The 288,358-nt window shown below is 36.4% G+C and overlaps 1 protein-coding gene and 1 pseudogene across 2 annotated transcripts; one reads left to right on the top strand and one right to left on the bottom strand.

The window, feature by feature from the left end:
* The first annotated feature begins 19,698 nt into the window (after positions 1-19,698).
* LOC307115058 (RWD domain-containing protein 1-like) lies at positions 19,699-20,475 on the top strand (annotated as a pseudogene). Its single transcript has one exon. The product of its transcript is annotated as an RWD domain-containing protein 1-like (transcript).
* A 43,633-nt stretch (positions 20,476-64,108) lies between these two features.
* Positions 64,109-276,824, bottom strand: CDH18 (cadherin 18). Its single transcript, XM_079759562.1, has 11 exons — positions 276,463-276,824; positions 233,683-233,977; positions 216,573-216,692; positions 145,030-145,197; positions 131,363-131,550; positions 122,480-122,733; positions 104,702-104,838; positions 93,201-93,322; positions 87,945-88,062; positions 73,656-73,907; positions 64,109-64,824 (listed from the first exon to the last, which is right to left on the bottom strand). Exons 1-11 carry the CDS (start codon positions 276,688-276,690, stop codon positions 64,334-64,336), a joined length of 2,373 nt encoding a protein of 790 aa, XP_079615688.1. The 5' UTR covers positions 276,691-276,824; the 3' UTR covers positions 64,109-64,333.
* Positions 276,825-288,358: the final 11,534 nt, after the last annotated feature.

Here is a 288,358-nt window from a genome sequence, read left to right as displayed (position 1 = left end):
ATGAAATAATCCTGGATTTAGTGGTTTCAACTGGTTTTGAAACCTGCTTAGGTACATGGGTAATTGTTGGTCTGAGTGTAACCCCCAGGCCCAGGGTGCTTGGGATAGCCCTTGGCTTTCCCCTGTATCACTGAGGTTCAGAATACAGTGAGCTGAATAAAATACGGCATTAGTAACTGTCAGTTTTTACCTGGTTTTCAGAATTTTTCCCTGGGACACTCCTGATTGAGGAGATACACTTTCACTGGCAGGTATGGTCTTGGCATATGTGCCCAGAGAGGCCACGTGAAAAACATGGCACATAAAGAAATCTAGAAGGGAGGGGTGACCTCCCTGAGCCGAAGTGGTCTGCAACTGCTTCTCCTTTTTACAGGAGAGGGAACCAGTCAGGTGAAGTGCCTGGGAAACTATTCTTGACATGTTGTGGGACATCCCATTACAACTCCTTTTCTCTGAGTTGCTTTGTCACCTTTATATTCTCTCCAGCTAACTAAACTGGTGTATGAAGCATACATCCTCAATGAACTTTCGGTCAATTCTAAATGTCGGTCGACTGATATAGATTGAATGGTCTTGTAGAAACTTTTCAATACAAGAAGGCATGCTCTCTCCAATATGTCCCTTTTGAAGTTCCATAGACTTATTTTTAAATTCTTAAAAACATTTAAGACCATGGTAATAGTGCTTTAGATACATTTTTTTTCCTCTTTCTCACATGGTTAAAATTATGCTGCTGTATTGTTTTAGGGACATATCTACTAGTTCCCAGCCCTACATTCCATGCTAAGGAAAACTGTTCAGTTCAGAAATAGGCTGCAATATTAAAAGGTGGTAAAATTGGTTGAGGCCTGGATTAATCTTGTTCTCTTTTTTCTTTCTTTTTTTGATATCTCAACTACAAATAAAGGGGGCATTTCCTGGCAGTGAGGGATAGAATAGAACGATCTTCATAGCACAAGAGGCCAGAGCTGCCATTACACATTTGGCAAGCTATGGTTAGGAAGAAGCACAGGCTGTGACTATCAGGAGGATGAGTAAAGAGAGGACAATTAAGCCCTAACTGATCTGGCTCAGTGGATAGAGCATTGGCCTGAGGACTGAAGGGTCTCAGGTTCGATTCTGACCAGGGGCACTTACCTGGGTTGCAGGCTCCATCCCCAGTAGGGAGTGTGCAGGAGGCAGCCAATCAATGATTCTCTCTCATTATTGATGTTTTTACCTCCCTCTCCCTTCCTCTCTAAAATCAATAAAAATATTTTTAAAAAGAGAGGACAATTAAATGGGAGTGCAGGGAGAAATTGCAATTCGAGTAGAAAAATTTTGAGACTCTCATAAGAGTGAAAAGGTAAGAAAAAAAGGGGAATAAAAGAGTAAGAAAAATGCTCACCCATTTTCTAGAGAAGCCTTCTTCTCAGTACGCTTTCCAGTTTCCTTTTATAGATGCCCTTATTATAAAACATCTTTCCTTAACACTTCCTAATTCTATCTGTTTCTTGAAAGAAAAAAAAAACAATGACAACAAACAAAATAACAAAACAAAACAAAAGCCTACCAGAAGAAAAAGTCATCTTATGAAATATTTTGTGCTTTGTGTTGTCTTGCTTAGAAATAATTTTAATAAGGCATCTTTTATTAAGACATTTTTTAAAAGACTACAAATGCAACAATGGTTAAAACTATGGTAATAGCTATAACTTTTTTATTTTTGACTTAGTAAAGAAACATATTTAAAAAAGTTTTTTTGCTTTAATTTGAACCATTTGCTTCATTTCATATGTAAAATTATAGAACTAGTTATACTTATTTCTTTATAAGCAATATTATAATTATTTGGTTATTTTTTATCCTTGTAAATGGAGCGTATGTTTCTCACAAATGGGATGATATCATTTATTTTGGTATGTGTAGAACTAGCACAGGGCTTAGCAAATACAAGGTGCTTCTTTAATATTTATTGAATGAATGAATGAATGAGTTCTATTTGTAAATTAAGAACCACATTTTTTATATACTCTTTAGGGAATTATTTTCAAAATATAACTTTTTACCCAAATGGAAAAAAATAGTTTACTCTTCAAAGCAACATGGGTGAGAAGAAAAGAAATAAAGAAAACAGGTTCCAGAAAAATATTTTTATTATCCACCCATGAGGGAACATTGGCATTCTCTTTACATTTCTTTCTTTACGGGGAAATATATATTTCTTTTTTTTTTTTTTGTCTTTCTCCTTGTAGTTCAACAAACAATGGAGTTTGTGTAAATCATTTCTTAGTTAGAGGCCTTTTGAATCAGTGTATTATCAATATTTTCATAAATAAAGAATCCCTCCAGCTTGACTACTATATATGTATATCTCAAGAAGAAATCCAAATAACTCAACCCTTCTTTTTTATTTTTTTTTAAATTTATCTTTGTTGTTGAAAGTATTATAGACGTCCCCCTTTTGCCCCCATTGACCCTCTGCTCCTGCTCCATTTAAGTATTGGGATATATATTATGAAAACATGTTTGTTTGTTTTTCTATTACTAAGTAGAGGAAATTGCAAATAAACATTGAAGAGGGAGGACTTTTTATAAAGCAATAAGAAATTCACTTTTTATTCTTAAATTTGTATAATTTCTCTTTCTTCAAGAGTGTTGTTAGGTGATTTTTTTTATTGATGTTTTATCTCCCTCTCCCTTCCTCTCTAAAATCAATAAAAATATTTTTCACTTGACATTTGAATGATGCATAAACCCTTTTCTACTTTAAGAAAAAAATAAGTGCTCCTTTTTGCAACATATAAACAACTGACTCAGATTTTTTATATGGTTGACATATTTGATAATTTGTCATCTGATGTTGATTCATGACTATAAGGGAACATTGAAGCTTTGGTCCTTTTAGACATATAATATTTTTAAAATGTACTGTTATATTTAATTCATTGAAAACTATTTTAATCATTTAGAACCAATGAAATGTGCATTAAAACCAGGTTTCTATGTATTATAAATGATTTCAAATTAGATATGAAATTATAAGATCCAGAGGTCAATCAAAAATCTGCAGTCACTAAGTCTGGCAATAAGGTACATTTTGGAACATGGGTATTTGGAAAGTATTCTTTTTCATTTGTATAAAAACAATACTCAACATTTTGACTTTTACTTCAGTTCCCAAGATACATCTTTCAAATATACTTTCTGACATCCTTCACTTCTTCAGAAATATTTACTGTCTATCATTGCTAGAGTCAAGCATGCAAGCAGCAAGATCTGCACTTTTTACTCTGTAAACTTTTTACAACTTTTTTTTTTAGAATGTTTAGTATGCTAGGTATGAGATGCATATAAATAAATATTCACAATGATATTGAGTCTGTCCTAAATAAGAGGTAAATATCCTGTGGAAACATACAATAAAAAGCAATAAATTAACAGTAATAATGTCACAGAAAACCACAGGAGGAAAAACACAGAAGATGGTATTGTGCATTGTTTTGGGATAATTACAAGAAAAATAAGTTTCATGAGGGTGCATTGCAAAGGGAGGAGCATGGAGGAATAAGTACCACAATATTAGGAATGTCTCTGTAAATTATAATATACTAATTATATGTTATATATTTTAATTACGTATGTTAAAATATTATAAAGATTAAATCAAATAGCATAAAATATTTTCCTTTGTTTTAGGTTGGGTTGGCCCAGAAGCAGATCTTGAGACAAAGATTCAAATGCAAGTAGTATAGTTGGAGGTCAAGAAAGTCAGACTAAAGGTAGAGGACTGGTGAAGTGAAAGTAAAAAGGGAGGTATAGGCAGCCAAAACCAATGTGTTAACCAAGGAAATTACTACTGTGATAACAATGGCTTAATCCTGCCAGAAAACAATGACAGAAAATTTAGAATAAGTGCCATGAAGTTTGCCCAATCAATAGGTAAGGAAAGTAGGGTATTTTTCCATTAATATTAGGTTGAAGGATGCTCAAGAAAAATGTCATTGTCCACCATTCCTGACTTCTATGGTGTTGTTAAAACAGATTTCTGCCAACAAAGGAAACCTTCAGGCAAAGAAATGCAAATGTTAGCATTTGTAAGTCAGTGCAATGAAATGCTATGGAACAATAGCTGGCATATGAACAAAGATGGCTACATACACCTTTTATTGGATAAACATTTATAGGTATTTCCTACAAAAACATTATTTTAAAAATGGGACAAATTAACTGCAGACAAAAATAATACAGCAAAACAAATATATTTGCACAATTTTTTTTCTCATATTGCTCCCTTAAAATTATCTTTAGGTGATTCAAAGCAATCCCTGTCAAAATATTAATGGCATTTTTTCAAATAACTATAACAAGTATCCCTAAAAGTCATATGGAACCCAAAAGACTGAATAACTACAGCAATCTTGAGAAAGAAGAACAAAATTGGAGGTATCACACTTCCTAATATCAAATTATACTACAAGGTTATAGTAATCAAAACAGCCTGGTACTTGCATAGATCAATGGAATAGAATAGAATGTCCAGAAATATGACAAAGGAAGAAAGTACATACAATGGGATAAAAGATAATCTATTCAATTAATGGTATTGGGAAAATTGGACAGATACATGCAATGCAGCCCAACCACCTTCTTATACCATATACAAGAGTATTAAATACTTAAATGTAAGACTTGAAACTATAAAACTCTTAGAACAAAACATAGTAAAATCTCTAACATTTAGCAAAATTTTTTTTCTGATATATCTCCTCAAGCAAGGGAAAAACATAAACCAATGGGACTATATCAAGCTAAAACACTTTTGTGCAGCAAAGAAAACCATCAACAAAATGAAAAGCAAACCTATTGAATGGGAGAAGATATTTGCCAATGATACCTCTGATAAGGAGTTAATATTCAAAATTTATAAAAAAACTCATATGACTCAACACCAAAACACACACATACACACACAAAAAAAACCCCACAAACAAACAAACAAACAAACAAACACACACCAAACAATCCAATTAAAAATGGGCAGAGAACCTGAATAAAAACTTCTCTGAAGAGGACATACAGATGGCCAAAAGGTGTTTAATGTCAGTAATCATCAGAGAAATGCAAGTTAAAACCACAAGGAGATATCATCTTACAACTGTCAGAATGGCTAACATCAATAAATCAACAAATAACAAGTGTAGGCGAGAATGTGGAGAAAAGGGAACCCTTGTGCACTGTTGGTGAGAATGCAGATTGGTGTAGCTCAGTGGTTGGCAAACCGCGGCTCACGAGCCACATGCAGCTCTTTGGCCCCTTGAGTGTGGCTCTTCCATACCATGGCCTAGGCGAGTCTATTTTGAAGAAGTGGCGTTAGAAGAAGTTTAAGTTTAAAAAATTTGGCTCTCAAAAGAAATTTCAATCGTTGTACTATTGATATTTGGCTCTGTTGACTAATGAGTTTGCCGACCACTGGTGTAGCCATTTTGGGAAAAAGTATGGAGTTTCCTCAAAAAATTAAAAATGGAACTGCCTTTGACTCAGCAATTACACTTCTGGTTATATATCAGAAGGGACCAAAAAACATTTATTCAACACCATATATGTACCCCCATGTTCATTGCAGTAATATTTACAATAGCCAACATATGAAAGCAACCTAAGTGCCCATCAATAGATGAGTAGGTACAAAAGCTGTGGTACATTTACACAATGGTATATTACTCAGACATCCTATATAATAAAAGCCTAATATGCTAAGTATCTGGCTGTCCAGTCATCCGTTCAGTCAATCAAAGCATAATATGCTAATGATATGCTAAGGCTGCTCAACCGCTCACTATGACGTGCACTGACCACCAGGGGGCAGATGCTCCAACTGGTAGGTTAGCTTGATGCTGGGGTCCAGCTGATCAGAACTGAGTGAGACAGGCTAGAAGTGCCCTGGAGCCCTCCAATGGTCCCTCCCCAGCTGGCCAACCTCCCACATCCCTCCCCAGCCCTGATCATGCACCTGTGGAGTCCCTCAGCCTGTCCTGTGCCCCCTCGCAATCCAAGACGCCTCGGGGGATGTCGGAGAGCCAGTTTCAGTTCAATCCCCCAGGCCATGCTGAGTGACCCCACTGGTGCACGAATTTGTGCACCAGGCCTCCAGTAAAAACATAAAAGCTTACCATTTGTGATAACATGGATAGACCTAGAGGGCATCAGGCAAAATAAAATAAGCCAGACAGAGAAAGACAAATACTGTATGCATTCACTAATATGTGGAATCTAAACACCAAAATAAATGAGTAGACAAAACAGAAAACAAACAGAGATACAGAGAACAAACTGAGGATTTTCAGATGAGAGAGGTGTGTGGGGCGGCTGGATGAAAAAGGGGAAGGGATTAAGAAGTACAAATTGGTAGTTATGAAATAGTCATAGGAAGGTAAAATACAGTAACGGGAATATGGTCAATAATATTGTAATGATCCTATATGGTGCCAGGTGATATGATAATTATTAGGGGGATCACTTTCTAAATTATATGATTGTCTCACCACAAAATAATATTGAATGTCGAAAAAGAGTACATTTTGAGGTCATGGTTGGATTCCTGGTCAGGACCTATGTCTGGGTTGCAGGTTCAGTCCCCAGTGAGTGGCATTCAAGAGGCAGTCAATCAATGATTCTCTCTCAAAATTGATGTTTCTATCTCCCTCTCCCTCTCATTTCCTCTCTGAAATCAATAAAAAATATATTTTTTAAAAAGAGTACATTTTGTGGCTATTCAATAAAATTTGGTTGTACAAGGGGAAAAAATCATTGAGTTTTTTTGTTTGTTTGTTTGTTTGTTTTTTTACCACAACTATTTATTTAAAGACATTTTGGTAGTATTCGTTATCTATCAAAATCTGTCTAAATTGTATAACATCACTGTAATTGTATTTATATTTATTGATCTTCTGTGCACAGTTAGATGGTAAAAATTGATTATAATGATTGTGTTATGATTCTGTCATGGTATTGGGAGTTAGAATCCAAAACTTCTGGCTTTTCATTGGCATGGAAAAATAATCAATACCCCATATATTATAAATTATGTGTGTTGCATGAAGAAAATCGAGTAGCTCATGAAAAGTCTTCTACCATGGGAACAGGTAGAAGAAATTGTGGGATTAAGAATGAGAGAATTAAATCTTGGGCTTTTGTTACCTATTCTGTTTTCCCTTTATTCATATACACAATGAAGAAAAAATAAATTTCTTTTTAAATTACCCACTTTAAAAAAATGGTTAAATTGAAACATGTGGATATTCATACAAATCTTATTTTGTTCTTCGGGGCAAACTATGGTAAATTATGAAAATTATATTTTATTTCCTTGTATCCAGACCCGTTATAATGTGATGGTGCAAATCCTCAATTCAAGAGTTGAACCCTTTAAACCTGCATGTGGCTTGCTTTGATCAAGCAGAGGTTTGGAAAGCACTGTATATCGGTCATTCTCTTTTCTCGCTCTGGGAAACTGTTGCCAACATGTGAAAATCTCTGGGCTACCCTGGTGGAACATGAAAGACACATAGCCTAGTTGTACCTGTCAACTCAGCCACCAACCAATCTCTGGAAGCAGAATTGCTTCATTAACCATCCACTGGACACAAATACATGAGTAAACCTAGCTTACCCACAAACTGATTCCGGACCTTTTTGCCAACACAGGACATTATGCGTGAGATGCATAGTTGTTGTTTAGGATCACTAAATCTTCGGAAGGTGTGTTACACAGCAAATGCTTACTGTTATACCGTCTGTTATGGGTTGAATTGCACCCCCACAAAATTCATATGTTGAAGTGCTAACCACTTGGACCTTAGAATATGATTTTACTTTAAAATAGGGTTGTTGCAGATATCACAGCTTAAGAGGAGGTCATAGTAGAGTAGGCTGCGTCCCCAATTCAATAAAAATATATGCTATTCATATAAAAAGGAAAAAAAAATTGACTTGTACATGGAGAGAATCCCATGTGAAGATGAAGGCAGGGAGCAAAGTGATGCTTCTAGAAGCCAAGGAGCACAAAAAGTTGCTCGCAAACCACCAGAAGCTAGGGGAGAGTGATGGGATTGATTATTTGTCACAGCTCTTGGAAGGAAGCAAACCCAGCAACACTTTGTTCCCAGACTTCTAGCCTCAAATGAATCTCTATTGTTTAAGCTAGCAATTTGTGGTACTTTATTAATGCAGTGCTAGCAAACTAATATACAACTAAACTAATTTTTTAACTTGAAATCTTTGTAGGTTCTATTTTCTCTGCCTGGAGATGAATTTTCTCACTTTCTCTTTCATTTAAATTCTAGCTATAGTGTTGACTCATTGATTACATAATTGCAAGATATCCTTTCTCCAGTCACCCTCTATCAACTAGTTTTATTTTGTCCATTACACTTATCTCTATCTGCAGTCACTTAAAATCTTTGTTTATCGATTTTTAAATCTTCTCTACTAAAAAAAATAAGCTCCATGGAAAAAGAACCCTTTATTATCATTTTATCACTTTATCCACAAGGCTTAGCATATACCAGGTTCTTAAATATTAATTACATAACATAATACATAAATAAGCCAGAGAATATTTTTTAAAGATATGTTTTATTGATTTCAGAGAGGGAGAGGTAGGAACATCTAAAATGTAAAAGAATCACTAATGCATACTCCCCACTGGATTGAGCCCACAACCCTGACATGTACCCTGACCAGAATCTAACTGTGACCTCCAGGTTCATAGGTTGACACTCAACCACTGAGCCATGCCAGCTAGGCTAGCCAAAGAGCATTTAAATAGGCTATCTCATAATTAAAATTTTAACATATATAAGATAATTTCCTTCAAAGTAACTGCTGAATAACTGCCATTTGCAAGAAGTATGATTGCTTACTTAGAAATCCATGGGGGGCGGGGGGAGAGAGAGAGAGCGAGAGCGAGAGCGAGAGCGAGAGAGAGAGAGAGAGAGAGAGAGAGAGAGAATTGATGTGAAAGAGAAACATTGATCAGTTAGGTGCTATGACTGGAGATCAAACCCACAACCTAGGTCTGTGTCCTGACCAAAAATCAAACTGGCAAACCTCTGGTGCATGAGACAATGTTTCAACCAACTGAGCTACTCAGCTAGAGCCTGAAAGAAATAATTGTGATTGAAACAAGAAATTAAACATATTGGCTATATTATTTTGTTAGTCCTCTCTAAAATGAAGTTCTCTTACCATATGCTGACACGAAGGCACTAAAGGTTAAGTGTAATATTCAACATCATGTAACTAGGGCATCACTCTAACTCAGGTGTTATGAATCCAGAAGACATTATTTATTTCCAAAGCTCTGTTACCTTCCTGTGGCATAAAATTAAGTTGGTTTTTATTGACTAAACCTTATACATATAGTCTGCATGTTTATGTTTGGAAAATACTGGTTAACAGAGCCTAGAAAATACATAATACAATAAAAAGGATTATTCATCTCTACTTGGATAATTTTTTTTTTTCAAAACCTGGTTAAGCATGCAAAGGCAAATAAGAATCATCTTCTAGTTTTTCTACTTTCAAAATGTTCTGAGTGTTTCTTTATTTCAGCCACCAGGCTAAAAGTCAGAGGACAAGGATGAACAAATATACACAGTCTCAGGAGGATGAAAGATACTAGTAGAATAATTTTGAAATTGAATTATAAATGTGGTCAGTATTGTATAAAATATGAGGCAACACAATGAATCAGCTAGCTTGGATGAACTCTAGGAGATGTTGTAATAGGAAATACTCAATCTTGACACATTTGGGATGAAAATACTAAATATGAATTCATAGACTGTCTATTAGGAAGAAGAATAAAAATGACATTGATTAATAGTGTCCCTGGGACTTTATTAATAATGTAGGAATTTTAGGACACATCCAGCTTCGTTAGCATGAAATGTAGAGGATATACATGGAGGGCAAGAGATGATAAAACCTGTCTTGTCATGTTAAGTTCAGCAAAGTATTGCCACCCGCCTGTTATAGCTTGAAAGAGACTATGAATAATAAACTAAATTTCTGAAACTGAAGAAAGGAATGATGAAAGGGTAAAGGTCAGGGCGTTATGAATAAACATGTGGATGGAGTTTCTCTTGAGGAAGGTCAGCACCATGAATTTTTAAAAAGAGGTTTAAGCCATGAGTTATCAATAGGAAAGAATGTTATTATTAGTGCACAGGGGTATTGTGTTTGTTGTCTTAAATTGGGGCCCTGTAAAAAAGTATTAAAAGTGATGTAGCAGCAACAATAAAAAAGCAACATAGATGTAAGCCCACTTAATATGAAGGGAATACAGTAAGCCAATTTCAATAGGAGAGTGAGACTATGAAGTAGTTCTTGTTGATTTTCTTTTCAATGAAAATACTTTTGGAAAGGAAAATTATTGGTATTAACACAGTGGTGTGATGGTGTCACAGACAGGAAAGAGAAAATGCAACGAGAGAGAAGGGAGCTATATAATTTCAGCAGAGTCATTATCTTCAGTTAGAAATTTGCAGAGGTGGGTTTTAAGGAAAAGGAAATTGGCCATTAAAGAATGGGGTAAATGATTGAATGTCTAAACAAATTTTTCCCAAAGAAATCTCACAGACGTCAAAGGAACAAATATGATCTGAAACAGAGAATGATTTCATTAAAATGTTTTACTAAATATCATATTCTCTTGTTTCTTGTTTCTTTGCTCTTGTTTTTTCTCCCTCTCTCTCTATGTTCTCTTTTTCACACCACATCCATACACCCTAAAATACTCACATCCACACATACACACAAATTCAAAATTCAAATGTATTTTTTCTTTTTTTCATAATACAGTTGACTCTTGAACCACACAGAAGTTAGGGGCATCCTCCTCCCTGCAGTCAAAAATCTAATGTAACTTAAGTTGGCCCTCCACTGATAATTTCCCAATAATGGAGCCCCTCTTTTCTAAGGTAAGTTTGAATTGTGCAGGTGAAATGACTTGCCTGCTGTCACCTAAAAAATAAAAATAAATCTGCATCTAAGTGAACCATCTAGTTCAAAGCCATGTTATCAAAGAGTCAGCTGTAATCTAATAAAGTCCTTGTAATATTTCCTCAGCATCGTCTTTCCTTAAGGAGCATTTTAAAAGACATATTTCATGTGTTTTAAAGTAATCATTTTTTAAATATCTGCATTTTTAATAATAAAAACAGTATGGATAAATGCATATTTTCACTAAATGATGATATTTGACTAATTTAAAGTTATCTTAAATTATGGTAGGCAGGATAACAATATGGTAGGCAGAATCACAATCACAGCCCAAAATGCCCATGTCCTAATCCCCTAACCTATGACCATTTCTGGTTGCAAGATGAAGGGGAAGTAGATCAGCTAATTTCAAAATAGGATTAGGTGGCCTGGGATTTGGGATGTGCAAATAATGTAAAGAAGATGTATGGGAAGGCTATGTTGGACTCCCTCTCTCAGCTACTGTCTCTCATCTGTCCTAGGCATCGGCAGAGCTGCCGGGCCAGAACTGGCCTGGGGACTGGAGCAGCAGGAGCTGGGCCTCCAGATGCAGAGAGCAGGCCTCAAAGAGGGTGAGGTGCCCTTGTGCAGTTGGGGGAGGTGGGCAGTGGCAGTGCTATAGGCTACTGGTGCTGCCAGAGGATGGAATTGTTGCCTTTGTGGTAGGATGCCAGGAGGTGAGGATAAGTGAGGGTTGCTAAACGGTATTTTTATCCATGAAAGGGGAGGCTATAATGCACTTCTAAAAGAAGCCCCTGCTACAGAAGAGGCAGATGATGCTCCTCGTGTGGGGACTATATGGCTCTTGGGACTGGTGAGGAGCTGGGAACTGGTTGGTTCAGGACTGCTCTGTCCAAGTGGATAGAGAGTAAAAGCCCAGGGAGTGAAAAGAGAAACTCAAAGCAACAAGGCTGGTCGGGGGAGAGAACTGGCTAAGAGAGCCTGAGGGAGTGGTGAAAAGCGAAAGCCTGGGCCTCCCCAGAACACAGAACTCGGACCTGGATCTAGGAGGCAGGGTCAGGAGCCTGGGCTCCTGCTGCCCCTGTTTCTGGGTTGCAGAAAATTGCCTCACCGTGTCTGTGCCTAGACTTTCTCTGCTGTCCGTTCCTCTCCATCGGATCCCATAGTTTGAGTCCAAATAACCTGGATTCAAATCTTGCATCTACCACTTAGTAGCCTTAACACCTTTGGCAAATTAGTGAATCTGTTATTTTAAACGGGGTGTTGATAATACCTACCTTAGAATTTGGAGAAGTTAATCGGTTAAATTATACATAGGGGTTAGGGTTGCATGGGCAGAGTTCATAGTAACTGTTAATACTCAGTTTTGACACTGTCACTCCCCTCCCTCACAGGAGCTCACTCAGCCCAGGTGTATCTTGTAGGTGAAGCCACCAGAAAGAGCCAAAGGCTCTGCAGGCCTTGCCTCTCCTGGGGACCTGAGGGCATGTTGGACACCCCTGATGAAGAGGTTAGTGCCATGCTCCCCCTCGTGCCTCCCAGGTGGTGCACAGCCCTTCCAGGAATGCCCTATCTGGCAGATGTGGGTTGATCTATCCCTGGCTGGTCAGTAACTCAGGTGCCATGGCCACAGGGCAGATGTGAGACCAGCATATGGGGTACTAACTGTCAGACAAGCACAAGACCCCATTTGTAGGGTTTCACATGAAATGTCCCTCCTGCCAGAAGTGGAGGGTTCATCTTAAAAAGCTTCTAAATAAACTGAAGTGAGTGTTCAGTATGTGAGAGAAAGAATTTTTGGTCAGTCAGTAGTTAATTAGGATCCGTGGGGAAGCTACATAATCATAGGTTGTTGCTCACATTCGAAAGGATGCCCTGTTCGTTAGTGTTTGTCACATTGTCCTAATAAAACTCTATTTTTGAGTAGAAAAATAAAATAGGGAGATTATCATGGGTTATTCTGCTGGGCCTAATGTGATTACAACAGTTTTTAACAGTGTAGAGGGAGGCAACATATTAGCCTAGGATAAGATGTAATGACAGACAGAGAGGTTAGTGTGATGTCATGAGAGCAGGACGCCACCATCCCTGTTGACTTTGGAGCTGGAAGAAGATGGCCATTAGACCTGGGCTAGAGGCCATCTCTAAAAGCCTGAAAAGGCAAGGAGAGGGCTTCTCTCCAAGAAACTCCAAAAAGAAGAAAGGCCTGCTGACATCTGGATTTAGCCAGTGCGGTTTATAACCCACAGAACTGGAAGATGCCAATAAGTTGGTGCTAATTTATTATAGCAGCAACCTTGTTCTGAGTTTCTTATTATGTCCACAATTTAGGATAAGCAAAAGGTAGACCAAGACGTATTTAGTATTTCAGTCATTTATTAAAAATGGTACTTTCATTAAAAGTCTGTCATGATCTTTGTTTCCAAATATATAAACTTTAATGACTAATTGGATAATCTGCCTGAAATTCTTTGCAATCATTACAATTTTAGATATAAAGCTCCATGCATGTAACACATGTAATGCTTGGAGTGGAGACTCAGGGGTGCCAAAGGCTCATGGTGAAAACATAAAATAAAACATACAAATGAACCAAACTTAAAATTTACACTGTGGCTGAATCCCAATAGTCTTATGCAAAAGTTAACCTCAGTCATTATGAGGGTGTGTTTTTTTATATCTCAATTTTATGTAAAGATCTTAGAGATTTGAGTTAGATTAACTGTGATAGCTGATATGACCATTGTTCAGAGCTCCACGGACAAAGTCTAGATTCAACATGCATTCATGCTATCTATGTCATGTTACCATTTCTGCTCTTGAAAGTTTGTTAATACCTTTTCCATTGATGTTTTATCATTTTATTACATTTGACCCTCTATCCAATAAATCTTATCACGCATATATCTTGTATATCCTTTGTATAGAAAATAGAGCACTAAACGTCACTAATTTTTTTTTAAGTTTTCATGTGGTCATTCAATGAAAATTAAGTTACCATCCAACAGCTTCAGCTATGCGCTTTAGTTTCTATCTGAGAATCGGAGGTAGGTGGGGAGTTGGTGAAAATAACTCAAATGAATATCCAAACACTCTACCACAAGTGAAATACATATCACATTGAGGAAATCAAAACCTTTTAGTAATACAAGTATACCTTGGTGAATAGTTGATATTTTGCCAAGAATAATAAAATTCCCTCAGCCTTTGAGAGATCAGATTTGTTAAAAACAAAGACATGATAGGAATTATTTATGCTATAGTGTTTGTCTGCTACATGTAAAACTTTCTGAGCTAAAAAACACACAACAAAACCTTAAAGTTTGTTTTTCTGTTACAAGAACATCATGACACTTTTTGATCTGATAAAGCTACAAAAAAATCAATTCTATTACATATGAAAACATGTGAATGGGCCATAGATTTCAGAGATAAATTCTTATCATTAAATACTTTATCGTTGCAGGCACTCTCTACCAGGATCCCAAATGATCCCTGTCCTGAATTCCTGTGCTAATGTAGTATTCAGCCATTGAGTATGGGCTGGACTTCTTTGACTAGCTTTTAAAGACTAGAATACTACAGAAATGAGGGAATGCCACTTCTGAAATCAGATTAAAACAAAAAAGTATGTGGCTTTTATCATTGGAAACTCTTATTTATATGGAAAATGGGAAGAGAAAGTGGGCAAGAGGGACTATTCAAAGGCATAAATGGTGGATAATTTTTCAGATTTGTATACAGAGATGAAAAATACACTCATATCTAGATACATTTAAAAATATATAATTTGTGGGAAGAGAAATGGAATGTTTACTTTTTTTAAATATTTTTTTTTACTGATTTCAGAGAGGAAGGGAGAGGGAGAGAGAGAGAGAAAAATCACTGATGAGAGAGAATCATTGATTGGCTGCCTCTTGCACACCCCACATTGGGGATCAAGCCCACAAACAGGGCATATACCCTGACTGGTAATTGAACTGTGACCTCCTAGTTCATAGGTCAATGCTCAACCACTGAGCCATGCCCACTGGACTAGAATGTTTACTTTTGGGGGAAAAAAGGAAAATGTTTACTTTTGGGGAAAGAAAATGAAATTGGATCAACTTAAAAAAAGGGGGGAAAGAGAAAAAACAAAATTGGTAAATGCAAAGTTAAAATATAAAAATAATTATATCAATCAACACAACAAATGCAATGCTATTTACTTTATATACATTATACACTAGATGAATGTATGTTTGTGTCTTTATTCTGTCCATTCTAGATAGAGAAGCTCATATCAAAATGAAATTATTCTACTGAATAATTCTCTTGTACTTTAAAATCATAGTTTAGTATCTTTAAAAAAAAGATAGTAATTCAAAATATTTTATATACTAGCAAATATTAAGTTTAAAGTCAACAGAGATAGGGCACTACAAATTTAGAAAGATAAAGAGATAAATAAAACTATGAAATATATATGCAAAATTCTATATAGAATAACAGTCGGTTTTACAGAAAATTTTAAAAGAATTATAACCCATATTGAAATATTTTACTTATATTTAGAATGTGTTTATCATACAGCTAATAAACATTTCCAACAATAAAATTAATGCTGCAGCATATTAAATAAAATCCAAAATCCACAGCTATAAACAAGTGAATTAATAAACTAATAATAATAGGAGCCACTTCCTTAATCTGGGAAAATGTCATTGCCACAAACTAACAGCAAATACTCCTCATGTAGTAAAATGCTGGCAGAATTATTTTTGAAATTGTGAACAAATAAACTTGCTCACTGTCATGACTTTTAGTTTTCCTTTATTAAGTTTACCTAATGTAAGGAGCATTATATAAAAGTGGGAACCAGGAAAAGTTTTGTATAAGAAACTAGTTTTCATATATATCAGAAAACACAGTTAGAAGTCACAATGGACAAAAATATTTCCTTAAAAGCAGCAACTAAAAAAACAACAACCTTAACATATCTAGATATAATCAAAATAAAAAATGTTAGGGGTTCTTATGAAGACAACTAGAGTTCCTCAGAATAAGAATAATCATGGTGTGTGTGTGTGTGTGTGTGTGTGTGTGTGTGTGTGTGTAAGTCAGAGTGAGAGGACAATAACAAATGAGTATGAGACAGAAAATGAAAGAATGTCCAAGAAAGAAACAGATTGTGGGGAAAAAGATATTTAAAAGGGGCAAAGTGCAACAGAAAGAGAAAATGAAAGAAAGAGGGAGGGTGGGAAAAGAAGGAGTAGGCAGTCTTAAAGAGAACATCATAGGAAAGTTCACCATTAGACATACTGTGATAAAGAAGATATGGTATGTGCACTTTATTCTCAAAAAGATAATTTGCAAATTGTGCAATAAGTATACATCAGATTTGCAATTCAACAATTAAAAATAAGTTTTAAGATAGAAAACGAAGCAATTTGCAAATTTTGTCAAATGCTTAGAAGAACAATTATGTAAAGTGAAAAAATGGAGTGACCTGAAAGCCTGAGTAACAAGATTTACATTAGCAGGTAAATGACAGGAAATTAGAAGATTGTAGGAATTTATAAGATGCAGTGTTTACGTAGATAAACATTCCCAGATAGACTTGCAAACCCTCTTTACATAATTAATGTACAGGAGGAGGCAGAGGTAGAAATGAGTTTGCCCAGGTGGGCGTTATCACCCAAAGCTGAAGACATTATTAGGCATAAACACATCCACACAGCTTCTCATTTGGAGCATCAGTTTAGGTTAATTTGTTCTGTGACTGTGCTTTAGAGAAATGACAGTCTTCAAACAGAGATTAGATGCACTGTAATAAGTTCTTTACTGTAATTTAATACTTTCTAGAAGAATTTTGATTTCCCATTTGGTTCATCTGCAGGTTCTGTTTATCATGTTGTATGCAAATTTTTGGTAGACAAGTAATTGCCACCCCCGCTGAATGAACTTCCAAGGAGACATTTACAGGAATATTTATAAGTACATAAATGCTGTGAAGCAGAGGGCATCCTCTCTTCTCTGCAACTTCTCACAAAATGATCTCACATTGATATACATATTAATAGTCCTACAGGTATATTTCAGGAAGAATTCTACACTTAAAAAATATATGAAACTGAGGATGTTATTGGACAGAAGTATTCAATACTGAATTTAAAGTAGGAGGAATATTATCAACTGTGTTATATTTCAAAACATTTGCTGTCTATGAATAATCTCTAAATGAGAAAGCCCTGGGTGGGCGGGGGGGGGGGGGGATCTTGGGTTTGTCTCCATCACATCTCTTCTTTTATATCCACTTGTGAAATTTATTTAGCCTGTGCTGTACATCCTTTAAAGTAGTGGTGTTGATCCTAGTGAGTTGATATAGTTGTCTGCCTTCATAAAAAATAATGCTTTACAAAATACTCATAACCTTTGACAGAGCAAGAAAATAAACTTAGACAATAATGACCACTGAATGAGCTTTAATGATACATAGAACAAAAATGAAAACAGTAGAGGAATAATGACAGGTAGGAGTCATTTTAGGAAATGTTATACTTGAAATACCCATAGGGGATTGCATGTAGAAACATGGAGACAAGGGAGGTCTGTGCCTCAGTAGAGAAATGGGCTTGGAGTTCATGACTTAAAGTTAGCACCTATTTGTTATTATTTTTCACTTTTTGATTAGGTCCAAAATAAGGGAATGCTACATCCTGTGTGTTTATTATAAGGAATGATTAAAATCTTTCAAATTTGGCAAATTAAAGTGACTTCTAATTAAAAATGTACTGAAAATGGGCCCATTGTATACTGTAAAGGGATTGTTCCCTTTAGAAATGCAAGACCTAAGGAAGAGAAAATTACTATCAAATTTCTCTATTCTGGTATTTTCCTATAATTTAGAAAATCATCATTCAATTTATTGAGGAGAAAGCATTTTGTAAAATATCTGTGTTTTAAGGTACACCTTTGGGTTCTGCGTTCTTTGAAATGCTGCTCTTCTACAAATGTCTCCACTAACAATGAATTAGCTCCACTTTTTAATTTCTGCTCCCTTAGAAAACTGCTATGTAGAGAGGGAGAGAAAAGTCCCAGGAGTACTGAGTGTAGAAGAAGCTTAATGAGGAAGCACAGAGGATGGGGAGAAATAGTTAGAACTAAGTTGGGTGAATGGGTGAAATTTCCCCAGTGCAATTTGCCTTGCTTGGACAAACTTGCTAATTTGTCTTGTGACTAAACAATTGACAATGCATTTGACATGGGGACCCAGGTGTTTTACCACATATATTCTTTTAAAAAAATAACCATAATTTTTTAATTCATCTTTATTGTTGAAAGTATTACAGTTGTCCCTCTTTTTTCCCCATTGACCCTTTGTAGCCACTATTAAATGTGATGAAGAGAAATTTGTAAACCTCCCCTTAGGAAAAATTTTCTAGATATTTATTCCACTGGGAGAACTGAAAATAATGGCGGTATCTCTAAATTGTAGAGTATAAGTGAACGTAAGCCTACGGTTGGTCTTATGCAGATACTAAAATGCATAACTAACTCTATGACTGACACATATAGACAGTTGACAGAAAGTGAACTTACTTTGGTCCACCATTGAAAGAATTCAGTATAGGTTTCAAGTATACTGTTCTATGATGCATCATCTATACACTTGAAATCTAAATAATATTTTTAACCAATGTCAACCCAATAAATTTAATTAAAAATCAGTAAGTAAAATGATATTCTGCATCTAGAGAAGTAAATGCAATATAGATGATAGAACCACAGCTTACAGCATCCTCCTGTGTATTTGTGTGTGAGTGTCTGTGTGTGGTTAACTTCTCTTAGAATGGAAGCAATAACATGGTTTAACTGCATGATCCCTTAACTTTGCATGACAGTGTTCTCTAAAGGGACCAGGTTGTTGACTTGAAAGTCAACCTTTTATATTTCCTTCCCTATCACCATTTTGGTTACTATTAAATTGAAGCTCTGATCAATAATTTTCAGAAATAAAGGAAAAATTAAATTTTCCATCACTAGGCAAAAAATAAAAGCAATGCAGAAAATCATGTTAAGAATTTCTGTTGCAAAAAAAAAAGGAATTATTATTGAAAGAGAATAGTAGATTTGTGAAAACCCTTTGATTAGTCCCTTTCTCTTGGTGTCCTGATTTCAATCCCAATATAATCAAAAGTACTCAAGTACATTCTGTTCCAGAAAAAAAAGTAGGCACTCCAAAGTGTGAGAGATAGTGTAATAGAAATTGAAAGCTGGAAGAACTATTGATGATTTCTGAGTAAGCACTGGGAATGAAAAAAGCAACACAAAATAGAGAATGGCAAAACTCAGCCACAATCTTTGATTTAATGCAAGAAAGTTCGATGAGAGTGGCAAAATATTGAAATGGATGTTTTATAATTGGTTTTTGAGTCTATCCAATAAATTAGATAATGGTTAAAAGTTATATTGGTCCCCATTCCAAGAATTATGCAAAATTAACCAAATATTTTTTTAAAAGAAAAAGGATATCGCATATATTGATTTTAGTAGCCACTTGGAAAAAAATCTTTTTTTTTCTTTATGGAGAGAATAGATAGAAAAATATTTGTTGACCGATTATAAAGTTAGGAAGAACTACACATAAGGTATATCCCTGGGAATGGACTGCAGCATGCTGCCTGGGTATCTGTGTGATCCATGGGCAGCCGCGAGAGCCCTGATTGATTGATGGCAGATTATAGAGAGGATCAGTGCAACCAGATGGAGGCTCTGGAGTCCATCTACCCCGACTCCTTTACAGCATCATCAGAAAATGCTCTCAGTGTCACCATTATTGTGCCATCTGAGGCTGGAGAAAACGATGAAATTACCCAGATGATCATCAACTTTACATACAGTGAAAAATACCTAGAGGAAGCCCCTGTTTATGAAATATTCTCCCAGGGGAATCTAGAAGATAATACTGTCTCAGGCATTTTAAAATTATTAGCATTGCAGGCAGAAGAAAACTTTGGTATGGTAATGATCTTTACTTAGTGACAGCTCTGTAAGAAACATTAGCTGAGTTGATCAAATAAAACCTAGTAGAGAAGAGGAAAAGAAACAAAAGGAATAAAAAAAGCTAAAAGCAATTATTTCATGGCACTACTATTACAATTGAGAATTTCTAATGTTGGAAATCCAAGTTTGATTCAGAACTCTTGTAAATTAAGAAGAAATGAATGAAAGAAGAACAAGTAGGAACTATTACATTAAATGGGAAATAGCTATTTGAAACAGATTATAATCTTGGCACATCTGATATCTAGTTCTTGGAGGATGCTGGGAAGAATGAGATAGCTGAGTCTTTGTCCAGGAAATAATGAACTGGAGCTGGAGGACGGTGAGGATGACCCAGACTACAATCCTACTGACCCAGAAAGTGACTTGACCAACAATGGACTATCCCCATCTAAAGAGAGGTGTGACTGCTACGCCATCTGTGACTATGCTGAAAGGGTATAGATTTTCCTCTCTCTTTTTTTTTTCTAAATAATAAATAATAACTTTCAGGAGAATATTTTTCTGATAACTTTAGTCCTTTGACTTAATAAACTGGCCTTAAAGTTAAAAAAGATTAAAGAAGAAATGTTAGTGGGATAAATGTGTACACAAGGGAAAGAGAAATTTAGAAGAGAAGAAACTCAGAAATAACAAAATATGTAATATTTGACTGTACAAAGTTTTATACTTTTTAATTTAAAATTATACCATTATACAGCTTCTAAACAAAGCTATTACCATATGTTTACAGAGATAAAATTTTGGTATTTATACTATCCAAACACCTGCTACTTATTAAGAAAAAGATCCAGTGTGATAAAAAAGAAAATTGGCAAAAGATATCCCAAGAGAATCTTCCAGCTGCCAATAGACTGAAGGAAAGATGCTCAATCTTAGAGATTGTCAAGGAAATTGAATACTAGTAAATATAACAATGAACTTGACTTCTTGTGATTAGGAAAAATGAATAAATAACACCAAGTGCTTGCAGAAATATAAGGAATGTGGTATTCTCATACATTGCTATTAGAAATGTGTATTGGTAATTTTTTTCAAAACAATCTGATAATAACAATTAAAATTAGAATATACATTCTTCAGTCAAAAATTGTACTTTATACAAGAACTAGAGGGCCAATGCACAAAATTCGTGTATGAGTAGGCCTTCTTTCCCCCAGCTGCCGGCATTGGCTTCCCTCTGACACCCTGAACTGATATCTCCTGGTTCACAGGTCGACACTCAATCACTGAGCCACACTGGCCAGGCTGATGTTTAGGTCAACCAGTCTGTGGTATTTTGTAATATCAGCCCTCGCAGCCCTGGCTTCGTCTGGAAGGATGTCCGGTCTAATTAGCATATTATGCTTTTATTATCATAGATATTTAGAGATGAAAGCATCAATATATAAAATTAAACAGTGGTTACTTTGGCATCTTTTGTAGAAAGCTGTAATATCCATCAATAGGAATGGTTGAGTAAATAATAGTACATTTTAATGGGGACTGTTATGCAGCTATTAAACATTACACATATAGTCTATACATGCATGTGTAATATATGTATATATTTACCAAAAGGCTTGGAAGCACTTTCATGATATTTTGTTAAGTGAGAAATAAAATGTAAGAGAAGAGCATACAGAATTACATCATGCTTACTCCAAAATCTCCATATACATAGAGAAGTCTTGACATTATTTACTAAACATGTAATGGCTTGAGTGGAGGGGAGTGTAGAGTGCCATAGATAAGGAAGGGAAAAAGAGACCATAGAATAATGAGTTACCACATTATTATGAAATCTAAATAAATATTATATATGCAATAATTTTAACATATTATAAAGATATGTAAAATAATTGTGTATGTGGTAAATACTAAAAATTAGCACTGAAATGGAAGAAGAGGAAGACAGAACCAGCGACAGAAGGTGTTATGCCACTGTGTCATGGGCTGAATTATGTGTGCCATGCCCCCAATTCATATGTTGAAGCTCTAAACCCTAATCATTTCAGAGTATAACTATATTTGGACACAAAGCCTTTAAGAGGTAAAAATAAGTTAAAATGAGATTATTAGGGTGGGCCCCAATCCAATAGGTTGATATCCTTATAAGAGGAGAGATGAGAATGCAGGAAGGGAGATATTAGGCACAGGGAGACAGGCAGGTGAAGACACAGCAGGAAGGCAGCCATACACCCATGAGGAGAGAGGCCTCCAAGGAAACCAAACCTGCCAATGCCTTGATCTTGGGCTTTAGCCGCCTTTTTGAGAGCAAATTATTTTTTGATGTTTAGGTCAACCAGTCTATGGTATTTTTAAAAAACATATTTTTATTGATTTCAGAGAGGAAGGGAGAGGAAGAGAGAGATAGAAACATCAATGATGAGAGAGATTCATTGACCTGCTGCCTCCTGCACACTTCACATTGGGGATTAAGCCCACAACCCGGTAGGTGTCCTGACCAGGAACTGAACTGATATCTCCTGGTTCACAGGTCGACACTCAATCACTGAGCCACACTGGCCAGGCTGATGTTTAGGTCAACCAATCTGTGGTATTTTGTAATATCAGCCCTTGCAAGCTAATACATATTGGCTTTGAAGGTAGAAACAGGGGCCATGAACTAAGGAATATAACTTGACATGCTGGAAAAAGAGAAGGAATACCCAAATTTGGCCAAAACCTTGATTTCTCCTTGGTGATACTACAGAACTGTGAGAGAATAAGTTTCTGCTCTTTTAAGTCAGCATGTTTGTGGTGCGTGGTTACAGCAGCCACTGAAAAAGAACACAGGTAATGCATTAGAAATAGGTTTGACTCAGAGACACAAACTGGCCTGAAATAATGCTTTCCCATGTAAGATAGCCAAAACAGTATTTGTGAGGTAAAATCAAACCAAGTTTAAGTATACTATGGACATTATCAGTATACAAAGAGGACAAATCCTATTTGTGGCAATGATAAGATGTTCTATTGACAGTATTGATACTGGAATTTTGGGAAGTTAGGGACATTTTCATATGTGTAATATACATGCCTGTTACTAAGGTTCAGTTTCAGGGATAATGCTTTGGGGAGAGAGATGAATCAAGTGCTTATGAGATATCAGAACCTCATTAGTGCAGACAAATTTAGAAATGATGCTGTCTCCCAGGCTTATAATTGCCATGCAAACAGAAACACAACGTTAATAAAGACAAACAGTGAATATTGAAGACACAAAAACATGTTTTAAGATTAAGCTCAGACAAACTATGCCACAAACTAATGAGTCTGAAGTTACCAATTTCTATCCAAACCAAAAACTCCTGGCCCATATCTGATAGAGCTGGAGAGGATGGTGAGACTAGGAGACTATGACTTCTCATTTGGACAGAAATTTGTGAATGCAGTAGAATACATGGGGATTTTTCAGGCCATGTCTCATATTGTTTACTGATTTTCAGCTGAATTTCTTTTTTTAAAATATATTTTTATTGATTTCAGAGAGGAAGGGAGAGGGAGAGAGAGATAGAAATATCAATGGTGAGAGAATCATCGATAGGCTGCCTACTGTACGCCCCCACTGGGGATTGAGCCCAGAACCCAGGGCATGTGCCCGACTTGGAATCAAACTGTGAGCTCCTGGTTCATAGGTCGGCATTCAACCACTGAGCCATATGAGCTGGGCTCACCTGAATTTCTTATATCAACTACTGTCAATATGTGCCTCACTTATACATTGAATTTTTGATACTCAAAGGCTTTCATTTAAATAATTACTAATAGTCGTTTGTGTTCTTCAGATATATCTCTGCCTCTCCATCTTCCATGTGCAAGGTCAGATGTCTTTCCCTTCACTTTTGAAGTCTGGTATGACCATGTGATTTGCTCTGACAAATGAAAGATTAACAGAAGTGACTGCTATACTTCCCAGATGGACCCTTGAGGAGCCATGATACTTGTTAAATTGGCATGATTCCATTTTCCTGCCTAGGAAATGAGGATGCACGGAGTGTAGGCACCCTGAGACTTCATCCTTTAGGGAAGACTATGTAGAGCAGAGCCCCCCTCCCCACAAGTTAATCTTTACCGAAATGTGCAAGCAAGAGAAAACTAGGGACATTTCATAAACCACTGAGATTCCGAGTTTGTTCATTGGAGCGAAATAACCTAACCAATGATGAATTTTTCACATGGTCCATTTTTATTTTTGGATTTGGGCTACATTCTAGATTAATACCATTATTTTAACTTCTATTCACATAATTATTCATTTTACCACTCATAGAAAATACTAAATTTCATATACATATTTTTCTGTTTTCAATCACATTTTACTAAATGGAATTATAGTGAAAATGAAAAAAAATTCATTGGTTATGCTTATAGTTTTAAAATATTTTTACAGAGGTCTTAGAGACTAAAGGAGAAACTTTGGGAACATCTTATTGAAATCACTAGCATCGTACCTTTTAAAATGACTCACATCTATTCACTTTCTTTAATGAAACAAAATATTAGCCTTGCTCTGAGTATCTTTCTTTTATTTATTTGTTTTGTTAATCCTCTCCTGAGGATATTTTTTCCATTGATTATTTGAGAGAGTGGAAGGAAGGGGGAGAGACAAAGAGAAAGAGACATCGATGTGAGAGAGACACATCGATTTGTTGCCTCCTACACAGGCCCCAACCAGGGATAGAGCCTGCATCCCAGGTACATGCTCTAAACTGAAATTAAACCCGGGACCCTTCAGTCCATAGGCCCACACTCTATCCACTGAGCCAAACAGGCTAAGGCTGAGTATCTTGCTTTTAGTTTAAGATAATGGTTTTGTAAAATTGCTATTTATTTTATCTGTTATATCATAAAAATATCAAAATAAATAAGCTATGGTTTTGACATATTTCTCTTCCCTTTGTGGTCTCTGTCTATCTGTGTCTGTTTCTCTCTTCATACACCACAACATACAAACGCAAACATACATACTCACACATACATTGATAGAGATCAGTTCCTATATTTGGTCAAATAAAAGGGACTTATAAGAGAACCATCTTGGTCACTATATGACACGAATGTATTGCCTAGGGCATAGAACAGAAAGAAAAGAAGAAGGAGGTAGGAAGAAGCAAAGGATAGAAAAAGGGAGACATAATGAGAGGTAGGAAGAACTTGTTTGAATTCAACAAACTAGAATTTAAAAAAAGCAGAATGGAAAGAAGACAGGTTGAGTGTGTTCAGCAGGACTTTGACACACACGTATGTACTCTTTCAAGGTACTTTGCTACTTTCTTCAAGGTTATTCAGCTGTAGTTAGATCCAAATTACACACCCTGTTAAATGACTTTAAAGCCTTAAGACATATGTTTCTGGGAATCTGCTATAGTGTGGCAAATTGGATTTTACAAATAATTTAATCCTTTTTTATTCAGTCACATTCACACAAGTTTTGAATCAAATGAAATTAGAGAAAAGTCACCCTATCAAATTTTACCCTCAAGTTCAAGTACTCAATGCAAAGAAAAGCAAATAAAAAAATTAAGGCCAAATATTAAAAATCCTGCACTGAATTTCTGGATTCAATAATCATCATGATTCATTTTTTTAAACTTACAAATAAATCTGTTAATATCTTCTACTTCTGGGTAGCATATATTATATACTTGAATAAGTAAATGGGACTATAAAAGTAATGTACATTGAATAAAAATTTACTTGAAGAAATATCCTCTCTAATAAAAGGGTAATATGCAAATTAACCATCACTCCGCTACACAAATCACACCCACCAGCCAAGCCATGCCCAACAGCCAACCAGGGAGAGTATGCAAATTAACCCCAGCCAAGATGGCTACCATTGGGTTCCCCGGCAACAGAAGAAGCCAAGCTTTCCACACACTCTGGTGGGCTCAGGCCTCCACTCAAGGATACAAAGTTTCAATTATAGAAGGTAAACAAATCCAAGCAGCAGCCACGGATCCAGCAGGAGGCTTGGCTCCGCTCCAGGCTACAAAGTTTCAATTGTAGAAGGTAAATAAATTCCAGATACCTGGGCCTCTGCTTGGGTCGCCAGGGGTGTGGCTGGCCTGCGAACCACCACAGGCCCCTCGCCCAGGCCAATGCCCCAAGGGAACCCCACCCTGATCCAGGACACCCTTCAGGGCAAACCAGCTGGCCCCCACCCGTGCACCAGGCCTCTATCCTCCTATCTAATAAAAGAGTAATATGCAGATTGACCTGAATCAATCCAACACACAATATGGCTGCCCCCATGTGGTCAAAGATCCTGCCCCCATGCGGACACAAGATGGCCACCACAAGATGGCCAGCAGGAGAGGGCAGTTGGGAGGCACCCGGCCTGCAAGGGAGGGCAGTTGAGAGGGATCAGGCCTGCAAGGGAGGGCAGTTGGAGGCAATCAACCCTGCAGGGGATGGCAGTTAGGGGTGACCAGGCTGGCAGAGGAGGGAAGTTGGAGGCAAACAGGCTGGCAGGGGAGCAGTTAGACATCAGTCAGGCTGGCATGGGAGTGGTTAGGGGGTGATCAGGCTGGCAGGCAGAAGCAATATGGGGGCAATCCGGAAGGCAGGCAGGTGAGCAGTTGGGAGCCAGCAGTCCTGGATTGTGAGAGGGATGTCCGACTTCCCACCGGGATAGGGCCTAAACGGGAAGTCGGACATCCCTCAAGGGGTCCCAGATTGTACAGGCTGGGCGGAGGGACACCCCCCCTCCGTGCACGAATTTCGTGCACCGGGCCTCTAGTGTATATATATATATATATATATATATATATATATATATACTAAACATCTCACAATTTAAAGAAACCAAATGTATTTTTTGGGTTTTCTTTTTGGTTAATCCTCACTTGAAGATATTTTTCCGTTGATTTTTAAAGAGAGTGCAAGGGAGGGGGAGAGACGGAGCGAAAGAGAAACATCAATGTGAGAGAGACATATTGATTCATTGCCTCCCGCACATACCTGACCAGGGCCTGGGATTGAGCCTGAAACCGAGGTTCATGCCCTAAATCGAACCCGGATCCATCAGTCCCAGGGCCAATGCTCTATCTACTGATACAAACTGGTCAGAGCATATTTCTTTTTTTTTTTAAATAAAATAAATCAGAATCCTCTGTGCATCCCCGACGTTCCATTTAAAATACATTTAAAAATTCATTTACTGCTTAAATACCACATTCTAATACCCACTTTCTTGAATTGATTAGAGCTATTTAAATTGCCTACTGATTGCCAGGTCAGTGAATTTCCTTAATGTTTATCTTGGGAATCCTGCCTCAGCTTTTGTTCTTTCTAGCAATATCATTAGTGGATGTCATGCCAAGATTCCTGGCACAGAGTGAGACAACGAGGAGTGTTGCAAACACTCAGATGGATCTAGCAATTCAAAAATCAACAAATTATCCCCAAGTACCCGTTCCTCACATTTGGCAGTACAGAATGTCTGACTTATCACAAGGGTATATCATTTTAGATGTCGTATTTAAACCAAGTTTTCTCAGAAACAAGTTTCCTTCTAGTTATTCCTATTTTAATAAAAGGAAAAAAAGAGTCCCCTTCACTTATAAACTGTTTTATAATCTTTTAGTCTAATATTAGGTAATTTAACTATTTAATTATATAGAATTTAATCTGTGCAGGAGACAAAATGTGTATTTAACTAACTGTACAATATAGATATCACTTAAATTAACCTTTCAATGAACTCAATCATAAAATGGCAATATTCAACCATTAATGTTATTAAAATTAAATATAAAAAGTCTTAATAAAGCTTTGAAAACCATTAGAATATTTACACATGTTATCTATAGCAACATTAACCATGCAGTAACATTATATTTACTAAGGTGCATGTAGAATAAATAAAGCATGTCTCTAAAGCAAAATATAGGAATTCAACCAGCCAAGTAAAGGGCATCAGACCTAACCAATTAACAGCAGGTAATAAATCCATCAAAAATCCTGATATATATTAAGGTAGCTTATAATGAACATAGTGTTCAAAAAGGTGTTAGATATTATGGTACAAGGTTGTCAGAATAAGGGACCAAAGTGAAGGTGAGAACAGCCGCAAAACAGAATATGAAGAACTGTCTTCCTGTGATATTTAAATTCCCCAATTTCTCTGAAAAGAGGGGTGAACTTAATGACAAAAGTGGGGCATAAGTGGGCTTTAGCTGTGTGGGGATAGAAAATATGTAGAGATAGACACTCAAGAAAATACTCATGATAACAGAATATATTTTCTTAATATTAAAAACAGATATTTGTTTACTAATTGCTAATTTTGGTTTATATTGAATAATATCAGAGAATAACAGCACAGGACATCCTTAATAAGAAATGTTTGGCCTGGCCGATGTGGCACACTGGTTGAGTGTCAACCTATGAACCAGGAGGTCATGGTTCAATTCTGGGTCAGGGCACATGCCCGGTTGTGGGCTTGAACCCCATGTGAGGATGTGCAGGAGGCAGCCAATCAATGATTCTCTTTCACCATTGATGTTTCTATTTCCCTCTCCCTCTCCCTTCCTCTCTGAAATAAATTTAAAAAAAGAAATGTTTGAATGCATCACTGTTCTTTTTTTTTTTAAGTTATTATATGTGTACATATCTTACCATTTTCCCCCCCATGAATGCATCACTTTGAATGGGCACTAACAATGTGGTGAGGTCATGGCCCCCTTGAGGAGGAACTCATGAATACTAATTCCGTTGTTTATAATATTGTTTTTAATGAAACATAGATTCTACTGAGAGCTAAATATTTCTGAGTACTTTGTGATTAAAAAATTAAAAGACTACTCTGATAAGCAGACTCTAGGATGGCTACCACTAATCCCCACCTCCTGATATCATAGCCTTGTCAATTCTCTTCCTCTTCCCCTTGAGTACGGCCAGGACTATTGACTGACTGAACCAATAATGTACAGCAGAAGTGATGCCATGCCATTCTTGAGATTAAACTATAAAAAGTTATATGGTTTTCATCTTGGTTTGCCTTCCTCATCTCTCTTGGCTGGTTTGCCCAGTAGAAGCCAACTGTCTTATTATAGCACTAGAGGCCCAGTGAGGGTAGGGTCCCTAGGCCTAGCCTCCTGTGATCAGGGCCATCTTCTGCCCATCAGCCAGTCCCCAGGCCGAAAGTTGCCTCCGCCACCAGGCTGTCAGACCATTTGGATCACCAGCTCATTCCTGGCTGCTCCGGGGCCTGCGGGAAAGCGGCACCGGAGACATCACCTCCATGCGCTTACACTGGGCCAGCCACTAATGGAACGTGCTGCCTGCTCAGGGCTGCTCACGCGGGTGCTGCTGCCCATCACTGCCGCTGCTGCTGCTGCTGCTGATGGGGCATTAGGCGCTGAGGGAGGCTGCAGGGTGCTTGTTCCATTAGCGGCCAGCCCAGTGCACGTGCATGGAGGTTAATGTCTCTGGTGCCTGCTTTACCGCAGGCCTGAGCCCCCGAACAGCCGAGGATGAGCTGGTGATCCCAACGGCCTGACAGCCAGCCTGGTCCTCTCACCACTCACGGCTATTCCCCTGTTCACCTTGCTGATCCATCGGAGCCTGCGGGCCGGGGAGAGGGACCAAGAGGTCAGCAGTTCAGTCTGCTCACCAGTCACCAGTCCCCAATCCCACCCCATCCCCACTCACTGGCGGGGCGGGGGAAGGAATTAGAAGTGGTCGATGCCACCTCATGGTGACAGGTCTTTGGTCATTGTGGTCGTGACGCCTCTGGGCCTTTCATTATTATGATAGCTAGATGCCATGTCATAAAACAGCCCTGTGCAGAAATACAGGTAATAAGAGATTGAAGCCAGCCAACAATCACAATTTTCCCCACTTGAGCTTTTAGATATGTCCACAGTCCCTGCCAACAGCATAATTATAAAACCATAAGAGACCTTCAGCCAGAAGGAACTGACTGACACCTGGATTTCTGACTGTCAGAACCTGTGAGAAAATGTTTGCTGTATTAGCTGTCAAATTGTGAGATATTTTTAATGCACCAATAGGTACCTAATAAAACCATTAATTAAAACAAAGATTTTAAATATATATATATATATATATATATATATTTTTCATTTATTTCAGAGAGGAAAGGAGAGGGAGAGAGACAGAAACATCAGTGATGAAAGAGTATCATTGATTGGTTCCTCCTGCACTTCCCCTGACCAGGGATTGAAATGTGACCTCTGGGTTCATAGGTTGATTCTCAACCACTGAGCCAGACTGGCTGGGCTAAAACAAAGATATTTCTGATGTATCAATCCACTGGTGGTCAGTGCGCTCCCACAGCGGGAGAGCCACTCAGTGAGTTTACGGAGCAGTGGTGGCAGCAGGCACGGTGGGGCCGGGATGAGCATGAGTGGCACAGTTCCCAGCCCAAGCTCGGGCTCCTTCCTGGCCATCTGCTTCTTCGCACACTACTACTTCCCTCAAGGGATGTCAAACGGCCGGTTTCGGCCCGATCCCTGCAGTCCGACATCTGCCAAGGGGCCCCAGATTGGGAGAGGGTGCAGGCCAGGCTGAGGGACCCCACCGGTGCACAAATTTGTGTACCGGGCCTCTAGGATGGGTATAAAAAAATTTAAAGTGTTTTGTACTGTTGAAAGCGTTTCTCTTAACTGAAAGAAATATTTAAAGAAAACTTTTTAAAAAGTAAATTAATTGAATAGTCTGATGTTAATATCCTCCTCTGACCAATTACTAATTTTACTTCATATTATTTCTATTGAAATAATAATAAAAAAAAAACACAGTAAGAAAAAGAAAATTTTAGAAATCTACAGGTTAGCTGTCACAGAATTACAGGATATCAGTGCTGGACAGGAATTTTCACATGCCACTGCTGGCAAGGAATAGTCATGAAATGTTGGGGAGCTATACTTTAGCATATACTATGCTGATGATAATCTGAAAGAAAGTAATCCATTTCCATCATTATAATGATAAGCTTTTTCTCTCTATTTGAATAGTCTTCATAGATTTTAGTTGGAAACTACTTGTGTATAACTTCCTTATTTTTCTCTAGAGTAATTCACATTAAGCCTACTCCCAGCTTCAAATACATTATTTATTTATTTATTTTTAATGTTATTTTTCAGTTATAATTTATATTCAATATTATTTTGTATTAGTTTCAGGTGTGCAATACTGGTAGACAATCACATATTTTACAAAGTGTTTTCCCCTGGTATTTCAAGTACCCACCAGACACCATACATACTTATTACAGTATTGTTGACTATCTTTTCACTGTTTAGCTTATTTTCCCTTGACGATTTTGTGACTGCCAATCAGTACTTCTTAATCCCTTCATCTTTTTCACCCAACCCGCCAACGCCCTTCCCTCTGGTAACCATCAGTTTGTTCTCTGTATCTATGAGTCTGTTTTTATTTTGTTCTTTAGATTCCGCATATAAATGAAATCAGATAGTTAACACTTGTTCTGCATACTTCTTCTTCAAGTAAAGTTGCAATACTAGGAACTGAGAAATATTTTTCCCTGAGTTGGTGGCCTCTGGAGATTTATCAGAGATTATCATTTCCTTTTCTCAGCACATGATGCTCTCAATAATGGTGTGTAAGTTTCAATTAGATATACTGTGTTTCTCAACACATTGTTGGCTCATATTGTTTCTGTCAAGTTAATACCCCAGGTCTGTCTTACATAAATTACTATTGCTATCTCAATAGTAATTTATGTGTTCTTGAGCATGGCAGTTTGTTTTAAAAATATAACATATACTCCTAATAAATAACACTGACATAGATTCACATAAAAATTGATGTTATCTGAAATTGTGTCAATATGTATTTAGTTATGCCCAGGATACATCTCTCAAAGTTTTCAACCATCAATATTGTCCTTCAAATTATAGTTTAAAATTTTGGGTGATAGATATGCAATGGTGCATTTCAGAGAATATTAATTCAAAATGAATTATTTTTTCTAATTTAAGTCTACAATATATTCAAATTTGAATTTGTTCTTAGTCTAGTTAACTTTTCAGTTTAAGGCCTTGGATTTATATCCTGCAAGCATATCAGAGATTCTTTTTTAGGTAACTTTTATTGAATCTCTTTCTTCATACGGAAACAAAACTGGAAGTTAGGCAGAATGAAAATAGAGTCACCAGCATGTAGTCTTGAAAGCAAAATTATAAAGTTCTAACAGCATATTAAAAGAAGGAAGCCAGCTTGAGAATCAGTGGGATTACTATATAAAGAGGGTGTAAATGAAGTTCTTTTAGATAAAAGGGAAATTGCAAAGAAACTAAGTAGATTTTTCTCAATTGCTTTGCCTGAGGAAAATGTCAAGGAAATTTCTATAGTTGGATCTTCCTTGAAATGGGCAATTAGCAATATTATACTGACTAGTGGCATGCTTTTTTCAGTGATTTATATTTTAACATGGATTAATCTTTTATGTACTATGCATGTCCAAATGATCTTATGAAACCATCAACTCCTTTGTGAAAATGTGTAATTCGTATTATCTGGTACTTGCTATCAGATTTTACAAGTAGAAGACATTCATTTAGATTATTTTACCACACCTCTTGGAGGTGAAATGTCATAAAAGATGTGATTTTATTTCGAGATAAAAATATAGTCTAGGAGAAATGGTAAATGTCATTTTATTTAGAAATTACAAATAAATGCCTTTGTCATGAATCATGTGATTTTCTCTCTCTAATTTAATTTATGTGAGGTTATTAAGCTATTAAACACAAATACCAAAATCTTAGTTCTCAAAATATTCCATTATAGGAGCTGCATCAATTTTTATGCTTTCCATATAAAAATGCATATATGATTTGCAATAAAAATAATGAATGTTATTAGTGGACAGAAATGTGTAGTAAATACTCGTGTGGAGAGACAATCCTCAATGGATCTCTTACATTTCTGATAATCTTGTGAATCATTGACAGTTTGTGTCTCAGATTATTTCAAGGATGTTTGTGTAGCAAATAGCCTTGGAACATAGAGTATCCAATTATGGAGTAGAAAGCACATTTTCAGATCAGGTTAATAAAAAATAATGCCATTCTTCAGGGAAATGTTGGGCAGGCTTGCTCAGAGCTCCATCCTGGGTATAGCTTTCAACTGGGGTACTCTCCATTGCCTCAAGAGAATCCGGGATAGAGCAAGGGGAACTGATATAAATAGGAAACTCATGCTGCTCTCTCAGAGTAACAACATTCTTTCTGACCCAGGGGTTTTGTGCGTTCCACCAGCATCATTGAAAATGGGAAGCTAACTTGTTAGCTTGCAAATAGGTTAGAGCTTCAAACCTTTCATAGTTTTTGACAACCCCTCTAGTTAAGATCTGTGCAGCATAACATTTCCTTATGTCTCAAAGTATACTTTCTGAACCACATTATATTACAGTAAGAACATGGTTTCAGTTTTCTATTTTTCACCATAATATCAAGAGTGCTGTATTCATCACCAAATGGTTCTATTTACTGAGATGTCAAGCTTTTCATCTTTTTGAAACATGGCATTTTGTTATATTGAAAGCTGCACGGTGCTATAAAGCTGGAAAGTAGTTTTATATAAATTATCTAATTTAATCTCCCCAAACATGAGGAATATTATTGCAAGCCAGTTTCCGATAAGAAAACAATGAGACTCAACAACATAGCCAGGGATATACAGTTAATGAATGCTAACTTCTGCCTGGCCAGCATGGCTCAGTGTTTGAGCATCGACCTATGAACCAGGAGGTCATGGTTCAATTCCTGGTCAGGGCATATGCCTAGGTTGCAGGCTCAATCCCCAGTGTGGGATGTGCAGGAGACAGACAGCACATCAATGATTCTCAACATTGCTGTTTCTATCTCTCTCTCCCTCTCCCTCTCTGAAATCAATGATATATATATATATATATATATATATATATATATATATATATATATATATATATATACATATACACACACACACACATACTAGAGGCCCGGTGCACGAAATTCGTGCATGGAGGGGGGTTGTCCCTAACCCAGCCTGTACCCTCTCCAATCTGGGACCCCTCAAGGGATGTCCGACTGCCCGTTTAGGGATCGGGCCTAAACGGGCAGTCGGACATCCCTCTCACAATCCAGGACTGCTGGCTCCCAACTGCTTGCCTGCCTGCCTTCCTGATTGCCCCTAACCACTTCTGCCTGCCAGCCTGATCACCCCCTAACCACTCTGCTGCCAGCCTGTTTGCCCTCAACTTCCCTCCTCTGCCGGCCTGGTCACCCCTAACTGCCCTCTCCTGCAGGGTTAATCACCTCCAACTGCCCTCCCTTGCAGGCCGGGTGCCTCCCAACTGCCCTCTCCTGCTGGCCATCTTGTGGTGGCCAGCTTGTGTCCACATGGGGGCAGGATCTTTGACCACATGGGGGCAGCTATATTGTGTGTTGCAGTGATGATCAATCTGCATATTACTCTTTTATTAGATAGGATAGAGGCCTGGTACAGGGGTGGGGGCCAGCTGGTTTGCCCTGAAGGGCATCCCAGATCAGGTGGGGGTTCCCTTGGGACGTGGGGCAGCCTGAGCGAGGGGCCTGTGGTGGTTTGCAGGCCGGCCACACCCCCTGGCAACCCAAGCAGAGGCCCTGGTATCTGGAATTTATTTTCCTTCTACAATTGAAACTTTGTAGCCTGGAGCGGAGCAAAGCCTGGGGCTCCCTCCAAGGCCGGCAGCCATTTGTGTTGGGGTTATAATTGAAACTTTGTTGCCTTAAGCGGGTGGGCCCGGCCAGGGTGTGTGGAAAGCTTTGCTTCCCCTGTTGCCAGCAGCAACCCTGGCCTGCTCTCTCAAGCTCCGTTCTGCTGCCATTTGTTTGAATTTGTTTACCTTCTATAATTGAAACTTTGTAGCTTGAGTGGAGGCTTAGGCTTGGCAAGGGCAGGCGGAAAGCTTGGCTTCCTCTGTTACCTCGGAAACCTTGCTCTCTGTGGCTGAGGCCATCTTGGTTGTGTTAATTTGCATACTCACTCTGATTGGATGATGGGCGTGGCTTGTGGGTGTTTTGACGGTATGGTCAATTTGCATATTTGTCTATTATTAGATAGGAGATATATATATCCTACCTAATAAAAATGTAATATGCAAATTGACCGTACCAGGATCGGGCCTAAACGGGCAGTTGAACATCCCTCCAGGGGTCCTAGATTGGCGAGGGTACAGGTTGGGCTGAGGGCCAACCCCCTTCCATGCATGAATTTCGTGCACCGGGCCTCTAGTATATATATATATGAATGGTACCTTCTGACACAATGCCTTGGCTTTCCTGTATATCATGTATATCACCTTCTGGGTTTTGTTTTGTTTTTTAAATATATTTTATTGAATTTTTACAGAGAGGAAGGGAGAGGGATAGAGAGTTAGAAACATCGATGAGAGAGAAACATCAATCAGGTGCCTCCTGCACATTCCCCACTGAGTATGTGCCCGCAACCAAGGTACATGCCTTTGACCGGAATCGAACCTGGGACCCTTGAGTCTGCAGGCTGATGCTCTATCCACTGAGCTAAACCAGTTAGGGCCCTTCTGTTTTTTTTTTTTTAACTGTATAACTTTATACTTTCCAATAATATACATGAAAAATTATCTATCTATATCTATATCTATATCTATCTATATCTATCTATATCTATATCTATATCTATATCTATATCTATATCTATATCTATATCTATATCTATATCTTATCTAATAGAGAGGAAATATGCAAATTGACCATCATACTGTCACAAAGATGGTGGTGCCCATAGCCACAAGATGGTGGCACCCAGTCCCCTCAGCTCCACTGGAGTCCCCCAGTCCTTTCAGCCCTGCTGCTGAGAGTGAACAGCAGGGTGTGAGGGCTTCATTGCTGTGGTGGCGGCGAAGACCCCAGGCCTCGCAGACAGAGAGGGGACAGTGAGGTGTTGCAGCTTCATCGCCACGGCGGTGGCGAAGCTGCCAGACCCCACAGAGATCAGAGAACCATGGGGAGTTGGCCTAAGGCGTCAGTAGGACATTCCCTGATGGCTCCTGGATTGGAGAGGGTGCAGCAGGTCGGGCTGAGGGACCAACCCCCCCACCACCACTTACCAGGCCTCTAGTATATATATATATTACCATAAAGGGATTCATAAAAATTTAGATAACTTACAGAACATTTTGGATTTAGTACTATTATCAGAAACATGCTATTTCTGGGTATACTAGGTATTTATGACAGTGAAAGGTATTATTACAATTAAAATTAATAAGTTCTTTAAGTAATAAAAGGATGAATAATAAGTTATTTAGTGTATTTTTAGAAAAATGACAATGAAAGCACTATATCTTAAATCTAATGTGATATATGTAAAACAGTAGATGGAAATATTTTTATCCTTAAGTGTAAAATTTAGAAACTAAAAATATTGAAGGTTAAAGGTTCAGAAGTTAGAACAACAACAACAAATTAGCCTTTAGAGAATAGAAAAGAATTGTTAGAGAAGAAATTATTGAGATACAAAAATATATGGTGATAAAAATGAAAACAAGGAGGAGAGGAGGAGGAGAAGGAATAGGAGAAGGTAGAGGAAGGAGAAACTGAATTTGGTTCTTTGAAATGATTAATAATATTTTTAAACCTCAAGACAAGTTAAAAAATAAAGTACAGCTGAAATACATAATGTTGGGAACATAAAATTGGACTACAAATTGAATAGATATTAAGTAGAAGTACCTCTTGAGAGTAAATTAAAAAGATAAAAGGTAAATTCCAGGAATGTATACATGTCAAAAACTTTCTCAATAGATATATGTAATCTGAAGTTCCTTATCAATACCCACATTAAAAGCAATTTAAATAAAAGTCAGTGAAAATCCATATACTCAATTTTATGAAATGATCAAGAAAAAGATAATTCCAGTCCTAAAATAATATTCTACTGTATTCTACTGTATATAAAAGAGAAAAAAAAAACTTGACAGCTCACTTTATGGTGCTAGTATAATCATTACCTCATATTCTCTAAATGGTTGCTAATGACCATATTCAAGGTAAAAGTTAAGGGCAAGAGGGAATTGAAAACATGCTGCAAATTGCATGTATCTTCTTTGATCACAAATTGAAAGGTTTCCCACAGATTCCAATGAACATTTCACCCGAGGACTCATTGGTCAGCATAACATTAAAATAATGTCAGGGACTGTATCCAATTCAGTTTGGGAATATATTTTTTTGAAAGATCCTCTACTACATGCTTCCAGGTAGGAGAAGACTGTGCAAGGAGTCTGGACTCACAAAATGTTGCCACAAATTAAATGATTTCATTTCTTCTCTTTCTGTGTCTTAATAAAAGTAACATAGTAGAAATTCCAGGCACAGAAGTGTAGTAGAAAGTGGTGTTTGGTTTTTAACAAATATTCAAATCAAAGTTTTTGCCTCACATCCAAAATTGTGGGCCTAACAATAATATGAGTATTAGCAGTGGGATTCACACCTGTTACTGGTTGTTGTCTTATAGCATTCAAGTTGCTCTGTGGATAAATACTTTATTAGTCTAATCATGGAACTAAAAAAAAAATGAATTATCTTTCCTATCCACTTATAAACCATTCATGCATTTCTTCCTACATTCACTGATGACTTCTGATATCCCATCTTGGGATATGTTCTATTTTCTGATTATTCCACACAGGCCAAAGTAGCTGGTTTTTTATGCTTATGCTATAGGCTTCCTATTATTTTGTCTCTAAAATCATCTTTTAAGACTTCCTGTTAAAACTTGTCATTACCCAGGGAGCTTTCCATTTCCTTTCATTTATATTATTCACCCAATTTATCCCAATCTCTCTATATTTTGTATTTTAGGAATAGAGTTAAAAATAAAACTTTTATTATTCATATTTGGTAATTTCATTCATTTTTAAAGACGTATTTTCTTTAAGAACTGAGATTTCACTTGATCCACCTATATATTGATAAAATTTTATATTTTTCCATAGAGTAGCTAATCTTTCTTGCTCCCATATCTCATTTTAAAGACCTTGCTCTATGCTGAAAACTCACTTAGATTAGAAACTCCAACTTGATTGGGCCTAGACTATGACTATTAATATTCATACTAATATGAAGAGCTCTTATATATTGATAAAGCCAGATCTTAAGATACCAAGGATTGCATATAGTCTCTAAAACTCACAAAAAAGCCTATAAGTAAATTATTTGCCTCCATTTTCTATATAAGAAAACTGAGCTTTCAAGAAGTAAAATAATATGACCAAGTTAAATCACTTGTAAGTACGGACAATAATTGTGTTCAGATATTCCTGACTTTCAACCTTATGCTTACTTACAACAATCCCCACTAACTTCTTTAGTCTTATCTTCATCCATAAATCATGAACAATTGCATATATCTTGTATTATCATTTTTTGTATATGTAAAGATTCTACAGTCTTGTCAATTATTTTTCAGATATGTTTGGATATTTTTCATACAAATAATATTTATTTATATACTATTGGCCTACACAAATTTAAAATTCTTTTCAAATTCATATAGAAACTAGATTGTCTGATAATTTTCATTGACGGCAAACTACTTGATCTGGGCAGTTGTTGAAAACATTAGGAAACTTTACTCAACAAAATCAGATGAAATACATGTCTAACATTGTCATTACTCTACTAGTTTAATTGAGAAGCAGATGAGATTTAAGCATGTCTATCCACCCCTGACCTTTTAAATTTTTTATTATGACCTAAAATACAATTAAAATAATATAGTATTACTCCCAGTATTTACTGATTTTTTTTTTGTCTCAAGAAACAGGCATTAAGTAGTAAAAATTCAGCATAGATTTCTTATAGACATTTATTTAAAGAAAAATTATGAATTGGGATAATCAGAAATGGTCCCTTAACAAACCAGAAAATTATATAACAACAAGTATAATAAGGGATTGGTTTTGTTCCCTTTAGACGCATTCTTGAGTTTTGTGCTATCATCACTCACCCTGATTTCAAGATTTTTCCCTAGCCCACTAACGCAGATCAAATTAGTACTCTTATTACTCCTTTTCTATTATAATAGTGCAACTGTAGACTCTGAATATGTGAATTGCTTTTCCATTTTTAGCTCAGCAATTGTGCCAAAGTGGGGTGCATTCATATTTTTCTTTTTGAATGAGGTGAGAGCAGTGATTTAACATGTACCTCTTGATGATTTGCCAGACTAAGTCCAATCACTATTATACCTTCTGAAAAGACAGATGAATAAAAAGCTTGCCTAAAGTCATCTTCTAAATGATTAGAAGAAGGTACTTTGCAGAAATTTGCCTTCCATTGTGGCTTTAATTTCTCAATATTTCTTCCTGTATCATGGGTCAATGACAGATATATAGAAACAAAAGCTTGAAAATAGGATTCTGGTATTTTCTTTAATTTGGGAGTTTAGAGGCTCAATATAATATTTTTTCTTACAGATCTGACCCAAAATATTTGCTTAGAATATCTTTTAGTTCTGCTGATGATTACTCCCTTGGGCCTCTTCTATAATATGGTTGAATAGCAGTCTACTCAAGGAGAAGTAATAGTTACACCCTTCAACTCTCATAAGAGAATTCAATCATTCATGCAAGAAATACTTATTGAGTGCCAACCATATGCCAAACATACCATTCAGGTTGCTTGGATTATATCAGTGAATAAAAAGATGAAAATATTTGTCCTTGAAGCATATCAGTAAGGTTGCAGAAAGTTAAAGCAAAATACTACGTTTGCAATTACTGTGCAACACAGAACACTCATTTCCATGTATTTCTTAAAGAACATATCCTCAAAAACACTCCAAACCATTTTTATCAAAAGCATGCTAGAGAGAAATGATGTTTGTATTTGTGTGCTAGGGTGTTGTAACAAACTATCATAAATCGGGTGGCTTACATTACAGAAATGTATTATCTCATAGTTTTGAAGGCTACAAGTACAAGATCAAGGTGTCAGCAGGGTTGGTGTCTTGGCTGGCAGAAATATCACTGCATTTGCCTTTATCATCACATGCTGTTCTCCCTCAGATTGTATACTCTCCATGTGTATCAGTCTCTGGGACAAAATTTCCCCATTGGGGGACAAGGGTCACATTGGATTGCCTCCCACCAAAACATCACTTTAACTTGACTAATTATATCGTCAATGACCCTATCCTACCTAATAAAAGAGTAATATGGAAATTGACCCTAACTCCGCTACACCCACAAGACACTCTCACCAGCCACACCCACCAACCAATCAGGAGCAAATATGCAAATAAACCCAACCAAGATGGCTATAGCCACAGAGAGCAAGAGGGAGGCTTGGGTTTCCCCGGCAAAGGAGGAAGCCAAGCTTTCCGTCTGCCCTTGCCAGCCTAAGCCTCCACTCAAGGCTACAAAGTTCAATTATAGAAGGTAAACAAATCCAAACAGAAATGGCAGCAGCTATGGAGCTGGAAAGAGCAGGAGGCAAGAGTTGCCCCGGCAATGGAGGAAGCAAAGCTTCTGCAGCCCTGGCTGGCCTAGGCCTCTGCTCCAGGCTACAAAGTTTAATTATAGATATACATAAATTGCAATAGAAATGGCTGCCACCACAGAGTAAGCAGGAGGCTTGGCTCCGCTCCAGGCTACAAAGATTTATCTACATAAATCCTAAATACGAGGGCCTCTGCTTGGGTCACCAGGGGGCATGGCTGGCCTGCAAACTACCACAGGCCCTTCACCCAGGCCACCCCACACCCCAAGGGAACCCCCACCCTGATCCGGGATACCCTTCAGGGCAAACCAGCTGGCCCCTACCCATGCACCAGGCCTTTATCTTATCTAATAAAAGAGTAATATGCATGCAGATTGACCATCACTCCAACACACAAGAGGGCTACCCACATGTGGTCAAAGATCCTGCCCCCATGTGGACACAAGATGGTCAGCACAAGATGGCCAGCAGGGGAGGGCAATTGGGAGGGACCAGGCCTGCAAGGGAGGGCAGTTGGGGGGACCAGGCCTGCAGGGGAGGGCAGTTAGGGGTGACCAGGCCTAAAGGGGAGGGCAGTTAGGGGCAAACATGCTGGCAGGGGAGCAGTTAGGCATCAATCAGGCTGGCAGGGGAGTGGTTAGGGGGTGATCAGGCTGGCAGGCAGAAGCGGTTAGGGGAAATCAGGAAGGCAGGCAGGCGAGCAGTTGGGAGCCAGCAGTCCTGGATTGTGAGAAGGATGTCCGACTGCCCATTTAGGCCCGATCCCACCAGGATCCCAGGTTGGAGAGGGTGCATGCTGGCCTGAGGGACACCCCGCTACCCCCGCAGTGCATGAATTTCATGCACCGGGCCTCTCGTCTATAGTAATAAAAGCATAATATGCTAATTAGACCAGACAGCCAAACGAACTTCCAGACGTTATTCCGGACAAAGCCAGGGCAGCGGGGTCTGAGGCAGAGGCGGTTAGGGGTGATGAGGCAGGCAGGCGAGTGGTTAGGAGTGATGAGGCAGGCATGCAGAGGGGTTGGAGTGATCAAGCAGGAAGGCAGAGTGGTTAGGGGTGATGAGGCAGCAAGGCGAGTGGTTAGAAGCCAGCAGTCCCAAATTGTAAGAGGGATGTCTGACTGCCAGTTTACTAGATGTACTAGTTAATAATGCAGATTTTTTTCAATAGATGGAGTTACACATACGTTGATATATATGTGATTTGATATGTATGCTATTTTGTTGTATTGATAACAAGCTTTAAAACTTCATATGTCAAATTTTCTGAAGGTGTCAACATCATATATATTTTCACACTTAAAAATGTCGAATTTTTTGCCAAAGAAAGAGCATTTGCGGGAAGTTATAATTCATTACTTTACTTTGAATATAAAGTTATGATATACTTTGGGAAGCTTATGGTGAACGTGCTCCATCTCAAGATACTTGTGAACACTGGTTTAAATGCTTTAAAAGTGATGATTTCAATGTGAAAGACAAAGAACGTCCAGGTCAGCCATAAAAGTTTGAAGACCAACAATTACAAGCATTATTGGATAAAGATGCATGTCAAACTCAAAAACAACTTGCAGAAAGATTAAACATTGCTCAGCAAACAATTTCTGATCTTTTACAAGCAATGGGAAAGATTTTAAAGGAAGGAAAATGGGTCCCACATCAACTGAACAAAAGACAAATGGAAAACCAAAAAGTCATCAGTAAAATGTTGCTTCAATGGCACGAAAGAAAGTCTTTTTTGCATCGAATTGTGACTGGCGATGAAAAGTGGATTTATTTTGAAAATCCCAAATGCACAAAATCATGGGTTGATCCAGGTCAATCATGGGTTGATCCATCAACATCGATTGCAAGGCCAAATCACTTCGGAAAGAAGACAATGCTTTGCGTTTGGTGGGATCACGAAGGTGTGCTGTATTATGAGCTTCTAAAACCAAGTGAAACCATTAATACTGATCACTACCAACAACAAATAATTTGAACCATGCTTTGATCATGAAACGACCAGAATGTTCCAGAAGATGCAGCAAAATAATTTTGCTTCATGATGATGCACCATCACACACTTCAAAACCAGTTAACGACACGTTAAAAGATCTTGCCTGGGAAGTATTAACCCATCCACTGTATTCACCAGACCTTGCTCCTTCAGATTATCACTTGTTCCAATGGATGGCTCACGCACTTTCTGAGCAGCACTTCAAAACATACGAAGTGGAAAATTGGGTCTCTGAATGGTTTGCCTCAAAACAAGAAAAGTTCCATTGGGATAGTATCCACAAATTACCTGAAAGATGGGGAAATGTGTAGCTAGTGATGGACATTACTTTGAATAAAGCACTTTTGATGTTTCTCTTGAAATTACCATGTTTTCTTTGATTACAAAATCCGAAGTTTTAACTGGTGTACCTAGTAGGTGGGATCAGGCCTAAACCAGAAGTTGGACATCCCTCATGGGTCCCATTTGCCAGAGGGTGTAAGCCGGGCTGAGGGATCCCCTCCCCACTGACCCCTGGTATACAAATTTCATGTACTGGGTCTCTAGTCTATATGATAAAAGCCTAAGCAACCATTACAGCAGAACAACTGGAACAACTGGTCACTATGATGTGCACTGACCACCAGGGGACAGATGCTCAATGCAGGAGCTGCCCCGTCATGGTCAGTGCGCTCCCACAGGGGGAGCACCACTCAGCCAGAAGCTGGGCTCACAGCTGGCGAGTGCAGCAGCGATGGCAGGAGCTTCTCCAGCCTCTGTGGCAGCACTAAGGAGCAGCAAGCTGAGTGGTAAGGAGCCAGCAGGCGGGCAGTAAGGAGTGAGATATCCTGTACTGCAAGAGGGATGTCTGTCTGCTGGCTTAGGTCCAATCCCCAAGTGTTTCTTCATTCCATTCGGCCTGCAGGGATCATGCCTAAGCCACCAGTTGGATATCCCCCAAGGGGTCCCAGACTGTGAGAGGGCAAACACGGGCTGAGGGACCCCACCCACCCAATTCACGAATTTCGTGCACCAGGCCTCTAGTTTAAAAATAAGTTCACGGTCTGACATACTGAGGATTAGGATTTCAAAATATGAATTAATTTTTATACATGGAATCAAACTGTAGTTTAGTTTTATTCTTTGCATGTGGCTTTCCAATTTTCTCAGCACTGCTTATTGAAGAGGCTTTCTTTTCTCCTTTGTATGTTTTTGTCTCCTTAGTAAAAAAATTATTTGCCCCAACACATGTGGTTTTATTTCTGGGCTGTCAGTTCTGTTCCATTGGTCTGTATGTCTGTTTTTCTGCCAATATTATGCTATTTTTATTATCATTGCTCTGTTGTATAATTTGAAATAAGGTAGTTTAATACCTCCAGTTTTGTTCCTTTTTCTGAGGAATGCTTTGTCAATTCAGGGTCTTTTGTGGTTCTATGCAAATATGATGACTTTGTGTTCTATTTCTTTTAAAAATGTCATTGGAATTTTGATGGGAATATAAAACTGAAATTCATAGATACAGGTAACAGTATGGTGGTTACCAGAGGGAAGGGGGAGTGGGGATATAGTAAGGGTAAAGAGGGCCAAATATATGGTGATTTGATTTTGTGTGGTGCACACACAATGCAATGTACAGATCATATATCATGGAAATGTATACTTGAAATCTCATTAACCAAACCAATGCCATCCTAATAAATGTAATTAAAACAATAAAATTCAATCTAAGAAAATACTGCAACTAAAGGAAAGTGGTGATGTGTGATATAACATCAAGTAAAATGTAAAATGCTGCTTGAAGCAAGTCATTTAAAATTATGAGAAGACTGTGGGACTATGCCTTTGGCTTGAAGAATCACTTAAGGAAAAATGGGGTGATTAAACACACACACACACACACACACACACACACACACACACACACACCCAACAAAAGGTGTTCTCTGCTTCTGTGGTTCTTTCTTCAGGGAAGGCTCAAAGTTCAAAACTGAAGCAAAGTTGGTTTTATCACAGGTTCAGTCAAGGAGTATGTCACAGGCACTTAGATGCAGTCCCCTGTTCTCACCATCCTTTTTTCAGGTAAAGTCTTTTATGGATGGCAGGGATCTGAGGTGAGGAGCCTGGGGAATACTACATCAAAAGGCTTCAAACACCAATACTCTTTCCCTTAAAACTCCAAATCTTGCCAGCTACAGATGCATCCTCAGAAGACTACCATAAGCTATATGATCAAGAATGAATAAAAAATAATTTTATATTGGCATGCTGCTATTTCTACTTATTAGTAACTATAAATATAAAATCATTCCGATTGGTATTCTCAGAGGGAAGGTAGGGGTGGGGGTGGTGGGTACGAGGAGATCACTCAAAGAATTTGTATGCATATATGCATAACTCAAGGACACAGACAATAGGGTGGTGAAGGCCTGGGGTGGGGGGAGGGGGTGGAAGATGGCTAGAAGGGGTCAATGGGGAAGAAGAAGGGGACATATGCAATACTTTCAACAATAAAGATTTAAAAAAAAAACTATATAACTAATTAAACACCAAATTCAAGCGGCATTGTAGTTTGACAGATGATTGTTTAACATGGATAAAGATTGAAATTGTGAACTGTGGGGTGCAAGTTGTTAGTTGAATATTTGCAGGAGGGTGTGCTGATGTCTAAGCAGGAAGTTAAGTTTTTGTTTTTAATTTAAAATCAGATCATACTCATCTAATAAATACATTGTTTCCTACCAAAAAAGCAATCCCATTACTCCACAATTTAGGAATACTGAAAAAACTTAAGAGGAAAGCTACAGAAAAAAGGAATATCCACAAAAAAAGAGGAAACTTGCATTCAACAGAGAGCAGTTTCTTAAATGTCAGTATGATGTGTGCTGTAGAAAGTTGTTATTAACAATTCACTGCTTGAGCAAGTAGGGATTACACATTTTCTCTGACTGAGATCTAAAACCATGGCATTAAATGGAAAAACTTAACAGAAGTTGATTGATACTGCATAAAATGACTAAAAGAGAGAAAAACATACATATAAAACCAGTACATATCTCTTTTAAAATGATGTTTGTTAAATCTCTGGATAGGAGATTTGGCAGTTAAAATTAAAACCATGTGATATATAACTGATATGTACTTACTGTTTTTTTGTGTGTGTTAACCTCTCATTTTATGATTCTTATTTTATGATATAATTTCACTAGTTATTTCTTCTTCATTATGAAGCTATTTGTCTGTTCTATAAATAGTTATTTAGCATTTATTATCTATTTGAAAGCCAGAACCATGCTAAGTTCTGTAGCAAATAGATCCCATGTTGTCATTTTTGTTAAGATTCTAAAGCACAGAATGGGAAAAGAACCTGAGCAATATCCTTGAGAAGATGTTGCTTCAAAACATCTTATTTCTGTCATGGAGGATAATATATTTATAGTACCAGAAAAATCTAATTTTTAAAGGTAAAAGGAAGACTGTCTCTCAATTTAGATACTCAAGAATTTAACTAAATTCCAGACGCATGCACAGTAAAATCCATGAGCGACTTCTTAATATGTTTTAAATTCCTAAATAAATGCTTGGCAATGGATGCTGTATAGTCATTTTAACAACAAATGACTCTAATGCCTTGACTGTTTTCTCAATGCTGAAATGCCAAATAGAAGCAAAATATTGCCAGAAGCATAATGGGAGAAAAACACTGACTTCTTAACTAGCTATGTGGTTGTAAAATGAGGAAAAACATATTATTTTCTAACATGCAATTTGCCATTTTTTTCTCACTTTGTGCAGGAAGAAAAGTAGCTGGGTTTAAGAATACATGGTTCCTTTTGCCTATGCTGTGCAGGAGATTTACTAAGACACAGCACTACTTATTAGAATAGAAGAGAAATAAAAAATAAGTTATTGATGTCTAAGCCAAAATCAGTTAAGTTATGGTTAAACAAGGGCACCAAACTCAAAATAGAGAAAACAGAGGAACCATAGTGTTAGAAAAGAAAGACCAGAAATAAAATGTAAGCTTAATGGAATCAAATTATGGGTAGTATGGTGGTATGGGAGTGGGGAAGTAATGATGAGTAAAACGTAGATACATTTTATTTATTAGAGACTAGGTGTAGCATGGCCAACTCTTGGATCCTGCACTTTTATTGATGTCATTCTTTTCTATGTGGCTTTCTGCATATCAGCTACAATAGTTCAAGTTATGAAAAAGATTGACCACTAATGGATATCTTATCAAATGGGTCTATTAAAAGAGAAGCTAATTTTACCCCAAAATAGCCCCCAACTAAAACATCTAGTAAAAGTAATTGATCATGGACCAGCCACAATCATTTCTGCTTAATACACAGTAATTTGATATACTCAGAAATGAGAGTGTGGTTAATGGATATGTCTGAAATTCATCATGTGATCACCTTGGAAATATTTCTGTCATCTAAGAACTACAAATCCTAATTGATTTGTTCACTTTGGAATGACAAAACCATACTGTATCTTTTGCTTTTAAATTAAGCTTCTATAATCCCTCTCTGACTTGCTTTTTTCTTACCAGATCAATACAATGAAAGCAATTCTGAAGCAAATGGACCCTACAGACCATCTCTAAGGAATTCCAAATAGGTCCATTGGAAAATGTAGTTAAAATTCAATAGGTTGTTGGTAGAACAATTGATTTGGAATTCAATATTTTAGATATGAACTATTTATAATTCTGATTAGAATTTTTTTTTCACATAAAGTTCTACCATTTGAGTAAGATCATTTTCAAGGTATTGTAAAACTGACAAAGCATTACTTTGAAAGTCTTGAACATGTATTTTCTTTCCCTTTAAATCTGGTTGTGCCTTTTTAAATTTTACACTTGATATTCTGGAAAATGAAATTGAAACATCTTTAACCATCTTGTAGTTTTGTGGATAATTTAGCCTAAAACTACATGTGGCAGTATATTTCAAAGTAGTTCCCATTAAATTCTGATCTTTAACCTTTTGCACTTGGATGTCGAGTGTGACTTGACACGGTTAGCATTAGAATAAAGGAATCGAGAAAAAAGCAAGCGAGTGCAAAGGGTTAAGTATTGGAACTCCATTTTTTACATATAAAAGTGTTGTAATTATATGTTTCTAGTTGTCCTAAGGCTTTAACTATAATTGAGGTAATTGTATTCAATAAAAATATGTAATTTTAGGCTCTTTATCATTGTGGAACTGCTGTTGCCTGCATGTGGTAGGTCAAAATGGTTAACCAATAGATGAACCAGGGGGGTATTTGTGAGGAATACACACAATGGCTTTTTTCAGATTTTATTCAATTTATATTTGCTTTTTCACCAGAAAAGACCTTGTAGCCTTCATAAACTTGCATAGCCCCTTGGTAATTCTGATACAGTGTGAGCCCTCAGAATATATCTAGAAAGTTAATGAGGTCATTTATAATGGGTAGACAGCAAATTTTCCATGATGTATTTACTTATATCTACTGTAAAGACATTTGAAAATAATGATAAAGGAAAAAAGAAACAAATAAACATGTGCAATATTAACTGAGAAATTTTAGGAGAATGTTATTTCCCTTTAATTAATATAGAGGGAATGATTCAAGGAAATGATAATTTCAGCTGAATTGCTCTAGCAGTCTAGCACAGGGAAGAGCAGAACATAAAGAATGACTTCAAAAATGTTGAAATAATCACTCAAGTGTTTCTGGGAATAGGAGAATCCCATGCAGGAGCATGAACATAGATGTGATTTCATAGCCATACTACATATACTTAGTAGTTAAGATAGCTATGTAAAATGTAAGGTATTAATACTTTTTACTATTTTATTTTTTTAATTGATATCAGAGAGGAAGGGAGACGGAGAGTGAGATAGAAACGTCAATGATGAGAATCATTGACAGACTGCCTCCTGCATGCCCACACTGGGGATTGAGCCCTCAACCCAGAAATATGTCCTGACCAGGAATTAAACAAAACATGACCTCATAGTTCATAGGTCAATGCTTAACCACTGAGCCATGCCAGCCAGGCTACACTTTTACTGTTAATAAGAAAATGGGAAGCAGTTTTTAATGGGGAGAGGGAGGCAGTCATTTATATAACTTTTATATTCTCTCATTTTCAGCTTAGAAATCCTATATAATAAAAGCCTAATATGCAAATCAACTGAAGGATTTATGTTTCTTCTGTTGTACTCTATTTAATAATGAGAGTACACATATTTAGTCACCTATCTGAAAACATCAAATTATAACAATGTATATATTTTGCTTATGTTTAAATTAAATAACAAAGAAATATTAAAATTCATCCATGTTCTACAGACAGGATGCTAATTTAGTAATCAATTATGTGTTTGGTAATTTCCATTCTGAGGTCCAACATAGGAGTTGAAAAGTTTCTCATTACAGCAAATAATTGCCTGCATTTTTAAAATGTCAAGGTCTGGGAATAATTTCTGTCAAATAATAGAACATGATAAAAACTATTTCACCTGACCAGGTAGCTCAGTTGGTTGGATCATCATGCCCCTATGGCAAGGTTGCAGGTTGGATTCACTGTCAGGGCACATACAAGAATCAACAAATAAATTCATAAGTGGAACAACACATCTCTCTCTCTCTCTCTCTCTCTCTCTCTCTCTCTCTCTCTCTCTCAAATAAATAAAAACAAATTGTTAAAAAATTGATGAGGTATATTCACTATTCTGTATTTGCACAAAGGAAATACAGACTAGTGGTAAGAGATGTGGTCTTAATATTTTACAGTTTTGTATTTTTATTATGATCAGAATTAGAGTTTTTCTCTAGCCAAATATTGTCCTATAGCTTGTGAATTTTTTCATTCCTGACATTACATTTCCTTTCTTGTGCCTAACAACATTACTAATCTCTGTTCATTCTTAATAAGTTGGTTCTAGATTTTCTCAGATCAAATGTTCCCAAATAAAGGCAGTTTTCCCCCCTGCTATTCTTGTCATTAAAATATTTTTTTTCTAATTAGATCTTCCATATACAGAGTTATCATGAAAGATTGCTTAAATTAATCAAATTCTCCTTTTTTGAGGTCGTCATGCTTACGCATATATGTCTATCTTTTTGTGGCTTAGCCTTGAGGGGCCCAAGACATTGGACTTCTGTCATAATCTCTATTATCTCTGGCCTCAAAAAGCTGAAGAGAAAGTAAATGATTCTGCTAAGGCCTCCCTTGTCCTAATACTGGTACAGCGCAAGGAGAAAAATCTGCATTCCAACCTCTGTATGTCATAAGAATCAAAAATAACCAGAGAAGTTATCTAATAACAACACATTAAAGTGGCTAAGTATTAGAACTGAATTGTCCAATACAGTAGCCACTAGATACATAAAACTATTAAGCACTTGAAATTTGGCTAGCATGACTGAGACTACATTTTATTTTATTTGATGAACATTTGGTGACTTAATTGCAATATGCTTCAAGGGTAACACGTTCAGTCATTTTAAATAACATAACATAAAATAAGGTATCTTAATTTTTATGTTGACTGCATATTAACATGATGCTTTTTGATACAATCTAAGATACAGCTGGCATGGTTTGTGTAGCCTTTATAGAATTGTTCTAAAGTGAGAGTTTTAAAATAAGAGTGTAGAAATGAAAAGTACTTGTCTTTCTGGCAATAAGGGGATATGATATCTTGGGGGTGGGAGAGCGTCTTTGTGCAAAGCACTTCTAATATTTGATAAAATACAAAGACATACTTTTAAAAGGCACTGTTGAGCAGACAATTACATAAAGGAAATGTTCACAGATTCCAAAGAGTAAAAAAAGCAGAAATTCAGAAAGGCAAACAAGCCCTCTAGACATTAAACACATAGACTATCAGCCAAGATTTGCATTCCTGGATGAGAAGCCATTGAGGTAAACACTAGTAGAGACACGTAAATGGTAATTTTGACAAATTGCTAGAGGCTGATTGCGGACTAGCATGAGAAATTTTGGGGCCTTCATCTTGGGGAGTCTACAATTTTGTGAGTTTTAACTCTAGGTAAACTCCAACATGCTCCTGCATTGAAGAGCCACAAAAGATTTCTTCCTGGATCTGACAAGGCGATGGAAAAATCAACCATTGAGAAATAAACCCAAAGCATTCCTTCTCACATGAGAAATAGGAAAAAGTCTTTATCAGAACATTAATTCACCTAGGGGAAGAGCATTTACCTGACTCCATTTACCTCTAGGCTAATTGTAAGGGAGGTCATAAGCTAAGAAGCACTTGTTAAAAAACATCACAACCCAAGGACACAGGATAACTAAAATGCACCGACTTAATCACAAGATTATAGTGAGGAGACAGAAGAAAGCTAGGTAGATAGGGGTGGGACCACGGGAAGGGAAAGTAAAACCCAACTAGACGGAGTTACTAAGACACCCCAACTGGGTGAGGAAAAAAGGGCATACAAGTCAGAGACTTGAATTTTAAAATGTATGGGTATTGCTAAGACAGGCAGCATGCAGATAACTAATCACAAGGCAGTAAGGCATACAAACCAATCCTAAGGATATTGCCAAGGCAGAATTCTCTGAGAATTCACCCCCAAAATGAAAAGGTGTGTGCTTCCTCTCAAGCTCTTTCTCTTTTCCCCAATATGCAATGGGTTCCTGATGTTCATTCCTGTGGCAGAGGAGCACATCCCTGCATCCACCTGGCTTATGGCCATGTGGGCCTCCACACATGGACTATCTAATATATAAAAGGCCAGGGTTGTAACCATCAATCATGACCGAACTCTGACAAATCAGGAAGTTCTTCAGTCAGCGCTGGGTTGCCGTGGTGACCCAGCACTGACTGCCCAGCTGCAGCCTAGCTTCCCAGCACTGACTCCCCAGGAGCCTGAGACCTAGAGAGAGAGGCAGGGTCTGATCTGCAGCCTCAGTGGCAGCTGTTGATCAGTACTTGCCTCTCTCTTTTTCTCCCTCTTTCTTCCTGAGTTTCGCCAGCAGTCAGGCTTTTCTTTCTCTCCCAGCCTGGAGGGGGCTGCTGTTAAGCCCCGCCTCTCTAATCAGGCCCAGAGATAGGCCCGGAGATGCTGACTGGCATAGGAACTGACCAATCAGAACCAAATGTGGGTGCTGTGAAGAACCAATGGCTGCCTAGAAGGTGGAGCTTTTGACATTGATTGGCATAGAAACCTACCAATCAGAACCAAATCTGGGTGCTATGAAGAACCAATGGCTGCCTAGAAGGCAGAGCTTCTTACACTGACTGGCATAGACACCGACTAATCAGAACCAAATATGGGTGCTGTGGGGAGCCAATGGCTGCCTAGGAGGCAGAGCTTTTGATGCTGACTGGCATACAAACTGACCAATCAGAACCAAATTTAGGTGCTGTGGGGAGCCAATGGCTGCCTAGGAGGCTGAGCTTTTGATGCTGGCATAGAAACCAACTAAACAGAACCAAACTGGCCAGCAGTGGAAGGCAGTTGGGGGCGAGATCAGGCCTACAGGGGACGGCAGTTGGGGGCAAGATCAGGCCAGCAGGGGAGGGCCATTGGGGGCAACCAGGTTGGCAGGGGATGGCAGTTAGGGGTGATCAGGCAGGCAGGCAGGCAGAGGCAGTTAGGGGCAATCAGGCAGGCAGGTGAGCAGTTAGGAGCCAGCGGTCCCAGATTGAGAGAGGGATGTCCCTGTGGGATCTGGCCTAAACAGGCAGTTGGACATCCCCCAAGGGGTCCCCAATTGGAGAGGGTGCAGGCTGAGATGAGGGAACACTACCCTCTGTGCACGAATTTTGTTCACCGGGCCTCTAGTTAGACTTCAGTTAGCTTGATACTAAACTACTCCCGACTGTAATATGGAAAGGAAGCTCTGGACACTGGCCTGCTCCTGGAACCCCAGCTGCTCCTTTTCTAGGACTGGCTTCTCCCAATAAACTTTGGTTCCATTAATTGTTTTTGTCCACGCCTTCATTTTTTGATTTTTATGAGACAAGAACTTGGACTCAAACACCACCCACATTTTTGGGTATCAGTAGTCTAAATCACTAACCCAGTAACAACTTTGCTTATTATCATTATCAAGTATTATGTACTGGATATTACTATAAATGCTATACTTTGATATGACTGGCAGCTCAAGGGTATTACCACAAACATGTGAGTAATGCTTTGCTTGACTTTACAATGGCCACAGCATCACTAGATGAAAGGAATTTTTCAGCTCCATTATAATCTTGTGGGACCACATCACTGACCAAAACATCATGATGTTGTGCATGATTATATATACATACAGACACTTCTTACTGGTTCTGTTTCTCTAGAGAACCCTGGCTTATATACTCATTTATGATACAAATCCTTGGCAAACTAGGAATAGCTGAGAACTTCTCAATTTGATCAAGAACTTCTAAAAAAAAATCCATGAAATCTAACATGCATAATGGTGCTAAATTGGACACTTTCTCCCTCAAAACAAGGCAAGTATGCAGAAAATAATTAACATAGTAGACCTAAGACCACTTTCCTTACAAAGGCCTGCTTGCAATTTGGCTCTTACCTGGCATCTGAGAACTTAGATTTCGAGAGACTTCCCACTTCTCCCGATCTGAAACTTAAGCTGGTTTGTGGTACCTAAATTGTGCAAAAAATATGGTTTATTCTGAACATCTCTTACCTCTGGCAATCTGGAATTTTGATGTGCATTGGAAGAGAATGCATACATGACCAGGCCCCAGTGAATACCCTGGGCATTGAACTATAACAAGCTGATATCCAGTAATATTTCATACCTTTTATTGCATCTGGATGGGCCATGGCACCATCTCTCACCAAATAGAATGTGAATGCATCAGTCTGTCTTTTTTATGAAGGCAACTGGCTGTAGAAGGTCCGGCATTTGACTTCAAGACCTGGGGGATATCAGAGAGATAAATGGAAGGAGACTAGATGCATGAATCACTGCTTAGGAGAGATACTAATACAAATCTGGAACACTTAAACTTTACCAAAGAGGAAATAAATCCCTGTTTTCTAAACCACTGAAACTCTTTCCTGTTACAGCAGAGAGCATTGCCCTAATAAATACAGATAAAATAGTTATAAGAGGTGGGGGAGAGATTTGTATATTGGAAGGCTAATACTTAAAAATAAGAAAAAAATCTTTATTTAAATGAGTTAACTTTCAAACTTAAAATATTCAATAAAGATTAATTACTAAAGCAGAAGGAATTTTAAAGATATGAAGCTAACAGAAACTAGGAACCTAAAATATGCTATAGAAAGAAATGAAAATTGAATATTACTCATTAAAAAGTGATAACATTGGCAAAATTATTTCAAGTTTGAAAAAAGAGCAAAAGGAGAAATGGAAAAATGTTTGAGTACTGAAAGTAAATAAATGCTGATACAATAGATATTAAAAAGATAGTAAGATACTTCTTACTATCTTCTGCTGAAATTTTAAAAACATTTTAAATGATAAATATCTAGAAAATTCTAATTTTACAACAACTGACACAAGAAGAATTAGAAAAATCTGAATATTCCTTAAAGTATTAAACAATTGAGTCAAGAATTAAAAATCTCACTCATCTCCACTGTCCCCCAATGTAGGCCCAGATAATTTTACAGAGAAGTTCAATCAGGTTTTCAAAGAATGGATTTCTCCAGTTTTATCTAAAATACTCTAATAATAAAAATATGTTAAAGGTCCCTAATTTTTATTTTATATTAGAATAAGATTGACACCATAATTTTAAAAAGCAATATAAAAAATTAAAGCAGCCCAGCCAGTGTGGTTCAGTGGTTGAGTGTTGACCTATGAACCAGGAAGTCACGGTTCAATTCCTGGTCAGGGCACATGCCCAGGTTGCGGGCTTGATCCCAAGTATTTTTTTTTAAATTTATTTATTAATTAAGGTGTTACATATGTGTGATCCCAAGTATTTTTGTGCTTGCTATAAAATCTTGTCTATTGCGAGTTGTGACATGGACTTGAGACCTACTGTACAGTAAACTGTATATATTCAAAATTATCACTGTTCTTCCTATAATAATTTGATTTTGATTCTTAAAATTTCTCCATCCAAATAATATCAGGGTAGCTTTCTTTCTCCTTCCAATTTCTATCTGAAAAATTTACCCTTTAGGAAACCCATAATGAGTATTGTTTCCTATTACCAAGAATTTACTTTCTAAATGTCATACAAAAGTGACTGACATTAGCCATCTGTCCTGATTTTACTATTTTGTTGTAATAATTTGGATGACATGAGGCATTTTTATTGCTCAAAGATTTGGTGTTTTTTGTGCCCCTATTTTAATTTGATTTCCCAAACTCACTTTTGTCAGCACCAGTGTATGTGGTAGGGAAGTGTTTTTATTAAAAAATATGACTGACAAGCCTTAGCAGGTTTTGCTCAGTGGATAGAGCATCAGCCTGTGGACCAAAGGGTCTCAGATTCTATTCTGATCAAGGGCATGTACGTTTGTTGCAGACTCCTCCCTTGGCTCAGTCCCTGGTCACTTTCCTTATGGTCATCTAAAAAAAAAAATCTCCAAACTTCTCATATTCTAACCCCTTCCTGTCTACTCCTGGCTTTAACTTTCTTGACATGGCCACTAGCACTTTATAACACAATGTTTTTTATTTCACATCCCCAATATGTTCTGTTCTCTAGTAAATTATATTGTCAAAACCTTTATTTGTGAATTAAAAATTCAGTTCCCTTATCATTTAATTTTTCTCAAAACAATTAAGTATAATCTAATTAGGCTGCTGGTTGGTCCTCTTTAAGAAACTATGGGCAAAAAAGAGTGTTTAAATGTGCCAGGGAGAAATACTCTCAGAAAATGGTACAATTTCACCAGCACATTGATGATTTTTTGTCACTTGTTTTGTTGTTGCTGTTTGGTTGTTGTTTTGGGGGTTGCTCTTTTTTGGTGTGGTTTCTTGTTTTGTTTTTGCTGTGTGTGAGGGACTGCTTCAATGATCCTGAGGTAAAGGGTAAGTGGAAATTTAAGGAACTATTCTTTTACAGACAAGGAAATAGCTACTAAAGATGACCTCACAGGGAGAATCTGAGATGTCAAATTTATTGAGACATAATAAGATTTAGAAAAGACAAAAAGAAAGGTGTGAGATTCTATTATATTTATTAGGAATTTCTACCTTTTCAGCGAACAAGATTAGGCTGTCCTTTAACAGAGAGAGACTGGTGTGTGACTGGGCTATAGTGAAAAGCAAAAATGTCCTCCAGATCAACTCTTGTTTCCAATAAGTGCTGCCTTAATATTATTAAGTTACTATGTGCCAGTAAAATGCACTCCTGTTAACTCCCACAATGGGAAGCTATGTTTTATGAAAACAAATGTTTATTTTCCTATATGTGGAACATGAAGTTTTATTGTCTGTTAGATGAAGAAGTAGCCTCTAAATAAATCATTTTATTTTGTCCAATACCTCCTAAAATAGGTAATTCTTCTTTCATTGAAATTGGAAAATAGGCTCTCTACTATATTAGAGTTAAAACTCTATCACAATTAATAATGTATAAATAAAATTGATAATCTGGTATCTCTGGATTTTGGGTAGAAGGGAGGGGTGAATTGATTTTGAAGTAGATACCAGGTTTTCTGCCAGATCCTGCATTATTTCTATTCTAAGAATTTACAAGCACTGGTTGGTAATTGAGCATTTATTACAATTGAGCATTTATTAATTATTATATAATAGCAAGGTATTATTATACATGATCCTATCCCTGTAATTCCCCCCATAGAAGTGTTTCCTTTATCATACAAAATATATCTCATGAATATACTAATGAGTTTTGTTTCTTTTGAATTTTGAGAGTTTCATAAACCTCCAAATATTCTTACTCTAAACACTTCATTTTAAAATTAGTAGAATTAATTTTCATTTTTAAAATAATTATATCAACAATATAAACTGATATAAAAAAGATTCTGAAACAGAGAAGAAATAAAAAATAAGTACAATTCATAAAATTATACTAATTTATTAGACTAACCTTAAATTTAGATTTTTATGTACTGAAGTTATTAAAGAAAATCCAATACAAAGAGTGAAATAGAGATTATAATGTCCTTTGTCTTCTGCATGATGAAGTGAAGGACTGAATGAGCTAATACTCTATTTTTGCCTGCCTGGATGGGAAATACATATCCTTGCTTAGTGTATTGAAACTTTGCAAAGCTTTGATACCTGTAATATATAACCCAGGTCACCTTTTTCTGAGTCCAGAGGTTGGGGAGATTGAGGGAGCAAAAGTGAAATCATAATACTACTATCTAATTTGCTAAGAACTTTACTAATTTATGTGTTTTGCACAAAAAAATCACAACTGGTATTCATAATAACTCTGTGAGGTAAATATAAAGATGTTGTTATTTCTATTTAAGACTCAAGAAAGAATTTGAACAATGTTTATTTTGACATTTAAACTTAGACGAGTAGTTATAGTCACAGATTCATGATATGTTCTGAATCATAAGTTCCTAAGACACCCCCCCACAGCTATTAATCTAGGTCTAAATATTTCTGTTAATATTTTACAGGTTCATATTTTAATTTAAGGCATTAATTAAGAATCAAGGAAGCTGAGTTGTGACCTGATTTTCCCCCAAAACTATTTGTCCCAATAAAGCATTTCACTTTTCCTATATCACTTACTTTCTCAAACTGAAACTGAGACATTTAAGGGTGGTTGGGACAGCTAACTTTAAATTGGGCAAGTGAAAGATACGGACAGATACTGGTAGCAGGCAGGGTGAGAAGTACATATCTTTCCAATTTTTGAAAATCATAATTTAAGAATTATTTAGTGAAATACAACTTAAAAGAAGCTTATGCATTGTATCTCAACCTAAACTAAAAGATACGATTGAAAGTAATTTTTAAGTTGGTCTTTTATCGATAGGCTAATTGCCATTTATTACCATTGTGTGATCAAAATGAAATATATGTGCAACTGGAAAGAGAAACATAGGTGATAAAATCTGGGAGATTTATTCAGGGATATTTGTTCTTGAAAACCCATTTTCTAAGTTTTCTTTTAAGTAAAAGAAAGGGTATCAATAAAATAATACTTATTTTTTGAAAACTATAATTATACTTTAACTTTTAAAACATTATATTAAAAATGCTTTTGTAAAAAGTAAAACACTTTTCATTTCACTTCTGATTTTAATGTCTTATGGGCTGGGTCATCAAAGCCTTTTGAAATAAATTTAACATGAAGAAAAATGGCTTCTCCTGCCAGCTGTCTTTGGAAGAATGAAGACAGGATGGATTAGAGGAGATTGGAAACCCACAGTGTTGCAAGAGCTACAAAACCAAACCACATAATGGAATGAAACCTCAAGCTCATAGGAAAGTGACTTTCACAGAGTATTTTTCTGAATGCAATTTTCTTTTATTATTTTTTGTGTGAGGAAGAGCATGATTAGTGACAAAGGGGGAGGAAATGCATTGAAAAACAAAACCCTGAAAACAACATGATAACTACTTTCTATTTCTGAAAAACATTTTTCTTAAATTTGTTCTGAAAAATACATGAAATATAGAAATTGCTCTTATATAGCTTTTCAAGGTTTGTAAGAAAAATGAGGCAAGTAAATGTCAAAAAAGAAAAAGTGAGAAACAGAAGATATAAAAGTAGGGATTTCAGGCTAAGTCTACTTGTAATATTAACAAGTCATTGAATCTTCATGCTGTATGATAGCCACTTGAAAATAAATTCATGTGTAATTTTATAAAATGAAATGCCAAAACATGTGCCATCTTTTTTGCAGAGTATTAAAATAATACATTAAAAATAACTGGTATAGTTTTAATAAGGCATCAATTTGTTCTTTGGTATTTGAATATTATTTCTTTTTACTTCAAAAATATTTTATACTTAAAAATGTGATTACAGAAATTAAACACATTTATATAGTTAAGAATAAATGTTATTCTTAAAAGCATGTTTCTTGCCTTCATTTTAATTTATTTTTATTAGGATAAAAAATGATAAAATTAAGTGATTCCATGCTTGAAATATATATTACTGAAGATATTTTTTTAACTTTCTCCAGATAGACTCCTAAAATAAGTAATTGTCTTTTGAAAATAATAAAAATAGCCAAATATTATTTTTTTTGTAGGTACACAAAGATCCAGAATCTGTCTTTACCAAATGATAGATATTAATGAAAGATTCAGATTCCTAAAAGAGAAGTCTGGCCATGCCCACTTTTCTGCTTTTTCTGAAACTCAGTGACCTTCAGACTGGTTAAAGAGTAAGTTCCATTCAGTCGTCTTAAATCTAAATTCAACTTTCTTAACAACTTACGTGATTTCCCTGCAATAAATTATCTATTTGACATAGAATAATCACCCTCGGACCTTTGCTGAAACTGCTTGCTATGCTTCTACTTCCCTTTGGACTTGTATCATCCTCCCTGAGGTAGAGTACTAAAATGCTGCACAGCTTTAAGGTGAGGTTGGATCTTCCCTAGCATTTTTATCCAAACATATTGTAGAACACATTCCACTTTTGCTTTCTTTTATATAGCTTATAGTTTTTACACGTAGGTCTTAATCCTCAAGTGAGACTCTAGTTTCATTGATGATAGAGTTGCCAAGACTTTTTTACATCTCTCTCAGGGCCTGGAAGAGTATCTTAAATATGGTGCATATTTAGAGGGCCTTAGTCAATTAATAAGTGTTAGAATACATGCATTTTTGTTGGAAACTAAGGCATCTGAAATAGCACTTTGAAAATGCCAGTAGGTGATGTAGAGTAAGAATTTGCTGTATTTTTACATAAGAAAAATTTCTTGATCAAATTATTAAGGTGGCACTAACTATTGTGGCCCAGTTTTCTTATTTCCAAAGCTAATATTGCTGGGCAATAAGACTAAACCATGCAGCCCTGTCAGTGTTGCTCAGTGATTGAGCGTCTACCCGTGAACCAGAAGATCACACAGTTTGATACCAGTCAGGGCACGTGCAAACCATCCAATTAACTCATTTTAAATTACAAACTGCATACCTTCCTCACAGGATATAATTTCAAGAATCCTTGAGTGACTATTTTCTCCATTTAATGTCACCTAAGACTTTAAAAAATGGATCATTACTAAAATACATCTGATGTCTCTGTAGTATTGAAGGGCAAAAATCCTTTATTTCCATAAACTCAGCAAAGTGAAAAGGTGTAATTCTAACTCACTAACTTAAAAGCATTTTTTTTTTTTGGAACCCTTCTTGAAAAAATGATCTATTTTTTTCTCTCATCTCTTCCTTTATTAAAAAAAAAAAAAACCACTACATATTTCATTGGTATAAATCAAAGCAAGAACACTTATTTTCAAATGTTAAAATCATTGGTATTGATATTTTTATCTTTAAATTATGTATTTGGAATACTTGAAAAAGTGAGTGGGTTCTGTGCTGGTTGTGAACTACTTTAGATTGTATAGTTTATGAGATTCCTAATCCTATAGAACAAAAAGATTTACCTTCTGCAGATGAGGTAGAAAATAAAAGTTGAAATGATCTTGTTTCCTTCAAATAATATTTAAATAGTCTTTCTCCCTAAAGGGTAAAAAAAAAAAGGAAATTTGAATTTGAGTCAGATCTCTCAACAACTGTTCTGAGGTTTGTTCTATTAAAATTGAAAGCCAAGTAAGTTAATTCAATGTTATCAAATATTGAAACTAAGTACAATTTAAGTTTGAAACTTGGGATTCTTCCCTCTTTCCAGAATATGTAGCTTTAGAGTTCTGATTTGTTGAATAGCTGATCAAGTACTGACCATACTAATAAGCAGATGCAAAGTTATCCCATAAAGGTATTGGATCTATGCACATCCTTCTATACTTATTACCTTGCTCAGTTAATTGCTGATTTTTGATTGTTGCTGAAATGAATAGTCTACCTACATTTCTGTTTGTATTCCCTATGTATTCAGGTAAACCAGACAAAAAACAAACAAACAAACAAACAAACAAAAAAAAAAAAGCTACACTCATCAGTGCCGGTCTGTACAAACAAAACAATGAGTAGTTGTATATTTAATCTTTCCATATTGCTACTAAGAATGTTGGACCCAATATGATTATTTCCTTCTACCCAGATTTTTGACTATATTGCATTACACTAAGCATATAAGTCAAAGAACGTGTTAATATTTAATAGCTGAACTGTGACCATTAAATCATTTCTAAAATAATGATTTATTACTGCTTGATAACTTTGTTCTGTGTAACTACATCTATGAATCAGCTTCAATCTTTGACAGCACTGAAAGTTAGGCTAAGGTTGGATACACAATGAAGGCCAAAGATTGTTCATTAAATTCTGCCTGAATCTTCCAAATGCTGTATACTAAAGGTTTGTATACTTCTTGTATTTGGATCATATCAATATCCAAGTCACTATTGTAAATATTCCTTTCTTCTCCAATATTCTTCAAGAAGAGTTATGTGTGTGTGTGCACATATATGTGTGTTTATGTCAATGCAATTTCTCCGAAAATATTTTCCTCCTTGTACCAGGTTTTAGGAAAGTCACAATTTAACTTTGTATAGAGCCTTTTCTTAGGGAAAATTTCCTCTTCAGTCTCATCTTTAAATCTGTATTTTGTACAGATTTGTCATAGAAATAATTTCTGATGATAGATTTTTAGCAATTTCTGCAAGATCTATTAATGTTTTACTGTTTTCACAAAGCATATTGGAATTTATAAATTAGCATAATAAAATCTTGGATAAAAATTTATTATAACAATTTATATTTCCTCTACTTAGCAGTCACCATTTAGTATTGCCTCTGTGGGTTAAAAAATAATCTTATTAGAAAGAAGTAAATTTATTTCAAATTTATATTTTATTTAGATCTATGAATATAATTATGATATGCAAAATGTGCTGAGCACATTATTGATCCCATAGCTGATTCCATATGAAATGATATATGGTTCTATAGCTAATTATCCATGGCCAGTGAATGCTCAGAGTTGATGTGTCAACTCTTTGCTCACTAAACATTTTAAGAATTTTTTCCTAACATTGATAAACTTGAGGTTTTAAAGCAAGGTATTGAATGTTGAATGACTTCAGTGCATTTGCAAAGCATTTATACATCATTATTGTTTGTGTGTGTGTGTTACTAAAAGTAGCAGAAAAAAAAATATGAGACCCAATCCATACTTATGATAATAATATAATTGCCTAGTTTCAGAGGTCATATAAAAATAATGTTTGTAATGCTTTCATTAATAAAATTCTAAAAGAAATCAACATAGAAACATAATATTTCAATACGACAGAAGCTCCATTTTGCCTCCATATTAGATTTTATATCAGGGACTTAGAAGCAATCCATTATCATTAGCATGTGCAATTAAAAATTAGATGGATCTGGCTTTTTTTTTCTACAAAAGTAGGGAAATATTTTAGTACTTGAAACCATGCAAGAGGCCCTTGGCTTTTATGTAAATGGTTATACGTACAGATACATTTTCATCGTCCAAATTCTCATTTGTAAAGTTACTGGGTGAATATTAAACACAAACAAGCAAAACAATATAAAACAAAACAAAATCTGTGGATAGTTTATCAAAAGTCTAAACCCAAAAGCCTACTGGACTCCTGAAACCTGGCCTTCCTGGTCCTCTTTGCAGAGGGAAGTCAGAACACCAGGATTCACAAAGTTCTCCCAAGGTTGACCCTTTGTTCGGGATGTGTGTGGCCCAACATTTCCATAACCAGAGTAGGTACCTCCAGAGCTCATTCCCCAAAGCCCCGTGTCTCTTTTGGTTTAGCTTTTTGCCAGAATGCACACTCTTGTGATATAAAAAAGCGATAAAGCAGTATCTGGAAAGTTAAAATGTTATAAAAAATTAAATTGCATTTTATTCCTCAGGCTTAAAACACAAATTGAGAATTATTCAAATTAAACTTACTTCCCATACCTCAAAACTGAAATATGATAGCACAGGGCAGTTACGAACAGAGGCAAATATTCAAAGTTTTGCACATAGGTAGAATCAGACAGAAAATGTCATATAGCTTTTGAGGACACTAGAATATGATAAATTTGAAGAGCAAACCTAAAAACACCCCCTTGAAATTATTGTTAATTGTGGATTTCAATTAATACATAAATGTGGTCATTTTTGGCTAATAGGACCCTATGCTATGAATTGTTATTTCAAGATCAATAGCAACAACCGCAAATATTATCTAAACAATTTGGGTGCAAAACCCCAAGAAATTCTAAGAAAATTAGCTGATTTGGAAAAATATTAAAATAAGTAAACCTGTTTATTATATGTATAGTTAGTAGTTGCTTCACTGTTGAAGGTTTATGCAATTCTCCCATGATAATACATTTTATTCAAAACGTATGCTACTATACATTTATAAGTCAATGGAATTAGAAAATTAGATGGTGTCTGCAAGCCTTAATGTAACAAAACAGTTTATCGTTGGCAAAGCATTGCTGCAGATACTTATGGACCCTCACACAAGCCTGTGAGGTAGGGAGGAAAGCCATCTTTATAGTTCAGACCCTAAAGCTCAGAAACTTTGGGGACGTCTCCAGGAATAATATGTGTGAATCTCCTTTGCTGTTGTTTGCCCCTAGTCTTACATATTTTCTTGCAGATCTCAAGCATATAAGGGCTAATCAGTCAGTGAGATGGGACAAATCTGAACCGATGTAAGGAATAAAAGTCAATTTGAAGTCTACAAGGTATTGGGGATAATCTTTTCGAACTACATTCTTATCCGGTGACGTACATATTTTCAATGACTGCCCATGCCATAAATAAGCCAACTGTACTGAAGTATAAACAAATTACAAAATTTTTGGCAACTAATTTGAGTTACAGGAATGATCAAATCTGCTGATTTAAACATACTAAAACCAATGAGGGGGGGGGGGCGGGCAGGAGAGAAATAGAGTTCCCCAAAGGTTTGAACAGGGTGAGGTTTATAGCTAATTTTTACATTAAATCTTTCCCTGATATTTCAGATTAGCTGAGTATACCGCAAACCATTCATTTTATCAATTTAATAAAAAGTGGGGTTTTTTTCTTTTAAAATAAAAGGGGGCCTGTGGGACAGAGACAGCAGTCTCCGTGGTTCAGAGCAGTGCACCGTCAGTGCACAGACATTGCATACATTAGAGTGCAAGCAGCAAATCCCCATGCTCCATCAGTTCCGTGTGGAGAAAAGAAGTGGGGAGGGCAAAGAAAAAATGGTCCATTCAAGTCCATGACAGAGTGGCGAGTAGATTGGATATCTCTCACGTCATTTAAACATAAGACAAAGCTAATGAGATCTGTCACAATAAACAGAGTGTGGGTCTCAAAAGTCCACTCAGAAAAGTGGACAAAGAGGTCTTGATTACCTTCACACGTTTTATTCTGCAGTGCACCGCCCCTAGAAACCAGGCATAAGTGATTTTGAACCTTTCTACTTAGTTTTGTTTTGAAAAAAAATAAATAAATAACAAGGTATTGAAACGAATATCATTGTTTGGTTGAATCCAGGTATTCTTAAGTAAACAGTACCACAGACTTTATTGAGCAATTGAAAATATACACAAGGTACAATAGCTTTTTCTCTGTGTTGTTTTGTTTAATGTGACTTTTCTCCTGATTAAATAACCCAGTTTCGATCATGAAAAGGGCACTTGTTTCTACAGTGGCTGTGTACAGCTTGCTCAGTTCCACGTACTGTTTCCACACTTCTTCCTTGTCATGGCTGAGGTTATGTCTTCACTTGCTCAGGCAGCAAATTCTAGAATGGTGAAAGAATTGACCCCCTAAGTTGTTCTTTCAGATTCTATTTCTCCATAGAGTTCAGCCAACTTTTTAAACTCTGGTCCCCAGTCCCCAAGGTACTGATAATCCTGGTCTGATTGTGTAGTGGCTGAGTCCAAGGAGCTGATAGAACCAGCTTCTGATCTCTGACCCTCATAGGCATAAGTCTGAAGAGAGTCATAAGGAGGGACACTGGGATCGAGGTCAGCTTCTGCCAGTCTTTGCTTAATGAATTCCTGAACATCTATACTTTCCAGGGTGGACAATGTCTGGTGTCTGGGCGTGAGCTGCACTTCAGGTCTGATATCTCTCCGGTACTTGAGCTCCTCAGCTGCAGACGGGTTCCTCAAGGCTGTGATGTCAAAGGCCTCAGTGTCTTCCTCCCCGCCCCCTTCATCATCATAGGTGACCACATTCTCCCGTACGTCCTCCTCTGAAATGATCAGGGGCTCTTTTTTGCTGCGTCTCAGGGTGATAAAAAGTACTACAATCGCTGAGGAAAAGGGAAAGAGAATGAAGAATTAGAGAAAAAAGGAGGGAATTTGTGGGGATTTGACATCAGCAATTTCCAACCCTTGTCATCAACTGCATCCCATTCAGGCTTGCATTGTAACACAACCCTGATTTTTGCACTCTCTGAATAACACATCAAGGATTTTTTTTTTAACATCTCAAATAATTTAAAAAATAATTACCCTTATAAAACATTAAGCATTTCTGATCTTTTCTAGAATGCCACAGTGTTCTCATTTTCCAGGCCTATGCATTTGGGGATTGCGATATAGCCATTCATTGTTTACACAGAGGGATACTGATGATGGAAGTGAAATATGAAGTTTTGACTAGAAAAATGATGATGATGTGTGGGTCTATCTACAGATAGTTTTTCTAGGGAGATACACTGAAGACAGGCTATTTTTTAAATCTTTTTTTAAAAGATATATTTTTATTATTTCAGAGAGGATGGGAGAAGGACAGATATATAAACATCAATGTTGAGAGAAAATCCTCATTCCGCTGCCTCCTGCACGCCCCCCTACTGGGGATTGAGGCTGTAACCCAGGCATGTGCCCTGACTGGGAACTGAACCTCTTATCTCCTGGTTCATGGGTCAATGTTCAACCATTGAGCAACACTGGTTGGGCAACACAGGGTATTTTAAGTTTCTGTAAAATAGGAAAGGGTCTCTGCCATAAATCCTATACTTTTGATGCTTTGGAAACCAAAGCAGGGATATTTTACATGGTTGATCTCTTTTGTCCATTTTCCTTTAGAAAAATGGCATCATGTATTAATAATTGCATTTTCTATCAAGCTGCAAAGGTGTTATTTTATCTGTATATAATTTAGATTTCCTAGGAATTTTTCAGTTGGCACATTCTTCTTTACATGATGTCTTTACTTAATCTTCACAACAGAGCTGGGCTTTGCTCATTTTAAACATGAGAACACTGAGACTTAAAGTGCTCACATGAATTTTTACAACCTAAGCCCAAGATCACACAAGTGGCAGGTGGGAAAGCTTGGACCAGAATCTATGACTTCTCACATCAAAGGTTAGGGTGTTCCCATTACCACATTCTGCTTCATTATTTAAAAAATATATTTTAATTTGAAATTCATATTTCTATACTGCATTTTGTTTATCTATTTTTTTGAATTTTGATATACTCTATTTTACTTGGCAATCTTAATTATATGTAAGCTTTAAATGGTTGTAAAACAAACACGGGGTAATCTAATTAAGAATATACCTGTACCCTATAAACTTTCCTTTTACCCCTTACTTCTAAAAAGTAATGGGAAGAGATTAACCAAAGAACTTGTATGCATAGTATATGCACAACCCATGGACACAGACAATAGTGTGGTGAAGACCTGGGAGGTGTGTGTGTGTGTGTGGGGGGGGGGCTAGAAGGGGTCAATGGGGAAAAAAGAGGGGCTTCTGTAATACTTTTAACAATAAAAAAATAAGAAATTTAAAAAAAGAAAGCTAACTGAATCTACTACTAGTTGATCTTAATGTTATTTTGCTGATGAAAATGGAGATCACATGACTTTATGGAACTCTAGACCCCAATTGGGATTGGCTTAGATGTTCATAGATCTGCTGAGTAGATTCCTTCCTTCTCCAAATTGGGCGGATGTGAAGACTGGAACAGAAATTAAAAGTATTGTTCTGATAAATAAAAAGCAACTTCTAGTCTTACTTTTATTGTTATTGTCTCCATGCTTCTCTTTATTGTTTAACCCCTTTAATGTATGCCCCTACGCAATATAGATCACTTTTGTCTATATTTGAAATAGATATCATAATGTACATGGGCTTAATACTTCAAAATATGGAGAGTAAGAGGAATAGATCTTCAAGCCAGAAGTGGAAAGGATAATTATGAGACAGAAATCTACTACTGTACAGGTAAAAAGAGATGGTCACAGTACACTGGGAGGAATCTGATTTTTTTTTTTTTTTAAAGGCACATTGGAGGCTATGAGGATGAAGAAAAAAGAGGACAAAACATTTTTAGATAGGATCAAAGAATTATCTCGAGAAGTATGGAATAAAAGGATCCTGACAAGGTAATGGGAAAATGTAATAGGGGAAACTGTAGCAGGCCCAGGGAAGCTTTGGGTCACTGTGATTGAAAAGGAGTCATTACAGCAAACTGAAAATGAAATGCTGATGCTATGCAGCCCTGCTTCGCAAAAACTAACCTACAGAATGAAACAGTTTCCTGTCCATGTTGCTTATATTTCAAAGACATTTTCTAACACAGCACTTTTTTAAAAAAAGAGATGTTCACTGAATGTAGTCAATATACATTTAATACTTCACTGTTTATTTCAGTGTAAATCCAGCCTAGAGCTTTCTAATTCAATGGCCGAAGCAGCATCCGCAAGGAGCTGACTTCATTGTATTCAGAGGTTTAGATTTATCATCCACTATATATTTCTGTTCATCTTTATGATTAAGTGATGAGGCTGTTCTAGATTAAAATATCTATTTCTACACACTGCCTAATTTATTATAGCAAAATTTCTAATGTCTATCAATAAATCAAGTTATTTTCCTTTATGTTGAAATAATTGGTGGTTGATGTCAAGGGGATTTATGTGCATACATAGGAAGAACTGGATCAATGCTATTGTCAAAGTATGGAGGTAATTTTGATGTCACCAATATTAGTACCATATTTGCCTAATGAACATAGGGGATAATGCTGGGTTTATTATTATGATAGCTTATGCTTGCTTATTCCCCCAAACTTAAGAAAATATTCCTGATATATTTTGATCCAAAATGTAGATACTAGTTAAGTTTGAATTTTGAGAATTTACATCTATTTCTTTCCAGGATAGTTATTTTCCAGTGACCAATATTCCTAGATTTGTTACATGCGGATTTGATATGGGGATCAACATATAATTAATCATACCATCTGAGACACTTTTAAGAGTGAAAGGAATGTTGTTTATAAGGATATCAGGACAAATATGAACACATGGTCCTCTCGTCAAAGGCAAATTCAAGTCAAATCAGTGAAGCCAGGCCAGCATGGCTCAGTGGTTGTGCATTGACCTATGAATGAGGAGGTCACGGTTCAATTCCTGGTCAGGGCACATGCCCAGGTTGCGGTCTTGAGCCCCAGTATGGGGCATGCAGGAAACAGCCAATCAATGATTCTCTTTCATCACTGATGTTTCTATCTCTCTCCCTCTCCCTTCCTCTCTGAAATCAATAAAAATATATAAAAAATTTTGAAGAAGAATGTGGAAACATGGATGATGAGATGTGCTTTTGATGACTTTTTACACACATGGTTGTTTGGTAGGTGTTTTGAGAGCAGAAAGCACACATTAGATATTCCATAATAAATTCTCATGTGGATGACAAAGAATCATCTGTGTAAAACTGGCAATGTGTCACTGTATAGGTGAAACTTCATGCATAGTAATAGCCTCAATGAGAAAATAATTTTAAAATATATTTTAAATCAGCTTATGGTTACTAACGATACCAAACACAATTTTACTTGAAACTTTTTTTTTAATATTTGAAAATAAAACTAAATGTTTTCTAAAAATTTCAAGAGCAGATTTATTAAAGGAGAATGAGTGAAGATAATAATTATACACATAGCTTTGAGAGTTAAATCTTTATTTAAAAACTGGAAATGAAATGAATATATTGAAATGATTCCCTCCCTTCCCCTCTATCAAACCATATATATATATATAAGACATGGTATCTGGGAAAACAGAATATGATAAAGCCATTGGGTTAAAGAGAAACAGAAATTGTTCTTCTTCATTCAAAATTATAAATAATTTATGATATTATGAAGTTTGGTTATATGATCTGGACTGAAACATGAGTAAACTGTATTATTTTGAGAAGTCTTTATTTTAATGAATATTTGATTCTTTGTCAGTGTTTCTTTTTCTTCACTTATTTTCTCTTTGAGTTTGGCCAGAATTTTAAAGCCACTTGATTTTTTTTTATTTAAGAAAATTTAAATTAATTTATTAAATATCATAATTTTATTTTATTGAAAAGGGGATTGAACTTTGGAAAAACATTTTCCTATTTGTTTTTTTTTTTAATATCATCATACTAGTGATTGGAGTTCTAAGGGGTTTTGAGTTTTCTTAACCTAAACTGTCACACAACTTGCATTTGAATACCTTATTTACTGACTCCCAACATACTTCCTCAAATATTTTTAATAGCAGGGTTTTTTTTACTCCAAAATAATCACTTAATTTTTAGTTTTTATATGATTATATCTTAATATTAAATTTGATAGAATGAGATGACCCAAGTCCGGAATCTGGGAGATTATTTTTATTAGCTCCTTCTATCTGTCTATTATACCTGGTATTGGCATTTCTCAGTTTGAAACTTCTTTTTTCAAACCAAGGGGTGCCCACAAAGTCATCTAAGATAGCTCTGGTGACAAATGGGTTGACACTTATCTCCTTAATCAATTCCACCTTTGTCTCCTTGTTCCTTTATTTTAAATCCACTCTGATCTCCATTTATCAAGAAATTGACATCCCAGAGTAGGAACAATCTAGCTGATGTACCCTCTAAGTCACCTGCTTATATGTGATGTGTGGACTACAAGGGTCTGATTCAGATCCTGTTTTGGTGATTTCTTGTGCTGTGTGATTAAGGTTTGCTTTGCCAGCGGCCTGGTGCTCAGGCAAGTGGTGGGGTGAAGATGGGAAACAAAAGTCAACTCCAAGGAGGGAAAGGGGTTATAGCTGCCCTTCCTCTAGCACCACATTTTGATTGCACCATGAAGGCTCACTCTTGATTCTCTCCCATCCATCCCATAAAATAGATCTGAAAAATGTAATTCTAACAGGACAATGCCCTACTCACAATCTGCACATCTACCATTTACATTTAGGCCTTTTGATTTTCAAGCACCCTTTTTTGTGATAATCAAAATATACATAGATGGAGTCTGAACATACTGTAAAATATTCAATCATAATATGTATATAGCAATACGTATTATTATAAGAAAACAAAAATAAGCATCACAAAATTCTACATATTGCTCTAGGTCCTTCAAGTTAGGAAGGACTGTATTTTCACAGAATCAGAAGTACTGTAGAAAGAGCCTGAATGGGTCCCTAAGGTCACACCATTAGTTAATGGCAAAACTAGGTCTAGGTTTATACAGTTAAGGTCATTTCACAAACAAATGGCTACTAGTTAAAACATATTTCTAAAATATTAATTTCATGATATATTTAGCTTTTAGGAGTAAACGTCACTTCAGAATTACAAAGTCTATCATGAAGATTTGTTACCTCTGGTGTTGCTAATATTTTCCTTAGAAATTATAAACTCACACCTTAACAAACATTATTTTAAAATGAAAAATGACTATATTCTGAGTCTGTTGGTTAGTACCTTCTGAATAATAATAATTACACCTAAAATGTCATAAAAATATAAATTACATTACAAATGATTGCTTAAACCCAAGTTTAAGAAATTATTAGGCAACCTTTGGGTAAAACTATAAGAACACATTTGAGTTTCAATAAAAATAGCATCTTGGCTTCCTTAGTGCTTAGGGATAACATAAAATTTAGAAATGTTCTCTTATTTATCCCAAAGGGAAAATCAAATTTTACAAAGTAAGTTAAATGAAAATATTGTTTCATGAAATAATAAAATGTTATTTTACATACTACACCTTCAATGGACCTGAATATTAACATTTTTCAATTGCTTTTAAAGGTCTTAGCATAGTAAAGGAAAATAGATTCATGAAGATAAATGATAACAAAAGCCAAAGGTAACAAGCCTCTCCCAACAATCTGTCAGAATAAGGACTCTGGAAGAACTTATATTAAAGTCATTAAGTTCTATACTTTGTGGTTTTAAGTTAAATACCCTAAAGGAATCAATGTTTGTAGTTGTTTCCTTTCCTGTTTTTTTAGTTTGTTTATGAGGTTGTTGTTGTGGTTTTTTGTTTTTAATTTTCAAAGACAAAGAATGCAATGTGTTACTATCTAAAGAAAACAGTATTGTGACCAATCAATATATACAAACAAACAAACAACTCCAGCCTGACAGTTGTGTCTCAGGGGCTGAGGGTTGACCCATGAACCAGGGGGTCACGGTTGGATTCCAGGACAGGGCACATGCCTGATTGCAGGCTCCATCCCCAGTAGGAGGTGTGCAGGAGGCAGCCAATCAATGGTTCTTTCTCATCATTGATGTTTCTATCTTTCTCTCCCTCTCACTTCCTCTCTCTGAAATAATAAAAAACAAACTAACAACAACAACCACAAAAACACTCCAGGAAGTCTGATTTTTCTGATTTCCTTCACCACCATGCATCTGCAAAAGAACATACTGCAATAAAATAGTTCTTGTTATGGTGCGCCAAACCTCCATACCCATGTTGCTAAGTGCAATTGATTATTTTTGGTAATCAATTTATCTAACCTCTGAGCACCTTTTGACATTGTGGAATGGTCTTCTCCCTTTGATATATTTTCTTCCTTTGACTTTTACGACATTATACTTTACTAAACTTCTCTTTTTTTGCTGACTTTTCCTTTGGTCTCCTCTGCTATCTCATTCTTCTTGACTTAATGATCACATTGGAGTTTATCACAGATCAGTCCTAGTCTGTTACCACTTTATATTCTCCAGCTGCAGTGGCTTCAACTAAGTGCGCTTCTGAAGTCCACCAGCTCAGGGAAGATCAGGATCACAGTCAGCCAGAGATAAAAGGTGGCATCTGATTCTGTTCTAACTTAGCCATATATCAAATTTACCCAAGATCACTTCTTATCAGCTATTTTATATTTTGACTGTGGAACGTTGTTTCAAAAAAGGACACTATGTCACAGACAATAATTTCTCTTCACAGAAATGAAATTATTAACATTGCACTTTTTCAAGTGGAATCTCAGGTGCTTTGGCTAAAATTTGTTTTAAATATATTTTTATTGATTTCAGAGAAGAAGGGAGAGGGAGAGAGAGATAGAAACATCAATGATGAGAGAATCTTTGATTGGCTGCTTCCTGCACGCTCCCCACTGGGGATCTAGTCCGCAACCCACACACATGCCCTTGACCAGAATCCAACCTGGGACCCTTTGGTCAGCAGGCCAATGCTCTGTCCACTGAGCAAAACTGGTTAGGCCTTTAGTTAAAATTTTGATAAATATTTTCATCAGGGAACCTGCACCATATTATCCAAGATAGCTTCTGATTTCAACAAAAAATCTTGACATTAGCCACCTTTTTGCCATTTCACTCAAAGTCAGCTGATCCAAACACTGCTATGTCTGAACGAGATGCTTCATTTCCTTCCTATTCACTTTGCCTGGTCACTTCATTTCCTTCCTAGTCACCATCACGCATGACACCATCCAGCTGGGGAGGGTCCCTGTTCCTCCGGGAGCCCAGGCGCTGTGCCCGTTGGCGCTCAGCCACTCTTGGGTGAATCTAATACAAAAGCAATGAACTGGACTTCCTTGTTCAGACCTATGGACCCTCATGTCTGCAGAGTGGCCGATTGGAAATATATTACCACTTTGAACCATAAAGCAGAAATACCCTTTACATCGTTTTTATCTTGTTTTAAAAATCTAGATTTGCTGTCTTATATTAAATAGCAATTCCTGAGATCTGTTCTCAGCTTCATTTATAGTCATCTCTCTCTCTCTCTCTTTTTTTTTAATGCAAACTTCATGATGAGTTTTCAATACTTTAAATCTCTATTTATACTCCTGGAACAAATCCCACCACATTTACCATGTCCAAGAAGCCCTCAACTGCCTCAACCCTGCCTGAATCTCTATTCTACTTTTCAGCCAGATCCCACCTTGCTCTCCACTCCTTCTGTACAGGTAACTTGGCTTCTACCCCAGAAACTAAACAGGAAACATATCTTGTAAGAATATATCTGTTTCACCAAAGCATATAGCTTTTGCTTCGTTTTGTTTTGTTGTTTTTTTTGTATGTATAGTACCAAGAAAAGAACAAAAGTGAAGGCTGCTATGAGAAAGATAGAAGGGAGAGAACACACTGGAAAAACAAATATATTTCCACTTTGAACTATAAAGCAGAAATACCCTTTACATCATTTTTTCTTGTTTTAAAAATCGAGATTTACTGTCTTGTATTAAATAGCAATTCTAAAAAGTTTATAGCAATAACAGCTACAAATGAGGTTGTCGTAAGAATTTGACTTTTACAATAATAATACAAAATTAGAGGAAGTATTTTTCTTTTAATCAAATAAAAGTCCTAGTTGTTGTATTTTAATAAATTTTAATGACTCTAAGGCCCAAATTATTTAGACTACATAACATTAGAATTCAGCTACCATAGAAGATTAAGTAATATTTCAGACTAATAGACGTTTCTACAAGAAAGCAATTTTTTAAAATTTGGTGTTGAGACTAAATTTAGAACAATGCCACTTTTGCTCTTTGAAATTAATTGTAAAAGCCTGTTCAATATGTGATTTAGAATATCAATTATTTCTAAAATAGATTCCAAAATGACTTCTCTCATATTCCATTCCATTTTCCTGCTATTTCAACTTTTTTGTCACATCTGAATCAAATTATGTCTAGATTAACGGTAGTCTTGAGAAAGTAAATTGAAATGAAATTGTGCAGCCACATTTTGCTATTCACCTTATATATTTTTATTTCTTAATTTTGTCACAATCCCTCTCTTCTCTCCATCTTTCTCTCTTGTCTAGTGCACTACTGGCCATTGCAGAGTACACTCAGAATTGCTATCATACAACATTAGGATTTAGAGGGACTCACCTAGGAGAATGACAACACACAGAAGAATAGCGATTAAGGCTCCTGTACTCAAACCAGTGGAGGACAGGAACGCTTCGGGATGGCAGGTCCGCACGCGCCCATCTCTCTCGCATGCACAAACCCTGATGGTGAGGGTGCTGCTGCTGCTGAGAGAGGGGATTCCACCATCAGAGATCATAATGGGGAGATAATACACATCCTGAATAGTTCGACTAAATCTCCTCCGCCTTGTCAGAATGCTGGCTGTGTTATCTATGACAGACATAAGCAAAACAAAATGTACTTAGTAAAGCACCATTCAAGATTCACATTTACTTTAGTGAATAAAATGGGTATGTGTGATTTGTTTTTTAGTTTATGAAATGGAAAAGCGAACATAAAGGGGCAGTTACTAAAGAGTAACTAATATTGGTTCTCACATTGAGAAACCTATTTGAAAAATTAATAAAGTCCAAGCTAAAGGAGAGGGGAAACCGTGGAAGGCAGAGGAGGGAGAAAGCAATAGATACTAAACTTTAGGGTGAGTCAGTGGTCCTAAACCCAAACCTGGTGACTATGAATATAAGTGAGAGGAATGGACATCTACATATTTAGCAAATATTTAGATGACATTCATGTACAAAAAAGTTTAAGGTCCACTGGTATAGATACTATATTTACAGGGAAAACAGATCATTTGATAAACTTTTTTAGACTTAGTTGTGATTTGAAGCACTCTTCTTATAGCAAACACATCAGGGGAAAGTCAACAAAGAAAGAAATAGTAATTGCATTTTTATGTACTTTTTAAATGCTATACACTACAGTAAATACTTGCATGATAATCCGCACACCTTAAGAAGGAGAGGATGTTAAATTCTAGTGAACAAAATAAATTGATGGACAAAATAGATCCAGAGACATAGAACACACTGACAAATCTCAAAAGAAAAGGGCATGGAGTAGGAAGTGCTCAAACAAAGAACTTGTATGCATATATGCATAACCCATAGACACAGATAATAGTGTGGTGAAGGCCTGGGAGGATGTGAGTGGTAGAAGGTGCTCACTGGGGAAAAGAAAGGAGACCTCTGTAATACTTTCAACAATAAAGATACATTTTTTTTTTTACAAAGGGACAGGATGTTAAATTCCTTATATTTTAAGGGATATCATCTTTACTATAAATAATAATTTGATAATAAAGAATCTGAGTCCCAGAGGATAAATTGGCTGAAATCACAGAGCTAGTGAATGATCAGGATACAATTGCATTATATTCTAGAACCCTCAAAACCACAATGTCATACTGCCTCTTCTCCACCGATTCCCTTCCTATTGGTATTGATGGCCTCTGGTGCACAGGGTACAAGGTTATTTTTGCATTGTTCTTCCTCATTCTATGTCTGCTAGTTTAATGACCCTCCTGGTGCACACTATTAAAATATTTCCAAATCTATCAGAACAGGAGAAACGATTGAGATCCTTATTGGACTTAAGAAAATGTATATATGTCTGAAGAGAAAGTTGGAAATAGAACCTTAACTTCTACTAGTCAGATAAATATTCATAGCTTCATATTGTTTTCATTTTTTCCTGTGTTTTTTTTTTTTTTCAGAAGCAGTAAGATCCATTCATAATTTAAGTGTTATCAAGCCCATGCATGAAACAAAGCTTTTTGGCTTTCCTGCAAAGCTCCTTTCACATAACAGGTACTTGATACATAACGATGTGAACTACACTCAGCAGGAATTTGTCTTTTGTTACGGTGTCTTTATTATGTTGACACGTATGAAGAAATTAAAACAGAAATGAACGAATATATCTTGTAATAATTCAGCAGCACAATCTCCTCATGTTCTCCACTGAAGGTGTATTCTTTCTCTCATGTTACCTGACTTCTCCTTCTTTTAATCTTAGAATTTACCTAATCTCACGTTTTAGACTCTTGATTCTGCCTGTTCGTTTAAGTTTGTGAGTATCCTCCTGGCTTCTCTTGTGTTTCTGCCAAACGACAAATGTATGATTCCACATGTCATTAAGTTCTTATTTGCACCCTGGAATGTCATTCCTCTGACCATCTGCCTCATTCCTTCTTGATAAATTTTAAAGCCCAGATAAACAAAACCATCCATTGTGTTAGGTTCCTCCTTTTAGATTCAGAAATAATATGGGTATAGTAATTACAACCAACTTTATCAATTTCACCAAGTATGTAGAGAAATTTAGACTGTTCTCTCAGAGGGGATTAATAAGCAATCTATTATTATCCATTTTTATCCATTACCATAAAATAGTTATTCTAATTTGATTTTGCATTTCCTTTTGAGCCATATTCCCCCACTCATAGCAGGAAAACATCTCTTTATGTAAGGAAGCTACATCTATAACTGACATTTTAAAACCAGAGTTGAAACTGCCCAGTCCTTCTTTGATATTAATCATGTCTACGTGGGTATACATGACTCTGTATATTAGAGAGTTTTAAAAAATGAATATAAATACATATGAAACAAAAATATATATCTTGAAGAATATCAGCAAATCTGTTCATGAATAACACATAATTTGCATAAGAGTGTTAATTTAGGCAGAGAAGGTGATAGAAAATTTTAAAAAGGAACATTTTAAAATAAAAATCCAACCCCAAATTCAAAATGATTCATAAACATAGCACAATAATATAATTTTTAAGTTAGAGATAAAAGCAGCAGTTTAGCTTGGCCGGCGTGGCTCAGTGGTTGAGTGTTGACCTATGAACCAGGAGGTCAGGGTTTGATTTCCTGTCAGGGCACATGCCCAGGTTGCAGACTTGATTCCCAATGTAGGGCCTGCAGGAGGCAGCTGATCAATGATTCTCTCTCATCATTGATGTTTCTATCTCTCTCTCCCTCTCCCTTCCTCTCTCTCTCCCTCTCCCTTCCTCTCTGAAATCAATAAGATGTATGTATGTATATATATATATATATATATATATATATATATATATATATATATATTAAACACAGCAGTTTACAAAAAAAAAAAAAAGGAAATAAGGTTAAACCCTCTCTACCTATTATTTTTTACCTTTAACAAATGCTATTATTTTTAGTAGGGAATGGAGCAGCCAAAGTAGAAAAAATTCTGTTTGAAGTCACTAAGTTTATAAACACTGTAGGAAAGTATAAGGATAAATCCTCCAAGAGCTTTGCTTCAAGTTCCCCTGCCTAAAGGCACAGGGTGGAGTAGGTGATTCCTGTGGCATTTTCATTACCTGGTTCCAAGCAAGGAAGGAATTAGGCAAAAGTGCATATTAAGAAGGAAAGCAAAACGAAGTGGCACAAAATGGTAAAATTAGCGGTACTTTAATTTTGTTTTTATAATTTTACTTTTTTGTTTAGTGAGTATGAGTCAGCTGTCCTTTTGTTGTCACTGTGAGTAGTATAGCATAAGGATGTGAGCGGAAGTATGAGCTGACAAACCCATTTGCAAAAGATATATAAACATAAAAAAAATCAGCAGAGGTTAAAATAAATTAGGAGATAAGAAAAGCTCATATATAGTTAGCTAGAGCATTAGGCTCACTAAAACAAATCAAATCACTACATCTGCAAATCACACTTCCCCATTTCAGGGTCAAGATTGCATATGGACTGTCAAGCATTGGGGTCCACCTGGCATAAAGAATAGCGTGATTCTATCAGGTGTGACTGGATAAATGCTGTGAGTGAAGACTGAGTGAGGCTGGACTGAGAGCAGAAAGACATTCATGGCAGAGCAAAATCAGCCTCATCACTGCCACCAGGTGAGTGACTCAGCAGGCACAGCTGCCCCACATCCATCCCCACATCCATCAGGGCATATTTGAGGCTCATTGGCAGCCTTATTCTCAGGACAGGCTACGGCACTCTTTTACTTAGGAATGAACGAACTGCTAAGTGGTCTTTTGAAGCCCTGTGGTTAAAAACAGAATTGTAAATGGTTATGCTCTGTAGAGAAATTACACCACCAGCTGTGAGCTGTGGTTTGAAGGACAGGAATGAACTGGGAATACTGACCACTACAAATCTGACAATCCTAAAGAAGCACAAAATAAACTTAAAATTCCCCGTGGTTTCCAGTATATATAAAACCAAATGACCGCATTTCACTACAAATGAACTGAAATTTGAAAGAAAAGACACCTTTTTATTAGCTACATGGTCAAAGTTGAAAGTATTCCTTATCTTAAATCAAGGCAATGTACTAGTAAACTCAAAGTTAGATATTCTTTCACTAAACCCATATTCCATAAGGAGAAGCAGTATTTCATACTTAAGTATTTTTCTAAAAATCATTAAAGATTTATAAATAATATGACCTCATTTTTCGAAGTAAAATAAATATTGAAAAGAAATAATAAAAAGTAATAAAATAAAAAAACAATATCTTCAAAACGTTGCTACGAGGTGAAAAGGACAGTCTACAAAAGCTTTTGTTCCATTTTTGTTTAAAATGGAAATTTTTAGTGCAGTTCTTTAATTATTTTTAAAAGAATGTGTTATTTGGACTTATTTTTTTTAAATGCTAGTGTCTACAAAAGTGGAAAATGCATATGAGAAGAAGGAAACAGGTAAATATAAGTAGCAGATGTCCTTGATAGCAAATTATCAGCAAAATTATAATAAGGATTTTCAAATTTGAAAGGCACATTAAATGCTATTTAGGACACTGAAAACTGAGATACAAGTGTATAAGAGTTATAAATTACTTTTCCCCCTACTAAAATGTGTGAGATTTGTAAATACACTTGACAATTGGTATTAAGCCTAGGAATTAGGCTAGCGAAACGCCTTGCCTCAAATAAAACGTAGTCTCAAGAGGCAGCATAAAAGATCATGAAGCAGAACAGACTTAGTCTGTAGACTAATGGCAATTTTATATTGGGGGATGAGGTTATCCTTTTATAATACAAAAATAAATGAACACAGTATTTGTATGCACACCCTCCTGGTGTAAGCCTCTCTTCACAGCCTTTGTGGCATGGCTATGGCACATCTGCTTTAGGCGTTGGGTTAATTCAAAATTATACAATGGATTTTTTGATGCTAACATTAAAAACTTACTTGTCACTGTTTAAAGAGTAGGTGACAGCAGGAAAAACTACATTTTAATCAGGAAACATTTTATGCTTTTTTTTATTGTTTTAGAGTAATAACAGTTTACAAATGCTGGAACTTAAAAATCATCTAAACCTGATTTTTAATTTTAAATAAAATTATTTCATTACCAATATATTATTAGTTCATGATAAAAAGGTCATTATCAAACATACAATACAATATACACTTCACTATATATGTTGCAAAAAGAAAGTAATTCCTTCACTTGATTATTTTCCAAATCAAAGTCTTTAGTATTTAATAAGTAAGTGTTCATAACTTTTAAGATAACTACTGAATATTTCTGTTTATTACAGTTTTTTTCTATCTACCACAGTTTGTTACTAGAGTCCCTAAAGTATTCATGGCAGAATAACTTATTCATTTTTGGAGTGCAGAATATAGCACATGCTTATTACTTAAGGTTAATAGTGAATTATAATGCCTGCGTCTTGGCTTTGCCGCATCTCCCTTGTTAGATCCTTCTGACCGACTTAACTGATGCTGCATTGTGTCATCTCTCTGCCGTCTTCATTTCCCACCTCACTGGAAAGGGTTCGCTGATTGGCTCTACCTGGTGGAACACGCTGTCCTTTAAGTCAAACCCTGTTCTTCCTCTTTCAACAATATGACTTTTAGTGATCTCTCTAAAGCAACTCACATTTCACTGCCCCTAATGGTCAGTTACACTGAATATCATCTTTATTTCCCTAATTAGATGACAAGTTTCTCCTACATTTCGGGGTGGGTGTTTTAATGCCTTACATTCTGGCCAGCTCAGATTACTGCCTTGCAGATGGTGGAGAGTGCATATCACCTTAAAGATTAAGTGGCAGGAGAAAACAATGTTTAGTTAAGAGCTGACTACAGAGATTGTTTTAGAGAAAAAACATTCTAAGAAGGGAGAGGAATGTTGGTAAATAGTAATATAGTTTGAAGCTGGAGTAGAATGTGCTGGACAGCCATTGTAAAATGTCAGTCTAGGAAATAGAGCTCTGTGGTGTGTGTGTGTGTGTGTGTGTGTGTGTGTGTGCATAAATCTTTTGGAGAGTATCTTGGTTTTGATCAGTACATAGGATAGGGTCCTGAACCAATTTAATTAAATTTCAAAGGACAGATATCTGTTTCAAATCAGCAAACATCTAGGCAGCCAGCATCTCCAGGTTAGATTTTTATTGAACAGTGTCCTTTCTTCCAAGCCCAGTTTTTATCCCAACTATTGAATGAGACTGTTCCCAAAAGACTCTTGCTTTATAAAATGTAGGCCTGAGTAGAACAGTTTTTTGATTGACCAATACTCCCACTGATAACAAAGAGAAAGGCCTGAATCTTTCAAGAAATTCTGTTTAATGGCATGAGACAGCTGCTAAAGCGAGATAACTAGAGGGATTAGATTCCAGAGGTCAAAAGTGTGGAGAGGTGAACTGTTGATTACAATGTAGCTGCTTATTATACTAGGAACTGACAAGAGGCTGAAATTCTAACCCCAGGACAGGGAAACTAGGAGAATTTTTATAGAAGTCTTAGGGCCTGTAATTAATTTGGAAACTGAGGGGTCTCAACCACAAAAATGATATTCCCTAAAGACGTTTGTTAAATTGAAAGTTGAAATTGGAAGTTTAGGAGGAGGAAGCTAAAATTCGAAGCTGAAAAGCCCTGAAATGCAAAGCAGAGGCTTTGTTGTTATTGTTGTTGATTTGTTCTGCCATCTCTGATAGTTGCACAATGATTAGAGGTAGGGACCAGGGTGAGTGGCCCTGGTGCACAAACAGGCACCTAACGGAAGCCCTAGAGGGCCACGCCAGAAACACTGACAAACCTGAGGTAGACGGAACCTAAAGGAAACTGAACATTGGCCTTGGTTTAGCTCAACTCTGATTCGATTAAAGTAATAATCTCCCTCTTCCATTGCTTATCATAGAAAATGGTGACTATTTTCTAAACAAATACATTGTCCTTGGAGAGTCTTCTAGGTTTACAGACTACCTGACATCCAGCTAAAAATTACTAGACTAACAACAAATAGGACATCAGTCCCAGTCTTGCCTCTCCGGTACCCCTCTGAAAATCAAACACAAAAACCTGTCACCTTATTGAGATGTTAAAATTAACTGACAATGATTATAAAATCATTAAGATTAATATGTTCAAGAAAATAGAGGAAAATATTAAAAATAAAACAAATATTAAAAAGACAGAAAATTTCACCAGAGATAGCCATCTCTATAAAAAGTAAGAAATGGCTGTTAACTAAAGCAGTCAGTGTTTGGACTATGTTTTCTTTGAATGGACCTATTTTCTTTGATAGGACTCTTGCTTCCTTGAGCAGAATGTAAGTTGCATGCTGGTGTTTTCTAACAATATATTCCCAGCATATGTCACAGTAAATTATAAAAAAAGCAGGCCCCAAGTAAAAGACTTTATATAAATGGGATGGAACACTAAAAATGACATCTGTTCTCCCATGTTCAGATAAATTAGGAAATTGCAAATTAATGAGAGATAAAAAAATATGACAGAAAAGATCTACTGAATATAGTAAAGATCTGGGAAAGCATGGAATATGGTTTAAATTTAATTATTTAGTAAGCAGATAGGGTGGTAAACAGGAGAATCTCCTCAGAGTATCAATGGACGAAGACCTGATTTGGCATGAGGATATTAGCTAGCTTGCATGATTCCAGGCAAAAATGCCATCAAGGCATCTGTCTTTGGGATACGCTAAGCATACATATAGGAACAATTTATCATTCAAAAACAGATGTTTTATTTTTTTACAATTGTTTTTACTAGGAGTTAATCCAATGAAGTGTCAAGAAATAGGAAGTAATTAAGATTTTATCGTAGCCAAGTGCTAACAAGTTAGCCGGCTCTACTTTTATGGAGGCTGGCCGAAGACACAAGGCTCCTGGGTCAGCCCTGAAGGACTTGGTTACTAATGTCACAGCACACAGCAGGAGCTCTCATTCAAAACAGTCTTAGCAAGAGAGAGAGAGTGTGTCTCCTCCCAGAATGGAAGGCAGGTTTGTTGTCACCCAATACAATCCATTTAATGACTACCTCTGGGGCAAAGGCCAACCTGATTTTCTGGCAACCCATTGTAGAATATTAGGATTTCCTAATCCCAAGTTAATTAAATTTCAAAGGATAGATATCTGTTTGCGTGCACCTGGGCCACTTCATGTCACTCTCTTGAGACTTTGGGGTAAGGGAAATCAGAGAAAACATGAAGTTCATATTGCTTCCCATGTCGTGAGAAACCAAGTAATTTGTCTCTGACCCAGAAGTGTGGAGCCTTCTGCCAGGCATCCATAAAGTCGTGTCCAGACTAAGTAGCTATCATGCATGCAAGTAGGGTACAATCTCAGTAGCAAGGTGTGAATGCTACCAGTACACATCTTCAAAACGTGGTTGTTGAGCCATTGACATTCCCAGATTTATTTATATTTTTATATTTTGGCTAAGGAGTTACATGTGACATATTATTATCTTTCCATTTTTATGTTTAAGATCACTAATGGTTTTTTGAACAATTGTTCATATATTGATTTACTATTTTGGCATCACTCTGTTAATTATTTATTCTTTCTTGTCCTTTAACTGTTTTATTTTCTCTTTGGAATGTTTATTTTATTTTGTGGGAGGTTTTGAATATATTCATGGTATCAATCCTTACTCACTTATATGTATGGCTATATCTTACACCAGGTTATGACCTGTTTTCAAGATTTGTTTGGAAATAATTTGATGCAGAAATAAAATAATTTTAATATTATCACGTTTATCATTATTTTATGAATGTGATATTTATGTCTTTTATAAAAAAAAAATCCCTCCCACCCAATTATAAAATGTAGTCCACTTCAGTTTCCTCTAAAGCTCTTAAATTTTTTATTGTATAAATAATTATTTAACCTATGTGTAATTTATTTGTGTATATATGCACAAAGAATTCTAATTTTAGTTTCTCTAGATATATAGTCAGTTGGTCCCTTTCAATGTACTTTTTGAATTAACCTTCCCACAATGGTTAAAAATACTACCTTGGCCTTCTGTCAGGTTTATATATTTATACATAGATTTATATATCCAATTATTTATTTTCACCCTCTGAATTTGCTCTCACTTATCTTATCTATGCCTGTACTAGTACCATACTTAAGGAGCACCTTGTCGTGTGCTCATCTCACACTATGAATAACCTATGTTGTGGCTGGACCAGTCCTTGTGGTTATTATTATGATTGAAAGACAGCCTCAGCAATAACCACCAGGAAACTTTGGGAAGAGGTTTGTTGCTTACATGTCTGGGAAACTACATGGCACACCTGGGGCCAAAGAGGTTGCAGATTGAGAATGATTGTGTGCATATGTATCTTGGGGTTCTGCTTTTAGTGGGGTTGAGGGTAGGAACCTAGAGTTTTGCGGGCTTTATATGAATGGATAAAATAAAAGTGGGAATTTAAAGTGTGGGCAGAGAAGAAGAAAAAATGCAGCCCATATGATCAGTTATTGAAATTAACCAAGACCTCTAAAACAAAGGGGATGGGGTGTAGGGATGCAGCCTGTGGCTGGTAATGGTTGATTACAGATAACTATCTTTGAGGTGGATGTCTCAACAAATAAAGATTAAGTCAGACACATGTATTACAAAAGAAAACAAAATATTAGCAAACCAGATCCAGCAATATATTAAAAAGATCATACACCATGATTAAGGGATTTATTCCTGGAATACAAAATGTACAGCACCTACAAATTACTAAACATGATACATAACATTAAAAAAAAAGGATAAAAAACACATGATTATAACAATCAATGCAGAAAAAGCATTTTATAAAATCTGGTACCCATTTATGATAAACACTCTCAACAAAGTGGGAATAAAGGGAACATACCTCAATGTAATAAAGGCTACATATGACAAACCTACAGCCCACATCATACTTAATGGGCAAAAACTAAAAGGGTTTCCCTTAAGATCAGAACAAGACAGGGATGTCCACTTTTATCACACTTATTCAACACAGTATTTCAAGTCCTAGTGACAGCAATCAGACAAGAAAAATAAATAAAAGTCATTCAAATTGGAAAGAAAGAAGTAAAACTGCCATTTTTTGCAGATGACACAATACTGTATATAGCAAATGCTAAATAGTCCACCAAAAATGAATAGAACTGACTAATGAATTCAATAAAGTAGCAGTATACAAAATAAATATCCAGAAACTATTTGCATTTTATACACCAATAATGAACTATCAGAAAGGGAAACCATGAAAACAATCTCATTCACAATTGCTTTAAAAAGAATAAAATACCTAGGAATAAATTAACTGAGGATGTGAAAGACCTACACTCAGAAAATTATAAGACACTGAAGAAAGAAATTGAAGAAGCTACAAATAAATGGAAGTATATACCATGTTCATGGATAGGAAGAATTAACACCATATTACCCAAAGTAATCCATAGATTCAACACAATTCCTATCAAGATACCAATGAGATGTTTCACAGAGCTAGAACAAATATTCTAAAAATTTATATGGAACTACATAAGACCCCGAATAGCTACAGCAATTTTGAGAAGGAAGAACAAAGTTGGAGGACCCACACTACCTGATATTAAACTATACTTAAGGCCATAGTAATCAAAACAGCATGGTATTAGCATAAAAACAAACATACATATCAATGGAACAGAATAGAGAACCCAGAAATAAACTGATACCTTGTGGTCAATTAATATTTGACAAAGGAGACAAGAACATATGATGGGGTAAAGATAGTCTATTCAATAAATGGCATTGGCAAAATTGGACCAATACGTGTAAAAAATAAAACTAGACCCCCTTCTTATACCATACACAAGAAGAAAGTCAAAATAGAGTAAACACTTAACTGGTAGTCTAGAAAAACCATAAAAATTCTTGAAGAAAACATAGGCAGTAAAATCTTGGACATTTCTTATAGCAATACTTTTTCTAATATATCTCCTCCAGCAAGGGAAACAAAAGAAAAAATAAACAATTGGGACTACCTCAAATTAAAATGTTTTTGCACAGCAAAAGAAACTATCAAGAAAATGATAAGACAACCCCGAGTGGGAGAATATATTCACCGATAGAGGTTCAAATATGCTATAGATGCAAACAGATGAAATATCATGCTTAAAGATATCTCATTATATTTTTAAATATACTGTATTACCAAATGATTGAATAAGAACTCTGAAATTTTTATCTTAGTCTAGAACCCTAATATTATGTTAATCATAAACTGAATTTAATAATCTGCCAATAAAATGATAATTGTAAAGGATTAAGAAAATCAAGAATGTGTTGAAAAAAAGATCAAGGAGATGTATAGTTAGAGGAAAGAGGAAAAGAGAGCCATATCTTAATAGGTATCAAGATGTCATAAAGATTTACATAGTGTAATCCCTCATAGTTTTAAAACAGGTTATTTTTTCTATCTCAAATATATTATTTCTATTATTTATAATATTATATATTTTCAAAATTTAAATAGTCTTACAGAAATTCAAAAATCTTTAAAAATATATATTTTTATTGATTTCACAGAGGAAGGGAGAGGAAGAGAGAGATAGAAACATCAATGATGAGAGAGAATCATTGATCCAATGACTCTTGCACACCCCATGGGGATTGAGCCCACAAGTTGGTCATGTGACTTGACTGGGAATCAAACCGTGATCTCCTGGTTCATAGGTCAATGCTCAACATCTGAGCCACACCAGCAGGGCAAATTCAAACATCTTTACCCCTACACAACTATCCATAGTTCTCTCATACTTAAGATTGTGCAGCTGATTAAAGCATTTATACATATGATTAAAATAAATGTTAAAAGATTTACATCAATATTATAAATACATTTTAAAATGTTTATATATGAGTTTCTAGCATTTAAAATGTGGTCAAGTCACTGTAGTAAGACCTTTTGAATATATTCATTAAATTCACAAATTCCAGATATTCTAATCTAGTAGGAAGAACTTCACAAATTAGTTCCCATCTTCTCTAATAAAATGGTAATATGCAAATTAACCATCACTCCGTTACATAAGCCACGCCCACCAGCCAAGCCACGCCCACCAGCCAATCAGGGCGAGTATGCAAATTAACCCAAACCAAGATGGCTACAGCCACAGAGAGTAAGGTTTCCCAGGTAACAGAGCAAGCCAAGCTTTCCATAGCCATTGCAGGCCTAAGCCTCCACTCAAGCTACAAAGTTTCAATTATAGAAGGTAAACAAATTCAAACAAATGGCAACAGAATGGAGCTTGAGAGAGCAGGCCAGGGTTGCCAGCGGCAACAGGGGAAGCAAAGCTTTAAAGCACACCCTGGCCGGGCCCACCCGCTTAAGGCAACAAAGTTTCAACTGTAGAAGGTGAATTAACTGCCACAGAAATGGCTGCCGCCCCGGAGGGAACAGCAGGCTTGGCTCTGCTCCAGGCTACAAAGTTTCAATTGTAGAAGGAAAATAAATCCCAGATACCAGGGCCTCCGCTTAGGTTGCCAGGGGGCATGGCCTGCCTGCAAACCACCACAGGCCCCTCGCTCAGGCCACCCCATGTCCCAAGGGAACCCCACCCTGATCTGGGACACCCTTCAGGGCAAACCAGCTGGCCCCCACCCGTGCACCAGGCCTCTATCTTATCTAATAAAAGAGTAATATGCAGATTGATCATCACTGCAACGCACAATATAGCAGCCCCCATGTGGTCAAAGATCCTGCCCCCATGTGGACACAAGATGGCCACCACAAGATGGCCAGCAGGAGAGGGCAGTTGGGAGGCACCCGGCCTGCAAGGGAGGGCAGTTGTGAGGGACCAGGCCTGCAAGGGAGGGCAGTTGAGAGGGACCAGGCTTGCAAGGGAGGGCAGTTGGAGGTGATCAACCCTGCAGGAGAGGGCAGTTAGGGGTGACCAGGCTGGCAGAGGAGGGAAGTTGGGGGCAAACAGGCTGGCAGGGGAGCAATTAAGCATCAACCAGGCTGGCAGTGGAGTGGTTAGGGGGTGATCCTGGGATCGAGCCTAAACGGGCAGTCGGACATCCCTTGAGGGGTCCCAGATTGGAGAGGGTACAGGCTGGGTTGAGGGACAACCCCCCGCTGTGCACAAATTTCGTGCACCGGGCTTCTAGTTGAAATATAAATATGGGTATCTAAACATAATTTCAATCTCCTAGGACAGAAAGTTGAATGCTACCCAAATCATGCAATTATTTACAATATGGGGGAATACTAATTGATTTTTTACATATTTAGTATGGTTAATTCCACTAAGTATATTTGGAATTATAGAATGGGATTTCAAATGTAAATATGGTACAATAGTCAATTAAATACAATTTGTCATACACATATGACATTATTTCTTTTTTGTTATTCAGAGGCAAGTGTTAAATCCCAAATAACAGCATATTCAGAAAGATAATCTGGGGGACAAGAAACTTGATGCTAATCAGAAATTGTACATATTGAATGACCTAATGTTTTTCTTATGTATGAAAGAATGACTTTTACACAACCTGGAGGAATCTACCAAATAGGGATCTTAACCATGATAAATCTTGTCTGATTAAATTATGGTGTTCTTCCCCTCCTCCTCCCCTCCACAATACAGAAGGTTAGACAAAAGTAGTTCAAAAATTTCCACAATACTCTGTAGTTACACATATTTATCTACCCATGTTTTGAAAAATATTCATAACAACAAGAGGAAATATAATTCGTACAGCACATCTTGGCAATCTTACTAATGCAAGGTGATTCAAACATTGCATTTCTTTTCTTAACTGTTCCTAGGACTCATTTTTCATTTTTCCTAATTTAAAATTTTTCCACCCCTAGCAGTTCCAGCAGCTCTCATAAACATGTTTGTCAGCTAAGATTTCTCTTAAAATTTTCCCAAGAGCACATTACATGTACATTGCTTGTTTAAAGGGATGCTTCTGAATAAATTCAATGGAAGTTATTTGTACATATGTCTCAATTTTAAATACAAGCTATTCACAGATCATAACATATTAACATCAAACTGACTTTAAAAGCTGATTTGCAAGCTGTCCATGGATATAAAAGAATATAGCAAAACTGTTCAGGCCTATTCCATAACAAGTCAAAACTGATAAAAAATATATATGTACTTATGTTCACCTTCATTGTCCTTCAGGGTGAAGTTTGGATTTATAGACAGGTGTTCATCAAGAAAGAAGTTAAACCTTGGTCCGTTGGCAAAATCATCTTTATCAGTGGCACTGATGGTATGAATAACCTAAAGAGAAAAACAAACACCTAATAGTAAATTTAACTTGGCTTATTCTCTTGATTTTAATTATATTACAACATTTTCAGCTGTTAACACAAAAGGATTTTTAAAAGACCTCTTGTACCATCTTGAGTGCTTTCGCATTCTACTAGTAAAAGTACCAATTAACTTGTTCTTATCTGCATTGATTTCAGGAAACATATTATGGTACAATTTATAAGTATTCACATTTTATTTTCTAGCATGGCACAAACATTAGTTTTTGTTTTGTTTTTTTTCTTTATCACCCACAGTAACTTGGGGCCAATTAGTTTTAAGATTTTGTTTGAACATCTGTTTGGGGAGACATGAGGTATTGTTTGTAGAAATATAAATATCCCAGTGTTGATATACAATGGTCTTAGAGTATATGTTAGTCTCAACCAGTAAATGCAAAAGCAGGGGAGTTTTATTTTTGTTTTTATTATTTTTTTAATGTTTCAGGAAACCTTTTTGATCATGGTGCAGCTCCTGTATTTTAGGGATGAGGAACCTGAGGCCCTAAGGAGTGTGATGTGCCTGAAATCTGAATAGTAAAATAATGGCACAGGCAAAACCACATCACTCAGAGCTTCATGGAACAGTTTTCATCTCTAGTGAGAGAAAACAATTTCAAAATTTGGATTCCTTGCACATTAAGAAGCAGAGAATATTGGCATATGTAAATAACATATTCCAGATGGCCTAAAAACTGAATATAAATTTTAATAGCTATAGCCATTATTAGTATACTCTTAAAAAATAAATATCCAAACAAATTAGCAAGATAATATTTTCCTCTTTTAAAAATTAAAGGGATGCTTCTGAATAAATACAATGAACATTATTTGTGCACGCCTCAATTTTAAATATAAGCTATTCGCCTAATGCTTAGGTATCCTTTTTACAGCCTTTCCTATTTTTCACATGCAGGAAAAAGAAAAACAAAGAGAGAGAGTGAGAGAGAGAGAGAGAGAGAGAGAGAGAGAGAGAGAGCAAAAAGAGCCATAAAATATCATTTCCTGCATGTGAAATATTGTACATCCATTACAAAAATTGAGATTTCGAAGAATATTTTACTCAATACTACCTAAGTGAAATAACCACCAAATGTACCACAGTTAAAACTGAAATTCCTCTCCATGTACTAAGCCCATGATGTTGTCAGGGTGATGAGGAAGATAAAAGCACTGAGAAGTTGTGGTCAGTGAGAGTTGGACAAGACAAGCATGTGTTTTCATGAAGTGAAAGTGGAGAAAGTGCTTCAGGATTTAGAGTGATCCCTTTCCTCCATATATTCACATGGCCCACTCCTTTATGTTCTATCATTACTCAAAAAGTACTGTTTTAGCAAGAGATCTAGGTGAAAGCCCTTCCCCCTCTTCCCCCAAGAAGTCTTCATCCTGCTTTCACATATTTGTTCATTTTTGGTTTCCTTTTTATTTAAAGCACTGGTGCCCCAGTGCACAGATTCATGCACACTGAAAGGAAATTAATTAGAAGGTGGCCAGTGGGGTGGGACTGGGCAAGACAAGCCAGGCACACCCTGGAGCCAACCTCCCGTGGTCCCTCCCTGGCCAGCCACACCTGGGGCAGCGCCAGGGCTCGAAGGGCTTCTATCGAGTGAGCAGGGTCCCTCCGGCAGGTGGGGTCCCTCAGGCTGGCCTGTGGGGATCAGGCCAAAACCAGCTGACATCCCCCGAGAGGTCTCGGGTTGTAAGAAGGTAGTTCTTGGGTGATGCACCCCGGAATGGGGCTCCCTCCTCTCTGTTTCTGGGGTGCTTCACCTGAGAACTGCCACTGCCATCACTGCAGCTCTGTAGCTCCTGCATTGAGCGTCTGCCCACTGGTGGTCATTGCATGTCATAGCTACTGGTTGGATGGTCAGATGGTCGCTTAGCCTTTTATATATATAGATAGCTAGTCTCTGTTTAGATAGTTTTCCTCCTTGTTATTGTCTCTTAGCTATGATTATAGACTAATGATGAATAATCAGAGTCTAAAAATATTTTTCTCAAGTATATGTACTCTCTATGGAGAGTACAGTGTGTGCATATGTCTAACATACCTACATTCTCTACATGTCAGCTACTTACTGAAAAACAAATAAAAAAGACAAATTTCAAGGTTGTGTTCAGGGTTAAATAAAATAAATATGCTTTTCTTTTGGAAAATAAATGTCCTCTTACCCCTAGTCTTCATTCATTGTGATTTTCCAATTAGCAATTTTATTTTGGCAATGATCCCTTATAACATACTGCCACATTTAAAAGTTCACTTCTTATCCTAGAAAGTAATTTTGGAGGGATTGGTGGAGAACAAGTAATTTAAATCAAAGACTATTTTTATTCTTGTTATTACTTCTTTGGGGCAATTATATTCTTCTCATTTCAAAATTAGTTTATATGTTATTTTAAATTTTCTTAATATTTTTACAAACAGGAGCTTATTCTTTTTATAAAACTCTGATATAATTCATATTATGTTGTATTTCCTGTTTCCTGTTACCTTTAGTAAAATATATCTCCATGTTTATAAAGGTAATTTCAAATCTGAATTCATTTGGCAAATATGTCTTGGTGAGAGGATTTTTGGTCCCATCTACATAGAAAATGATGAGGTGATTATCACGACTTTTATTTCAGAGTGAACCATTCATCTTGAACTGTTGTAGAATTGTGAGTCATGCATCTATACTTAAATTTTTTCATAAAATTTCTGAGAAATGCTTCCAAAAACCTAGAATGTTGTTCCATTTTTGTCCAGAAGTCAGATATTTTTTGGATATGAGATGGGATATTTCAATTTTTCTGTTTTACTAATCACCTTTTCTCTTTCATTAGCAAATAGGATTTCCATGTATTGTCTCCTCAGACTTTTACTAGGAGACATACTTAAGAAATTAATGTTTATAATTTCCAGAAGATTTAAACTTCTGGTAGATAGACCTATAATTGACATGTTTTTGTCATCAGTATTTTCTATACTACCAGAGTTATGATTTATATACACTGATTTATAGAAATACAGTCACAGATTTAATCAACCAAAGGAGAAACAAATAAAAAATAGAGTTGGTATTTATAAGTAATTACTAGAATAATTCTTTATAATGCCCATGAGTAAATATTTACTTTTGACAAAAACTAATTAGAATGAATTTTGATTTCTTTTATCAAATAAATATATCCTCTTGTTTAAATGTGTTTTCCAAAGACTATTATTTCTGGAGAACATTTTAGGAAAAAAAATACAGTGTCAAAAATTTATAAAAATAACTATCTTCTATTAGGCAAATAATCTAGCCCTAACTAAACATTTATGTTAAAAAGAGCACTCTATGCCTGACAGTTGTGGCTCAGTGGTTGAACATTGTCCCATGAACCAAAAGGTCGCTGGTTGGATTCCAGGTCAGAGCCCAAGCCTGGGTTTGGGGCTCAATCCCCAGTAGGAGGCATGCAGGAGACAGCCAATTACTGTTTCTCTCTCATCGATGTTTCTTCCTCTCTTTCTAAAGTCAATATATATATATATATATATATATATATATATATATATATATATACACACACATATATATATATGTTTTTTTTTAAAGAGCATTCTATGGAAAACATTGCATGTTCTTTAAATTAATCAACAAGTTTGCTTTATTTTTTTTTTCTTTATTGATTAAGGTATTACATATGTGTCCTTATCCTCCCATTGACCCCCCCCACTCATGCCCTCACCCCCCTGGTGTCTGTGGGATTATGAATATATTTGCTAATATAATTATAATGACTTTTGTTAGTTAAATGAGCTTGATCCTTGACACAGTGTAAAATCTCTACTGATCTAACTTTACTTTTTTTCATGCAAAGTTGTATTGTTAATTGGATGCAATGAGGCAGAGACTTGTGTTAGGTAATAAAATATTTGATTTTATACTAGAGGCCCGGTGCATAAAATTTGTGCATGGGGGGGTCCCCTCAGCCCAGCCTGCACCCTCTCCAATCCGGGACACCTCGGAGGATGTCCGACTGCCGGTTTAGGCCCGATCCCTAGGGATCGGGCCTAAACCGGCAGTCAGACATCCCTCTCACAATCCTGGACCACTGGCTCTGAATCGCTCACCTGCCTGCCTGCCTAGTCGCCCCTAAAAGCCCTCCCACTGCCAGCCAGGTCACCCCCAACTGCCCCCTCCCTGCCGGCCTGGTTGCTCCTAACTGCTCCCCCCGCCCCCGGCCAACCTGGTCATCTCCAACTGCCCCCCTGCCGGCCTAGTCGCCCCTCACTGCCCCCCTGCCAGCCTAGTTGCCCCACACAGCCTGCTGTTCAGTTATTTGGTCATCCCTCACTAACCCCCCTGCTGGCCTGGTCACCCCATGCAGACTGTTTGTTCAGTCGTTTGGTCATCCCTCACTAACCCCCCTGCTGGCTTGGTTGTAGGCAGCCATCTTGTGAGGGTGTGAGGGTTAATTTGGATAGTTTATTTCCTAAGTTTAATTACAATGGAACACACACACACACACACACACACACACACACACACACACACGAGAGAGAGAGAGAGAGAGAGAGAGAGAGAGAGAGAGAGAGAGAGAGAGAGATTAAAAGCATTGTTAAAACCTCATCATTTCTTTGTACTAGTATCACACAATGGTTACTCATGCCACTCCCTTGGGCCCTCCAAAATGGAAAAATCAGTCCATTCCCCCAATCCAGTCTCAAAGCTTCATTAGCACAGAAAAGTTCACAGTCTCATTCTCATTTACTATGGGGCTACACACAAAGCATTCAATATAATTGTATTGGCATGATGAGTGCATGCACAGATGAGTTAGTTTTTAAATTACAGTTGGGATTTGGAGAAAATTTATTTCCTATGATTCTAAAAAAATCTATCTGGTACTTAAAATAAAGCTTTGTAAAATTATTTTCACTGGGCACAAAAATAGCATTTTAAGACTTGGAGTGGTGAACACACAATACAATATACAGATGATGTATTATATAATTTTACTCCTGAAACCTATAGCCTTTTATTAATAAACAAATTCAATAAAATGAAAAAAAGAATAATAGAAATAGACCTGCTTTTCCTTTTTTCCATTCAAATGACAGGAAGAGAACAATTAACTTACCTGGCCAGGCTTAGAATTTTCACAGACAACAATATCATATTCCCTGGCAAGTTCAGGTGGATTGTCATTAACATCCAGAACTCTAATACCCACTGTGACATGGCTCAGCAAACCAGGATTGTCTGCAAAACACACAGGGATGTATTTAGAATTTCCATGCACACTTTAGAGCTTTGGTTTTAAACAAATCTCCTTAATAGTGTAGCTTGTCACTAGCTCCATATGCTACAGCAGGACTCTTGGCAAAAGACAACTTTATGATGGCACTCCTTGCTAAACTCATTAACTTACAGGAAAATGAAAAATGAACACCAAGGCATGCCATGAATGCTAAAATGGTATTTTTGTCATATCAAGGAAATTACATGTTATTCAGAACTGGAGTGGGAGAAAGTTGTCAGAATTCATTGTATGCTGTCAGAGTCTAAGGGATGAACAATCAGTTTCATCATTAAACTAAGAAAAGCACAGCAGTTGGTAAAAAAAAAAAAAGTCACACGATCTTTAAAAAGTTCAAGGTTTCAAATCTAAATAAACTTGGAGAAAATAGAAAGTAAAGTCCTTTACACAAAGAATCATTCCCTTCTTATGGGAGAATATACACACAGTGTGTGATGTCAAGTTCCACTTGGGGAAAATAAAGATAAATTTAAATAGAACTTAGTGTGAATTCTCATAGAACTCTGGTAGATAACAAAATATTATAGTTAATACAAAGATTATCCAGACATGAAGGAAGAAGCATAAAAAAAGATACTTGCTTTACCATTTATCAAGCCTTATTATACAGAATTAGAACGTAAGACAATGTGATAGTGTCAAAAGTATAGACAAACAGAAACAGAAAAGAACCAACCACAGATCCATTATATATGAACAATTAATTTATGGTAAGGATGCTATTGCAGATTGGTGGGTAAAGTAGGATTGATCAAGAAATGGTTGCAACCTGGCTGGTATGGCTCAGTGGTTGAATGTCAACCTATGAACCTGGAGGCGACGGTTCAATTCCCAGTCAGGACATATGCCAGGGTTACAGGCTGGATCCCCATTAGGGGGTGTGCAGGAGGCAGGCAATCAATGATTTTCAACATTGATATTTCTATCTCTATCCCTCTCCCTTCCTCTCTGAATCAATAAAAATATTTTTTAAAAAGAAATGGTTTCAGTAAAATTTGTTATCTATATCATTATTGTTATAAGAAGGGCCACAATTACACTATACACAAAAATATATTTAAAATAATTAAGAACATAAATGGGTAAAATAAAACTATATCTAATTTGGGAAAATATCAGTATGTAATATATCCTATCTAATAAAATGATAATATGCAAATTAACCGTCGCTCCATCACAAAGATGGCGGCACCCATAGCCACAAGATGGCAGCACACAGTCCCCTCAGCCCCTCCGGAGTCCCCTAGTCCTGGGAGGGGTGGCTGCTGAGAGCGGGCAGTGTGAGCGGCCTGGTGGAATGCTTGCTTCGTCGCCGTGGTGACAAGGCAAGTGTCCCGCTCCGGCAGTGGAGGGCCTCTGGGGGTCAGGGGGGCTGGCCCGCAGCCAATGCGGCTGAGTGCAAACCCGGAGAGAGGACGGCGGGCCCGCCTCCCACAGAATCAGCGTTGGTCCCTCCAGGCTCCTATGGGCACCGCTGGCTTGCTTCCGCCTCCCACGGAAGCCGCACGGAAGCAGCGTGGCTCCCGGCGGGCTCCCGGTGGCGCGCTGTGGTTCCCGCTGGCTCCTGCAGAAGCAGCGGGCGGCCTACTGAGCACAATATTGCGCGACGGGCTACTAGTTTAGTAAATAAAACTTTCAGAACACAAAGTGCCCCAATCACAAAGAAAGCTCTGATAAAACTGATTACATTCAAATGTGACTTTTTTTTAGTTCTTCCAAATATACCACAAAGAGGAAGAAATTTCACAAAATGAGTGAATATATTTGCTGACAATGGATTTTCTATAATATATAACACAATGTATTAAATCAATAAGAAAAAAAGAGCCAGCACAATATAAAAATTGGTAAACTAATGACAAAAATTTAACAGAATAGGTAATATAAGTGCCAAATAAACACATAAAATACTTTCAACATTAAAGAAAGTTAATTAAAATAAGTTACCATTTAACACCAACCAGACTGATATAATATTAAGGAATTTGACAATATTTTTCCAAATGCTGAAATGGATATAAACCAATGGGAATGTTTATAAATTAAAGTAACCCTCATTGAAATCCTTTGTTAAAAATAAGTTAATACAGCGTGTCCCCCAAAAAATGTACACACAATTTTTTCTGATAGTTCAATTGATGTTTCTTTCTTTTCAGATTTAACCCATTGAAATTACTAATTATTGAAATGTGCATACATTTTTGGGGCACCCTGTATGTTAAGTAACTTGCCCAAGTTCCAAATGCTTGTTATAAAGAGAAACAGAATTTAAATAGAGACAGTCTTACTTCAGATATAGTGTCCTTGAATATTATGCATCATTGTCTAATAAAATAATGAAAGGATGGTAATGATAATAAAAGAATTATTAATGAGCTATAAATCAACAGCCTTTATGAACATAGAAGTAAAACTGGAGAAGTATATATAATGAAAACAATACAAAAGCCAGAACAGTCTATATTCATTTTAAAAAATCTCTAAAATGTGCTCAGATTCATACATAAGACCTAAAGCAAAAACAAGACATTTCTCACCTTTACTCCTTGTTTGGCAGGATATATGTGTAAAACTTGGTTCACCCATTATGAGTGTCATACTTTGTGACCTTAATTTATTTGTGAGTATTTAATCTTATTAAACGCGACTGCATTGGCATTACTTATGATTTAAAAGAAACATTCTGGCCGTTCTCCGGGTGATAGGTTAAAGGAGGATATTTAGGAAGCTACAGGGAATACTTGGTGGAGGTGGTGCTTGTTTGGACAGTGGTTGGAGTGATGGAAATAGTATAAAGTGGTTGATTTATGAATATTTTTTTAAAGCATAGCTGACAGAGGTTTCTGAAAAATTGGATGTGGAACAAAAGAAAAAGTGGAGCTGAATATGACTCTGAGTGATTTCCGTGAGGAATTTGAAGGCTGTAGCCATCATTGCTAACATGGATAAGACCTCTGGAGGAGCAGATTTAGAGAAAAATTGGATTTGGGGGAGGAAAAAATGTACTTGTGTGATTGTCATAATTAGCTAGCTAATATTAAAAAATAGGAAAAGAGAGCAAAGGAGAGGGCAGACGTTATAAGCCTGGTCATCTGGGCAACTTCACCAGGAAGCTGCAAGTCCATGCTCCCCAGGGAGCCACCAGGCCATTCCCTGCAGATCCCTGGGGAGAAAGAATCAAACAAAGGGAAGATGTGCCCATGCACAGTGACATCGGGGTGACCTCGGGAAGATGCTTGGCTGTCAGTCTAACCTGGGAACAAAGATAACTGTCGAGGTGGGCAGAGCCACTGGTCCCACCAAATCCGGAAGGGTTCATTGGTTAAGCTCCTGGTTCTAACTCCAGACAAAGAGTTCTCTGTTCCTGCCTCTTCCTCTGCTCCTGCTCCCTAGCACTCTCTTGCTCCGTGACTGGCACTTGCCCATGTGCTAGCCTGTCAAGTGGCCGTGGCAGCTGCAGGACCCATGGCCATACAGACCTCACATACAATGGACTACAGCTGGGAATACAAGTTACGTTACACAGATGCTAGAGAATCTGGAGAATAATGTGTTCTTAAATCAAAGAAAGAACCTCTTTCTTGAAGGAGTTGTCAGTTTTGCTAAATGCTGTTGCTTTGTTGAGCAAACGGTGAAATTAAAGTTAGACTTTAGATTTTACAATATGGAGGACAAAAGTAATTTTGGCAAAGCAATGAGCACAAGATTGCTTTTACCGTGGATTTTAAAGAGCATGGTGATAGAGGGTGCAGACTGTGAATACAGTCATGCACTACATGGCAACGTTTTGTTCAAAGAGGAATGCATATGTGATAGCGATTCCATTAAGTTCATTATGGGGCTGAAAATGTCCTGTTGCCTAGTGACTTCATAGTTGCCCTAATGGAGCACAATGTATAACACAAATACCACTGTGTTACAATTGCCTACAGCATTCAGTACACTAAAATGCTGTACAGATTTGTAGCCCAGGGGCTGTAGTGGAACACAATTTTTCACCTGAAAGTATGTCTATTTGGCATAAAAACATATTTTGGTGGGTAAATTTTAAGGACTAGCAGACATGGGAGAAGATCTAAAAACCAATTAGATGTTACCTTTTTTAAAAGACATTAACACATGTAAGGGGAATCTCCATTTGCATGAGTATCTCCCTTGCTATACCCGGAGGAGCTGATGGGGATTAGGACCTTATCTCTAGGGACCCTTAATGGAAGCTGAAGACAGCTACTGAAATCTGCATCAGTCTTACCCTCCTTTACTGTGCTTCTCCTTGTAACCTCCCCAAACTGACTCCTACCAACCCAACATCTTTTGTCTTTAGCTGCAGCCTGGCTTCCATCATTTTTGTGAGGTACTCAGTTTTCCTGGCTATGTTCTCTTCCTTGTAGACAGGAGGTAGACGTGCTATTAAACATCTGTTTGCTTTTCTCCTATTAATCTTTTATTAGAAGGATGTCCAAGCCAAGAACATAGAAGTGTAAAGAGAAAAAAAATATTTTTCCTCTACTACAGAGCAAATGGCTATACCATATAGCATAGGTTGTGTAGCAGCCTATACCATCCAGATTTATGTACCTGCACTCTATGATGTTCACACAAAGACAAAATTGCCTAAGGACACATGTATCAGAATTTATCCCTATCATTAAGCTGTACGTGACTGCATACTAGTAAGTAACTCCTCCAAGGGGTTTTTGGTAGAGGGAATACAGTAATGGAGTTGTATCAGGAGGGAAACACTGAAGGTAGGTGTTCAAGTTTTGTTTGTGAGAGTTCATTGTCTTTTCAGATAGGAATTAAAGCCTATTTATGAGGGCAGAGCATTGTGTATCAGACAGGGAAAATGCAAGTGCAGAGAAGAGGAAAACGATTGACAGTGCAATGTCCCTGGGTGAGCAAGTGAGGACGCAGGACATGCCTAGAGAGGGGGTCACACACATGGGGTGGAGAATTGACCCGCGGGAACCTGAAGGAAGACAGATCTGTGCAGATGAAAGCACACTGTGCTAAGTGGGCTGATAGATGTGATTGCAAAAGACTGTGGAAACCCTTTTCTGATTTTTCTAATTTTATGTCTTTAGAGAAGCAAGCTTATTTTTTGCATATCAGGAACAAAGTATGTTGAAAGAGGTATTGAAAATTTAAGGAGAAAGGAAAACTATAAAATAAATATCTATCAGTGCTATACATATTTGCTTCAGTCATTCAAGTTTTTATCTTTAATACACACTTTTGCTCTAATTCTTCCAGCATTTTAAAAAATATTGTTTATGTTTTTATGTATTTCAGGGAGAGGAAGAGAAAGGGAGAGAGAGATAGAAACATCAATGATGAGAGAGAATCATCTATTGGTTGCCTCCTGCACAACTCAATCAGTAATTGAGCCCACAACCTGGGTATGGGTTCTGACCGAGAATATAACCTTAACCTCCTAGTTTAAGAGACGAAGCTCAACCACTGAGCAACACCGGCCGAATTCTTCCAGAATTTTATACTGAGATTGGCATAGTGCAATTAGTAAGCCCTTAAATGCATCAACATATCTATAATAATAAAAGCATTATATGCTAATTAGATCGGACTGCTGAACAACCTTCCAGACCGCCTTCCAGAGGAAGCCGGGGCTGGGAGGGCTGAGCCCCTTGCATGAATAAAAATGCATCAGGCCTCTAGTTATGTAAATAACTAAATAACAAAAAATAGAATGAGTAAGTATGATAATTGCCTCACCAAACTTCTTCCATGTGTAGAACCCTCGAAGTTTGAATGCAATTGAGGGCAAGTGAAGATAAAATATGGGCCTTGATTATCTTGAGCAAATGTGATGAACACATACCTTTTGCCATAGTATTTAATCCAATTATATGCACATTTCATGAATAAAATGCAACTTTTAAAAACAGTGAATGAAAATTTAAAAATGACCTAATTGGATTAACATTTTAAATGGTTATTCAAAATGACAATTTCTCTCACCTTGGTTATGAATGAGTTTACCCTGATTTAAGGTGGCATTCATCCTGTTAATATATACAAGTTAATGCAGTGTTTGTTGCTTGTTTATATAATATAGTGACTCTAAGGCAAAAGATGAGATAAAAATAAATGTGTAAAAGGAAATATCACAGAGAAATGAAAATAGAGACCTGATCAAAGTACAGTAAGTCTAAATCTTAACTCACATGTGAGCTTTATTGTTTGTTACATGGGCCAATCAATTTCTTTTACCTTAGAACAAATTGAATTGTTTTTGGATATTTCCTAGTAACCTGTTATATGAAAATAGATAACTAATATACTGAGGCATCCATGTATAGACAGATATGTCAGAAAAGGACTTTAATATTTTTGATCATGCTTAAAGCAATACCAATTTCTTTGTGTGCTAAGGAAAAAGTGCCCATAAGAAATTCTTTTCTTGCTAAGGGAAATTGCAAATATGAACAAGTTTGTGAAAGTTAAATTTCATATAACAAAATCAACACACTGACAATAGCATGCATATGGGCAGAGAGTATATGGGAAATTCTGTACCTTCCTCTCAACTGTGCTGTGAACCTAAACGGTTCTAACGTATAATGGCTTTCAAAAATTCAAACTGAAAAAAAAGTATCAAGTGCATTTCCACAACAGAATAAACTAGAAAAGACACTGATAGTGTGGCTGGTGTGGGGTTAACATTTACAAACAATTGTACATGAAAGAGCCTCCAATATTTAATAGGCGCTCAGGCTAAGTAATCAGGGAATCATTGTGCAGTTTTCTAAACAGTCTCGCCATACAGCTATACAATCTTATCTAGTGCTCATTCTACATACATGTTTATGATTAGGATTAAATTACATTTTAGTATTGCTCATTGGGTTGTCTTTAAAGCATTTTTATTAGCATCTATAAAATTCAGGTTACTGCAATTTACTATATTCTTTTACTAAGTAGATATGTATGAACTCATTTCCCATTTAAAGTACTGGCAAATATTTTTTTTTTTAAAATAAGTATATATTTTAGACATTAATGCAGTGAAAATGGGCCTCTCCTTTGGTAATTATTGCACATAATACAATTTTCATGATATATATGAACTCACGTATAGGCATAAATTAGTTTCTACTTGATGCAAATATTATTTGGACTGAGGTAAGATTTAGAGCAACCTACAGTATGGTTTTTGATCAAAAGATCACTAGAATTGGACTTGATTTTATTATAAAACTAGGGGCCCAGTGTATGAAATTCGTGCACTGGGAGCAGGGGGGTCCCTCAGCCCAGCCTGCCTCCTCTCACATACTGGGAGCCCTCAGGGGATGTTGTGGGGAGCAGGCCTAAGCCGCAGTCTGGCCTCCCTCTGCGGGAGGTGACCAGGCTGATCAGGGGAAGGTGCCAGCCCCATCACCCCGCTGCTGCAGCCACTGTCAGTCACTGCAGCCACCAAGGTGTTTTTACCAACACAGACTCCAGTCCCTTCACCATGAAAACTTTCTTTAGGCATTTTCAAGATGTGTCTTTCATAGGAGATGACATTTCTTTCTTTTTTTTATCCTCACCTGAGGATATGTTTCCATTGATTTTTAAAGTGTGGAAGAGAGAGGGAGAGACAGAGAGCAACATCAAAGTGAGAGGAACACTTTGATTGGTTGCCTCTTGCATGAGCCCTGATCTGGGCCCCGGCCAGGGAGGAACCTGCAAGCTATGTACATGCCCTTGATCAGAATTGAACCCAGACCCTGTGGTCGGCAGGCCGAGGCATTATCCACAGAGCCAAACTGGCTAGGGTAGGATATGACATTTCTTGGCCCTCCAGCAGCGGACCTTCATTTTTTTCTCCAGGAGTGTGGTGGAAAAACCCTAGATCACCTTTTTGGATTCTTATTACCCAAGTACTAAGAATATTACCAGTGGCATACAGGGAGCTTAGCCAATGTGCAGTCAGAAAAGGTGTTTCCTCTGTAGTTCACACCAGTCGCCGGCTTGGCCCCTGCCCAGGCCTAAAGCCTCTGGATGAGGCTTTAGGCCTGGGCAGGGGCCCCCTCTGCTCTGATCCCCGGCTCGGCCCTGCCCAGGGGCCCACGAGGGGCTTACCTCAGAATGACCTGGGTGCCAAGGATGTTCCTGGAACCCAGGCGCTGGGCACCTATGTATGCAAATTAACCACCATCTTTGTTGGATTAATTTGCATACTCACTCTGATTGGCTGTGGGTGTAGCGGAGGTACGGTCAATTTACATGTTTGTCTATTATTAGGTAAGACAAGTTCCTATTGTTTCTGACAAACACAGTCATCATTTTCAACAATTTGCCCCTTCCATATTCTATACATGGAGCCTGTTTCAAAAGAACTTCAGAATCTTTTCTGGATCTTTACAATATTCTCATCACCTCTTTCTGGATTCATCCATTTATTCCTTTATTTTATCAACTAATTTTTAATGAGCCCTTAGCATTTAACAGTCATTAAATTTTCCTCAGGTGACAAAGAACATGAAATTCTACACCTATTGTGATTATTTTGAAAAAGAAAATTAAATAAAATGATGACAAATGAACTCATTTATAACACTCATTTAAAAGTAATTAGTGGCCCTGACCAGTTTGGCTCAGTGGATAGAGTGTCAGCCTGCAGACTCAGGGGACACAGGTTCAGTTCCAGTCAAAGGCATGTACCTTAGTTGTGGGCACATCCCCAGTAGGGGGTGTGCAGGAGGCAGCTGATTGATGTTTTTCTCTCATCAGTGTTTCTGACTCTCTCTCCCTCTCCCTTCCTCTCTATAAAAAAAATCAATAAAATATATATTTAAAAAAATGAAAGTAATTAGTGAATGCTTATTTTCAAAGAGAATATGATGTTGAAAAAATTCTAAATGGAAGCTACTTGAGCAAATGTTATAGATCACAAAAGGTAGAATATTCATAAAAGGTAGAATAAAAAGTCTAACATAGTATACTTATTGATTTGTTTCAAAGGACATTATAAAATTGCATAAACTGCAAAGAGCAATAACCCACACCCACTAGGATGATTATAACAAAAAAGATACATAATAAAAAATATTGGTAACAATATAGATGAATTGAACTCCTATACTGCTGATGGGAATGTAAAATGTGACCACTTTGAAAAACAGACTGGCAGTTAAGTACTTCTGATGGTTAAATATAATATTCATATCTCACTCCCAGATATATACCCAGAATAATTTAAGACATGACTACACACAAACTTTCTCATTAATAGTCAAAACATTATTCATATTGGACAAAAAGTGGAAACAACCCAAATGTCTACCAAGTAATGAATCCTATATAATAAAAGCCTAATATGGTAAGTGTCCAGTCATCCGGTCAACCTCCCGTGTCCCTCCCCAGCCCCAATCATGCACCGGTGGGGTCCCTTGGCCTGGCCTGCACCCTCTTGCAATCCGGGACCCCTCGGGGGATGTTGAAGAGCTGGTTTCGGCCAGATCCCACAGGCCAGGCCAAGGGACCCCACCGGTGCATGATTGGGGCTGGGGAGGGACACGGGAGGTTGTCCCCCAATTCATGCACGACACTGGTGTATGAATTCGTGCACTGGGCCTCTAGTGGATAAATAAAATGTGGTATACCTATATAATGGGATGTTTTTTTTTAGCAATAAAAAAGAATGAATTAATGACATGCCATGATGTGGATGAACTTTGAAAACATTATGCTAAGAGAAGTAAGCCAGTAATAAAGGACTACCGATTATATGATTCTTTTATATGAAGTGCCAATAATAAGTAAATGTATTGCTATAGACTGAATGTTTACATCCCTGCAAAATTCATATGTTGAAACCCAACCACCAATTGATGGTATTAGGAAGTGGGGTCTTGGAAAGTGATTAGGTAATAAGGATGGAGGCCTCATCATTAAGATTAGTGTTCTTATAGTAGAGACCTCTAAGAACTTCCTTGCCCTTCTTCCTTTTGGGGACACCACTAGACGGCAGCCATGGATGAAACAGGAAGCTGGTCCACACCAGACACTGAATGTGCCAGCATCTTGATCTTGGCCTTCCCAGCCTCCAGAACTATGAGAAATAAGTTTATCATTTAAAGCACCTAGCAGCCTGAACAGACTAAAACAACTAGAGCAGTGGTTTTCAACCAGTGTGCCACAAGAATTTTTAAAACATACACTACCTGATTATTTAGTCAGGGGCACTGACCTCTTTTCCCTTAGATTGTCAAATTACACCAGCCAACACAACAATTGTCATCCCGTGTGAGTGAATAAAAATTATACCCTTTTTTGTCAGATCAGCATAAAATATAATATAGTTTTGGTGTGCTACAGAATTTTAATCATTAGTTTATGTGTGCCATGAGACAAAAAGGTTGAAAATCACTGATTTAGAGAAATAGAATCTAGATTAGTGGCTTCCTAGAACGGGGCACATGGAGGAGGCGTAACCTCTGAGGGCAAAGAAAAAGAGCATAATTTCATGTTCTATAGCACTATTTTTTAATGTGAAGTTGCTTATATGTGTGTGTGTGTGTGTGTGTGTGTGTGTGTGTGTGTGTATGTGTGTACATTGAAATCTTTTCTAAATGCGTACATAATTTCTGCAAACATAAATTCTAGACCTGGGGTAATTTAGACTTTGGTTTATCACTTAATATGTAAAGAAATAATTCATTATTATGATAGATCCATTTTCTTAGTTTTATTCTAATTTCATTTGAACACAGTCATATACAACTTTTTAAACTCACAAATAATTATTGACATTGATGCTTGTGTTTTTCTGAACTTAGGTATTAACCATAGTGCATTATTCTGTATCTCCTATATTTCTCTCAAAGAGTGCATAGTTCTGCCTATTGAAATTCCAGGTTATTACTTTACAATAAGTTTTCTAAATGGTAATTGAAGCTTGAGGAGGGGTGTTATATTGATGAAATTATTCAAGAACAATGATCAATTTTCATTTCTTTTTCTTCTAAACTTAAATGTGTGAAGAACCATTCTTCTAGCCCCTTGATGACTTACTTATAAGTATGATATAAGAATAGTTAGAAGGAGAACCAAATGCTTTGACTCAGGCATGAGTACTAAGTGCCCATGATGCAATTTTTCACCACTATGCCAGGATTAAGGTAAAGGAGAACGGATATGATGTATTCACTGTGTCTGACAATGAGTAAAATTGTATCTAATACATTCTGTGCACTCTCTTAGATCCTGGCATCAAAAATAAAAATGGTAAGAGACCTGCTTATGAGAAAATCTCAGTATAAATCTTCCTGTACAGTGACATATTTTCCTATAGTACATAAAGTCAAGTCATTTACCATTTTCTGAAGCAGCAACTGTGATGTTGTACCATGGAGTTTCTTCTCTATCAAGAACCTTTGTAGTCTTAATAGATCCAGTATTGGCATCAATATTGAAAAATCTGTCATCTTCAGCATTGTAGTCAATGAAGTATCTAGATAAAAAAATAGATAAGTATTTTTACTTGTTGTTATAATAAAAAATATAAAACTGAAGCAAGTGAGATACTCAAACATTTAAATATATATATATATATATATATATATATATATATATATATATATATATATAACTTTTATGTCTGGCTCTTAAGATTGGATTGGCAACTTTATATTTGCATAGGGTGACATCAATTATTTTTAATCTCAGTTTGTCTTTAATGCTATGCTTAGTTTAATTACTAATTAAAAAACACCTACCAAATTCCATGAATAGAATAGTAGACAGTAGAAATGCAATAGTTAATAAAGGAGAGAAAAAAATCACCTCTGGGAAGTCAATAGTATATTGGAAGAAGAAAATCAAATGCATAATAAAATTTCTCGTTGCTACATATACAAACATTTTAGGATAGAAGGAGATGTCAGAGACTAATTTATATTAGAGTTTCATTGTAGCTGAGGTGTGATCATAAAAATAAAATGAAAAAAAAATTCATTATCATCGTATGTCCATCCTCTAGCACCTTTTTTAAGTCAACAAATGAGAAATGAAATAAATGGAAGGTGGGTTGCATTACTGACCACAACTCTTCCTTCTCCAATTCATGTATTTTGCAGGGCTCTTTCACAGTAGGAGTGGCCTCCAGCTTACTTTGGCAATAGAATGATTTGAAAGCAGTGGTGTCCTAAACCAGTGGTCGGCAAACTCATTAGTCAACAGAGCCAAATATCAACAGTACAACGATTGAAATTTCTTTTGAGAGCCAAATTTTTTAAACTTCTTCTAACGCCACTTCTTCAAAATAGACTCGCCCAGGCCGTGGTATTTTGTGGAAGAGCCACACTCAAGGGGCCAAAGAGCCGCATGTGGCTCGCGAGCCGCAGTTTGCCGACCACGGTCCTAGACCATATTTGCGCCTAGGTTTCATGAGACTTTGCATGTTTCCTCTTATGCTTTGCCACTGCCATAAGAAGTACATGCTGGAGCTAGTCCGCTGGCCCCAGAGGAAGATGGGAGATGCATGGGCAGAGTTGTCCCAGTTCAGGATGCCCAGCCCGGGGTAGAACTACCTAGTAAATGAGCAGATGCGGGATGGAACGCACTGGAGATAAACAGAGCCAGCAAACAAAAGCCAGCTCAGTTCAGCCGATCCTCAGCTAACTCACAGTGGCATACACTTTGGATTTGAATTACTTTTTTCTTTACCCCCAAGTTTTGGGGTTTCACATTATTCAGAATAGTTAGTTAACTTAAATATGAATAAAAAAATATAATAAACAATCATGTGTTCTAAAAATGTTCCAAACCACAAGGAGAGAAGAAAAGTCTTCTCTCCTAAACCTCTAATACTTTTTCCTTTTGCATTAGTCTCAGCTTAAGTAACATTTTATCTTAGACCTGAATAAAAAGTGAACTATTATATGAAAAGTGCCAAGGGGAGAACACTTGAATATAGAAAACCAACATGCAAAGATCCAACTTAAGGAAAAAGTTTGACTTGCTTTAGAAACAACTGTATCTTTCCATGTAGCCAGCAGAATGAATGAGTTGGATGGACAAGCCCTGCAGCACAGGGTAAGGAGTTCTTGCTTTTTTGAAAAAAAGCAATGGTTTTCCATGAACACAATTTATTTTATGTTATGGAAAAAAATCACAGTGACTACTTTACATCATGGATTGTAGAAATGTAAAAACAATTCAGAATATAAATTATGCCATTTTGGACAAAGGTGGGGGAAAAAGAATGGAATGGAAACAACTGTACAACATAATGGTATACTGTATATAAGACACAACCTATGGAACTTTTTGTTGAAGTGGCAGTAGTAAAGGGTAGAAATCCCAAATAGCTTAGTTTGTGTATGTGTATGTGTTATAGTGTTATGATCATAAGGAAACCCCTCTAATGTGTGAAATGATTATGGTGTGAAATGTTGGCTGTGTGGAGACCCCAATACTCTGTAACTTCCAAAATGTTATAAACATGGTGAACGCCCCAGCCCCGCTATCTTGATGTGAACACCCTAAGCCCTTAAAGTGTAAACGCCCTGCTCCTAGCATAAGGCACACCGTCTGGCCCACACCGATAAGACACAAATTGTTTACCACCGGCTATATAAATACCAGACCGTCTTCAGTCCACGTCTCCTGCCTGATAGAGGAGGACTCCATGTCGCTCCGTGAGACGAGGCCCTGAATGACTGCTCTGATGTGTGAGCCTGAACCAACTGCAGTTGCCTGTCTGTCTCCCTCTTTGTCGTCCGTCATTCGGTGTGCATCGCCGGGTGACCTTTGCCGGAGCCTAGGACCCACTAGGAATAGGTAAATAAACCTTGTGTGATTGCATACTCATTCTTTCTTGTGTGTTCATGTGTTCCGGTTCGGCTCAGCTGTCTAGATATTAAAGTACCAGGGGATAGGCCGTTATTGCTGACCCCTGGTCACCTGCATTTGTCTCACTAAATCTAGGCAGATAATTAATTAATTGGGGCATAATTGGGTAAGTGTGTGTGTGTGTGTTTGATCTACCATATAATGGATAAGCCCACTTACTGATCTGGACAAAAAGGTAAGGGAGCCCGGCCAGTGTGGTTGAGTGTTTGAACATTGACCTATGAACCAGGAAGTCACAGATTGTGGGCTCTATCCCCAATGTAGGGCGTGCAGGAGGCAGCTGATCAATGATTCTCTCTCATCATTGATGTTTCTATCTCTCTTTCCCTTCCTCCCTGAAATCAATAAAAATATTTTTAAAAAAGAGGTAAGGGAAATACTCTCTTTGGGAGAAAAACAATTTGAGAAAAATCAATCACCTTAACCCTTTGCACTCGCTTGCTTTTTTCTTGATTCCTGCTACCGATGCTAACCATGTCGAGTCACACTAGACATCCGAGTGCAAAAGTTTAACCCATTATGCCTTCGATGTCAATTATATAAGCATCTATAATAATAAAAGGGTAATATGCTAATTAGACCAGACGTCCTTCCTGTTGAAGCTGAGGCCAAAGGGAAGCCGGTGTTGGCAGCCGGGGGAAGGAAGGCCCACTCTTGCACAAATTTTCGTGCATTGGGCCTCTAGTGTGTAATAAAAAAGCAGAGACTTAGATGTGGGTGTGAAATTTAAGTGTGTTTTCTGAACAGGAAATATAAATTTGAGATATATCAGCTTAAATTTAAGGTAATGGGAATGGTGCAAGCTCGTTTGGGAGAGAACTGCAAGAATAAAGAAAGTGAAAGATTTGAATACTACAGCACTATTAGTCTAAAGCAGCCCAGGATCTGTGTAAAAGAAAGTGATGGTAAAAGGAGAGAAACAGCCGAAAGGAAGAGAAAAGTTGGGAGAGCTAGGCAATAGAGAAATCAAGAGAGAAGTGATATAAACGGGCAGCCCTGGTGAATTCTGTTAAGCTGGGTGAGGTTAGTAAAGGTTGGTTTGATTTGGCAGGATGGACATGACTGGTTAACTTGAGAATAAAGTTTCAATAAAATATGAAAGGATGGGATTGTTATTCTAGTGGATTCAAGAATATATTGAATGTGAGAATATGAAGCACATGAGTTATGACACTTTGTTGGGCATCATTACCTGAAACAGAGATCAGGAAAAAATGAAGCCTTATGTCATCAGAGAAGTGAGTTTCAACAAATTATTTTTTCTGTGAAGGGAAATATTAAGCACTGTCTTTCTTTCTTTTGTTTTTTTTAAATATATTTTATTGATTTTTTACAGAGAGGAAAGGAGAGGGACAGAGAGCTAGAAACATTGATGAGAGAGAAACATCGACCAGCTGCCTCCTGCACACACCCCACCGGGGATGTGCCCGCAACCAATGTACATGCCCTTGACCGGAATCAAACCCGGGACCTATCAGTCTTCAGACCGACGCTCTATCCACTGAGCCAAACCGGTTTTGGCATGCACTGTCTTTCTTGAAGGAAGTTATCATTTTGAAAGAGTGAAATACCTAAAAAGGTGATAGGATTGGGTTCCAAAGCACAGATATAAGAGTTTCCATTGAAAGTAAAAGAGACCCTTTTCATGAGGAAAAATCTCAGAAGTTGGACAAATATTTTGAATAGGTAATGATGAGCATGGCAATATCACAGAATTCATCTTACTTTCTAGAACAGAGTATAATTGAAAAACAACCCAAATATCTTGATAGGCATGTATTAACAAGACATCCAATCTAATAAAAGAGTAATATGCAAATTGTCCATGTCTCCGGTTAAACCCACAAGCCACACCCACCAGCCAATCAGGAGCAAGTATGCAAATGAACCCAACCAAGATGGCTGTGGCCATGGAGCGAACAGGAGGCTTGGGTTTCCCTGGCAATGAAGAATGCCAAGCTTCCTGCACACCCTGACCCGCCCTGGACTCCACTCAAGGCTACAACGTTTCAATTATAGAAGATAAATAAATCCCAACAAAAATGGCTGCAGCCACGGAGTGAACAGGAGGCTTGGGGTTCCCCGGCAATGGAGGAAGCCAAGCTTCCTGCACACCCTGGCCAGCCCAGGCCTCCACTCAAGGCAACAAAGTTTCAATTATAGAAGGTAAATAAATCCCAGGTACCAGGCCTCTGCTTGGGTTGCCGGAGGGCGTAGCCAGCCTGCAAACCCACAGGCCCCTCGCCCAGGCCGCCCCATGCCCCAAGGGTACCCCCAAACTGATCCAGGACACCCTTCAGGGCAAACCAGCTGGCCCCCACCCATGCAGCAGGCCTCTATCCTATCTAATAAAATAGTAATATGCAAATTGACTATCACTCCAACACACGAGATGGCTGCCCCCATGTAGTAAAAGATGGCTGTCCCCATGTGGACACACGATGGCCGCCACAAGATGGCCAGCAGGGGAGGGAAGTTGGGAGGGACCAGGCCTGCAAGGGAGGGCAGTTGTGGGCAATCAAGCCTGCAGGGTAGGGCAGTTAGGGGTGACCAAGCCAGCAGAGGAGGGAAGTTGGGGACAACTTGGACTGCAGGGAAGGGCAATTGGGGGGACCCAGGCCTGCAAGGGAGAGCAGTTGAGGTGGACCAGGCCTGCAGGGAAGGGCAGTTAGGGGTGACCAGGCCTGCAGGTGAGGGCAGTTAGGGGCAAACAGGCTGGCAGGAGATCAGTTAGGCATCAATCACGCTGGCAGGGGAGTGGTTAGTGGGTGATCAGGCTGACAGGCAGAAGCAGTTAGGGGTAATCAGGAAGGCAGGCAGGTGAGCAGTTGGGAGCCAGAAGTCCTGGATTGTGAGAGGGATGTTCGACTGCCCGTTTAGGCCCGATCCCGGTAGGGCCTAAACGGGCAGTCGGACATCCCTCGAGGAGTCCCAGATTGGAGAGGGTTCAAGCTGGGCTGAGGGACACACCCCTGCCCCCCCCCCCCGTGCACGAATTTCATGCACCGGGCCTCTAGTTTAGAATATATTGCTAAAGTGTGAAACCTTATAACTACTTGTATATACATACACATGCCAAAACATTGCAGAAATTAATATTACCATGCAGATTAAGATTATAGAGCATCTCACTAAATTGTAGGAGCTCTTTAGTAAAAATAACACATATAAAGGGACAAAAGGTATCACTTGTAACTGTGTGATCAAAATAAGAAATTGACTGTTGTGCACTAATTGCTCTAATAATAATTACATGTTAATTGATGGAAGTTCAACAGTAAAATAAATTTAAACAAGAAGTATAAGGCAAATCTGTTTCAAAGAAGCGACACCAGATTCTAACACTACAGAATATTAGGAAAGAGCTATGTCATTGGGCTTTACAAAACATTAGGCCATGGCACATTGAAACTGTTTTACTTGAATTCATAATACACACAAAAAACCTTCTCCTAATATGTCTAACCTAGAGGCCCAATGCTAAACTGCTTAGGAGGTGTGAGAAGATTTGATGAATGAAAAAGCTAACATCCCTTAAAATATAATCAATTAGCATTCTGGTTTTTATACAGGAGTGGGAAAAAGTAATTTAATAATAACAAATAATTCAATAATTAATAAGTAAATAACAAAATAATGAATTCTGAGTTTCATGTATTCACAACTGTAAACCTACTTTTGCCCACCCATGTATAATCTAAAGTTAGTTACTATTAACCTGTCTTCAAGAAACTTTTCATTTGGGGGTACTCTCTAGAGAACAACAGTTTCTGCATCTGAAAATTGGACCCAAAATTGAAACATTATTCAACCTGAAAGTTTCCTGTCGCAACTAATAGCAAAAGTCCAGATTATGTTTCTATCAATACAGCCCTATGAAATATGACAGAATATGCCCTTTTTAGTAATCTGATCATTTCAGAACTGTCAGTCTGAAATAAAATGGGGGTTTCTTCTGTTTGTAAGCAAAATAAAGAATCTGAAAATGTGTAGTTTCTTTATCAGAATAACCCCCTCTCTTTTACACACTTTGCACAGAGATTTCTAATGTAAGGGCTAGTATTAGTTGTTAAATGCTTTTAGAATAAATATAGTTTTATTCAAATTTATAGAAAAAAAAACCCTGTATTTAAATATGTTTGGAAATGGTAGGTATAATGGTAGGCATGTGTCCTTTGACTCTTACTATTTCAATTTTAATTTTCTTTGCAACCTAACACCCTTGAGATATCTGCAACATAAGGGCTAGATATCAGCTATGCTTGGTTCCCAAGAGTCTTATTTGTGGAGTCGGAATTGAATTTCAACTCAAGGAGAACTAAATAGTTCTGCTTAAGTAACCTTGGATTTCTGCCTAGTCATAGAAATAAAAACTCATAAAAAGGGTAAATAGAAATGTTAGAAAAAAATAAACTATTCAAAACTATATTAGGAGACTAAATATAGAATAATTTAATGCTATTTAAAATTTTAGAAGTGGAATAGCTCTATTAAGCTGCTCATCAAACAATAAAAAATAGATGACAATATTCTTAGTAGATAACTATCAAATAATCTATAATAATAAAAGCGTAATATGCTAATTAGACCACACATCCTTCTGGATGACCTTCCTGATGAAGCCAAGGCTGCGAGGGTCCCAGGTGCCAGAGGGAAGCTGCTCATGGCAGCCAGGGGAAGGAAGGCCTACTCTTGCACGAATTTCATGCATCGGGCCTCTAGGTTTTATAATAAAATTCATTTATTTCCTTTTATAAATCTTCAAAAGGTAAACATGGCATCTTAATATTTTATGAACTTTCATATACAGTTTTTTGCAAATGATAATATTAATTTGATATTTTGAAAACATCCAGAAAGTATAATATCTGGTAACCATTTGCCTAAATAATATAGATTCTAAATTGGGATTAATGGTAAAACCTAAAAAAAAATTAGAATTGTAGTCCACAGTTTTCAACAGTAAACCAGTGTAAATTGAAGCTAGAGTATATGTAACTGGACAAGACATTTAAAAATATTCTTCAAATTCTACTCTTCCCCATAATAAAGACTATATAGGGGTGATGTGTGAGACTGCAAGAAAACTGATACACATACAAAAGCAGTCTGTAACAGGTAATATAAGCTAACATTTATTGAGCAGTTATAATGTACTGCATTGTGCTTTAAGTGTCTTCTAAATGCTAGTTCATTACATACTCAAAACAACTGCGTGAGATCACTATTATTTGTAGGCTATTTTTACAGAGGAGAAAACTGAGCACAGAGTAATGGAAATGTCATCAAGGAGCTCATTAGTGCAAGAGATTAAAATATAACCTAGGTTCGTTACATAATATTTATAAGCTCCTTTTCTAAGCAGTAGACAATATTGGAGTCTTTCTATATTCAATCAACAATATTTATTTGAGGGAGTACAGGAAATAAAAATATTAAAGGAGAAGAAACAGCAAAAGTTAAAAAATTATTTAGATATCAATTTAGTTAGGGCAGTGGTTGGCAAACTCATTAATCAACAGAGCCAAATATTAACAGTACAATGATTGAAATTTCTTTTGACAGCCAAATTTTTTAAACTTAAACTTCTTCTAATGCCGCTTTTTCAAAATAGACTCGCCCAGGCCGTGGTATTTTGTGGAAGAGCCACACTCAAGGGGCCAAAGAGCCACATGTGGCTCGCGAGCCGCAGTTTGCCTACCACGGAGTTAGGGAAATGAATAAGCAAAAAAGGAAAAATAAAGTATTTCAAACTAATATGATCGATGGCCAGAGAATATGTTTACATTAACTCTATGTCAAAATTGAAAATAAAATGCCTTATATTGAAATAAGATGGAAATTCATTATTCAAATTAGAATAAATGGGCCAACAAAGAGGTAAACAAGTTATAAAGATAGCAAACAGTCACTTTCAGTAGCAATTACCTTTATTCCCATATTTTTATTTTCTTCAAGAGAAGCTACTTTAAACCAATTACCCAGTTCATCATCTGGCACTCAATTCCCCTATGATTATGTAGGTATAGACTCAAGAAAATCAGTCATATTTAAGTACATTGGAAGAGTTATTTTTCATTTCAATAACAAAATTTCACTCCTCAGAAGCATTTATTATTTTGATTACAGTTTGTCCATTTCACCATAATAAATTAATTGAAAATGTATGCACTGAAAATCTTACAGTGACTTACTTGGAGAAACATCAGTTGGCTTGAAGTCTAGGGGATTTCTCTCACATGTCATACCTAGGTACTTGCAGACACAGAACGTGAGTGGTAAAGCAGATTTATTTGAGATTTTGCCTCCCAAACAGCTGTATTTGTAGGTTTGACTGGGATCAAGTTTAATCCATATACACCCTGTGGGATACTTCAGCAGCTTGGCCTTGTCTTTAACCAACCAACCAACCAAACACCTGTGGCATAGCTCAGATTCATTAAAAAAGTTAAGGTTCCCTTTGTTCATTTTTGGGACACAATGTATCCCACAAGCCATGCATCCAGAAAATAATCTTTCCAAAACATGCGGATCTTGTCACTTGATAAAGAGCATAGTGTGCTTCATAAAAGGGGTGGCACACAGAGCGCAGAGCCATTTTGGAAGGCTTTTGAATTTTCTGAACCAAAGCGATCCAGTGAAACAAAAGCATCTAACTGAAGTAAAACTCTGGCATAAGAAATCATGTTTCCCCATCTGTTAGTTACTCCTCTAAGTTACTAAAATATCATACATTCTAATATTCCCGAGTTCTAGAAATGCTATGGAACCATTTAAAACATGTTTTATTTCTTTGAAATAGTCACATAAAAGCTATTAGGATGTTTAGTCTCTATTTAGTAGTCTAATAAAAGAGTGTCCCTAAGCCAGGATTTAGCTATTCATTTCAGGGCTAAATGACACCAGACCACCCAGAAACTACACTCTCTTCCTGGGTCAGGACTGTGATTTGGGAAGGTCACTACTATATGCCAGGCTGTTAGATGAATTTGAGCCAAAAAATGGGGAAAAGTTTACAGGTGTTCTGTACCTTTATTAAGGCATGGAAATGACCATGTTCTGATTGAATCTCTATGATTGGTTAGCTGTGTGATCTGGAGCCAGTCATTTGGTCCTCAGTTTACCGATATCTTCTTCTATATAAGAACGGGTTTTTGTCAATCATTTTTACATTCTCAAGTGTCATATTTGCATGACATTTAGCAGTAAAGTTCTTAGTCAATGTAAATATGCTAACTTGGCTATATGGAATGTGATACAGTTATAAAATGCAAGTTATAGACAAAGACTTCTGATTTTAAATAGGAGACTGCTTTCTCTCTATCTTTACTTGATTAGTATTAACCATCCTTAATGAATTATCTCCTTTGTATTAGAAGACCCAATGATTCCACTTCTTGGAATTTATCCAATGAAACCTGAAACACTAATTTAAAAGACATATGCACCCCTATGTTCATTGCAGTGTTATTTATAATAGCCAAGATTTGGAAGCAGTCCAAGTGTCCATTAGTAGAAAAGAGAATAAAACAGTTATGTACATTTATACAATGAAATACCACTCAGCCATAAAAAAAGAAGAAAATTTTACCCTTTGAGACAGCATGGATGGACCTGGAGAATATTATGCTAAGTGAAATAAGCCAGTCAGAGAAAGACAAGTACAATATGATTTTACTCATATGTGGAATCTAGTGAACAAGCTGAACTAACAGGTAAATTAGGAATAGAATCATAAATAGACAGCAGGCTGACAGCTAAGGGAGGTAGGACAAGCGGGGTAGAGAGATTGAGCAAAAAAATAAAAAAAGAGAAAGAACTCATTCAGGGACATGGATAACCATGTGGTGATTATGGGGTGGGGGGAGTAGGTTAGTAGTTGGAAGTGGAGGAGGATATAGGGGGAATAAATGGTAATGGAAAAAAATAAAAATAAATCAAGAAAAAGAACAATAATAATTAAATTAAAAAGAAGGCAATTACAGTCTTGATCAGGGTATATTAAGCTTGCCATTAAGGGTCCAATTAAACTATACTAGATTTTCAATAAATTCAACTTTTATAAGCAAATTTGGTCTATAGAATAAAAATATATCAGATGATATCTTTAACATGAATATATTTTGAAAAAATTTCTGGTTATTCTTTGTCTTTCTTTTCAAAAGTTTGAATCCTATATTCAAACCTTCTTAATTATGTTTTTTTTTTTACTGTTGAACTTTGCAATATAACCTTCTTATTATTCTCAAATATCTCTTAATTTTGCTGTTTTTAACATTTAATATTGATGTGGTATTTCTAATTCCAATTTCATCACGAGCTATGGGAAAATTTCAGAGAAACATAAAATAATATAACAACAAAAAATAATATAACAACAAACACACCAAAAATAATGCAGTCAAAAAATAAAAAAAAATAAAGAACCCATGGACATGGACAACAGTGTGGTGATTGTGGGGCTGGATGGGGGTGGGTGGAAGTGGAAGAGGGCACAGAGAGGAGAACGGTGATGGAAAAAAATAAAATAGAAAACAAAAATAAAGAACGCAGTGATTACACTGGGGGCGTTTGTTCACTGAGGCTACAAGTAAACTCAAAATAGGCAGAGTAAACACTTCTAATTCTCTGCAACTCTTATTTGTTCTTAAATGATACTTTAGAATTTCTTTTTTTAATTTGGCATATATTTTCAACTCTAGTCACAATTTTATTCCTAATGTTAGCATATAAATGGGCTATTGCTTCCTAAATAGTATCATGTTTAACATTTGAAACAATTAAGCACAATATTTGTTATTTCCTTCTGATTGCTTTAAAGTTATACAAAGAAACCATAAAAATGTTATCAACAATAAGTAAATCCTATATAATAAAAGGGTAATATGCAAATTGACCCTAACGGTGGAATGACCAGGAACAACGCATACTGTATGCGCTGTGATGCATACTGACCACCAGGGGACAGACGCTCAACGCAGAAGCTGCCCTCTGGTGGTCAGTGCGCTCCCACAGGGGGAGCTCTGCTCAGCCACAAGCTGGGCTGACAGCTGTGAGCGTAGCAGCAGTGGCAGAAGTGGCAGAAGCTTCTCCTGCCTCCTCGGCAGCACTAAGGATGTCCGACTGCGACTTAGGTCCACTCCCTGGAAGCAGACCTAAATCGCAGTCGGACATCCCTCAAGGGCTCCCGGGCTGCCAGAGAGATGTCTGACTGCCAGCTTAGGCCCAATCCCCCAGGGGTCCAGACTACAAGAGGGCACAGGATGGGCTGAGGGACCCCCCCCTCACCGTCCCCCAAGTGCATGAATTTTCATGCACCGGGCCTCTAGTATATAGATAAATGCAGATTTTAAATCAGAGTGGAAAGAAGTTAGGATGGTAGAATGTATTTGTAGATTCAGATTGTATATATAGATTCACACTAAAGCTCTTCCTCCTTTAAGAAATTGTTAATTGAGGTCTTCAATAATTTCTTTGTGTTGAATTAACTCAAGTACTGCATGTTTTAGTAGTATTACATTTACTACCATATGTTGTACTATAAAAAGAGGCTTGACTCTTTTCATCATCTCATTTTTCCAGTATATGAAATGCATCCAAATAGTAGACCTGAGGTCCTGGCTTTACTCGATGGCTTTCTGACCATGTAAAACATCAGCCTGTTTGTTACTTTGTGATCCTTGACTTGTACAAATGCAATTGTTTATGACTGTTATTATTAGAAGTTGTTGTTGAAATATATAAGATTCCTGGTATTCTGACTTTAAAAACAAACAAACAAACAAGGTTTTGGGGGTAAAACAAAACTGGATTTAAATTCTGAATCTGCCACTTTATCACTATGTAAATTTGGCCAAATTACTTAACATTTTGAGCTTTAGTTTCTTCATCTGTAGACTCCTTAGAGCTCTTACACGGGTTCTTGGCATGCTATATAAAGCCCCTAGCTTACAGATAACAAGCCATAAATGATCACTATTTTTAATAGTCACAAGATCACATTTCCAGAAAGCTCTCTAGCTCCTCTTGTACAACCAAAGATTGTTCATCTCTCCCTGGCCAGATGGCTCAGTTTGTTGGCACATTGTCTTGTACACCAAAAGGTTGCTGGTTCTATTCCCAGTCAAGGCACATACCCAGGTTGTCGATTCCATCCCCTGTTGGGTCCTGTATGGAGACAACCAATCAGTGTTTCTCTCCCACATTGATATTTCCCCCTATCTCTATCCCCTCCCTCCTCTTTCTCTAAAAAAAAAAAAAAATCAATTAAGACATAACCTCAGGTGAAGATTAAAATATATAAATACTACAGGCCCAGTGCATGAAAATCCATGCACTGGAGGGGGGTCCCTCAATCCGGCCTGCCCCCTCTCACAGTCTAAGAGCCCTCAGGGGTGGGAGGCAACCTGGTGATCAGGGGAAGGCGACGCCCCCATCACACCTGCTGCTGCCACTGCCGGCAGCGAAAGCCTTGGCCGGCCCTGGTTACCTGAGCCTCGGGCGGCCCTGGGCAGCTAGGAAGCTGTCATCCAAGGCTTGCCTGCGCCTCGGGCTGGCCCTGGGCAGCTGGGGGGCTGTGGGGACTGGGAGACTCCAGAGGCAGGCGCGAGGAGCGGGCCCGGCCTTGCCGCACGCCTGCCACCCTGGTGGGGCTGAGGGGACTGGGCACCACCATCTTGTGGCTGTGGGTGCCGCCATCTTTGAGGGGCATGAAAGTTAATTAGCATATTCCCTCTCTATTGGCTGTGGGTGCTGCCATCTTTTAGGGTGGGGCAAGTCAATTAGCATATTCCCTTCTTATTGGCTGTGGGCGCCTCCATCTTTGAGATGGTGTGAGGGTTAATTAGCATGTTCCCTATTTATTAGATTGGATATTGCTCATCTCTCCACAGCTACTGGGGAGTTTCTGATTTCCATTTGCACCATGTCAGCAATTGAATGCAGCCTGCTTAAATTGAGGGTTTCTTCATTGCAGGTAAATAGCCTGGTTCTGATTTTACTTTTTTAAAAGGTGGTGATTATACTGCTGCCAATTGCACATTCTTATTGTGAGTTGAAAGAGACAAAAGCTAGACATGGTATGCTCTTAGAAATCTGAAGAGTCTTACTAATAATTTAGAAAATTGAAATACAAAAGACTGAAGTCAGGAAGCTTTTCACAAATACCTGAAAGACTCAAACTCCCTTTCATTATCAATTCTACAGACTTGGAGTTAATTGCATTTCAGGGCACATGGCAAGGTACATCTTTTCACTGCATTTTTCCTTAATTAGTACAAATGTTTAGTCCCCAAAAGAGGTGAAAGTATAAGGCTTGCTTTTGTGTTTGTTAATGTTTTCTGTTTTTTATTCACTGTTTGCACCCAGAGGCCCATATGAATGACATACTTTTATTGAAATCAAGAATAAATATTATGTAAATTATACCTGGCAAAAGCAGCTAAGGAATCTAATTATTTTAAGGTAGCTTTAGAAGGATTTATTTTGGTTGTCTAACCAAAACAAAGCAGAAAGAATAATGCATATGCTAATGGATTTGTTCTCAATATTAGCATTTGGAGTCAATACACCAATCATCTTTGCATCCCAACAAGTGGGATGTTCAATTAAATGACGGGTGTTCAATTAATGCTACCAATAGTACAGAGAAATTACTGAGGCAATTAATAATATCATGGGACAATCAATTATACATACATAATTTATTTTATAAAAAGTGTATAGGTTGAAATATTACATGGCTGTGAATGTATGTGAAACATACTCATTGGTATACATTTCCCAAAAATCTCTTTTCAAAATCTCTTTCCCTGAGTATAATTAGCACTCCAGTTTTACCAGTGGACCAGCCAGTTTAGTTTCCTCTGTATCAAGGATTTTCAACCTCAGCACTACTGACATTTTGGACCAGATAATTCTTGGTTATGAGCACCATCCCTGGTCTCTACTCAGAGGTAACTAGCATTGCTCGCCCAGTTGTGACAACCAAACATACCTTTAGACATTGTCAAATGTCCTCTAGTGGGGAAACTTGGCATGAGTGCCACTGTGCTATATGGAATGGGTGTTTTGGGATAGTTGACATCTACAGAGCAACAGTGAAAGAAGTTTGTCCCTGACCTCAATGTTTCTTCCTCTGATCTACCCTTTGGGCACATAGATGCCACTCGTCATAGCATTTAAAAAATTCATTGTTACTTATTTTGAATTGCAAATCTTCCCATCATTGCTTTGATTATAATGGCTCATACTTTGTCCTTTCTTCTCTTCCCCCCTGATATTGCTGCAGGATAAATTTCAAAGATGTCAGCACAAAGCCTTTTCATGGTCTCTGTCTAGCTTCTTTCTACAATCTCAGCACTTGCCCTTCACACACAGGTAACCTATGCTCCTGATATACACAAAAACTACATTGATTTTCTCTATTCTTCATCTGTCTCATCCTTAACCTGGGTTTTGAACCTTACAATCTTCAACTCATTATGTCTACAAGATTTTGTGCACACTTTTTCCCCATGCACACCTTCATATCTTTATCACCCTATCAAAGAATGCAATTTTTTCAAGTTTATCTCTCCACTGGACTTCAAACTGCTGCTGCTGTGGGTGCATGAGCTAATTTCTTTATCATAAGGACTATTGTAATAATCAAATAAGGTGCTTTAAATATCACTTTTAAAACTGAATGTACCTCCCACCTCTTTTAATTAAAAGGTATAGACTATATCATTAGCATCTTAATATTCAAAAAAAGTCTTATTAAAGTTTATCAAATACTTTATGTGAAACTAACAGCATGAAATATTTTTATTCTCAAAGGTGTTGGCTCCTTTTGGTAAAAAAAAATGGGCCACATTTGCAAATATCCTTTATAATGCTACAGTTTTAAATGAAGTTGGACAAATTATACTTACTGTTAAGTATCAGAAATGTCATTTAAAAACTAGAGGCCTGCCGAAACCGATTTGGCTCAGTGGATAGAGCGTCGGTCTGCGGACTGAAAGGTCCCAGGTTCGATTCTGGTCAAGGGCATATACATTGGTTGCAGGCATCTCCCCGGTGGGGGGTGTGCAGGAGGCAGCTGGTCGATGTATCTCTCTCATCGATGTTTCTAGCTCTCTATCCCTCTCCCTTTCTCTCTGTGAAAAATCAATAAAATATATTTTAAAAAAAAACAACACAAAAACAAACAAACAAACAAACAAAAACTAGAGGCCCAGTGCACGGATTCATGCACCCGAAGGGGTCCCTCGGCATAGCCTGCGGGGATTGGGCTGAAAACGGCAGTCCAACACCGCCTGCTGTTCCTGACAGCCACTCTTGCTCATCCCTGCCCCATTGCGCCTGCCGCCACGCCACCGCTGCCACTCAGTAGGCTCGCTGCAGCTCCGCTGAGGTCTCCAGGCTGCGGAGGCCAGCCATAAGCCCTGTGTCTGGCGCCTGTGGGTCAGCTGAGCGGCACTCCCACTGTGGGAGCACACTCACCACCAGGGGCCAGCTCCTGCATTGAGCATCTTTCCCCTGGAGGTCAGTACGTGTCGACCGGTTGTTTGGTCATTCGGTCACTTAGGCTTTTATATATATAGATGGCATTCTATGTAATGCCCAAGCATAGAAGGCTTTCCTCTGCTTGGGAAACTAATTATGTCATCTCTTACTTTCATCCATTCCATATCAATTTCTATAACTGGGTTTATGCATATTATTTTGTATACTTGACCATCCTGCTTCTTCAAGCAATGCCCAGCTCTTGCTCTCAGTGTGAGAGAGGGTACCAGTTGACAGAGTACTCCTTCTATACTCACAGATGAAGCAGGATTGTTGAATACATACATTTGTGCACATAACATTGGTTCTCTCCATGCATAGGTACTGTGGACTTCTTTTTTTAAGCTGAAACAATCATGCTTACATAAAAGGAAATTGAGAGCCTTTACAAACATTATGTAGATACCAACGGAAATGGTTACTCTATTAGCTTTTGTTAAAATAGGTGAGAACTCGCTCTGCCAGGTATGGCTCAACGGTTGAGCATCAACCCAGGAACCAGGAGGTTGCAAGTTTGATTCCTGGTCAGGTCACATGCCTGGGTTGCGGGCTTGATCCCCAGTAGGGGGCATGCAGGAGTCAGCAGACTGATGATGTGATTGAAGATGTTCCTTTCTCATCGATATTTCTATCTCTCTATCCCCTTCCCTTCCTCTCTCTCTAAATATCAATAAAAAACATTAAAAACAATTAAAAAATAAGTGAGAACTCAAGAGAATCAGAATAAATATGGGGAAAAGCTGACAGATTTATTAAGACTTTCCAACTTCCTAAGGCCTTAGGATTACCCAAGAGTATAAATTCAGGGTAACTGAAGACTCTTCTATATGTATGTAGTTTTTGATTTTGTTATAATTGAGACCAAAAAAAACCTTTCTGATTATACAATGAAATTTTAATAATCTCCACTGCATGACATACTGGTACTAACATAATAAAATATTTACTGAGCACTTACTGACTGTGCTAATTACTTTGTATCAATCTAATCTAATTATATCTGCATATTTATGCAGTATTATTATTCCTTATTCATATATTTGGAATTTACATTCCAAGGTTGAAAAACTCTATCAGATCACACAGCTAGTCAGTCAAGACTTCAGAATTCCCACATGCCGTCCTATAGTGTCAGCGTCTAGTCAGATTTGGACAATATGACATTTATTAAATGACTACTGGGTGCAGGCCACTCTGCTTAACACTTTATATACAATGCTTAATGCTTTTTCATAATACCTGAGAGATAGTTGTTTTTTTTTCTTTTACAGGTAAGGATGGATGATTTCCTAAAGGAACACAGCTATTGTGTCAGAACCCAGAGGCAGATAAGCCTTATTCCCAACCCTCTCCATTTTTGTACTGTATCTATATTTCCTATCACTAAGGGATCAAGGTTTCTCAACTTAAGTTCTATAAATGTTTCCAGTGAATTATATCCATATCTATTAAGTCAAGTGGAAAAACTAATCTGTCTGGTCAAAAATATACTCATGGATACAGCTACATATATTCTTCATTTGCTAGAAACCCATCTACTACAATACTCAGATAAAATATCAGTAATATAATTTAATTGTAATAATAGAAAAATAACAGATATAACATATTTAAGAATTATTTTATAAATTTTAAATTACTATGACACAATCAAAATATTTAGATGTCTAAAATGTTGAAGCATACCTTACCTTACTAAGCTGTTAGCACTGTCAGGATCTTGTGCCAAAACTGCGCCAACGACAGTTCCAACCTTGGCATTTTCGTAGACTTCCATGATGTAGGAGGGCATGGAAAACAGAGGTGGTTCATCCACATCCCCGACAATGATCTTCAGCATGGTGGCATCTTTAAAGGGACCCAAGTGAGAGAAGCGAAAATCAAGGTGTGTATTTGCTCCTTCTATGTTGAGGGTGTAGGACTTCTTTTTCTCATAGTTCAGTGGCTGCAGGGAAAAAACACCACACAAGATCCAAATTATCACAGTTATCACTTTCAAACAAGCATTTTTTTTCTATTTTTGAATCGATGTAAGTACATCTATTTTCTCTTAAAAACAAACTATAAAGTTTGTATTAGTAATAGTATCTAAAGAAGAAATCAGGGAAACTCAAGTCTGAAATCAATTGTTACTTTTCACAACTATAAATACGATGATAACTAAGTACAAAAAAATATTCCCCATAGGCAAACAAATGTTGCTTTTGGAGACTCTGATTTATAGTCTCCTCAAGTAACTTTTCTCAATCTTCTTGCCAATTTAACTTATTAAGTATTAATTTTAAAAGCAATCATCTATAATACTATCAATAGTAAAAAGATGAATTTAAAAAATTGCTACTAATTTGTTAAATTTTAAATATATATATTTGCACTTAAACAATATATCTCATATCATTGATTTGCATCTACCACATCTTATTTTTTCACCTTGCTGGTTTTAAACTTTACATCATATTTTAGAATCTGATAAACTTTTTAAAAAATAGTTTTATTGATTTCAGAGAGGAAGAGAGAGATAAAAAAAATCAGTGATGAGAGAGAATAATTGATCAGTTGCCTCCTGCATGCCCCACACTGAGGATTTAGGCTGCAACCTGGGCATATGCCCTGACCAGGAATCGAACTGTAACCTGGTTCATAGGTCAATGCTCAACCACTGAGCCATGCCAGCTGGACTAAACTTTTAAGTTTTCAGTTCAAAATATTTTTATTGGAATTTTAGCAATAAATTTTATATAGACTTTTCAATTTCATTGTTTTGTTTTACATTTATTTTCTCTTTTGCTAATAATAGCATTTCACGTATTTGTTTATTTTATTACTAGAGGCCCGATGCACGAAATTCGTGTAAGGGGCTGGGCCTCTGCCATCATGGCAGCTGCCTCTGCCTCGGCCCCCACCTCTGTGGCTTCATCCGGTAGGTCGTCCAGAAGGACATCTGGTCTAATTAGCATATTACACTTTTATTATTATAGATATTATGGTGTAATCAATTTTGTTCTGTATAGTTTTTATGTTTCATTTATTTTTTTAGCTTTCAGTTTTGACTAATCTTATAATCTTTTTAGTGTACTCTCTTTTTTTAAATTGTCAACGAATATTTATTTTTCTCTATTAATTACATATGTCATCAATAATGAATTTGACTTAGCATATAATAATAAATAAGGTCAGTATGGCATTTTGTCCCAAGGAATATATGGTCTAATGTAGCATATAAAATAGTAAACAGACATTTACAGCACTGTGTATTTAGTGCTATAAGACTGGGTACTATGGAAATTAATAATAAGGATACAAACCTAGGTGCATGTAAGCAGCTCTGTCCTGTTTCTAAAAGGAAGTACCTTTGCAGATAAGAACTGAATGTTTGGGAAGTGTTTAGCATGATGCACACAATAGGCTCCGCAACCTAAAGTGAGCTCAGATTTACGAGCTTAGAAAACAGAGTTCAGTGTCAAAAGTCTCCATGGTGATGTTAGTGCAGGTGATGCAGAGACCAGGCTTTTAATGTGAGCCTGGGGAAGTACCCACTGATGCTGAACTTCCTTTGTAATATCTATGAGAAGAAGAAGAGATTTTTTTTTCATCCTTATTTCTGTCACTAATTTTGCACTAGCATGCTTCAATCTTGAAGCCTTTTCTCTTGGCCTTTTCAGAGAATGATCGTTCCCTATGGAGGAACTCAGCTATTTTCTTTTATCCTAAGGGACAAGGAGAAGCTGATTAGAATGAGTATCCTTAAGGAATTTTATAAATAGAAAGATCAGTCTTACTGGTGTTTATTTTCCTTACCTCTTCTGAATTGCCTTGGATAATTGGACTTCCCAGAGATTGGTGATTGCATAGAAGGAAAAATAACCATTTAATTTAAAAATTTAATATGAAGAAACTAAAACCTAGAAAACTTCTCAGGTCATGGGGGCATGGATGAGATTGGGCTACCATAATATTTTATAAGTTTCTAATAGACAAAATAAAAAATTTTTATCTGAAAATCTCAAATTTTCTAAAGTTATCATTTGTTCCTGGGAAATTATTTAGAAATCTGTGGATTTTACTTTCCTTACTTACCAGAAGATTTTTATTTATGTATTTATTTATTTATTTAAAATATAGTCTACCAGGATCAGAGAATACCTCATTTTGATGCAAAGATGTTACAAGGGGGACATTTTTTTTTTTGGGGGGGGGGGGGAAATTACCCAGGCTATGCTGGTGCCACAGAAAACAATAACATGAGATGTGTGGCTGAGAGTTTATAAAATGCAAAATAAGCGTTCTTTTCAGCCTGAAATAAAAGGAAGAAAATAAATTCATAAAATAAGACATAATATGAACTAAATAAGTTTAGTTGTAGAACCAGAAAATTTTCATGAGTATAAGAAAGAGTTTGTCCAACTCTACATTAAAATGCCAACTTTCCACGCTCTTATAGATCTTTCTGGCTAGATTCTGACAATAATCATTCAAATTGAACGATGACTAAAATATTCAAGCTAAAGAAAAACTTGGGGAGAATTCTTCCTTTTAGAACTACTTTAAGACTCTTCAAAAGAGTAGGGTCCAGTCTTTGATAATTTGTTCAGCATTATTTATTATATAGATTTTGACTCATCAAGATATTTGTTGTAGGGATGGGAGTTGATAATGTGAATATACTAGTAGTGTATACCATTCAACAACATTTCAGAATTATGAACTTCCTGGAAAACTGCAAGTCTGGATTATCAACAGCCCTAACATTTTCACAGAGATTGGAGTGATGTGGCCACAAACCATTAATGCCTGGGGCCATCACTAGCTGGAAGAAGCAAGGAATGGATTATCCACTAGAGTTTATGGAGGAAGTGCATCCTAGCCAAAAACCAAGCTTGATTTTAAACTCCTGGCCTTCAAAAATATGAGGTAATGTTTAAGCCATACAGGGTTTTTTTGTTTTTTTTTTTGTTTTTTTTTTTTTGTAATTTGTTACAGGAGCCCTAAACACAAATATAGATTTACTAGGGGCCCGGTGCACGAAATTCATGCACTGGGGGTCGGGGGTCCCTCAGCCCAACCTGCCCCCTCTCACATACTGGGAGCCCTCAAGGGATGTCCTACTGATGGCTTAGGCCCACGCCGCACAGGGAGCGTACCTAAGCTTCAGTCTGGCCTCCCTTTGTGGGAGGCAACCAGGCTGGTCAGGGGAAGGCACCAGCCCCATCACCCCACTGCTGCAGCCACTGCCAGTCACCACAGCCACCAAGGTGTTTTCATCAACACAGACTCCAGTCCCTTCACCATGAAAAAATGACAACTTTCTTTAGGCATTTTCAAGATGTGTCTTTCATAGGATATGGATTTCTTTATTTATTTTTTATCCTCACCTGAGGGTATGTTTCCAATGACTTTTAGAGAATGTGGAAGAGAAAGGGAAAGACAGAGAGAAACACTTTGATTGGTTGCCTCCTACATGAACCCTGATCTGGGCCCCGGCCAGGGAGGAGCCTGCAACCTAGGTACATGCCTTTGATCAGAATGAAACCCAGACCCTGCTGTCTGCAGGCTGAGGCTCTATCCACTGAGTCAAACCGGCTAGGGCAGGATATGATATTTCTTAGCCCTCCAGCAGCGGACCTTCGTTTTTTTCTCCAGAAGTGTGGTGGAAAAACCCTAGATCACCGTTTTGGATTCTTATTACCCAAGTTACTAAGAATATTACCAGTGGCATACAGGACGTTTAGCCAATGTGCAGTCAGAAAAGGTGTTTCCTCTATAGTTCACACCAATGGAGGGCTGGGCCCTGCCCAGGCCTAAAGCCTCTGGCTGAAGCTTTAGGTCTGGGGAGGGGACCTCCAGCTTTCTCTGATCACTGGCTCAGCCCCTGCCCAGAAATGCCTGTACCGAAAGCCTCTTGGGCAGGAGCAGAACCCCAGCTCCCTACAATCAATCACAGGGGGTCCGCTCCTGCCCAGGCTGAAAGCAGACCCCCAACTCCCTGCCCAGGCGATCAATCACAGGGGGTCTGCTGGTGTACCAGGCCGAAGCAACCCCCAGCTCCCTGGGATCGATTGCAGGGGGCCCGCTAGTGCACCAGGCCGAAGAAACCCCCAGCTCCCTGCAATCGATGGCAGGGGGGTCCGCTCGTGCACTAGGCCAAAAGCCATGGCCAGTGGCTTTTGGCCTGGAGCCTGAGCGGACACCCAGCTCCCTGCCTCCAATGGCAGAAGTCAACTCTGGGCGCCTATGTATGCAAATTACTCGCCATCTTGGTTGAATTTATTTGCATACTTGCTCTGATTGGGTGGTGGGTGTGGCTTGGGCATAGCGAAGGTGTGGTCAATTTGCATATTACTGTTTTATTAGGTAGGATTTACCTCATATATAAACACAATGAGGTTTTTTTTTTTTTTTTTTAATGTGCTGAAAGGTTTAAATATGTTTGGAATCAATTGCCCCTAAAGTTTTCATAGAATTTTCTTAGTGTATGACTGAATCTGAAGAATTTGGAGAGGTAGTTCTTTCACAAGTTTCTCATTATCTTATATGAAATTAGTTTATATGTATTTTTTTATGTCTGAAGTTGCTTTTTAGAAACTTTTACAAAAATATTCTTTACTTGAAATTTATTTGTGTAAAATTAAGAAAGTATATCACACTTGCTATTTTATAGCTATTTATTTTCTATTATTCCTTCCATGATTTTTATTAAGATTATTTAAAGCTTATTTATTGTTTTATGTTTTGCTTTCTTTCCAAAATCTAAGGTTTTTGTATATAATATGTTTCTGATTTCTAACCTCATTAATGTCTTTATTTATTTTCTTATTCTTTCTATTTTTAGTGATATCTTCAATTTATTTAATTTTATTATTTTAATTTCTGTCTCTAATATATTTAGGATTATGAATATACCCTCAGAAGTACTTATTCTGTACCTCATAGTTTCCATATACTTTTTTTTTTTGCTAGAAATTTTGCAATTTTGCTGTGCATTTTTCATTTTTTCTTTAATTTATATTTTATTAAAGAAAAGTTTTCTGTTGCCTGTTGTTGTGGTTAAGTTTCTAGGTTTTGTTGTTTTCTGAGTAATTTTCATTAATTTTTAGTTATATTGTATTTGGAGGAGAGCATTTTTGTCTGTACTCTTTTGGCACTTCTCTGTCAGAAGTTATTACAAACACAGTAATAGATTTCACTGAATTGAAATGGACTCCTCTCTCTTCAGCATCAGGCTGAGCAGGAGTATTACTTTCTAGATATTAGAACCTATTAAGAATAAAAATACACGGTTGGCTGAGGTTTTTAATAATAAAATCCCTAATGAATATTCAATTTTTGTAAATAGTTCATTAGAATTAGAAAACCATTTTTTCTTATGTACAAAGTATGATCATGGATTTGCCTATATGTATATTTACAATGTGTTGGGATGCCTTGTTTATTGCTCTTTGTAGTTCATGGCCTCAAACCTTTACAATCCATGGCAAAGGACATTCTGATTCTTAGTCTTTCATGTAATGCCAGGCAATGTAATGATGTCAAAAAATCAAATAAACACAATCCACTAAAAAAAGTGGTTATTTGGAATAGATATAGTATGGCTATAGTGAAACCCATTTTACTTTTTTTTTCTCTTAGGATTAACTTGAGATTTTACAATATAATTTTAAAAGTTACTATGTTTACTCATTCTCCATCTCAATGGATCATTTATTAAATGAAATCATATAATATAGAATATAATTTTTATATAATATAGAGTATAAAAATACAAGTACCTGGTTATAAAATATTTAACAGCTATTATAGACAGAGATACATTTGTAGCATATATTCATGGGAATACTAGTGGATTCACAGTAAATTAACCAGAATAAGGTCTTCCTACTTCTCAGACGTAGCAAATTTAAGAAAGAGATGGAATTGCTCTGTTTTATACCGTAAGAAATAAGTGAAAAATGGAAAAGATAATCCAAAGAAGGATATTTGTGGCTGAAATATACCTGAAAATGTTGCACTACAAAGACAATACTTAAATTGAACTCTGAAAAACAAAATATTTTTTTTTACAAAGGAGGAAGGAGAAGTAGATTACCAAGACACATGAACGACAGCATGCTCATGTGATACAATATAATACCACAGGATACTTCATTCTTTGTGTGCTTCCAGGTGAATTAGACAACATGCAACAAAGGAGGGCAGCTATATAACAGCATAGTGTGGTCTGGAAACTATGTTTAAAGGTTTGGTGCACATGCAGGAAGAAGGGATGATAATTAAAAAATAGATATTGAGGTATTATTGTAATTAATAGCCAGGCCAAACTTATAGTGTCTTTTGATCATATTTTATCTATGATTAAAAGACACTATAAAAGTGCTTAAATAAGAAAACTGAAGATTAAAAGACTTGATATAATGTCATATATTGCTTTAATGACAGGACCAAACATATTTCATCTGACAGGAAGAGTATGTTTTCCATCACCTTTCATTGATATGGATTTAAATTCAAGATTTTTTGGTTTAAATCAATAGGCATCTGTATGTAATTAAATAGGTTTTAAAAGGAAAGTAATACTACAAATGATATTGTTGATATTTATTAAGAGCAAATAGGGTTGGAACCCTGAATTGAAAAAAACACACACATGGAACAACTTTATAAAGAGTGCAAATTGGTATAAAAAGCCCAAGAAGGGATTCGGAGACAGACTGCTAAGAAGTAGCACATCCCTAGCTAGAGGTTGATGTCAGAGGAAAAAGTGCATCAACTTGCAGTCATCTTTATCACTTTTCCCCCTTTCCGATCAGTCAGGCTCCATTAAACAATGAACGAAAGTTATCAAAGTGTATTTACAAGGTGCCATACCATGGACTAGTGCATTTAACTTGGCAATTTTCTGATGAAGAAATGATATGGACAGGAATGTGCAGCGTTCCTGCAAGCTGATTTGGAGAGCACAGCTGATTTTGATCTTTGGGAAGATTAGCTGCTCTGCCTTGCTGGCTAACATGAGCTACTTTAGAGATTAAATAAGGAACATATTTTGACAGACTTGTATCCATTTCTTGCCATCTGAATCAGTACCCCTTAAAGGTTAAAACCCACTGAGTTATACAGTTTAGGTTTTAAAACCCTTTGCACTCGCTTGCTTTTTTCTCGATTCCTTTATTCTAATGCTAACCGTGTCGAGTCACACTCGACATCCGAGTACAAAAGGTTAAATCTCTATGCTTTACAACATAAAACATAGCAATAAAATAACTCTGAGATTGATAATGCTAATCTGAAAGATATGATTATTTTACACAGACCAGTGATGACTACTGCTTTATACACTTTAAGTTCTACTTAGTAGGCCCCTGCATAGCATTCAGAAATCTTGAATTTTAAATCAATATAAAATTGTGATTCATAGAAGAATTAATGTGATTTTATATAAAGCAAATAGAAAAGTATATACAAAACAAAGATAGATAGATGAATAGACAGATGATAGATAGATAGATAGATAGATAGATAGATAGACAGATGATACATAGATAGATAAATGATAGATAGATAGATAATTAAATTTACATTAATATCTATAATAGCACATGAGGGTAAAATTTCTCAGCCTGTGTTCTGAACATATTTGTTAAAAAGGTCAATTCCACCTTGGTCAGTACATAGCTCAGTTGGTTGGAACATTGTCCTGTACACCAAAAGATTGCAGGTTTGATTTCTGATCCAGGAACATACCCAGGTTTTAGGTGCATATGTGAGACAACTGATCAATGTTTCTCTCTCCTCTGCTCCCTTCTTTTCTCTCTAAAATCAATGAAAGAACATGTCCTCCAGTGAGGACTAAAAAAAAGTAAAAAAGCCAATTCCTTGGCCCCACCCACTCCAGTCTTTCTGAATCAAAATATGCAACAATTAGAATCTAAGGATCTGAATAAGTAAGTTTTTAAGCTGAAGTCATTAAACATGTAAAGAGTGAGATACACTTCACTAGGCGTTACATTTAAATTGATTTTTGTAATTTTATTAGTTCCACTTCTTTTTTATAAGGACATGAGCCTTATGTACTCTTAAAAGCAAAAAGCAATTGATTCAATCCAATGACAAATTCTTAAGAATAAAAAAGAATGGGGAATAAGGTTAATGGTTTTGCCAAAGCTGTTTTGATGGATCCATGACCATCAGGTATAAACCTATATCCTACAGAGTGTTAGATAATGTGGTAAAGATTTTTACATTACTGTAGTTTAGGAAAGTCTCTTAATTATAACATAGAGTAATGATATTAATATAACTGACATTGATGATAAATCTGTTATCTTAGAACAAAGATGAGGGGGCACATTCATGGTGTATTCAACATAATGTTTTTCAACATACAAGATATAATTTCTAAGAGAGTATCCAAAAAACCAGTCACAATGTTGCATAACTAAAATGTAATTACATTTTAAAGATGAAATATTTTATCATCTTAATGATCTGACAATATGGATTATTCATACCCCTACTAAATTTTCATTCATGCAAAAATGAGTGAGTTGCCTAAATCACTAACATTATATTCATTTTACCTTCTTTAAGGAAAGGATCCCTTCTCTGGTCTCTTTGTCAGTAGAGATGGAGAATATTCCAATACCGTCACCATTAATGATGGAGTATGTCATGTCAGCATTTGAACCAGTGTCTGCATCATTTGCCTTGATTTTCCCAACAGCTGAACCAACTTGAGCTGACTCAGGAACATACAGCTGATAATGCTCTGAAAAGTATTTTATATTAAACATTTCAATGATAATAAATTTATTTTACAAGAAAATACATTCAAATATTTAGAAAAATATTTAAATGAACATAAAATTAAGTTGTTTTCAAGTTTTAAATTTTAGTATACCACTTAGTAATGCAATACTAGAATTACATAAACTTTAACTTGTATGCAAAATAGCCTACATGCGAAGAATTTGTAGATATCTGAATTAAAATATTTTTTCAAATCTACACCCAAAAACAACAGAAAAATAGATGAGGGAGGTCAAGTTTGCATTTTAATGTTGAGCAAAACTGTAGTGCAATCTCTACTTTTGCTCCAGATAATATGTGAAATTCAAAGTGAAAACAGAAAAAATAATATAGCCTACATGTGAATGTGATTTTTATTTTGTTCAATAAACTTAAGTTGGTGAAAACTATGGCAAATAAATATAGTGTTTTTATACATTTATTTACCATGTATTCTTGGTCAGCTTCTAAAAATAATTTAAAATAATTTTATAATAAATTAAAAATAAAAAAGCAAATTGAATAGGGTGCCCAGAAGTAAATCCATACATATAAAGCCAACTGATCTTTGATGAGGGTGCCAGCAGTAAGCAATGTAGAAAGAATAATTTCTTCATCAAATGGTATTGGGGAAATAAAATGTTCTCATACAAAAAATAAAATTGGACCTTTGCCTTATATTATATACAAAAATCATCTCAAAATGAATTAACAACTGAAAATGTAAATTCCTAGAAGAAAACATAGGGGGAAATCTTCTTGACATTGGTTGTAGCAACAATTTTTTGGCTATGACATCAAAAGCACAGGAGAACAAAAGCAAAAATAGATCAGAAGGACTACACCAAACTAAAATACTTCTGCACAGCAAAGGAGAGAATCAACAAAATTAAAAAGACAACCTACACGATGGGACAAATATTTCAAAATCATTAATATAATAACAGATTAATATCCAGAAATTGAGGAACTTATACAACTCAACACCAAAAGAACAATTTGATCAAATATGGGGAGAGGAGCTAAAAAGACATTTTTCAAAAGAAGACTTTCAAATAGCCAATCGATACATGACAATATGTTCACCATCACTAATCATCAAAAAAATGCAAATCAAAATAACAATGAGATATCATCTCACATCTGCCAGAATGTTTATTACTAAAAATACAAATACAACAAATATTGGCACGATCTGAAGAAAGGAAATCCTTGTGCATTGTTTGTGGAAATGTACATTGGTTCAGCCACAATGCAAAACAGTATAAAGGTTTCTCAAAAAAGTAAAATTAGAACTACCATATAATCATTAATCTCATTTTGAGTATATTTGAAAGAACTGAAATCAAGACCCACAGAGAAGTCAGTATTCCCATGTTCATTGCAGCATTATTCACACTGGCCAAGATATAGAAATAACCAGTGTCCTCAATAGATGAAGGAATAAAGATAATGAAAAAGATTTTTTCTAGTAAGATAAAAAAATACAAACAATTTGTAAAATACAGCCTCTGAGTACATATTATATAAGGCACAAAGGTAATATTCTAGCTAGAGAATTACAGGATTAATAGAAGTGGAAATTGAAAACAGAGACACTATGATAAATGTAAATGAACTCAATGAGCTTAAGATGTATCTGATAATAAAGATTATTAAAATATAAAAATAGAACCTGCTAGAGTAGAAAGCATATTCTAAAGAGCCTAGCATGAATTTAATGCTTAAACATTTGTGTTGAACATAAATATGATATCCACATCTACCTTTGTAACTTTAAACACCAATATAATTCATTTATGCCCTAACACATGTTAGTATACTATGCTGAACAATGGAAGAAAACACATAAAATTATCCTAAAATAACAAATTATATCAAACTTACTCTACATACTAATTCTAACAAAAACAACATGCCGGTACTAACCATGAAGATATATAAATACTGTATAGAATTACCCTTAAAAATTCTGACACCTGAGAAACAACAGTCCACAAATAATTAGGTATTATGATTTTGAATTATAATGGTAATACATAAACTTTCATTTACCTGTTAATTTATGAGAATTGGAATTTTCTATGGGAGTGAAAAACACAGGGGAGAAACTTTATAGGGTATAATCAAAATGAATTTAGAAATCTTTGACTAAAAGCCTGAAGTTTTGCCATTGCCATTAATTCATTCACATAGAAAAAGTCAGCTTGCTATTCAGGAAAAAAAAAATGCACTTTTATCTAAATAAGAGTAATAAAGGTTGTAACTCATAGAATATTAATATACATGCTGAATAATCTTTTGCTTTTCCATAATATATTTACTTTGTAATTACTCTCTGGGAAAAACAAACAAACAAAAAACAACACCCATCTAAATAATTTTATGCTACAGTCCAGTGAGCATTTCTACTCTTGCCAAAAGAATCCTCAGAGTACTCTGAGTTCACAAGAAGGTTATGTAGCCTGGCTCCCGGTGTGGCTCAGTGGTTGAGCATTGACCCATGCACTAGGAGGTTGCTGGTTCAATTCCCCATTCGGGCACATGTCCGGGCTGCAGGTTTGATCCCTATTAAGGGGTGCACAGGGGATGCAATGGATGTTGATGTTTCTCTCTCATCAATGTTTCTATCTCTTCCTCTCCCTTCCTCTCACTCTAAAACCAATAAATTTTTTTTAAAAGGTTATGTACTGTGCTATACCATCTTTAAGAGGGTTAAAGTGAATTAAAAAAAACACCACATAGACAGACAGCAATTTCACACACACACACAAGCATATATACTCATGCATATTGTTTATACAAGCACATATTATATGTGTATACTATATGGAATCTCCACTTATTTATTAGCTTGAGACAGAGAGAAAAAGAGAAATAGGCAGATAGAGACAAAGAGATCATTCATTCAATTTTCAGAAATACATTTTATAATTGGGTTTGTGAGAACAATTCTTAATTCTCCCTCTTGAAATTAATGATTGAGTTTTCCTTGTTCCCTCCCTTTTTTAGAGCATTTACTAGAGAAAAGAGTTATTATTTTAACAGTTATCAATAATGAAGGGTATTATGTAGCAGTGAAGAATCACTGGAAAAGATGCTTTATAGTAAAATAAATTGTTCTTTTGTTGAAGGCTGAAGTAGATAATGATTTGATGTAAATTTATATGATACAAAGACTCCTTCCAAACCAACCAAAGTGTCCATATTTGCATCACTGTATATTGTGAAATGGGTATATATTTTTTTCAGAGAAGGAAAGTACAATTAGCCAGCTGATTTGCTCCTTTTCCTGCATCCATAGTTAAGGTTTATTTTGGTGTTTATAATAAACAAATATCATCAGATGTGCTTAGTTCTAGATGGTGTTTTCATATTAAAATGTAGAGTGATAACTTAGTCTGAGTTCTGAATCTTTTTTTTTCCCAGTCATAAAAGTTCTCTTTCAAAATGTTTATTTTATTTTTTGTTTATAAAGGAAAGTTTACATTTCACAGTTTTCTTCTCTGACCACTCCACCTATAATATACTAACTTGCTTATTGTATAGAGATTTTTCTCTACTTTCATTTTTATTTCATTGTTTCTATATTATTATTCATTCTTTTGATTTTTCTTGCTTTCATGATCCATTTTAATTATTTTCAGGTTTCTAGAACTCCTAGTTTATTTCTATATATTCTTTTCACATCATTATAATGTCTTTTTTTAAAAAATCATTTCAACACAAATGTATGAATGGCAGAAACTTCAATCTTTCTCTTTAATTTAATTTTTTTCCCACCACGATATTGCATTGGTCAAACAAAGCCATTGGTCCAGCCCAAAGTTACAGTAGTAGGGACATACACACCACCTACAGAAAAGCATGATAAGAGAGTGAAAGGACAAACAGTCCTGAATAAATGATACAGTTTGTTCAGTCTACTTTCCTATCACAAATATTTGTCTGCTTCTCACAGGTAAAATCCACTACAGGATGAGTGACACCCCAAATATCTTCAAACCATGGCATCAGACTTGTTGTATAGATGTACTCATACCACTACAACCATAGGGAGCTATGAAGTCAATTGGAAGACTTTATATCAGTAGCAAGGACACATGATCCCCTGAACTCTTGTTCCCCTGCATGCCACTTGGGCTTCATGGGGCTCCACAATAAGGCTCCCCTGGGAGGAATGTACTCCACATTTTCAGGGCCAGGGAGACAGGAAGCATGTCTCCCGAATGAGGTGCCTGTTACGCCAAATGTTTACTACATAGTCTGTAGCATTTTGTTACCTTAATTTATTTTCAAGGTAGAATTTTTATCTTATCTCAAAAAGTTGAATGTATTGGAACAATTATGATTTAAATGCCTTCAAATAATGATATGACTGACATCCGCCAGATGGCAGGTTAGAAAGCTCCAAGACCTCGATTCCCCGTGGAAAGGTAGAAAACACCAGAAACTGGCTGGACAAAGTTATAGGAGTTCTGGAAAAGCCAAAAGTTTATAGCCACCAAGCAAATACTCCATTAAGAAAAAGCACTTTCCAAACTGTAAGGATTTGTGGTGTTTTTACTTGCTCTTACCCCACCCTCTGCCAGTACACAGAGCTCTCGGTCTGCAGAAAGTACCAGCTCAATTCTCAATTCTCTCCAAGCAAAGATAAACAAAGATGACAAACCTTTAACCAACTGACTGTCAATAAACTGAGAGACAAGTCAAATTACTAAAACCAGAAACGAACTGGAGTCAGAACCACATATTGTGTAGAAATTAAAGAATTGTAAGATTTTGTAGAAAAAAAATGTAAGAAAATGCTAAAAAATTATATATATAGGAAGCTGACAAATTATTAGAAACACACAAACTATAAAGACTGAAATTAGAATAGCTATTATTTCTACAAAAGCAAAAGAAAATAAGTATTAATAAGCATGTAGAAAAAATGGAACACTAATGCATTGCCATTGGAAATGTAAAATAGTAAATTTTCTAAGAAAGAAGTATAGTGGGTCCTCAAAAAGTTAAACATAAAATTATCATAGGATTCATCAATCCTACTTCTTGCTATACACACAAAAGCATTGAACACCGCGACTTAAATATATATCTGTACAACAATTTTCATAGCAGCATTAATGACAATATCCAAAAGACAGAATCATCCCAAATGTCCAACAGCAAACGGCTAAAGAAAATACAATATAATATCAAACAGAATATTAATAAGCTTTTACAAGGAATTAAATTGTAATATATTATACAGTATGAATAAAGCTGGAAAACATGCTAAATGAAGTAAAAAAGGGCAAATACTTTATGATTCTACTTATATGAAGTAGTAGAATAGTAAAATTTAGAGATAGAAAGTTGAATAGTAGTTGCCAGGTATTGAGGGGAGGGGAAAATGCAGAGTTAGTGCTTTAATGGGTACAGAGTTTCAGTTTTGCAAATGCAGAGTTCTAAAGATGGGAGGTATTGATGACTGTACAGCATTGCAAAAATGTGAATGCCACTGAACTGTACAGTTAACAATGATTAAAATGGTAAATTTTATGTTATGTACATTTTATCACAGTAAAAGTTAAGTAAAATTGAGATGTGAACAACTGGTATTTGAATCTTTCTTCAGAATGTAAAAATTTGGGGTACCACAAATGCTGGGAATCCATAATGATGGGGAGAATCTAATAAAAATGAGAAATATATTATTACAAAAATATATAATTGTCTTCAATATGTTAACTTTGTTCTGATCCTATGATTGGAAAACTAAAATATGAAGGTGAAATAAGCATTATTTAATTTTTAAAAAAGTATTTATAGCATATTAGCATTTTTTCCTTTAGTTTTAATATATATGAACTAGAGGCCCAGTGCACAAAATTCGTGCATGGGGGGGGTCCCCTCAGCCCATCCTGCACCCTCCCTATCCGGGACCCCTTGGGGGATGTCCGATTGCCGGACCTAAACTGGCAGTCGGACATCCCTCTCACAATCCTGGACTGCTGGCTCCTAATTGCTCACCAGCCTGCCTGCCTGATCACCCCTAACTGCCCCCCTGCTGGCCTGGTTGCCCCTAACTGCTCCCCACTGCCAGCCTGGTCACCCCTAACTGCTCCCCTTTGCTGGCCTGGTTGCCCAACTGCCCCCCCCACCAGCCTAGTCACCCCTCAACTACCCCCCTGCTTGCCTGGTTACCCACAACTGTGATCTCCCCACCAGCCTGGATGCCCCTAACTGCCCCACTCCCACCGGCCTGGTCACCTCTTACTGCCCCCCATGACAGCCTGGTCACCCCCAACTGCCCACCCCTGCCTAGCTGGTCGCCCCATGCAGCCTGCTTGTTCAGTTGTTAGGTCGTCCCTCACTAACCCCCCTGCCGGCCTGCTCATAGGCAGCCATCTTGTGAGGGTGTGAGGGTCAATTTGCATATTGCCGCTTCATTATATAGGATGATTTCTGTTAGAGTCTACTTTATTAGGAAGTTTTAAAGATATCTTCAAATAGTGCTAAACCTATTTTTGTTTTATATTTTGTAATTATACACAGCATAAAGATACAAATACAATTATTTCATATTTTTGTTTCTGACTGTGCTATAATTTTATTTGCTAGATGTGATCCTTTTCACATAATTTCTTAGAAGGCATCATAAAATGTTAATGATTAGGTGAAGTACATTAAAGAAAGGAAGACTTGGTGGGAATAATAAAAGGGCATTTTGCTCAATGAAGCTTGTCCCTTTTAACAGTTTTTCCCCAGGATAGCATTGATTCTAATTGCTTTTTAAAAGACCTGTATCTTTGCTTCAGTGACTTTACCAGGTAAGCAAATAAGTTATTCCCTAAGATTAACCCAAACCACAGCCTTCAAAACCTTTAATTAATCTGATCATCACATTCATTGTGACTAATTAATATTTTTTCTTATATGAATAATATTTATATGAGAAAGTGACCAGCTGAATATAAAATATGTATTTGTAGATGATTCTGGGAGAAAATTGATTGGCATATAAATAGTTAGATACCACAATATCTGAATTATCTAGGTTGCCTGACATTAACAAGATTACCCAGAGAGTTTCTAAATCTCTCTTTTAAATTGTGTTATGCAGATAGTTTACATTGGAAATGCTGCTTTCAACTTAGGAAAAGGAGACACAAGCAATAAGGAATTTTCCTGAATCTAAGAAACTTCCATTGAATTTTAATCATTAAGCATTATATTAAGGTATGCCTGCAATGTGTTAATACATGAATAAAGCATATTACTAACTAGTGGCCCAGTGCATGAATTCGTGCATGGGTGTGGTCCAGCTGGCCCGATCAGAGTGGGGAGGGTATGGACAGTGGGGTCGGCTGGGTGGAGGGGCCATGGGTGGTTGGCCAGCTGGCCCCACCCGCTGATTGAACTCTCAGTTGAGGGGACAATTTACATATTAGCCTTTTATTATATATGATGATACTATAGCTATTTGAATGCCACACATTAAAAACACAATTGTCCAGTATGAGAATCTTCACTGCACTCTGAAATAATATCTTTAAAGTTCTTTAACCTAACACATTCTGTGTTATGATGTGTCAATTATAGCAAAGCTTATTATCCTATGAAAAGTTATTGTTCTCTTCAAAGTGAAGATACAATGTGCCACTTTTGAACATTCTCTCACTTTTATTCTTTAAATATTTTTTATTGATTTCAGAGAGGAAGGGAGAGGGTGAAAGAGATAGAAACACTGTTGATGAAAAAGAATCATTAATTGGCTGCCTCCTGTATGGGGCCTTCTGGGAACTGAGTCCACATCCTGGAAATCATCAACCATGACCTCTTGGTTCACAGGTTGACGCTCAACCACTGAGCTGCACTAGCTGGGCAAATATTCTCTCACTTTTAATGATATGCATGACTCATAAAAAGCTAAAAGATAGTAAATTTATAAATTCTAATAGAAAATAATTCCTATTTTTTCAGCTTTCTGTGGAAAACTAAAAATTGATTTATAAAAACTAACTAGAAACAATCAAAGCACTTCAAATAAATTTCTGCTTATGACCATAAACATAAATATCTATACAAAAGACAGAAAATAAAGGAAAAAATGATAATTCTGCCATAGCATACTGCCAAATATATTTAAAACAAAGAGTAAAATGGTTGACATGTTATGACTGGTAAGGTTCTAAACAGGCAACCTGAAATGATTTAAAAATATTTAACTTTAAAATCAGAAGTATGTTTCTTCAGACCAAGTGGAAACCTTCCACAAAATAAAACGGCAACTTTCTGAATGGGAGAAAGTATTTGCAAATCATAATTTGATAAGGCGTTAATAACCAAACACATAAAGAATTCATACAACTCAATCACACACACACACAAAAAAAATCCCAAACAATTTATTAAAAAATGGGCAGAAGACCTGAATAGACATTTTTCTGAGAGAGTACTATTCAACCATAAAAAATAATGAAATCTTGCCATTTGCAATGACCTAGATAGACCAGGAAGGTATTACGCTAAGTGAAATATGCCAAAAAGAGAAAGACAACTGCTGTATACTCTCTCTTATATGTGAAATCTGAAAGAAAAACAAAAACACCAACCTCATAGATGCAGAGAAGAGACTGGTATTTGCCAGAGATGAGATGGGAGGAGGGTAGATAAATGGGTGAAGGAGGTAAAAGATAACACAATTTTATAACTTAAAATCGAAAGTTAAAATAGTGTAAAAATCATACATTATGACATCCGGCTATGGATTAACACTTATGGTTATTTTGTTCCCTATCTTTTTAACTTCCTCGTTATTCCCGGTCATTCTCTTCACTGATGCCAATGTGCTTTCTCTAAAATATTCCTCCACATTTAAAAACCTTTGTCAAAAAGTGTAACCCTAGATTATAATAAAAGAAAACAACAACCAACACAAAGTGGCTTAGAGAAACTTTTAAAAATAAGAACAATATAGTTTGAAAGTAAAATGATGGGAACATCCAAATACTAACTGGGGAAAAAGAGTAAATAGTCTGGTATCTCTATATTACTATCAGAAAAATTGGACTTTCAAGGATGAACTTATTTTTTAAGTATATAGAGACAATTACCTAAATAAAGTGCATGCTGATACTTAAAGAAATCCTTAAAAAATTCAAAATAATATGCCTGTAACCATAATAAAATCAACTGGATGTCATTTTTAAAAGCACACTATGGATCAAAGAAGCTTTTTGTGTGTTTCTTTGAATATCACCTTCAGGTAAAATACTGGTGTTCAATGTATTATATACATTTAGATTTGTTTTTATGAAAATGTATGTAATAAAACTATGGTTCTTCCTCCAAAATATTTGCTATCGCAATATCACAACAATGTCAATATCCTCATCAATTATATTTTCTTTTCCAGTAACATTAAAACTTACCCAAATCAGTTAAACATCTGTAATTTTTAGTATTATGGGAAATACTGCCATCTATTGAACTTTCAGGACTTGATCCTCCCACTATTACATTGCACTATATTAACTCCAGTCATAAGTGGGTTTCATTGTTGGATGACTTATAGTTTTGCAATCATTTCCAGTTATTGGGAAGTTTTGTTAGATACTCAAGTTTCATTGCGATTATTTGACATGTGTTATGCTTGTTTCCCCAACTTATTTATTTACTCTTCAAGGGCAAGTCTTAGAAACACATATCCTTCCATTTGTGGTACAGAAAGTTTGCTTTATAAACTTTTGTGTAAGGTAATGACTTTTACATGCATACTTAGTTTATACAGATTAATAGTTGTCAGTGATTATTTTTTTTTGGCCTAGTAGTAAATTAAGCAACAACTACAATATAACTCTTACATAGCTAAAACCAGAAGAAGGAAACAAGAATCTTAAGGAGTAGAATAGATTTCTTTCAATAAAAGGACTAATATTGAGGAATTTTTCATCGCAAGGTGTTCTCCTCTGAGGTGAACTGGGCATCCATTTGTACTTTTTAAGGATTCAAGCCATCGATGGTCTGGTTTCTTCTCATTCACTGAGTCTTACAAGCTGTTCCCTTTTCTAATGCTCTCCTGCCCACATGTAGGCATTACTTAGAATTGAGCAGTGGCTGATCTCTTAGATGGGCATGGCTTTTCTCCCTGCTGGACCTTTGTTCGCCTTATATCCTAGGACACTGAGTTTGCAACTCTGTAGAGTCAACTTTGTATAGCTATTAGTCTAATTCACTTTTGCTCTCAAACACTTACTCAAAGCCTATCCACTTTAAATGAAAATATAGTGCTAGTGGCTCAATGGTTAGAGTGTTGGCCTGCACACCATAAATGTGTGGGTTTGATTCCCAGTCAAGAGCACATACCTGGGTGGCAGGTTGGATACTGGCCCCGGTAGGGGTGCATGTGGGAGGCAACCAATCAATGTATCTCTCTCACATCTATGTCTCTCTCTCTCTCTCCCTCTCTCTGCAACCCCCTCCCCCTCTCCACTCTCTCTCTGAAAATCAATGGAAAAAAATATCCTCGGGTGAGGATTAACAAAAAATAAAATACAGAGCTAGCTTTAAATTAATACAAGGTATAACAAGCTGACTCACCTTCTCAGGCCATGGTAGATTAGCAAATAAAAGGAAAAGAATAAAAACACAATAAGGTAATATTTTTGCAGTTTTGTATGCTGGATGTTTATGCTAGAACTGATCACATAATGGTATAAGAAAGATGGCTCTCTCAGATAGGAAAAGAGAGAAGGAAGTTAGGAGAACTAAACATATGTCTTAAGAGCAACAGTGAGACCACAGGATCCATTTGATAACTGGATATGCTCTTTATATAGGTTGAAATATAAATGGATTTATGTTTTGTGGTGCTTCATGAATACCAGTCCTCATCTACATCATTTCTTTCTCCCAAGAGTTTACAAAGTTTCCCATATGTAAGCAGCCATTTGATGAGTTTAATGCAATGGGTAAATGAAAAACAGTTTACTGCAAGCTACTCTTGTCAGGGTGACACTAAATCATTTTGAAAGCAGCAGTATGTTCGAGCAACATGAGTGCAAAATAAAATATATTTTAAACAAGTTAGGGTAGGTACTGGCTCTGTTTCAAAACAAAGTCCATCTTGCAGTGTGTCAGGGGTGACATCGGTCAGTCATTCTGCACAGACTGTCACTGACCAAGGACAGGTAGATCCCATTAGATATAATGAGCTCACTAAGAGGGTACACATTTATTGTTTCCTTGTCAGGTAAAATGTTTGTTTTCACCATAAATTGATGCTTCCAACAACAAAACTATTATTAATCTATCATAAGCCCATACATAGTTTTCTACATTCATCACTATTACAATTTTTCTGTTGAATTCTAAAATCTATTTTAATAGACTTGTAAATTAAAAAAATAGATTATAGAGAGAAGAAGGAAGAGAGAGAAATGGAGATGTTATTTGTATTTTGACCAAGCATTTATTGATGTCCTATTGTGTAGAACTGGATTTATTTTATTTTATTTTATTTATTGTCTAAAGTTTTACATGTCTCCCTTTTCCCCTCTTGACATCCCCTCCTCCAGCCATTCCCACCCTGGATTTTTCTCTTGATTAAAATCAATGATATTAATATACATCTTAACAATAGCCATGGTATAATCTGCCTGAAAATAAGGTAGACAAGTTAGTATTGTAAATTATATTAAATTTTGTATTCAGTTGATTTTAGCACTATTACTCATTATCTTTTAAAAATATTTGAAATTCAGTTTTCTAATCCTGTGAAATAACAGCACTTGTGAGAAAGTGATGTATGTGTATTTGCATAATGCATGGACTAAATGATAAACTAAATATAAAAGTACAATGTACTTTGTAAAATGACTTAAATTTAATTATATGTTATGTTTAATGTAATATAACCCTATCTATGATTTATAATTTTCTTTTAGACATACTTTCTCCACAGGGCAAAGGCCAGTGAACCAGGTCACATAATCTTAACTCTAGAACCAATATTTTAAAGTGGTTTTGCCTAACTGGAAACTGGAGTTGTATGTATTACAACAATGGTAGTTTGACAGAGTATTTAAATTTGACCCAGTCACTCATTAGGAATCATTTTTCAAGGGCTGGGCACTGACCTGAACACTTAAGTTTACAAAGACAATTCAAGCATTGTTCGTACTTAGATGCATACTAGGTGAGGAGATATGCACCTATGGAAATAAAGGACATGAGAAAGTGCTATGTAATAGGAAATTAAGAATATAAACTCTGCTAATTCTGCAACAGGGTTAGTTCTGCAGGGCTTTTAAACAAAAAAATGTGAGTGTGGAGTATTCTGAGTTGAATTAAGAGTATGCTAAGTATTAGGAATGATCAGTATTCCACCCTGTTTGAGCCTGAGGTGTACTGAGACCAACATTAAGAGATAAAGCTGGGGAGCCCTGGCCAGTGTTGCTCAGGTGGTTGGTCACCAGTTTGATTCCTGAATAGGGCACATGCCCAGGTTGCAAGTTTGGTACCAGTTGGGGTACAGGAGGCAACTGATCGATGTTTCTAAGTCACATCAATGGTTATCCCTCTCTTCCTCTCCCTTTCTCTCTCTCTAAAATCAATAAAAAATATTTTTTTTATAAAAGAGATAAAGTTGGGGAAGGAATTTAGCACTAACTTGTGAAGAGTCATTACTGACGTACCACATTGTCTATTTTATTACAGTTTTGAAACATCATGTGTAAGAAGAACATAAGGGGCAGATCTCTTACAGGACTTTTATAATTAAAAATCATTCTATAAAATGTCCTCTACAGTTCTGCCACATCAAAAAATTCAAATATAATTATTTATTGTCCCTTCTGATATCATAAATATCACTCCCTTCCAAGCACACAGAACTGATACTTCTCCCTAAATTGCCTGCTAGTTTATGCTCTCCCTTCTTAAGACTCATAGTCTACTCAAAAATCCTACCTTATTATATTAGTTGTAGCCTGGTGTTGGACTGTTGGATGGTATGTGTGTGTGAGTGTGTGTGTGTGAAGAGCATTCATTCCTAATATGAAGAATTTTCTTTTAAGTTTTAGTAAAAAAGGAACCTATGCAATTATTTTGCCTGAGAATGCCCATACCAAAGAGTATTTTGAATATCTCTATGAATACCTTGGTAACCCATAAATACTTTAGTCAATGCAGGACAACATCACCCAGTATGACTACAGCATTTTAAATGTTTAACTGTGATACTAACTGAAACACACACCTTTAACATGGTGACAATTATCCACCAGGTTCAGGAGACAATAGGTAGAATGGATTCTTTAGTCTTGTTTATAGGAGGGAGACCATATGGCACAAAAAGAAAATATTCCATTTAAGATAACAGTAACATGCCACTGTAGATGAAAGTATTTCATTTTGCTTTATATAAAGGAATAGTATTACATTCAAATCAGAATAAACAGGTACATACTCTGAGGAAAGCGTGGGGGGTTGTCGTTGACGTCGGTCAGGGTGATGTTGACCGTTGTGGATCCTGAAAGCCCTCCGACTTGCCCAGCCATGTCTTTGGCTTGAATGACCACCGAGTAGTGCTCTCTGGCTTCTCTGTCCATGTTATGTAAGGCAGTTCTAATAACTCCTGTAACACATATTTAAAACCCAGAATGGGTTATTCAATAAACGAGAAATGGCATAGAAATATTTATCCTTTTTTCTGTTTTAAGAAATGCATTTTTCATGAAATACGTTTGAAAGAAAAGCCAGGCTTCTGAGGCAAAGCGTACCTTATCAATGTTACTAAACTGTCCAATTAAAACATGTCAAGCACATGTCCCAAACCATCCTATTCATGGGAAATGTAAGATGCCCATCTCTACCTTCCCTGGGGTAGACAGCTACTAGAGGGCAGATTGCAACCTGAGCTTATTCATTCTGCTGGTGTGTTCAACACTTCTCACCTCGTGCTTCTCAGTTGAGATGATCTGAGGTTACTTTTCCTCTTTGCAGAGAATTTACATAGTTTCTTGACAGTGATGTCAAAGTTTGATGATGGAAAATGTTGAGGAAGTGTGGATAGTTGAAATAAGATTATAGGTGGGAAGCATTTTAACATATATCAAGATTAAGAAACTCACAAAATTTGGCAAGAAATAAAAACAACAATAAGAACTAGATCTAAGTACATACGCAAAATAAAGTTATGATATTGAGTCAAATTATCACACATAATGTCACACTTTTTACTTTATAGGGACAAAGGAGACATTTAATGGACTGTCTCATGAATTAATACTTGAATCCAAAAGGGATTAAAAAGATTATATATCTACTAGAGGCCCGGAGCACGACATTTGTGCCCAGGGGTGGGGGGGGGAACCCTCAGCCAATCCTGCACCCTCTCCAATCTGGGACTCCTCGAGGGATGTCCGACTGCCCGTTTAGGCCTGATCCCAGACATCCCTCTCACAATCCAGGACTGCTGGCTCCCAACTGCTCACCTGCCTGCCTTCCTGATTGCCCCTAACTGCTTCTGCCTGCCAGCCTGATCACCCCCTAACCACTGCTCTGCCAGCCCAATTGAAGCCTAACTACTCCACTGCCAGCCTGTTTGCCCCTAACTGCCCTCCCCTGCAAGCCTAGTTACCCCCAACTGCCCTCCCTTGCAGGCCTGGTCCCTCCCAATTGCCCTCCCCTGCTGGCCATCTTGTGTCCACATGGGGGCAGGATCTTTGACCACGTGGGGGCAGTCATCTTGTGTGTTGGAGTGATGGTCAATCTGCATATTACTATGTTATTAGATAGGATAGAGGCCTGGTGCATGGGTGGGGGCCAGCTGGTTTGCCCTGAAGGGTGTCCCAGATCAGGGTGGGGGTTCCCTTGGGGCATGGGGTGGCCTGGGCAAGGGGCCTATGGTGGTTTGCAGGCCGGCCACGCCCCCCGGCAACCCAAGCGGAGGCCCTGGTATCTGGGATTTATTTATCTTCTATAATTGAAACTTTGTAGCCTGGAGTGGAGGCCTAGGCCGGCCAGGGCTGCAGAAGCTTGGCTTACTCCGTCGCCGGGGACAACCCTAGCCTTCTGCTCTTTCCAGTTCCGTGGCTGCTGCCATTTTTATTGGGATTTATTTATCTTCTATCACTGAAACTTTGTAGCATTGAGTGGAGGCCTAGGCTGGCAAGGGCAGGCGGAAAGCTCAGCTTCCTCCATTGCTGGGGAAACTCAAGCCTCCCTCCTGCTCTCCATGGCTACAGCCATCTTGGTTGGGTTTATTTGCATATTCGCTCCTGATTTGCTGGTGGGCATGGCTGATGGGAGTGGCTGGTATGTGTAGCGTAAGTATGGTCAATTTGCATATTACTCTTCTATTAGATAGGATTTATAATTATGTGTAAGTAAACATACATATATGCACAAATTAGTGAGCCTTAGTAAGAGAGGCCTACATTTAAAAATTAAACACATTTTTGAGAGGGTCAAGTTTACCCAAATACTGTCTATACATATAAAGTGGTAATATGCTAATTTGTCCATTATGGTGGTGTCCCAGTCACAACCAGTCTGTGGGTGGGGATGGGGGTGGGGACGTCAGCCCCCAGCACTAATGTCACCCTGCCTGTGTGCATCCCTGCTGAGCGCTGAGGTGAAGCTGCCTGCCTGCATCCCAGGCTAGGGACTTGACGCTGCCTGTGCGCATCCCCGTTCAGCGCTGACGTGATGCTGCAGGGGGGTGGGGGCTGGGCTTAATGGGGGACCTCAGACCATGCCCCTCACCTGACAGGGCTTGACGGGGGACCTCAGGCCACACCCCTTGCCCCATCACTGGGCCAGGACACCTCAGGCTGTGCCCCCCACCCCAGCGCCGGGCCGGTGGACCTGAGGCTGCACTCCTGCCCAGCGCTGGGCTGGGGGACCTGAGGCTGTGCCCCTGCCTGGAGGTGCTTGACAGGGGTGGGGCCGGCCAGGTCTGGGTCTCACGCAATGGAGGTGGGGCCAGCGGGGTCTAGGTCTCCTGTGTTTTTGAATTGCGAGTGGTAGGCGTGGACTTGACTCTAGGTCCCACGGCACACCCCAGACTCTGACAGGAGGAAGATTTTATAAACATTTTACTAATTTTCTTTCATCTCTGACACTTCTATTATAGAGAAAGGGCAAGTAGCAATATTAAAATATTTCCTCTAATTAATTCCCTTTTAATGTTCACGAATTTCGTGCACCGGGCCACTAGTTAAGTCATAAAATAAGAAAAACTGTCCTCATGTAGATGATCTATCTTATAAATAAATATCTAAATATATACGTATATATGCTTTATGTGAATGCAAATATATAATATAAATATAGTTGCTACCCCAAATATTTGTCTACATTTAACAACCACATTTTTACTTTCATTAAAAAAATATCTGGATCATGCCACTTTTGAGAATGACACCAAAGGCTTCAATCACACACTTGATTAGTTAGCAGTGCAATTCATAGCATGATGCCAATTATAATAACTGCTAAATATAGTGTTGAACTCGTTTGCAAACAATATCTTGATATAATGAGAAAAAGTTGATTGTATATTCAAGTAAAAAATAGTCTTTTAAAAGTAGAATGGAATAGTCAATCAGTTGTTTGGAATAAAAAACACCGAACTTCTGGAATTTCTTACTGAATTGATTTACTGGATGTGTAATGACTTTGAGAGGAGAGCCTTGGGCACCAGGAAAAGAGATCCCACAACTTTCAAAATTTGTGAATATATAATTGAGGAGTTCATAAAAACTTTCCTGAAGCTAAATATGAAATGAAAATTATTCTTATAAAAATTATAATTATATGATAATAAGTGATTCATCCAATTCATGCATATAAAAAAGCCTCAAGCATTTTTATTAAAAAGAACAATGTATTATAACATTTAATAATTATATAAGAAGGGATTGAGTTGATGCAGAAGGGAATGAGGTAAGAATTAATTAATATATTTTGTAAAATAAATATATATGTTCTAGTATTGGAAACAAAATAAAGATGCCATTCTAAAAAGAATACATAATAAGTGGAACTTACCTCTGGTGGGAAGAAGTATATGATTATTGTCCAGGAGAATGCTTTACAATGAAATAATTAAAGTAATATTCTGTATACTATAAATATAAATATATGCTTTACAATGAAATAATTAAAGTAATATTCTGTATACTATAAATATAAAACATTGATCATTACCAAGTGAAGGATAGATACATGCAAAAAATAAAATAAAAACTGTACCACTCATATAATATTTTTAAAAAATGCTTTAAGGACTAAAATGTAAATCCTAAAATCATAAAACTGGAAGAAAATAGACAAAGTAAACTGTCTGACATTAGTCTGACTAATATCTTTGTGCACACATCCCATTGAGCAAGGGAAACAAAAGAAAAAATAAACAAATGGGAATATATCAATCTAATAGCTTCAGTACATTGAAGGAAAACTTCAACAAAACAGAAAGCAACTTATTGACTGGGAGAATATACTCACTAACGACATATCTGACACAGGATTGATGTCCCTTATTAATTGGATTATTTTTTTCTTATTGAGTTTTAATAATTCTTTGTATATTTTAGAACAGTCCTTCATCAAACATCTATTTTTCAAATATTCTCTCCCAGGTTAGGCTTGTGTTCTTATCCTCTTGACAATGCAGTGTCTTTCACAATGTAGAAGTTTTTAAGTTTTTTTGAAGTTCAGCTTTTTAATTATTTCTTTCATGGATCATGATTTTTGAGTTGTATCTAAAAAGTCATTGCTAAACTCAAAGTCATGGAGACTATCTCCTATGTTTTCTTTTAGGAATTTTATATTTTTGCACTTTATATTTAGGCCTGTGATTCATTTCGAGTTACCTTTTTTTAAGGGTGTAATGTCTACGTCATGTTTTTGCATGTGGATGCTCATTTGTTTCAGCACAATTTGTTGAAATATTATCTTTTCTCCATCAAGTGACCAAAGACTAGTAGAGCTCCAAACCCACATGCTAAAATCTAAAGAGTTCATATAATGACCTGGATTCAGTCGCATACACCACCTCAACCACACATTGTTTCTCAAATCTGTGTCCTTGAAAACAGCTCCTATCATGGGAACCACAGGTATAAGTAATATTCCAAGGGCAGAGGTTGGGAGAGGAGCCCCAGATTGCTCCAGTCCAGCTGGAGGATAAATTGGTTTTGTTGACTTCCCCCAACATCTAAAACAACTACCACAGCTGATTCTAATGCAAGAGGGGCAAGGTCATACTTTAAAAAGCCATAGTTAGAAAGATGAAGTTTTACCAGTATGTATTTATGCCTTTGTTTACTTTTAATCTCCATCATGTCATGCCAAAAAATGCATATATGTATGGAAACACACACACAAAGACAAAAATAATGTGCAATGGTATTACATATTTTCAGAACTATGAAGCCTAAACTCATGTGACAAGTTAAATTATATTTACACAATGCAAGTAAGAAATGAAGTCTTCTTTGTTTGGGTTTTCCTGGCATATATCCATGTACACAGTATTGTAATCTACTTTCCTTTTGTCTTCCAAATAAACCTAATAAGGACATAAGCATGGCCTTTTCATTAAGTAAATTTGTAAAGAAAAAAATACGAAGTAGCTGTGGCTCAATAGTTGAGCATCGACCTATGAATCAGGAGGTCACAGTTGGATTTCTGATCAGGGCACATTTCCTGGTTGCATACTCCATCCCCAGTGGAGGGCATGTGGAAGACAGCTGACTGGTGATTCTCTCTCATCATTGATATTTCTACCTCTCTCTCCCTCTCCTTTCCTCTCTGAAATAAATAAAATAAATAAATTAATTAAAAATATATATTATATGAAGCAGCTAAAGTAATTACCATAAATTATTGCGTTGCTCCTTTGTTTGAAACAAAGAAAACTCTTCTATTTACAATGCATGTTAGGTAACTGGTAATGGCATATAGTGAATGTTTGCAAGACATGCTTCACTAGCAATGTTTACTTCCAAATTGTTAACGGGAATTGTTGCCTTTTATTCTCCTGTGATGCTGGGTTGAATCAACAGGATGTGATTACCATTGTATTATGTTGTTTTGTTTCTTATTACTTTCCTGGTAAATGATTGCAGGTGCCCCACTGCCTGCAAATTACCTATTGACTACTGCTTCCCAATCACCTTGATATGTAGGGGCTTGTAACGGAATTACTCTCTGCTGAATACAAGTTCATAACATTGAAAACTCATCTGTGGATATAAACATTGCTTGTTGAATCCAACTCACAGGACTACCACATGTGTAATGTTCCCTGAATGATGAGATTCAGATACAGCAATAGATTCTCCAAAATGTTTTCTTGCATTTTTACTCACTAAAAATAATTTAAGACTGAAATGTAAAAATTTAGTTCATTAGATACTACCACAGAAGACTGCAAAATAAAATCCCTAAAAGGCTAGAACAAATAAATAAGAATGCACATTCAAATTCCTACAGAAATCTCCAAGATACGTGTACACATTTATAAAAGAAACTGGTAAGATTTCTTCAATGTCTAAACTATAACATGCACTTTAGCTCAAGTGCTTATTTTACTCCTTTATTTGCCTAACTGTTCATTCACTCAATGTCTAGCATGTTATTATGTAATGTCTATTAAAATGTGCTGGTCTTTCAATGTTTTTCTAATGGGGCACAAGGACCACTTAATTACAAAATCATGTGAAATGTCAATTATCATGTAACTTCAAGTATGTCACCTTAGACCTACTGATCAGAACCTGGGGGAGTGGACCTGAGCATCAGTACTGAGGACAAGCTCCTTTCCTGAATCTCATGAATGGTCAAATTTGAGATATCAATCTAGACTTGAGAACACATGATATCTGGCCTTAAGGTGCTCATATATCATTGGAGAATCTTTTTGTTTAAATGGATATGAATGCTGACAGGTTTAATAATGTTCAAAAGTTCCACTACCATTTTCTACATGATGCCACTTAATATCTTGTCACTAATAATTCATATTTCCAGCTGCCCCACTGTGGTGAGTTAGGAACCTGGGAGATTCTTGTGTTAGCTATTCAGTTGCTATTTATTTTAACATTTAGTATATTATATGCTATGTTTGTTCAGTATACATTCTGAAATTTCCTTACTGATTATGAAGATCATGTGGCTTCCATAAATTCTTGTTTACAATGAAAGCAAAGTGATGTAGACATTGAATCTCTATGTATCCATCAGCAACACAGTTCCAGAGATCTCTTTCTTCATTTATCACAAATTTAATGTATGCTTAATATGTTTATGACTTATAGGGCAGAGCTTATGACATTAGAATGTTATGATTTGAGTGTTTACTGATGGGGAAATTGGTATGCAAATCTGGAAAGTTAAATAATACAAAAAATATCATTTCTTAAATGGCAAACAAAACCTAGACTTCAGAGGTCATAGTTATCAAAATGGACAAGCATGACCAAAGAGTACTTTATGGGAGAATGGTATGCTTACAAAATATGGAAGGATGATGGACAAGCATGGTATCCATGCAAATGGGATCTGACATTAGTAAAGGTGTGCATCTGGGATGTGTATGACTGTATGGATAAAATGATATCATTGGAAAATGATTGTAGGAGAACAGTAGAGATCAGGTTCTCAGTAAGTGTGAAAACTCTCTCTAAATATTTGTTTTGTTCCTCAGGTGACAGAAGATTTGAATAGATGTCTTGCTGTCCCTGTGGACAGCTGATACTGACTAAACTTCACTACTTGTCAGTTGGTACTGGCTGAGGCTGAGCAAAGCCATTGCTGTCTCTATAGTCATATGCAGCATATTCCAGACTCTAGAGTTCCAATGGGTAATGGAATAACTTTAGATTTATATTTAGATTTTTCTGTACAGTTTATTTTATTTTAAATAAAAACACAGAACATCTACATATATAAAAGCCTAAGCAACCATTATGACTTAACGACTGGAATGACTGGTCACTATGATGCACATTGACCACCAGGAGGCAGACACTCAATGCAGGAGCTGCCCCCTGGTGGTCAGTGCGCTCCCACAGCCAACCTCCCCTTGCCTACCCCCTGCTGGCCGGCACAGATTGCCCAATCAGGGCCTGCTGGCCAACCGCCCTCGGTCCCCCCTCCCACTCCTATGCACGAATTTATGCACCGGGCCTCTAGTATTATATGACACTGGCATCCCAGAATTTGAAAACAAACAAAGTAAGCAATTCAACATATTTAGCTTCAAGTTATGACTCATGGACTTAATAATCATAGATTCATGAAGGCAGACATTTTTAAGCTTTAGTAAGGAGATTCAATTTTTCCTCCTTTATAATTTTGTCTTTCTATGATTAGAATTGATAGTGAAGCATTTTATTTCTACTGAGCAGAAAAGAAAGGAGATTCACATGTTTTGAATATGGGCTGTGACTTCAGGAGTATATCTCATATATATATAGATATATATATATTTTTTTTTCCCCAAAAAAATTCCATGAGAAAGCAAACTCAAAGTTTAAGTAACTCTCCCCAGATCATATATATCTGCAAAACCAGAAATGTAACCCAGAACTGCCTGCCATAAAAATCCCAAATGCCACAGTGGCATTTTACATAGGAATATCATCATCATAAAAGTAAGAATTATCTTCTTTATAGATTTGGGGCACAAATCAGACATATTCAAGGAGAATGTGGGTGTGTTGATGTGTCATTAAAGATTCGTCTGACTTAGAAAGTTTTATTTCTATTTTTTCTCTTTTTGCATTTTTTCATTTAGTTTTATGTATGTTGTTAGTGTTTTAATGGGATCTATACTTTCAAAAGATTAGTTATTAGTATACTTAATCATACCATTAAAAACACAGGGCTTCCAGGGCATTTGTGAAGGCCAAATATTCTATAGAATTTTAGACGTTTAGCATACCTATTCTATTCAGCAAGTATGTACTGAGACAGCACCATATGGAGAAATATAAACTATAAATTTTGAAAAAGCCTTATCTTGGAGTAAATTCCAATAGTGATGATGATGATGATGATGATGATAATGGAAATGCTGTCAGTTATTAAGTATTTATTAAGCACCAGAGGCCCGATGCATGAAATTCGTGCAAGAGTAGGCCTGGCTGCCGGGACCAGCTTCGCTCTGGCACCTGGGACCTGGGCTTCCCTCTGGCCTTGCGGTGGGCAGGACAGGTGTGTGTACAAGGCCCTGTACAGCAACACCACCTCCGAGTGCCCGTCGCCCATCATCACCGAGATGAATACCTCTAGGGCTAGCGCCCCCCAGCAGGAGGAGAGGGACCCCAACCTGAGCCCAGCCCAGCGCTTTGCCTAGCCTGCCCAAGCCACTGGGTCAGCCCGACTCTACCGATTTCAGATCCACCTGGGACCCAGGCTTCCCTCGCAGACCCATCTTCATCTGGAAGGACGTCCGGAAGGACGTTGATCTAATTAGCATATTATGCTTTTAATATTATAGATTATGAAGAATGCTTTATTTTGATCATCACACTAAATCCTGGCATCAACTGCCTATGAAAGTTATTCATATTACCCTACTTTTTGTTTTTATCAAGGAGGGATTGCAAGAACAGAAAGGTTAAGGAAAATTGCCCAAGGATAAATAGGTACCATAGAGCCTGTATTCATTCCATACATCACTACCCTCCAAGTTTCTGATTCCTTGTGATGAAATTGGGGGAAATACAGCAACTGAGCCTGAAATAGATTTTGGAAGAATGTCTCCATTTTGGCAACGTGGTTTCAGACATGATCCTGGTTCTCTTTGTCAGGTTGGGTTCTAATAGCACTGGAATCACAGTTCTAATTATAATCAATAAGATGTCAGAAAGGTGGTGGATAGCCTGGGGTAACTGAAAGATTTGACTCTACAAACTGAGGATTCAGTCTTTTGTACAACAGAAGAAAGAGCAAAAACCCAAAGAACTAAATATCCATCTTTTTCCAAGTGGCCACTAGCAGTTATTGGTCTGCTTTATTCAAGAAACTAAATACTCAAATCACTAGTATGGGCTGGCCTATGCCTGTTTTGGCCAATACAGTGCAGTGGAAGTGAAATTATGGCAATTTCTGCCCTGGACTTAGGAGAACTAGGAGCTTCTACCTTGATCTACATAAGCCTGAGCTTTTATGTAAGTAGTCAAGCTACTCTGCTCTCTAGAGAGGCCCTGAGATGGAACAGTCAGTTCCCCAGATCTTTCCACTGACAAACCAGGTGTATGAGTGGTCTCATCTTTGAACCTCCAAACAAATCCAAGTATCATCTGAATGCTAGCTAGCAAGTAACCAAGTCAATGCCATATGAATAAAGAAATTGCCTAGATAGTCCCTGCTCAATTTCTTGACTTCCAAAACCACAGTTGTTTTGAAAGTTCCGAGTTTTAAGGTAGCTTGCTACACTGTAATGGCATTTCAATTCAAAATATACATATAAACACATACATACCCATATATTCATGGGTGCATGCATGCAAACATATGCACACAAACACAAATTTATTCCTAATAATTGATGGTTGGCTTTCTATGTCTCTTTCTCTAACACCTCTTCCCTCTCTCTGTCTTCTACCCTATCCTTCTCTCCAGAACTAAATTACATATGCTTTAATATATATAAAAACATATATCTCAAATATTTCAGCTATGGCACATGTAAATATATTCTATGAATCCAGGTAAAAAAATAGTATTTGGAAGGTAAAGAAAAGAGGAAATATGAAACTGACCTCCATAAAATTGATGTGTAATGAACACATGGAATACAACTTCTGTAAATAATGAAATATTAAGATTATTATCATCTGGAAATATGTACTCTATGGAAAGTAACAAGATTGTAATTGACCTTTTTTTGATCAAGATAATTCATAATATAATTTCATTTTAAAAATAACGAATAAAATATTTTTACCAGGTATTGAATGTTTGCAGAAATATTCCATTTAAGTAGAAATGTATTTTCTTGGAAAATAATAATGAAATCTATAAATCTAGAACTAAAGTATTATTTTCCCCAAATAGCTATTCACGTAGTTTATAAAAAATTCATGGACTAAAAATGCAGAAACAAATAATAAATATTAAGTTAATCATATAGATATATTATGCCTTGTTTTAGCATTGCCATGTTTTTCCACTATTCTGCTTCTTATTTTTATGTAATTTAATTTTTTCTCTTTAGTTTTGTGTATGGTTAAAATGAATTTAAAAAGGATAAATATGCTTTATGTAGATTTTTATAATCCTCACTCAAGCATACATTTTTACTGAGAGATTGAGAGAGAGGAAGGGAGAAAGAGAGAGAAAGAGAAATTGATTGTCTCCTGTAAGCGCCTCAATTGGGAATGAAACCCACAACCTTTCAATGTATAGGACGATGCTAAAATGACTGAGCCATTCAGCCTGGGTTATATAGTTGTTATTATTTAATAAAGGGTACTTAATATAAATATCTCAAAAACATTTTAAATATCTGTTGTTGAGACAACTACAGTATTTTTACATGTATAAGACACTGTTTTTTTCTAAAATCTTTAGACTGAAACTCTAGGGGTGTCTTATACATGGAAGTCAGCCAAGGAGGGAGCCGCGTGGGTGCACAGCTGCCCATACCCTGTCAAACAGGCTTCATCCAATCACAACCCTTATTGTTATTGATGTCAGCTGATGCCTTAATTAGAGGTGGAGGTGGAGAGTGCACAGATGCAACAGGGACCAGAGCATTCTGAGCCCATAAAGATATCCAAAAAAAAAAAAAAAAAGATAAATACCAGTAAGCGATTGTCTTACTCTGAAAAATTCAAACTGAATGTAATCAGCTGTGCAAATTAGCATGGAAATAGAGCTGCAGAGAAACAATGTGGACCTCTTCCCACTGAGTGTATGATCAGACAGTGGAGAAAACAGGAAGAACAACTCCTTAAGAAGCCAAAAAAGAAGAAGGCCTTAAGAGAAAAACCATCAAATGGGCAAACTTGGAACAGAGTCTTAAGACTTGGATTATGAAGTGGCACCAGAGTGGCTATGTGTGTCAACCAAGCTTATTCAATGTCAGGCAAGAATATCTGCAAGTGACATGAACATTGTTGATTTTACAGGAAAGTCAAAATGGTGCTTCAATTTAATGAGGAGAGAGGGGTTGGCCATGGGAATACGAACAAAGTTAGCTCAGAAAATGTCACAAGTTTATGAGGATGATCTCACATATATAGACAGTGACTCAGAAGACAGCAGTGATACAATAGAAGTTGAAGAAATTGATATGTCTGGAACTAATAGTGATGAAGAAGAGAGCAGTGGTGCAACAGAGGCTGAATAAAGTGATATGCTGCATAATATCAGAGTACTGTTATGTAAACACTAGTGACCCGGTGCATGAAATTCATGCACATTAAAAGGGAATTTATTAGAGGAAATACTTTAATATTGCTATTTGCCCTTTCTCTATAATAGCAGTGTCAGAGATGAAAGAAAATTAGTAAAATGTATATGAAAATCTTCCTCCTGTCAGAGTCTGGGGCGCACCGCAGGACCCAGAATCAAGTCCCTGCCCACCTGCATGTGCCTGGAAATCGCGCGAGACACAGATCCGGCCGGCACCGCCCCAATTGGGCGAGATCCAGACCCAGCTGGCCCCACCCCTGTCCACCCCGGCTGGGCCAGGGCGCAACCTCAGGTACTCTGGCCCGGCGCCGGGCAGGGGCACAGCCTCAGGTCCTCCAGCCTGGCGTCAGGGCGGGGGACATGGCCTGAGGTCCCCGGCCCAGCACTGGGGCATAGGGTGCACCTTGAGGTCCCCTGTCAAGCCCCACCGGGCAGGGGGCGCAGCCTGAGGTCCCCCATCAAGCCCCACCAGGCAGGGAGTGTGGCCTGAGGTCCCCTGGCCCAGCACTGGGGCGGGGGGCATGAGCTGAGGTCTCCCGGCCTGGTGCCGGGGTGGGAGGTGCGGCCTGAGGATCCCCAGCTGAGCGCTGGGGCAGGGGGCGTGGCCTCAGGTCCCCCGTCAAGCCCTGCCAGGTGGGGGGCACGGCCTGAGGTCCCCAGTCAAGCCCCGCTGGGCAGGGGCACAGCCTCAGGTCCCCCGCTCCAGCCCGGCACCACGCAGCCTCAGGTCCCTGCTGATCACTCGTTATGGGAACCCCACCTCCATTGTGGGCGCAGCCATCTTGTGATGGTGTGAGGGTTAATTTGCATATTACCTCTTTATTATATAGGATTACCTACAGTAATTACTAAATAAAAATGTGTTCTGTTTTATGTTTAAAATATTGATTTCTGAATTTTGGGTTGGAAAAGTGGGGGGCATCTTTTACATGGGGATATCTTATACACGGAAAAATTCTGTATTTAAAGTCATATAATTTTTAAAAATTTTTAAAGCACTGCTTTATCAATGTATACATATACCAATGACTGTCCAGTTCTATTAGTAATTGTATAGTTGACAACATAAATCCATAAGTAACAAAAAATTGACAATTCCTCCAAAAATACCAGTTTTCTTATTGGGTAATCTGCTTTTCTGATTTAAAAAAAATATATATTGATATCAGAGAGGAAGGGAGAGAGAGAAAGAGATAGAAACATCAATGAGAGAGAATCATCCATCGGCTGCCCCCTGCACACCACCTACTAGAAACTAAGCCTGCAACCCAGGCATGTGCCCTTGACTGGAATCAAACCTGGGACCCTTCAGTCCATAGGCCAACACTCTATCCACTTAGCCAAACCAGCTAGGGCTTATTTCTTCATTTCTAAAAGAAAATTTTATTTTTCTTTTAGAGTATGATTTTAAAATGATTTTATTTTATAATGCATTATATTATACTCTAATGATCTAAAAAAATCATTGCCATTTTCAATAAACTGTTTATCATATTATATATGCTATATATATATATATATATATATATATATATATATATAATATATATAATATGATAAACAGTTCATTGAAAATGAGATATAATATGATAAACAGTTCATTGAAAATGGCAATGATTTTATACACACACACACACACACACACTAGTGGCCCGTTGCATGAAATTTGTGCACGGGGAGGGGGGTGTCCCTCAGCCCAGCCTGCACCCTCTACAACCTGGGACCCTTTAAAGGATGTCCTACTGCCAGTTTACAGGGATCGGGCCTAAACCAGCAGTTGGACATCCCACTCGCAATCTGGGACTGCTGGCTCCTAACTGCTCACCTGCCTGCTTGCCTGATTGCACCTAACCACTCTGCCTGCCGTCCTGCTTGCCCCCAACTGCCCCCTGACCAGCCTGATCACCCCCAACTGCCCCCCTTGCAAGTGTGCTCACCCCCAACTGCCACCTAGCTGTCCTGATCACCCCCAACTGACCCCTACTAGTGGCCTGCTCACCCCCAACTGGCACCCCTGCTGGTCTGCTCACCCCCAACTGTCCCCCCCCCCACCGCCGCTGGCCTGATCACCCACAACTGTCGTCCCATCCTGGACTGATCATGCACAACTGCCCTCCCCTCTTGGCCTCTAACCGCCTCTACCTCGGCCCCGCCACCATGGCTTTGTCCAGAAGAACGTCTGGAAGGTCTCCTGGAAGGTTTCCCAGTCTAATTAGCATATTATCCTTTTATTAGTATAGATAGAGGCCAGGTAAATGGGTGGGGGCCAGCTGGTTTGCTCTGAAGGGTGTCCCAGATCAGGGTGGGGGTTACCTTGGGGTGTGGGGCAGCCTGGGTGAGGGGCCTGTGGTGGTTTGCAGGCCGGCCACACCCCCTTGAGGGTGGGGGTTCCCGCTAGGGTGCCTGGCCAGCCTGGGTGAGGGGCTGATAGACGTTTGCAGGCTGGCCATGACCCCCAGTGGAGACCAGGGGGTGTGGCCAGCCTGGGTGAGGGGCTGAGGGCCATTTTCAGGTTGGCCATGCCCTCCGGTAAAACCAGGCCCCTGGCCCCTCCTTGAGTCGAGGCCAGGGCAGGCTGGAAGCTTGGCTTCCTCCATTGCTGGAGCAACCCAAGCCTCCTGCTCGCTCCAGCTCCATGGCCGCCGCCATCTTTGTTGGATTAATTTGCATACTTGCTCCTGATTGGCTGACGGGTGTAGCAGAGGGATGGTCAATTTGCATATTTCTCTTTTATTAGTGTAGATGATATACACATATTACATATGTTACATGTAAGATGAACGCAGTACTGAAGCAAACTCATTTATCCAAACCCTAAAATTATCTTTACAATTTCAAGAGCTTGCATATACATATGTTGTATTTCTTTTGGCACATAATTTATCATTGAGTCCTTAAGGTACTTGTGGAGAATTAAAGTGAATATTGTGATTTTTAGAATAAGAATTAGAATGTAGTCAGGATAGTTGTAGTATATTCAAACTACAACATAAGGAATTGTAAATAAATTGAAGAATGTAGTAAAGTAATCCGAAGGCTTTCAAGAATGTTCATGCATTCTTACTGCCTTTGATCTTTTAAATATGTCTAATATGAAAACAAAATCATGTAACCATGACACTCCCTCTATTTTTCTTGAAACTTTAAAAATAGTACAAAATATATGTTTAACACTTTTGGGGGGATATATTATACTGATTGTATAACTTTGACAAATAAAAATTTTAGTTTTACATGTCTAATTGCCATTAACTCACAGAGAAAGTCATTATTAATTAATAATTAACAAGTGCACATTATGACTCCAGTATCACTGGGAGGCAATATGGTGAAATCATGTGAACATGAAAATGAATTATAAATCCTCTTATACTAGTAAGCACAGGTGCAGATTACAGAAAGTAGCAGGAACAAAAATAGGTCAAGGAAACATTAAAGTTTTATAGAAAAAGACTGATTTATAAGAAAAAAAGTTTTCTCATGTGTGAAAGCTTTATCGATTCACACTCTTGAATGGTTCAAGTGAGAAATAATCATACGATGGGTACATTCTTAGCATCTGCTAGGTGTAAACCATCCAGTTAAGTTATTTAAAATTCTAGTGTGCTATTTATTTAGCAGCTAAATGGTAATAACAGAATGTACAAAATAGATCAGTATAGATTATGGGGGAGGGGGGATAAGTACAAACGGTATCTACATTATATATAGCTGATTAGGTGATGTTAATTGCTGGGGGGAATGAATATTTGGTGTGGGCTTATAGTTTGAACTAGGACTGGAGTAGCGGGGTGCTGGAATTACCTAGTATAACTCAAAAAGAGTTGATTGTTAAAATTAAAAACTTGGAGAGCTGGTTTGTAAATATGGCCATTGTTAAAATTTAATATATACAAATGAAAAAGTCAACATCATAGTAAAAAAATAATAAACACTGGAAACTCATCACTTTATAATTGAATTAATATATTTTACTATTATTTATGGTCTTGTTGCTATTTATGTCTATTTTACCATATGGTAGAAATATTATACAATGCTGTAAAGCATTCTAAAAACTTATAGAGTGCATTCTATAAAATGTTATTCTATTCTATAGAATGCTATTGCTCATTTTTCCAACTCCATGTTCGGTGGTATCACTTGTGTCATCTTGTCACTTAAAATTCATTGGCATTGGGGGCATTTTTATTGCACAAGTCAGCAAATGATACTAAATCAAGGCTTAATTTACTTTTTTTTTATTTTCTAGACTTGCAGAGTAAGTAAAGGAGAAAGCATAAATAAAGCATATTAAAGGTAAATAAGCCATTACATTGGGAATAATACAAAAAGCTGAAGAATACTAGTATAACTAATAAAAACTATATTGTTCAACTTAGCAGAAAAAAAGTGGCTCATATAGTTGATGAAAAAGTGAAGTTTGTATAAACTCTTTTATCTATGTTAATGTAAACAAAAATATCAACAGACACACAAGCCAGAACTAAACTTGTTCATTAATGGCCCCAATTACGTCTTTGCTGATTAAGATAGTAATCAAGTGTTTATTTGTAGTAGGATTTTGTTAATATTCATTGAATTGTAACAATAGGTTGCCTGTGGATGCAAGAGTTTGGCAAACATCAATGCAAGCATTCTGAAACAATCAATATGCTATGTAGAATTTACAATAAAGAGTAAAGCATATTTTATCATTATTTATAAATTGGGCGTTACATATCTTATATCAGTAAAACCTACAATAACCATATATACAGGGTTGGCAAAAGTAGGTTTATAGTTATTCATATGGCAAATAATACAATAATTAGTAAAAAATAAACTCCCTTTTGCATACTCATAACTGTAAACCTACTTGTGCTCACCCCTGTATTATACACAAGCATACATAATTATGCTTGTTAAATATTTATGAACATGACACTGACTGCTACAAATAAACAGACTTGAAAGAGGTGAGAAAAAAAAAATCCAGAAAAAAGAGAGAGAGTAATAAGTACAAGTGCTCTAATGTAGATGCTTTCTAGCTTCTTTGAGAAAAATCTGTGAGTTCAGCATCTCTAAAACAACAAGAACAAGAAAAGGAGATGATATCAGAATGACATGCTGGGCCAGATCATTTACTGCAGGTACATTACGGTATTGTAATGCTTTTTACTTTAGCCACACATGGGACAGGAAGTCATTGCTAGGCTTTTGAGCAAAGGAGTGACATGATCTGATATAATCTTACCTAATAATAGACAAACATGTAAATTGACCGTACCTCCACTATGCCACTAGCCAATCAGGAGTGATATGCAAATTAACCTAACAAGATGGCGGTTAATTTGCATATACAGGCGCTGAGTGATGGGGGTGGGATGCTTGCATCATCGCCATGGTGACGACGCAGGCGTTCTGCCCCACCCCCAGTCTCTCAGGGCCTCTGGGCAGCGTGGGAAGGTGGGGCCGGAGCAGAAAGAGGCAGGTCCCAGAGTGGAAAGAGGCAGCTCCGGGGTCTGAGTAGATAGAGGCTGGGCCGGAGTGGAAAGGTGGTGCCGGCAGCCAGGGAAAGGAAAGCCCATTCTAGCACGAATCTTCGTGCATCAGGCTTCTAGTTTAACATAATTGCTTTGGCTGCTGTTTTGGGAACAAATGGTGGAACAAGGGAGAAATTAAGGAGATAGCTTAAGAGATAATTAAAATAAACTTAGTTAAAATGGAAATGAGCAGATGTGGTCAAACACTGGGTATATCTTGAAGGTAGTGCTTACTGATGGAATAGATATGAGCTATGAAAGAAAAAAAGAAATAGAGTATGGACCAACGTTTTGGGGCTGAGATCTAGAAGACTGTGAGAACTGTTTTTGGGGAGGAGGTTGTATTATAGCAATTTGATTTTGAACATGCTCTGTGATATGCATACTAGACACCCAGAGATGTTCAGTTGGCATATGGTACTGGTATGTTGGTGTTTAGAGGAGCAGATCAGAGTAGCAAGAGAAATGTGGTCATCATTAAGACAATATTAAAAACCTTTAAGCTGGATGATATTAGCAAATGAATAATTTGTGGAAAAGGCTCAAACACTGTGAACACTGCCACATGCCAGAGAATTTGGAAGAAAAGGTGGAAGCAACACATAACCAGTGATTGTTGAGAAAGGAAGAAAATCATCCCGGTTAACTAAGAGAAGCTGATTTGGTTGACAAATGCAGTTGCTAAATCAAGTATGATATCACCTAAAAAGTATACAAAATGAATTGGATTCAGTGATATCATAATGCGAAATGTGGCAGCCACATATATACACTTACCAGAAGATATGAAATGAAGAAAAGGATATGTGAGGCATGTTGGAGTACCTTTTTAAGGACAAGAATGCTGAAAGTGGGTTGTGAGGGAAAGGAGGTATTCAAATGGCAGTCAGTCATTTGGCTTAAGGACTTGGGTCAGTACGGTGCCCATTTACAAGATTAGAAGTATAAGAAAAAGATCAGTGAAGAGGTGTTAATTCATGATTATATTGACTATTATAAGGTTACGAGCTATCAATGTAAAAAAAGACTGATAGTTAGTTGCACACATGGTGTTCAGTAGAAAGATTTGGTGAGTCAGGATAATGATAGTTATAAAGAAGAGCTGGATGTTATAAGCTCATCCTTGCCCAACGTAACAAAGAAAGTGCCATGAACTACAATTAATTGTTCTCTATTCAGTCTTCATTCCTTGCATCATATACTAAAATCTATCAATCAGGACTGAACATCCTACCTAATAAAACAGTAATATGCTAATTGACCTTACCTTCGCTATGCCCACAGCCAATCAGGGCGCTATGCAAATTAACCCAGTAAAGATGGCAGCCCCCACGTGCTGCCCTGCCCCCCATCGCTGCAGGAACTGGGGCGGGCGGGAGGCGCCAGGGCAATCTGGGACAGCGGGAGGTGCCGGGGCAACCGGGGCTGGCAGGAGGCGCTGGGGCCTGCCACCGCTCTGGTTGCTGAGCGGCTGAGGGAACCAGGGCCGGCGGGAGGCACTGGGGCCTGCCACCACTCCCATCGCTGCTGGCGGCACGGGGCGGGCAGCGCCCACCCTGCGCCGCTGCCGCCTGGGGCCAAGCCCCGACCCTGAAAGAAGGCGGAAGGCAGTGGCCAGAGCCAAGGCCTGGGTCCCTGGTGCCAGCAGAAAACTGGTGCAGGCAGCCAGGTGAATGAAGGTCTATTGCACGAATCTTCGTGCAACAGGCTTCTAGTTTTTATTTTATATAAAGGACGAGTGAGACAAAAAGCAATGTATCAAGTCTTAATGAGTATAAAACAATAAAGTATTATTTTGACTGAACTTAACATTTTTTTCTTCTATATATATGACTATCGGAAGGACAGAATTAGCTGAATTACTCCTATACAAGTAATTAAACCTTGGCAAGGTTAAATCAAGTTTCATCAAAAAGTACAAAAACAGCCAAAACCGGTTTGGCTCAGTGGATAGAGCGTCGGCCTGCGGACTCAAGGGTCCCAGGTTCGATTCCGGTCAAGGGCATGTACCTTGGTTGCGGGCACATCCCCAGTGGGGGGTGTGCAAGAGGCAGCTGATCGATGTTTCTCTCTCATCGATGTTTCTAACTCTCTATCCCTCTCTCTTCCTCTCTGTAAAAAATCAATAAAATATATTTTTTAAAAAAAGTACAAAAACAGCTTGACTACATTAAATTTTCCTCAACCAGGTTTTAAAAACTTTTTAGCACAATATAGGTTAATTTAGTGATAGTGAGTAAAGTAGACATCTAAAGAAAAAAAGCTAATTTAAGCCCAGCTTGTGTGGCTCAGTGGAACCAGGAGGTCATAGGTTCCATTCCAGGTCAGGGCACATGCCTGGGTTGTCGGCTTGATGCCCAGTCATGGGTTTGCAGGAGACAGCCAATCAATGATTCTCTCTCATTATTGATGTTTCTATTTTTCTCTCCTGCTCCCTTCCTCTCTGTAATTAATAACTATATATATATATGTGTGTGTGTGTATATATATATACACACACACACACACACACACATATATATATATATATATATATATATATGTGTGTGTGTGTGTGTGTGTGTGTATATATATATATATATACACACACACATATATATATAGTTATTAATATTCAAACTTTCTTAAATTAGTTGTTTAAAATATATATATTTAAAACAACTAATTTAAGAAAGTTTAAATATTTTTTAAAATTTCTTCAGTTATTGATTTAAACTGCCCATCCATGGCCCCCTTCTGCCACTAATTTATCAATGTGGCCCTTCCTTTGTCAAGCTATATCCTGCTCTGTCTGCTAACTGGAAATAATATAGTTCATAAACACTGCCCTATTGTAGCTTTGCATTTTTAATGTTGTTTCTACATTCATGTGGGATGAGTAGGAATCCATTGTTTTTTGTTTGTTTGTTTTGGTCCTTGTGTATGTGTTTTGTTTTGTTAATGTAGCTATGAATGCTTGTATTTTGTCAGAGAATCAGGATTCTGGAATTAGGAAGTGGCTGCTTTCTAATTCTCATATCAAGTTCTTTCTTCAGCTGCTCCTTTGCCATTCAATAACTTTTCATTTTGTTTCTTAGTAGAGGGATCAGGCAGAAACAGAACTAGACACCTAAGGCAGACTATGAAGTGAGTAGAAAAAAATATTGCAACAATGAATGTATTGCAGACTGAATATAAATATCTGGGTCCCTGGAAATATTTGAGGATTCTTTGTATACAGTATTTCAAATTTGAAGAATGAGTTATATTAGTGAACAAGAGGCTAATCAGACAGGAGTGTGGAACAGAATTGAACTAAGAAGGGAATTGCTATGGCAAATAATGGCAAGGAAGGGAGAATAAATGAGGCATTGATTTAGTTATTTAGAGGCTTTTTCTATTAAAATAAACCCAGAAATCATATAGCTTTTGTTGATTTAGCACCTTTCACTGCTTATTTTAATGCTGTTCACTCTTAGATTTTGAGAGAGCATATAAATGTCTTTCTACTGATTCAAACACCATTTATCAAAGTTATTGCATCAGCTCACTAGGCAAGAGTTTGGTTATCTAACACTGGTATTTTCAGAAATAATTCAAAAAGAAATTAATTAAAGAGAGAGCATCAATTGTTAGTGTAACTTAAAATATTTCATACCTATGTATAATTGAGGTGTATCAAGTGGCGTTTTTACATATTCCCAATTAATTTAGAAGCAGAAGAACACTATATATGAATGGAGCTCTTTTTAAACTTACTTCTTTGTATGCCATTTGAGATCCCAACTGATTTTCAATTTCTCAATTTTTTCTTTGGCTTGTAACAGAATTTTGTTTACTCAAGTTTTTATTATAAAAATATATATGTTTTATTTCTTAATCTCTTCTTTGTAGGGACTTTAGCAAGGTCACTGGATGAACCATTTTTCAAGCTCTGAGGCTAATTTTCAAGTTATAGTCTGGGTCATGGTACACCTAACTCAAAATATCTGACTATCCTTTAATATTTTAAACAATTCAACTCTTTTTTATTTTAACTCAACTTTTTGGTCATTAGTTGCATGCGGTAGCCTTTGGGATTCTTTCTTAGCTACATTTGTATATTAACTTGCAAAAAATAAAAATACTTTGTCCATATGGTATGATTGAGGGAGAGTATGGAGCTCTAGGCCAGTTGCCTATATTCACACCTGGATTCCACCATTTCCTTGCCTAACATTCCTTAACTGCAAAATGGAAACACCAATAATACATATTTTATTCAATTAATGTTCAATTACATGAGTTAATTCATGAAAACATTTATACAGTACATATTACATATTAAGTGCTCAATATAATTGTCATCTGCTTTAAAAAAGGTGCATTTCTGTTTTTCAGTTTTGTTCAAAATAGACGAGTTTTTCCCCTCTAAAGCAAATATTCAAATTGGAAACCTCACAATTCTTGCACTTTTCTCTGGTTTCCATATTTCCCATAGAGAATTTAGAATGGTGAGCTATTTGTTTTGTTGGCCTCAGCACTGGCAATATTTCAAACTGTAGTTCTAGTGGTTTGCATTGTTTTGTTTCAATTCCAATTAGAAATGCATTTCTAACTCTGAACTTTTCTTACCGAAATGTACAAGTCTTTTCCCTTCATTCTTTCTGATGTCCTTCCTGCTGATTCTAAAACCTTTGTGCTACTCCCTAAATCTTTTCTTTAAAGAGTGTCCTGCCATCCCAACTATATTAGCAAGCCTTTATTATATACTATCATATTTCCCAAGTACCTCTAAGTATGTGTGTATATACATAATTCAGAATACCTTCCACATGCCAGGCATGCTATTTCGCATAATCACCTTGTGGTCCAGGTTCTTAATTATCAACACTTATAAAAGTCTCTATATCTTGTCTGTAACTCAGGCACCACTGTTTAGGTGAAGATGATGAACTCACTGTCTGTACCCACCCACCTTGTGTTGTGTAGGTGCCTGCCCTCCTTTAAAGCTTTGCATTCATGCCTTCTCTGCTTCACAGCAGGCTGAAAAGATTGCTCTGGCCATTGGAGGCTGTTAAGTACAGGGCACAGTGTGATGTGATAAGTAGTGGTCAGTGTAGTATATTCATTCACACTAGATTAATTGGCCTCCAGTGGACTAACCTAGCTTCTCTCTGTAAATAAAATGAACAATAAAATTACTATATATTCTGGTTCTTGTGATATCTAATTTCTCTATAGTATATTTATTATACTCAGATTTGCCAGTGCAGCCCTACCATCAAACCCAATTAATAAAAAACAAAGATAGCCCTAGCTGGTTTGGCTCGGTGGATAGAGCATCAGCCTGTGGACTAAAGGGTCCCGGGTTCAATTCCAATCAAGGTCACATGCTCAGGTTGCAAGCTCAATCCCCAGTAGGGGGCATGCAAGAGGAAGCCAATCAATGATTCTCTCTCATCATTGATATTTCTATTCTCTTTCCCTCTCCCTTCCTCTCTGAACGAAATAAAAATATATTGAAAAAGAAAAACAGAGACAGTCTAATATCTACATGTCAACAGATATTAAATATAACCTATACACTCCCATGGCATTATGCATGTTTAAAAAATTCTAACAAATTAGAAGTAACCAAAATAATTCAATAAGTGCCCAGAATACAAAGGAGTATAGAAAACAGTTTCAAAACTAATATGCTCATAGGTTAAATAGCATGATTTTTTTCTTAAATATTACATATTTATGTTAGTTCAATCTGAATTATTTCAGGTAATTTTTAAGAGAATGAAGTGTTAGGGTATAGGATGTTTCCTAATTAATATTTAAATTCTTTTCTGGCTAACCAATCATGTAGGCCCTGGTAGAAATGAGTGAGAAGTCCCTGGGTGTAATAACAATGCTTCAGTAATTCGTATTTAGGAAACATTGGTCAAATGCATTTTTTTTTTTTTTTTTTAGAGAGAGAGAGAGAGAGAGAGAGAGAGAGAGAGAGGAAGGGAGAGGGAGAGAGAGAAAAATTAATGTGAGAGATGTGAGAGATCTATTGCCTCCTGTAAGTGCCCCAACCAGGGACTGAACCCACAACATGGGTATGTGCCCTGATCAGGAATCAAACCCACAACCCTTCAGTGTATGGAATGATTCTCCAACCAACTGACTCACACTAGCCAGGGCTCCCTGCAATACTCTTGTAATGGCATGTAGGAATTTTCGTTAAAGGAAAAGCTTTATTTTTCTTCACTTAAGATCATAATAAGCTATTGCTACAGAACTATTTATAACGTGTGAAAGAAAAAGCTTACAAATGACTATAATATAAATAACTATAATTTGATATATAACAATACTGGTATTTAATAAATATGATGTTTTATTTTTTTCCTAATCCACACTAGTAATCAAGGCCACATTGGAAATAGTGTATCAATTAAAAACATGAGTTCTGCAGCAGACTGATGGAGTCCAAATCCTTTTCTCACTGATTAACACAGTTGTATTAAGGAAATCTGTACTCTATAACTCAGTTTCCTCTTTTAGAAAACACTAGAGGCCTGGTGCACGAAATTAGTGCATGGGGGGGTTGGGGGGGGGGGATGGCCCTTAGCCCAGCCTACACCCTCTCCAATCTGGGACCCCTCCAGGGATGTCTGACTGCTCTCTTAGGCCCGATCCCACTTGGGCCTAAACAGGCAGTTGGATATCCCTCTCACAATCTAGGACTGCTGACTCCCAACCACTCAGCTGCCTGCCAGCCTGATTACCCCCTAACCACTCTCCTGCCAGCCTGATAGATGCCTAATTGCTCCCCTGTTGGCCCGATTGTCCCTAACTGCCCTCCCCTGCTGGCCTGGTTGCCCCCAACTGCCCTCCCCTGAAGGCCTGGTTGCCCCAAACTGTCCTCCCCTGCAGGCCTGGTCACTTCCAACTACCCTCCCTTGCTGGCCCAGTCACCCCTAAGTTCCCTCCCTTGCCAGCCTGGTCACCCATAACTGCCTTCCCCTACCAACCTGGTTGCCCCTAACTGTCCTCTCCTGCAGGCCTGGTTGCCCCCAACTGTCCTCTCCTACTGGCCTGGTCACCCCTAACTTCCCTCCCTTGCCAGCCTGGTCACCTCTAACTGCCCTCCATTGCTGGCCTGGTAGCCCCCAACTTTCCTCCCCTGCAGGCCTTGTCCCTCCTAACTGCCCTCCCTTGCAGGCCTGGTCACCCCTAACTGCCCTCCCCTGTTGGCCTGGTCGCCACCAACTGCCCTCCCCTGCAGACCTGGTCCCCTCCAACTGCCCTCCCTGAAGGTATGATCACCCCCAACTGCCCTCCCTTGCAGGCCTGGTCCCTCCCAACTTCCCTCCCCTGCTGGCCTGATCACCCACAACTACCCTCCCCTACCGGCCATCTTGTGTCCACATGGGGGTGGCCATCTTTGACCACACGGGGGCAGCCATCTTGTGTGCTGGAGTGATGGTCAATTTGCATATTACTTCTTTATTATATAGGGTGGGTCATAAGTTCTCATATAACCATATAGGTTATAATTAAACTATTATAATGATTAAATAAAAGAACATGTAGAAAGCACTTAGCCACTGCCTAGAAAAACACAGCAAAATCATAAGCAAAATACAGCAGTGCTCGATTATTTTCATATATTATTATGTGTCAGGATGACCAGATAATATAACCAACTTTGCAGGAATATTCTTCCCAAACAAAGAAGATGAAACATTTTTATAGTATTTCAAAGTAGTATACAAATTTTGTAACTTAAATTATCTAATTTTCAACTAAAAATGTTCTGATGAAGTGACAGGGCAGAATATTTGTACATTATTTTGAATTTATTGATGAGGACAAGGGCACAAAATATCAAATCATTCTTCTGGATCAGCTAATAAGTGTTTAGTGATTTCTATAACCATTGATACCAAATTTGTTTTATAGTTATTTAATAAATATAGCATAGTATTTCCATAGATTAGTAGGCCTGTCTAACCAGAGTTGCCTATGGGAGTACTTTATCTTCTACTTTTTTGATATAAGTATATCAGATAGCCTTACTGATGTTTGATTATTAGGTGATTCATCTTAATTACATGAAAACAAAATTTGCATATGCAAATACAGGATGTTCCCCCAAAATGTATACATACTTTGAATAATTATTAATTCCAATGGGTTAAATCTGAAAGAAAAGAAAAGAAACAACAATTGAGCTATCAGCTGTTAAAGTGTTAATACATTTTGGGGGGACACCATCTACATATGGGGACTTTAAAAATTGTCTTCTCTCCATGTAATTCTCATGTCAAAGATGTTGCAATTGTGCTACTATTTCAGAACCACTCTAGGAAGACCAGAAGAAATGAGATCTGATTGTCTTGTAAACCACTGGTAATGAAGTCCTTTATCTTTGAAGTTGTATTTGATGGTTGGAACTATGTAAAGAAATTTGAAGGAAGCTAAATGTAATTAGAAAGTGATTATTATGAAGTATTTGTGCCAAAAAAAGAGTATAAATTCTTAGAAAGCGAACTGTATTTATATGTGTATATGTATGTGAATCTATCACCTCTCTCTCTCTCTCTCTCAGTCTCTCTCATCTTTCTATATATTTTACTTTTTTTTGTTTTGCATTACAAACTGTCTTTATGATTTTGAAAGGAAAGGGCTAAAAGATATGTTTAACAAGCTTAACATGATTATACAGAATATAATTCTCCAAATAAATTATCTTGAAAACTTACAATTATTTGTACATGCTTTGGCAGAGTAAAAATAGACATTCTTATTAATTTAGTCAAAATGTATATTTATTATAGATAATGTCAGCAAAGGAAGATTTTCTGAAGGTAAAGAGGAGTTTTTCTCTTAGTTAAGTGGCAATGAATAGTGAAATATCACCCATAAAACCACTATTTGCTGAAATATACCTGACTCAATCAATGATTTTCAATTACCAAGTCAAAAAGACCTCCCCTGATTTTTATATAGTCTGATTCACTTATGGCAATAAAAACTACATTAAAGGATTATAAACTGTGGGTTTATAAATTCACCTACTTCTAGAGCTTAACTAATAAATATCAATCAACTCCCTCATTAATGGTTCAAGAACCATGAATAAAATTTTCCAACCAAAAATGCATGATATTTTTCAATCAATGATCTTGTGATGAAAGTTTTATTTTCTTTGTTTGGTAAATGTTCAGTTCACATGATGTTTCTTGTGAGTATAAGGAAATTTATTTATAATTTACAATTTGAATTTTAATTATTTACCTTTAAAAAGTCTGATCAGCAGTTTTCATATGTACTGCTATCTCTAAACTCCAAGATGTGTTATCATATATATAATATTAAAATATTTTCATTTATCCAAGTAAAATTTTATACAAAATTATGCAATTATCATAATTACTAAAAATAGCTTTTTGTGTATTATGTCTTTTATTTTTTGACAGAATTTGTTCATGCTATGTTCCTATTTACTCACAAGTTAGTAAAACATATTTGAATAGCAAAGAAAATGAACAAAAAGGCTGAAATCATGATGTAATCAGATTCTTAGCCGAATCTCTACTTCTATTGGCATTTTGCAAGCATAAGTTTTATTTTTTAAGTTATTTGCATAACTATGGATTTTATAAGCAATGTGATTTTACTCTTTCAACCAGACATAACAAAATAAATACCATCTCCTCTCAAGCAAAACTGAGAGAAAATATTTAATAACAGTCTGCACCTCTTCTTTAATAGAGTTTTGCTCTTCTGGGGAAAATTAAAATAGAACTTTTGGAAATCTTCAAGTTGTAGGTAGATTATTTTTATTCCTGCTCTGATTGGACATTCTAATATCACTGCTGATGCACCATTCCTCACACCTTTTATTTAATATCAAACCTTGTTTTAAACTAGTTTCCATACACCTGACCTTTTCTATAACTTGTTTTAATTTCATTTTTATACCATAGCAATTGCCCCCTTCTAACATGCTACATAATTTTATTTATATTATGTTTTTATTGTTTATTGTCTTCTCTTCACCATGCCCAACAAGTAAAATGTAAGTCAGGCATTCATGGATATGGGTTTGTTTTGTTTGCTGATGTATTGCAAACACCTCAGTCAGACAAGTGCTTGGCATATACCAAGTTGTTAGTAAATACCTGTTAAATGAAAGGATAACTGATAAGAAAAAATGACAAGATGATCATTAATGATGAATATAGCCTAATGACTAAAGCATTGTAGTTTCTCTCAGGCTTTTTAGACTTTTGACATTCAAGTGTGGTCCCTGGAATGACCGCATCAGCCTCTCCTTGGAACTTGCTAACAATGCAGATCCAGACCGGCCAATTCTGAATCTACATTTTCAGAAAACCCTCCTCCCTTAACTGCATGGCATCTAACAGAAACCATAGTGCCTCCTATTATGCAGCACATACAGGACATTTGTATTTTTTTCTCTTTTGTCATGTTTTATAGAAAGGCATTCTTTCCCATTCTCTCTCCCATCAATATGACAGTAAGTGGGTAAGTGCATGTAGATCAAACATTTCAGTGCATTTACGTATTGGCTAAATATTTTGCATGAATTATGCAAGTTAAAATAGTGCTTAATTTGGCTGATAAAAGACAATTGATCAAGTTATACACAGCTTCTTTCTTTAGGTCCAAATTTTATTCTGAGTAAGTGATGACTATCTGTGACTTTTGGAGAAAAAAAAAAAAGATAACATTGAGAAAACCACTTACTTAGTATCCAGATCAACTGACCAAAAGAATGGGCTAACAGGGGAAAATCTACTCTACACTCTAAAAGTATGATCCAAGAGATGCAAGCTTCCAGCGATCAATCTTTCATGCAGTTAAAAAACCAAGTGATAGGAAAATTCCTAGGGTTGAAGCATAATTTTTTTTTCCTAATAATGTGGGATGTGTCACAGGAAACACATAAACAAAATCTGTTTCTTGTGCTATGTCTCTAAATCACTCCAAATCACTTATGCCTGGAAGCCTAGAGCTAGCAAAGCAGTAATAATCAGATGACTCATTAAAGTTGCTTTTCCTTCTCCCTGGACAGTGGAGTCCAAGGTTCTTGTCTGACATTGCAGCCCAACAGCTAGGAAGAAGTTTTAATATAATGACCCCATGAAAGTTGTGATAAACCAGATACAGAAATGCAGATCATCTAAATGTGTGTTTTTCAAAATAATTACAAAACTTAAAAAAAAATAGGAGGGATAAACAGGAAAAAATGAACAAGAGATAAGTTCCCTTTGCGGGGGTTTGCTATGGCCCCAATAGCATCTTTTTGTTCCTAGGCCACTGAAATAGTAATGACAGGTTACATCAAACCAGCTTTCACATTCTGATCTTGGTGGGCGATTTCAGCAGCTTTTAGATGAATATGTGCAGTCCCAAGGAGACTTCATGCATATACCTGAGACAATTCCAGACTGGCTTAGCACACTGCCTAAACGCTTGTTCTTAGGGAATGCCCAGGTTCATCTCGGGCTTGTTCACTTAATCTTTTATGAACTTGGTTAAATTACTTAACTACTTATCCTTCAGTTTCCTGATCTATAAGATAACAGCAGTGCTCTCTTTGTAGTATTATTGAGAGGATAAAATGAAATGAAACCTAGAAAATTCTTAGAACTGTGCTTGCATGTGTAAGTACCCATATGTGTTCTCTACTATTACTTCTGTATTGAAAGATATAAGCAACAGTTTATATGAAGACAAGTAAAGCAGAGTATGAGGCAAAAGGTGACTCAGTTTGAATATTACAGAGAGTGGCTAGGAAAGGCCTTTAAGAAAGGTGATATTTGATCTGTGAATGAAGAGAATGATTCCTGTGCTTGTCTAAAGATGAGTCTTGCAGGCAGATGTGAAAGTAAATACAAACTACCCAAAGCTAGAGGAAGCTGAAGAAGTCCAAGAACTTTGTGAATCAATATGCCTGCAACAGAATGTATAGAGGAGCGAGGCCGGTGTGGTTCAGTGGTTGAACTTCAACCTATGAACCAAGAGGTTACGGTTCAATAACCAGTCAGAGCACATGTCTGGGTTGTGGGCTCGATCCCCAGGAGGGTGTGTGCAGGAGGCAGCCGATCAATGATTTTCTCTCATTATTGATGTTTCTATTTCTATCTACCTCTCCCTTCCTCACTGAAATCAATAAAAAAATGTATAGAGGCAAAGTAAAACAAGAATGAAGGGATAGAGATGACTATCTCATGGAAGGCACTGAAGGCTCTCAAAGAAGTATTGGCTTCCATTTTGTAGAATTACTGGGTGTTTTCTAGCAGAGAAAGTAAAGAAGGTCTTAGCCAGGATAGGCTGAGCTCTGACCTAAGGAATTGCACATGTTGCATATCCATGGACACAGGTCAGTTGTAGCTCTATTACATTTCTTTTTATTCTGGGACTCTTGTTGAAAGACCATGCCCCAAGGCAGAAGTGAAGAAGGAGAGATGTATTTCTGCTGGGATCTGGCCCATATCACTTCCATTCACATCTCATTACCCTATAAGTCACCATGACAAGCCTCTTGATAAGGTCAGGATGTGTATATTCTTTGTCCTGAGAATCTCAAAGTAGCAGGGGTGGAAGTATATATACCATAGAAAAGAGAAGGAGCAGATGAATGTAAGCAATAATATCATCTATTAAAGTTAACATGATTATGTGAGTTTTTAAATGATCCTTCAATTGTTTTGTGGAGAATGCAGTATATGGAAGAAGAGAATCAGAGAGATGAGACAGATGATATTAAAATCTTCTAAGGAAAGTGATAATGTCTCTCTTATATTGGAAAGAGAAATGAAATGAAATGATTAGATTGAGGATGTATATTGAAGGCAGAGTTTATGAGATTTGCTGGTAGATTAGATGTAAGGTATGAAAGAAGGAAAACTCAGAAGGACTTTTTGTGTATTTTGATCTGAACAACTAGAAGGGACTTGTGATTTACTGAGATGGGAAAGACTGAAATATTATTGAAAACAATGCCTATTTGAGGAAAATCCTACCTAATAATAGACAAATATGCAAATTGACCGTACCTTCGCTATGCCCACGATTGGCCAGGATGCGTGGGGGGGCGGGACTCGGGGTGGCTGGAGTGGCCGATTGGGCCAGCGGGACGCTGAGCTCACGTTGCCAGTGGCGCTGGAGCTCAGCGTCTGCGCCATGGCTGTGCTGCGGCATAGAAGGGGCCTCTGGGGCAGCGAGCTCATGTCCCACCACGGGCCATCAAACGTGGGGCAGCTGGGTGCCTGTCCGCTGGTGCACCAGGCCTTTCAGAAGCCTCTGCCACGCCCGAGGCTTCTGAAAGGCCTGGTGCACCAGCGGACAGGCACCCAGCTCCCCCGTGATCGAAAGCGAAAGCGTGTAGGGGACCCTACACGTGCATGATTCAATCATACACTGGGCCTCTAGTGTATTTTATAAAACACAAAATTCTTTATTTAATTTAAATTATAATAAAAATTTACAAACAATAAACTCTTGCATCAATACTGAAAAATTCAAATCAACTTAAGTAATATAGAAAACATGTTGAAACATTCTCTTAGAAAACAGTGAAAAATAGCAGAGAATAAAAGAAAAGTAATGCAAGGGACAGACTTCAGTATTTTATTAATGACAACAAAGTCCTTAAAATGATAAAATATATGCAATGTTTAAGAATAGAAGAGGTGGGGAGGAGGATGAGCAGGATGAGGATAAAATGAAGGTGAAAACTTTCTCACTGGAAGATAATGGATTTTCAGATTAAAAATTCTTTTAGCTGAGAGTGAGAACTACAATAAAAGAGTTAGCATTGAAAGACATTAACGCAAGGTATGTGTGTGTGTGTGTGTGTGTGTGTGTGTGTGTGTGTGTGTGTGTTTAATTGCATATTTTGTCATATTTACAACCCAGCTCCCAGGGAAAGAAGTGTGGGCTCACGTGATAAGAGTAAAGGAGTTATGGTTCTCACTGACATTCCTAAAGTAAAGCCAAAAAAAAAGCAAAAATTTTAATCCCTTTGGCTAATACAGATTGTTGCAATTTAAGGATGGCTTTTGTAGTTGGTCCCAGAGGCCAGCCCAAGCAGGCAGAGGCAATTTAGAAGCAGCAATCTCCTCTCTGCAGCAGCACTTACACAGGGAACTGGTCCAGGAAACTGGAGGGTCAATGTGCTTGAACACCTCAGTTAACTCAGCCAAGCCACAGATTGATCACTTGGTACTGGCCTTTGGCTTTGGTGCTGCATTCTCTTTGACTGGTTTTACATTGATGGAGATATGCAATAGATGAGATGGGGGTTGGGGGGTGGGGGCAAGGGTTGGGATGGAGGTCCTTCCATCATTTTTGAAAATGCTAGTTTCACTTGTCAGTATGAAATAATTGAGGAAATCAGTAAACTCTTCTTATTAGAGGGCTTAGGAGTGCATTTGCAATTGAAACTACGTGAAATCCAGAAATACTCGAAAATGAAGCTATGAAGACAGAAAAAGATGATGTAATGGGTTTTAAAGCTAATAGAGGACAGAACTATCAAACGGTCTATAATGGAGTCTTGAATTTTAGAACCAGATCTAAACACACCTCAGCTACCCTGTGCTTTTAGCTAATGGCTCAGTTATAGAGGGGAGGAGTCAGATTTGACATCCTGTAATGTCTTTTAAGTAACTAAATAGTACTAATTGATTTTCACATTTTGTTTGTTTTGCTGCTTGTTTTCAAATTCAGCTTTTGAACCAAATTCCAGGCTCTGCCTAATTAATTCTTTCTCTTCTGTGATCCACCCCTTAGCTATTCCATTGATGTTCACTTCATTTTGTAGATGAAATCTCTTTCTTTTGATGATGACTTATTTGATAATCAGTGTCAGTTTTCTTGGAGTCATTTTAATAATGATTTAAAGAAAAAAATTTAGTTTGGGACTAACATTAAAACACTTTATGTTTTATGATTCCAACTATCCTTCTCCTCTCTCTCATTCTTCACAATAAACTAAATTATGTACATGGAAAATTTTTTAAAACTTTGTTAGAAAAAAAAAATTTGTTTAAATGTAATAAAAACGTTTACCTTTTTGTAAACCTAGTTATGGATTCTTGAGGTGTTTGCATATTTTATTTACTTTTTCCAGCAGTAATACATTTAAGACAGAAGCTGAAACAAGAATTCATAGTGAATTACTTCCCACCCCCAGATACTTTCTTAATCTATGTATTCATTCCCGCAAGAGTTTTAAGTGAATGCAAGAATAAACAACAAATGGCATGAGAATCTATAAACTGCTTATTTTGACCCATGCATTAAAAATATACCACATAACAAATACTAATATGAAACTGGCTTCTTAGAAACCTTTGGATATACAAAAACAAAACAAAACAAACAACAACAAAAGCCATTTAGCTTAAGAGTAACTAAAAATCAACACTAACAAATACTGTCACCACTCTTTTTTCCTTTATCTTTATAGTATACACTTCCTAAATTAATGGGGGAAGAATTGATAAATGAGTAAAATTTTTCCCAGAAAATATTGTTAGGAATAAAGTTGCCAGTAAATATCTCTGGATTTCTTTTTAAATGGGTTCCACCAGAATTGCTTGTCAAAGACATTTCTCCATTGCTCTTCTTAGGTAATTTGAAACAGAGGCGCCACCATGACCATTAGAGGTCAGATATGCCACCGGTAGCTGCAGCACAATAACTCAAGTTCTGTCAAAGACGGTGCTAAGAAAGAGGAAGAAACTTTTAACCGGTGACAGGGTTTCATCTAGAAGATTCTCCGAAAAGGCAATTTTGTGTGAGTCTCATAAAAATTATAAGATAAAACTTTTCCCAGCTCTTCTAACCTACCATGAGGAGCTCCTTGAACACACATAGGAACTAAGCTAAAAGTGCCAACCTACACTTCTGTTTTTATTTGAAGGGAGAAGAGTCTGTGAAATAATTAATAACAAATAATCAAATCAAGAATTGTGGGTCATGAGGTTCATTTCATGAAACCCAGAAATTAACTGCAAAGACTTCAGGATCAGGCTGTCATAGGGTCTTGCTGTTTTGTTAGCTCTGAATTTATTTCACCGCTCAGAACAACAGCTTCCACACTTAGAGAGAGGAAAAATAAAATATGCGAATTGTTAAGGTTTGGTTAACTTTTTAGAAGTTTTTGTGAAGTTATAAAAGTTATCTGGAATTCAGAAGCACTTAATAAATTATAGCTATCAGTGCTATTCATGTTCCCATTAAAATTTTATATAATTTTCATACAGTAAAATATACCAGTCATTTATTTGGTAGTTACAATTTACTGTTAATTTTAATTTTATTAAATTCTATTTCATCTTTTAAACATTTTTATCATATTCACATTAGGTGAAACCAAATGATTAAAGTATGATATCATTGAGACGTTTTGTTTTACTGGCAATTTTTATATTATTAGCTGTGTCTATTTAATTTATTACTTCTGGCAGACCTAGTCTGACAGAAATTTGTCAAAGGTTAACATAGCAGAGTAGGTAGCTCAGAGTGATGGTTGGAAAATCTTTCTGAAGGCCCTTAAGGAAGTCACTAGTAGACGCACCTCTGAGACCAATTTTGATGCAAAAGTAGACATTAGCAGGTAAGAAACTGGGAAAGGAATCAGGCAGTGGAACTGCCCTTTTAAAAGGAGAGTACAGGCATCCTTATTCTGAGAGAAGACTGCAGCAATAAATAGTTTATATAGGGATGGGAAGCATGCTCCTCAGAAGGTAACTAGACTACAAAAGGGTCTGCTATGTGCTGTGAAAAAGTTTGGCATCTGTTCTGATGATGCTGAGAGGGAAAGGAGAAGATTAAAGCTTATAAAGCGAATTTGAAATGATTGCCTTCTGAGTGTTTGAAATACCAAGCTGGAGAGGGTGTGGAGTACAGATTGAGAATTCTGAGACCGAAAGTATAAAAAAAAAAAAAGGATTCAGAAGAATAAAGGAGATGTGATGGTATGAGGTAAGGAGCTAAGGATTAGAAAATCATGTTCAAAATTAAGATAGGAAATTAATGTTTCTTTAACTTACAATAATGCATTTTTCCAGGAAGGGTTGCTAAATAGTGAAATGGCTTCATATTTCAGGTTAAAAAACTTTTGGGCATTTAGTTGGATTTTGAATGACCTAGATTTAGGTTCTGTCTTGTAACCAAAAATCAAACTACTTTTACTTCCATCATCCCTTTCCATCTGCTTTGTGAGCTAATCCTTTTTGATACTCCTGGCTAGAACCTCAGACAAGTCCCAGAGTTTTTCAGGTACTCTATAAAATATAGACTATAAAACTTTTTTTGTTTGTTTAGGCATTAAAAATTCCAGACCAAATTATTCATTACATAACACTAGTCTGATCTAGAATAGTGGACCCCAAGTTTGGATCTACTCAAGGCCTGTAAGCCTCCATGGGACATGAACTGGTTGGTTTATTTTTGCTACATTATTTTAACTGCCCAAGAATTTGACCCAGATGAAGGGAAGGGTTTGCTGAAAGCAACACAGTCACACAGGGCACAGTTAACTGTTATCTTGGGTTGGTGCCCTCCCAACCATTGATGCTCTCTTGCTTGATCTTTTCCAGGGACCATTTCTGCGGACTCTGACATTACCCACTGGGGACCTGCAAGGGCAGTCACCTTAATATAGACAATGTCCAAAACTTTTCTGGCACTTCACTTAGCATTTCTATTTCATCCTTTGGATCAAGGGAGCTTAGCCCTTTTCTGATTAAGGGTTAACCTTTTAGAGTATCCTCCTGAGCAGGATCCCCAATTCTTTTTATTTTATGGTAGGCAGAGCACATTTCATCTTGCTGGAAATAAAGACTTGGCTACTTTAGCCTATGTTCTGTAGCCTCTGCTACCAGCTCATTGGGTCCTCAAGCTCCACTGAACATATGACATACCCTTACTGTGACTGCCATGGAACCTTCTTTATTGGGCTAAGGTGAAGGGAAACATTCCCTGCCTTGGTCCAAGAATGGATTGGAAGAAGTGGTCGATGGGCCGTATGCTGCCAATTTTCTATAATAAGATCCTCTCTTCCATATTTCCAACAATCTCCTCTCTTAGAGGAGGCAGGTGACTGATGAATGTTCCTCAAAGGACAATTGAGTAATTTCTCTAAGAGGTAATGTGCAGACATTTTTTACTTCTCACTAGAGGAAGGTGAAATAGGACACTGTTGTTGTTTTTCTCAGTCTTTCTTTAGAGTCCTTTGCAGAAACTTTGAGACACTTGAATGAAGATAATTTACAACCTGTTAGAGAGGCCTTTAGAGATAGAATATGTGCATTTTGATTCTGATTTTGATTCCTATGAGTTTAGGTAGGGTATCAGGGACCCTGATGGAGAGGAAGAAAGAAGTGGGAAAATATCCATAATATTCTCTTTTTTGTCTTGTATTTTGCAACTACAAAAAAGTCCTGTCTACGTCATATGTATTTGAAAAAACTTTACAATATGTAAACTATATGTGGGTATATAAAATAGATTATATTTATATGTGAATATATAAGTGCATGTGAACATATATGAATAGATATATAGGATTCAATGTATACAAATTAATTTACATACACACACACACACACACATATATATATATATATATATATATATATATATATATATATAGCATATATATATGTACATCATACTGTGCATATGTGTATATGTATATGTCCATACATCTATACACACACATCCATAAAGGTGATGAGACATAAATACTATTTACCCAAGAAAAATTTCACTTAGAACAATCTTTCAAAATTAACTATATTTGATAATTATATGATTTGTATGTTATAGGTGTCAAACATGATAAATAAGGAATAATGCACATATAAATAAGAGATAATTTCTAAGTTATGTCTTTCTTAAAGTTGGTTTCGGTTGATATTTGTGGAAAAAATACATTATTTTGTTCATTAATGTGTTTGCCAATGTTTAAATGCTGTTGTTATACTAAACTCAACATTTCCTTTCTCACATATTTAGTAAACTATTTCTCTGTATATTACCCGCATACAAGCAAAGGCAGTGGATACCTCGTACTAATTAAGTACCCAATTGGATGTCTTCTCTCAAATGGTCCTCCCGCGTGTTTGATATAAACCTTTCAAACTGCAGGGAAAAGTGACAACCCGCTTCAGAGCTGCACTAGGGACTGAGAGAATCAGTTATCATGGTGTCACTGGAAGCACGATCAATTCATGTGCTCTGTCATCCTTAGAAAGTACTCTCTCACGGGCTGTCAGCAATAAATTTTACAGGATTTCCCCAAAGTCAATTGCTCCTTCTATTTGGGATTAAGATGAAAGCAAATTGATTCTTCCTATACACAGAGGAAGCCCAAGAGAAGAGATACTTTTCGTATACTCACGTCATTTTTTTTTTTTTTACTGACAGATTTCTCCTGGCTCACTAATGTAAGGTTCTTAGTAATTGAAATTCTGGCTGTGAAATATATTCAGGCATAACCAACATGAGTGCAATTTCCCTTCGAGCTACCGTCCATGCAAGTAAGCAGGGAATTTACTTCTGAGCAGCTTAGTTCTGAGCACATTAAAAAAAAAGAAGCAACACTTTTCAACATTTAATTGGAATTACTATTACTACCGGGATGTCATATTAAATAGAATTTTACATTATCTTCCAAAATCTACTGGTAACCTCACTTTTATCTTTTTCTTTAATTGAATTGAACAATTTTAGAATCAGCATTTAAAATATTTTAATAAACTTTTTCTTAAAATATAAATTCTTAGTAGAGAACATATTATAAAGCCAAACAAAACCACTTGCAAACAACCACCGGTGGATTATGCTGCCATTTAAACAAGTTCTGTTGAAGTTTTTCTATAAGGAAAGTGAGGACATAGGAATACATTTTCTTCCTCCTTTTGAGCAGCATTGACATGTAGATGAATTTAAGAGAATTACCTAAACTAAATTAGAATTTACTAAAGGTACATAGCTACATAAAGTGCCAGGTGGAAGAGAGTAACATTACTAAAGAAACAACAACAACAAGCGATCAAACAAAAATAGAAACTGATGGAATATAGAAAACACTAAATTTCTATTAAATATGTACATGCATGCCAACCACTCTTTTGACGTTGTAAATTATATACAGTGCTCAATACTGTTTGTCGTTATGGCCCCTAAGTGTACAAAATCTACAATTAATGCTTCAAGTAAGAGGCCACAACAAATGATTGATCAGGAAAGCAAATTAAAAGTGATTAAGAACTACAAAGGCAGAAAATCAGTGATGGTTACTGCTTGCCAGTCAAGCATGCCCCATTCCACCACAGCCAATCTTAAAGAACAAGACCAAAGTGATGGAAGTTGTCGAAAGATCTGCTCATTGAAAGTAAGGAGACTAACAAAAAATTGAGCAGGGCCTGTATCAAACCTGGAAAAACATCTAAGGACCTGGAGTGCAGACTAGACACAGCAGTGTCAGCACCATCACAATCATGCCCAAAGCAAAAAGTCTGTGGTGTGGTGTTTTCCGTCTCCTCCTGCAGTCTTCATTGACTGAATTCTGGGGAGAAACACCTTCTATCAACCCTGCTAGGAATTCTGTGGCTCCTCAGACCTGTGGAAATGCCTGCTTCATGCTTCTCGCTTGTTCTTGTGGCAGAAATCTTAAATTTGTATGCCTTCTCTGGATCCTGCAATATACCAGGCCAAGTGCCAGCAGCATCCCTTAGGCTTTCTCAAAGGCAAGCTACAATTCATGATTGTGGTCCTTTCCTGGCCCACAGATTTCAGCTGGTTTTCTGTGTGTGCTGCCTAGCTGTCTGTCAAAATTTAGTCTTACCTTTGTGAGTGCACACAGAGAACCAACCACAATGTGGGGGGGCCTTGGGGTTAAGCATGTTTAATGCTGGGGGTGTCTGTGGACTATTTAGGGACATCAGAATGTAAGGTAACCCCTGAAGCTCAATGCGGGGCGTCTTGATTGAGTGTGTGATGTATTTATTATGCTCTATGTCCTTTTATTTTTTTAAAACACCTCTTTTTTTATTAAATATATTTTTATTGATTTCAAAGAGGAAGGGAGAAGAAGAGACAGAAAAACTTCAATGATGAGAGAGAATCATCAATTGACTGCCTCCTGCATGCCCCCTACCAGGGATTGAGCCCACAACCCAGGCATGTGTCCTGACAGGAATCAAACTGTGACCTCCTGGTTCTTGGGTCGATACTTAACCACTAAGCAACACTGGCCAGGCACTCCATGTCTGACCATCCTACTGGCTACTCTCCTAACCCATTCCTGCCTCCAGTAATGCAGTTCACAACTCAATATTCTAGAAGGGGCAAGAGAGAAAAGCACGCCTCTTTGGCAATGTCTCACACAGCTGGGGCACCAAAGCACTTACACACTTTCACGTCCTCCACCGTGGGGAAATTGCAGGTCTAGAAGGGCTCACTTGGCACTGAGCTGTTCTGCCTTGTGAAAGGATGACTTGAATAAAGTCAATTTTTTCCCTAAACATCTCTAATGTGTCCAAACTTGTTTGTTTCAATGGTGTGCTACATCTTCTACACTGGGGACCTGGACAAAGACATTCTCTCAGACAGTGTTCTCCTGGAGCTCCCAGACAATGACTGAGAGGGTCAGGAGCCAGTTCCTGGTCTACTGCAGGGCCCACAACTGGGATGCTTATTACACAAGGGTAGGAGAGTCTCCTCCTGGGTCTCTTGATATATGGTGTTGGCTGCCACAGCTTTTGTGCATGGATGGGGGCCAAATCATTGTTGTTGAGGGGGAGCTACTACGAGGACATTTTATTCAGCCATGTTGTTGATGTCGCTTAAGCATTCATCTTTAGACATTAGTGTTCTACCTGGAACCTAACTTAGCACCAGGCCCTCTGTAAAAATGTACAGAAATCAATGGATTACAGACTTACACATAAGGCCTGAAGTTATAAAACTCTTAGAGTGAGTACATCAGACGAAGAAGCTTCCATAGAGCAAAAGAAACAGACAACAAAATAAAAAGGCAACCTACAAAATGGGGGAAAATACGGTAGTCACCCCTTATCCAAGGGGAATATGTTCCAAAACCCCCACTGGATGCTGAAACTGTGAATAGTACTGCACCCTATACACAAATGTACTCTATGTATACATACACACCGATAGTGAAATTTAATTTATAAATTAGGCAGCTTCATAGATAGAAAAGTTATTTTTTTTTTTTTTTGCCACAGATCAGCGATTTTCAACCGCTGTGCCACAAGAATTTTTAAAACATGCAATACCTGACTATTTAGTCAGGGGCACTGACCTCTTTTCCCTTAGGTTATCAAATTTTAAAAAATGACAAGAGACAAAAACTATACTTTCTTTTGTCAGATCGGCAAAAAATATATAACATACTCTTTGGTGTGCCACAGAATTTTAGTAATTAGTTTATGTGTGCCATGAGATGAAAAAGGTTGAAAATTGTTGCCGTAGATCATCGCCATCTTAAAATATGATTTTTTTCTTTTCTAATATGGAAAATTGAGAACTTTCTCACTTTTTTACTTAATGTAAGCACTTTACAGCTTCTCTTCGGCATATCCACATTTCCTGCTTCACTACTGGTGTGCTTGTGGTCATTGCTGAGAAAAACTAACGTTACTTGAACACAAGCACTGCAGTAAAGTGGCAGGCAATCGGGCATCCCAGTCGCCTCTAAGTGACAAATGGGTGGGCAGCACAGACAATCAGAAATGCTGGACAAAGGGATGATTCACATCCCAGGCAGGATGGAGTGAGATGGTGTGAGATCTCATCACGCTACACAGAATGGCGTGTAATTTATTGAAAACTTAGGAGTTGTTTATTCCTGGGTTTTTCTATTACATATTTTGAACTGGCGTTGACTGTGGGTATCTGAAACCTAACCTGCATTTAAAGGGAGACTACTATATTTGCAAATCACATATTTGATAAGAGAGTTGCATTCAAAATATTTTTAAAACTTGATGCAACTCAATAGCAAAACAAAAACAAAGAAACAATTATTCCTATTCAAAAATGGCTGGAGGAACTGAATAGACATTTTTCTAAAGAAAACATACAATGGCTTCAGGTGCATGAAAAGATGCTCAACATCACTAATCGTCAGAAATGCAAATCAAAACCAAAATGAAAAACCACTTCACCTCTTTAGAAGAGCTGTTACCAAAAGGAAAGGGATAAGTGGCAAGAATGTGGAGAGAAAACCCATGTTTGCTGTTGATGGTAATGCATATCGGGATAGCCACTGTGGAAAACAGTATGGAAGTTCCTCAAAAAGTTAAAAGTAGAACTAATACTTGATAGAGAAATCTCATGTTTGGTTATGTATCCAAAGGAAATAAAATCAAATATCCAAAGGAAATTAAATCAGGACCTCAGAGAGTTATCTGTAGTCCCATGTCCATCACAGTATTATTTACAATAGCCACGCTATGGAAACAAACTAAGTGTCCATGTCTGAATGAATGGTTATATCACTTATACATGGAATCTGAAAGAGCTAAACTCATAGAGACAGAGAGTAAAATACTGGTGGCCAGACATGGGTGGTGGGAGAAATGGGAAGATTTTGGTCAAAGGGTACAAATTCCAGTTACAAGCTCAATAACTCTTGGAACCAACTATAAAGCATGATGACTACTGTTAACAGTACTGTTTTATATGCTTAAACATTGTTGAGAGAGTGGATCTTGGACATTTTCATCACACACAGGAAAAAAAGGTGATTATTGGAGATTATGGAGGTATTAACTCTACTATGGTAATCAATTCTTACCATATTTGTCAGTCAAATCTTCACACTGTACATGCATATTGGAAAAAAAATTATACAATGTTATATAGCAACTATATGTCAATAAAGATGAAAAAGATAAATGCCAATTTAGCTTGTGTATGTGTGTGTTGGTAAAGAGTAACCGTTTATATAACTGCCTAGTAAAAAGTAGGGCTAAGCTGATTACAATGATAAAAAATAATGATAGCATGGTGTAGGAAAGAACAAGTAGGACAATTAAATACATTTGAAGTTTCACATTGGTCTTTGGTCTACAAGGATATGTAACATATTAAAAGCCAAGGTTAGAATAGCAATAATCACTTTTGTGTATGAGAAGTATAAATGCTAGATCAGAATTTTGTTAAATAAACCTGTATTCTCCTGTGACATTAATATTCAGTTTGCTATCTAACTAGATCAAGATCTATCTGTATATGAGCTTTTTACTTGGGAGAGAATGTATCAAACTGAAAAAATGATAACTTGTAATTAGAAATATCATTTAACATCATATGTTTAAAAATAAATTAATCTGTATAATATGTAGAAAAAGATGCCAGTTTTCCAATAACATAACTCTCCACATAAAACTTTGAAAAATAAATCTCACAATCAAGAGTTGGTGTTGTCAATGCCTTCGTACAAGCCTTATGAGGTATTTATGCTCTTAGAAAATACTATTGTGTTCCAAGTATTATATGAAATACATTTTGTAACACAATACAACTATTTTCAATTAGTTTAAATAAATTTGTTTAGATAGCTGAAGCTAATGGTAAGCCATGGTCTCTGAGGAAATTGAAAGGTTTCAATTTATTTTATGTATCGTGTATTTGGAAATAATTTGTCTAGAAAGTATACTTTAGTTTTGTTGAATCAGCTTTAAATGCATTTTCTGACTGAAAAACAGTTTAATTAATTTCAATAAAACAACTTGCTTTTCTATCTTCAAGGGAGTTGTACTTTGAAACAACTTCGAAACCATTACTTATTTTCGGCACTCTTGGAATCTTGTGTTTCTTAGACCAGGTGAGGAATAGCAATTTCTCCTGCAGGCATTTGAGAAGAAATAACATCTATTCTTCCCAGTCTATTCTAAAAAATTCAAGAGGAAGGCACACTTCAAGCTCTTTCTATAAAGCCAGCATTACCCTAATTCCAAAACCAGATAAAGACACTACAAAGAAAGAGAACTATAGGCCAATATCCCTGATGAACATAGACGCTAAAATCCTCAACAAAATTCTAGCAAATCTTATCCAGCATTACATTAGAAAGATCATACACCATGACCAAGTGGGATTTATTCCAGGGATGCAAGGATGGTATAATATCTGCAAATCAATAAACGTGATATATCACATAAACAAATTGACAGACAAAAATCACATAATCATATCAATTGACGCAGAAAAGGCATTTGAAAAAATTCAACACCCTTTCCTGATAAAAAACTCTCAGCAAAGTGGGAATTGAGGGATCATACCTCAACATAATAAAAGCCTTATATGACAAACCTACAGCCAACATCATACTCAATGGGCAAAAACTAAAACCATTTCTGCTAAGAATAGGAACAAGACAGGGATGCCCACTTTCACCACTCCTGTTCGACATAGTACTGCAAGTGCTAGCCACAGTGATCAGACAAGAAGAAGAAATAAAAGACATCCAAATTGGAAAAGAAGTAAAATTGTCATTATTTGCAGATGACATGATGTTGTACATAGAAAACCCTAAAGACTCCAATAAAAAAACTACTAGAATTAATAAATGAATTGGGCAATGTAGCATGATACAAAATTAACACCCAGAAGTCCTTTTTAATTCTTAACAAAAAGTTTACAGTTTGTCCAAAGGGACTGAGGGTTTTGAGTGTAGGGCCTCTTCCCATGTACAACGCTTATCTCTAATCACTTGTGTAAGAGCCTTACCCAGGGACAAATTGCACTAGAGGGAATTGAGGATGCTTTGTATCTAAAATTAGTCTTCTGATAACTAGAACATTTCTTTTATTCAAAATCAAAGCTACTTTTGCAAATATTTCTAACATTACTCTCCTGCATTGCTGTTATTTCTTAGCTGTTATTTTAATTGTCTCCTTATACTGAAATTTTGCACTTGCATTTTTATGTATAGCATCTACATTTGCATTTTTGTATTCATTTTTATATGTGGTATCTGAGCATAAAATATTATGTTCTTCCCAGCAAGGAATGACAGCATGCGCATGTCATGTCAACACATGACAGGTTCTGTATTACATCTCATGGCTTTTCAAGGAGGTGAATTTATGCAACAATGGCCCTGGAGTAAACATAGCAAAAACTGTATTGGACTTGTTACCTATACGACTCATCAAGTTTATTTCTTTTCTTTTTTAATATATACAGATCAACTTTATTTTTTATTTATTTTTTTCATTGCCATTTATCCCCTCTTCCACCTCTACGCCCTTCACCCCACCATCACCACACTACTGTCCATATCCATGAGTCCTCTCACATTTTTGCCCAATCCCTCCACTCCTCCGACATCCCTCTCCTCTCACCAGAGCTGTCTGCCTGCTTTCTATCATAGAGTCTGTCTCTATTTTGCTTGGTAGTTCAATTTGTCCATTAAATTCCACATATAACTAAAATTATATGGTACTTTTTCATCAAGTTTCTTAATAAGACCATTTAACAAACTCTAAAAGGAATACAGTATATACTTTCGAAGATTTTCAATATTATTTATGTAATTTATTCAAACTGTCTATGAATCTATTTTAAATATAAAAGGCACCCAGGGTGGGTAGTTATATTATTGCTTTTAATTATACAATTGCTGATAATAAAAAGTACCAAGTTTGAATAAATTTATTTTGCTCGGTGCATTTATTTGATAATTAAGAGCTTTTAAAATATTTAATACTTGTCTTTTATAAAATTATAAACTACCTACTCCAGGAGTTCTGTGAGGATCAAATGAGATGAGGCACAGGAAAATGCTTCACAGACATTTGGTTCAAGTGTGAAATGTTTCCAACTGGCTATAAAGCAAGTCAGGCTCCTGGGCTGAAGAAACTGCAAGGAGGCTAGTCATAGGTAGGGAGAGGAAGCTACGTGACGTCATTACCTGGCACCCACAGCAACCATTTCTGGGCTTGGCTGGGCTGTGAGCAGCATTTCGGGGCCTCGACAGCGTTGGCTGCGATTAGGTGGGGTGTGGCTCCGGGGTGGTGGCAGGGCCTGTGTCCCACTTGGGGGAAGCCAAGTGTTGCTTTGTGGGTGCCAGGTCCTCAGTGCCGTTTCTCTGTGTGCATCACAGCAGCTCCTGCATTGAGCATCTGCCCCTTGGTGGTCAGTGTGCATCATTGTGACGGATCGGACAGTCAGACACTTAGCATATTAGCCTTTTATATATAGAGATATTTACACACAGGATGCAAGTACTTTTTAAAAAATTTATCCTTTTTATAAAAAAAATACATTTTATTGATTTTTTTAGAGAGGAAGAGGGAGGGATAGAGAGTTAGAAACATCGATGAGAGAGACACATTGATCAACGGCTTCCTGTACATCTTCTACTGGGGATGTGCCCGCAACCAAGGTACAAGACCTTGACTGGAATCGAACCTGGGACCTTTCAGTCAGCAGGCCGATGCGCTATCCACTGAGCCGAACCGATTAGGGCAAATTTATCATTCTTTTACATATCTATATATATAAAAGGCTAACATGCTAAGTGTCTGACTATTCAACCAGTCACTATGATGTGCACTGACCATCAGGGGGCAGACACTCAACACAGGAGCTGCCTTGATGCACACTGGCATCGCGGACCTGGCGCCCACAAAGCAACACTCAGCTTCCCCCAAGTGGGACACAGGCCCTGCTACCACCCCGGAGCAACAGCACACCAAATCACACCCAACGCTGCTGAGACCCCATGGTGCAAAATGCGGCCCACAGTCCAGCCCAGCCTAGAAACGGTCACTGTGGGCACCCGGTAATGAAGTCACCTAGCAATGCCCAGCTTCCTCTCCCTAGTGATGACTAGCCTCCTTGCAGTTTCTTCAGCATGGTAACACAACTTGCTTTATAGCCAGGTGCAAACATTTCACACTTTAAACAAATGTCTGTGAAGATTTTCACATGCCTCCTCTCGTCTGATCCTCACAGAAGTCCTGGAGTAGGTCGATAGGAGACTCGGTGGAATCCTATTTTCTTTTTATTAGCCGGAAAGTGAAGATTTAAAAAGTTTAGAAAATTGACCCGACTGAATAGAAGAAATGGTGGACCTTGAAAATGACTTCAGGTTTTCTCATTGCACAGAATATAGTCAAACACGGCTGCAGCTAATATTTTACTTTGTTCTCCCTGCATGTTCTACAATAATAATCTGCTTTGTGTTGATATTTACTGCTATGTTGCTGACAATTACCTGAAAGAGAAGTTGGGGTACTTCACTGGGCTGGAAAAAGTTTAGCTACATATGAAAGCAGATCTAATTAAGCAAATTTACTCTATATCTATAAAAGGCTAAGTTGACTTGCGCATGCACCATACATATAAAGCTCTCACTGGTGACAATTGTATGCATGTGTTTCGATCTGTCATTGTCGATCGTGAAATTGGTTGGCACTTCTATTACAAAGAAAGGGTGAATAGTGATATTAAAATATTTATTCTAATTAATTTTCTTTTAATGTGCACGAATCCGTGCACTGGGCCACTAGTAAAAAATATAAGTACTTGCCCAGAATGTCCAAGATGCTGACTATTCTTATGTCTTTTAAATGTATCTAAATATGCTAGCTTTTATTTCAAGCTATCATATGTTACCCGTATGAACAGTGGTATGGAGCTGATGAAATTCCACAGATATTTTAAGAGGGGAAAAAAGAACAAATGGGTCATCTAGTCTTTTAGTATGCTGTTTCTTACTAGTACTATGCAGAATAGAGGTAAATATTACCATACAAGAATTCTTACAGTGAATTTATATTTCAGTGTCATAGATATATGGTTTATCTCTTGCAAGGTACATAATTGCATAGTTTGTATCATGTGCACATTTCAGTTCTAGAAGCTTGGGATCCCCTAACCTGTTAGATAAAATACTTACAATCTCTTTTCTATTAACTATTATAGCTTTCCTATTCAATTTATAACCATGTAATGAACTATAAGCCACAAACCACTGTATCTGCCCTATTTTTCTCTATCCATGAATTAATTTTGAGTTGTGCTTTACCCATGACATGTATAGTGTACAAATTAATGCAAAACTGTGCAGAATAAAACAATGTATAGCTGTCTTTAAAATTATAGCATACTGCTCCTATACTTTCATTGCCATAGCAAGAAAATACTATATATGTGAGAATAATAAGTACATAGGCTTATTTTGCTGGTATAATTTTAGAAACAATGCAAAGTGAACAAAGAGAACTTGGGGAAAATAGTAAAAAAATGGGAATGAATGTGCTGTCATTCTCTATAGATGAGAAAAGGTCATCTAAAATTCTGAGAAGCTGTAAATTACACTAAAGTACTCATCTAGCAGAACTGTTTTCCTGGATGGTTAATTATTATAATAATGCAACTGTGCATTAAAGCTAACAAAATACTTTCAAAAACGTTTTCCTTTATGTTGCAAACAGGCATTTGGACATTTCTGGAACCTTTCAAATAATGACAATTTTATAAGAGGAAAATGCCTTACTGAGGAAATATAATGGTTCTATTTTCCTGCAACTTTATAATTTACAGCTTTATCTTTTATTTTTGCAATCTTTTATAATATGAAAAATATATATTGATGCTAGCTGATATTTATAAATATGAACCTGGTTATCTCCTATGTCTGCAAGTTTTGTAAGTATGACTAAAGTACATGAAAATTGATTGATGGAATCAATTTTGAATGCTTCTATTCCTGCTTCTTAAATTCTTAGCCTGCAAGAGTGGATATGGGAGCAATTATAAGTTAAGACTCCAAAACCAGAATAAACAAAATTGAAACAGACTCAGACATAGAGAACAGACTGATGGTTGACAGAAGGAAGGGGGATGGAAGACTGGATAAAAAGGTTAAGAAGTACAAATTGGTAGTTACAATATAGTTATAGGAATGTAAAGTGCGGCATAGGGAATATCGTTAATAATGTAGTAATAACTATATATAATGCCTGGTGGGTACTAGAAATATCAGTGAGAATATTTTGTAAAGTATATGATTGTCTAACCACTATGCTATATACCTGGACTAATATAAAATTATATTGAATGTAAGCTGTAATTGAAAATAAAATATAAGAAAAAATCATCAATTTCATTATAGTTCTCAATTAAAACCCTCTTCCTTAATCTTTAACATTTGGATAACATACGCCTCTATTTTTATTTTATTATTACTTAAATCCTCACCCAAGGATATGTTCCCATTGATTTTTAGAAAGAGTGGAAGAGAAAGGGAAAGGCAGAGAGAAATACCGATGTGAGAGAAACACATCGATTGGTTGCCTCCTGCACACGCCAGGACCAGGGCCAGTCTGGGGAGGAGCCTGCAACCGGAATCAAACCCTGGGCCCTTTGGTCCACAGTCTGACACTCTATCCACTAACCCAAACCGGCTAGGGCTACTTTTGTTTTTAAATTAGCAATTAAGATTTTGCTGAAAAAATAATTTTCTCCCAAAATTAAATTAATAAGTGACAAAAATAAATATAATTGGATAAAATGATAACTAATATAGTATTAACAGAAATTAATATTTTTGTGTTTTTTAAATATGTTTTTATTGATTTCAGGGAGAGGGAAAGAGGGATAGAAACATCAATGATGAGAGAAAATCATTGATAGGCTGCCTCCTGCACACCTCCTACTGGGGATCAAGCCTGAAACCAGAGCATGTGCCCTGACCAGGAATCAAACAGTGATCTCCTGGCTCATGGGCAGACGCTCAACTACTGAGTCACACTGGCCAGGCAAGAATATATATTTAAAATGATTTAAGCATTTCACAATATTTTATCTGTACAAAATAGTTAAAACTCTTTTCTTACTATTTGAAATAACAGTTCAATAAATTAAACATTCAGTACTTTATTGTCAAAATTATTTTCTTTTTGTAAATAAACACACTTAATATTTACTCAGCTAATTATTAAGATAGATTTTATATTGTTCATATGCTAAAATCATATGATCTCTCTCAGGATTTCAAAAATATAATATTTTTAATTTAATATTAAAGCTAATATTTAATCAGTTTTTCACATTATTTTTAATTGAATTTATTGTGGTGACATTAGATAATAAAATTATATACATTTCTGATGTACAATTTTATAAAACAGCATTTGTATATTGTATTGTGTGTTTATCACTCCAAGTCTTCTTCCTTTACCATTTACCCCCCCTTTACATTCTTTTACTTTTCCCTACCCCTTCTTCCCTCTGGCAATCACCATACTGTTGTCTATTCATGAGATTGATAACTATAATACAAATACATACATATATATATTAGAGGCCCAATGCACAAAATTCATGCAAGAGTAGGCCTTCCTTCCCCCAGCTGCCGGCACCGGCTTCCCTCTGGCACCTGGGACCAGGGCTTCCCTCACAGCCCTGGCTTCATCTGGAAGGACGTCCAGTCTAATTAGCATATTATGCTTTTATTATTATAGATATGTGTTTACAATATGCACACACACATATACATAAACAATTTTGCTAATCCTTATTGACACAAATACAGGAATGATATTCAACGTAATTAAATCAACTATTTAAATATTAATATTTATGCATAATTTATATATTATTTGCCAACTTAAATAGCAGATAAACATATGCATCTATTTATATTATTTTATTAAAAGATCCACATATCTTTGTAGTAAAGTATCCTGTTCTTCAAAGTTTTATATATTTGAATGTCTTCAAATTGATTAATTATTTTACCCTTATATTAAAAATCCCATTAAAAATTATTCTCTTGTTAATGTGGCTGGTAGTCCAAACAGGCACCCTTACACATGCCATCTGCAATAGGAACTTAAAATGCTAGATCACCATTTCAGTTGCATTTCTTATCCTCTAATTAACATGTACAATAATAAAAAATTAGTTTAAACATATTTTTGGCTATTCAGTTTTATCAACAATAACAAAGCTAATAAAAATTACAAAAAGCTTTTTCCTTTCCCCTCAAGATTAAAGTTGTTTGATTGATTTATTTAGAATAATGACAAGGGCTTTCTTCATGTAAAAATATATATTTAAATACATGAGATGAGACAAATTATCAGAAATGAATGCCTGGGTAGTTACAAATTAGAAACCTTTATATGCAATATATTTCATTTTCACCGTGAGCTTTGAATGAGATAATTCTGGGATATTCTATGTGAGTCTGTGTGTGTGGTCTTTGTTTGAACTTGTGAAAGCTGTTGAATATGTATTGTAAGAATAATTTCACCCAGACTTTTAAACTGACACAAGTCCTGTTTAATATTCTATTTATTTCTATGATTCTAATTAGCATTGAAGAAACATATAAGATAATAATGATTTTCCACTTATTTTAAATGTTTCTGTATTCTTCTAGGGCATTAGACCACTATCATTAAAAGACCTGTTATAGTAATTTAAAGTATAAATGCTATCTATTTAATTAATAAGAGATAACTATAACTATCAGGAATGGCTGCAGAGAATTATAGTCAGTACTATATAAAATAATAAAAGACATCAGATTAGCTCAGTTTTGAATAAAAATAAATGAAAGTCAAAGAGGTCAGTGTGGTTTAAATGATGTGTGAGTGAAAGGGATCTTTTTAAATAATTAAAAATGGTCTTGTAATGAATGTTTCTTAATTAATTGTCAAAAACACGAAATGAAGGTGACTGTAAGGCTCAGTATCATTATGTTCCCTGACTGGATGACGTCTCAGCCATGAAGAATTCATACCAATGCGAACATTTGTTTCCTGTGTTAGCACCACACCTAAACAAACAAATATTTTAGTAATATAGATCAGTTTCAAACTAGTCTATTTTGCTATATTTAACCATAGATGTTTTTGAGGCTATATTTAAATAAGAAATTAAGTAACATATCCAAATCTGAAATACTAAATATAATTCCTTTTGTACTCAGCTATTTTTTCACTCGCTGTTTGTATAGGCATTCATAAAGTAAAACAACTAAATTATCAAGAAAGAATATTACATCAAGCTTGGCTTGTGCAATCTTTTGTAATGGTTACTTTATCTGAGGGGGAGAAAAGGAACATTTGTATTCCTGAAAAATTCAGTCTATCTCAATAATGTGATACATGTGATATATATCACATACACACATGTTTATGTATGTATATACACATACACATATGATAAAGAAAAAAAAGAAATGATGTCATCTGTGTGTTCATTAGTCAGCAAAAATGTACACAGTTCCTACTCTATGCCAGGCCTTGTACAAGTACAGCAAATATGTCAGTTAATAACAACCCCAAGGGGAAAACAAAAAAATAAAACCCAAATCCATTTTTATCTCCTAGATCTTAATGTCTGGGTCTATGTGGGAGTCTGAGTGGGGCTTGCGAATTTGCATGTCTAGCAATTTCCCAGGCAATGCTGATGCTGCTGGTCCAGGGTCCAGCAATTTGGGAAGTACTGACATGGGAACCTGGGCACATGGGAAAGCCACCTCTGGGAGGAGGTCTGAAAAATGAACAGGAGTAAACTAGGTAAAGAGGGTGGGTAGATTTCCCTATAGGTTTGGGGAACATTATTCATAGAGCAAATTCTGTACAAAGAATTAGCAGTGAGAGACAAAAAAGAAGTTGGTTAACTTCATGAAGATAAATGCCTTTCATTAAAAATTATTAAAAGCTGTTTTCAGATAAAATATGAAAATGATTTAATGGCTTGAAGAAATGAAATAAATACTGAAAATGTGTTATGCTTTCAACACAGAAATTTAAATAATAGTTTTTAGTGAGAAGAGAAAGTATATAAATAACCAGTATATTTTCATGGATTTTAAAACATAAGGGTGGGCAAAGAATGGAATCCAACAGTTAGTGTTACTGCATTCAAGGATGGTTAGATGTGTGCTTAGAGACTGAAGCAAATATGTGGATGTAAAGAGGACTCCTTAACATTTAGGACAAATTCAACTTTCATCTCTCAGGACTGGGAAATACTGAAGAATTGTAAGTACATAACGTGATATAATATATATTAATAAGTTCATTCTAGCTCTGTATAAATATGAAGAAGTCTATGATTGTTGGTGGAAATACCAATATTTCCAAAAGCATTTGGACATTAATATACCTTTGGAAACCCATTCCAGGACTTCTGCTCAACAAGCATGAGAAAATCCAATAGAATTTATATATTTTATTGAGATGATTATATTTTAGACATGTTGTAGTTCTGGTTTGTATTCAGAATTTTTGTGACTTAAGCTTTTCTTTTTAATTAAATTTATTGGGCTGACATTGGTTGATAAGATTATATAGGTTTAAAGTGTATATTTCTATAATACATGATCTGTATATATCATTATGTGTCCACCACTCAAAGTCAAATCATCTTCTATCACCATATATTTGGAAAAATGGAAAATCTTGCCAATTTCAATTAATCAAAGACAATCACCTAAGAAGAAAAAACATGATTCAGTATCCACTAAAGTAGTTTTAAAAATTATTTTAAATATAATTTGGTTAATGGAAGAGATTATACCAAAATATTTAAGGAGTTCATTATATGACCTTAAGTATTGTAAACTATATATCTAGATTTCTATTTCTGAGCTTCAGAGAACTTGTTTCACTATTATGTAAAATTATTTATTGTAAAATATCATTTAAATCATCTCTGAAGTTTAGAGAACTTCTAAACACTTTTAAAATTAAGATTCAAAATATATAATTACTACAATTCTCTTACTGTGTGTTATTCTTATTACTTCTTACTCCACTTTTAGAATTAATAAAGATAAGTATAGTTTTCAATTTCAAGCAATTACTATTTCCCAAAGTTGAGTAAAAGAGTTGAAATTAACTTAATGTTTTAAAAAGTTTTTAAAAAGTAGATTAAAACCATCGAAAATAACTAAAGTGTATCTTTCGTGGGAAATTTTGATTGGGCAGTATTTCATTATCTATAATAATCTTACCTAATAATAGAGAAACATGTAAATTGACGGTACCTCCACTATGCCCAATCAGAGTGAGTATGCAAATTAACCCAACAAAGATGGCAGTTAATTTGCATACATACCTGGGTCCCGGGAACCTCCTTGGCACCCAGGTCACTGGGGTGGAGGCTTTAGGCTTGGGCAGGGGCTGAGCCTGGGATCGGAGGGAAGGAGAAAAAATCAATGGAAACATATCCTCAGGTGAGGATAAAAAGAAAAATAAAGAAATGTCATATCCTATGAAAGACACATCTTGAAAATGACTAAAGAAAGTTGTCATTTTTTCATGGTGAAGGGACTGGATTTGATGAAAATACCTTGGCGGATGCAGTGACTGGCAGTGGCTGCAGCAGCGGGGTGATGGGGCTGGCGCCTTCCCCTGATCAGTCTGGTCGCCTCCCGCAAAGGGAGGCCAGACTGCGGATTAGGTCTGCTCCCAGTAGGACTTCCCCTGAGGGCTCCCAGTATGTAAGAGGGGAAGGCTGGGCTGAGGGATAATTATTTATTATAATTATTATTATTATCGACCGGGCCCCTAGTCGATAATAATAATAATAGCATAATATGCTAATTAGACCAGACAGCCAAACGACCTTCCAGATGTCCTTCCAGGCGACCTTCCAGACGAAACCAGGGCTGCGAGGGCCAAGGCAAGCCACTGTGGCTGCAAGGGCTGAGCCCCTTGCATTAATTTTGTGCATCAGGCCTCTAGTTTCCATATAATTAGTAAGATGTACCCCTCTCCACATCCATTCCTGAAAAATCTTGATATCTCACTTGGGCCATGTATTTCAATCTCTCTCAAACTGGACTTATATTTTGCATAGAAAATAAAGATTGTAAGTAAATAAAAATAAAATTGAATGATGCCTCTAAGAAATATTATCAGGAAAGTTGAAGTTGAGCAAACTAGGTCAAGTTCCATTCCAAATGTTATCTAATCCATCACAACTCGGGAACACTTTTCCACATCCCTGTTTTGCACACTTTACATACATAAGGATGGGCATGTACATACATGTACAAAACATTCACATGAACACAATCCCAGCCTCCAGGTATAAGAAAGAATTTCTACCACATAAATAGGTCTAGTCTTCTCAATGGTTAATGAACAGAAGAGCATATTTAAGTTTTTCAGGATTTTTTTCTCAAGCCGCATGTTCCCACCACAACTGTCCACTGTTTTAAAGTCTGTTCTAAGTAATAATGACTGAAAAATAAAGAGCAGGTAATGAGAAGCCTACTTAGCAAACTGAAAAGCCTACTTAGGAAACTGAATTAAAATATTTTTAATGAACATTAATGTTGTATTTTTTCCATACCCCATATATTTTGGATTCATAAATTATCTGACAAGAAAATAAGGAAATTAATTTATATATATTTTAAAGCCAATTTAGAAAGTCTTAAAGGTAAAATATAAACTTTGATAGATATTAAAAGATCTTTAGTATTTTTGAGTTCACATTTCTCTAGTTTAACAATTATCTTGCTGCAGTCCCTAGCACATGGTTTCTCAAGCTAATTCATAATTAAGCTCTGTGTGTGAGTGTGTGTGTGTTTATGTGTGTAGTAATTTTTTTCTCTTTTATCTCTATAGTCTACTTGAGTCTCTGGCCCTGTGTAAGAGATGAATGCTAATGAATGTTTATTGAATGTTAATGAATATTTGTTGAATACAGGAATGACAAGGTCAACTATGTATGATGGATGACATAATGTAATCAGATTAGGCTCAGGCAAAGGATGCTTAGGAGAAAAATGATGTTAAAAGGAAAGGAGATCTTGATGCAGCTTGAAAACAGTGTAAGACAACACCTAGAACAGTGCCTGAGACAGAGTGGGGCTCAGATCATTTGTGTGAAAGTGTTATCCTTTTATTCCTCTTGATTCCCATGGGGCAAAACAATACCTTCCTCCTGGTGTGTGACTATGTGCACACATTTGTGCATGCATGAGTGAGAGGGCTGGGGAGCAGTGTTATAGCTCCAGATCTGTGTGTGTGCATAGAAAAATTGCAGCAATCTGCTGGAAGGATACAGCTATAATTATTATTTTTCTGCATTGACCTTCTGTCTCCAAACTAATGATTTGTTTATTGAACAAGTACACATTAAGGGCATAATGTGTGGTTGTGTTGTATCTTTGCTACAAAGGGTAATATTTATAATATCACTTCAATATTAAATCTAAGGATGCAGGGCTCTTTAATATTAAATAGCACCTTGCAAACCAAAAAAAGAACAAATGAATGATTAGTGTATCTGCTTATACAACAGAAATAGCTCTTCTATATTCTACTTCATGTAAAATTTAGGACACATTAAAAGTCTAAAAATGCATGAGGTTGTGTGTGTGTGTGTGTGTGTGTGTGTGTGTGTGTGTGTGTGTGTTTGCCTGACATAGTCAGTTATAAAAATAGCCACAAAATTGCAATTATTGTTCAAAAGTTCACTGACAATGGCTCATGGGCTTGTCCCTTACCCAGGTTTCAGCATTGCAATCAGCATCCTGGGGGCTGCAATCAGGAGCTGGTTAGTGCTCTCCCAGTTGACAGTTCAAATAACTTCAATTCTAAGAGTCCAAGTCAGAATTTATTGCAACCACCGGGTAAAGCAAACTTTGCGACAACAACCAAAGTTAAGTATCCTTATGTGTGTGAGGAGCCTAAACAACTTCTAGAAATTAGTCCATCTTTAATATCAGCAATCAAAAGCTGGAATATAGCCTCAAACATGGACATCAAAATAGGATTGACTACACTGTGCTTGCTCTATTTATTTACTGTAAAATAAGATTAAATATTTGGACATTTACTTTTAATATACATTGGAATATGACTTTACTGCAATTAAATGATATAATAATTCATTGATAAGTATAGAGATTAATATGAGTGTATCTTTGATAGAGTGTGTATGCATTTTTTAATGTTCATAACTTACAGGGAATTAGGGCCGATATTGGTATCCCCATTTTATGGGGGAGAAAACAAGCTCAGGGTCATGTGTTGGTGAAACTGGACCAAATGGGGAGTATATGGTAGAGCAGAAATACATCTTTATCATCTGAATTGGGTTTCAGTACTCTCCCCTTTATAAAGTTCTGCTTCTAGGAGCTCACCATCATTTATATGTTTTCTAGGTGAGGTCTGGACTTCAAAGAAAATGCTAGTGTTATATTTTGTTCCTGTAACTGTCCTTTAAGTTGGAGCCCAGTAAGCAAATTTGAGCCTAATTGGAATTTGAGGGAGTTTTGTTAACCACCATAGTATTATATATCTTCATGAAAAATACCTTTAATTACTGAAAGCAAATCAATTGCTTCATTTCATAGATTTCAAAAATTAGATAACTATCAACCATTCATAAATGTTTCAGTTAATCATAAAAAATTACTCAATCTTGATGTAAGCCCACTCCTTGTACCATGTAAACCAGTCTCATTACTTTGTTCTGATCTTAACATGGTTTAATAGGCTGTGGTAGTCATAATTTTATGGAATTTAATCAATTTTTAATACATAGCATTAGCTTACTGGAAGTGTATATTTTTATCATCTCTCTAAAGCTTTCATGTAAATAAATTTTAAAACTTGTTTTTAAACTTGTATCCTCATGTGGAGGTTAAAAAATACATTTATGAGTAACCTAGAATCAATTGTGTCAGCATATAAGGATGTATCATAACCAGCATAAGCTTTAGTGGCACGGAAGGCTAAATTTGTTTAAATACTGTCTCCACAGATAACATTTTTAAAGTTGAGTCCTGTTTTAAATGACACCGCAGGGCCGGTGTTTCTCAGTGGTTAAGCATTGACCCATGAACCAGGAGATCACAGCTCCATTCCTGGTCAGGGCACATGCCTGGGTTATGGGCTTGATCCCCAGTAGAAGGCATGCGAAAGGCAGCCAGTCAATGATTCTCTCTCATCATTGATGTTTCTATCTCTCTCTCCCTCTCCCTTTCTCTCTGTGAAATCAATAAAAACATATTTTTAAATAAATAAATTAATGACATAATCTATAGAAATATCACAGGATCCACCCAGTTTCAATAATACTAAATACATTTACTATTTACAAAAGTTGTTTCAAATAACATCAAATATCATCTGAGTTTACTGAGAAAATATGATGCACCTTGTTCATTTGAATAACTGTGAGGCCTGGGTTGGAAATTTTGTTTTTGTGTCCTGGTAATTTTTTTTTTTAAATCCAAGAAGGAAGACTGTCAGAAATTTACACCCTAATTTCCTCCCATTAACTGAACATAATTTAGCATTTCACATAGTCTTGCACACACAGGGCAAGCAATAAATACTGACAATGAATGAATCAGTTGACGTGAATTTTACAATGAGCAATTTTGTTTTATATGAGTTATAGAAATAACTGGAAGTTCCAGGTGAAACACATAATGTAATGCCTATTAAAAAATAAATCAACTTTGCAGGGAAGTAGAAAATATCATGTTTTATGTGCTAAAAATATGACCCCTCCTCCCAGATATATCCCAATACTTAACAGTTGCTGCAGGTGATTTTCTGACTTTTAAAGTATAAAGTGAATTCAACCTCATGGTTTATTTGGATGAGAACAATTAGCGATAGATCAATATCAGTTACATATTTCACATAATTCATGTTACTAGAACTAGATAAGACTGATGCATTATTTAAATTATTTGTAAATGCAAAATTATATATTAAATGTATATTCATTTTTACTGCATGCATATCGGCTATCATAAAGGGTTTATGTTTTAATTCTTAATGTATGACTTAAATAATTCCATTTTATTAAGCAGGGCACTAGCAAACCATAAAGCGTGGATCATTCTATTCAAGGTTTATTCATAAATCTGACAATACTACAGAAAATCATCTGAAGAAAATTTGACACAGTGGTTTGATTGAATACGCTTCACAAAAGGCCCCGACTTTTTAACAAAGGAAGAAAATATACAGAGAAAAGTTAAATATTTCTAAAATAAGAGAATAAAATTATTTTCTGGTCACAAATTGAAAAAGTTCACTCTTTTGACCCCCCCAATGGGCCTGGTAATAAAAAGGCTTTATGAAGATTAGTGTATGATGATGGGAGAAGATTTGACTTTGGGTCACACAATGCAATATAGAGATGATGTTTTCTAGAATTGTACACTTGAAAGCTAGATAATTTTATTAACCAATTTTACCACAATAAAGTTAATAAAAATACATTTTAATAAAAAGATTAGAAAACCATACAAAGGTCATGTGGACAGCCAGCCTTGAGTGTATTTAATGTGTTCCCAGGGAGAGAAAGTAGAGCCAATCGTCTAAAGCTTTACAGTATTTCTTCAGTGAACCGCCTCTCGCTTCCTCAGATGAACATGGGCCTTGCCTAGGGAAGCACCTTTCAGGCTTTCCTGCTCCAGGTCCCTTAAGTCAAGGGTACCTTACCAAAACTTACACGGAATCTTCCTTCTGTGAACATTTTTAAATAATATAAATGCCGTACCTTCTCAGTCTCACAGAAGTTCTATCTATGCCCGTTTATATTTGCCTATGCCTATTTTTTTCTAACTCAGGGACTATTTCATCAGTTCTGCAAAGAGCAGTACTCATTTGGGAAGGAGACACTCTAGCCTATATTGCAGAATAGGTCACATTCTTGATACTGAGATTATCTTGGTGAATAATTGATGCGGACTTATAAGTTGAAAATATGGATGTCCTCTGAAAAAATGTTTTTTCATTTATTTTTTCTAAGAACATTATTTTCACTTGGTAATTTTGCCACATTGGATTTTTTATAGCCCAATGTGTTCTGATGCCATAGAAATACAGAAAAATAAAATCTGTGATAGTAGTTACTGGAACCAAAGAGTCAGGAAGCCCAGGGTGTTAATATTATTGACTGTATTTACATATAACCATCAAGTGCTTTAAACGAAAGACTTTTCCTATGGATTTGCTATCCCTATCAATCAGCTACATCTTGTAGTCCATCAAGCAGTCACCTGGAGAGAGCTGCTCACCAGTGCTCACAGGGGTGAGGGTATGTGAGCAACAATGAAGCATTTGAAAGGCATAAAGCTACTGCTTTACTTGTTTTCAAGTGATGATAGAGGGAGCTGAGCATTTTGAGTGTATAGGAGCTATCAGTAAAACCATAAATGCTCAGCTAGCAGGGGAAATGCCACATATAAGGCATCATAAATATTTATTTACATAATGAATGCATAGATATATGTATTAAGAATGTGGAACAAATGTCAATTATGGGTCATAACTGTATAGGAAGCTAATATATATATATATATGCATGTAATGAAATACAAATAATACAAATATAATTTATACTTTAAATATAAATAAGCTTTTCAAAGTGGTTTCTATGACATATTTGCATGTACTTTAATTTTCTGAGGTTTTCATACACAAATTCTGCACAAGGAAAGGACTGGGACCATAAAGCCCTTGTCTTTTAATACTGAAATTACTCCTGCTGCAGATGAATGCTTCACAAACTGAGAATGACAGTCTCCAGTGGGTCTTTTGCAAGCACAGATGTGCCAGTGGCAAAGCCTGCCTGTCAGTACGTTCTGGTGCACTCCCAGGCTTGTGCATGGCTGCATATACCTGAACTTTCCCCATAGGGAGGGCTTTTATTTTTTTCTCACAAAAATAGCCCACAGGCCTGTTGCTATCGTAACAGTTTCTTTACAATCCTCATTCTGTGAAACTTTTTGTCATCCTCTGATTCACAGGAAAAAATCAGAAAGTTGGTGTTTTTTTTTTAAAGTAAAGCATAAGAAATTTGAGTGACTAAAGTGGAGAAAGCATGAGAGAGAAAAAAGAGAAACAGAAGATAAGCCTGGCCAGTGTTGCTCAGTGGTTGAGCATCTACCTGTGAAACAGGAGGTCACAGTTCCATTCCCAGTCAGGTCAGGGCACATGTCCAGGTGGTGGACTCGATCCCCAGTAGGGGGTGAGCAGGAGGAAGCCAATCAATGATTGCCTCTCATCAGTAATGTTTCTATCTCTCTCTTTCTCTCCCTCTCTTAAATCAATAAAAACATATTTTTAAAAATCACATTTAATTTTAAAAAGTAGAAGATAAGAAAAATAAGCAAGAGTCAAGAAATGCAAAGAAAACAAGTGATTGTGGTGAGTAGATTATTATAAACAAAAATGATAACTGGTTGTAGAACTAGAGGAAAGGATGAGAAATACAGCGAAATATTAAAATGCTTAAGCTGTGCATATTTGGGGAAATATTTACTTAGCAAAATGGGCAATGCATGTGGGTTAAAAGGCTGCCAGGCATTTCTGTGAAGGAAGGACCCAGTAGCTCCAGGTCGCCTGGGGAAGGTGAAGCTCCTTCCCTTGCACGCATCAGGTGAACAAAAGGGACACAAAAGGAGGCCCATGTTTCCCTGCATGATAACAGTAGAGGTTCTAAGGAGCATTCTGGAAGATGTTAGAAAGATAGAAACAAGGGCCCTAGCCATTTTGGCTCAGTGGATAGAGCGTTGGCCTGTGGACTGAAAGGTCCCAGGTTCGATTCCGGTCAAGGGCATGTACCTTGGTTGCGGGCACATCCCCAGTGGGAGGTGTGCAGGAGGCGGCTGATCGATGTTTCTCTCTCATCGATGTTTCTAACTCTCTATTTTTCTCCCTTTCTCTCTGTAAAAAAATCAATAAAATATATTTTTTTTAAAAAGAAACCTTTATTAAAAAAAAAAAGATAGAAACAAGAAAACGTGCCCCAGAGAGTGAAGGAGAGAGGACCCCTTTTAAATAAAACGACACTTTAACTCTCCTATAACACTGACTGAGGAAAAATTTTGAAATATTTAATTTTCAGTTTCAAGTTGATTCCTTTTGCGTGAATCATAAGTCTCCTCTACAATTCCTCAACTTTCAGAACATTCTGGTTCCCCCAGATCCCTGTGTTAGCAGCATTTAGGGGCATGAAGAGACACTCTGTTCCTCAGTAGAATCAGAGAGGACAGAAGCCTTGAGACCTAAAATTGGGAGGTAGGACCTGGCAAGTAGAGGAGAAGCTGCTTCCCCACTTCTTTCCACATCAGGAACCTGCAAAATACTTAGGGGGGTGAGGGGGCATTTTCTTTCCACACTTGATAGGATGGGAACATGAGCCATTTACCAGGTGTGCTGGTTAATAATGCAGATTTTGTAATCAAAGAAAACATGATAATTTCAAGAGAAACATCAAAAGTGCCTTATTCAAAGTAATGTCCATCACTAGCTACACATTTCCCCCATCCTTCAGGTAATTTGTGGATACCGCCCCAATAGAACTTTTCTTGTTTGAGGCAAACCATTCAGAGACCCAATTTTCCACTTCTTAGTATGTTTTGAAGTGCTGCTCAGAAAGTGCATGTGCCATTGATCAGAACAAGTGGTCATCTGAAGGAGCAAGGTCTGGTTAATACAGCGGGTGGGTTAATACTTCCCAGGCAAGATCTCTTAACGTGTCTTTAACTGGTTTTGAAGTGTCTGTTGATGCATCATCATGAAGCAAAATTACTTTGCTGTGTCTTCTGGAACATTCTGGTCATTTCACAATCAAAGCGTGGTTCAAATGGATTATTTGTTGTCAGTAGTGATCAGGATTAACAGTTTCACTTGGTTTTAGAAGCTCATAATACACCACATCTTACTGATCCCACCAAACACAGAGCATTGTCTTCTTGCCTTGCAGTTCATGTTGATGGTTGACCTGGATCAACCCATGTTTTTTTGCATTTGGGATTCTCAAAATAAATAAACTTTTCATCGCCAGTCACAATTTGATGAAAAAAAGACTTTATTTCGTGCTGTTGAAGCAACATTTACTGATGACTTTTCGGTTTTCCGTTTGTCTTTCGTTCAGTTGATGTGGCACCCATTTTCCTTCCTTTAAAATCTTTCCCTTTGCTTGTAAATGATCGGAAATTGTTTGCTGAGCAACGTTTAATCTTTCTGCAAGTTGTTTTTGAGTTTGATGTGCATCTTCATCCAAAAATACTTGTAATTGTTGGTCTTCAAACTTTTTCGGTTAACCTGAAATTTCTTTTTCACATCGAAATCATCATTTTTAAAGCAAACCAGCGTTCACGAGTATCTTGAGATGGAGCATGTTCACCATAAGCTTCCCGAAGTATATGATAACTTTCAGCAGTACTTTTCTTCAAAATAAAGTAATGAATTAAGACTTCCCACAAATGCTCTATTTTTGGCACAAAATTCAACATTTTAAAGTGTAAAAATATCTATGATGTTAACACCTTCAGCAAATTTGACATATGAAGTTTTGAAGCTTGCTGTCAATACAATAAAATAGCATACATATCAAATCGCATATATATCAACATATGTGTAACTCCATCTACTGAAAAAAATCTGCATTATTAACTGGTACACCTAGTATTTGGATTTTAAAGGGAAGACTTATCTCAAAATGTTGGGAGAGGTAGACACTTTAGAGCAAGGAAAAAGAAAAAATATGTGAGAGATATAATGATTAAACAAATATTTTTAAAACCTCAACTTCATTATTCTTTTCTGGTTTAGATATTCAACATGTCTAAATTTAATATGAGAAAGACAGTTTTTTTTTTGAAAAATGAAACAATTATGGTAATAACAAAAAAGAGATTTAATATTAGGATCAGGTATTATTTGAAAACAACTCTCCACAAATCATATTTTATTCCTATAAATGACTAGCGTTGTCTTCTACATGTCATACTAATCATTTTGAAAGACACAGAGATGAATAATGGAAATTCTCAAAAAAGTTTGTGTTCTAGACATGTCTTTTTCCTCAGGAATAGTTTTCTTTGTGACCTTGAAACTCAAAATGATTTTTTTAAATTATGATATCTCAAATACTTAGTATTCTAACAGCAGTTATATACTAATTTGATGGCAATCATTTGAGAAAGATCCTAAATTAGATTACCTGATTGACAGAAATAGAAAGATTTTTTAAAATATTTATAAAAGACAAAACATGAGGCTTATATGCTGCATAGTAAAAAAAAAGTACTAATTACAATAAAAATTACTAGTAAAATCTGCAATGAGAATAAGCCATTTATTTCTATTGAACTTTTATAAAATTAATGTTATACATTTTGATAATATATCGCTTTAGTAAAGATAATTATGAACATGATTCTATGTGTTAGGCACTGTACAGGATCTGGTTCAGACAGAGCACAACAGAAATATGGTCATGTTATGCCCTAAAAGAGTTCTCAGGTGAAAGAAAGAAGTACTTGCTATGTTTTGAGAGGTATACAAAAAATGAGCTCAAATATCAGAGGGATTAGTTCCGAATAAAGAGTATGGGAAACCATCCATATGTGTAGAAGTTGGCCTGGGACGGACATGCCAGAATAGAGTAGCAGCTTAAGTAGAAAAATAATGCACAAGTCATACTTGGCTGAAATATAGAGGTTGGTGGAAGATTAGATGGATAGATAGATAACACTAATGAATATTATCCTAAGGCAGTCGAGATTCAGTTTAAATATCTAAGCTATTTGATTAGGGAAAATCAAAGGGTGTCAGTGGGATTGCAATAATTCTGTCCTTGGGCCAGAGAAACAATAACCTCTCAGAAATTATTTAAAGGACAGGGGGAAATTTTGAATTGCTTAGTGGTTACACTCCATAGATGATCCTTAATCAGGTTTAAATTTGCAATATTTCATGTCATACAGTTCTTCAATACATGGCAATCATCATTCAGCTAATATATTTACCAGACTATTTGCTAAAGATTAGAGATACCAATATATTAATTCCTGGCAATTTTCTCAACAGCAACTGTTTAGGTGTAGGATACATGGAATGAAGTTACAAAAGAAAAAGCTAAATTTATATTTCCCCAGGAAGAAAGAGTGTAAAACTCATTACAATTAACCAACATTGATTTCTACCATTTCCCGTAACTCCTATTTTATAGACAATGAGATTGTTTCCTTCCAAATAATAGCTGCTCAATTTTGTTGCAAGAAGTTAATATTTATTAAAAAGCGTATTCAATTTGGTTCACTTATTTGTTTGCTTTTTTAACAGTTTTATTTACGTTTAATTTATATACCATAAAATTCACTAAATGTCCAATTCAAGTTGATTCAATTGCATGGATCCCTCTGAGGCTGCAACAAGTAGTTTAACTGACTTATATAGAACACTAATCTATAATTTTGTCCCATTAGAACTATACCCAGAGCAGTTAAGTTCAATAGATATTGTTAATTCTATTCATGTCAATATGATGCGATGCTTTCCTTCCTACCAATTCAGAGAGTTATCTGATATCTATAGTGCCTTGTCAAGTAGCAGCAAAGTAATTTTTTTTGGTTTTGTTTAGAAATGCATTCTCAATGGAGTATCAGAATAAAATGCCTTTGGTTCCATTCTCTGATCCTCCAATATCAACAATTAACATAACTGTTGATACCTGCTTTAAGTTATTGTGAACAATCTCCTTTTCTGGCTTAGTGCTGGCACTAGACGTATAAAGTGGCTACTCATCCACAGACAGCAGTGTTCTCTCTCTAGAAGGTGGCTTTGGAGTTGAGAGCAATAAAAGTGGTCTCAGGGAGTCTGTGCCACACCTGCCTGGGCAGGGCATTGTACTATGAAGTTGATTTATTGGTCTGGAAAGCACATTTCACAAAGATCCAGGTATCAGCATTTTATGTGTCCGCATGTAAAAATAACCCAACCGGATCCTTTATATCTCATTGGCCAAACTACGCCATGGCAGCTACAAGGAAGCTTAAAATCTAGCTTTTTAAGTGAGTCTGTTACTATAATGAACAAAATAAGAGTTCTAATAGGATAAGCAAAATGATAAATTTATATTGAACGGACAACCACTAGTGTCTACTGTATTTTATTGACTCTTAATTTGTTAAATGTTATATAAAATAGACTTTTCTGTTAAGTTGTTAAATCCCATACACATTTCTGCAGTTCAGGAACTATTTAGATGCTTTCTAAAAGAGATAATGTATGACAATTTTTAAAGTAAATTGATAATATGACATAGTTTTGAAATAATGCATTCCACTTTTCCCTTGGGGAAGCAAATTTTTTAGCATTGAGTTTAACAATTAACTATTTTTGTTTACTATGCAGTCGAGTGAATGAAAATGTATCTATAATTATTTGTGCATGCACTTATTATTATTGTTATTATATCAATGGGGATGGGCTGTGAAAAAGAAAAATTGACAAAACATTCTACTGTGGAATATTCTACCTTCTGCAGATCTTGTGGGCCCTACTTTAAGAATATTAACTTCTTGTGTGCGTTTTGTGCCATTGAGTCAGCTCCCACTCCTGGCAACCCTTTGAATGAGTGATGCCCACAATGTCCTGTCCTCACCAGCCCTGCTCAGCTCCAGTAGACTCATGCCTATGGCTCCTTTTTGGAGTCAATTCATCTCTTATGTGGCCTTCTTTGGTTCCTTCTGCCTTCTATTTTCCCAGACCCCCTGCCTTCATATGATGTGACCAAAGTAAAACAGTTTCAGTTTTCTCATTTTGGCCTCCAGGAATATTTCAGGCCTAATTTGCTCTAGGATCCACTTTTTCTGATGGTTCAGGGTATCCATGGAGCCCTCCTCCAGCACCATATTTCAAATGAATCAATTTTTCCTATCAGTTTTATTCTTTGCTATTAATAAATATGAAGCATTGCTTTGGGTAAAAGAAAACTATTTTCAGGTAGGTTTTCATACTACTCAACGGTAAACAAGAAGGAAATCTTACCTTTTTCAATAGCATGGATGGACCTGGAGAGTATTACGCTAAGTGAAATTAGCCAGTCAGAGAAATACAAATACCATGTGATTTCACTCAGATATAGAACCTAATAAGCAAAATTAACTAACAAAATAAAAACAAGCGCAGATATAGAGGACCGACTGACAGTTGTCAGAGGGAAGGGGCTGGGTAAAAAAGGTAAAGGGCCCTGGCTGGCAAGGTTCAGTGGTTGAGCATCGACCTAAGAACCAGGAGGTCATGATTTGATTCCTGGTGAGGGTACATAGCCCGGTTGTGGGCTTGATTCTCAATGTGGCGTGTGCAGGAGGCAGCCAATCAATGATTCTCTCTCATCATTGATGTTTCTCTCTCTCTTTCTCCCTCTCCCTTCCTCTCTGAAATCAATAAAAATATATATTTTTTAAAAAGGTAAAGGGATTAAGAAACAACTAAAATAAGAAAAACCTAATAGACAGACAACGGTATGGTGATTGCCTGAGGGAAAGGGGGGTAAGGAGAGGTAGGAGAGGGTAAAGAGGAGATAAACGGTGATGGAAGAAGACAAGTGTCAGCTAAAAATAACAATGATTATTATTTAAGGTATTATTTATGCAGATACATTGACACCATATTGACTATTCTCATTTATTCTTTTTGAAAAAATATTTTTATTTTATTTTATTGATTTCAGAGAGAAATAGAAACATCAATGATGTGGGGGAATGGATCAGCTGCCTCCTGCACGCTTCCCACTGGGGACCGAGCCCACAACCCAGGCATGTGTCCTTCACCGGAATCGAACCTGGTACCCTTCAGTCCACAGGCCGACACTCTATCCATTGAGCCAAATCTGCTAGGGCCTCACTTATTGTTTCATATTATGGTCAAAATATCTGGTCTTCACCATTGTCAGATTGTAAAAATTGTAAATAAAGCTTAACTAGAATTTTGTAAACCAGTATATTCTTCTGTTTTCCCTGACATCAGGTTTTTATACCAGATTTTAGATTTCCAGAATTGACCACCAGGAAGATTCATCCAATCTGTGTAACAAAAGCACAGACTTAACATCTATGCACTAACTAAAATAACGAAGCCATTCATAAATTGTTGACATGAAACAGTTAGTGTAGAGAATCATCAGATGGCTATAAATGACATGACCATAAACAGACTTGCACTCTTAATTTAAAACTGCACAAATTCCCAGCAGGCATAGCTCAGAGACCTATGAACCAGGAGCTTACCATTGGATCCCAGGTTAGGGCACATGCCCAGGTTTCAGACTCGATCCCCAGCAGGGGTCCGTGCAGGAAGCAGCCAATCAATGATTCTCTCTCATCATTGATAGTTCTCTCTCTTTCTCCCTCACTGAAATCAATAAAAATATATTTTTTAAAAATAATAAAAACTGCACAACTGCTCCTTGTGAATCCCCCATTCTGTTTCTAAGACCCTAGAAAGACACAGAGTACATTTCTGTTCTTGTCTTTGACCTATGTCAGAAAACGTACTTTCTTTTTGTAGCACCTCAATCATTCAGCTTCTGCTGTTGTTACCTAAGAGAAACTGCATAGTTTATAAAGAGGCATAGGAACTTTGAACATCCTGATTCATTTTTAATGAAGTTAGCACTATATTAACTGGACTAGGACTAAGATTTGAGTTGCACTAATAAACAACTATCAGCCCAGATTTCTCTTGACTTTGGTTCCCTAACCTGTTCATACATATGACTTCTGCACTCGGCTGCCTTCCTCAAAATGCCCTGTTTAGGGTTAGCAGTGTTCATAAACATGAAAATGGTTCCTTTCATTGATAACTCTGGTGTGTTTTCTAGCTGAATTAAAATCATATATTCAAACAAAATTAACCTCATTAATTTTACATTAACATGATTTTGCATAAATCTGGGCAGCAATGATGTATGTCTTTTATATTCCATTGTCATCTCCTATAGTTTATTCTTTCATTGTCTTCTGCATCTTAAAAATGGTAATGTAAGATAGCATTACTTTCACTGTTATACACTAAGCAAATGACATAAAACAGTTACCTTGACAAAGATTATTCAAAACAATAAATTATTCACAAGATTTGTTTCATATTGATTAATGGGATTTCAGTGTCAAACATTACAGAACTTATTAAATCAATAATGTATAGTATAGCTACTAAAGGGTCACATAATTCAAATGTATGGATGCAGTGATACTTAGATTGTTTACAAAATAGGAAACAAGGCCTCATAGGCAGCTCAGCATTAGAAAGTCATTGTGAGTACCAAAATGTCCCTTTTAATATAATAAAATAATACAACCCAAAGTCCTGATCTTAACCATAACCACTCACAGCACTATATGAGCACAAAAGTTCTGCTTTATTATAATCGGTATTCATTGAAAGTAATTGGAAACGTGTTGAAATATAATCATACCAAATAAGAGGACAGAATGAAAGTGTTACTATTAAAATGTACATTTATAAGTAAATACTATGCCAACATTTCTTATATAACATCCCTTCCAAAGCAACTGTTGAGTTTTTGGTATGTTTATTTGTACTTTATTCCAGTTATTTTAAGCACAACTTCCACTAAATTCCTTACTTCTGAGGGTGTATAATTACATGGTACTAGGTCTTTTTAAGTTTAAATTACCAAAGAAGTCTTAACTTTAAAGACAATAATGAGCATTCTAGGTTATAATACCTATTAGCACAGACAACTAAGACATTGCATATTTATAGAATCTTTATAGTAGTACATATATCCATAGTTTCCCATGATGCTTCAGCCACTATAATATTCAAATTAAAACATCAACATGCGGGCATACATTTCACACAGTGAATTATTGTGCTTAAAGAAAAGAGCAAAGAAAATGTAAGAGCCAAGATAATTTCATAGAGCAGTATGTGAGCAGAGCCTATTTTAAGTTATAAATAATATTTTTATTTAATGAAGTACTTAATTAACCTATAAATATGTATAACCAACTGCAATATTTATTTAAATATTGTGTTACAGATACATTTGCTTCACTAATGCACAAATTACAGCAGAGTACAACACTAGTCAAATCTTGTCCTCAGAAGCCTACTGTATCCAAAGTATATACCAATTCACGCACACACCCAACATGTGCAAAATTCAGATAGACATTCAGACACACATATACACACAGAATTAGTATTTGCTTTTTAAAAATTCAAAAAGTGCATAGAAATTTTTCAAAATTCATATAGGATATTTATACCATGCATTATTATTTTAAGTAACTGTAATATTTTTTTAAATAAACATTTGTCTATGTATAGGATAGCTAATGGGATAAAGCAATGATTTTTTTATCCTTTTCACCTCATGGCACACATAAACTAATTACTAAAATTCTGTAGCACACCAAAACATATATTTTTTTGCTGATCTGACAAAAACAATAGGTATAGTTTTGATTCATTCACACTAGGTGGCTATTGTTGTGTTGGCTGTTGTCATTTTTCTATTTGAGAATCTTAGGGAAAAGAGGTCAGTGTCCCTTACTAAATAGTCAGGTATTGCATTTTTTAAAAATTCTTACAGACATCACATTGGTTGAAAATCACCAGGCTAAAACCCATGTGTGTGTTTGCATATTTATGCATGTGTGTGCCTGCATGTAAGTGTGTGTGTATATGTGTGTGTGTGTGTGTGTGTGTGTGTGCAATACTAAACAAGGTAATTGGAACACAGTCTTCTTGTTTCCTTCCTTTAGGGAGATGCATATTTAAAGTGAGAAATGTATTTCTTTCTTATATAAAACAACCATGATTTTTGGGAAAATAGAACAAAATGAGCAAGTTATATCAATGAGATGTCTTAAGATTTTTTATCACTACAATGGCAATCCTATTACAATATAGAAATAATCAAATCCATGTCAAACACCTTAAATTTACACAATGTTACAGTGTACATATATTTTAATAAAACAAATATATTTAACTAATTCCAAAACTCCATACCAGATTAAAAATGTTTAAACATACGTATACATATTTTTGTCCCAGAAGTTTGATTGCCAGATTAATAAATATTTTATTTCTAAATATTTAGTCATAACTTGGTACTAAAAACTTGTATACCACATTTATTTTAGGTAATATTACATTACTTATTTTTATAATCTAATTTCTATTTTTACTTAATTTAATTACATATTTAATTTATTCTATAATTAAAATACATATAATATATGGATATATATGTGTGCATATTCTTCATTTTCATATATATATCCACATATATTCTTCATTATTTTATTCATAAGTTATGAGAATTACGGGGCTAAGCAGTATGCCTAATGTCTATTAACTCCTGTGTTGGAGCATGACAAGGATGAAAAAGAACAAGTAACTTGGTTGAATCTCTTTGTAAATATGATGGTGATAATACCCTTAGAAATCTAATAGTATTAATCATTGAAAGTGTTCTTGTCTATAACATCTTTTCAGTTAGATGTACCTTGTTGTCAAAGATAATGGTAAACAAACCTGGAATCTATAGACTTGTGGAACAAGGTTCCTGGAAAATTTGTGTTTTTATTATGTATACTAGAGGCCCGGTGCACAAATTTGTGCACAGGTGGGGTCCCTCAGCCTGGCCGGTGATGGGGGCTGACTGGGGCCGGCCGGCCATGGGGAGGGACCACGGGAGATTGGCCAGCAGCGGGAGGTTGGCTGTGGGAGCGCACTGACCACAAGGGGGAAACTCCTGTGTTGCGCATCTTCCCCCTGGTGGTCAGTGCGCATCATAGCTACTGGCTGGTCATCTGGTCGTAATGGTTGCTTAGGCTTTTATATATATATATATATATATATATATATATATATATATATATATATATATGAATATAAGGGGGTAGTTATGACCAAAGGTGGCTCTCTGCTCTAGTTCTGTGGTAGTGCCTTTTGCTTGAAGACCCCACTTGTTAATCTTACTCAGAAGGCATCAAATGTGACTTAGGGAGCTGCTGGAACATCCTGGATCTCTCTCCTTGCTTCATCTATGTCTTGTGATTGGTATATCCTTGAAATTATTAGTAAACTTGAGACTTACAAGTGCTGTACAGCTGTCTACATTAAAAATGAGTTTTATATTTAGCCAAGTTTTTATTAACAAATTGTCAATGAGGCCAGAGCTTTTAGTGGTTTTTAGATTGTGTTGTTGCAACATAACCCTATAATGCATTATTGAATATCCTTCACTTCCATTTTGGCATCACATCAAGTGATATGATAGCACATGATTGTTTTGGCCAGAAAAATAGAGAGGAAAGAGGGCAGATTCATGTTTTCCTGAAAAAATGTTGATATGTCTTTGGATTTATTCTCAGTTAATTTCTCATTATTACTATAATATTTGAGGGCTGAAAATTCTTTCTCTTTAGGAAAAAATGTCAGTTCAATACAATTCTCCAATGTAATATACAACAACTTGTTTGACAATCAAATACAAATAAAATATAAAATAATCAAAATAAGTCATTTACCTTCTTTTGCAAAGAATTAAACTAATATGTAAATAAAACAAACATTAAACTTGAAAATCTCATTTCCCATAATGCCTCATGTTTGTTTTAAGGAGAAAGTATTTCACTAACTGTTATAGGAATAAGCTAACATAAGGAGCTTTTTACTGGTATAGGTATGAATATTGGATAATCAAAATCCTGAGGAAAGCAGTTAATTTATCTTCAATTATCCAATCACATTGTTTTAGAAAAGTGAGGGCATTTTCAAATGTGCTACAATAACAATGTCATATATAGAAGAATACACAAAAATACAGGTGACCCTTAATCAAAGCAAGGGTTAGAGGTGCTGATCCCCCCCAAACAAACGATAAAAATATGTGATAACTCTTGACTCCCCCAAAACTTAACTACTAATAGCCTACTGTTGACCAGAAGTCTTACTGATAATATAAACAGTTGATTGGCACATATTTTTATGTTATATGTATTATATACTGTATTCTTATATGAAGTATGCTAGAGACAAGAAAGTGTCATTAAAAAAGTAAGAAATTAAATACATTTATAGTACTATATGGAATCAATGAAAAAAAAACACACATCTAAGTGAATCTGCATAATTCCAACTCATGTTGTTCAAGGGTCAACTATTAAAACATTGTTTTCTTTCATTGTACACGCACCTGCACACAAATCATACATAAATGCACTAACCTGTTTTAGGATCTACGGAGAAGTAGGGCTGTCCCTGGAGAATACTGTAAACCACCCGGGCACTGTTTCCATAGGTAGGGTCATCTGCATCAGTAGCTGTCACCTGCAGAACAGAGGTACCTGTGCATTCAGGAAAACAAATTTTAGTATGTTATGGCATTCAGCATGTAAGTAATTTTTACACAGAAAGAGTTATATTGAGATATCTATGGAGAACCATAATGGATTTGTCCCACTAAATTTAATTCTTAGATTTATCGGCCAAACATATTCCTTAATTTCTTTGCCTGAGTCCAAAATAGAATATGATACGACTCTCTGTGCTGATAACACTCACATAATTAGGTTTAGGTTGGATTGATGTTTAAAAGTCAAATCGGTGTTAATTGTGGGGCAAAGTCAAAGCTGTGATGAGAGTGTATATTGCCTGCTACATGACTGTTCAGAAAACGAGGTGTGGAATGTTTTTGGAAGGTGACTGAATTGACATTAAATTATTAATAGCATCAAAACAGCCCATTCAAATCATTTCTGTCATTCATGCTCTTTTTATTTCCTACATGGACAGTTAATGAGACTCCTAACTGGTTCCCATGGTTCAGTTAGCATTCTTTTAGTCTCTTCTACACAGTACCAATATAATTATCTTTACACAATGGGTATCAGGATATTCCTACCACACTAACTTTTTGGTGGTTAAAATGCATTTTAAAATAATTTATAAGCTTTAAAATATTATATTGTGGTACTAATTTTTTGGATCTATTATGCTAGTTTCTTTATATTTACACCTTTTAAACATTATTTGAATTGTTGATAAATCAATCCAATATCCAGTTATTCCCAAATAAAACTGATCTAAGTATAACATGACAACCATCTATTAAGGGCAATACCACTTCACTATAGAATTAGTGGTTAAGAGCTCTCATTTATTTATAACATGTATTTAATGAGTCATCTACAAGTGCATACATTATTTGAATAGTTAGATAAATTGATCTAATATCCAGTTATTCCCAAATAAAACTGATCTAAGTGTAACATGACAACCATCTATTAAGGGCAATACAATTTCACTGTAGAATTAGTGGTTAAGAGCTCTCATTTATTTATAACATGTATTTGATGAGTCATCTACAAGTGCATACTTGATATTTAATTTGCCACACTAGAAAATTCTACCTACTAACACAGGTTTTATATCAAATAAAAAGATTTCCACAATCAAGTAAGCCTCTATAAAATTTTGCATTCATTTTGGTACTTGACTATGGAAGTACTGGCAATTATCAGTTTTTAATTTTAGTAATTACTTCAAATATGTAGGTATGACAGACCTATTATGCGTCTAAATTCCAACAGAACTTTAAACAAAGCTTCTCCTTTGCCTATGAGGGATCCTAGAGAACTTAAAAGAATTAGCATGAGAAGTGCAACTGAAAATTCTTATTAGCAGACCAAAAATGTATGACTTTTAATAATACACTATGATTCTGGGTTAAATAGTATTGTTACATTGATATTCTGAGCAGAAATATAATTAGTAATTAGGCATACCCAGAAAAGGAGGATTGACTGTGTTATTTCTAAAAGAAATCTCTAATTATGGGTAATAAATACAATTGCAACACCAAATGCTGGTGAGAATGCTGAGAAACTAGGTCACTCATATACTGCTGGAAATGTAAGTTTAGCAGATTCTTGTAAAACTGAACATACATTTACCATACAACCCAGCAAGTTGTACTCTTGGGCATTCATATTAAAGTAATACAAATATATGTTCACATAAAAACCTGTTTACAAATATTCATAGTTACATCATTCATAGTAGCTCCCAGATTAACACAACCCAGATAGCCTTCAATGGGGAAATGATTAAGCAAACTGTGGTACATTCATACTATCAAAAACTACTTAGCAATAAAAACAAATAGACTATTAATATTTGTGACAACTGAAATGAATCTTCAGAGAATTATATCCAGTGAAAAAAGCCAGAGATGGGACCTTGGAAACTCAGAGGTTTAATTCCACAGAAATAAAACTTTCTAGGATACCTTATCCTCCCATGGGGGCCTCCGGAAATTCTTATTCCAGCAGCACCCCAAGAAGCCCACTTCTATGGACAGCCATGGGGACACAGAGGACATCCACTAATGATAATATCATTTTATAGTTTTGCAATATGTTACCATTGGGAAAAACTGAGTAAAGGATATAGGCATAAGGAATCTCTCCATATCATTTCTCATGACTGCATGTGAATCTATGATCTCAATATTAAAAGTAAAAAAAAAAAAAAAGTATTTTTTGCCTCAGTGCTAGTCCATTCTTAGAAGCCTTGTGTATACCATGAATTTTCAGATTCTAGCACTACATGTTCTGGCTTTATTATACTTATCAGAGCTAATCATGTAAACTTTCTCTTTCACTACTAAGTATAATTATTACTATTGTAGAATATTAAAGGCACTTGCTCCAATATTCATCTCTCCAACTTGTTTAGAGAATACCAGTAGGTAGATATTTACAGAAAAAATGTTGATTTAGGAGACATTTTCATTGGTACCTCACTGAAACTAATTAAAATCTGTAGTAATTTCCCTGGTCAGTCTATAATAGTGGATAAAATGTTATAAAATATTACCAGTAAAATATTTGACCTGATAGGAAAAAATGCTAATAATACCTGGCATATAGGGATGACTAGGATTCAAGAAAGAGAAAACAGGATAGAATGTTGTGAAATAATGGCCATTAAGAAGCCACACTTATACAATCCCAAGCTTTTGAAACTTGCTCTGGTTTTGCAATAGTGATTTAAGTCTAAATAATTTTTAATGTCTTAAAATAGTCCCCAAGCAACCATTCATGGAGAAAGCTGAGAAAAAGAAACAGTACAAGATCACACCTCATTGATAGTGATGAGCTGGATCACCGCATGAAGGACAAAGAGGCTCTGCTTGGCTTGAGGTGTTTATAAAACCCAGCCTTGTTAAGTGAAAGCTGAAGCATGAATGGAGTGACAAATGGACGAGAAAGATCTAGGTAGGAAAGGAGATAGAAAATAAAGAAAGGTAGACTGAAGGTATTGACTAAGTGATGGTTAAAGTAGAAGAGGTAAGTAAACAGCAGGAAAGTGATTTAGGGGAAGAAAAGAAAATATGATCGCCCTCTACCTGGGTCACAAACTACAGTCCTTAACACATCTCTGTGCTGCAGGCCTCACAGGTACTGGCAGTTCTATTTGTGTGTGAAACAAGGAACAGCAAATTGCCTCTCTCACTGTACTTTGGTGGCATCTGAAAGCATCAGGCTGCCACTTTGAGTAACAGATAGCTGGTTGAAGGGAGCAGAGGTATATGCATAGCACAGAGCAAGAAAAAGTCAACTTGCCCCAGGAGATAGCAGCAGGAGAGATAAACAACAGGGATGGAAAACAAATCTCTTGCTCAAGTATTCAAGGATTTCTTACCAAAGAGAATTAATAAGGGAGTTTCAGGCCAAAAGAAAATTATCTACACTCTACTTAATTTAAAGTTCAGATGGGAAAATTATAAGAACCACTGGTGCTTTGGGAAGTATTTAAATTAGAAAAAAAATGCTTTCTTTTTCATTTAAAACATATAAGTAATCAAAAAATAAGAACGCTTAAAGTGTGTGTTATGAGTTGGATTATTTCCCCTGAAATTTTATATGTTTGAGTTTTAAATTCCAGTACAATGACCTGGAATTAAGGTCACTGTAGATGTAATTGGTTTAGATGAGATCATTCTGGAGTAGAGGGGGCCCCTAATCCAGCAGGACTGGTGTCCTTATAAAAATGGGAAATTTGAAGACACACACACACACACACACACACACACACACACGGTGAAGTATATGTGAAGATGGAGGCAGAGATTGTGGTGAAACTTCCACAAGCCAAGGGGAGTCAAGCATGTCTAGCAAACCACTAGAAGCTAGAGGAGAGGCTTGGAACACATCCCTCCCCAGTGATTTAGGAGGGAGCATGGCCTGCTGTCACCTGGACCTCAGACTTGTAGCTTCAGGAACAGTGAGACAATAAACTTCTGTTGTTTTAGTCACCCAGTTGCTAGTACTTTGGTACAGCGGCCCTAGCAAACTCACACAGTGTGCTACAATTGTAGTGGGAAAAATGACATTTATTCTCAGAATTTACAGTTGTTCCTTTAACAGTTTCTGAACAAGAGTCTGGGGTTACAAGTCAAGAAAAAATGAGGCATAATTTCCTGTACTATTTGATACCAGATACATCATAAATGAGATAAAACTAGAATGTAATATCATAAGAGAAAAATTAAAGCAAAAAATAATGATAATGGTATTTTATTTTTTATTATTTTTATTTATTTCAGAGAGAAAGGGAGAGGGAGAGATAGAAACATCAATGATGAGAGAGAATCATTGATTGGCTGCTTCCTGCACAACCCACACTGGGGATTGAGCCCACAACCCAGACATGTGCCCTTGGCAGGAATCAAACCTGGGACCCTTCAATCTGTAGGCTGACTCTCTATCCACTGAGCCAAACCACCTAGGACAATGGTATTTGACTTTTTAAAAACATTAGACACTATTTGTGATATAGCCTGTTGGCATTTTAAAATAAATTAATGATTTATGTTGGTAATTTTAATGAATTTTTATTTCAGGTTAAAAGTTTAATTTAAAAAATCATCAAGATTTATACATTATGTCTGTGTAAAGTGTTCTATAATGGACCATTTAATTCATTTATTCATCCTATGTGCCCTAATTGCATAGATAGTAGAAAAGAAATAATTATTATCCTCTCCTGTGCTAGATTTGCAAAGGAAAATATATAAAGTTATGCCTATAAGATCATTATTCCACCATAATATTAAAATAATAATTCAATTTTCTATGAAAATTATTATATGGATTTGGTCAAGAGATACTAAAGCAACAGCCCCTTCCCTACATATTTAGTTTACATTAAAAAAATTTTTTAAGTGATATATGTTTTCTTAACTTTCACAATCGTTTCCATTAAAAACAATAAACAGAAGCATTGCATTTAAAAGTTTCATTAGTTACTTAGTGTATAATCTTTCCATGGTAAATATTTCCTATGGTGCACTCTTAACTGTTCCCATGCTACGGATCAGCGTCCCTCAGCTGATGTCTTATACAAATCTGAAAATGATTTAAGTACATAAAAAAGCTTTCAAGACATCTTTTCTACAATAAAACTGAAATCCTGTTTCCTTTGCGGATTGCCCTGTGTCATTCCTTTCATTCAGTTTCTTTTTGTATTACAGCTTTATAAATAGCACACATTTTATAAAGTTACATGCCAATGAGAAGCAGAAAGAGTGGACTTCCTTGAACGTCTCTGAAGACCCATTTGAAATATTTAATAAGCCATTTTAATACCAAGCAAATATTCTCTGAGATTGCAAATCATTATTCATGACTTGTCAGGGTTCACAGCTCTGATAAAAATCTCAAGTGACTCAATGTTGAACCAGAAATTTGGGTAAAAATAAGCTGAGGATTTAGGAAGGCTGAGAAATCTCTTAAGGCTAAATTCTCAGAAGATTTTTCCAGAGAAAGTAAAAAAGCAATAGTTTAAAGCTATAGTTTAAATGTCATTTTACACAGGAGGGCTGTAATTTCACCAAACAGAGTGATAGCACAGGGTTCTAGTCACCATGCCATTTTATAAAGCTTTGAGTATTCATCCGAGAATCATTTGATTAAAGAAAAATCCTTCTTCAACAATGCTTTTGAAACAACTAGGTACCAAAACAAAAGTTACTCTTCTATTTTATATCTTGGCTAGTGTTAATCTCTGTGTATCTTCAATTATATCCTTTTTTTTTTATAAGAATGCCTAATGCTAAATTTCATATTACTCAAGTAAATTTTATATTATACTAGAGCAGTGGTCAGCAAACTGCGGCTCTCGAGCCACATGCGGCTCTTTGGCCCCTTGAGTGCGGCTCTTCCACAAAATACCACGTGCGGACGTGCACGTACAGTGTGATTGAAACTTCATGGCCCATGTGCAGAAGTCGGTTTTCGACTCTCAAAAGAAATTTCAATCGTTGTACTACTGATATTTGGCTCTGTTGACTAATGAGTTTGCAGACCACTGTACTAGAGGCCCAGTGCATGAATTCGTGCACAGGTGGGATCCAGCTGGCCCGGCCCCAATGGGAGCAGATTAGGGCTGGGCTTGTTGGGAGGAGAAGATAGTGGGAGGTTGGCCAGCAGGCCCACCCAGATCAGGCCTGATCAGAGCCAGGCCGGCTGCTGGAAGGGGCAGCAGGCGATTGGCCAGCAAGCCCCGCCCCCAATTGAGGTGGGGGATGCTGATCGGGGACCAGTGGCCAGGGGGAGGGGCCATGGGTGGTTGGCCGGCTGGCTCTGCTCCTGATTGGGTGTGGGGGGGCCAGTCTGGGGTGGGGCCGGACAGGGGGAGGGGTTGCAGGAGATTGGCCGGTGGGCCCCTCCCCCTATTGGGGGCGATCAGGGGTGGGGCTGTGGGACAATCAGGGTGGTGGGGGCCCATAGGCGGTGGGGCCAGCTGGGAGGAGGGGCTGTGGGAGGTTGGCCTGCCAGCCCTTCCCCCTATTGGGGTGGGGCATGCCATCAGGGGCAGGCCAGCCAGGGGAGGGGCTCCAGGCTTATTGTGGTGGGCAGGCTGATTGGGGTTATGGCTAGCCAGGGGAAGGAAGAGGGCGTTTGGCTGGCTGGCCCACTCTTGTTCGGGGTGGGAGAGTCCGATCAGGGAAAGGCTGACAGCGGGGAGGGGCCTAGAGGTTGGTCGCAGGCCCCATCCCCTGATGGGGCAGGTTCCCTGGCCACAGCGGTCGTTAAGGTCATTATGGCCATTACGGTCACTGGCTTTTTATATAGATTTAATAAAAAAAATGATGAAATTATATGTATTGAAAGGCAATGATATGGAAAGCCCTCTGCTCTAAGCCACTTTATTTGAATAATGAGATTAACCTATTGAAAAAATTACATTTCAAACCATTTTACAGATGTAGGCACTGAGGTTTCAAAGGTTCTGCAGTTGACAATTGGAGAAGGCAGCATTCGAGCCTGGGCCTATCTACTATGCTATATGACATTCTTTCCCATATACTCTTTTGCTCCACTTATTCATGATTTTTTGAATCCTATTTAATAGTCACATTATCTCCTACCTTTTTCTTGTTTGCTCCCTTGGCAGTAAATCAGGGCAGTCCAGATGCATGTGCATGGGTGAGTTCATTGCACATCTCAATTTTTAGAATAGAATTTGAGAAGCATATACTCTAATGCAGTGATTTGTGAATTGGTGAAACTATTTATTCCAATAAAGTAATTTATATTATAAATCAATCAGTTAATTTGGGGAGTCCCAAATCGAGTCTACTTTCATAAAAGTTAATGGAGAAACTTAGGAATCAGAAGTATCATAAAATATAACCTGGTGGATCAATCAACCACTAAACAAAATGTCATTAAAATATATGTATTCTTCTAGGAGTTTTAGTTTCAGGTCTTACATCCAACTCTCTAATCCACTTTGAGTTTATTTTTGTGTGTGGTTTAAGATAGGGGTCCAGTTTTATTGTTTTGCATGTGGATGGCCAGTCTTCCCAGCACCATTTGACAAAGAGACTATTCTCTCCCCACTATATAGTCTTGGCTCTTTGTCAACAATTACCTGACTAGATATACGCATAGGTTTATTTCTGGTCTCTCTTAGCATGTTCCATTGACCTATGTATTTGTTTTTATGCTGATACCATACTGTTTGTATTAACATAGCTATGTAATATAGTTTGCAATCTGGAAATGTGATGCTTCCATCTTCGTTACTTCTCAATATTTCTTCCACTTTATGTCTTCAGGGGTTCCATACAAATTTTATATTGATTTTTCTACTTCTTTGGAAAAATGCCATGGGGATTTTGATAGGGATTGCCCTGAATCTACAGATTGCTTTGGGTAGTATAGACATTTTTACCAATATTATTTCTTCTAATCCATGAGCATGAAATATCTTTCCATTTGTATGTATTTTCACTTTCTTGCAGCATTGTATTATACTTTTCATTGTGCAGATTTTTCACTTCCTTGATTACATTTATTCCTAAGTATTTTATAGTTCTTAATGGATTTGTAAATGAGACTGTTTTCCTCATTTGTTTTTCTGATAGTCTGTTATAAGATGATTTTTTGAGCCACTAAGCTGTACGTTGGTTTGTTACACAACAGCTAACTGACAAAGACAAACAGGCGTAAGATAAAAAATGAGAAGAAGAAAAAGTATGAACCTTAGACATTTTTGTACAACTTACGATTTATCAGTTGTCTTGTGTTATGACTCAAATGCACTCTAATTTACCATGTACAAGTACAGAAATGGCCTCATTTGGAAGATTATGCCCCAGGGTAGTGATTTAAAAACGTCTACTAGAATCTTGGAAGAGATCCAGGGTGAAGCTCCCCAGATGTTTGGGCAGAACTAAATCAGTCCCCCTACAAACAGTGCAATAAAGTAAGCACAGCTGGTGTCCCTACTTGTTGCTGTGCAACACAGAACACAGCTGCAAATGGAAATGAGCCTGTGGGTGTGAGATCAGAGAGGGGAACAAAGACGATAGGAAAATGATGAGGGATGTTTCAGTACGTCTCCAAAGAATAAGCCTCGCAGAAGTTAAGGTTCATATAGTAAAATTTCATATATATTTTTAATATCCCAAAGTAAGTTTCAGTAATTAATGGAAGTTAAAGTTTATAAATAATGCATGCAATTTTCATACAAAGTAATATGTTGACCTCTCCAGTAAATTAAAAACATTATTTATATCATATGTTATCATTTCTAAAGTCCTTTTAATTAATGTTCAATTATATGTATATTTATTAATACACAGAAGAGAAGAGGTAGAGATTTATATATTTCCTTATAAATATGTTTCTGTGAAAAACAAAGAAGATATGACATTTAATTTCAGGCAAACTGGATTGTGACTTGGTATGGTTTTCTTTGAAACAACTTTAGATGTAAAGCATTTTTTAAATTTTAAAGTGACTGCAATGCAACCATATTTAAATTTATACTAAACACTCCTGATTCCTGGTGTAAGCAAGACTATTGTTGCAGAAATCTTGGTACATGTATGTACAAATAGAAGGGAACATTTTAAATAATAATATGTCCTTGTAATATCACTAAATGTCTTAAGACATATACCGCCCTTTTCATCTGAGAATGGCAATACTGTTTGCATATACAGTTTCATTCCTTTTATCTTCATTTCTAAACTGCCACACAAGAGCTTAAATGCTGACTCCAAAAGCAGGAATAATTTTAATTCATGGTAATGTTCCTCTTTGCTCCACATGACAATTAGTATTATTGACTTTTCATTTCCTATTCTTAAGTCTCGTTTCTGAAAAAATAGACATCTAGTAAAATTATGTAAAACCAAATTTAAAAAGCACTTCTGTAGAATAATTTATAGAAGATAGTAAAGTCATCACGGTTGGGGCGATCATGGACTGCATATCACAGAGAAAATGTTAAATGTGCAGCAGTACAATGTGTACCAGTCTCTCCGTGGTCTACTCAGGCTACATGGCCCTTCATATCATTACACTGCCATGCTGTCCATATACGTTCACTTTGTTTAATCTGACTCCATTTTTAGAATAGAATCTAAAGAGCAATATGACAGCCAATAGCTTACTAGACACTGATCATAATTCAAATGATCCTTTTCTCAATTAATGCTTTAGAAAGGTAAATTTAATTATTTTTAAATGAGAGCCATGCCATTAAAGTAGCCACGTGACTGTCCTTTAAGCACCGAAATCTTATGCAAATGTTTTTGCTGCTGTTGTCATCACATTGTGCATTTGAATGTGGCGATTAATATTTAAACATAAAAATTACTTACCTGGGCAGACAGAATGGTTTTTGTTCATAAAATATATAACATGAACATTCTAACGCTATGGCATTCTTTTTGGAAGTGACTGTAAATGTAACAAATACCATATTCTTCCATTCGTGATTCTACTTCAAAATGTTTTCCTTCTTTTCTCTTGCCTGTTCCCTAGGACAGATGTTCTCAACTGAGAGCAGTTTTGCCCCCCAGAGAGCATTTGGCAATGACTGAACACATCATGATATGGCAGTAGTGGGAAGGATGCTATGGGCATTTAGTGGGCAGAGACCAGAGATGCTACTAAAATCCTACAATGCACAAGCCAGCTCCCAAGACAAAGAATTATCCAGTCCAAAGTGTCTGGATAAAAAACCCCTGGCTTCAGGGATATGATTCCCTAGATAGTGGTTGAAATTACATGATGTAAATCAGAGAGATAAAGAAAAACTTTCGATTAAAACATGCATCGAAAACCACTACAGTTTATTTTGTATCTTTCTTTATTAAACCATCCAGAATACCAGAGACTTTGCCTGCTTATTATTACCCACTGACAAGAAATATGTAAGCACATTAGGCTTTTTTCCCTGGCAGTACAGTGCACAGCAATTACTTGGAGGGCTCCATGACCATTACTTAGCACTACAGATATACAAGAAATAATAATCTGATAAAAAACTCTGCACCCTGAAAGTCTCTGGTGTTATCTTTTCTGTATTCTCATAGCATGTTTTGCTAAGCTATAAGGGGAATTCATCATTTGCATGATGATCCTGCTTATCCACCTTTAAATACACACCACACACACACACACACACACACACACACACACACACACACACATACTCCCTTCAACTCACAGGGAAGGGAAGAGTATTTTTCATCATTGTATAGTCTATGAGGAATGCCCTCCCTTTTTTTTCTAGTCCAACTGACAAACCCCTATTTATTATGTTAGATTCTCAGAGGACGTCTTTTCTTATCTGCCAGCAAGACTCTGCCCACTCCAGAGTTCCCCTATATTTTGCTTATCAAACACAACATTAAAATTTTTCTGTTTTTATGTCTGCAAGCTGCTCAAATGTAGGGTCATTGTTTTATTTACCATTTTATTACTAGCCACTATCACCTTTCTCAGTAGATTGCATGCTTTCAACCTTTCTCCCTCTCTCCAGGAGAACTGGAGAGATATAAGGAGAGAAAACAACAACAATAAAAAAAGAAAAAAAAAGAAAAAAAAAGAAAACAACAACAATGACAACAACATTTTTTTTAATGACTAGCTAATTCAAAACTCAATTAATGAGATTATGATAAGCACAGTGATTTCATAAAGCACCATATACTGGGGAAATTTTTGTTGTCACCTATCTACACTGTTGGCCTTTATTAGTATTAAAAACTGACATTTTAAAATTAAGTATTCATGTCAATCACACATATTCTGCAATACACACTTATTTTCTCAAACTGAAGGCTATTCCAAATGCATTTCTGAAAACTCCTTTCTTACGAAAATAATAGAGATATCTGTATGTCAGCATATACATACAAATCCATTTATTTTAAGGTTGCATAGGGTATCTGTGTATGTTTGAAGAAGCATTTATTTGAAAACTTACTTATCTGTACTTTAAGCATGTTTCCAATTTTGGAATATTATAAATGATACTGCAGTGGGCACTCTTTTACATACATCTTCCCATATCCATGTGGGTGTACCTATAGAATAGTTATGATAGAGATTGTCCAACAAATTAGCATGTTTGTTTTTAAGTATTAATAGATATTGTCAAATTCCTATCCAAAACTAAGAGAATTTACTCTTCTGCTAATAGTTCTGCACATTAACAATTCTGTGATTACCAAACCTACATACTTGGTAGGTAAACATTGGTATCTCCTTCTCCTTTGTGATTTCTTAAATTACTAGTAAAATTTGAGATTTTGGAGGGGATAATTACAGTGTGTTTATTTTTTTTCTATGAATCTCCTTGAATATAATTTCCCCCATTTTGATTTGAGTGTAGTGTATTTTTTTATTTTTAAAAAATCCCCATATAGAACCTTTGGTGGGATTATAAATTGTTACAGCCAGTAAGGAAAATGGTGTGAGGTTTCCTCAAAAAATGAAAAAAAAATAATAAAACTAACTTATGATCCAGCAATCCCTGCCCTAGCCTTTTTTGTTCAGTGGGTAGAGCATCAGCCTGCAAATGAAGGGTCCCAGGTTCAATTCTGGTCAAGGGCACATACCCCAGTTGCAGATTCCTGGCGCTGGTCAGGGGCTTGTGGGAGGCAACCAATCGATGTGTCTCTCTCACATCAGTGTTTCTCTCGGTCTCTCCTTCTCCATTCCTCTCCCTCTAAACATGAATGGAAAAAATGTCCTCAGATGAGGATTTAAAATAAATAAATAAATACATGATCCAGCAATCCCACTTTAGGATATTCATTAGAAGAATATAAAATCACTAATTCAGAAAGATACATGTACCCTTTGTTAATTGCAGCATTATTTATAATAGCCTAGATACAGAAACAACCTAAGCATCCATAACTAGATGAGTGGATAAAGAAGATATGATATATAAATACAATGAACTACTACTCATTCATAAAAAGATAAAATATTGCCATTTGTTACAACAGAGATGGCTATTGAGGGAATTATCCTAAGTGAAATGTCATATGGAACAGGCCAAAAAATCTATGATTTCAGACATACATATGTGGAATCTAAAACAAACAAAAACATAAACTAAGCAAACAAAATTAGAACAAACTCATAGATACAGACAACAGAACATTGGGAGGGTTATGGGAGTGGTTGGGAGGGGGAAATATATGATGACGAATGGAAACTAGACTTTTGTTGGTGATACAGATACCAAATTATAATGCTGGACACCTGAAACTTATATAATGTTATTAACCAATGGTACCTCAATAAACAACAGACAAACAAAAAAACAAAAAGGCCCTTATGTAATAAAAATTAGTTCTCTGTCTGCCATCCATGATGTTCACATTATTTATTTATCTTTCATCATATTAGCTTTAGCATTATTATGTGACATCTGTATTTTCAAATGTTTATTCACTTAAATTCATGTCTTATTTCTTATTGGATGCATAGCTTATACTAAAGTATTTTATCAGCAGTGTTTGTTTTGTTGTATAGTGGTTATGTTTTTATTAGCAGATTGAAACTTTCTGTTTTTATTGCTTAATCATTTACTTTGTTCTTTTAAAAAATATTTTCATTGATTTCAGAGAGGAAGGAGGAGGGAGGGAGAGATAGAAACATCAATGATGAGAGAGAATAATTATTCAGTTGCCTCCTGCATGCCTAACACTGGGCATCTAGCCCACAACCCGGGCATGTGTTCTGACGGGTTATCAAACCGTGACTACCTGGTTCATAGGTCAATGCTCAGTGATCCACACAGGCCAGGCTACTTTGTTCTTAAGCATGGAGAACAATACACTCTTTTACCCTGTCCCACTCTTTCACCCTGTCCCAGTATAATGAGCACACTTGGTCCTCCATCTGAACTCCACTCCTTAGCTGAGCTAATGAGGCTACTTTCCACTCCAGAAAATGGCCCTGGACTACTCCACACCATCCATGTTACAAAGGTTTCTCAGCTTTTGGTAAACATGCCTACCTGGAACCGGTCCATTGTCTTTATCCACACTGTGCCTAATGTACATAATTTTGAGATTTTCAGAGGATTTTTTTCAAAAGCATGTACCTGTTGGACTCCTTAGGGATTCTATTTTAGAATAAATAAATGGCTATTCTCATACTTCCAGGCAATTATGAAGAATTTTTTTTATCTTCATGGTATTTGGCCATCCCCAAATCCTATCTCTTAAACAAAAGGAACACTATAATAACATCCAATCTACTCTACTGGGTTAAAAATAAGACCCCCACTGCTGGTTTAGTAAACAAATGTCTTCTGGAACACCTACTTTTTGTTGTAATGATTCAACAAATATATTGATCCAGATTTTAGTACTTTTACTATATTAAAAAATGGGAACTCAAAAGGTAAAACTCTGCCTAGCGTAGAAATATTTCCCAATTGCACTTCTCACTAAACATGCAATCTTGGGCAAATTACTTAATTCTATATATCTGTTTCATCCTCTGTAAAACAAAGATCATTCTAATGTTGCCTTCATGATTATGCAAGCATGAAATTATTGCAAACAGCATGCAATGCCTGACACATGCTAAGTGCTCAATAAATATTCTCTGGAGCTATTTCAGTGGTCATTATCACAACTGCTGTGGCAACCCGTAGTCTCAGACTCTGACAAAACTAACTTGTTTTGTGGGGATCGATTTTAGATTTTCTGTAGAACTCCAAGTCTAAATGCGAAATGTCCAATCTCCTTTTATCCACTGATCAGAACTTGTACAGATAGAATTGATTCCACAGTTGATGGCAAGCAAGATTTAGGTCTCTGAAAACTGTGAGCAACACCACAGCCAGAAAGGAACATTGTCATCATAGCAAAATCAACTAGCATCATAATTACATAGTGAAAGGGGAAAGGAGTGAGGACTTCATGTATTATTTGCAAAGCAAAGCACTTAATGGAACATGGCATGGCTGTTTCTTATCTGGTGCTGAAACCTCCCTCCCTGTTCCTTTAGATTCAGTATTAGGTCCTACTCTTTGCTTATTAGGTCCATGTAGAAACCTAGAATTTGGCCAAGTACCAATTCGGGCTCAATGTACATACATTCATGTATCTGAGATTGAATGGAAGTGTTTAAATAGAAAGAGGTTTATTTTCAGAAGAAAGGTTTTGGGATGGGCAGGCCAGGACTGGAGCATGAGTTCCAGGCCCTTTTCTCTCTCTGCTCCATCTCACTTAGCAAAAGGCTTTGCTCCTGTGGTTGCTAGCAGCTGCTGCATTTCCACACCACGTCTGCATTACAGGCAGCAAGAAAGGAACATGGCAGTGCTGGCATATGTGTGCCAGCTATGACTTGTAGTCCGCAGACCTACATCTTTCCCAGAAGCTCCCTCTTTGGACTCCACTTACATCGTACCAGCTAGAATTAAGTCACATGGCCACTCCTAGATGAAAAGAAGTGATGGGAGGTGAACATGTGACTCTGCATGGTGCCACCCTGAACAAAACTGAGTTCTCTTAGAAACACAGAAGGTAAGGCTGAGTATTAGTTAGATCACTTACAGTGTCTGTGTAAAGGAAATAAGCATGACCTTATTATTTGTAACAAATGCCATATTTCTGCGTATATGCATTACTCAGCAAGAACACGGACTGCCCTAAATCAACAGATGCCGTGTCTATTATCATGACTACAACACCATCCTCAGATTATTCCCCCTACCTCTGGCCTCGTTTCCTGAAAGCCCTTACAACGGAGTTTGGCAAACTTTTCAGTCTCTTACAACACAGGAAGTGTTTTAGGCTTTGTGAGTTAGTCTTGACTGCAACTACTCATCTCTGCCACAGCAGTACGCAGGCTACTGCAGGCACAATAAAGATGAATGGCTATGACTGTGTTCCAGTAAAACATTATTTACAAAAACAAACAGCAGGCTGGCTTTGTCTCCCTGCCATTGTTTGCTGGTCCTGTTCTACAGTATTGCTAGCTTTTTATTTCTGAAACTAGAGGCCTGATGCACAAAATTCGTGCAAGAGTAGGCCTTCCTTCCCCGGCTGCCAGCACCGGCTTCCCTCTGGTAATGGGGACCTGGGCTTCGTCCCGGAGGTCGTCTGGAAGGACATCTGGTATAATTAGCATATTGCACTTTTATTATTTTGGATTAGAGTCGATGTATCACCTATTCTTAAGCACCCAATGTAAAGTCAGTTTCTCCTTGCACTTTCACATGACCTTCCATACATTCATATTCCAATGCCTCTAATGTACACATGTCGAAAATAATCTTTATTCAAATAATATATTTTAAATCTAAGCTTTAAGTCTCAGGAATGGTCAAAATTATTATTACCATAGCTGAACTTTAATCACATTTGGGAAATTAATCACAGATAAAGATAAAATAAAAGATAAAATAAAATAGCCGGACCACAGATATCTGGGAGTGGTGGGAAATTGCCGGATCATCAGGTGACTGGAAACCTAGAGTATAATTTATTAACTGCTGTGTAAGCTTTGCATTCAGAAGAACCTGAAGTTGTTTTGTTGTTGTTTTTTTTTTGGCCCATTTCTAGACACGAGAATTTAGAAAAGTTACTTAAGTACTGTATGCCATTTTGTACATTATTATTACTATTATTGACAGTACTACAGATGTCTCCCATCTTCTCCCTTTTTAGCCTTCCACCAACTCCAGGCTTTCCCCATACTATTGTCTTTATCCATGGGTTATGCATATATGCATATATGTTCCTGTCCCCTTCCACACACCACCCCCACTGAGATCTGTTATTCTGTTCCATGCATCATACCTCTAGACCTATTTTGCTCGTCAGTTTGCTTTGTTCATCATATTCCACAACTAAGTGCAATCATGTGATATTTGTCTTTCTTTAACTGGCGTATTTCACTTATACATTTTAAAAGTGGTATTCTAAATACTTCACAGGGTTGTTGATATTTATATAAGTTATATAAATGTTTAAGAGTAGGTGTAAAGTTTTACTTATTAATGTAGCTATTATTTGTAATATTAATACTATTTTAATTGGTTCATAAACTATAAGCTTAAAAGACATACCAAAAGACTTATGATGTTATATTATCTTTCCTTATCTATGCAAATTGTCACTTTGAATGCGTTGTTATGTTCTCAACAATATACTAGAAAAATGTTCATGGCCAGAAAAACCTGTCAGTTAAGAATTGCTGTTTTTTTTTTTCCAAGTTATGATAGTGTTTTCCTGAGATCAAACCATTACTTACACATACAGTATACTTAGAAGTTTAATTTTACTAAATATAATAACTAGAACCAATATTCCTTAATACTTTAGGCCATGGGAAAGTATTAAAATATTTTAGAACTTCTTCAAATTTCTACACACACACACACACACACACACACACACACACACACACACACATATTAAAACAGGTGTTCAAAATATATTTTTGGATCCTCAAAAATACATTAAGTCAAAATGTAAAATGATTTTCTTACCCATATCTGACATTTCAGGCACGGTAACGATATATGGTCCATCTGTGAACTTTGGAGCATTGTCATTGATGTCTTGCACTTTGATGATGAACTCGGACTCCGGTTCAAGAGGCTTGTTTGTCCGTCTGTCAATAGCCTGGGCATGGAGAACATAGTGGGTCTTCTGCTCTCTGTCCAGGCTTTTCGTTGAGTGGATGTCACCTGTGGTATCATCAATGATAAATATGGTCCCAGCACCTTCTCCAGTAAGGATGTACTTGACAGACCCATCACCTTTGTCAGAATTGGAGTGCAGCTATAAAATACAAATGGAATAACTTAACATACAATTATATTCCAACCTTACTTGATATTCTCTGATAACTGTCTATCAATTATTTAATACTTAGTTTGATTATGAATGTTTCCCACAGTGTCTTATAAGTTACTACAATCATTTATTTTTCTAACATTTTGCTCCACATGCAATTAATATGGATATATTTACCAATATGTGTAAAAGACATCTACTTATTGATGTAAGAGAAATTAATCCTATATAAAAAAAGGATAATATGAATATTGACCCTAATGGCGGAACAACCGGGAATGACAAGTTTCTATGACATGCACTGACCACCAGGGGGCAGATGCTCAACACAGGAGCTGCCCCCTGGTGGTCATTGTGCTCCCACAGGGAGAGCTCTGCTCAGTCACAAGCCTGGCTGAGGGCTGCGAGCTGTGAGTGCAGCAGCAGTAGCGGGAGCCTCTCCTGCCTCCGTGGCAGTGCACAGGATGTCCAACTGATGGCTTAGGCCCGCTTCATGCAGGGAGCGGGCCTAAGCCGTCAGTTGGACATTCCTCAAGGGCTCCTGGGCTGCCAGGGGGAGGTCTGATTGCCAGCTTAGGCCTGATCCCCCGGGGAGCTAGCCTAAGCTGGCAGGTGGACATCCCCCAAGGGATCCCGGACTGTGAAAGGGCACAGGCCAGGCTGAGGGACCCCCCCCCCCCAAGTGCATGAATTTTCATGCACTGGGCCTCTAGTAATACTTATAAAAGAAAAACAACAACCCTTGCTGTTATTATACCAAATCAATATTTTACTACCTACATAGAATAGCAAAAATAAATGATCAGCAAATCCCTTGGAAGAATACTGTTTCCATACTTGTAGAAAAATGTTGTGTTGTTTTTTATTTTGTTTTAATTTGTCTGATGTTGTATTTTAAAGTTAAAACTTGGTAAAATATGGTAGAAAATTTCAGACTAAAATTATTAAAATTACCACAAGAGATACATGTTTGTCACAGGGACAAACATTTTTAATTAAATGTATTTTCTAGATTAATTATTCAATTTGAATGATAAAAACTTCATGGTAGAATGTTTTCTTTCTTTCCAAGTTATAAAAAATTTCACTGAAAATTTAAATAGTATTAAAGATTTAACCAATAAGCAGGCCCCAATTTTTAATTAATTGAGGTATACTAGTTAAGTCTCACTTATTAAAATTAAAATGACAGAATATTCTTTGAGCAGATATTAATTAGAAAAGTAATATTTCAGGTGAGAGGAGGTTTTCAATAAGAATGACAAATAACATTAAGACCATTTCAACCTACTTTTTGTCACTCACACATTAGTAATAGCTTTTAAATTGTGTATAGTTCATACTTAATATTCTACTATAACTCATAATATCAAAACTCAGTTAAAAATTTCAGGGAATGCCACTGCTACAATTCTGGCTGGTAATAGCTTCAGTATTTTATCAAATCACAACCATATATTTAAAGAATTGTTTCTCCCAAGAGCTCTGAACAGTTATCCTTTATATGAAACCTTTTTGGTCATATAACCTCCACTACTTACCTTTTGTTCATTTCTGACACTTGGGAACATTGAAAAATATAACCTGTTCACATAGCATTTTGGTTTCTTGCCATAGTAAAGTTAAAATCTTCAAGGTTTATTTTAAAGTCTCTGAACTTTTAGATGACTTTTTTAAAAAGATGGAATGTAGAAAAAAAGGCTATACAGCATGAGGAAAGGAGTACTTTTTAGGAAAATGAAGTCAACTGAAACAAATTATAGGACATAAGGAATAATTTTATTTCTTTTTTGAAAATAAGACATAAATAGGCACAAAATTCTGATGAGAATCACTCCGCAAGATTGAACAAGTAAAATCATTTCATAACTACTTTTATAAAAATAAGTAAAACTACATTAGCAAAATATGAAACGTAGTTTTCAAAGATTCACACTTCATTAGTAAATTAATTACTAAGAGAAGAATGCAGAATGAGTTGTATGAAGACAGTTATGTGCATGTATAAAAATGTACTTGTTTCTTTCTGTCTCTTGTAATCATTTTAGCACCTAGAAGAAAAGATCAATCATTTGATCGACAGGCATCCTATTTCATATTCTCTAACTTTGTATCAGTTTCTGACTAGAAAATAGCAGAGTAAAGCAAGAAATTCACTGAACAAATATTTTTAGAACCTTTTCTGAAACATTCTTGTTAATAAATTAAATAAGAGGTGAAATAGCTATATTAGCTATTGTTATGACATATATAAATTATAAGCCTGTGTAAAATAAAAATAAGTAACTATACATGCTTTTGGGGAAAAGTGGTGTGCCTTTTATTAACTAATTTCATAAAGAAATAACAATGGTTACAATTGACTCTTATCTTCAGGATATATTTGTGTACTCTTCTATGTTTTTTATTGAAGATGACATAATGTGATTTGGTTTTGGATTAAAAGTTGATATAATAAAATATATTTATATTTAAAAGACCTATGGCTTACCTATGTTGACCAGCAACAGAAATAGTTAAAATAAATAATTAAGTTGCCAATCTAAAGTATCTATTAAAAATGTTGTATACTGTATGCTTTATATACATCTGGTAAGTAATCATCATACAGATTAGAATTCTAATAAGAGGAAAATTCTAGTAATTTGTATGCTTTAGCCTTTAAGATTTGGATCTGTTTTCATAAAGTTTTTAGAATAAATAAATCACTTAGTCAAAATGTTTCAGAAGTTATGTCTAATTTGAAAATAGATGTGAGTTATAATTTAAAAGTATTTATATCATTGCCTAACATAGTAAAAGCTACATTAAAATACTATAAACTATATTTGGAATATATTAGGTGTTGATAATACTCATTTAAGTATTTATATAATCAGTTAAATGATTTTTAGATGATCATTTTATGAATGGATTATTTGAACTCTCAGCTGGTCTGGTTAAATCTTGAAATAATTAGTTTCATGTAACACCAATGGGAAACCACCCATTTAGTCAATTGATTAATAGTTCATATGAGTATGATAATAACCATTTGTGAAGCAACAAAGTGATGCAATCTCAAGATTACCTCGTCTCTACCATAACTGTTCTCAAATATTCAGTTCTTTTTGCCAACACACAGTCTGCAACATAGGTAAAGCCTGAGAAAAACACTGGCTAGGTTGTCTTGTTTGGCTTAGTAAGTGGATTTTAAGATCCTGGAAAAGCACATGTTTTGTATTAGATATTATAAGGCAAGAAATTATGACTAAAAGTGGGTGAATAAATTCATTCATTCATTCTTTCATTCATTGAGTGAGCAATAATGGCGATAGTACAGATAAAAATTTTAAAACATGGAGAGAAAGCTTTTACACACAGGTAATCAGGCAATACAGATAACCAGACACAAATCTTTAAGTTGGACAGCCATGAGACACCAAATGAAAGGGATTAGAAGAAAGGCACGAGAAGTAGAATTACTCTGTATACACACAGGGTACTCATTTACTAACCAGTAAAATATTACATTGTAAGTCTAACTAGCTACTATATTATTTGAAAGATTTTCATTATTTTTACATTGAATTATGGGAAAATATTTAAAATATAAAGCTGATTTTTAGTAATAAATAATGAGCCCTTTTTAGCAGTCAATTTTGAAGAACTATCGAGACAGCAGTAGCAGGATCTGATCATAGCACCCATTGGTGTGAATATACTCTTAGAGTCATGAGATTTTGCAACATGAGTGATATTTTTGTGCTGAAGGACAGATGTTATACTGCTCTAAAGCAAGAATAGGTAATCCTTGTGTATCTGATCACATATTAATAAAGGTTAATGAACTGCTCTTTAGAGAACAGAAAAAGTAAAAGAATGAAGAAAACAAAAAGAAAATTTAGTCACTCAAGTAAAGCAACATGAATCTTTCTCTGGAATTGCTTTAATACACTGACTGTTAACTAGTAACCTATGGCATTTAGAAAGCTAATGTAACTTACCTAGAAAACTCTTCACCCTGGACCATGTTAGGATCAGTACCTAAAAATTTATAGCTTTCGGTCTAATGCAGAATTCCTCACCCAGATAATATTCTATCCTTTTGGGGTACAATAACTTTAAAAGGTTAAGAAGATGGTGGTAGTTGCTTTTAGCTAGGATTTTAAGATATGCTAAAAAGATAGGTCACTGACTTAAAATTGTAGTATTTTGGACTACATAATTTATGTACATTTTTTGAGCAGAAACTTATATTTACCATATTCCAGTCAAAGCCAGAAATAAATTCAGAAATATTATATAGTAATCCCACTATTACCATTTTCTCCAACACATAAAAGACAAATGATGCAAGATGAGAGGAATGATCGTAAGATGGTATCTTTAAAATGTACGTGTTCTTCATTCCAGAATGTGATATATTGTAGTTAAACCATAAGCATATGGAATAAAACTCAATTGAACTATTAATAAGTGATTGATGTGAAGGAAAAAAAAACATAAGTAATAACAGTCACTTGGTCACTAATACATCAGACACTTGCTGCTAAAAGGGAAAAAAAAATACATAACCATCAGTTTTAAATTTGCATCAATTAATATGTAAAATGGTATGATGTCCTTAAAGCACTTAGTTCAGCCACAAAACTAATGCTAACAATTAAAAGGTTAGGAAAATACATAAGGGTAAGAAAATAAGTAATGCAATTATTTCACTAGAAACATCAGAGGTTTTCACAGACATACAATGGCATGTTGAATTTCAGTTTTTAGCTTTTAACTTCTTTATGAGAATTCTTAGAAACTCTTGTAAATGAAGAGGAGGAGGGAAAAAGGAGCAAAAGGTATCACCTGTTTGATATCCCCTGAATCCCAGATTAGGTATATTAACATGTGCATATCTGTTTCATGCCATTGAGTTGGCTTCAATTCACGGCAGCCCTGAAAATTAGTGATGTCCACAATGTCCTGTTTTCAACAGCCCTGCTCAGCTCCTGTACTTATGCCTATTATGGAGTCAACCATCTCTATTTGGGCTTCCTATTTTCCTGCAGATTTCTATTTTCCCAGTCTTTATAAAGAACCCTGCCTTCTCACCATATGCCAAAGTTGAACAGCTTCAGCTTTGTCATGTTTACCTCCAAGGATGTTTCAGTGTTTCAGGCTTTATTTTCTCTAGGACCCACTTGTTTTTCTGGTCATCTAGGGTAGAGCTCTCCTCCTACACCATATTTCAAATGAATCTTTGTTTTAACCTATCAGCTTTCTTCATTGTCCAACTTTTTTGCACATGTACATAGTTATTGGGAATACAAAGGTGTGGATGATCTTAGCCTGGGCCTGTAATGATGTAAGATGAAAAATTGTAAAATATCTGTCAAATTTGAAGATTTCATAATTCCATACCCATCAGCTTTACTTTTGAGAGCTCCATCAGGTGTGCCAAATATTTGGATACTGAAGGAGTCAATCAATAGTTGAGAATTTCACTGCTAATTGTCGTGAAGCCTCAAAAAGAGAGAAATTGTTTGGAATTGGAGTGAGATAAATAAGGAACAAGAATACCTACCCTATATAATAAAGACAGAATATGCAAATTGACCATCACTCCATGACAAAGATGGCGGTACCCACAGCCAATAAGGAGGGAATATGCAAATTGACGTGACAAAGATGGTGGTGGCTGGGCCGGGGCGGGGCGGAGGCAGAAGGTGGCAGCCAAAGTGAAGGCCCGGGTCCTGGGTGCCAGAGGGAAGCTGGTGCAGTCAGCCAGGAGAAGGAAGGCCTGTTCTTGCACAAATCTTCGTGCATCGGCCCTCTAGTTCTCTATAAAAATTAATGTCTGTTCTTATCTCCCAATCAGGGCCTAATTGACAATAAGGTACCTCTGGAAGCTATTTTTAAAGAAGAAAAATCTCAAGAGTGTACTAAACAGTACTACAATTCCAGAAAAACAATGGCTCAAATCATTGCCCACATGTTAAAGTGGGTTGTGATTTCATCCCCATTAAAACTCTGCCATTACTCTTCATTTTAGACTCTTTTTTTTTTCCAAATAAGAAAGCAGTAACTGCATATAGGGGGAGAGGGAAGGAAGATGATGAAAGTGTGAATGGATTTAACCCTTTGGGAAATTCCTCTGACCAAAAAAAAGTTACATTATTGTTTTATCCCACAATCACTTGTAGGAGTCTACTCATCTAACACATATTTTTGGAGCACCTACCATATGCCAATCATGGAGCTCAATACGGGGACATGTCAAAGATCCCTGCCCTGCTACAGCCTACATGTATCCCAGTCAGGAGAAGCAGACAGTAAACAAAAGACAACAATGAAAAAGAACAAATTAGGAAGACTGTATATTCCAGATGTCAAAACTTACTACAAAGCTACAGTAATCAAGATCATGTGCTTTTGCAGTAAAGATTATTGGAATAGAAAAAAAAAAATCAGAAATAAACCCATGTCTTCATTGTGAAATGTTTTCAATAGGTTCCAAGATAATTTGATGGAGGAAGAAATAAACTTTTTAATACATTTTGAAAAGACAACAGGGTATTCATATGCAAAAGAATGAAATTGCATCCCAAGTTAACTTCATATACAAAACTAACTCACAATGGTGAATCAGCAGAAATTAGCTTCTATACGTGACAAGTTAGGAAGGTAAATGAGCTGAGGAGGGAACTGACTATAAATTTCTGACAGTTAAAAAATAATATTAACAATCTGCTGCCTAATTCTCAATACATAACTGTAATTGTTGTTTTTTAACCATCTGTTGAAGTTACCCATATCTTCATGTACCACTTCCATTTTCATAAATACAGAAGGTGTTCATCAATTAACTAGATATAGTTATGGAAACCAAACTCACCTGCTCTATTAGGTCTTGAACTTAACTGTATAAAAAGAATAGCTATGTGTTTCCTTGTCAATAAAAAGTAGCAAGGAATCCTTCTTAGGCCAGTATTTTTCCTAACATAATTTTCTCAGTCCTTGTAAATAAATAGTGCATCTCATTTTCACAAGCTAATTTTTACTCTGATTAAATATTTCAATATATCTTATTAGTTTAAGAGTTTAAATAAAATTTAAAAAAACAACAACTTTATCTTGGCAATCCTTTACACTGCTTCTAGACACGTGTTTCCCTCGGTTATCTAATTTACCGAACAGCAGAACATCACAGCCTGGTTCACGTGGACTTCCATTTCTGCTTCAATAACTTCCCTGAAGAGTAAAATGATTTTCCATCACCAGCTGCAAATTCACTGGAGGCAACATTTACTTATTTTTCTAGCTTTACTGTAATCTCGTTCCTTGATGATTTCTATATGGTAAAAAACATTTTTTTAGATTGTTAATAATGTTTCCTAAATTAAAGTACAGTTTATAGTTACTCTCAAGTCACACTTTACTGGCCTTGGACAAAAGTTTGATCATGGAAATTGTTATGGCATGATTGAAGGAATGTGTCTTTCTTGTCAGATAATATTGCTACAAGTGATCAAATCCGGCTTCCTGAGTGTTTTTCTTATTGAGTTATTAAAATTAAATTGGGAAAATCGTTATTTAAAATGCCTTTAGAAGAAAAAATTCACAAATAAATGTGTTATTACAAGTCACATATAAGAAAAATATTTAGCCCTAGCTGGTTTGGCTCGGTGGATAGAGCATCAGCCTTCAGACTGAAGGGTCCCAGGTTTGACTCCAGGCAAGGGCACATGCCCAGGTTGTGGGCCCCACTCCCAATGGGGAGAGCTCAGGAGACAACCGATCGATGATTCTCTCTCATCACTGATGTTTCTATCTCTCTCCCTCTCCTTCCTCTCTGAAATCAATAAAAATATATTTAAAAAAAGAAAAAAATATTTAAAATTTATATCTGACAGCAAAAAATAGGTACATTAACTCTAAAGGTGATATTAGAAAAATAGAAATATATGTATGCCCTAGAACCTTCTTGAATAATTAATTATGATCACCATAAATGACAAAATAACAAAAAGACAAATGGTGTAAGCAATATCAGAGTTCTCTATGTGTCAAAAGGATTGATGTAATACATTCAAAAATTGTTACATTATTCATCTTTTATTTATATAAAATATGGTTTTACTGAAATCACCTTAAGATAAGCTGCATTACATAATGAAGAATGATTGCTAAAGATTTGATATCTGCCATAGTTTTTTCTTTCTCAACATTAGTTTCTACCATACTAATTAAACACTCAAAATAGATGAGGTCCAGAGAGAACTGTAGGTGAAAAGAGAAAATGTGATGGGAACAGAGGAGAAAAGAACACTGGCAATGCCTCATTTGAAATGAAAAGCAAGAGGCAGCATTGTTTTGCACATCCGTAATTTTTTGCTACTTTCTGCATTTCTTTGCTGCATCTAAGGCATCCTTCATTACCATGCAAAGATGCCATATCTCTCCTGTCTAGAATACATATTTACTCATGTTTAAAATCATTTAAACTCTTCTCTGCGAAGGAAATATATATTCTGATTTTAAAATCTATTTTAAATTCAAACATTAGATTGGCATGGGACATATTAATGCAAAAGTGAAAGAGCACAGCTTTCCATGGCCCTGAGGGAGGACAAAATGGACTTTCATGCGGTACAGTCTACGTTCGTGGGTTGTGACCAAGCAAATCCAGACTTATGGAAGAAAAAGCCATGTCCTCAAGGCTGTATCACACGACAGCGGAGGTGACATAGCAGAATGGCAGTGAACAGTCTAGATCTGGTGACTGGTTTACTGAATTTCCATGAGCATCCTATGCTTACTTGTCCTGGGAGCTGGAATAAGTTACTTTATTAACTTCCTTGTGACTCAGTTTCCTCCACTGTAAAATGAGGAGGATAACATTATCCCTACCTTACAAGTGTTGCTGGGTTCAAACCTCATTCTTAATGACAGAAATCATTTGTATTCTAGTTCTGAAAAAGCTCTGCATGGACACGTCCATCTACACCTGGCTAATCCTTCAGACCTTTCTCAATTTAGCAGGACAGCTTTGGAAGGACTGGATTTTTTACTTTGTGTTGCCTGTATAGCAATAATACATCAATAATTGTTGATTTAAATATTTTACTTTCACTAAATGCCTTTGTGTTCTTGACAGTGGTTTAAAATTTTGTGTAGTCTAAGACATTTAAATGCGACATCTGGTTTACAAATGCAAAATGTATTTGAATGAATGTTCTTTGCTGCTCTAAGCTGCATTAACTTTGCTTCTGCCTAATTAATAGGGACAGATCCTGATAAAACCCTTTTGAGAGTTTTTGTGGGTTTATGCATCAGAATTATAAATTCATCTGCTGTGTGCCCATATGTAACAGGAAGGCGGGATACAGCAGTGGGAAGAACATGACATTGAGTCTGACAGGCTCCTGCTCACATCCCGATCCCACCATTTATTCATAAGGCACACTTAGATAAGTCTCTTAACCTCCCTGAATGAGTTCTATAGAGAGTGATGGATGTGGAAAGAATGGATCAGACGTAATAAAACCGTGAAAGACATAAATTAACATTCATAAAACTTATATATGTACATATTAATATATTAGGTGCTTTCAACTTTCAAAGCAGCAAGAGTGAAGGAAAAAGAAACACATGACTAGATTTTAAATAATCATCTCTCACTGTAACCCGGGAGATGTTGCTCTTACATTCCAAACTTAATACCCTTTCAACTAGGAATTCCTAGGTGACAACGCCAAACAGGTGTTCAGCCAACGAAAGCCCATTCACCAGGTGGGGCTGCAGGCAATCCTGTCATTGCTGCTCCCCTCTCTCTTCCACTCTCACAGGTTTCTAGGGATCGTTTTGTTTCATTTGTTAGAGCCCGTTATGAATTGTGTACTCTATCCACATGTATCATGATCGCCTTGGCACAGGACTATAATGTCATATCGTTGAGTACAAACAATTACATCCCACTTGAAATTTATAAGACAAGGAAACACTTACTAGGGGAATTTCAGAATAAGAGAACTTTTGTGCTACTGCTGGTGGGAATGCACACTGGTGCAGCCACTGTGGAGAACAGTATGGAGTTTCATCAAAAAAAATAAAAATGGAACTCCCATTTGAGCCAGTGATCCCACTTCTAGGAATATATCCTAAGAAACCAGAAACACCAATCTGAAAGGATATATATACCCCTATGTTCATAGCAGCACAATTCACCATAGCTAAGATTTGGAAACAGCCTAAGTGCCCATCAGCAGATGAGTGGATTAGAAAACTGCGGTACATCTACACAATGGAATACTATGCTGCTGTAAAAAGGAAGGGATTCCTGCCATTTGCAACAGCATGGATGGAACTGGAGAGCATAATGCTAAGCGGAATAAGTCAGTCAGAGAAAGATAAATATCACATGATCTACCCATTTGTGGAATATAATGAACAACATAAACTGATGAACAAAAACAGATCCAGAGACAGAGAAGCATCCATCAGACTGTCAGAACTCAGAGGGAAGGCAGGGGAGGGTGGGGAAAGGGGGAGAGATCAACCAAAGGACTTGTATGCATGCATATAAGCATAACCAATGGACACAGACACTGGGGGGGTGAGGGCACAAGGGGGGAGGCAATGGGGGGAGATAAGGACACATATGTAATATCTTAATCAATAAAGGAAAAAAACAATAAAATAAAAAAAGAGTACTTTGTAGTAATGTGCTTTTCATGCAATTTAAATTATACGATACTAACATTAAAATGCTCTGTGCTATTTATTGAGTGCGTACTCTTTGCCAGACACAATACCGTGTCCATTATATACAAAAAATCATACAGACAGCCATTATTTTCTTCATTTTATACATGAGTAAAAACATTATATTTCTAAGTTTTGTACTTCAACATTTCATTTATTTATTCACTTAGCAGTCATTAGTAAATTTTAATTATGTACCATGTGCATAATATTCTACATTGTTTTGAGCAAATTTATGTTTTTAAAAAAGGCACAGGCTGTGTTTTCTAAAGATAATATGTTTAATTGGAGAAAATCTACACAAAAACTAAACTTAATAGGATGCAAAATTAAGAAAGTATAATACTTCCAAAATTTATCGTACAGATATAAGTAGGAAAGATCTAAAAAGTTGTTTTCATTCTCTGGAAGCCAAGAATTCACCTTTCAACAATCTGACAAGTGAATTCAGGTGAGCCCAAAAAGATGTGCAATAAAAATTCAAATACTACGTGGGAAGTTAGCAGTGATCTCTATCAGTGCTGGCCAACTGAAAAATCATCCAAGCCACATATGCAATTTAAAATTTTCCACCAACTACATTCAAAATATTTTCAGAATAGCAAGTAAATGTCATTTTAATAACACATTAACTTAACCTATTATATCTAAAATAGTATCATTATTCTTATAATCAAAATTAAAAATATTAATGAGATTCATTATTTTATTCATTTTGTCTTTAAAATCTAATACACCTTTGATTATTTATTTATTTATCCTCATCCAAGGATATGTTTTTATTGATTTTAGAAAGAGAGAGAGGAAGACACACACAGAGAGAAAGAGACATTGATGTGAGAGAGAAACATCAATCAGTTGCCTCTTGTACACTCCCAGACCAGGGATGAAACACACAACCTTTTTTGGTTTATGGGACAATGCTCCAATCAACTGAGCCAGGCCTGATGCACCTTTTATACTACAGAAAATCTCAATCTGAACTAGTAATACTTCAAATGTTCAGAAGACACTTGCTATAGTATTGAACAATGCATCTCTACACCTTGGTCAAGGGGGTGGTTACTAGGGTATAAACATCCATAAAAATTCATTGACCTATATTTTTAAATGTATGAGAATTATTCAATATTAACCATGTATTGAACATTAATAGTGAATGAAATACTGTGACATTTGATATTAAAAAAACTAAAAGGAGAATAAAGATTTTTATACAATGACATAAATAAATACTAATTTATTATACTGCATACTATGCACAGCTCTTGAGCCAGTAATTTTAATTTTACAAAATCATTTACAAAATTGTTGAACAAAAGCATATTTGCCTCCATGCACTTGTCTTTTCTTGTCATTTGAAAATAATCATATATATTTCCAAATGCCCCCTTCACTTTAGATTTTACAATGGGTTCTTGAACTAACTGGAACCCCCAGTCTGTTGTGTAGCTTATGTCTTAAGTTTCTACACTGTGTCTTATCAACAGTTTCAACTGCCCCAGGCATTGTCCTTCCACCATACATGATTCATTCTTACCACTCTTTCTTTCACTTCATTCATTTCAAAAAGAGTGCTAACTACACTTCCGATGACAAATTGTTAAATACTTTGCCAAAGGTTATATAGCTAGTAAGCAGTTCATGTGTAGGAGACCTGACTTTTCAATCTGCACTAATTAAAGTCATTGACACCTGTCTCAGGTCATAATACAATTCTTGATTTTTTAAAAGTGTCAAATGCAAAATTAAAATAAGATCAAAGTTGGATTACAATGTTGGGTATATGATAAGATTTATTATATTATTCTATATAATAATGAGTCATTGAAAACAAATAAAATGTTAAATAATAGATAAATAGACAAATTATGGATTATTTTAAAATGAAATGCTGTCTAGCAACTGAGAATGCTATTGTATCAATATATTTAGTAATTAAAAGATAATTATACAAGTTTTTAAAACTAATTATTTGGGTGGACATTATCCTATTGTTCAAAGTAAATATACATAGAGAGAAAACTCTACAATGGCTTAAAAATGTTAATAAAATATTTTTGAAATATACTACAGATAATGAGTTTTAAATTCTTCTTTACTTTTTTCTTCATTTTTCAATATTCCTACAATGAATACATTCATTACTTGTGAAATAAAAAACAAATAAAGTGCATCTATAATTACTATATCATAACATGCCACAACTAACATAATCCTGACATATATACTGTGATTTTCAGTAAAGTTCAGGAACTCAGCCATAATGAATGAGTTCCTGAACTTTACTTAATTCATTTTTTATATTTCAAAAATTAGTGCAAAATACTTGGCACATTAATATGAGAGCACTGCTCTTGTAAACATTAAGAACTAAAATGATATAAATTTCCTGTCAGTCTCTTTAGAAGAGAAAGATTTACAGTTTTCATAGTCAAAATAGCTTTCTTCTATTTTTTAAGTAATTACCACAACAAAATGACAAGAAAAAAATCTTTAGGCTTCATCTTTTTCTCCATGGTCCACTTTTAAGACTGTATTAGATTAAATAATCAATTAAGAAAAGCATAAGGAAAAAAAAAGTCAATAGAGAATGCTAAAAATAAAAGCCTACAATTATTTCTAAATTAAGATGGCCCTGGTGTGTTGACACTGATATAAAAATGTCAATAGGCCAGACTTCTTTATTATATACACTGAGTATTTTTTTTGTAGTCCCCATATTGCTACGTATATTTGTTAACTTTGATTTTATCAAAATAGAGCAACTGCTTCACATACATATTTTAAAATATAGTTTTATTGATTTTAGAGAGGAAGGAAGAGGGAGAGAGAGATAGAGAGAAACATCAATGATGACAGGGTCACTGATCAGCTGCCTCCTGCATACCCCACATTGGGGATCAAACCCACAACCTGGGCATGTGCTCTGACCAGGAATCGAACCATGACCTCCTGGTTCATAAGACAATGCTCAACCACTGAGCCACACGAGCTATGCTGCTTCACTTACATTTTTAAAAGCAGATCTATTAAAATGAAAGTAATATGTTATAGTCCGATCTATATAGCTACAATCAACCTCCTTGAATATATGGGACTTTAACCCTACCTAAAAATGGAAAAATAAAATAACCTTAAATGAAACAAAGGTGAAGAGAAGAAAAGAGCATGCTATAGGCTCCTGCCAATTCTAAAATAACTTCCTCAATCCTCCTGATATCATATATTTGAACTCTAACTCCCCCATGTCCTCACTGCAATCCACAGACACTTAGCCACTTAACCATACACTGCACCTTGGGTATTATACTAGATAAAATTTCAATATGTATTATTGTCAGAGAATTGAAATAAAATCACATTTAATGAACTAAAATTTCAAAATCATTGATGCAATAAATCTAATATTTTTAAGCATTAAAATAATTGATATAAAAAACTTTGTACATTTAAGAAAATACCTTGTATGCCTTCCAAAAGGATATCATTGTCCATTATTTTATTACAGTTGAAAATCAAAACAATGTATTACATATTGGTATCAATACTTTCATCATATTATGAACATTTAAAAGTAAAAATACATGCCTTCTGTGGCATTGTACATTAGCACTAAATTCTGTTTCTTCAGAATTCTTTAGCAGTAAACTTTCTGCTCTTCTTGTGATTACTACTTAAAGTGGCTTTCCACAAATTGTTACCAGTGTGAAAAGGGCCTATTCTCCCCTGGTTGCTAGAGGGAGTGGAATTCTTGCTATTTCCCTAGAAAAGGAATTTTCTGAAACTCGCATGGGAGGATGCGATATTATGGAAAGCTTTATTTCCGTGGAATTAAATCCCTGAGTTTCCAAAGTCCCATTTCCCTTAGTCCAGTCATAAAAGAAGTGTAGCTAGAGCTTTAGAAGAGCTAAAATAAGAGCCAGTATGGAGAATTTCTTTTCCATGTCTGCACAGTCCAAAACAGCATCAGGCTAGTTTAATTTGTGTTTCCCCACTGTAGTCCATCAGTCAATTGCATGGGGAGTCCGCAGGTCCACATGGCTATGGAGGAAATACGAGTGAACACAAGGAAGCCAAGAGTACAAGGGAGAGAATTTCTTTGTTTAGGAGATAAAGTATTCCCAAATTTTCAAGTGCTTGCAGTGGCCATGCCCATTCTCGCCAATAATTTTTGTTCCCAGTTGTGATTGACAGACAAATACCTTCCTATGTCACCCTAACTTTACTGGGCCTGCCTCTATCTTCCCTTTGTTGGCCCCTTCCTCCAATGTTTTGCAGGGAATAGTCTGGTGGTTCCCTGTGAAGTGCAAGTTACAGCGTCCTAGTGAAGCTACCCAAATGACATGCCTATAACATCCAGCTCATTTCCTATTATTAATAACTAGCTAATTGCAATGGTAATTAAATGACTTAATGATAAGAGTTAAATGAAGTTAAGAGAAGTGAAACAAAGCAAATGAAGACTAAATTAGTGTGTGCCAAGCTTGGATCTAATCCTATCTAATAAAGAGGGAATATGCTAATTGACCCTTATGCCATCACAAAGATGGCAGCGCCCACAGCCAATAAGGAGGGAATATGCTAATTGACTGACACGCCCTCAAAGATGGCAGCACCCACAGTCCCCTCAGCTCTGCTGGGGTGGCAGGTGGGCGGAGCCACTGGGCTCGCCCCCAGGGTGGCCCGGCCGCTCCACCTGCCTGCCTCCGGAGTCCTCCAGTCCCCTCAGTCCCCCAGCCTCCCAGGGCCTGCCCGAGGCTCAGGTAACAAGGGCCGGCCGAGGCTTGTGCTGCCGGCAGTGGTAGCAGCAGAGGTGTGATGGGGCGTCACCTTCCCCTGATCACTGGGTTGCCTCCCACCCCTGAGGGCTCCTGGACTGTGAGAGGGGGCAGGCTGGGCTGAGGGACCCCCCCTTCCAGTACATGAATTTTCATGCACTGGGCCTCTAGTACTATATAACAAAGCAGGAAAGTTAAAAGTCTGTCATGAGACCTAAAATAGAATCTAGTGAGAAAAGAGAGAAGAGAAAGTAAAATAGTGAATGACAGACAAAAATTCAAGATAGATGACAAAAATTAAGCCAATTTAAAAGACACCTCCTCTAACAAATGCCCAAAGAATTTAAAAAAATATATTTTAAAAACCAATATAAAATAATTATGTCAGAAGTTTTGTCAGACAGGTTATAATTATTTTAATTGGATAAAGCACTTGTTAATATTTACCAGTTTGTGGAATCTCTCCAAATCTCTCTCCTAATATCTACTGTTCAATGCCTACAATTAGCTAATGCTCATGGAAAATCCTGATAGACTGTGCTTACAATTTTGCTTATAATCAGGTATAGAATAAGCAGTGGGAAAAAATGAACCTCTGTTATTTTCAAATACTCAAATATCCTGTTACTCTGGGTGCTAAAACAAGTAACCCAGCAACTGCAGCTGAGGTTGCAATTTGTTTACTTTGGAGACATATAGATACACTTTTTAAGAAAGCCATAGTGAGATGATGAGATAAAAAGGAAAAATTCATTCTTGCAAAAGATTTGGTGAAATGTCTGTCAGTTAATTCATTTATATCATTACATTATGATAAAAATAAAATTTTAATTTCAAGTGTTTAATGAGAAAGAAAGTTGAATATTGTTTTTAAAACATTTTTATCTAAGCATATATTCTGGGGATAGTTGTTAAATTTGGGAAGTGAATGCTGATAATTTAATTTATATACATTCAAATTTACACGTAGCATCTACACTCATGGGATCCATCTCCCCAACTGCATGGGCTTTCTAGTAAAATGAGCTTCTTACCAGATTATACATTAATGCTTTGTCATTGATAAGGTTGATGTTAAGTACTAAAGTGATATGATACATAAGCTCATATAATTTAAATATCAAAACAATAATGGAATGAATAAAGGATCGTGTGCCCACTTTGCAACAATGACTCTAACTTCCACTATATTTTAGTCGCAATCTGAAATAGTGACTTACTCTTAATGGAGAAGTTTGAATTCTTTGGAATTTTGAACTTTTTGGAATTGACTTTAAAAATGTATTTATATCTCATCATTTAGCAAGGCCTTTCCTGCTTGTTTCCCCCACCTGAGCTTTTAGCCGCTTTTAGCTAATGATAGGGACTGGTTATGAGCGTGTCAATACATTTTCAGTAAATGGTGAAAGACTTGTTTTGGGGGAAGGGCAACCATCTGAATCATGTTTGTCATTTCTCCACCTTTCTGGGTTCTGAATGAGTTCAAGCATCTAAGGAAGCAGTCTGCACTGCTCTAAAATTAAAATGGAAGTTTTTTCCCCCTAGCTGTCATAAGGCGATTCCTTTAAAATAGTAATCTCTCATGGTTCTGAAGTCAGACTCCATCTGAAAATTCTGACTGTTCCATTTGCTGGTGGTATGTTCTTAGGCAAGTTACTTAACCTCACTGGGTGTCAGTTATTTTATCTGTAAAGTGAAAATAATAGTACTACCTCCCACAAAGTGTTACAACGAGGTAGATATGAATTCATGCATGTAAAGTATTTAAAATAGTTCAAAGCATGAATAATTAATAAATGGACATCACAATTGTAGTGATTATTAATAACAATACATTTGTAATTCCAGTTTATATATGTCAGTAGCCAATATGAGGTCAACTAGAAAGTACGCAACACAGGAGTCAATTAGAAAGCCAATTCCAAAGGGCAATAAAAAATTCAAAAGAACTTTGCTACATCATATATGAAAAACATATACTCAGATTCTTAAGAGTTGCTCTCATATTTTTTACTTTTATCAATAAGATGTTGATAACATGAGGTTTGATCTTTTTAGTATGCTACCAAATTTTGTTGGCTAATATTATGTTGAGGACTTTTGCATCCATGTTCATCAGGGATATTGGCCAGTAACTTTTTTGGGGGGTGTCTTTGTCTGGTATTGGTATCAGGTTGATACTGGCCTCATAAAAAGTGTTTGGGATACAAGGAAGATTCAACATATACAAATCAGTGTGATGCAGTGCACTACAGGATGAAAGATTAAAAAAAAACACATGGTGATCTCAGATGCAAAGTATTTGACACAACTATGCACTGAGTGGCCAGATTATTATGATCTCTGAATGCATAATAATCTGGCCACTCAGTATATAATTATATATATATTGAAGGCCAAGTGCATGAATTCGTGCATGGGTGGGGTCCGGCCAGCCTGGCCAGGGGGAGGGGACATGGGTGGTTGGCTGGCCTGCCTGCTGGTCGAACTCCTGGTCGAGGGGACAATTTGCATATTAGCCTTTTATTGTATAGGATATACACTGAGTGGCCAGATTATTATGCATTCAGAGATCATAATAATCTGGCCACTCAGTGTATATAATTGCATTATTATTATTATTACCCTTCATGTAATATATGCACAATAACCATAAATGTCAATCTCACTGGACACATTGAACTATTTTTTATTTCAACTATATTCCAGGCTTTTTCATGGGATGAATACATGGTCAGAATATCCCCACTAGCCCTTGAGTCTTCTTTATTCCCCTCACTAAACATCCCTGATTTTTCAAAAATCTGACCTTAAGCTTTACTAATCAATATAATATAAGAGATGAAATCAGAAACCATAAAAATCAGGAGGTCTGTGCTTAATTTCTGGTTCTACCTTTTACTATGTATGTAAATTATGAGAATTTTTTCCTTCCTTCCTTCTTTCTTTCCTTCCCTTCTTCCTTTCTTCCTCCCTCCCTCCCTCCCTCCCTCCCTCCCTCCCTCCCTCCCTCCCTCCCTCCCTCCCTTCCTCCCTTCTTTCCTTCCTTCCTTCCTTCCTTCCTTCCTTCCTTCCTTCCTTCCTTCCTTCCTTCCTTCCTTCCTTCCTTTATTCAATGACAATAGATTATATATTATGTGCCAGTACTTGGCTATCTGCTGTCTATCCAGAGGCACATGATGAATAAAAGATGGAGCATACCTGCATCGAAGAAGTTTAGAATCCAGTGAGGATTCCAGCTGTTGATACACAGACCACTGAGACATTCTAATTTGGAAGGTTTAGAGGAACAACAGATGTTGCTGTGAGAAGAGATAAAAAGCCAGGGGAGCTGAGAGAGCTAAAAGGAGTTGAAGCTAAAGAAGCTGGGAATCATCCAGAGGCGACCATGCCATTTAGTTTGTGTGTACAGAACTGGGATTTAATCTCAATGAATTTGGTAGCCACAGAAGGATTTTAAGTCCTAGAATGATGGGGCCAGAATTCTGTTTATAAAGGATCAATCTGGCCTCCAGATTGGGAAGAGTGTAAACAGTGCAAGAGAAGTGGGATATCAATTAGGAAGCTTGTGCAGTATTTAGGGTGGGAGATAACGACAGAGTAAGTTAGGGCGGGGAAGTTTGAAATGAAGAGGACTAGACAGATATGAGATACATTTTAGATGAGGAGCTGACAGCACTCACTAACAGACAGGGTTTACAGAGAGGTAAGTGTGAAGAGGTGTCACGAATGATTACTAGGTATGTTCCTTGAACACTTGAGTGGATGGAGGTGTGATTACTGATAAGGGGATTCTTCAGGGAAACCACGTACGACCTCTGTGAGGAGAAAGACTTGGAGGTCAGTTTTATCCAGGTTAATCTGAGATGGTAACAAAGCCTCCAAGTGTATAATTGACATTTATAATACCTGTAGGAGTCTCATGCTCAGAAGAGAGGTTTTGGTTAGAAATATAAATCTCTAACTCCTCACCAAACAGACCATGCATCAAAGTTAGTTCCCTCATTTGAAAATTAGGGTGGCACTGTTTGTGGTAGTAAACACTGAAATGTACCAAATGCCAGACACTAACAATGGGCACAGACGTTAGAGATGTGAGACTAATGATATTTCTAGACCATACACCACAACACACACACACATATTAACATGCATTATGTATTTACTAGGGGAGGAAGAAAAACCTTTCTTTAATTGCCCTGCCCAGGCTGGTGGAGCATTGTCCCACATACCAAAAAAAGGTTGCACTTTCGATTTGAGGTCAGGCACATACCTAGGTTGCCTGTTTGATCTCTGAGGGGGGGCAGGGAGACACACATACGGAGTTCACCAATTGATGTTTCTCTCTCACATGGATGTGTTTGTGTGGTTTTTTTTCTCCCTCTCTCTCTTCCCCTCCCCTGCCTTCCTCTCTCCCTCTAAAAATCAATAAACAGATCCTTGGGTGAGGCTAAAATAATATTTTTTTAAAGTTGTGTATTTTTTATATTCAAAACAAATGAGTCCATGAAATGCAGTTTATTCTTGTATTATTATTTATTAATTATTGTATTATTTTCCATACAAACAACTGTAAACCTACTTGTAGCCCACCCTTCATAATATCTGTACTATGTGAAAACATGTGAACTTTCTGGCTTTTTCTTTCCCTTAACAGCTTTCCCATCACTTGTAACTGGACAGACCAGTCACTCCCGCTCACTAAGCAGAAAGGTAACTTCTAGCAGAATCAGTCAAAGCCTGTAGCTGCACATGACAGAATTGCTGTTTCTCAGGAGCAAAAACACAGTTCCAATCCCAATTGGCTTTCAGTTACAGAATTTTGAAAGTAATTATCTGACACAGCAGAAGCCAAACAGAGCTCTATTTTTATTTTCCATTTCAAACTCCGAATGTGAATTAGATTCTCACAGGCAATGTGACAGAAACAGGAGGAAAAGAAATAGATTTCCTTATTCATTTACACTCGCTGAAGCCGGGTCAATACTCTGAAAAATTCAGCAAGACATTCCCCCCGTTTTCACAGCTCTTGTTCCATCTTCACTTTATTTATTTTGTGGTGTTCCACAACAGACTACATTTGAAGAAATATTACGGAACTTAAAATTTACATAATTTTGACACCACACATGATGGGTAAAGTTATATGGCAGGCATTATTTGGTGTCTGGATTTCAGTTGATTAAAACTAAAAATAGTTTTGTCATAGTTTTTTTTAGAAATATTTGCACCAAGGCAAGATGGATTACAAGTATATATTTACTAAAAATATGACAATAGATGGTAGAATATAAACTTAAATGTAACACACAACAAACTATGCCTTAATGTGAACAAATAAATTTTATGGTCTTCCACAGATATGGAATAACTATGGTAGAAAGTTTACTTCTACTTCAATAGAAGAGTAAGTCATTTAGACACCTATGCAGAGACACACTTATAAATATACTAGAGGCCCGGTGCACAAAATTTGTGCACAGAGGGTGTGTCCTTCAGCCCAGCCTGCACCCTCTCCAATCTGGGACCCCTCGAGGGATGTCCGACTGCCCGTTTAGGCCCAATTGTGGTGGTAAACACTGAAATGTTTAGGATCGGGCCTAAAAGGGCAGTCGGACATCCCTCTCACAATCCAGGACTGCTGGCTCCCAACTGCTCACCTGCCTGCCTTCCTGATTGCCCCTAACCGCTTCTGCCTGCCAGCCTGATCACCCCCTAACCACTCCCCTGCCAGTCTGATTGTCCTATGCCATCCCCTGCAGGCCTGGTCACCCCTAACTGCCCTCCCCTGCAGGCCTGGTCAACCCTAACTGCCCTCCCTTGCAGGCCTGGTCACCCCTAACTCCCCTCCCCTGCAGGCCTGGTCCCCCCCAAACTACCCTCCCCTGCAGGCCTGGTCCCCCTCAATGGCTCTCCCCGGCAGGCCTGGGTCCCCCCCAACTGTCCTCCCCTGCAAGCCCGGTCACCCCCAACTTCCCTCCTCTGCTGGCCTGGTCACCCCTAACTGTGCTCCCCTGCAGGCTTGATCGCCCCCAACTGCCCTCCCTTGCAGGCCTGGGCCCTCCCAACTGTCCTCCCCTGCTGGCCATCTTGTGGTAGCCATCTTGTGTCCACATGGAGGCAGCCATCTTTGACCACATGGGGCAGCCATCTTGTGTGTTGGAGTGATGTTCAATTTGCATATTAGTATTTTATTAGATAGAATAGAGGCCTGCTGCATGGGTGGGGGTCAGCTGGTTTGCCCTGAAGGGTGTCCTGGATCAGGGTGGGGTTTCCCTTGGGCATGGGGTGTCCTGGGCAAGGGGCCTGTGGTGGTTTGCAGGCTGGCCACACCCCCAGGCGACCCAAGCGGAGGCCCTAGTATCTGGGATTTATTTATCTTCTATAATTGAAACTTTGTAACCTTGAGTGGAGGCCTGGGCCAGCCAAGGTCTGCAGAAAGCTTGGCTTCCTCCATTGCTGGGGAAACCCAAGCCTCCACCTTGCTCCGTGGCTGCAGCCATCTTGGTTGGGTTAATTTGCACACTTGCTCCTGATTGGGTGGTGGGCGTGGCTTGTGGGTGTAGCAGAGTGATGGTTAATTTGCATATTACTCTTTTATTAGATAGGATTAGATTACAAGCATGATCATTGCAATTTATTTCATTGACATTTTAATAGCGTTCATTGCATGGCATTTAGAATAAAACCATTATAACATTCTAGAATCCGGTGAAGGGCAATAACAAATGATAATTACTTACTATTTCTACAACAACTACTGTTCTATTTACTATGAAAGAAAACTTAAGGTTTTAAGGACAAGAGAATGGACACAATTTGTTTGCAATTTAGCCTTAGGAGAGAGAGAGAGCAGCCCAGCTGGTGTTGCCCAGTGGTTGAGCATAGAACTATGAACTGGAGTTCATGGTTCAATTCCAGTCAAAGGCACATGCCAGGGTTGTGGGATCAACCCCCAGTAGAGGGGTGTGCAGGAGAAAGCCGATCAATTATTATCTCTCATCATTGATGCTTCTATCTCCTACTCCCTCTCCCTTCATCTCTGAAATCAATAAAAATATATGTTTTAAAAGAGAGAGAGCAAAACATATTAAAATGAGGGTCTTGATACTGCATTCTCAAGAGGCATGGCTTGAACACATTCTGGAAGAAGATAATGCACCATTGCAGTACATTTTGGAGACGTTTTTCTGGAGAGATCCTACACCAGGTGGTCTGGTTCAGGAAGCTCTTTGACTTTATTGTCTTGAGATTCTCCATCCCTATCCAAGGACATCAGAGATGTTGGAAACACCAGAGAGGTGAGATTCGAAATCAATAAAACAAATGCTGACAGAGTTAAAGAGAAAACCTGACAAATTCACCAATTCAGTTGGGAACTTCTATACCTGCTCTCATCAACTGATAGAACTAAAGGCAGAAAGTCAGCAAGGATTCAAATGTGAACAATAGGAAACTCCAAACGAATTTAATTGATATAAATAGGATAATCTATTTAATAAAAATATTACATACATAGTATATGTATATTTTTGCAAGTACCCATGAAACATTCACCAAGATAGACCATAAAACAAAACTCAAAATTTTAAAACATATTGAAATCATACAGAATGCGTTATGTGACTTAAATAGAATCAAACTAGAAATTAGTAGCAGAAAGACAATAGAACAAATTCTCTAAATATCTGGAAATTTTAAATGACATTTACAAATTATTCATAGGAAAGTCCTAAAGGAAACAAAAATATTTGAACCTAAATGAAAACAAAATACAGTATATCAAAATATGTGGGACACACCCAAAGCAGTGCTGAGAAGAAAATGTATAACTAAATTTATAGTTAAATTTATACCTTCCATTACAAAACTCATGTCAATAACTTTAGTTCCTACCTCAAGAACTAGAGAAAGAATAAAACATAAACTCAAATAAATAGAAGGAAATAAGCAATAAAGATAAAAGTAGAACAAGGAAAAATATTTAAAATAAATGAAACAAATTTCTGATTCTTTAAAGAAATAACTTAAATTGATAAACACCTAGAAAGATTAAATATATTTTTAAAGGGAGAAGACAAAAATCACTAATTCAGAATAAAATATGGGATAATACTACAGATACCCAGGCCTTTAAAAAGATAATAAAAGTATACTATGAAAAATGTATGTTAATATACTTGAAAACTTCAGAGAAATGGGCCATTTCCTAAAAAAAAAACACAAACTACCACAGTGAAACAGATGATCCAAATTGCCTATACCATCAAAGAAATTGTATTCAAAATAAAAATTCCAGATGGTAGCTCTACATTGGAAGGTATTATTGAATAATTTCACTAAATATTTAAAGAACTAGTAATATCAATTTTACAAAATATCCTTCAGAATATATAAAATGAGGGAACATTTCCCAAATAATTTAATGAGACAATATTATCTTGATACCAAAAGGAAAGACAGTAGAAAAACAGAACAAAAATAACCCTATCCACTGATATCTCTCATGGAATTAAATGCAATAATCCTCAACATGTTTAAACAAACTGAATCATCAGTGTATAAAAAGATGAAGTGAAATTTAGTCCAAGTATGAAAGGCTTGAGTTTGGCTTTTAAAAAGCAATCAATGTAATCCACTCTATCAATAAGATAAGTAAGAAAAAACACATGGTCATACCAATCAATGCAGAAAAGCTTCTGGCAAACCCCAACATCTATTTATGATAAAAACTCTCAGCAAGTTTGAAATAGAGAAGAATTGACTCACCTTGATAAAAAATTGTCTAAAATAAACCTGAATGTAACATTGTACCTAATAGTGAAGAACTGAATACCCTTCCCCTAAGATTAGGGACATGGCAAAAATGTCATCTCTCATCACTCTTATTCAACATAGTATTGTCTATCCTATATAATAAAAGCCTAATATGCAAATTGATCAAAAGGCAGAACAACCAGCGGAACGACCAGGGTGCAGATGCTCAATGCAGGAGCTGCCCCCAGCCCGCAGGCCCCAGGCCAGCCAAGGCGGGTGCCAGTGGGGGCCCCCCCAATAGCCCCACCAGTCGCCCCACAGAGGGAGGCGACTGGCGGCAGGGGACAGGGCCAGCAAGCGGGTGGCGCCAGGCCAGCCAAGGTGGATGCCAGCAAGGGCCCCCCAATTGCTCCACAGATCGTCCCTGATCCCTGGCCAGGCCTAGGGCCCCTACCTGTGTACAAATTTCATAAACTGGGCCTCTAGTGTTCTAATAAGTGCAGCAAAAACAGAAAATAAAAATGTAGACAGATCAAGGGGTAGGATTAAAATTCTTCATGTTTATAGAGAACATCATTATCAATGTAGAAAACCTACAAAACAAACAGAAAAACAAGAACTCCTACAACTAATAATTGAGTTAAGAAGTTTGCAGTATAGAAAATTAAGAAACACAAATCAATAGTAATAATGAACATACAGAAACTAATATTAAAACACAATCACTCCATTGAAACCATACACTTCGTAAATAGCACAATAATAAAACATGCAAAGGATTTTTGATGTATTATACAATGAAAATTACAAAATGCTGATGAAAAAAATCAAAGACCAAATAAATGAAGATATCATGTTCATGAATTGGAGGATTCAACACTGTAAAATGTCAATTCTTGCCAAATTATTTTATAGGTTTACTGAAATGCCTATCAAAATCCCAGAAATATGTTTTATAGACATAACCAAGCTTATTCCAAAATTTCTATGTGAAGACACAGGCCCTATCTTAGTTAAAATGATCTTGACAAAGAAAAATTATATTTTGATATTAATAATGGTTCTACAGCTACAGTAACCAAGAAGGTGTGGTATTGGTTGATATATATATATATATATATATATATATATATATATATATATATATATACACAGATCATTAGAATAGAAAAATGACCCAGAAATAGACCTTCACAAATACACTCCACTGAATTTTAACATAGGTGCAAAACCAATTCAGAGAAAGGTTAGTCTTTACAATAAATTATGCTGGTTCTACATATTTTGACTTATATAGGCAATATTCTTTTAAAAAATTGACATTGACAAACATCATACTGTGTTTAAAATGTTATATCAAACTACATTTTAGACATAAATGTAAAACCTACAACTATTCAATTTTGGGGGAGCAAGGGGAAAAGAAGAGAAAATGTTGGTATCTCACACTAGGAGAAGAAATCTTGGACTTGGCATCAAAAGCATTATGCATAAAAGATAAACTGGAGCTAATTGAAATTTAAAAAAAAATTCTCTATAAAAACCTCTGTGAAGAGATTAAAAAGATAATTGCTCCCTAGAGACTGGGAGCAAGAATTTGCAAACGAAATATGCAACAAATGGTGTCTATCATATTTAAGAACTCTCAAAACTTATCAGTTAAAAAAAATTGAAAATGAACAAAGGACCTAGAAAGATATTTAATCCAAGATATGCATTACAAATAAGCATGTGGAAAGGTGTTAAACATCATTAGTCATTAATTAGGTAAAAGAAAAGTTAAAATCCCATGAGCCAGCACAACTCACTTACCAGAATGGTTGAAATAAAAAACAGCGACAACATTAAATACTGAGGAGGATGCAAAGAATTAGATCACTGATATATGGTGAGGATGTAAAATATTACATCCACTCTAGAAAATTTGGTACTTCCTTAAAAAAAAGTAAATATGCTGTTACTATTCAACTCAGCAATTATATACCCTAACATTTATCCTGGAGAAAAGAAACTGTGTTCACACAAACACCTGTAAATAACCGTTCAGAGCTTTATTTGTACCTGGTAATAGCCCCAAACTGGAATCAGCCCAGATGTCCTTCAGCACAGGATTGGTTAAGCAATCTGTGGCACATTTCTATCATGGAGTCCTACTGAGCAAAAGATTGATACACGCAACAACAACTTGAGTGAATCTCCAGACTTATGCTGAATGAACAACAGCCAATCCCAAATGGTTACAAGTTATATATTCCTATAATATATGAAATGACAAAATTGTGGAAAAGAATACATTAATTTTTGTTAGGGTTAGAAATATTGGGGGATGGAGTGGTGGCAGGAGGGAAAATTGGTGTGGTTACCAAAGGAAAATGAAGAATTCTTGTGGCATTGGAATTGTTCAGTATGGTACCTGTAGGCCTATGCAGATGATAACTGTTTTATAGAACTTAAAGCTCACAGAGAGACATAAATCAGTACAAGAAGACTTTTGGAAATCTGAATAAAATTAATAGATTGTATCAATGTCAATATCCTGGTTGTGATAATAATGGAAAAATTATAGAAAAAGCACTTGATTTCTCCTAGCAGAAAACCAGTCATAGACCTCTCCCCAGAATAGTGCATATTCTTAGGAAAAAATGTAATATAAATTAAGATGCCTAGGAGAAGTAACCAAGGGTACTAGTGATGAAGCTAGACTAAATCCCTGTCATCTATATCAATGCCTAATGCTTTCTGAAATCAATGATAGGGCATCCTTTATTCTTATCCCAAAAAGTGGGAAGTGATTGTGCCTATCTATAATTAAATGGGGAAGAAATTAACATGTCAATAATTTACATGTAATAAGAAGACAACCAATAGAAGAACTATACTGTTAGTGATAAAATTATATGGAAAGAACAAAAAAAGAGATAGGATATGTAAACCAGTAGATCTCATATACCAAAGTAGGAAGTCAAGATAAAATCTAGTCATGTTAAAAGAAAAGAACTAAAATCTTACATATTGACTTTTATCTTTAAAGAAGGGCTGTGAGAAGGGAATGGTAGTCAACAAGAATATTAATTTTGCTATAACTGCTTTAGTGCTAATCTGCCTCCCCCCATGTACATGTATAATATCAAGAAAAATAAAATAATAAAGATAACATAAAGACATGTATATAGAGAAAAAAATACTCAGTTTCATTAACAATACATTTTTTAAAGGGGAATAATTATTTTATTTAGAAGTTTCAGCATCATTCAAGATGATACAAAAAGATTAAGCTCATATATGTTCCATTAAGATGATCATTATTTTTCAGGTGTCATTATTAAGAGAGAGTATGGCTATTTTCGACACCATTGAAGAATCTTTTCATTTTACTCAAGGTATCCTAATGTATCATTATTAAACTGAGCCTAAAAACTAATGGTTCTGAAAGACACTCATTTAGGACAGTGTTGCTTGCTTTAAAAATGCTGATATTGGCTCCTGTTTTCAGATTTCCTGACTTAATTGATCCTGAACTTGAGGGTTTTTATGAACTTCCCTTCCCACCTAATTCTAACATCCAAGAGAGGTTGAAAACTACAGCTATGCATCTCATCAATTTTTGTGCCAGAGTAAAATATACCAGATCAAAGATTTGTTTTTGATACATTAACTAAATGTACCATATACTTATCTCCTTGCTATTTTCAACTTCTCTTATAGACACCAAGATAAATTCAGCCTCAAAGTGTAGAAGAAACTACATACATGCAAATTAACCACTCTTCAGAAAGTCTTGGTCTTGCACAGCTGCACTGCCTTTGACGCTCCTCCCCCAGAAACATAAATATTGACTTAATGTTTGTGCCGATAATTGATGATAATTAGATATTATTTTATCCTTCTGCATCTAAATGTTTATAAAAATAGTAATAAAAATCAAACCTCTTCATGGTCCATTTAATCCAATGGAACAATAATAGCAGGGTTCAAAGAACAAGACTAACAATGGCAATGCCAGAAGGAGAAACACAGCATAAACTCATAACACAGGTCATGAAAGAGCGGATGTAATTCCAAGTGAAAAAAAATATTCGTCTCTCTTACCGCATTTCCTTTCTGTTTAGTGCCCTCTTATTTTAATTAAAAGTAGTTTATATTGCCTTGAGTCCTACAGACGTGTTTAATACTTCTCATAATTTTGATATAACAATAGAAAGAACTCATGCATGCAAAGCCGCTAATGAACTGAACAAGCAATTACTGAGCAGACAAGGTATTTCAGAACAAGTTTATGAATCATTATAAAAATACATTATAAAAAATATATATATAGTGATAATCCCTTTCTTTAAAAAAATGGTGGACATTGAAGTGAGTTCAAAAAGGAAAGATCGTGACCTCTAATTAGTCTGAGTTCTATTTATTTAAAAATAGGATGTATTTTAAAATGAAATGTATTGACTGTATCTTGGTGACACAATCAATAAAATAAAATAATGAAGTAAAATAAAATATAAATATATTAAACTTTCCCATATAGATTGGGAATTATTTTAAACTATATACTGTGTGTGTGTGTGTGTGTGCACATGCATGTATTATAAGTGTGTCTTTTGTGCACTCCACACCTGACTTGGGAAAAATCAGTACCCCATTGTGAGACTTTTGACAGAAGAGAGAGCTTTGTCTCAATTATGGAACCTCAGGAGCCAGACTGCATCTTCCTACTGGGAGCAGCCAGGCCACTGGCATATGACTTAGGCTGGGCCAACACATGCTCCTGTCTGCAGCTTTGAAACTGGATCAGTGACACGAAGACCAACGGACAAAGCAGATATTACTTATGACCATGTTTTCAACAACACAATGGCAATAGCAGTGCAAGTCCAGAGGCAGAAGTGTCTGTGGCAATGTTCTGACATTTTCCCTTGCGTAGCATCTTCTTCCCTTGGTTCCTGCTTTACCTCAACACTGATTCAATGGCTGGCTTTTCTGCCAGTTCTATGGACTATCCAACATCCATTTGGAAAGTTACTTGGGCTTCAATTACACAGAATCAGATTCTGCTGCTGTCCAGAAGGTGATCTATTAAATCATGGTTTGAGTACAAGCACAGACACCCCCACACACACAAATACATTGAACAGTAATGATTTGAAACCAAGTAATAGAGAGTCTGCATAACATCCTATATAATAAAAGCATAATATGCAAATTGTCCCCTCGTGCGGTCATTAGACCGGAAGTTCGACCGCTCGCTATGACGTGTGCTGACCACCAGGCCAAGGCGGGGTGCCAGTCGGGGTTGTGGGACTGCGAGGCTGGGGGCCTGAGCTGGGCTGTGAGGCTGGGGGTGCAAGCTGGGGCCTCATCTCCGCCGGCCACCCCGAGGGACCCCATCCATGCACAAATTCGTTCCCTGGGCCTCTAGTTTATACATATTAAAGTTAGGCTTTTAGATCCATAGTGTTTGATTATGTTAAACATAACTCAGACCCTAACATGTGGAATTGGCAAATAATTGGGCATGTAAAATCCCTCTATACATAGCTGCAAATAAGGAAATTCTTTTTATAACAGAGCACAGAAACTGATTGTACTATTGCCTGTAGATCTTAGAGTTGGACCTCACATACTTATGAGTTTGCAGTTTCAGGATGATGCTTAGAATCCTAAGAACATCATTTATATCTCTAATTCTAACTGTGCCTGGAGCCTGTTCTACTCCTCAGGCTTGCAAGTTAGTAAAACACATCTTATTATTAAACTAGTTTCAGATAGTTTTCTTCAAAATCCAGCAGGGTATTACTAACTAATACAAACAGTTGTCAATTGCTAAAGCTGATGAGAAGGTTCAGGATGAGTGGCATGTTGAGGCATATGTAAGTTTTCACATGTTCTGTATTATTAATGGCTGACAGAAACAATTAAAAAGACTGAGGAAGATGAATCAGTTTACCACAAATAAGTGGAGAATACACAGATTCTCATTAATTTATAGCCTTTGTCTATCACTGCTTAATATTGTTGTATGTGCTTCAGCCCTCTGGATTGGAGAAAATAACTTCTGAGGTAGTAAATTTAACTGAAAAATACTTCTTATCTTAAAAGTTTTATTGTTATCTTAATTTTTTTAAAGCCACTTTATTAGATTATGATTAACATGCAAAAATCTGTATGTATTTAATGTATACACCTTGATGGGTTTGAAAATACCATCCTATATAATAAAAGGCTAATATGCAAATGACCGAATGGTGGAAGGACAGGTCACTATGATGCGCACTGACAACCAGGGTACAGACACTCAACTCAGGAGCTGCCCCCTGGTGGTCAGTGTGCTCCCCCAGGGGGAGCACCGCTCAGCCAGAAGCCCTGGGCTTACAACTGGAAGCACAGTGGCAGTGGTGGGAGCCTCTCCAGCCTCTGTGGCAATGCTAAGGATATCCAATTAATGGCTTAGTGGGACTAAGCCATCAGTCAGACATCCCCCCAGGGCTCCCGGACATGAAACCATCACTATAATCTATGCCATAAACAAATCTAATCCATCACCTCCAAAAATATTTTTGTTTATTATTATTTAAGAATACTTAACATAAGTTCTGTCCTCTTAGCAATTTTTACATATATAATACAGTGTTATTTTATTATCACTTAAGAATAAGATTCATTGTCCACTTCCGCCTTCTCAAAGCTTTGTCCTTTATCCACTCTGATTCCACTTCTGCTCTCTTGTTTCTACTCCCCCTATAGAATTTCATTTTCAAACTCTTTATGCAGATCTAGTTTTCACTTTCCCCTAGTGACCAGAACTGAGGTGGTACTTAAGAAATTTTGAATAGATGAATATGAATAGTATTCAATTTTCATAAAAATAAACTCAACTCTGATCAAACTATAGTTCTAAATGGTATAAACCAAAAGGTATAGTCAGTATATTTTTATTTTTTATATTTTATATAATACTAGAGGCCTGGTGCACGAATTTGTGCATGGGTGGGGTCCAGCAGGCATTCCCTGATGGGGGCCAATCAGGACAAGGATGGCAGGGGGAAGGGGACCAAGAAGGTTGGCCGCCTGCTGGCCATGGGGAGGCCGTGGGAGGTCAGCCAGCCCTTCTCCCCCAATGGGGGAGCTGATAAGGGGGAAGGCTGGCCAGGGGGGATACAGGAGATTGGGGGGCCAATCAGAGCCCCCATCGGGCCGATTGTCCGCCGCAATGTGCATCATAGTGACTGGTCATTCCAGTTGTTCCGCCATTCCGGTCACTTGACTTTTATATATATAGATTTTACTGTTTAAATTTTATGTTATAATTATATTCTTTTAGTGTAGAAAAAGATTTCACACCGTATATTATTCTAATTTTTGTGAATATGGTGACAAATAAATCATGTATAGGAAACATAAATAATCCTACTGGAAGGGATTGATTATATTTCACTCTGTATTTCTTGTAATAAATGCCTGGTATTATCTTTATGAAATCTAAACAAAACAAAATAAAAAACTGGATGTATTTGAAGACCCTAACCAGGTTCAATTTCAAATTAAATGCCTTTGTTATGTGAGGTCCAGTGCAATTAAATGTTCAAATATACATTGGATAAAAATCAATAAAATTAAGGAAACAGATTCCTTCAGAATAATCCAATAGATATGTTGCAAAATATTCATTTCCTTAAGGCAAATACATGTTGAAGTAAATGATCTATAATTATGAAGTGCAATATGATTTTTGAAATGCATATTTCTTCTCTTTAATATTTTGGGGGCATTTACATTTTTAAGTCTACTGCATGAAAATATTAAAGCATGGTAAAAGATTACTATTATTTATATCTAGAAGAGATATTAATAATATTTTCTAATTCAACATTTATTTTTATACAAAGGAAAACCTGAGGCAAGATATGACCATAAAAATGGCAGCCAAAGCTAATAAAGACATGTCTCTTACTATATTTGATTAAAATGGTGCATAAAATTAAAAGGTAAAGGCAATTCAACCGAGCTAGAAACAGTGAAAGACATCTCTGTAGGGACAAGGAAGGAAAAGAGGACCTAGCAATAGGAAGGTCATTTCGTCTGGCATCCAGGCTGATATTTCGGAGAATTAAAACCTGATACTTGCCCTGCATACCAAGAATTTGGTTTTATCTATCCTAAAGATTAGAAACCATGACTTTCAGTCTACTTAAGGTATAAAATTAGAATAAAGATATCTGAATAAAGCAAGACTACTTGAAAACAACTGCAAGACATTGAAATTAATTATCTACCTACCAGCTTTTGAAAAAGTAGCAAGGAGCCCAGCCCACATGGTTCAGTGGTTGAGCATTGACCTATGAACCAAGAGGTCACAGTTTGATTCCCAGTCAGGGCACATGCCCAGGTTTTGGGCTCGATCCCAGTGTGGGGCATGCAGGAGGCATCCAACTGATAATTCTTTCTCATCATTGATGTTTCTTTCTTTTTCTTCCTCTCCCTTCCTCTCTGAAAATTAGCATGGAAGCCTGTGTTCTGTTAAAATTAGCAAGGAAGCCTGTGTTCTGTTGGATTTCAATATATTAGAGTTTCCTGTAATATATTGAAATCCAACTTACAGCCCAGATGAAAGATATATGTTTTATTTTATAGTATTGTTGATGTTTTTGTTATTGCTATTTACATAAAATATCTGGACAAGAATCAGTAGTTAAAAATTTTAAAAATAATATTTATTCAGATTTATGAAACCAATTGGTTGCCAGCTGACAAAAAAGTTAAGTGGTTCTCGATGGATATTTCTCGAGCTTTATTTTGGAGGAATCTCACCAAAATCCCTATTCTTACATATCACACACACTATTGAAAACAAGTAAAAATAAAATTCTAAAAGGCATACCAGAATCAAATCTCCATGACAGTGAATAAACAAAAAATAATTCATCAAGCAATAAAGCACAAAAAATTAGAAAAGTTGAACAAGATTGTTTAAATAGATGGTTTGCAATTATTAAAATAATAAGGAAACAGAGTTCAAATGAAATGACATATTACTTTATAGAAAGATACCAAAAATGAGGAAATAAATCAGAAGAATTAGAAAATTCAAAATATATTCAAGCTAATATTCATGTTTAAGTCAAAGAACATACTTAACTTTTGAATTTATTTGAAGAGAGCATTAAAGTGCTATAAGTAAATCCGACAGAAATTATATCAAATAGAAGCTTTGAAATAGAACAATAAATGAGAAACTTTCAAAGAAATAATGGATGCTATATTTTTATAAAGTATAAATATCTTAATAATTATACCAAAACAGCTGGTATCAACTGTTGAGTTGAATTTTATCTGACCAAGAACACCATGTGAACATGAAGACAGCCATTCATAAGTCAAGAAGAGAGGTTTGAAAAAATGCATCCCTCAGAAACCACAAATGCAACCAACCTTGATGGCATCTTGATTTTAGATTTCTAGCTTCCAGAACTGTGAGACAATAAATTTCTGTTGTTTATGTTTAATCCACTTAGTTTATAATACTTATGGCAGCTCTAGCTAATCAATACACAGACCAAGAAAAATAGGAAGCCAAAAAACAACAACAGAAAACCCAGAACCCAGACACAGTAATGGATCTATAGTTCATAAACTCAGTGATAATCCTACTATCAACCCACGAGAAAAATAAAAAAGGCAATTTAAAATGGAATTTCAGCAAATTTCTCATTATCAAAATTAGAGTCCAGAATAAAACAATAATGAAAAACTGATCCTAGAATCCTACACAAAAAAATAATGATTCAATTAAAAAAAGAAACAGAGCATTTACTGTCCACAGTTTGAATTAAAAAACAAAAACAGCCCAGCCTGTGTGGCTTAGCGGTTGAAGGTGGACCTATGAACCAGGAGGTAGAGATTCGATAACTGGTCAGGGCACATGTCTGGGTTGCAGGCTCAATCTCCAGTGTGGGACATGCAGGAAGCCGCCGATCAATGATTTTCTCTCATTATTGATGTTTCTATTTCTCTTTCCCTCTCCAAAATCAATAAAAATATATTACAAATTAATTAATTAATTAATTAATAAAAAAAAGAGTAAAGGTTGTGTATAGGCAATGAGAAAATCAAATCCGGAGAAAGAACAAAGGTAGAAGCAATGAGGAACAAATATATTGATAAATGTGGCTAAATTTAAGAAAAAAAATGTTGAAATGGTTTTAATAATAATGAAAAATCAGGAAGGTACTTTTTAAAAAAATTAGGAAGATACTAGACAAATAGGACATAAAAAAGAAGTGATTAATGTTTAAACACCCTATGATAGTTGTAGTGTTTATGATAACTGTAATAGGATAGTTATCAACTTTAAACTTTATAAAGTACCTGTTAAAAATAAATAGGGCATCCTCATCTTTCAGAAAGCAGTAAACTGAACCCAAAAAGTTTAACATAGAATCAAACAGGAGTTAAATGCTCTTAAGTATGTTAGGCATATAAATAAGTATACACTTAATACAATACTACTACTAAGAAGAAAAACAATAAGTACTAGCTTAAAAACAATTTGGCATATTAGGCATGTAAAACCAGAAAACACATTAAGTGATAAAAGTTTGACCATTTTATGTTCTTATTATTCAGAAGGGAGGTAGAAATATGAAGTTTTGACCACTGAGGTAAAAAATACATGCAAAAAATTTAGAGCAAGCAGATATATAAAAAACATACAATATAAAAATTCCAAACTGGTAGAGAGAAATCCCAATAGACATCATTATGTTAGAATGAAAACAGAAAAAAAAAAAAAAAAAAACAAGACAAACACATAGTGCACATAAAATACAAAGTAAATTATCAGTAATAAGCCAATGTATATCGGAATCGACAGTAAACAATGGAATACAATTATAACTTAGAAAAATAAATTTTCAGAGTGTATAAAAAAGCTAAAAGTTAAAACTAATCTGTATGTGTATTATAAAAGAAGCATGTAAAATATCCTTATAGTGATATAATAGCATGGACAAAATATTCTAAGACACTTTGATCAAGAAAAACACATTATGAGGATGTCAATTTCAGGCAAACAGTGACACTTATTGCCATTTTGGGCTGGATAATTATTTGCTGGGCGGGAGGGAGGGGCGCTGTCTATATGTTACGGAATATATAGCAGTATCCCTGGCCTCTAATAACTAAATGCCAACAATACCACATCCCTACTTGTCACATTAGAACTTTCAACAATTGGCCCTTTTGACTTTATGGCATTGTTTTTTAATTAAAATAATAAATCCTATTTACAGTTTTATTGATATGAAGACTAATATAATGTCTACTGAATTATATTTACTTTCATATCTTATTCTTTTTTTTTCTTGTTAATCCTCACCTGAGAATAGTTTTCCATTGATCTTTTAGAGAGAATGGAAGAGAAAGGGAAAGACTGAGAGAAGCATCGATATGAGAGAAACACATTGATTGGTTGCCTCTTCTTGCACAGGCCCTGACCAGGGCCCAGGCCAGAGAGGAGCTTGCAGCCAAAGTAGGTGACCTTGACCTGAATCAAACCCAGGACCCTTTGGTCCACAGGCCCATGCTCTGTCCATTGAGCCAAACTGGCTAGGGCTCAAATTTTATTCTTATTTTAAAATGCATTAAACATTTTTCCTTTAGGTATCTTTGACCTTAGTGATTACGCTAACTGTAACTAATAGATAATTTAGCTGAGGTGAAAAAAAAAATGTATCCAGACATTAACAAATGCCCCCAGGGGTCAAAGTCACCTCTGGTTTAGCAATATTCACACACACACACACACACACACACACACACACACACACACACACACGTGGGTACAATTATACGGGTATAGTAGTATAATGTGAATAAATACATATGATGTACCCATAACATATTTATTGCTTTGCATTGATGACCTTTTAAAAATTGTCAGTGTAGCGCTAAGAAAGGCTATGTAATTAATGCTAAAGCTGTTTAATCACTTAAACACTTTTTAAATTATTCAAATAAAATGCCATTTATTCTCTAAAAATACGACTAAACTGATGAAATCTGATTTATTAAAAGGTAATTATAAAGCATTACAAATTAAATGAAATATAAGCCAAGTCAAATTCCTCTTTAATGCTTTCAAGGTCCTATAGGATGGATCTAAATAGTTAAATTTCTATTACAATTATTGAGAAAGTTATATCCATATAAAACTGAGTACCATAATTAATTTCACATGCCATCATGTCATCACACTGTCATCTGTATAAAATTTAAATGTCATGTTTTGATACAGGAAGTTTTCCATTTTAAGGAAGTTATGATAAAATGTTCATAAAATTATCATCTTGACAATATTAAATGACAATTGGTACCATTTCTTGCTGTGCATTTAATTTAAATCCAGAGTTCATGATGACATTAAAGCTACCATATTTTTTTTCCAAAAAGCTTAAACCTTGTCATTCATTTCTACATAATGTAGTCTCTCTTTTTAACCTCAAAACCATCTATTAATTTAAAACTAGAGTATTCCATATTCAAAGATATTTGAAGGTTCTCTTTTAAAGAAAGAAAAAAGTATAGAATAATGACAGTAACAGTGATGATGAAAAGGGGATTTCATGCACTATATACTAGAAACTAATTTTCATTAAAGGATCAGATGTGTTATGATTTCTTCTTTGGCAGTGCCGTAACTAATCCCTCTTCCCACGAAGAGGTCACTTAACTGTTTCAAGCATCGTTGGTTTTTATTACTTGAGGGATTTGGCAAGATGATTTCTTAGTTCCATTATACTTCCAGAATTCCTTGCTTATCCTCCATATGTTTGCTGTTTTTCAATAAAGCAAATCGTGAATAATTGCATAGAGTCAACACTCCTCTACACACAAATGTAAGATGTAGGGAGGGAGGTGAGGGAGACTGATGGAATTTTAGAACTAACCTCTTAACAAATATAAGCGATATATTCCACATATTATGATTTATATCTAAAATTTTCTAAGTTATAAGCAGATACACCATAACTGCAGGAAAGTAAATATGAAGAATGTAATTCATTTGTTTATCCTGAAAAAATTTTAACTTTTTATAAGCTTTTATTATCAACTATATGTTAATATCAATGCACCCCTAAACCTAGCATAATATTGTTAATATGGACAATATCTATTTAGAGATATCCTGAATAAACACAGAATTTCCTTTGTTTCTTATATAAGAATGTTTTGCCAGTTAAAGAAGTCAATTAAATTGTTTTTAAAATGAAAATAATATGTATTTATGGAGCACAACGTTTAGCTAATTACATTTACCACTTGAAGTATAGAAAGCTTATTACCAGTAGTTGTGTGTTAATAGACATATTTCTAGTGTGTATCCTTGGTTAAATTTTACCAATTACATATGATTAAATATTCCTTATGTACATCAGTAAGGGTCGCTACTCTTTGCAACTACAACCTGAATATAATTTTTAGCAAATATTAGATACATGCAATACAGCCAATGGCTAGTGCTAAAAATAAGGATTCAAATGTATTCAAATAATACTTTCTGCTATCTAACATAGCAATTCCATTTTTATACCATTCTTTTTCAGTTGGTAATATTTTTAATATATGTGATAAACTGTGGATATTAGGTTTTAACAAATGCATTTTTATCTACTGCCTCTAACTCTGAACCAATATGCTAAGGCTGCTCAACCGCTTGCTATGACATGCACTGACTACCAGGGGGCAAATTCTCTAACCAGTAGGTTAGCTTACTGCTGGGGTCTGGCTGATTGGGACTGAGCAAGATGGGCCGGACACACCCTGGAGCCCTCCTATAGTCCCTCCCTGGCCCCATCGTGCACTGGTGGGGACCCTCAGCCTGGCCTGAGCCCTCTCGCAATCCAGGACCCCTTGGGGAATGTCAGAGAGCTGGCTTCAGCCCGATACCCTAAGCCCCTTCCCTTGGGAGGGCGTCAGATGCAGGGCTCATGGCTGGCGAGCGCTGGCTGCTGCAGCAGTGCAAGCCTCTCCCAATCGGGACTGATTGGGTATGAGCCTGCGGCAGGCACAGTGGGGCTGGAATGAGTGGGAGTAGCAGGTAGGAGCTGCAGACTGCACTGGTTTTGGCCAAATCCCTGCAGGCCACCCAGAGGGACCCCACCCGTGCACGAATTCATGCACTGGGCCCCTACTATTAAAATAATAAACTCTTATAAAATAAAAATCATAAATGAATATAAAATGAAGAGCCATGAAGTGCCAGTAAAAAAAGAAATATTCATAGCCTCAAAAATATGAAAAGATGATCAATTTCACCCATAAGAGAAATGGAAATCAACATTACAGAGAGATGTAATTTTTCACTGAATGTATTTACAAAATTCCAACTTTTACAGTCTTATCTGTGGGTATCACTTAGAAAAACAATCACTCTTATTAGTATACATCACCGAGAGATATGCAAACACGACAACATCTATAGAGAGGGATCAAGTAATTCCTACCAAAATTGAAGATTCATTGATCTTTGAATCAGAATCTCACTTCTAGAAATCTCTATAGATATACCTATTTGGATGCTAAATGATATGTGTACCAGGACATTTGGTATACTCTTCCATGTAATGTAACAAAACAACAACAATAAAAACATTACACCAGAGTTCATGAACATTCATTAGAATGACAATGGGGAAGTAATATGTCAGCAAAACTGATGAAGTGAAGACCTACAAAAAATTCTCTCTCCCATAAAAACAATGGTTATTGAGAGATATTTTTATTTCAATAATTATCAGTAATTATTGCAACCTAGCATGACTACAAATCGTTATAGTTTATATGGAGTACTTCCCAGTGAATTACCACATTTGATCATTATAATGGGAACTGAGATTGATACTGTGTAAACAAAGATGGAATAGTCCCCAAAACTGCTTTGAAAGTATTCACAGTAGAGTAGGTAAGATAGACATTTTAACCGGAAGCTCACAAACATGTCCTGTAATTTATCATTAGTCAATATTGTAGACTTTGCAGGCCTTATTCTTTCTTGCCACTACTCGATTCTACCACTGTAGCTTAAAAATAGCCACATGCAAAACGTCAGTGATGAATGTAGCTGTATGCTAATAAAACATTATTTATGCAAACTGAAATTGGATTTCACATTAATTTTGAGTGTCACAAAATATTATTTTAAAAACTGTTTTCACCAATCAAAAAATAAAACAAAACTTCTTTAGTAAGCAGGTAAAACCAAAACATGCAACTGGCTGAATTAGGCATGTAGGCTGTAGTTTAAATTACCTATAATCTAAAAAATAAACCAAACTCTCTAATATACATGAATTAGTAATTGAAATGTCAAACAGTATTTCTCAGTTTTACATGTAAGGGAAAGAAATGCAGGAAAATAAATAGACTTGCCAGTTTTAATACAGATAATAAGCAGAGAAGCTATAACTCAAACCCAGCTCTCTGCTCCCTAATCATTATTATCTCATGAAGGCAATGAGTCTACTCAACAGTAGGTGTGATGTATGGCAGCCCTTTTAGGTTATGTGTGACATCTTAAATGAAATTATATTCTTGTTTTAATGGGATTTACTCCACACTGTTCAACTTTTAAAAAACTAAAAAATAGACTACATGGTCTATGGTGTTTTAAGTGATTTTCAAAAAGAGAGAACCCTGCCTGGCTGGTTTAGCAGCAACCTCTGAACCAGGAGGTCACAGTTTGATTCCTGGCCAGGGCTTATGTCCAGGTTGCGGGCTCAATCCCCAGTGCGTTATATGCAAGAGGTGGCCGATCAATAATTCTTTCTCATCATTGATTTTTCTATCTTTCTCTCTTCCTCTCCCTTCGTCTCTAAAATCAATTAAAAAATAAATTAAAAAAGAAAGAGAGAGAGAACCCTTTTGTTTCAAAACTATAATTATATTACCATATAATTAGTTCCAGGAGTGAAGGGTTTAATCTCTAACAAATGTGCTATTATATCTTCAGTATACTAAATATTCTATTATTTAAAAATATATTTAACCAGTCTATGAGCTCAAATTAATAAGATACAGTCACATGTTAGTTTTGGTATTGGATTTCTCATGATCATTACATTCTGGAATAAAATTATGGATCTTCAAATATACATACATATAAAATATATATAATTTGGATATATATATATATATATATATATATATATATATATATATGATCCAAATATATATATGTACATATATATGTAGGTAAATGTATATGTATATTAGTTATACTATTTACCATTAGAAATGGCCTTATGATCATGGCCTTAACCATATATAAATGTCTGAGTAGTGAATAACATATATTGACCAATGTCAACAAAATAAATTCCCTCATTATAAATCTCATCATTGACTAAAAAAATTATCATAAAAATATGAGAAGTTGATATGTATCAAAATACTTAGGTTTGAGTTTTTATCAAAAGTCCAGCAAGTGTTATCTATAATAATAAAAGGGTAATATGTTAATTAGACCAAATTTCTTCAGGACACCATTCCAGATGTCATTCCTGACAAAGCCTGGGCTGGAGGGAAGCCAGCCCGGTCCTGGGTGCCTGCGGGCAGCCCGAGGGAAGCCATCCCAGGTCCCAGTGCCTGTGGGCGGCCCAAGGGAAGCCAGCCAGGGTCCCGGGTGCCGGAGGGAAGCTGGTGCCAGAGGGAAGCTGGTGCCAGCAGCAAGGTGCCAGCAGCCAGGGAAAAGAAGGCCTACTCTTGCAAGAATTTTTGTGCAGCAGGCCTCTAGTTTGCTTCATAATGTGAAATATAACTATACATAAAAAATTAAAATGAAGAACTTAAGGATACTTCTGATGGAAATTTTTTTTTCAGTTCTTTTTTTCCTCTCCTTTTTAAGGATTATAGCAAAGGGACTATGAAGTTCATAACAAAAGTATTTTTCTAATAATTCAATATGCTATGCTTTTATTTTATACATGTGTTCCCATTTATTTCATGGGAGACTTTGTAGGAAAAAACAATTTATGGGATGAAAACAAGGTTTTTTTTGGTCTCGTTTTAATATGCATATGAGGATGATGGAATTGTTTGAGATCTTTTTATGTGTGTTCCATATTCTGACTCCACAGCTCCTGCCTTATATGGAAAATACAGCTGCAACCCAGCCCCTGTTGGATGAGGGGTGGAACAGATGGCTTGTGATCTTGTACTGCCTACACATTAAGGCAGCATCATGGCTTGGATTAAGTAGGTTTTTTTTGGGGTTTTTTTTTTTTTTGGTACTGACAATGCTAAAGTGAAAATAAATAGTCCAGCAGGGAGATGGAGCCTGCGGTCATGGAGATTCTACCGCTGTGCTTGCTGTTTCTCTCATAGGTACAGAGCTAACCTAAGTGTGGCTGCTTTCTAGATCGATGAGTAATTCATCAGAAGACCTCTCCACTTCCCACTCGATTCTTCTCCCTAGAGCCCAGATGACACATGCTTAAACTGTCCCATTTTCTGAGCACACAATTTCCTATAGGGTTTGGTAAGCCATTAAATTGATCTGTCTGGTATTGAGAGAAAGGAAAGTTGGCCTGAATTTACTGGTCATTTTATCAACTTCATTATTTTGAAATTTAACAAAATCTGTACATCTAGTGTATATTTAATCTATTAAAATATATTAAAATTTTTATGGAATATAATTTGAGGGGTTAGAAAAATATCCATGTGCTTATAAAGGCTGACAAACTCAAATACAATCTCTTTAATAGAATGATATTTGTTAATATAGTAATGATATAGTATCATCTTTTTAGCCTCATGAGTATTTGCAATAAATTTTAAAAAATGTAAATATTAATATACCAATAAATGACATTGTGAATATACTGGCATGGTAATAAAGACAATTATTTAATTGTGCATCCAATTGTTTTCACTTTATATACTAGTATGAGAACAGAAAGAGTAATATGTTGGTAAAGAACATTCAGTCTAGAATTTATGGACCGATGTTTAGAGAGATGTGACTTGATTGGTAAAGTTCATTTTTTGCAATCTTTATTTTAAACTGTTTAGTTTAACTGTTAGTATTCTATAACATAATTCACTTACGACTCCATATCTCTTCAAATTCAACTCCCACTCAACCCTAATATCACCTCAAAATTTCTCCAAAGAGGAAAAACAAACCAAACAACAAAAACTTACCTTTCCAACATATTGTGGATCAGGTCCCATATGTTCTTCTAAAACAAAGAACTGATTCCAAACCCATCCTCTTTTGGGACGATGGTGGACTTCGGTCTCTCCTTCAATGTGCTTGGTTTGATTTCTGGTCACCTTGATGGAGCTGTGGTGAGCAGTTCCATAACACCTCTGCACAAAACAGAGACACACGAGGACTGGACAGATGCAAGATGTGCTCGTAATTTTCATTGTAAGATAACTTTCCAGTTCACAGTTTTCTTTCTTTTCCTTATGAGCTACAAATGCTTAATGAGCATTCAAGAGAGAAGCCAAAGCATCCTTTGGAAGGACAGTCCAAAGTAAAGTGTTTAGCGTGTCCATGATTTAACTCTCCACCAGGGAAAGGTCAGATTGCATTTACATCCTGAAACACTTCAGAGCTTCAAAGCTGCAGTGGTCTGATTCTTAGTCTTCAGAGTAGGTGAACACAGGCAACCATTTTCCACCTAATGGAAAGAGAGAAAATTACATACAGAACAAAACTTGGTAGGTTTAAGTATTTGCTCTGAATACAAAATATACTCTTATGCAGTATGATAGGAAAGAATGTGTGCAAATTATTATATAGACAGTCATAAGCCTGTACACTGCGCGTATTTTTACATGGACCTCCCTACCTGTACTGCTAATCTTCATATACATTTAGACTAAATGTATATTGAGGATATGTATATGTTTCTTGAAACAACAAAAATGCAGCCCTAGGGAGTATTTAATTGTTCAAAAACTGATGATGAGTGTGTGCACATGCCTGAGTGTGGTATGATTGCTTACAATACATAATCTATTAGGGACTCCATGCTAAGTGCAAATGTTTTGTTTGTTTTTGTATTTATTCAGTTTTGTTGAATGTGATAAAAATGTACTGGACATTAATTGCCTACTACATGTGACTCACTGAACTTCAACAAAGTACTCCATAGAGTTGAAAATTGTCACAGACCATCACAAGAATCCAGCAGACACTTAAGCTGTTTAGTAAGTAAAAGAAAGGAAAACAAAAAAGAAGAAACGAAAGTGAAAGTTACCCCATTCTCAGAGAGCAGATTGGCACAATAGATTGTGAGTAAGAATATTAAGTGGCTCAGTCATAGCTTGCATGGATTTTGATAGGCCTGCAGATACTACTCTATGGTGCAGTCTTAACATATAGGCGAGGCATATATTAAAGCATGGGAATGACACTACACATATTTCCATCAGCCTTGCAAGGAAAGTTGTAAGGAGAAAAGAGGGTGGCAAAAAGAACATAAAGGAAAAAGGTTTTGTGTTTCAAATGAAATGTTGCAGACTTGGACTTAGGTTTTAATACAATTGGACAATAAAGTAAAACTTGAGAAAGATTTCTGGAAGATAAAAAGAAATTATTTGGTAGAAAAAATGTTGACTGATATTATTAGCTCATTGAAAAATAAAACTGTGTAGCAAGTTCTACTGCGTTTTTGTGTGTATGTGTATTTCAGTATGTATTTAGAAAAATTATACTGATTTAAGATTATAGCTATTTCATCTTGCAAAAATATTAGATGAATCATTTTCTCAGTCTATTAACCCTTTGCACTCGCTTGTTTTTTCTCAATTCCTGCTTCCTATCCTAACCGTGTCGAGTCACACTCGACATCCGAGTGCAAAAGGTTAAATTCACCCATGTAAATCAGCACAAACTGAAAAGAGGATCTAAATGAATCACCAAGTGTTTGACATGACAATATAAATTATTTCAAAAATTGAGCATAAATAATCAGTCATCATATAACTCTTTTATACAATTGGTAAAAATGTTCATAATAAGTAGGAAATAAATAAATAAAAATTACATGAGACTGGCTGGCATGGCTCAGTGGTTGAGCATCAACCTATGAACCAGGAGGTCACAGTTCGATTGCTGGTCAGGACACATGCTCAAGTTGTGGGCTCGATCCACAGTGGGGGGCGTACAGGAGGCAGCCAGTCGATGATTCTCCCTCATCATTGATGTTTCTATTTCTCTCTCCTTCTTCCTTCTTCTCTGAAATTAATAAAAAACTATACCTTTATTTTTTTAAATCTCTGAGGCCCACAGCAAGGTGCTTTCTGACCATTATATTTGTCCACAAATTAGGGTTAACAGTAATGTTGACTTCACAGTTGTACAAGTATTGTATTGGACATGAATTGGGAATTCATTTTTGTCATCTGGCAAATAAAATTAAATTTTGTGATACTTTTGAAAGTAAATATTTTTTTTTTCACTCAATGAGAAAAATAAGAGAATATATGTAATACTTTCAACAATAAAGATTTTAAAAATGCAAAATAAAAAGACTTAAAAAGACAAATGTAATTCTAGTTCCAACATAGTAAGAGCATAGAAAAGTCAGAAAATATAGGTTTTCTTCCTTTTTTTGACAATTTACTTACTATATGTGCTTATGTGAATCATATAATTTCTTCAAGTCTCAATTTTCTCATTTACTAAAATTGTGGTGTAATTTTAATGTTCTTTCCAGTTTATCTAATAAATTGGATGGTTTTATATTAAAGTTTTCTTTCTTCTTTTAAATAACAAATTTCAAAATAAGAAACTTTAGCCTTTCTTCTTCGAAGTAAAGTTGATGAATATACAGAAGATATTATCTTAATACTTTCACACCAGTTGGTGTGATTGTTAAATGAAATTAACATCTTTTCTTTTTATGCTGTTGTTTTACAAAGCATAATTCATGAGTAAAAGGTGAAAAAAGTGGCTTTTGTAATGCATTACTGATATATTGAATGAGGTTTTTTTTTTTTAAATAATGATCTTATGTTCCATTCTAAAAATATATAAATGCATTTTAATCTATATATACATTACATGATTGTGAGTATCTATTACAACAGTTATAAAAAGTGGTAAATAAGGATCTGGGAAATGAAAGAACAAATATAAACATCACTATGGTTCTTTTGATACTAATTTTATTTACTATATTATGAAAGTATAGATCCCACATATGAAAATGTTCTGCTCTACTTCCGGAAATCAACCCTTGCATAGGTGAGAAAGAATTAAAATAAAAATAATAAAGCCAATGAATGAGAATACCACAAAAGATGACAGAGCCCTAACTTTCTCCTCGGAGCACCTGGGAACCAGACACGTTCTTCTAACTTCTTTTTTCAATATATTTTTTATTGATTTCAGAGAGGAGGAGAGAGGGAGAGAGAGATAGAAACATCAAGGATGAGAGAGAATCACTGGTTGGCTGCTTCCTGCACGCCCCACACTGGGGATCGAGCCCACAACCCAGGCATGTGCCCTGACCGAGAATCCGACTGTGACATTCAGAGGTCAACACTCAATCACTGAGCCACACCAATCGGGCTCATCTTCTAACTTTTTAATCAGAAATTGCACTTGTGACATACAAGTTATTCACACACTCCAACAACATGGAACAAATGATGGATGTATGTAGTGAAAATTGAGAAATGTTTCACGGCAGTGTAAGGTCTCAACAGCCAGATGTAGCGGTGGTCAGTCTGGCAGCTGTGACAGACAGTCAGTGACAGCTGCACAAAGTAAGAGTCATTCTAGCTACACAGTTTCAGTGGTAAGTACTTAATATTGTTTCTTACTGCCTCACTTCTATTGGTATTTACTCTTTGATAAACCTAATCCTTAAGGCTCCTCATTAATTTTGATGGCTATCCAATATGCTTCCAATAAATGTATTTGCTGCTGTCCATGGCCAAGTTGACTTTTACTGTTTGAAAACAAGAACTTTCTCTATAAACAGCATTATTTTCATAAAACAAAAAAAAAAAGTATTTCCAAATAATGCATTACTTGTAATGGTGTGGAATGCAGACCTCTTTCCTCTGCTCAGTACTTAATCTAAGTGATGCAACTTTGCTGCAAGAGACTAGTCCTCTTGCTTCTGTGACTATTCCCTTTGATAGTAGAATTAGTAATGCTGTACTTAGTCAAGAACATGACCTCAAATGTTCATTTTATAGAAAACTATCCCATTTATGTGAGCATTTTATTCTCTGAGCTTTGTAGTTCTCATTTATGAAGAAAGATTTGTATTTGAATTATCTTTAAGCACGTTCAGCTATCTAATTCTTTGACTTTATGATTTAATAACTATGCTTCATTTACAAATGACTTTTCTTACTTACAGATTTACTCACATCACTCAAGGTTAAATATCAGCCATTTATAACTCTTCAATACAGTCATTCTGTCAGAGAGCACTGAAGAAACACTATTCTCAACAAAAGGATTCTCACATTTACCCCAAAAGTAACTGCTTATAACTTGGGTCTTTTGACTAACTTTTCTTACCAATATGTTCTTGGATTATAAACTTGAGATTCCAAAGAGGTGTAGAGAATGTCTTAGGTTTTCTCTCTCTTGTTTTATAAGAAAGTTTCTTTGCTTCTTTTCTTGTTTTGAAAATGTCTTTGTTAAAAATACTTTTGTCAATTTTATTTCAGGAATCTGCCATTCCATTCTCCATATGTGTGGGATGATATATTATTTTACATATTCAACAAGCCTAGAGTTATAATTGCCACCAATTTCCCAACTATGGCATTATACATTATTGGTGGGAATTTATCTGACTTTGCATAGAGCAAGCTTAGTTTAAATAGAAAATGTCAAAGGAAGATAGAGTATGATGGAAAGTCCATGTATTTTGGAAGTGCTTTCACTGTGAGATGTATAGGATATCCTATATGGAGAAGCGCATGTCAATGGGAACATGTTGCTTAATGCATATCTGTCAGACCTGCAAATCCATCAATGAGAAGGCTGTTCCCCATGAGAAGATGACTCATCTTGAAAAGAATGAAACTTAACTTTCCCATGATGAATTATTAAAATCCATCACACTGTCAGGAAGATTTAAGTATAAGGAAACTTAAATTAGGTCTGAATTCTGATGTCCTTATATAAGATGAAAGTTATAAATCCTTAACAGAAGCCAACGTTTTATTTTAAGAAATATTTATTATCTGTATGTATATATGTATGTATGTATGTATGTATGTATTTACTTACTTATGTTCAGGATGTGTGTTCTAAAACTTTCAAGTTATTTTTTGGGTTAGTGATTACAAGCCCAACACCCACTGCTTGCAAGGTGCATTCTCAGATATTTGTCTGACCCTGAATCTATGGTTTTCATCATTTTCAGATCCAATGATCAACAGTATCCATATCATTCTCCTGTTCTATTTGTTTTATTTGTTTAATTTCCATTTATATTGACTTCTGAATTTTTGTTTTACCTTCTTGTTCTTTACTCTTTATATTTAGCATTTTCTCCACAACTTTGGACATTTTCCCTCTCAATTGATAATTTATATGTTTAATAATTAATCATACACTTCTCCATCAGTGTCAATTGAATTAAATAGCTCTTGCTTAGTCAAAATCCAATACTCATAAACATCATGGAATTGTAGAAGACTCCACCTAAATTAGTTGCAATTTTATTCCCAAATTGCCTCTCAAATCGATATTTTCACTTGCAATCTGACCATTTCAAAATATTCTCATAGCATCAAGATTTGGACATAATAAATTGCATTTGCTTGAAATATTCATATACATATATATGTATATACTAGGGGCCCAGTACATGAAATTCATGCATGGAGGGGTGTCCCTCAGCCCGGCCTGAACCCTCTCCAATCCGGGATCCCTCTCACAATCTGGGACCGCTGGCTCCTAACCACTTGCCTACCTGCCTGGCTGATCGCCCCTAACCACCTCTGCCTGCCAGCCTGATGCCCCTAATGGCTCCCCTGCCAGCCAGATCACCCCCTAACTAAGCCTCAGGCCGCTGGGCAGCCGCCATCCCTGGCTTGCCTGAGCTTGCAGCCACCATCCCCAGCTTCCCTGAGCCTTGGGCCAGCCCTGGATGGCTGGGCAGCCGCAATCTGAAGCTTGCCTGAGCTCGCAGCTGCCATCCACGGCTTGCCTGAGCCTCAGGCAGCCACTGTGGCTTTTTCCAGAAGGACATATGGAAGGTCGTCCGGAAGGTCTCCCAATCTAATTAGCATATTACCCTTTTATTAGTATAGATGTATTAAAATGTGACTCTCTATAAAATATAATGAAATATTTAAATAATAACCAGTACATTAGGAAGCATTAACTTTTACAAATTGTGTTTTTCTGTTGGAAATATTCACTTAAACTTCATAGAGACGGTGATGAAAACATTAAATTTGTAATTACAGGTATTACTCCCTGAATGGCTCATTCAATTCTGATTTTCTTTTCTTTTTTATTTTTTTAATATATTTTTATTGCTTTCAGAGAGGAGGGGAGAGAGAGACAGATAAAAACATCAGTGATGAGAGAATCATTGACTGGTTGCCTCCTGCACAACCCCTACTGGGTATAGAGGCTGCAACCCAGGCATGTCCCCTGACTAGGAATCAAACTGTGACCTCCTGGTTCATTGGTCAATGCTCAACCACCGAGCTATGCTGGCCAGGCTCAATTCCAATTTTCTTAAGAGCCTTACTGTCCAAACTCTATTTAGTAAACCCTATCCTCTGAGACCTAGACTAAAGGGTATTTCTCCACAAAGACGTCTATGTTTTACAGACAATTCTCTCTGGGTCTTCTGAGAAAGAGGTATTCAGAGGCTCCTTTCATACTATATTCTCAAGGATATATGTGTGCAAACAGCCTTGGAAGAAAGCTAGAACCGTCCTTCCAGGCAGAGGGCAGATTTGTTTTTTGACAGGGCATGATCTTCTTCTAGGACAAAGTTTGGAGAAATGTGCTAGCAGACCCCATACAAAACTGGGAATTTATAATTCAGGGTTCCTCAACTGTGTGTGTGGTCTGTACCTGGACTTCTCCGAGTTGGCCAAGGGGATATGAGGAGCAAGGAAATCTTAAGGTACCTTCTGCACGATGGGTAAGATAGTCTTGTTTCTGATGCAGTCTCATATTCTCTGCCAGCACCTATTAATCTTTCGCAGCATAACTTACTCGCTTGAAAGTAAGGCAAAATCTAAAATCCTTCATTTAAAATTCTGGCTATCATACTTCAATGTAACTGCTCTTTCTCAGTATTGCAGACCAGCATTCTAAGTATTTGTATAGGAACCATTTAATGTGTTATTTGTGTCATATTTTGTAGGGCTCTCATGCCATGTCTATGTAATTTCCATCTCCAGTATTGGCTAGTGAAGTCCCTTTCATATTGTCACCATTAAATAAACATTTGTTGAATGTAGTATAAATAAATGGGAAATAGACAAATTAATTCAGGGTTTGAACAACACGAGTGGTGTTAAAATGCCAAGTTTCAATTGAAAGTAATTAATTGTAAGAACATGTTACAGAAAAACTTTTTGAAAGCACTCTTTGATTCGGTTAATATTATGCTTTGGTTTTCACTTAAAAGCCTGTCACAATCAAAGAAACAAACGTACTAGAAAACAAACAGAGTTACATTTTATCAACAAAAACCTGCTTTTTCTCTCAGGTTCTTTTAACATAGAGAAAATCTGATATTAAGGAAGACATTAAATATTGAGCCAAATGTTCATTAATAAACTTTGCAATGGCACATATTCTGTAGCATTATGAGTCACATCTTATTCATTACATGGTGCAAAATCTGTGCATGAAATATTTCTACTATGTTGACTAAAAAAACTATGAAAGTAGCCCTGGCGGGTATGGGTCTGTTGTTGGGTTTAGTCCCGTACACCGAAAGTTTGCTGGTTTTATTCCTGGTTAAGGAACATGTCCTGGTTGCTGGCTCAATCCCCAGTGGGAGGCATGCAGGGTGCAGCCGATCAATGATTCTATCTCATCATTAATGTCTATCTCTCTCTCCCTCTCCCTTCCTCTCTGAAATCAATATACTATATTAAAGAAATAAAATTTTAAGTGGTTATTTAGTTTGATATTATAAATAAAAAATACTAAAGGAATCCTACTGGTGCAGACTCCTAGTGTCCTCACGCTCTGGTTTCTGTCACTGAATACCCTATGCATCTTGCCAAACTAAAGTTCCTATACTCCACTTCCCCAGTACAAAGACTACATTTCCTAGCCTCACTTGTAGTTGAATATTTATTGCTCAATTACTAAGTTCTAGCCCATGGCATACAAGCAGAAGTACTGTCTGTTAACTTCCCAGGAAATTTTCTCAGAAGACTGTTGACATGCATTTTATGCTCTCTTCCCCTCCCTCTATTTTACCACATGAATCCTGGGTGTGTGGCTAGAATGAGTATCAGCCTGGAGAGAGAGGAACCAAGCAACTCGATCCCAGAGGACCCTATAGAGCAGCTGTCATATAAGCTCTGGGCTGCCTTCCTCTGAGTTAAGAGAAAAAAAATGTCAGTCTTTTCAAAGTCACAGTCAGCCTGGTTGGCATGGCTCAGTGGTTGAGCATAGACCTATGGACCAAGAGGTCATGGTTCCATTCCCGGTCAGGGCATATGCCTGGGTTGTGGACTTGATCCTCAGTGGGGGTGGGGGTGGGGCATGCAGGAGGCAGCCGATCAATGATTTAATGATTCTCTCTCATCATTGATGTTTCCATCTCTCTCTCCCTCTCTTTTCCTCTCTCAAATCTCTCTCTCTCTCTCTCTCTCTCTCTCTCTCTCTCTCTCTATATATATATATATATATATATATACATATATATATATATATATATTTTTTTTAATAAAGCCACATTTTGTGTTCCTATTTCCCAGAGCTTAAAACTTAACACTACTTTAACAACCATTGAACTGAGGCAGTATATTCTCTATGGTTTTGTGTTTGGGGTAGGGTTTGGGGAATGAAGTACAGGGGAAAGAAAGAAAGGAAAGGAAAAATATGGGAAGACAATGGATGGCACTCTATTATAAATTCCAGAGAATTTATTTCTGGTGATAGTCTGCTCTGCAATTTTCATCACAGATATTAAAATATGCAGATCTTGCTTTCCTCTCTTCTTCCTCTGAAGTCAGAAGTCATACTTTATGCTATATCTGTGTCATTGGCAGCATAGATATTATGTAATGCAAATAGCAGGGGTGACACTTGTCCAAAGGTCTCCTTCAATGCCTTTCCCTAGCTACATATAACACCCTCCCTGCTTAAAATTCTTCTATGTTGACATCACTTCCAGAATATACTAAAAAAACTTCCATAAGAAATTCATAGCTTTTCAATATTTGGTACCTTTCCACATCTCTCATCCAGGAAATCCCATGACCTGCTCACATTTTAATATGCTCACTGTCTCTTGGCTATACTGTGCTCTTGCTAGCCTTGATGCCTCTGTATAAGCTTTTTCTTCTGAATAAAAAGTCCACTTCTCTGTTTTAATTATATAAAAAAAAAAAGCCAAGCAAGACCTTAGAGCCCAGCCACTCTGTTCCCAAAGTCCCCAGTTCTTTAATTCTCATGAAGGAATTCAGAATATGTCGCTTCAGAACAGGCCACTTTGGCATATATATATATATATATATATATATATATATATATATATATATATATATAATTTTAAGTTAAAGGCACTTGTAAAATGCCAGATAAAAAAAGGAACTCTGACCTTCCTAAAATTAGGAAATAAAACTCCCATATAGAAGATGTTCTCCTTATACAAGAAGGAAAGAAACATTCTTTCACCAAGAATGGTTAAGGCCAACAGAAATCTGTATAAGTAAACATTGCTAAATAAACTCTTATCCTTCTAGTCACTTCTTAACCAATCAACTAACTAGCCCTTATGCCCTCCCACTTTTTGTTTTTGTTTTTTTAATCCTCACCTGAGGATTTTTTTTTCCCATTAATTTTTATAGAGTGGAAGAGAGAGGGAAAGATAGAAATATTGATGTGAGATAAACTCATCGGTTGGTTGCCTCCTGCACACTCCCAGATGAAGGCCTGGGCTGGGGAGGAGCCTGCAACTGAGGTACATGCCCTTGACCAGAATTGAACCCAGGGCCTCTATCCACTGAGCCAAACTGACTAGGGATGCTCTGTCACTTTTCTACAATTTACTTCTCTCTTTGTCTAACTCATAATGTCCAGCTTAACCTGCTTCTCTAGGTCTTCATTTTCTAATGAGGGCCCCATGTCATGTATAAATTACATTAATTATAGTAATATGCTTTTGTCTTGTTAATATTTCTAATTAAAGGAACCCCAGTAAAAACCTAAAAGGTAAAAGGATTTTTTTCCTCCCTTACAGTCATATTTATCACATGACATATATTTCTTTGTATGTCTTCCAAACTAGAAGGTAACCACCTACCAGAATTAAACTTTGATCTCTGTTATCTAAATGATAACACAATTTTGTACACATAGTCAAGACTCGTTTAAATGAACAAATAAAACAAATTTGTGCTTGCATCAGTTCTGAGCATCCCATGTATTAGTCATGTGACCTTAGCCAAATTTATCATATATAGAATAGGACTAATAACCTCATGGCATCTCTATGAGAATTAGTAAGTGTTATGGAAACCATCAAGGGAATCTGGATGATTCCGTCAAAATTGCTGGGAAAATAAATATATGTCTCTTAAAAGTAAGAACAACATTCTCTTTACATGAAATATGGTGTTATATGCATCATGTCAATGTATTAGAATTATTTCCCATGATCTGAATATAAGAATATATTTTAATTATAATCTGGATTTTATATACCCTGAAAAGAAATTAAAGCTAAACATTAAGAAAAAGTATTTGCATAATGTCTTGATAATGAATGTGTAATACTTGTGTGTCTTTTCTTAGAGCTCTGGTTTTCTATTCCTGTAATGTATAATATATGCATAATTTTAAAATGTCACCCATATGTTTTGAAAAGGTTTTTGAAAACATACATTTTAGAAAGTAAAAACATAAATGCCCCAAATTGATGCATACCCAAAAAGATACTTCATAGTAGGAATAATAAGCCTACAATGAAACTGAAAATTGTAAGCTTTTCTGTGGTATATTTCCTTCAACCACTTCTATAGCAAACTGGTTTACCTTCTCATATGAAAAATAGGAATATAATTCTTCCCTCCTGGGGTATTTTAATTTCTTTAATTTATATAGAAACTTGTTGGCTTAACTAAAATATAACTATTTGTATAATAGTATGTGTAAAAATATTTAGCATGCTATTTATATGCCACAGTTTTATGTAAAGTATGGAATCAAACATACTTAAAATTTTAAATGGTGTTTAAATAGTTTTCCACAGAAAATATAAGTCTATGGAAACCTTACCATTGTTTAACAGTGAATATTGCACTTCTTAAATCTAATTAATGAGAAAATTTGATAAAGTATCCCAAATAGAAAAGGCATGCATGATGTTTATATATATATATATATATATATATATATATATATATATATATATATATATGTATATATATATATATATATATATACACACATACACACACACACACTAGAGGCCCAGTGCATGACATTGTGCATGGATAGGGTCCCTAGGCCTAGCCTGTGATCAGAGCCATCTTCCGCCCATTTGCCAGTCCCTAGTTCCACCCCACCACCGCCCCCAACCCGGGTTCCCCATTCGCCATCTGGCGATCTATTGGAACCCGCAGGCCAGGGGGAAGGCCCAAGAAGTCTGCCTTCTGCTCTCTCGCCAGTCCCCAGTCCCACCCTCCTGCCACCCATCCCGGTTCCCTGTGGTTCCGCCTTGGTCGTCCAGCAATTGGAGCCTGTGGGCTGGGAGGAGGAACCGCGAGGTGGTCAGTGAACCTCATAGTGACTGGTCGATCGGTTGTTCTGGTTGTTATGTTGTTATGGTCGCTGCCCTTTTATTATATAGGACAGTGGTTGGCAAACTCATTAGTCAACAGAGCCAAATATCAACAG

The sequence above is a fragment of the Cnephaeus nilssonii genome (assembly GCF_951640355.1).
Source record: "Cnephaeus nilssonii genome assembly, chromosome: 2".
Lineage (NCBI taxonomy): Eukaryota > Metazoa > Chordata > Mammalia > Chiroptera > Vespertilionidae > Cnephaeus > Cnephaeus nilssonii.
Note: the sequence above shows the minus strand (reverse complement) of the source record. Positions and strands in the feature narration are given on the sequence as shown.

Excerpts from the sequence above, each read along its gene's own strand:
- CDH18 (XM_079759562.1), bottom strand. The coding sequence starts at position 276,690 with ATGAAAATTACGAGCACATCTTGCATCTGTCCAGTCCTCGTGTGTCTC. Across the intron at positions 131,551-145,029 it reads CCCCCCACGCTTTCCTCAGA|AGCATTATCAGCTGTATGTT; the intron begins GTATGTACCTGT and ends AATACTTTTCAG. Across the intron at positions 64,825-73,655 it reads GTGTGTTGTCATTCTCCTAG|CGATTGTAGTACTTTTTATC; the intron begins GTGAGTCCCTCT and ends CCTTTTCCTCAG.